Source organism: Coloeus monedula (genome assembly GCF_965178545.1).
Source record: "Coloeus monedula genome assembly, chromosome: 1".
In the NCBI taxonomy this organism is placed as follows: domain Eukaryota; kingdom Metazoa; phylum Chordata; class Aves; order Passeriformes; family Corvidae; genus Coloeus; species Coloeus monedula.
Genome location: NC_138781.1, coordinates 97,959,904 through 98,248,261, shown reverse-complemented (window position 1 = coordinate 98,248,261; position 288,358 = coordinate 97,959,904). Strand labels below are relative to the sequence as shown.

General features: G+C 41.7%; 2 protein-coding genes across 3 annotated transcripts; both read left to right on the top strand.

Moving 5' to 3' along the window:
• The first annotated feature begins 45,027 nt into the window (after window positions 1-45,027).
• CARMIL1 (capping protein regulator and myosin 1 linker 1) lies at window positions 45,028-238,437 on the top strand. 2 transcript variants are annotated; one of them, XM_082280168.1, is made up of 38 exons: window positions 45,028-45,411; window positions 49,296-49,393; window positions 126,247-126,297; window positions 130,568-130,627; window positions 132,857-132,978; window positions 134,992-135,089; window positions 135,430-135,500; window positions 135,637-135,710; window positions 140,739-140,814; window positions 143,357-143,445; window positions 148,410-148,504; window positions 152,490-152,576; window positions 156,871-156,974; window positions 158,906-158,983; window positions 159,102-159,178; window positions 160,104-160,208; window positions 165,038-165,107; window positions 169,375-169,456; window positions 170,766-170,865; window positions 170,953-171,007; window positions 176,299-176,471; window positions 178,767-178,835; window positions 183,189-183,282; window positions 185,428-185,526; window positions 187,244-187,372; window positions 187,637-187,768; window positions 191,922-192,097; window positions 194,110-194,197; window positions 196,878-197,027; window positions 214,287-214,353; window positions 214,670-214,866; window positions 218,772-218,878; window positions 221,048-221,480; window positions 227,102-227,180; window positions 229,969-230,196; window positions 232,723-232,857; window positions 234,454-234,600; window positions 237,418-238,437. In XM_082280168.1, exons 1-38 carry the CDS (start codon window positions 45,372-45,374, stop codon window positions 237,552-237,554), a joined length of 4,272 nt encoding a protein of 1,423 aa, XP_082136294.1. In that variant the 5' UTR covers window positions 45,028-45,371; the 3' UTR covers window positions 237,555-238,437. The 2 variants fall into 2 exon arrangements, with proteins under 2 accessions (XP_082136294.1, XP_082136295.1); XM_082280169.1 differs by lacking the exon at window positions 234,454-234,600.
• A 9,343-nt stretch (window positions 238,438-247,780) lies between these two features.
• SCGN (secretagogin, EF-hand calcium binding protein) lies at window positions 247,781-273,899 on the top strand (the record flags this gene model as incomplete). Its single annotated transcript, XM_082296267.1, has 11 exons — window positions 247,781-247,853; window positions 248,437-248,507; window positions 257,636-257,728; window positions 258,297-258,386; window positions 259,277-259,333; window positions 260,219-260,296; window positions 269,695-269,750; window positions 271,217-271,262; window positions 271,378-271,437; window positions 272,358-272,426; window positions 273,771-273,899. The coding sequence occupies 11 exons, from the start codon at window positions 247,781-247,783 to the stop codon at window positions 273,897-273,899; spliced, it is 822 nt and encodes a 273-aa protein (XP_082152393.1).
• Between the last annotated feature and the right edge of the window lie 14,459 nt (window positions 273,900-288,358).

The window sequence follows — 288,358 nt, the reverse complement described above, 5'->3', positions numbered from 1 at the left end:
ATGTCTCACTGAGAAAATCAAATGGAGTCATAAAATAACAGTGAGTTGTTTATTTGCATGACCGTCCCAGCAGGAGAGTGCTGGTTTGCATGTGATTTGAAATCCCAGGGAGGACGGGGTATAAACCAGGGAATGCTCATCCAAGATTGCAAAGTATGTTCCAGCAACCCTAGCAGCTCCCAGGGGAGAAAAACTCTCATAAATGATGTTTTACTTGCCTCACTAGTATCACATGGAGTTTTTGACACAGGGCTTTTCTGTGCATTATCAAAATTTTGGCTGATGTAAAAGGTTTCTTAAAGCTTTTTGAAAGCCATTTCTCCATGGCAATAAGAGGTAGGATTCAGAACAACTATTAGGACCCCACTGCTGCTGGCTTACTTTACGAGGGTGTGAAGCTCAGTTTCTGTAGGTGATGGGAATGGTTATTCATCACTAGCACGTGGTGTGGCAGAGCTACTGATGTCCAACTGTGTTTGAATACTTTCTTTAGCCTCTCATTCAGTGCCTGGTGGATCATGCAGTGCTCACCTTGCCATGGCTAAGTGTCATCAGCACTCTGGAGCAGCAAGCTCAGTAGCTCCCATGGTAGGTAAATTAGGCACTCTGGGTTTACCCTCTGCTTTTGTCTGCCACCTTAGCACCTCACAGTCCTGCCAGCTCCATGGGATGGTCAGAGTTGCCAAAGCTTTACTCCTGAAGCCAGTTTTCCATTGGTTTCTCAGTTAGTCTCTGCCCCCATCTACCTCAGCGTATCTATGCAAGTACGCTTTGTGCATAACGCATCGTTTTGGTGTGTGAAGTGTTTCATTGATCCAAGATATGCCATGGATATTTCCAAGGAGTCACACTAAAAGGTATGCTTTCCATCTTGCATGCCAGTCCCTGCATTTAACTCAGGCTGTGGAAACAAGACTGTGAGTGTGTGAGTGCAAATGAATCTCTGGATTACAGTGCCTGAGTCTCACCAGGATGAATGTGTCTTCCATTGCCATGCAATGTTCTGCTGTGAGAGCCTGGGTGTCCAAAAAAGAGGGCAGAACAGCAAGCAGCTAAGAAAAGGTGTTTTAAAAAAAAAAAAAAATCATCAAATATGTAATCATCCTGAAGTACAAAAAGTTCTTCCCCATGAAGGAAGAAGAGCCCCAGGATCAGCATAAAGATTCGGGCTGTTACATGATGTTCTCCATCTTTGAATTAATCCGTGTGCCAGGAGCAAAGGCAGCGCAGCTGTGCTGGAGCTGCTGCTGGTGTTACCAGGCCATGTGGCTGGCAGGCACCGAGGGGAGTCATCTTTAGAAGCACAGTTGAGGACTGAAGGCAAGTCTGTGTGACGGCATCTCAAACCATCAGCACCCTTGCTATGCACGGCAGGCATTTCAACAAGCGGTGAAAAGCAGCTGCTGGGGGAACTCCCACAGGACACCCCAGCTCTACAGAGAGCTTTCAGGAATCAGGAAAGAACATTTATTACCTATTTATGCTATTGCATCATTTAGGGATACTAGTCACATCTCAGAACTCCTTCTTTTTTATATCCCTGTCAGCTTGGCTCTCTTGACAGACCTTTGCAGCTTTTAGACAAGAAAATTCTAGGATTCTTTATTAAGAAGAATACCAGAATACCAGAATATTAAGAAGAAAACCAGATAAAGTTTTTTATGTGTAATGGGGGTATATTAAAGTTAGGGGAGCCAGATTCCAGCAGCTCAAAGCGGAGCTACAAAATCTGTGCCTCTCCTCAAACTGGATTTCAGGAGCAGCCCAGGTAACTTTTTTGCTCAGTCTTCATTAAATGAGAGAGCTCTGGACTCCACGGCCTGTGTTCGCAGATCCTGAGTGTAATTGTATGTAATTTCTGACTGTGATAAAGAATCTTTAACGGTAAAAGGCACTACAGAAACACAACAGAGATAAAATCAAAATAACTTGAAATTGGAACACTTGGAAACTTGGCAGAGAATCCGCTTAGGAAGTTTACATGGCAGGGAGGAGTGTGATCCCCCAAATGCTGGGGATTACATTTCCAAAATTACAGCAGGGATATGCAATAACAACTCCATAATATTTTGATTAGGAAGGAAGCAAATAACATACTGCAGGATGCTGCTGTCATAGCACACCCCTTGGCAACACCCTCTTTAAAGGAAAAAAAAAGGTGGGGAAAAAGGAAATCATCCCTCTGCTTAAAGATAAGGGTAGAAGTCAATGCTTGGAGAAGGCATTTGCAGGTATTCCTTCCCTTACCACCATTTTCCTCTTTGAACCCATCAAACAGAAATCCGTGTTTATAAAACCCAGTTGTAGCCAAGTAGAAAAACTCATCTTCAAGTCCCCTGCAGCCAGTGACGGTTTCTTTGGGATCTGGCTAGTCTAAGAGGCTTTCCTCCCCTTTCATGTGCACTCTCGATGATCTTCACTTCTGGTCAATCTCATTAACTCAGCACACACTTTTCATGGGCTCCAGGCTCTCACACAATGACATGCAGAGAGGAGAACTCAGTTATAATGATCACTTGTCATAGTTTTGGGGCTGAGGACATTTGAGACTGAGGCTGAAGATGCAGCTGTAGCAGGACCTGTTCTGGCTTTGTGGGCTGACTTTTTCTTGAAACCAGGGTGTTAAAATAGCACTATCAGTTCCTCTCTCATGAGTGCCCACCACATCACCTAAAATAGAAAAATGTCCCAAAGGCCATGTGTCTGCCCAGGGCACAGCAGGAAGCTGGCGTGCTATTCTTTCCAACACTGCAATATCAGCACTCTCTGCATCTGGGTTCTGTTTTCATCCTGCAGGGCCTTTCTTGATGCATGTCATGACATTTCTTAAACATAAAAAAAAACTTAATGTAGGCCCACAAAATATTTCCAAATACTAGACCGGGAAATAGAAGTCATAATTCTACTATAATTAAAAAATAATAAATGCAATTGAGAAATTTATTTCATAGCACACAATAAGTCCCCTACATCTTATCCCAGTTAATCCCTTAATGTGATAGTTACCTATTTCTTGTCTGTATGATGGGGGCTAGTGATTTCAACACCCTTTTTCTGTCTACCGTTTCCCATTACTTCACGGTTACAAGCCATGCTCTTCTCTTGAGATATCTGAAGGATTAGTATTGTTAGGATAAACTCTCCAGTAATACTTAACTCCCAGTACACTACTTGGTTTTAGCCTGCTGCTTGCTGCCCGAAGAAGAGCTTCTGTGCCCAAAAACATGTGTTTCACATTTTCAGTTGTATCTCTAGGCTGAAAAGAGAAGGTCCCCTTCAGTCTTGTCTCACTGCAACTATTAATTAGATAGTTTGAACTTACTAACCAGCACCACTGTTAGATCTGAGCAGTTTTAATGTGGGAGTGACAATATGTCCTTCTCTTCTGTCAGGAGTCTTATTTCAGACAGAGCAACTACCTCACAGTGAGAGAACAGGCTTGGAAGAGGCTGAAATTAAGAAGAGCTGGGTTATATTCCTGACCCCTCCATTATACAGTTTATACAATTAGACATAATGACAAAGTTAGTACTTGGTATCTGGCATCCGGTCCTCCCACAGATTTCAGCAACACTGGGGATTCATGGCTTTTCCGGGTTCTCCTCTCTAAGTATTCCTATTGCTAAATACTGAGCGTCAGCAGTTAGCAAGTAAAACCACTCACAGATAGCCGGCGGGAAGCCTTCCAATCCAAACCGAACATTTGGTCTTATTTTTGACACCTCAATACTGTCTTTTAGCCATAACTAATCTCCTTGTAGTAGGTCACTAGGATAAAACACAAATTACCAATTACACAGTGTTTATATCATCCTCCAAAGTAAAAGAGGCTCCAAAGTTAATTTTACCACTCCTGAATGCCTCATGACTATTGTTGCAATGCTAATGAAGTGGCAGAGGGAACAATGGGGAAGGAATCTTTTCAGAATCGCAGGAGTTGTTACAAACATAAGTTAAGGCACATAAAAAAAAGTAGTGAAGTGCAGTGGAAACCTATTACGAAGATCTCAAAAAGTGTGGTGAAATTGGAATTTCATCTGCTTGCTGGTGTTTTCCTCTGTGCTTGTGCATAATGGAAAGGCAAAAAAATCTAACACCAAACCCAAACAAAAAAGAACAAAGCCTGTTTACGTACAGTGCGACTGTGGTGGAACCTGCCCTCCTCAGTCCACCAGCAGCAGTGAGACTTGGACTAGCCAAAGCTCCTCAAGGGTTATAAGCATCAATATTTTCACCTGTAAGCACACCCCCGCGGAGTTTCACTACCGACTTGCAGAGAGGCTGCCGAATATCTCAGTGCCTCTGAGACATGAGATCATTTTCAGTGCAGCAGCCTGGTGTCCCCAGGCAGTAGGAGGAGGCTCCTTCACAGAAGAAAGCCATTTATGTGGGCCTTATGGTGGTCCTGTCCACCCTGCCATTGACACCAGCACTCATCTACTCCCAAAAGAGCCCATTGATGGAGCTCAATCAGGAAAACCTGAGCTACAGAACAACTTCCCCAAGCAGCTGAGTCTTCTGGGTGGGTTGTTGGACTTCTAAGACACGCACCAGCATGTGCGTATGGCACATGCACAAAGCAGCTGTGCTACTTCATTATTCAACATTTACGATTGTCAGGAATGCTGGTCCCACCTAAATCTTCTTGTAGCTCTGGGCTTTAATTAGCAATGTGTCCAAAATACTTTGAGTGCTTCTGGACGATAGCTGTAGGTGCTTACAGACAATGCTGGATGGTGCCAGAAGCCTTGTCCTGCAAAGGGAAATGTAGCCAGGTGTTGATGAGTATCACGGGTACTTAGGCTCGCTCAAACAAGCTAACAAATTCATTTCTATTGACATCTCTATTTATAGCTTCTCTGTGTATTTAACAAAGGAACATCGATGGTGAAATAACTGACAGAAAAAGACAGAACTTGCATTAAACTATTGTGGCTAATGAGCATGAAATCGGGAACTGAAGGTAATGAGACCCAAGTCAGCTTCCTCCAGTTCATGCCAAACCTTGACTACAGTAATAAGGAGGTACAAACTGAACAAATGTGGAGGAACACTAGCATGACTAACTCCAGTTGCATATCCTAGTGCATTTACTTTCCACCTTCATGTAAAACTCTTTCCTGTGTAGGACCAGGCCAGTGCTAACAGGAAATCAGCAGCCCTTTCCTGGTACCCAGTGTTGTTCACTGCTCTGCTTTGCTTCCCTCATGCTTCTTACCCTTTTCTGCCTTCTGAAAATGGGTGTTTCTAGGACATGAGCAGTCCCTGGGCAGTGGGTAGCTGCCTGGCTGCCTGCACATGTACAGTGCCAGCACAGAGCATCCACACTGCAGCTACCAGCAGTCGCCATGCTTCTGCTCTGTTGGGGAGCTGCTCTCTTATAAAAACCACAACTCTCAGAAAAACATCTCACACAAGATGACAAATGCCTTGCTTATAGGCTGACACATTATCTGAACTCAAATATATTCATATAGCCTATCTTGCACTTTAATTCGATGAACTGCAGCATCCCAGCGTGGCTTTTTTGGCTTCGATTGATAATTGTGCTAATTTTCCCATCTAAATTAAGCTGTGTAATGCTTAGGGACAAAAACAGTCACATTATGATGTGTATTAGAGTAATGTTGTACAAACATTATGAGCAAACCCCACTGTGATGATCATCAGTGGCCTTTCTTATAGCAAGCAAATAGAAGACATTGGAAACATGGCAGGATTTTTTTCTTTGCAGAGTCAGGAAAGGGAGCTGGAATTGGTTCACCCAGGCACAGAAGCTCGGAGGCTCATTTTTGTAAGGCTGCTGATGGCTTGTCCTCTTTTCTTCTCCAAATGTGTTTCTCTAGACCCTATGTAGTGGCTTGGGAAGAGCCTCAGAGAGACAAACTTGTCCCTCGGAATTAGTGGGTGGGAGGTCACATCGTCTGTGAGGAGGTGGGCATGAGATTCGAGCCCAGCAGGGGGTAAGCCTGTAATGAAAGCGGTCTCTGTAGGAGCCAAGTTTTGGTGATCCCTCTTGAGATCGACGGCTGAAAGAAGAGTCTATGTAAGTTTTGAGAAGGATTGTTACCTTTTGATTTCTTGTTTCATGTAGCTGCACAGGACATACAACTATCAGAGTGCAGAAACCTTGGCAATAACTGCCAATGACTGCAGACAGAACTAACAGGGTTTATCTTCATCTGAGAGAAGAGCTGGAACTCCTGTCAGTGGGCTTGAAACACAGGCTCCCTCCAAGGGGTCGACTGTGATTGTTACTAAGGAGGTCACAGCAAGTTTAACCTTCGGCAGACAGAGCAGGATGTTTTAGTCCTTTGTCCCTTTATGGCCTCATGTAAACCAAGGAGGGGGGAATTACACCACTCTCCCTCAGCTTCACACGGTGGTTTGTTTGTTTTGGGTTCTTTCACATTCAAGGACACAAATGCCTGACAAATTGTACCTAATTCTACATAATCTGCGGGTAGCTGAGCACCAGATATATCACACTGAAAGTCACAGCCCCCAGAGTACCTTATCCTCTTCCCCCTCAAAGGGGGAAACATGCCTTTGGGAGACTTTAGGATTTTGTGCTGCATCTTTGATGAACCAATCGCAAGTCCGCCAGTGGGGAAAAAAAGCAGTCATGGTCTCTGGTGGGACTCACAGGGACTGGAAGGAAAAGGTGGCATGTTTATCTCACAGGGCAGGGAGCAGGGACCACTCAATCCCCTGATTGATTGCTGTAGCAAAAATGTGCCACCAAAGAGCCGTGACCACCAGACTTGCTCCATATTGTGTTAGTAATTCAAGTGGATTTAGCGGCACATACAGGTTTATCATGCATGCAATTGATTTGCATTTATTGAGCCTTATCCTGCTTCCAATTGGATACTTGCAATACCAACCTGCATATTTCTCTTCAGACATACTGTTTCTATGTGACTGAACAATTCTCATGAAGTAACTGAGACAAAAAAAATGGCCTCATTTTTGGCACTTTCTATGGAGAGCTTGATTAGAGAGGTCTGGCATAAACAACTCAGCATCTCTGCTCCAGCCACACTGTAATGTCTCCACAAAAATGAAATCATAAGTTGGCCACACATTTTTGCCTTGAAGGAATAAATGCCCCCCAAATCCCATCTGCCACCACAGCAAGAGGGTTTCGAGCTTCTGCTTTTCAGTGACAGCAAGAGCAAAACCTGCAAAAGAAATGAAAAATCAGAGTAGAGTGCAATTTCAGAAGGGGGGTTCTCCAGGGCTGTGCAGAAGACCAACTCCCCCAGGCCCCCCCTCCCATGGGTGTGCCCACCAGAGCACCCTGCCAGCCCTCGGTGCACACACAGCACAGCCACATTGCTCACGTTACTGCCACACACACATCGAGCCCATGCTGGAAAAAACCTAGGCTTAGAAGAGCCTTGAAATCTGGTTTTGCCACTGTTCATTTCTTCTAAAGGAAATTATATTTAATGAAAATACCTGAGACACAAAGCACCTTGTTTTCATTTTAATTAGCAGTTATGGTTGCTAATTAAGGCAATACCAAAATAATTGTGTCATAGTTCAGAGGTAATGCCCATATTTCTCTGTGCCAGATACTTCAGCCATAGTCCCAGAACAGATAATGCTCTACTAATAATTTTTGCAGGGCTTAATTTAACATGTGTATGAGAGAGAAGAACTGTGTAGCTTTTGTTGTATGGTGAAGGACATATGTCATATAAAGATGGAGGGAGAGGTCGTAACTGTCCCTTGTCCTAGAGTTGAAACACACTGAGCCAAATAATCATCTTCAAGTGATCTCACGTTCCTCACTTCCCATAGTTTTTAAAATCTTCTTTGTATGTTGAAAAATATATACACTATCTTATTTTTATATTATATGTATTACACATAATCTATAATTCTGTTGGTATGAATTTTCTGTGCCTAGTGCCTTCACACAGACACATCTCTGACCATTTACCCAGGGAAGCACTCACTGAACAAGACTTATTTCCTGCAACCAACTAAACAGTCTTTTTTTTAAGAAGTCAAGAAAGGCGTGTCCTCCACAAAAGCTAATTCATGCAGCATGGCTCTGAATATATAGTCTAGCAACACACAAGTGTTGGAAGTAGCCCAAAAGATCCTTGAAAACACTTCTAATTGATTAATTCAGCAGGGTAGCACCATGGAAATTATTGATTTTAGTCTACCAGACCTCATTCTGACCTTTTTACAGCCTCTGTTGATGGGTACTTGAACAGAAAAAATTTAAGTACAAATGGCAATATAACAATAGCACCCAGATTCCCATAATTTTAATATATCAAATTGACTGCAACAGGTTTAAGATGCCACAAGGACCAAAGCTTTTTTAAAACATGTATCTTTAAAATAGTGAGAACTTTAATGTCAGTAGTAATGACTGATCTCAAATGACTGATCTGACTCACAAATAATATGTGACTGTGTTCTTCTTAGCTAAGGATGAGTTGTAACAAACCTGGTGATAATGACTATTAGAAAGAGTAGAAAAAAACACTGCAGTGCATTTCTTTGAGGTCATCAAAAAATTGAGGTCATCAAGTTAGTTTCCTGTATAATCAGGATTTATTGCAGGGTTTGCAAACCAAACCAAGGCCAGGTACCTTACCAATGCTTACTTAAACTGAAGCTGCCCTTATTTTGCCAATCAATGTAAAAAGTGTAAATAATGTGGGCTGATATTTCTGCCACTCATCTGGAGTTTGGGGACAGGTGATAGCTGCACAGAAGACATACAATTATGAAATACCAAAATAAGAGGGTCTATTTCTAAGCATTTGATCCTTCAGACTTGACTCAGGCAAACTCCCACTCCATCTCCAGCCCACCTTCAGAAACCATGCAGACCTGCTGCAAAGGGAAGTATTATTCCTGCCCTTCCTTTGGCTGGATAATGTTTGAACATAGTTTGTGGTTTTAGAAATAACCATGGTTTTTAGAAATACCCATTTCATTGTGCTTCCAGAGTACTCATGTAAAATATTGATGTGCTGATGACAGAGGAGGCAGGCAGTGGTTGTAAAGGAGACCCTTTCTCCATGGGAGAAGGATCACTCCTATCTCCTGCCCTGAAGTAAACCTCTTCTTGATGAACTTGTGGCTTTTTGGAAGCTCCTTGGCTTCCCTGGGCCCCTGTCCTGAGCCAGGGCTGTGTGGGTGACATGGATTTCACACACAGATGTCTGCACAGACAGCTGAGCGGTCGAGGGCTCAGCAGGGCAAGCAGGACACATCCCAGAGCCCGGTTTGAGAGAAAAAGCAATCTCTGTCCTTCCTGACAACCCAATTTGATGTAAAATACACATCATATGCTTGGTGGGGCCTGCCTAGATTAGCAAGGGAAAGCATGGCAACTCATGCTCATCAAAGGTATTTAGGTACCTTCTGCTGATATTTGCAAAGGGATCTGGGGTTTTTGAGGTTCTTGAGGGTCTAAACCTGTTAATGTGATTTCTCTTCACAGCTTCCAGTGGTGGCTGGCTTTGAGCAGCTCAGCTGCATTGTCAGACCGGACCTGTGCCATCAGGACCTGCAACCATGGAAAACGTCACTAAACAAGTTACAAGTGTTTTTTCAGATGTCGTGGCTGGGGCTTAGTCAGGCTGGCAGGGATTCAGTTTTATATGCATTTGTTTGTTTCAAAATCTACCAACTTGTTTCCTGCAATCTCAGCTCTGATTTATATATGTATTCAAAATCTCTCGCCATGTGATTGTAATGCAAACTGTGAAAATTGTTCACAGAGTGTAACCAAGCAACATCTGCCCAAGCTATGAGCTGCTGAGGAAGTGTCAGTACTGACATTCCCTGTCCTCTCTTCCCCGCCCCACAGAAATGCATAGTCAAGAAGGGGAGAGTATAACTCTGTAAGCACCTAAAAACGTTTCCAAGCAAATGACCTAAGCAGAAAGCATTTCAGTTTGGAGTGAGGCATGGCACCTCCTACAGAAGTCCATCCTTCCCTGCCACTGGCTGGCCCATCAGCTAGGAGGGAAGTACAGCATGTCAAGCTTACTTACAGTCACCAGACTGTGAACCAAGCATCTTCTGTGGAAATTCCTCCCTGCACATTTGCTGCCTTTCTCTGTGGCTGTTGGTCACTGTGCAGGGGGGTCCACTACCTGGCAAAATGCTGTGATGTTTTCTCCTTATCCTTTATCCCCTGACAGCTTACAGCTTTCCAGCCACATGTCAGAGAGAGCCCAGGCTGGCTGGGCTGGGCTGATTAGCTCTGCATCCCACCTGCATATTGCACAGAAATGGGATTTTTCTGTGATCCTCCTTTAGGTCCCTCCTGTTGGGGGCCATGGCAGTACACTTCTCAATATCCAGGAGGTAACCATCTTCTTGGTGCTGCAATAATTTAAACTTTTTTCCCAGTACAAGTGCATAGGAAGCACCATGAAATTGTGTGCCTGAGTCAAACTCCCAAGTCAGTCCCTGTTAGCAGTCACACCAGCTCATGAGATTGTATAAAGGGCAATGGGAAATGGCTTAGTCAAGCTTACTACCACAAGCACAGTGTTAATGGGCAATAAATATTTCACTCAAGAGCTGTGGGCTTACCTCGTGTGTGTAAAAAGGACTAATAGAATGACAGTTTTCATTACAGAGATATCATCAGCTAACACTCAGCATCAAGAAGATGGCAGTGGGATTGAAACTAGGTCCCTTCCAACCCAAACCATTCTGTGACTGAACCACAGGGTGGTTGGACACTGGAGCAGGCTCCTAAGGGAAGTGGTCACAGCACCAGCCTGACAGAGTTAAAGAAGTATTTGGACAATGCTGTCAGGCACATGGTGTGACTCTTAGGGCTGTCCTATCAGGGCCAGGAGTTGGACTTGATACTTATGGGTCCCTTCCAACTCAGAATATTCTACGATTCTATAACAAAATGTGGTAGTTTCTCAATTCTAGCTGAAAAACTTGATGCAATGCTACAGTGTTTCTAAAGAGCATCTAAGTATATTAAAATGCCCCCATATGCATGTGTAGGTAAATATTAATTAGTTAAGTTTTAAATTACACTGGATTTATCCAGCGCTCTTGTACAAGAAAAGCAAAGGAAATATAAGCCATTATAGGCAAACTGAATTGCTCTGTCTACATTCTTCTTAGAAGTTTATTTTTTTCTGCTTCAAGGTGATTTGACATTTTTGGGTTAGATTTTAGGAACTCAGTGCAAAAGCCTGGCTTTGTACTGCCGCTCCAAACGAGAAATGATTCAATTATGCATCAGCCCATCCCTTTCCCAAAACTAAACCCTCTCAGATACTGAACTCCCTTCAATACAGGTTTTAAATAGAAAGGGTAAGTAGGGTAAAGCTGGTTGTGGGAGTTACTTTATCTTCCATATTTTCCATAAGATGATTCCTCTGACCTGGCCAGACTCTGAGGTCCCTGTCTGTGTTTTCTGCTGCTGGGAGAGGCCAATCTTCTTGCACTCTGTGGATGATCAGTGGGAAAGGGAGACACTTCTGCCCTGTGTAGCTCTCCTCCCTAACTGTGGGTCTATCTGCTACTCTGTTGAGGTTTGGTGAATGCAACAGAAGCTGTTTTAATATAAGGATTCAAATTTTATCTCACTTTTTGTATTAAACGAAAGGGCCGAGTTTCACTGAAGCATGGTTGTGTGAAAGCATTACATTACTGTTCATCTTATGCAAAAGTACATAATAGATACTCCTACTAAGCAGTTTTGCAAATTTGGTGACAAGATTATTGCTGTTATTTCACTGCAGACTTTTTCCTTGATAATTGGAATATGTTCACCTTTTTTAAAGTTTTCTCCTGGTGTTCTAAAATCGGTGTGTTAAAAACAAAACTGGATATTTGAGCTTCATTTCTGTATTGTTTTAGAATATGCTAGTTCGCATACAGAGAATTTACCCCAGCAATTTGATTTCAGCATCAGAGCAAGCAGTGTAACATTTTTGGAAGTGGAGAGCTTTGCTTGTCCACAAACATGAAAGCCCGTTTTGTTTGGGTATGTTGGAGAACAACAGATATGAAAATTAGAAGTGAAAAGCTCACTTCAAAAAATTTGACAACTCTAATTAAAGTGAAAAGTATTTTTCGATTTTAATAGCATGATAGTAGTACCTCACTGGAGGTCTGTATTCCTCCCAGAATTTGTGTGATGCATATTGATATTCCTTACAGCTGTCCATCACTTAGAAAGGAACTGCTTTCCATTATTTAACACAATGCTTTACAAATACTTCTGTAACTCAGATTCTCCTCAAGAGGAGCACCCAGTTCTTGCAGAGGTACAAGAGTTCAGCTGTGGGTGACTGCAGCCCACAGTGGTTTTTGAAGGTGACTTGCAAAGAGGACTTCAGGATCCAGTGTCCTTCTTGGAAAGCTGCCACCCGCACTCGGAAGTGTTGAGAAATGTAACTTCTACCTATGGCACAGGATCATAATCCCCAAGGTGTTAAAAACCATTTCATCATAAATGCCATGCCACAGCATCTACACCAGTGACATATTTATCCTGCTTGGGTTTAAGTTTTCGTGTGTTAAGGGCTAAATTTGTTCTTTTTCATATTTTAAAATATAAGTTACATGCTTTTATCTGGACTTCTCAATCCAGCTGCTCAGTGTAGTGACCACTCCATGCCTGGTGACTGTACTAATGCTTTTAAGGCTCTTAGGTGTTCTGTGCATTTCTTCTGCCCTGATGTCCTCCACTCTGCACAGGCATAGACTGTTCCTTCTCATCATTTGCTGTTTGGTTTCCAGCTTAGTTTTCCAATACATCGCTCCTTACTCTGATCAAAAGGATTAACAGAGATAAAAGGCTTAACAAAAGTACCCATTACTTTTGGCGCAGGGTCACTGGTGCCTGTGCTGTGGACACTAACCTCTCTGTTTAAATGACCAGCTTTGGAACAGATCATTATTATTTTCAGTGACTGCTAAATCCTTACCTGTTTCATAAAAAAGTGTTGAAACCCTCTTTAGAAGATCACTGCAAGAGGGATTTATCTTGACTAATTTTATCCATGTAAAAGTTTTGGGACTGGATTAGACCCATACAATTCTCAGGGAGGAGAAGAGCAGGCAGTGAAATGGCCGTGTAAAATATCCAGATTGCTCCATTCCCTTTGTCTTCAGAGCAGGAGCTGAGGGTGTTATGCTCAGACCTGGAGGTTGTGCTGTGCCCTCTTCTTGGAAGAAGATGCTGTCGGGCAGTTCCCATCTCCCCCATGTAGTGCAAGGCTCACACTCCACCTCTAAGTACAGTCTAGGAGGGATTTAAATGACATTGGCCCTAGGCCCACTCAGGGATTTAATTCCTTTGGATTTATGTATGGATTTTATTTTATTTTACCAAAGCTATTTAGGGCAAGGCATGCTCTGGAAATGTAGAGCTTGTGGGTTTTTAAGAATGTTCAGCAGAACGGTGAAGTCCTCACTTTATGAATGTAACAGTGTTAATGCAAGGAAAAGGGAAACATTTGGCTCTTGGGCAGGTTATTTCCTTGCAGTGTCCCTAGTGTTTGGTAAGCGTAGTTTTATACCCAGGTGAAATCCATCCTAAGTCCCACAAGTGCTGGGAGAAGGCTGGTGACTGAACACCTTCCTTTCATTCAGCAGTTGCCTCCTAAGGTCAAGGCATCCCTGACAAGGCTTCCCAGGACACTTGTAAGCTCGTGTTGTATGAGAGTGAAGAGCAGTAGTGCTGTCCCAATAAGAGCTATTGCATCAGCACAATACCTTTTAACTGATGCTGAGTATGAGACCTCTACCATTCTGCATGAGAGTTACCAGATTTGCTGATAATTCAGCTGAGAAGTGCTAAGGTTTGGTTCCACCCAGAAGGATGACATGAAGGAGGCTTTATATGTAAAGAGTGTAATAATAAGGCAGAGTATAAGGAAGGACCTCTTCAAAAGGAAGAGGTAAAACACAACAAACAAAATAACTACTGCTACTGGTTTAAGTTACCGAAGGTTTTGTCTGTTTTCCTCAGGTAATTGCAGTCATCACCTATTTCCTTGGAATTCTTACTATTGTTACCTGTGAATTATTGCATGTCATATAAAGTTATCTACTACATTTTCGTCACCAGCTGCCCTGACAGGGGACTGCTGCAGACTCACCACTAAGCACTCAGGTTCCCCAGCTGTAATGAATAATGACAAAAAAGTTCCAACTTTTCTGAAATGCACCAAAAAATGAATGGTTGAGGGGCCATACTAAGAAAAACATAACAAACCATGCAAATGTTCTTGAGGTTGTTTTGAAAGTCTTATTGATGTGAAATTCACAGTACTTTAATCATTATTCAAAAGGTACCTTGAATCCCATTATGATTTTCCAGTCACTGAAGGATTGAGTACAAGCATTGCATGGGCACAGAATTAACAAAAGCTCTGTGGGAAGAGGTTTTTCACAGACATGGGTGAATATTACTCATACTTGCATATTCTTCTTTCCACACGTCAAAGGTCTGAGGAGACAAAGAACTGTGCCTTGGATGGTTTTGAAATCCATCAATCTCCACTCTGGTCCTGAAAGGACCCCTCTGAGGAAAGGTTTTTTGCCCACACAAGTATTACAGCACTTCAAGGGGCACATGCCTTCAGGTACATAACATTATGTTTCCAAAGAACATTTCCCTGAGGTAAGAAGAAAAGTACAGCTCTTGTATCCAGCATTGCATGAAGTCTACTCCTTTGCAGGAAAACAATCTCCTTCTCTCTTTCCAAAACAAAAGCATAATTTAAAATTACATTATTACCAAGAACGAGTAGGATAAACAGCACACTTTTTTTTTTTTTTTTTGCCATTTAAGTGTAGTTTAAATCCAGACTTATCTATTAGCTTATAAATTATTTTCATTTATGAATATAAACAATATTCTTGCCTGCTTTCCCGAATACCAGTGACTCGTATGTTGGGGTTTTTTTCTATAAACCAATTGCACATACAACAAAATAAGGTTGTATTGTGAGGCTATGCTGTTCATGTACAAATTATGCTTTGACATGTTTCTTTTACACATGACATTTTTGCTCCTGGTTTCCTTCTTTTCCCAGATTTTTTGAGCAATTGGGTTTTTTTCAGTTGGAAACAAACTGAAATACAAAGCAGACCTTTTGCTTTCAAAATTACACAGCCAGTTTGGATCAGAAATAATAAGGACTCTTCACAACATTAATTTAGTGGGCTTTGCTGGTGAGGAGAAAATGTGCCTAACGATGAATACTTAATGAGATTTGATTAAAGCTTGCCATCTATTCCTTGCCCTAAACGTTACAGGTTGTGAAAGTACATTAGCACCAGAGGATTCAGCCTTTTAGGCCCACCCTTGCACAGTAAACACTATGGCTGGATCCCAGATACCTGGCAGCACTCCAGGATGAGTTTATGCTGATGACAGTCAGTGCTTGCAAGGGCTGGACCCAGACATGGACCTGGTCCCAGAACCAGACCCAGACCCATCACAGTGCCGTGGGTGGCCAGTGCTCATGGGGTGACCCCTGGTGTCTTGCCCCACAGCCCCAGCAGGGGTTATGGCTCTAAACAAGTCACAAAATATTTCTGCTGTGGCTTCCCAAAAAGCTCTTGCCTTTTACGAAATGCTTTCAGCAATATGTGAAGAGGTACAGATGGGCCCAACCCTGCAGAATTGCAGAGACCTCTCACGACCAGAGACATTGCAACCTCTGAGTATTGGGCTGGCATGGCAAGCCAGCAAAGGCCATCCAAAACAGCCCTTGGCCACACAGCCAGCAGAATTTCCCTGTTTGCTGTCTGTGTCAGGCACATACAATCCTTTCTCTCAGTGTGAACACTTAACGTTTTCTGTGCAAACCCCATCTGCTAAGGTTCAGGAAAACCCAGAGAAACCTCCTCCCCACAGATCCCCAGGGCTTTAACATGCACTGGTGGCCAGAAGCCAAGTACATTTTGGGGAGTAGCAGCAAACAGCTGCTTTTCAGACTCTGCACAACACAGTTTTAAGACTTGCTCCACACACTTATTACTAGCATGATCCAAGCTCAGCTTCCAGCCTTGGCATGAGCAGGACCTATTAGCCTGTTTTCCTAAGGAAACATTATGCACAGTGATCATTAGCACTTTTTAACCCACTGGCCAGCTTCAATCAAACCTAGCAGCCAGGCAGCAGTCTTGGAGACCCCAAGTTCCTACGAGGTTCATGAACCATATGTGTGGCTGGGACAGTGGAAATGAAAGGAAAAGCAGGCCAACCTGTATGAGACCTCAGAGAGCCCAGTGAGACTGAGATGCTGTGGATGACCACTCCAGGAAAGCTTCGCAATGTTTTTCCATCTGGATGGACACAGGAGTGTCCAGAGGAAAAGCAGATTTCAGTATTTCCAGTGTCATTTTTCTGCAGCAGTATCATGAACTTACACTCTCTGTCCAATGTCTCTCTGTTGGAACCAGCCCTTGCTGCGAGGTGAAAATGGAGGATTCATTTTGTGAATGTCAGAAGCCTCTCAAAGGGCTTCTCTGGTGCCAGCTGCAGTGGCTTCCCCTTGGTCAGAGGGACAGCCACATCCAGCCAGGCAGTGAGGAAAATGAGGAAACTATTGCTCTCTCTTTGAAAACGTGCCTTTGTTCAAAGCAGTGTTTTTGCCATTGAGCACACGTGCCTGCAGGGAGCTTCCTTCAGGGATTCGGCTGTAAAATGAGGCCACAAGGGCAGGCACAGAAGGACTGCAGAGTCCCCCGGCTGTTTCTTTGAATGGCTGCCTTAACAAGGAGGTACAATGACAGCCTGTGCTCATAGACTTCGAAAACCAGCCAGCAGTAGCTTCCTCACTAGATTTTTTTTTAATTCTAAACTGCACATTTTTAAAGAGAAGATTAGCATGTCTCCTGTAACAGCAGCAGTTTTGCTGCAGTGCCTCAGCAGAAGGCAGCTAAAGAGGACAAACTGAATCTGTACACAAGGAATTTGCAATGAGCAGTCCTTCCTCAGGACTGGCCTCAGCACCGATCACAGAAAGCTGTGCTTCTTCACTGATGCAGGCTAAAGCAACCTAATTAAAGATGCCAGAAGTTATTCCTAGTAACAAAGCCAACAAACACTCGTCTGAGTGATTAGCATTTTCCAGACTCATTAACAAATAAAAATAAAAAATCTTTATCCCTTTCTTTTGGTTCAGTGCTGCAACGTTTCCCTAAGGCAGAGGCCAGCTAAAAAGAGGGGCTCTGAGAGATGTGCAAAGATAGCACCATTGTCAACCAAAGAAACCTCCTTCAATTATTCAGAGCATCTGCTGTTCTCGAATTTCTCATTCTTAGAGCTCCAGCTACGTGATGCACTTGGCAGTAGTCCTTATTAACTCATTGGACAGCACAAGTAGGAACATATGTATTCACAAGATAATTAATGCTCAAAGCGAATATTGTGGCAGGAAGTTTCCATACACATTTGCAAACTATCTGCCAATTACATATTTTTGAAGAGTAGGGAACTTCATATGGAAAAGGTGAATGTAATCCTAAGCAGACAGGAAACAAGACTGTTTCTATTTTCCTACTTCATTAACAGCCAGAAAATTGACCAAAATACTCACAAAGGTACAAGCATTCAAAACCAGTGAACAGGGCGTACAGTCAACTGACAACTAGGAAAATCAGTCTCTCTGACACCTACCAGTAATATTTTGCATCTGAAAGGCACACTGGAGTTGAATTCACGGCAAAACAGTATTCAAGAAGGTAGCTGTGAGAGCTTCCTGTCTATACTGCCAAGCTATGAGTTAGAAAATTCAATCAGACCTTGTTATCTCCATGGCTAAACTAGGATACTGAAATAACATGAACTTGATGCAGAGTTGACAGAAAGCATGCTCATTTTATCATATTAATCCTTTTGCAGTGTATTCCTAATGGCATTCTCATTCCAAGATCCCTTTTACAATATATCACCTTGATGGGAGAGATTATGCTTCATTTGGCTGGCCAGCCCAGCCCATCCTCCCAAGCCATTGCATCGCATCTCCTCAGGAGTGATTAAACATTACAGCTGACTGAACCAAAGAAATCCCCTCTGTTTCTTCAGTTGTCACAGATACATTACCCTTTCCGGGTCTCTGCAGAACTGCTGGCAGCATTTCTTTCCAAGGTGCCAGCTGAAAGGGAGCCCAAATAAATCAGCTTAGAAGTGGCTGGAATCTCCATATATATGGTCTGTCAGGGAAGGCAAGCAAACTACCTCCAGTAAAACCATGGTGAAATGGCGAGTAATATACCCCAGCAACTTGCAGTAAGGCTATATACACATTTATATACATATATGTGTTTGTATATATAGACACACACATAGATACATCAGTGATGCGCATGGTTTCTAACCAAAGAAGTGGCAGGTTCAGAGTGCTGTCTGCATTGTGATACTTCACAAACCACCTATCTGGTTATGTTCCTTTCAATCAAACTTTTTTTGATTCCTGCAGCTGGTCAAAAAAGAGGAGTGCGGATTATTGTGCATTTTTCCTTATTCCCCTTTCACCCCACTGAATTCCCCTTTCACCCCACTGATGCGCTCTCAAGGCATCACCACAAACCATCCCGGCTTAAAACTCTCTTAGAAAAGTGAAAAAGTGCTCATCCCTGTTAGGAAGAGGCCCTTTCAAACCATCCCGTCCCGAAGACGGTTCCCAGCCGCAGGGCTCGGCTCAGCCGGGGCTGCCGCACCTCGGGGCTGATGGGGACACGGAGCCATGGCCCTCAGCAGCCAAGCTCAGAGCCCCGGACCTGGGCAGGGCAGGTGGGCTCAGCCCGCCGCAGGGTCTCTCTCCATGGTGGTGGGATGGGTGCCAGGCACCGAGGGCACAGCCAAGGGGGAGGGAAGGGGGGAAGGTGCGCGGGGAGACGAGACGCGACACTTACTGCAGAACTGCCTCCGCCTGACCCTGCAGCGCCACAGCCGCGTCCGCACCCAGTGCAGGCACGGCGACAGGTCCATGGCTCGAGGGGCCGCCCGTCCCCGGGGCCACCTGGCACGGCCCGCTCGCCGCCGGGCAAACCTGCGGCAGCCCCCGGCCAACCTCCGGGCCGCCGGCAGGATGCGGCGGGCGGCCACCGAGGCCCTGCCGTCCCTTTGTCGCCATGCCATGTTTTATGCATGAAGGTAATTTCATCCCGATTCTCCGCGCCTGGTGTCTACGTGAGCTCCTGCGACGTGGAGGAGCCACGGCATCCGTCCCTGGGGAGAGCGAGCTCAGGGGGAGGCGAGGAGCGAGCATCCCTCCTGGGGCGGGGGAAGGTGCACATGGCAGGAACGGGGCCTTTCCCAGCCCCTACGGAATGGGCTGAAGTTTACACGTGTAAGTCTGCAGGTGCTTGGGACCTTGGAATGAGGGGAGATCTGAAGATATTTGGGAGCCCAGCAGAAACCCATGTGCACTCTGGTCACAAAATCATGGCCTGCATTTGAAACCTCAGTCCTGCTGCTGCCTTGTGAGGAAACAGAAGCATTTGAGAGCAGTACAGCTTTAGCATGTCCATGTCAGTGCTGCACTGGTAGGGGTGGTCAGCATTTCTCACATTCTAATTTCACTTTTGTTATATACAGTAATTCTCAGAGTGCCCCTCACAACCCCATCACTGCTGCCCGAGGCAGTTCTTATAACATATCTAAAAGGCCCCTTCTTCAATGAGTTCACACAACCACATTATTTCACAGAATAATCTGAGTTGGAAGGGATCCACAAGGATCATCAAGTCCAACTCCAGGCCCTACATAGGGCTTTTCAAGTCCAGCTTCCAGCCCTGCACAGAGCCATCCCCAAGAGTCACACCATGTGCCTGAGAGTATTGCCTAAGCACTTCTTGAACTCTGTCAGGCTGGTGCTGTGACCACTGCCCTGGGGAGTCTGTTCCAGTGCCCAACCACCTTCTGGGTGAAAAACCTTTTCCTGATATCCAACCTAAACCTCCCCTGACACAACTTCAGGTCATTCCCTCAGGTCCTGTCACTGGTCACCACAGAGAAGAGATCAGTGCCTGCCCCTCCTCTTCCCCTCATGAGGAAGCTGTACACAACAATGAGGTCTGTCCTCAGTCTCCTCTTCCCTAGGCTGAACTAAGTGACCTCAGCCACTCCTCATCCAGCTTCCCCTCAAGGCCCTTCACCATCTCCATTGCCCTCATTTGGATGCTCTCTAATAGTTTAATGTCTTTTTTATATTGCAGCACCCAAAACTGCCCCCCAGCCCTTAAGGTGAGGCTGCCCCAGTGCAGAGCAGAGCAGGACAATCCCCTCCCTTGCCAGGCTGCTGATGCTGTGCCTGATGCCCCCCAGGACAGGCTTGGCCCTCCTGGCTGCCAGGGCACTGCTGACTCATGTTCAACTTGCCATCAGCCGGGACCCCCAGGTCCCTTTTGCAGCACTGCTTTCCAGCATCTCATTCTCCAGTCTGTACATACATTTGGCAATTTAGGCCCTGCTTTCATACCTTTAAGCTTTGCCTCCACAAATATATTTGTGGAGTTTAATTTAAGTGTTCTCTATGTCACAAGAAAGAGGTTACCCCCCCCTGCCCCGTACTGCACACCTGTTACCAGGCAAGAGCAAATCTAAGACATGGGGTACATGGGGTACATGTCTTAGACACACAGGCTGTGTTGCAAATGTATAGGCTGTATCCTACCCAGCAGGATTCCTGAAGTTTTTCCCTTGCCATATGAAGCTGAGACCACTGAAGGCTGGACTTGAGGACAGCAAGCCCTGCCACATGCACCAGTGTAACTGGAGAGTGGTTGATGGCCAGGTTTCAGGTTTCCTTGCCATTTGAATCTCACAGTAGGGTCATCCAAAGGGCCATCGTTGATTTTTTGCTCCTGACATAGGCAGGTAAATCTTGTGCTCTCATTGTAATGATAGGTAAAACCCGGCAGATGCATTTGAGCTTCATTTTAAAGCTCTTTTGATTAATCCAGATCTGGAATAAATGTAGCATTTTGAATCCCCATTGGGAATATGAAAAAACTCCGTGTTATTTGCCCCTGAAGGTTGCATTAAAGCCCAGGCGTAGCTCATCCACAGTGGGAATTCACACTGGATTCTGCATGACAACTCCAAGCAGCCTAGAGATTTAAAAGCAAACCCACAAAACACTGTCAAATCAAGATATGAAATTCCACAGACACTCATTACATTTTACCAAGCAACAGTCATGGCAGATTATTCATTTGGAGCTGATCAGAAATGAAAGTAATGGATGGTGCAGAAACACTTTGAAAAATACGAGGAATCCACATTGAGTCTTGTGTCACTGTGGATTTGGAGACTGGTCAGAGTGAATTGGTCACATACTGTGGTGGGCAACACTGCTGGCATGACAGGGAGCAGGTTATGTTCCCCATTGATTTGCTTCTGGTATTTCAGTGGGCACCATCACCTATTTTTCTTTCTATCTAGAAGGACTGATCCTGTGATGCTTAGGTCTGCTGAAACCATGGCTCTACCAGGGTGAAAGGGATTCCTGGCTCACCATGTCCAGCCTCAGCTGCTTTGACAATCCCAGCATATTTCCGGTCTTTAATAAGTTATATCTCAGAATTAGGCTTCCTGTCCTCTTGTATTTGAGGAAGAAGGAAATAGGAGTGGAGGGGACTTTAGGTGGTGAAAAATCACTTCTTGATTAGAATTCAGCACAGCTGTGATCTCAGTGTCATCAGTTACTTGTACTGATGCTGATGCACATAATTTACAGCAATAAATGAGACATAACAGCAGGTATGTGTGGGCTGGAAACAGAAATTGGATCTGAAATGAGAAAGGTATGACGGCTTTGGTGTATTTTATGCTTTAATAATGCTTATAATTGTCTTTTTAGAACCATGCAGACAAATAGAATAATATAAGAGATGGGCTAGGTAGGATTCAATTTTGCTTGTTTACGGAAAATACATTACAATGACAAGTATATTTGTGCTGATGATAGCTTGTTTTCTTCAGTATTTTATGTTTGTCCTCCTCCCTTTTTTTCTTTTTTAAACACAAACACACCTAAGCTTAGAACTAGCTATTTGTAGACGTATTTTTACCTTAGAGTTGGCAGAAGTCATAATTTTTACACTTGGTTGGTTCCAATTCAGTATTATTTTTCTCATAACATTCTGTGTGATTTGCGTGCATCCCTCTGGCACCGGCGTGCAAAGGAGACATTCAGAAAAGCTTGATTATGCACATCGTTTTTGACACCACCCCCCCTTCAATTTTACTCCTGTAAATGAATGATGACATGTCAGAGTCACAAGGCAGGGCACTCAGTACACGTGTCTTTCTGCATTTTCCTTTAAAACCTTGGTGGAGAGGAAAAGACATGCAGTTGCACAGAAGGAATAGGAGCTGCTGAGCCGGTTCGCACCCGGACATGGTGCTGCTGGAACTCCAACCTACACAAGAAACCTTGACAACAGCTAATGAAGGCATCAGCCAACAAAGGCAACATCTTTCAGTCATCACAGAGTTCCTAAGGTTAAATATAGCTGCTCAATCTGATGCTCACCGTTGACCTCCCAGTGCAATGTGATTGTCTAGCAGCTGCTGCTATTCCTCTGGAAAGACAGAGACCTCCTGCAGATCATGATGACCACAAACCGGTGACTCAAGCCCTGACATGTGGCTCTACTATTTTCTCCCTTAACATGCTGCTGGTAAACACAGTTCATAAAACCTTTTCCTCAGCAGAAGGGATCTGTTGTGGGGCTATGTTCCCCCAACACTCTGAAGGGCTTTAAAGTGCTCTGACTGCAATATAAGCAAGAACTTTTCAAGTTAGCAAGCCACAACCCTGCTGAATGTCAGAGCATTGTACTTTGGCATGCTAAATTTCTATTTTGTTGTACACTGGTATTTAATCTTGTTTAATATTTAAAAGCAGTCGATGTAGTGATGTTAGGGGATGTCAAGAGTACACAGTGCAGTCTGGGATGGAATAACGAGCATTTCAGAGAAAGTTCCACTTAAGCCCCTCACTCCGTGTGCTTCAGTTCAGTGATTCAGTTAGTTAAATCACTGGCTAACAGGGTTTATAAATACTGCAGGGCGGGGGGGAAGGCAGGATTGCTGGCTGAGGATACAACCCTGGCCGCTCAGATCCTACACTGCAGTGCAGTGCAGTGCTCTTCTTGTGCCACCTACTGACCAGTTCCTCCTGGCTTTCAATGAGGAAACGGAATGTTTTCCAGTTTATTTTTTAATGCAAGTATTTGATGCTGGATTTCGCCCAAGCAGTTAAGAGCTAGTGAATACATACAGTCTTCATGCCTAGATAGCAATGCTCTAATTTAGAGCTGAACCATCCTATCCTGCACTATCTGGCTCAGAGCAAGGAGAATGGGATGGGATGGGATGGGATGGGATGGGATGGGATGGGATGGGATGGGATGGGATGGTCTGTGTTATCCAGCATGTCTGGTCCAACAGTGCTTTCTCTCTTGAATTATGTAATACCCCGCTGAAATCATTATGATTGCCCAAATGTTCAAAATCAGAAGCTACCCGGAAAGTTTGCTCTCTGTCCATAGGTGCTTTCTGGGACACGGCTGAGGTGTGGCAAGGGGTTGACCTCTCATTCCCATATCAGGGAGTGGTACTGAAATGCAGCCTTCAGGTCCTCACTCATCCTCTGTGTTAATAGAGAAACACCTTTCTTTTGGCTCTCCAAACCCCTGAAATTTGGAACTACCCTGCAGAATTAAGATAATACTTCCAAATTTTATTTAAAGTCAAGGCAATGGCTAAATGAATGTGTGTCCCCCCCCCCGAACATTTCTGAAATGCTTAGAACTGGAAAACACATACTCTGTTCCTGTGTATATTCAGCTGTAAAGCTGTCCATTTCATTTATCTTGGGTAGATAGTACCCAACACTGGGCCCAACACTGTGAGTTGCTCATCTAGTGGTGAAACAGGGGCTTAAACAATTGTAGTAGGCTCAGTATTAGTATTGCTCTGCAAATGTTTGTGATAGCCACTGTCTTCCTCAACCTTCTGCAGGCTTCAGCTTAAAAAGAGAGATTCCAGCCCTCATCAAGAGCTGACTGAAACCTGTAAAGAGTAACACATTGATAGGACAAGGCTGGGATTGGGAATCTTATATGACTGTGGCATCAGTAAGTAATTTCTCCACAACAGTACCATCAGAGGACTGTGCAGGCTGCAGTAGGTGCCCCGTCAGAGCAGGTGGTTGTTGTTCTAGAGTTTCTCACAAGGAAAAGTGTGGTCAGAAGGACACTCTTTTCTACATATGATTCTGAATGACCACTTTGCTCTGGGGCCAAAGCAGCTTTGACCAGGCCAAGGCGTGATGCTGGAGAAATTGCTTCCAGCTGCACTTTTTACCTCCCACTTGTGCTCTCCTCCAGCTGCACATTTCAATGGGGCCACGACCTCAATGTGTATTTTTAAAAATATGTGAAAAATAAGCTTTCAGTTTTCTTTGTTGCTAAATGGGCTGCCTCTTGCAACTCTTTATTAAGTGGGAAGATATGACAGGCTTATTCACCCTATGCTAAAAGCATGATGTAAATTTCATATACTCTTTAAAAGGGATGACAAAGAGACCATGGATAAATTTTGTATTTGGGGACACAGTATTTTCTTTCTAATTATTTAAAGTTCAGTATGTGATCTTAATTAATGCTTTCTTCTTGCATTTTACTTGTTGGCCTGCCGGCAATTCCTGCTAAAATTAATTAGATTAATCATTCCAGAAATCTCAACTGGATGATCATATATATACTAAATATTTTTAGAAACAATTTCAAAGATTGGCAAGCATTTGGATTTTTTTTGCCAATAAACTTGGCACACCACTGTACATTGAGAAGTCTTTTTAGGTAGCTGTGGGAGATTTCTTGCTCTGCGCTCAACTATTCTACAGGACCTGCCAGAAAGCATTAAACATTTAGGATTTAGAGATCATCTAATGCTTCCCATGTGTGTACATAGATTTGAGTCAGAAACACTGCAGGAAGCTCACCTCTGAAAAAAATAAAGCTTTTAAACTAGGTTGCTGGCCCAGAATAACAGCAGGAGACATGACAGTCATACCTCTTGAAATATTTATCTTAGCTTTTTCTCATCAAACATTGAAAATACAGCTGCACCACTTATGGGTCAATAAATATATATTGTAGTTAAGGCAAAATTCTGTTGTTTCCCTAATCTTTTCCTAAACTTCCTTTTTTTCCACTTGCAGACAGTTACCCAGGGCAGTGGAACCAGTTCATTAAGCCAGGCTTTCAGGCTATCCAGCCTTTCACAGGTGTGAGAGCTAAACCAGCTGCTAAACCCTTTCAGATGGATAAACTCAGGGTCTGTAGGACTGTGTTTCTGCAAAGGAGGATGCCTAAAATAGGAGCTGCTGTGAGAGTGGAGTTCACGTGGATGTTTCCAGTATGACTTTTCTGTAGTCTTCCTCCTGGAAAGGTTCACCCAAGCAGAACACCAGAAAGCACACAGCAAATTTGTGTCTGTTAGGAACCTTTGGAACACTTTATTAGAATGCTTTTATTAGATAAGTAGGTCTCACTCTAAAGGCCTCTCAACCAAGAATAAGTATGATTTTAAGTGATATCCATTCCCAAATTTATTGAGCTTCTTTCAGTCTTTTCCTTTGAAGCCTGCTCCCTTACTTACTCTTTTAAAATGTCATTTCTGATAGCCTTGTTAATCAACTCGTCTGTTAATTTCATCTCAAATTTCCTGGGTTTAGCTGTACTCTCTATTCTTGTAAATTTTTTTCTCTTCTTACTCTTTTAAAATATGTGCTGATTGCTAAAACGTCGCTGTTTTCTCCAGCCCTATGTTTCTATCATTCTGCATTTTTGTCTTTAAAGTTACCTTTTGGCAATTATGACTCCAGTACCAAACACAGCACTCCAGGAACTTCACAGGTCAGAAATTTATGTCTTTGTTTTGCAGGGTTATGCTTTTGCAAGCACCATGGTATATAGTCCCATATCAGAGACTATGAGGGAAGCTCACACCCTGTTTCCATTTCAGTCTTCACAACTGACTTTCTATAAGTAAATTTATTTCCTTGGATTCAGATTTCGTATTTATGTAATAGTGGTTATTACTATGCTATTATTTAAAGAATTTTAAATAATATTCCACAGAATAAGGAGTGCTTAATTATCTCCTATAATTATAACATACTTGGTCACCTTAAACCAGAGAAAGAGGTAGCGCTTAGAAAGATTTTTAAAAATGAGTTATTGTTTACCTCCCGCTACCCCTTCAGATAAATTGTGTCTTTTAATAATCCTGTCAGAAGGTGCTGCTCACCTCTTAGAATGGACATAAACAAAGAATCACCATCTCTTGCACCTAATATTATATGGAGTCCTAGTGCAGACATTTGCCTGCATGATTTCTGACTTTATAAATCTGATGGAGACCCTAATGGCATGACTCAAAGCCAAAGAAGAGTCTAAACCTGTATTCTAACCTATTGTATTCTCAAACTGAGGTTGCACAAGAGACCAGGTGGGATAAAAATGGGTTCAAATTTCTCTATAGTTTGACAGAAACTTTTCCTTCCACTGGCTCGTGACTCAGATGCTTTTACTAACTGACTCCCTTAGAAAAGTATGCCTGATTAAACATTTCTGGGCATTGTTTCTGCCCCACCTTGCTCCTCTCTGAAACAAATGACTGTATAAAAATAATCTTTTAGGCTTATTGCAGAGATCAAAGACTTGAACTCGGTGTACTGCTGTGAAGGCCCATCAGTGGTCATCCAGAAAATAAAAACAAATCACTGAGTCCAGAAAATCATGTTTTAAAAGTAGTTTGCCTCAATCCCATAGGCACATTCTTTTCCTTCTGAAATTCTGAAACTTCCAGGCTGCAAAACCTGAAACTTGAAAATTATGTTCCAAATATTTGTAATAAAATTGCAAAAAGAGGCATCCTGTGTCTCCAGCAGAGTGATAGCACTTGCATCATGATGTAAATAAACTATGAGTTAGGCCTGAGCTTCTCTTCAAAATGAAGACCCTGATCACAGCTTTATTGAAAGCTTTCTGGTCTGAAACTCGGTTTGATGTGTCACACAGCTTGCTCAGAGAATGATAGAAAAATTGAGATTGGAAGGGGCTTCTGGAGGGCATTTGGTCTAACTCCATGTTCAGATTGGGGTCAAACAGCATTTCTCAGGGCCCTCTCCTACTGTGCTTTGAAAGGTTTCCAAGGATTCAGCTAAGAAAGCAGTGCCAAGTACCTAAAGTCTTCTACCTGCATTAAATAAAGACAGGCCCTTTCAGTCCTGAAAACTAAAAATTTCTGGGTTTTGTCCTAGGGTCATTTTTTGAATCGCTAAGGCTCCTCTCCCTTCAGGTTTGGCCATAATCAAAATTGTACACCCAATTCAATCCCCACATCCGTACAATTTCCCTGGGCTGGCCATCAAGAGGTGTTTCATCCTTTGTCCTCCTTTAGGAAAGCAACCACACAGAATCAATCCATCTGGCACTCTCTGGGCAGACATACATTTGTGTGTGCGATCCACACAACTTTACACTGACCTGGGACTCAGTGTATGTGAAAACATTCACACAGTGTTGGAAACACCCAGTTCAGGTGGAAACACCGTTGCAGCTGAATAGCTAAGTGCTGGCATCAGCCTTTGTCAGGGGCTCCAAAATGTTCACTGGCTCTGGAGCACAGGTGGCACAGTCATGAGAACTGACTTGGTTGATGTGATAAGTGAGTGGAGAAGGAGCTGTCATCGCTTAACATAGAAGAAAACAAAGAGAATGACATAGAAGGTGATGCACATGAGGCCTACAAAGAGAGACATTACTGCTACCAACCTGAAACATGGTTTGTGTATCTTGGAACAATATGTGATATCCAGAAGGGCTCCTGCGCAAGCAAAATATTCATGCAAAGCAAATTCTTCCAAACTGGGAAGTTCAGAACAAGCATTGCCCTGTGCTTAAGAAAGAGCTTTGGAGGAGTCTTTCAGCTCTTAAATTCATAAAGGTTCATTGAAAAGTGATGTTAAAGCCCAAAAAGCAACAGAGCTGGAAAATCTGGGTTACTCTGGCTTCATTTGTTGCATGGGTTTAAGAGTCTGACATTGTCACTGTGGACAAATGGCCATTTACATCATTATAATGGTCACCCATGAAAAAGTCAGTGGTTTTTTTCCCTGGGCATCTTCAAGAGATGACTCTTGTACTTTGGGAGAAGTTGTGCACTCTGCACAGGCAAAACAGCTTGAATCAGGTAACACTTTCATTTCCAGCCTCTGGAGCAGCCCAGTGAACTTTTCAAGAGCAGGAAGATGATTTGCATTGTCCTCCTCACTCTCTTTTTCCCCTTGGGCAAAGCTTTCAGCCAATACCTGAAGAAGTTAGACATACCCTCTCTGGCATCTCTGCTCAAAATTCACCTTTTCCATGCTGAAGTACAAATCATTCTCATCTGACATCACCTAAACTCAGTGGATGAGCAGAGATGTCTGGTTTTTCCCTCTTTCACTCTTGTCTTATCTTCCCAGTGCACATCATCAGCTTTAGCCCAGTATGCCTACCTGATTCTTCTTGTCCACTGTGTAGACACAGAGGACATGAGGCGATGTCTAACTACCTTTGAATATTTTGTTAGTACTAAGCCCAGCACACTGAGTTCCTAGGAGTTGGTGTGATTTAAACAATAAAAATAAAACCACACATAGGAAGAAATGCCAGGTTGGAGTGAGGGGTGTTTCAAGCCCATTACACTTCCATTTCCTTGAGCTAGTTTTGAGTCCCGTTTTTTGCTAGTATGACAATTAAGAAAACAGAATTTTAAAGAGAATCTCAAAGGTTATTTGTCAAGTTTTATGCAGAAACAATATCCTGAAGGCAAAACTCATCCTGTCCCCAGATTATGATGGCATGCTCACACATTTCTTCTACTTCCTAGGCCAAGGTCTGTCCTGGAGAGGTCTGACAAGGGGCTGGGGAACCAGGGCTAGTAGTCTCAGAAAAGTCCACTGGGAGACCATCCTACTCTGGCTTGCCCAGTTCTTGCAAATGGTTTTATGGAGAAAAATTGTTCCTCAAATTCCGGCAAAGAACTAGGAGTGAAGTCTCCCAGTGAGATGATCCTTGAGCTACCTTCTCCTTGAAGGATAGTTTGGCTGGAGTAAAAAAAAACTGTCTGGCTGCTAGGTCAGCAAATCCTCCAAAGCTATTTTCTCTCCCTGGGAGACAGGAAGTGCAATTGCTCTTAACAATATAAATACATAAATGAAAAACACAAACCCATGTTTATGCTGATATTTGGGTCCTCAAAGAAAGGATGGTTAAAGAAAACTTTGCCCTAGAGGGAATGGACAGATGATCCAAAATGGAATAGGATTATTTTTATTTTAGCGCTTTACGGCCACAAGGTGTCATTCGTTGCTCACAAGAAAAACTAGTGGCTGGTATATTGTTCTCAAGCAGTTCTGAGACAAAGTTTATGGCTCCTCCAGGAGCAAGAGCAGATAGGGAAAAAGAGAATGAAAAGCCAGTAAATGCAAAGGACAAGCATAAAACTCAGCGGCAAAATCTTCTCCTTTCACCTTGTAAGGAGGTCACACACATGCTTTGTAGTATTAGGTACATAGCTCTCCTGCATAGCTAATGGATTAAATCAAAACTCTATTCCGTTGTTGTTTTCCTGCAGTATTTCAGTTTTGATGAGATATATTAAAAAGTTGCACTCTCCTCAACATGTTTCTATTTAATGAAGATGTGAAAGAGATCAGCAAAAAACAAGAAAGCTTTAGAGACACATCCAGAAACACTTAACACTTCAGAATAACAAGTGACAGAAGAAAAAGACAGTGACAAAAAAGGAAAAGTCAGGCTTTCAAAAAGCTCAGCATTTACATGTCTGTTAAATAGCTAGATTTTTTAACAGTGCTTCAGTAATGAAACACCTTCTTGCCAACTGATGCTTTATAAACAGCAGTTCTGTCCTCAGAAATCCTAGCAGAGCACTAACAGTCCAGCTGAAACATAGCAAAGACATTTTTCCCTTTTACCATAGCTAATGGACATTGAATTCCCTCTGGGTTCCCTGGGTGAACTCTGTGTGCTCCGAGTGGCAGTTCGGCATTCAAGTACCGACACTGAGTGCTAGCAGGAGAGAATAGCACTGATTTGCCAGAGAGGGAAAATACAAATGACATGGCACGTGTAACTTAGTGGCATTCTAAACTGTTTCTTTCAGTGTTGCTATACGGTTTCATTTCCCCTGTGAGCAAGATTGTGTCTGAACATGCATGAATTTATGTTCCATGGTGTCATATTAGGGAGGAGGGAGGCATTTTGGTCTTCCTTTAGGGATTTCTTATACATTTGGAAAAAGCTGTAAAGGGGTGAAAAATTCTTTCTGTCCAGTCCGCAGCAAAATAGTGTCTTAGTGCATTCACACTCTGAAAATTGATTAAAGTTGGTGTGTTCTCACTTGAGTAGGTATCTCCAGGCCCTAGGTAGTGCTTTGCATGCCTCCTTAGCACCCCTCTGCAGCACTGGCCGCCATCAGCTCTGCTGGCTTCACTGCACTGGGTTTCCCCATGTGACGGCATTAGAGCCACCAGATAGACCAAGCTGTCACTTGGAGCGGCAGCTGATGGCCACACGGTCACACAGGCGCCGCCGGAGCCTGGAGCTTATCAGCACGATCCTTGATTACTAGCGTCATTCCAGCTTAAGGTGGAAGAAAGCCAGCTCAGCTGCTGGAGACTTGACTGAGTTGGCAGCTCAAGGAAACACTTTCTCTTTCAAATCAAGCCTATTTCATGGGGAAATCATCGTTACACAGAAAACATTGCAAGCTCTGTGAAAGGTCTCTAGGGAGAAGCTGCACTTCACAAGGGAATTAGCATAAACTAGGTGGGTCTTCCAAGGGAATGAGAAGCAAATGATAATTTAATGCCCTTGGGAAAAAAGGAAAGGAGGATCGCAAGTCTGGTGAAGCAGGAAGTTGCTTCAGGAGAGATTACTTTTTGTAAGTACTACAGGGAACTGGAAAAACTTCACTGGGCAGCTTCCATCCCCTGGCGTGAGCATCTCCTGCTGTCTCAGCTTTGGCACGTTATGCACTCAATGTGCTGGCATGTGTTGCATTAAATACATTGGCAGATATTGCATCTCCCCAGACTAACTGGTGTACGCTGTGTGCTCGTGTCCAGGCCAGTCCCTTGTGCTGCAAGGACATCTGGCACATTTTCCCTAACACAAAAGCAAAAGTTTTATGGCTGAACATTCCTGTTTTGGAAATAACAGCATCGCGGGGGCTTAATTCCTTTGCTGGGAAAGGAAATGAGTCGATCGGGTGTGTGCAGCTGGGAAGAGTGAGGAGGAGTGGAGTCTTTGTGTTTGTGGAGGTTTTTTCCCTCTTTTTGTTGAATCACAGCTAAATACATAAATCCAACAATACAGGGCAGCATGGAACAAAAACTGAAGATCACTCTTAGGTGCAGGTAGAATATAAATAAGGTCTGCCAAAGGTCTAACTGTATGAGTGTTCACCCTGAGATAATGACAACATGCATTTTGTTGTTTATATAAAGAACATTAATTTCAGATGCTGTCTGATGTAAAACTGGAAATAGATACACAGTTACTCCCTGGGTAACAGTAATAAACTAAAGGTTCACAGAGCTCCTAGTTTCCTGGGAAATGTGCCTTCAACACTGCCCTTGGAAAAGAGCAGTCAGCCTGATTTGTGTCAGACTGTTCAAGCTCAGCAAGGAGTGGAAGTGCCTATACCCCTTGTCAGGAACCCCTCAAAACTCCCTGAAGATGCATGAAGCAATTGTGGCTGGCAGAAGGAGTAGAAGAAAGCTGGATCTCCCCAACAGTTTCAAAATATTGATGGGATTTTTTCTCTCGTCCACCTCTGCCCCAGTGAACGGGTTTCTCTTCCTCGAACCCTGTCCTTTGTGTGTCCTGCTATCACTGCTGCAGATCTCAGAGTCCTGATGATTTCTCTGCCAAGGCTCTGACAGTGCTGAGGTGAATGCTGAATTAGCTCTTCAACTTCTATTTTCACCCAAACCCACAGTTTTCCACCTCTGCTTCCTCCCAGCCCTATCTGCAAATATTGCAGTATGCATATTTTACTACATGCTCACTGTATGGGATATTTTTAACCAGGTTGTTTCCATCTCTCATTCTCCTTATTTTGGTTTTGACTTATTCCAAGTTTTACCCTTCATATTTAAATGTGCTGCAATTAAAAGAGAGGTAGGAAAACCCGGGACCATATGTCTGCTTGCAGCACAAGGAGCGTCACTGTCAGCTTCATGTGTCCTTGAACTGAGCTGGTCAGCTGGGCTCTGCTCCAGTGCCTGGGGATGTTGGCAGGGTCAGCACAGCCCCTCAGTCTCTACAGACCACTCTGTCTGCTGCCAGGCTTATTTAAGGTCCTATTGGTAATCTGTCTGTACACCCATCAGAAACACAACCGTGCTCACCAAACAGTTTAATGCAAGTTGTCTGACAAAGATTTTCAGCTTCTGTTACACTGAATGCAAATGAGTGTGTGTAACAGTGACCAAGGTTTCCTGTTATGAAGCTACCTGGGAATGAGGGAACTCAGTTGTCTACCCAGGTAAGTTCATCTGTATAGAAGACTGAATAAAGCCATGCCATGTATAAGAAATAGATGATATCTTGTCTGGTAATCTATAAACCCAAATCCTTTTAACTTTCAAAAAGCCTATGGCAACATTTAGTTAAAAACTATTTTAAAGGTAGAAAAAGAATGCCAGGACCCTCTGTGTGAATGCCAAAATGAAGAGACTTTTCTTAAGAGTAGGCCAAAAAAAAATAAAAAAAGAAAAGCAAGCAATTAATCAACCAGGCTGGTGGTAGAATACAGTCCTCTCTAGGAAAGACTTTTAGCTGCCTGTGTCACTTGATATCTCACAGAAAACCCTCTCTTCCCTCTGTGCCAACCGAGACAACAGCCTAGCTGCTTGAAATCAGAGAGCAATGGAATTTTCCAAAGCACAAAATTTAATGGGTTGTTACAAAACAAAAATAATTTTTGACCTCTTGCTGAAGAATGGGGAGCTAATGCTTTCTATCAGCAGAGAGCTGTTAACATGTTGAAAAGATGACGCTGATTCCTTGATGGCGGCACAAATGAATTAGAATGAGGGAAGGAAAATTGTCATCCTGTGCTGAGCACCTCATAATTTTGCTGTCAGTTGAAGAGCTGAGATTACTGCCAGCAGCAGATAATACACAGTGAAAGGAACCAAAAGCATCAAGTTGCAGGGAAGAAAAAAAAAAGATGAGCGTGTGTGCAGTGAGGCAGGGAAGGAAGAAAGGGTAATAAAAACCTGTTCTGAACACTACATTAACCACTTAGGGGCAGACTGAAGGCTGCTAAATGGATCCTTTCTGTTGAAATGAAGATGAAAAAAATTAAAGAACTCATCCCTGACACTGCTTTATTTTACTGCACATAATCATAATAATCTGATATATTTTTGCTTTGAGAAATGGTGTTACAGAAAATGACAGCCAAAGTTGGTGACTGGGGAAAATGCTTCCAAAAATCTCTAATGAAATTGATGATTCCACTGGGGAGGTAACCATTAATTGTTTTCAGAGATCATTTGAGCACTTGAACTTGATGAGAACCGGTGCTCCTACGCTAAAAGCAAACTTCAGGCTGATTGTGAAAGAAGTTGTTCTTGTTGTACTAGTTTGTTATGTAAATCATCTAGAGGGGAAACAGAAATAATACCATTTGACCTACACTGCTGACAGAAAAGCATAGTTTACAAACTGTGAATGTTACAGCCAGTTATACAGTTTTCTATTTGCCATCTTTATGTCCTGCCTTAAATAAAATGTGGTCTTGTTTCTGCTCCCCTGACTGGAAGGCATTTGTAATTGAGGTCAAAATGTGAGTTGGAGATTAGAAACTGCAAACAGTTATTCATAAACTTGTGCTTTGCACATCACTGATTACATTCTGAAGAACTATGTGGGTAATTCTTTCCTAATACCAAATGCATTTAGTTACTGTGTGGTCTTTACAATGGTGATTTGAGATTAGAGAAATGGCAGAGTGGTCTAAAGCATTCACACCAAGTTAAAAGATAATCTGTGGTTTTTCTGGAGCATCTTCTCTTTATGAGTGTGATCTCAATATATACTGACTTGTTTTTAATGTGGGTCTTCTCAGCTGGATTTCAGTGCAGCCCTGCAGAGAGTTGTAACAGCCTGGTGTTGTGTGTTAGCCCTGGTGGGCAGCTCAGCCCCACAGAAATTCTTGCTCACTCCTGCCATGGGCTGGGGGAGAGAATAGGAGGGCAAAGTGAGAAAATGTATGGGTTGAGATAAACACAGTTTAATAAGTAAAAAGGGAAGGAAACTAACAAAGAGACAAACCCAAAACGCCACAAACACACACACACACAGAAAGCAACAACAAAAAAAAACCACCCAAGAAAGACAACTGATGCAAGAAATAGCAATTGCTGTCCTTGAGCCAACTAGTGCCTGGCCAGTCCCCAAACAACAGCAGCCCTGGCAAACTCCTCCCAGCTTTTATTGCTGATCATTATATTGTATGGTATGGGATGTCCCTTTTGTCACAGAGGTCAGCTCTGCCCCGTGTCTGTCCTCTCTAAACCTCCTGCCCACCCCCAGCCCCATGTCTGTCCCCTCCAAACCTCCTGCCCACCCCCAGCCCACTCACTGGTGCATCAACGGGAGAAGGAAAAGCAGCTTTGATGCTGTGTAAGCACTGCTCAGCAGTAGCTAACACATACCTGTGTTATTATCAACACAATTTTCATCAAAACCCCACAACACAGCACCATATAGGCTGTGCTAAGAAAATTAACTCTGCCCCAGCCAAAACCAGTACACCCAGAAAGGAAATGTGGTCATAGGGTGAGCAGAAATGTTTCAGGTTGTTTTTGCTGATGGCATTCCATGGAACTTCAAGGCAGGCTTTCCTTCCGCAACCCCTTCATATTTGTGGCTTATCTCGGGAATTTTACAAGTGTTTTTCCTTCTACTGTTCTCAAAGTGTTCCTTTGGTGCTGCTGGCTTCAGTTCACTGCCTCTGCAGCAAAATGTCCAGTGATTTCACTGTATTGGAAAAGTTCTCTGAGTGCCCTTCACCATGCAAGGGAGAAGAGACTGAGCATGCTTAGGCTTAGTGTATACTCCAGAAATAAACCATGCCAGGAACCCCTCTCAGCCCTGGAAAACAAACATTGCATTAAAAACTGCTCCTGGATTTGAGCTTGCCAAGTGCCAGCTAGCAAACAACTCTCCATCACTGCGTAGTGACTAAGGTGCTCCACAGACCCTTGAAGGCTAAGGGAGCTCCTTAGCACAGACACAAGCCCCTACATGCTCATCATTCTTATCACCCAGCAACACAGAATCATAGAATGGTTTGGGTTGCGAGGCATTAAAGATCATCTAGTTCAACCCCCTGCAATGGCAGAGATGCCATCCACTAGACCAGGTTGCTCAGAGCCCCATCCAATCTGGCCTTGGACACTTCCAGGGATGGGGCATCCACAACCTCTGTGGGCAACCTGTTTCAGTGCCTCACCACCCTCATAGTAAAGAATTTCTTCCTAATATTTGATCTAAACATACCCTCTGTCTGTTTGAAACTATTGCCCCTTATCCTATTACATGCCCACTACATGCCTTTATAAAAGGTCCCTCCCTCTCCAGCTTTCCTGTAAGCTCTCTTTAGGTACTGAAAGGCCACAACAGGGTCTCCCTGGAGCCTTCTCCTCTCCAGGCTGAACAGCCCCAACTCTCTCAGCCTGTCTTCATAGGAGAGACACCCTAGCACTCTAATCATCTTCATGGTCCTCCTCTGGACTCACTCCAACAGGTCCACACCCTTTCTGTGTTGGGGATCCCAGAGCTGGTCTCAATACTCATCACTGGACCATTCAATTTATTAACAGAAAAACAGCCTTTCTTTTCACACATGTGGTGTGGCCAGTAGCATTTTTTTAAAGCTACTGATGTAAATTTTACCTCTTTTTCTTTTTGCTGATAGGCAGAACACCTAACTGGGATGTGAAGTGATACCCTCAGTTGTTGGTAGACTTCCTTGCAGTACCCTGAGGCCCACAATGAATGGCAAAAACTGTTTCCTGCCCATTTAGCAAACCAAAACCTCTCACAACATTTGTATCAGTGGTGGCATTTGTCCCCATATACCAGTCCTTTTAGGAATTAAAAATAGGGCTTGGAATTAATAGCCAAAAGATACCATTTTTCACTAAAACTGAAATGGCCATATGTGGAAGCAAACCTACTCAGAGGAACATATGCGTGTACACTGATGAAAGGAGGTTGTGTGTGTTGGTGATAATCCTATTGCACAGGATTTTTTTTTCAGGTCTGAAGAGTGATGATTTGAATGTGAAAAATAACACTTTAAAAATAATTTTCTCCAAGTTATTGCTGAAGTATATCCATCCAGAAAACCTGATGTGACCTCAACTTTACTGTGTTAGTCAACTTTTATGTTAATATCCTGTTATGGCCAGACCCAAAAATGGCAATCTCATTTTGCCAGTAAATTCCTATTACATTGCAATACCACATCTGATGCTGTTTTATATTAGGAACATGCAGCTAGGACATTCTTGCAGCTTGCTCACATTGCTTTCCCTCCTTGCTGATTCCTCTATATTTTATTTGTAAAACTTTCATAAGCTGTCCAGAGATGACTGTTGTTCCTTACTTTATTTTACAAAACATCTAGGGCAACTCTGAGGACTCTGGAAATGGCAAGGAGATCTCTAGGAAGATCTCATCCTCACATGGAGTTCTCATGAAGCTAGAGATAACTGTGGATTTTGCAAGGTGGGTGCAAAGTTGAGTGCAAAGAAAAAAAAATTAGTCCCCGCAAATAGTACTGTACCAAGCTGAGCAATACTCTGGTCTGTGAAAAAGACCAACACAATTTTAGTTTCAAGCACCATTCTTCATGAGTTCTGTAAATGCCTTACCAACATAAGTGTGCGGAGATTCTCAGACTGTACTGTGCAAGCTCCTCCACGGGAAGAAGCTTGTGCAAAGGGAATAGAAGTACCATACCAAATATTAGTGCTACAGCACACATCAGAGTTCAGGTCTTGTGCGTGAAAGGAGACTCCTGCATGTTCTAGCCACATCCCAAACTTTTCATAAAAAACACCAAAATTCAGAAGGTTGATAGCTCAGTGTAGCCAGAAAGCTTGTTTTGCACTTAAAATTCACATGTAATTGCTGCCAGTGTTCTCTTTAGTCACTATATATATATTCAACTTCTTCTGGCCCCAAAGCAGTATAATCCAAGATAACTTTTCCTCCACACTTCTCACTTTTTTCTGTTGTCTCTCAGGCTATCGTAGTGTGAGCTGGAGGGTTATGTGTCTCACCATTTAGTCTTAGCATGCTCTCTTAAAGGCTCTTCTTGACACACCATATGGTCAGTGACCTCTGCAGAATGTGCTACTTCTGAGAAAGCTTTTTGAGATTTAAAGAACATATTTCTTGTAGCAGAGGTTGCTAGGCGGAATGGAAGGTATTGGTATTGATGGAAAGGCTGTTAGTAGTTTCTGCAGGGGAAGAAGTAAGAACAGTAAAGGCTGAGAGAGATGCTCAAACTACTAAAAAGGAGAGAGAATCATGCTCAGTTTGAAATTTAGGTCAGAACTACTTCAGATTTATTTTTATACAGGTTCATTTCATCTGCTTCACTGCGACGAAGAAAATCTGTCTTCTCCTTCAGTAACCTCAACCAGTACAAATAATGTCTGTGGAGTTTCCCCACCTCCATTACAGGGACTAGTTAATACCACAGGGCTGGAAACTGATCGGGGAATGTTGATCCATTAAGTTGGAGTCAATGGTAAGAAAAGGAGGCTTGCTGACACATCTGACATGATCAAAGTCTCCAGTAGATGAGAGATGAGATTTCACATACCCTAACAATGGTGGAGCTTGCCTTAGTGACAGGTGACCTGAGTAGCTGCAATGCTCACATACCTGTTTTAAATGCTTTAAAATGTTGTGTTTCCATTCAGTATCTTGCTAAGTGTTTTTCACATGTTGTTAGTAATGCCTTGTACAGAACATAGACAAACAGGATGACAGTATAAACTGTGCTTAGGAATCATCTGCTTTTGCCCCTAGTTCAGCATCTTAAGTTATACAAATTCTAAGTGTCTAAGTGTGATGGGATATGCAGAGGATTATGCTTTCATGAGGGAGAGCTAAGTAGCAGAAGCAAATGAGCTCTTAAGCAACAGTGATCCTGATTTTACACAAATATGCCTGCTAAAAATGTTTGAAGCAAGAGGAATAGATGATAAAATAATCATAGAATCCTAGAATCATTTAGGTTGGAAAAGATCTCTAAGATCATCAAGTCCAACTTTTAACCCAGCATTGCCCAGTCCACCACTAAATCATGTCCCCAAGTGCCACAAATACATATATTTTAGATACCTCCAGGGACAGTGACTCCACCACTTCCCTGGGCAGTCTGTTCCAATGCTTGGCAACCCTCTCAGTAAAGGAATTTTACCTAATATTCAATCTAAACCTCCCCTCTGCCCAAGACAGGCTTCAGCTATCACATCACCGACCAGTTCCTTCTCTGCTTAAAAACAACCTGTCCAGTGGGTGTGTTCCCTAGTTCCCTTGCCAGCTGTGTCTTCCACATACCCCAGGACCCTCCTAGACTATTTTCTCTTTGCTGTATTTCCAGCAGACATCTGGTAAGTTGAAGTCTGCCACGAGTAGAAGGGCCAGTGATTGTGAGACTTCTCCCAGCTGCTTACAGAGTATTTAATCTGCTTTTTCATCCTGGTTGTATGGTCTATAACAGACTCCCACCAGGATATCTGCCTTGTTGATCTTCCCCCTGATTCTCACCCATAAACACTTAACCATATCATCACCAAGTTCAGACAATCAAAACACTCACTAACAAACAGGGCTACCCCACCACCTCTCCTTCCTTGCCTATTCCCTCTGAAGAGTTTGTAGCCATCTCTTGCAGCACTCCAGTTGTTCAAGTCATCCCACCATGTTTCTGTGGTGGAAACTTGTCATAGTTTCCCTGCTGCACTGTGGCTTCCACTTCCTCCAGTTTATTGCCTGTGCTGCATGCATTGGTGTAGATGTACCTCGGGATATTGGTCCTGCCACCTTTATGGAGGGAGAAGCTCTATTTCCTACCTGACCATTCTCAGGCAATTTTGTGATTTCTAGCACATCAATCCTCACACCCTTGCATGGATCTCCATCCTCTATCTCCACTGAGACAGCAGACAAGGACCACGCTAGTGCTTTGTCCCTTGAACATTGGTGTGCTGCTCCCAGGCTTACCTTTGGTGAGACTGGCTTTATCCCTTCCCCCCTCCAAACACAGTGGAGTAACCAGAACTATTCTGAATAGATTTTTTTCATTTTAATATTTTCATGAGGCATCAATTGCCCTTTGTAATTCTCTTCTTAACACTACCATCAAAATATGCCTTATCAAAACATACATCTTTGCTGCTGCATTTATATTCACCCTATTTAAAATCAAGACAAAATGCATTTTTTTGAGTGCAAGGTGCTGAAATAATCATAGGAGCATAGGGAGTAAAGGGTTTGAAAAGACTCAGTCACAGATGACAACGGGAGACTACTTACAAAGTGTGTCATTTCCTTTACCAAACTAGGTCTGATGTAGGACATGCATTTCTCCCTATCAATTTTGTCTCAACTGGTGAAATGCAAAGAAGGCATCCAATCACCCAGCAATGTAAGACATGTTTATCATTGTGCAATTGGCCAGCTATTTGTTTTCTGCTCATTCATGTTCATTCAAGGTTCACGTTAAAGGATCCCCAAGTCCTGGAATATCTACAGGTTTCCAAACATATGTGATCGATGTGAGAGACCTAAATACCACATTTAATGTTATCACCACACATAGACAATGAACAGAATGATATATATTGGGTAAAAATTATAACAAACAAACAGCTGGAGAGATCCCAAAATTGGAAGTGCTATAAATTATTTTTAGGTTGAGTGGAAATGAGGCTGGCATGGATGGGTAGATTTCATGAACAACTGGGCTCAGAAATAATTGGAAGCATGTGTCTAAATTGTGCTTCATATAGAGTGGCAGATTAGCTGCCTTTTGGTCTTAAAAATGCCCATAATAATTGCAGTGATTAAAATGAAACACTCCCTTAAATGACACTGCTCTTGGAAACCCCTGGCTGGCTGGTACTGTGGTACATGAGACAGTATGGCCCTGTTCTGTCTGCCTTCAACCAGGGCAAGAAACAGAATCTATGGGATTGCACAGGCATTCTAACCTTTGAATTTGTTAGAAATGCAACTGGCAAACCTGGGTCATTTATATCTACAACTGTTTTTTTATGAGACATTCTGTCTTTTACGGGATGTTCCAAGCTTTTACTCCAGGCTGCAAGGCAGCTTTGCAGATCAGATTGGATCACCTGGTTTCTCCCACCATGATGCAGCAGGATGACTCCAGGGTGTAACTTGAATGTCAGTCTGACACCTGCTGTTGGCACCCGAAATCTTTCCACTAGCTTCAGCAGAATCATTGAATTGATCATTTCCTGATGTTGATGACCTCATTCTACTGCTCTCAGAAAAAACCTGAGATTCTTCAGTGCTAAAGCCATTATACAAGGGCCAGAGAAGTTGGCAGGGAGGACATGCAACACTTGAGACTATAAATACCCTGCCTTATGACAGTGTACATGGCTTGGCAACAACTCATATTGACACCTGCCTTATCTGCAGGAGATGACAGGATTTAGGCTGAGAAGGAGGACAAGGGCAGCAGACAGGCTGGGGAAAAAGGAATATGTTATACTGTATGTCAGTACAGGTTGTGAGGTGCCATGATAATATAGAGCTGCAAGAGGTGGAGTCAAAAATCAGTCAAAAGTTACTTCATGCAATTAATGGTTAACCTGATGCATAAAGGCTGCAGTTTTGAGGACATTTCCCCTTTCTGTGTCAATGTCTTGCTGATCAATGTCTTCTGAAGCTCCTAGTTTCTCCCTGTGCTGTTACTGTCAGTTAAATAGAAGCTCTGGATCATCAGCTGCAACATCCCCTGCAGCCATCTAACCCACACACGATCCAGCCCACTACCCTCATCAGCATTTCTGTCATGCCAGGAACTACAACAATCTGAGCAGCCTTCAGAAAGAAAGTATCTTCAACAAAACCCCACAGATCCCATTCCTTTGGCAGGCAGATCAATTATCCTTTGAAAGACTTTAAAAATTACTCCAAAGATCTTCTGCTCTGGCAGAAGACAAGGTAGCCTCTTTCCATTCTCCGTGTACCTGCTGCGCCTGTGATATGCAATGTTGCACTGCTACTGCACTGCTACAACTACCTTGAAGGAGATGGTGCTGAGGTGGGAGCCAGTCTCTTCTACCATGCCTACAGTGAGAGGACTAAAGGAAATGGTCTTAAGCTGAGACAGGGGAGATTCAGATTAGTTACTGGAAAAAAATATTTCATTGTTAAGGTGGTCAGACTTCAGAATAGGCTGGCCAGGGACATGGTGGAGTCACCGTCCCTGGAGGTGTTTACGAAGCGTCTGGATCTGGTGCTGGGTGGTTTAGTGGTTTACAGGTTTCAGTGGTACTGCTGGGCTGACAGGTGGCCTTGATGATCCTAAAGGTCTCTTCCTACCTTGATGATATGATTCTACTGGAGTGTGATCCTAACTAGGGCACCAACATTGTGGTCATTTGCATCAGTGCCACTAAAGTGAGGTTATGAGGCCCTGCAAACATAGTCAGGACTGCTTGGGAGCAGCCAGGGCATGAAGTGCACCTGAGAGTTAGGGGAATGCCACTGAGACCAGACAGGAAACCCGTCTGCATCTGCTTCTGTTGTCACAGTTTAAATTTGACACATCTGTTCTCCTCAGCTGTGCTGATGTGCCTCTACTGGTGGGCAAGGAAGGATAAAACACAATTAAAATTCAGTTACTGAAATGACAAAAATCCCCTTTCTGCTCCCTTTCACTAGTTCAGGTTACAAGACAGTAAAACCATTTCTCACACTGGCACACCATGGAAAGTGGTAAACAGCCACAAGTGGATATGGATGACTTGCTGTAGGGGGCTGAGCTTCTTCAAGCATCCTTGCCACTGGGAAAGATGCCAGTGACAACTGCATCTCTGCTGAACTGACTGGGGGAGAGTAAGGGTCAACAGGAAAGGATGAAAATCACACCTTCTTACAAAGCCAGCAAACTCTCCATGGTGAGACTTTGCCTGTAAACTGTGGAGAAGAGTCTCTGGAGACTCTGGGCGTTGATTGTTTGGGACCTCTGGGATGGTGGTCCAGTCCTCTCTGCACTGGGAGGTGGACCCTTGGGATCAGAAACGCCCTTGATTTCACAGGCCAGACTGACACTGAGATAGTGCCAGCACCTAGGCATTACTGTAGCTGGAGAGCAGGAGCAGCAACCTGCCTGGGCAATCATGTTCTACCTCCTGTCTAGGGAACAAGGAATGGGAAACTAGTATTTTGCTGATTGAACCTAGTCGTGGAAGCACTAACCCACCTGAGTTTAGTTTGTACCTTCCCTACCTTGAACCAGGTCCAATCTCCTAAGCACCAAAGCAGGAATTATATAGCAGCCTTGGCACTGCTACTTCATTAGCCTGTAGTGCTGCTAATTAAAAAACACAAACCAAACCAAAAAAAAGCCCTGCCATCATTCATTCTTCTTTTCTTTTTTACTTTACACAACCTGGGCTCACCGTATTTGTCAGGTCATGGTAGGAAACTGGGGTGGAGCAGGTGCTAGCAGTATTCCAGCAGAATGCTACAGGCAGGCAGGCATGGAAGCAGCTCATCATTTTTGCAGCTGATGCATGCTGAAACTCCTGTGGATGTCTGGCAGCAGCCAAAGAGGCAAGGTCCGTGCTTCAAATACTGTGTCAGAAGCAAGCCAGTGGTGTAGTAGCATGAGAAACTGTCATGCTTAAGAGATCATAGATCCAAAAGATATATTTTTTGTACAGCAGGCAAATAGTGATGGAATAAAAGTTATCTTTCCAGAAGTCTTAGCTGAAGACAGAGAATTAGGCTCAATACCAAGGTATGAAATTACATGGCCTTTCCTATGCAGACTTGATTGTCTAACTTTTCCCTCCTGGGTATTAGAAAAGGTATGAAATTCTCTCTCTTTTTTTTTTGTTTCCTGCCAAAGCGAACAATCCAGGCCCATGTTCATTGGTGGAAGTAAGCCCATGTGTACCAAGTGAGCAAGAAATGCAGTTTTCTGCTGAGCCACGAGGAAAAATTGGCAGAAAGGAAAGGAAGAGGTCAGCAGGTATTCTGCATCCCTCATAAAAAGATGCAGTAAGGAAAAGAGAGGAGAAAGCAATATAGTGCATTTTATTGAGAGATTCATATCCAGATAGGATTGATTGACACTGCTGTATATTAAAAGCACACAGCTTACCTTATTCTTTTACTAATATATTCACTTCTTGTTTATTTTCTTTAGAGGATGTGTTTATTCTTTACATGTAAACAGCAAACTGTAAAGAGTGCTAATCGTATCCATCTCAGTAGCAATGTTATCTGTGTTGGCAGAATTATCTCTGACATAATTTAGAGAGCTGGTTGGTGCCAAGAGAAAACATGATACATTTATTTGATAAGTGACACCAATTTCAAAGTGGTCATGTTTCTTCTGAAGACCACAGTATGCAGTAGTCTGTGACACACAGGGGTGCAGCAGTGTGGTACTGTACTAGCAAAATAACTTACTGGATTCACATTGTTGCTCTCACTTAATGCATTTCAGACTTCTTAATTAGACATAAATAACTTTGATCTCCCAGATCCACCAGTAGAGTGCTTGGAACATGAGGTTTATGCAGTAATCCACCCTTTTAGGATGGAGGGTGACCAATCCTGCTGCAGTGAAAATGATCCTTTCACTGAAACCAGGCATCACTACCAGAGGCAAACCGAAGAATTTCCAGGGCTGCCGAGCCTCTTCCTTTGCTCTCATCCAATAAGCATCGTTCTGTGCTTGTACTTATGAGTGTAATTAGGCAGCTCGCGTGCTGTGTTTCTATAATGTGGCTGTTACCACATGACAAAAATCCTCAATGGCAAAGTGCAACAAGCAAAATGCTGCAACTTGTGGATTTTAATTTGGTCCTGAGAAAGGAGGCATGTTTGGCTCAGCAACAGCGAGGCTCCCTGCACAAGGAGTTTGCTAAGCCGTCTCTAGCCATGGCGTTATCTCACAACAGGTGCCGAGGCAGCCGCCGTCCCCATGGAGATAAGGTGACGGAGCGAGGGAGAGGCAGATGAGTTCTGGATAAAAGGCTAGCCTCTTCCAGGTCTCGAAGTGATCCAGCTTTTCTGGGAAGGAACTGGGCAATTCCTTTCCCCGGCGGCGAGGACTGACCTGACGATGACAACCACCCCCTTCGTACCATACACCCATTTTAACGAACCCGGAGGAGAATTCCCGCGGGGTAAAGCCTGAGGGTGCAGCGGCGGAAGGCACGGTCTGTCGGGAAGGGCCGGTGCTGCTGCCGCCTGAGGTGGTACCTCGGTGGCGGGGGCCGGGCCAGGCCGGTGTAGCCGCGTTGCCCGCGGCTGCCGGCAGATGGCCCCCGCCGCAGCGCCGATCGGCGGGAGCGGGCGAAGGAGGGGCCGGCGTCACCGCGCTAAATCTCTGAGCCCGCTGCCCTCCTCCTCCTCCCTCGCCGCGATGGCTTCCTAAGGGCGATGCTCCCGGCCGCGGCCGCCACCAGCTCCCGCTCTGTAGCCGGGTGCTCGGTGGGCGCGGGCGGCTCCCGGCGGCTCCCGCGCTGTTCGGGGGCAGGGCCGGGGCGCGGAGCCAGCCCTCCCGGGGCGGGGGCAGCCGCCGCCTCCCGCCGGTGCCGGGCGGGGGAGCCGGGCGGCGCGCAGGCGGGAAGAGGGGAGCCGGTGCGGGGACCGCCGTGAGCCCGGAGCGCCGCGCCTGACGGCCGCCTGCGGGCCATCCATCCCTCCCTGGAAATGCCGCTCCTGGCCGCGCCGGCAGCCGGGGGCGGCATGTAGCGCGGGAGGAGCGGGCTCCGCGGGGGCGGGAGAAGCCCCTTCCCTCCGCCCGCGCTCGCAGCCGCACGCACACCCCGCGCTCCGCAGCGAGGCTCACGGCCGGCCCTCCTCCTCCTCCTCCTCCCCCGCCCGCTGGGTGCATGCCCGCCTCGCCCGGCGCAGGGACGGCGCGCCGCTGAAGCAGCCCCGCCGCCGGGCACCGTCGGGCGCCGGGCAGCGCCGCCGCCATGGCCGAGGAGAGCTCCGACGTCCCCAAAGAGTTGATCGGTAAGGGACGGGGCATGGCGGCGGGGATGGGGGATGCGGGGTCCCAGGGGGAAGGTGCTGCGGGGGCAAGTTTGGAGGCCGCCGTGCGCGGCCGCGGGATGCAGCGCTGCCGGAGGCGGGGGTGGGGGGAAGCCGGGGGTGGGTCTGTGGAGCCGGGCAAGCGCCGCGGGGGCTGGCCGGGGGAGCCCGGGGGGCTCCGCGCGGGGCTGGAGGGACTCGGAGGAGCCGGCGGGGGGCAGCGAGGCCGCGCTGCTGTGTGCGGGGAATGGGCGGGCGGGGGCTGCGAGGCTGCGGCGGGCAGCGGGGAGGCGGCCGCGGGCAGGGACTGAGCCCTCGGGAGCCGCGGCGGAGCACAATGTGTGTCCTCTCTCCGGAGGGGTCTGTCCGACGGTGCCGGCAGGCTGCGAGCGCGGGCAGACGCGCGGTGAAGCTGCCCCAGCCCCCCGCGCCTCCCGCACCGCCGCCCGCCCGGGGCACGTCCTCGGAGCGCCTCAGCCTGGCGGCACGGGCTGCGGCTCCGCTCGGTGCTTTTTTATTTATCCCCCCGGGTTTTGCGCAGTTTAAGACTTCGTTTTCCTCTGTACGTAGGAGGGAGTGAGGGTATTTGTAATTAAAGTTTTATGGCCCCATGCACACGAGCCCCCGTCCTGCATGGTATACGCTCAGGAAGTCACAGGTGATGGTGAGGACTCTGAAAATGCTGTCACCGCTTTTGGGGAGCTTCCGATAAATGGATCGTTAACGTGGCGTGTGTGTAAGCAATGTCATTTGGGGATAACAGGTCTGATGCTTCAGGCCCTCAGCTACCTTGCTCAGGCCGAATTTCCTTTGGTTTTGCCTGTTGAAGAGCTATGTCAATATCTTACCAGCATTAGAATAATTTAGTGTTGTCGTAATGACAGATGGAAAGAGAAATTTGTCAGGCGACAAGGTACATGTTGTGTTGAATACAATCCTTCAGACCTTACCTAGGTAATTTACATTGTTGCGTTTCCTTCAGTTTCATCAGTCAGCAACTGGTTTTAGCATTTATAAAATATTGGTAAAATCTGGGTGGACATTTGCAGCTGATGCAGATTTTTTTTTTTTCTGTAGTGTCAAAATAGCTCTGTTTTGCAGTCCTTTGGGTCTCCAAACCATGTGGTTTACAGAGAGACTGTAGTCTATAGCTTACTGCTAAGAAGTGATGAGCTGGGAAGTGTTCTAGGAGTAGCTATGGTCAAAACCATTGAGTTTTTATGTTTTAAAATGGCCAGGCATGTTTGAGGTGCTAATACACAGTATTTCTTACTCACCGTGGGTCTGCACTCTGCTGTCATAGGTGAGGTGTGGTGGCATAATACAGGGAAGAATAAGGTGGACATCTTCACACATTCCCTCCCCTGGTGGCTTTGAACAATCTTAAGAACTGCCCCCCTCCCCCCCCCACCTTGATGCCCTGCACCCACTCAGCTTGATTTGTCAAGGGCTATCCTGGGGTGTGGGGATTTGTTCAGGTAGATTGGTTTAATTTCTAGCACTATTTTGGTGTCTGCATGTTAAAATTTAACCTTTAAATAGGCTTTTTGTAATAACGATGTTTTGAGAGCAGGATGAAAGGATGTGCTCTAATGCAGAGTGATTGGAGTGTGGAGATTAAACTGGGGGTAGGAGTGTTTGAGCTGCAGGTTTTGTTCTGTTACTCACTTCCCGTGTGACCTTTGTCAGGTCTTGTAGGTCATAGTCTTCAAAGAAACCCTCTCTTACTGTTGGCTTACCTGGATCCACTCCTCCGAGGTGTGGATGTCTGAAGCCTCCAGCACTAGAAATGGATGAACACTTTAAAATGTGGACCTTAATGTTATGTTTCCATCTCTGTCTGAAAATTTACTTTGTGAGTCCACTTGCCACCCAGTGTGGAGGGAAGTGTCTCCAGTCACATGGGGAGCATCTATGAAATCTGTATCTTAGCTCTGTGAAGTAGCGTTTTTAGCCCTTTCAGGCAGATAGAGCTTTGTGAGGAGCTGACATCCTGATGATGCTTTGTGCAATCTGGGGTCCCGGGCCCCTTCTCTCCCTATGGCTTGTTGGAGTAAGAGTGCTGGAGCTGAGGGCATGCAGTCGTTCCCACTTCTGCTGTGTGGAACCTGAGGGACAGCAAAGGGAAGAGGATCTCTCCATGCAGGTGCCTCAGGAGGAAGTCCCTTGCTAGATGTAGGCACTTGGAGCTGTTTGTGGGAGAGGAGAAACCGAAAGGCAGAGGCTGCAAGTGGAGGTAAAGTAGCAAAGACAGCAGCAATGCCTTCTGCAAGGAGACAGGATTTGATGAAAAAGACTCTGTGGTCAGCTTGCTTCTGGGTTCCCAGGCAGGGACAGAAAGACCGGAACTGGGCATTGCCCATGGGAGAGGAAGCCTTGGGAGAAGAGTTCACATCGGGCTGGACTTTTCCCCGGGCTCCGCTCACCTGGCTGCTCCGTGATCTTGCAGCCTGGCTCCTGACCAAGCGGTTGCTGCGGGAGCCGGCCGCGCTGGCTGCCTGCCACGGGGCTGCCGCGGCTCGGGACAGGCTTCGCGCTGCGCAAGCCGCTGCTACCGAGGAGCTTTTGTTTCCTGATAGGAAAATTAAAATTCCTGGGGAAAACATGCCGATTCCGCAGAAAGAGCTCTTTCTGGTGAAGAGTGTCTACGGCCAGCCATGTTTCTGACTTGCACACCCTTCCGCCCTTCAGGCAGAACGCTGTGGCCTGGCTTAAACATCCCGGTTTAATAAATGGTGTGTTGTTTGTGCTAACGTCTTCTGACTACTGGATGAAAATTGTGCAGAAAAACGCTATACAGAGCACTATAATTAAAAGCCTTAGGAATAGCCTATTATCTTTAATTTTTGCCTTTAAACGTAAGCGTGCCCTAGGGCAAAGTGTATGTGTCCGGAGAGGGTGGAGACTTGCCTTTTACGGATGCCAGTTGTAAGGCTGGAAATAGGTTAATGTGTTTAAAAGATTTCTTTTTCATTCCCTTTCATTGGGGGCTGGGGAGTGAAACTTAGGGAAGGTGCCAAATTGGCTCTTCTAGATGAACTCCTCTGTTTATCTCTCAATTACATCAGTGTCAGTAGTTGTATAAGCTTTCTAGACACAGTTCCCTGTGTGTATATTCCCTTCAGGCCAGGGTGCAAATGCTCAGGGGAAAAGCTGGTTCGTGTCATGCTTGGCAAAGACTGTGTATACATGTGTATGCATGTACATATTAAAACATTATGGCAACTAATGTAACTTTGGTGTTGGCACCATGAGGTGGCTACATTGTCGCTGGGATTGTGACAACAGTGTTGTGTCCATAGCATCCTCTGCATAGCTGCCAGGTGTTACTGCCTGGAAGTCTGCTTGGTTTGCTTCGTTACTTAAATGCACAGAGTGCAAAATGTGTGAACAGTTGCTCTTCCATTACCTGACCCATTTAGCCTCCCTGATATTAACAAAAGGCTAAAACGTGTGCAATTCAAGGAGCTGATTTGCTTTAGCAAGCTTTTCAGGTACAAATAATAGCAGTGAGAAATTAGTTGCATTTTCCCAGAGTAGAGCTAAGCAGTGCTGTGGCACGTCTTGGGAATGCTTTTGAGATGTAAGTTATACTGGAAAAAAATATCAAATTGTGTTTAGAATCCTGGCATATGACATCAGTAATCCTATCATAGTAGACACAAATTATTGTGTAGATGGCATACTAGAAAGTTGTACTTGTGTTAGGTTGTGTTTAGTACTGGCTCATGTGCACAAGACTTCCATGAGTGCAAGCAGTTGAACAACATAGCTCTGAGTCTTTCTGAAAACTCGACAGTGGCATCTGTTTCCTTCTCATGTTGACACTGAAGGTATTTAATTAAGATATTTTTCTTTTGTTTCAGAAAGTGTCAGGGATGTTATTGGGAGGAAAATCAAAATTTCCGTCAAGAAGAAAGTAAAGCTGGAAACCAAGGGAGATAAAGTGGATAACAGAATATTGGTAAGTACAGTAGAATGGCTCTGATTACATATGTGAAGGAAAAGCCAGTATCTTTTCAGAAGGCATAAATTCTCCTCTGGAAGTATTCTTTAAACTTTGTGTGTGCCATAAGATACCCATGTAATTAATTTTCTTACTTTTTCTTACTTTCTTGATAGCCTGCATAGGAAGTTGGTGTGCAGCTGTGCATGTGTACACACACTCGTTTATCACTGAGTTATTTTGGAGAGTTTAGGGTATTGTGTTGTGGACTGATGATAAAGCAAGCTATTACCAGAACCTGTTCTAAAATATTTTGCTGCCTTTGCTGGTTAGGTTTCCTGTTTACGTCCATAAGAATTTTAAGTGGCCAAGAAATGCAAAATGAAGTGTGTAGAATTAATTTTGAGAATCTGAAGCTGTTATGTGGTGAAGAGCAACAGTAAAACTGTTGGGCTTTTTGAACTCAAGTGACTATTTGTATTTTTTAGTATTCTCTGTTAAGTCATATATCTGCATTTTAAGAGAAATGCTTAATGTGTGGGATTCTAAATTGTCATTCTTACAACTGTAGTGGAGGAAAGCATCATATTAATCTCACTTAAGAATGCTTTCCTGTTTTCTCAAGAATAGTTTTCCTGGCCTCTCTTGATAGGAAGAAAACTGTGGTAATGAGCTGCTACGTTTGCACGCTATCTTGAATATGCAAAAAGACATGGAACTGTACTTCCTTGCTCTTTTGATCTCTCTCTATTAGGAGAACTCCTAGACTAACAAACACAAATAAGTACAATGCTGCCATAATATTTTGCAAGACATTGAGATTTGGTGTCTTGTGTTTGTGCTGTAGCACAATTTGAAAGTTTTGTTGCCAAAGCTGTTGTTACAGATATCAGGTACATTCCCCATGCAGATGTGCTATTTTGTCTTTCAAAACCACAACTTCTTAATCACTTCTGAATTATCTTCTTAAAGTATGTGTTGCTATCCCTGGGCAGTAACATTGTAGATAATGGCTCACTTTTCTGCGAGAGCTGCTACTTAAGGAATTTGAAATATTTTTTGCTTAATATCTGCCCGTGTTATATCTAGTTCCTTGATTTACAGCTTCTGTACTGGAAATAGATTGAATATGTGAATGTTGATTGATTGTCTCTATTTATTTGAAAGCCATGTTTATAGGGAAGGCTGACAGGTTGCACTGAAGTGGTTACACTTGATTGACTTTTTGACTTACACAGAATCATAACTATTATCAATAGTGAAATATGTTGTGGAAATACTGAAATCCTGTTCTGAACTGATGGGACCAAGAGAATATCAAGCTTTGAATCATCAGTGAGGTTTCTGAGGGATGTACGACTTGGCAGTAAAATGCCTATACATGATGATTTGGGTGTTTTTTCTCTCTTTAATCTCCTAAGGTCTCAGGTGGGGGACTTTCACTTTCCATGACTGAAGAGGTACTGAAAGGGAGAGAACCTTTCAGAGGTTCATGAGTTAGTGAGCACTTCTTGTGTGCATTCATGTTGTCTTCAGTGCACGAAGTGTTTCAGGGGAATGATTTGCTGGATGTTGTCTGGTAGAACCATTTGTTCGATGATGCAGAAATGCAGGGGATTTATATTGGTGGGAGAAAAAACATTTTTATTCTTAGAGAAATTGATTATTGATTCCTGGAGTTGGATTTTGTGTTTGCCTTAGAAGAAAACTGCCTCATGTGAAGCTTTTTTACAGTGTTTTACAATGTTTCTCTGACTGCATGTGTAAATCTTTATGTGTGGTTGTTTGGTTTAGGGGTTTTTTTGAGTTTTTTGTCATTTTGGGGTGTAGTGGGGTTTTTTTTTTGGTTTTTTTTTTTTTTTTTTTTGCAGAGGTGCTGAATGTTGTCCGCTGTAGCAAAGGCCGATAGAGACTATGGTTCACTTTGCAGATGCAAAATTCTCTGAAATGCAGAATGCTCTGGAAGAAATTACACCAGAAACACCTTGAGTTCGGTACCTCAGATTAATGGAGACTTTCTGGCCTTAGTGTGTTGCCACAGTCTCACTTCCTACCTGCAAAGTGTAGAGGACATACACCCTTCTCTCATCAGTAGAGTGATGCTGAAAATAAATAACTTCTGCTTCAGAAGTACGTGAGTGCTTAATACTAAATGCTACAAGAAATCTGCCAGCAAAACTAAGAACTTTTGTACTCTGAGCTGGAACTTAAGAGTATTCAGTAAATAATGCATGCGACCGCGTTCTGACTGGAGCAGGTAAAACCGAGTTGCCGTGCCTTGGGTGAGCCTGTCAAACAGAATGCTGAATGAAATGTTGGCAGCAAAAGCAGCTCAGTAATTAAAGATTCTATCCTTAAGTGAATGCACCAGAGGGCTCAAATGTGATTGCATGGGCAACCTTCATGCCAGCGCTCCTCAACTCCTGAGAGCTTAGTTTTGAAACGTTAATCCTCTGAGTGCTGTCTCTGGAGTGCACGTGTGGCAATGGATTGTTTTGAGATTTTGGGTTGAATTTTATTAGTAGTTGGGTGTTTACATTAGGTGCGATGCTTTGGGTCCAGCACTTAATAGGGAGAAAATACCAGTTGCTCTCATCTAGCTAACCCTAGAGCTGTTGTGAAACGTGCTCATGGCTTTAGAGGAGGTTGATCACAGAGGCTGGCACTGAGCCCTGACACCCAAATCTGTGCTTTAACTAAATGATCTCTCATCCTTCCTTCCTAGGGAAATCCAGCAAAATCAGTACCAGTTTGAGAAAGGGAGATTATTTTAAAATGACTGCACTTGGCAGGTAACTATAAAAACACTTGACCTCTGGCCCCATTGTTCACAGTGTATTCAAGGTACAGAGTACTAGAATATGGATGTAGCCATCTACTTAAATCACTCTGCTATAGGAAATTCCTCTGATAATTAAGATGGAAATTAGAATCTGAGACTAAAGAAAAACAATGCAAAACCCCTGGTGTTGCTTGCAGTAGGGTCCCAGTATTAAACTGGTGAAGTTGGCGGATAAAGACCACGCTTGCCTTAAGCTGCTTTAGGACCCCAGCTTTGGGTGCCAGCGTTTGGAAATTATGTCTAGGAATTTTGATATCAACCAGATTTTTTCAGTCTGCACAAGGAGTTTGCTGTCTCAATCTCAATCTGCAGTTATTTAGTTTTTCAGTTAGTCATAATGATGCAAAACAGTAAACATCATGAGCCCCGGGTCTGCTGGCACCAAATCTCAGGTCTGCAGGCAGCACACCGGTATCCAACCCTGAAAAGGCAATAACCAGCTTGAACAGGCAGAAAATCAGTCCTCAGGTGATTAGGCCTAAACCCCAGTCCTGTCTGGGTACTCTGGCACTGGAGAAAGTGGGGAAACATGCAGGTGTGGAGGAGACCTTGAAAGGTGACGAGCTGCCCTACAGGGCAAGGGGAACAAACATCGTGGGACTCCGCAGTGGGGCACAGTCCCACTGTGGGCCAGTCCCACTCGGCAGCTGGGGGTAGCTGAGCTCTGGTGGTCACCAGCACTGCAGTGACCCAAGGCCAGGCCAGGCAGTTGGGTCTGTGGGGTGGCCTCAGCTGCGAAAGGGACCAAGCACAGCTGTAGCTGTGGTGTTGCTCAGGACAGCGTTGAGTGCCAGAGCTCTGAAGCAAGGTTGGGGAGTCCTGGTCAAGACTTGTTCCTACTTTTGGGGTCACATACATGCACTGTGTTGGGTGCAGGCAGCCCAGCTCCGGCAGAGCCCTTGAAGAGGCTGCCCCAGCTGGCTCCAGGTGGCCCTCAGCCAGAGGCAGAGTACTCCTGCAGGAGGGGACCCAGCTGTGTTTGGCTTCAGTGTGATTCTCACAACAGTAGTCTTACTGGGTTATCACTCTTTTCTAATCAGTGGAGGATAGCTTTGGATTTGTGTGATTGTTTTGTTTAAACCTGGTTTCTTATGAGAACAAGGTTTAAGGCATCATGCTGAGTGCCTGCGGTGTTTTTCCTCACACTGACAGCTTCTGACCTTCTCTCCAGTTTCAGTTTAAGCTGATGGGTATGGAGACGTCCCAGTTGTGATGATAACAGAGTTGGCTGGGTGTGGGGGGAGACAGCCAGAAAAAGAAGAGAAACTTTACACCTACTCCCTCCTCTAAGGCCTCCACCTTTTGCCACCATAAGGGATCAGGCAGAATGCACGGTCTGTGTACTTCGGTTTGGCGGTTTTTTGTTGTTGTGTTGGTTTTTTTTGTTTGTTTTCTTGCTTGGTTTTTGTTTTGTTAAATCCAGAGGCCTCAGTGTTTATCAGATTATCACCTACAGACAAACGCTGGTAGGGACTGGGCTTCGTAGCTTTGGTGTTTGTGGTGCTGCTTTTCCCCCTCAAAATACCCAAGATATTTGTACATAATTTTGCTGATTATTTCCTGCTGCCTTTTCTTCCTCTCAGATTTATTGCAATTAGCAGCAAGCATTGAGAAGTTAAAATGTTTTCAGCAGTGGTTTCAGGACAGCCCAGAATTCAGGATTCATCTTACTTTTTTTTCTTTACTATTAGGAAAAGAGAATATTCCTGCTCTATTTGCCTTTGAGATTAGTTTTCTTTTCCAAACTAATATTATTTTAGACATAAAATATAAGAAAATATTGCAAGTGACCATGCTCTTTATATGTTTGGTTGCATTTCTTTGCTTTATTGCTGTGTTTGTTGTGATTTTTTTGTTTTGTTTTTTTCCTGACCTTCAGGCTACAGAATAGTGTGATGTGATGTAGTGACCAAAAGCACTTTATTAGGAAATCCCATTGAGGACTCTCTGTTACACTTCTGCCCTCAGTCATTTACATTCTCTTTGTTAAAATATCACAGTGCTACTTCTGAAATTGAGACAGTTGCTTTGGCAGGTGGCTCTCCTTAAAATGTACTGTATGCACAACATAGATTCACTGGGAGCAATTCATGTCCTTGTCACTTTCTCTGGGACATATGTTTCCATGGGCTTTTAAAACAAAAAATTGAATTGGCTCCTGTCAAAGAAGTTTATATTTGTTCTGCGCACATGGTCTGAGATTTCATGTTCTGCTTCTAAAGAGTCTCTTATAAAGACTGGAGTTTTATTTAAAAAAAAAATCTATCTGTGTTTACTTTTAAAGGAGCAATTATGGCCATTTTGTGTGCTCTCCATGTGGTTTCTGAATACTGCTTGAACAATGTGGTTGACTACTGAAGCAACAGAGCCTGTATGAGCTCCTGTGCCTGTTCAGCTACCAGGGTGGCAGTCTCTGGCTGGAGGCAGTAGTATTTTGCACTGCCAAAACTATTTTGGGATTAAAAGCTCTGGTGCTTGTTTTCCATTGCTCATCTTTTGTCTTGATCCATCCACAATATTCTGTTTGAATAGAGATGAATTTCACATCGTGCCTTAAAAAATATGCACTTCTTTTAAACCACTAAGAGCACAGGGTTGTCTAAGGTTGGCTTTACATAAAATGTGTGCAATCTCACACGTTATATCATGACAGCTGGTGTGTGATAATGATGTTAAATAGGGACATTCTTTAAAAATAATGGTGTTTCCTCTTCCCTGCCCAGAACATTGACTGTTATGACATATATCTTAAGTGTGTCTTTATGAAGATGAAAGGAGGTAGGTGTTGATGCATCCCTCATGTCAGGAAATCTAAATGAAGTGAGGTAGAGTAATCAAAAAATACTTAGATGTGAAAACGTATTTTAATATATTTACAAGGTGCCTTTTAGAAAGCAACTGAACTGTGGCCTGTAAGATTGCTACAAAAAAACTGAAATAAAAAGAGTACTGCAGGAAATAGAATTTATTAATTCAGTCATGCAGTTGCATTTGTTTCCACAATAGGAAACATTTTAAAAAAGTACTCATGTGCAAGTTTCACTGAAATTTATGTTTATGTTATACACTGATCCATGAGGTTACTTTTAACTGGTGGGAAGATTTACAAACCTAGCATTCTGGCGTACTGTGTCCAGCTCTGGGACCCCCAACATAAGAAGGACATGGACCACTTACCTGTTGCGATGAGTCTCCCCAGGGATTCTGCCCCTCCACTCCATACTTGTGAGAACCCACCTGGGGTGCTGTGTCCAGCTCTGGAGCCCCCAGTGTAAGGACATGGACCTGCTGGAGTGAGCCCAGGTGAGGCCATGAAGATGACCAGAGGGCTGGAGCACCTCTCCTATGAAGACAGGCTGAGAGAGTTGGGGTTGTTGAGCCTGGAGAAGAGAAGCCTCCAGGGAGACCCTATTGCAGGCTTCCAGTACTTAAAGTGGGCTTATAAGAAAAATGAGGTAAAATTTTTTAACAGCACCTGTTGTGACAGGAAAAGGGGGAATGATTTTAAACTAAAAGAGGGTCAATTTAGACTAGATGTAAGGAAGAAACTTTTTACTATGAGGGTGGTGAGGCACTGGAACAGGTTGCCCTGAGAAGTTGTGAATGCCCCATCCCTAGAAGTGTTCAAGGCCAGGTTGGATGGGGTTTTGAGCAACCTGGTCTAGTGTAAGGTGTCTCTGCTTATTGCAGGTGTTGGATCTAGATGATCTTTAAGGTCTCTTCCAACCCAAACCATTCTATGGTTCAATGATTCAATGGTTCAATGAATTGCTGTGATAGTGCATGCAAGTGTAGAAATTCAAGATGATTTCTTGCACCTGTAGTGTGTTTTTTCCATGTTTTGGGAGGACAGAAATGCGGCTTGCTTGCTCTCCCTTTCTTTAGTTTTGGGCAGCTGGTACAGGCAGGGAAAGGTAAGAAAAAGGGACTCCTCTTTCAGCGCCCTGAAAGTGTCTGCTGTTGTCCTGGCTCGTGTAGTTTGCATTTTCACACTCACCTGCAGGTACATACATCCTTATCTGTGTTCTGGAAGGAGGAAATGTGAACACGATCTCACTCTTGGCAGGTTCTGGTTTTCTGTACACAGAAAACCAGCTCTAACAGTTACCAGGGTAAAAAAAGTGGTGGGAGGGAGTGTGGTGGCTGGTGAACATACATTACAAGGGAGAGAGAGTTTTCAGTGAGACAAGTCCCCAGTACCACAAGTACCTCCAGGTTAGGGTGGCCAGAAAGGCTTCTCCCAGGATGCCATGTTCTGTTATGTTAATCTATCCCAGTTTGGATTCCCCAGTTGGCTGTTGGCCTCTACCCCTTGTCACCCCCCAGAGCTTCCCCATTGGTCCTGTTCCCTAGTCCCGCTTTTTCCCTGCCTCCGGATAAAACTGTGAGTTTCCGGATCATGCTTGTATTTGCCTCTGCACCCTTTGACAGTGTAGCAGCCATAAATGCTCCTGGCAGAACACACACAAGTGCCCTTCTCGGCTCTTTGCTTCCGACTGTAACACTGAACCCACCCGTGTTTCTGTGGGGGCACGCGGAACCCCACGGAGCTGGGCTGGGACAGTATTAAGGGAGGAATCTGCTGTGGCTCTGAATTGATCATGGAATCTTTCCTCCTGTCAATTTCTTGTAACCCAATTAGAAAGCATTTCCTTTTTAAACTGCCACACTCTTTCCACTTCTCTTGCTGAATATATAATGTACCCAAAGTGGTTTGCTAATGTGCTTTTGCTTTCAGGGGGCCTGACTCCTTGCCACCATTACTTATGGAATAGAGCCTTCCTAAGCAAGGATTTTCATTGAGATCCGTGCATAAAAGAGGCAGAAGACTGATTATTTAATATAATTTCCCTAAAGCTGGAAATAGAAAATGAGCATTAGGGTCAACTTCTTGTCTCAGTCACTCTTTGCCACTGATGGCTTTTTTTCCCCAAGAATGAGAAGACTTGGAGGAGAACAGAATTTGTTATTTGGGAGACATATATAAATGCAAGAGCGGTGTCCATATTTGTGTGGGGTTTCTTTTTTTCTTTTTTTCCTCTTACAGCTTGTTTTATCTGCCTGACTTACTTTAAGAAAAGACTTCTCATGCAGGGAATGTGGTCTACTTTTTAAGTAGTGTGGAGGAGGACAGAGTAAACTCAAAAAAGGCTGCAAGGGCTGCTAAGTGAAGAGTTAGTGCAGTGTAGCGTGAAAAATGCTTCTTGTTGCTCAGAGTCCCTCTCTGCAACCACTGTTGTGGTGAAAAATTGGTGAATGTCATTGATTCGTTTGATTGTTAGAATACTTACTTTAGCTCACCTACAGTTCTGCTTCTTTTTTTTTTTTCTCATGGTGATGGTAATTTAACTCTGTGTAAAGTAATTAAAGGCCCAGGATGCAAAATTATCCTTTAAATTTAGCTGCTGCTAATGGTGCCCTGTACAGCTACCTGAGTCCCCAGGCTGATTTCTGCCCTTGGTCCTGTCTCATCTCTCCCTGTTTCTCCAACATCTACTCTGTGTCAACTCACGAGTGATATCTTTGTCTTAGTGATAGCTTCCCTAATTTGATTATTTCAGATAACAAACTGTTAGGATGCAAAATGTAATTATAAGAGCCAGATTCTTATAACCCTACACTCCTGAAACAGACCTAACGAAATTAATTGGCCTGCTGGATGAGGGAAGAGAGACTCTGGCTCAGGGAGTCAAGGTTGCAGAATAAGATCCAAACAGCTGTGGCATGTGAAATTTAAGGCTAGCAAAACAAAACTGGTTGCTACAAAGCTCAGAAAAGGAGTCACGTTGCTGGTGTGGATACAAATTAAAAGGGTTTGTGAGGCTACTGAAAAGGTGCTCACAGGGTGGAAACTGTTGGCAAGTGAGGAGCAGCTCTTATTTGAACAGGTTATGTTTCTGGATCTTCTTTGCAAAGTGATTTTTATAAAAAAAATAAATACAAGAATTTTTGTCTGGGCTCATGGGTGTGGATGTTGTGCAGCTTATCCCCTTGGCTGACAAGTGGCATTTGTATCCCTGCATACAGTAGAAGGCTTGTGTGACAGCAGGATGGGCCTCAAGGTGTGCACGTGGAGATGGAAAATTAGAAGAGGAGATGCTGGGTCTATATTCCCTTTAAGATTTTCATCTTGCATTGTGTTTTCAATTGGTGCTTGTTTCTATGCCTTTTAGATTGGTCGATAACTAATTTTTTCCCCTTTCCACAGCTGAAGCAGTGGTTAGCAGCGTGCTGCCCGTGAGGCAGACAGCAATCTGTTTGGGATGTCTGGAAGCACACTCTTAGCCAGGGCTTTAGAAGCTGAGGTCATTTGGAGCAAGCAATTTCCACTTTGTGCCTCAAAGATGCTTGCCAGAGGCATGTCTTTATGGAGTAGGCACTTAAAAGTACACATCACTTTCTTTGAACACGTCTTCAGTCCTCTGAACAGCAACCCTTCCCTTGTAGCTAAGACTGTCAAACTGCTGCTTTTGTAGAGCTCCATGAAATTTTGAGGATTTGAGCCAAGTTATAGGTACCTCGTTCTTGGGGCCAGGGAGCAAAACAAGAGGGCGAGATAGGTGCTGCAGAGCAGTATCTACTCAGATTTGGTTAAAGGAAGTGAATGGCTGTTGACCCCAGTCTGAATTGGGAGACAGGGCACTGCTGTGTTTTTTCAGGGTCAGCCTTTGAATGAAAAGGCTTCTCCCTCTCTGCCTTGAAGGCCATTGGCAAGACTGAAACTATTCACACAGAACTATTGATAAAGGGGAAGCCTTTCAGAGGCTCATGTCTTAACAAACACTAGTGGCTGATGCTTAAGCATGATACCTTTTATAGCCATGTATGTGAGCCTCTATTCCAATGCAGAACTGAGGAGCTATAGGCAGGGAGCAGTGAAGGTAGGTCAAAACAGATGTTTGGATTTTTAGTGCAGCTGGCTTTAGATGGAAATCTCTTCTTTTGGTATTTATAATGTAGCAAGTAAATACTTGAAAAAATATTAGCTTTGTTTGGTATTGGTGCTTTGATGAGTAATAATTTCTGCCACTTGGTAAGTTTATGCATATCCCAAAAGTAAATTATTTATTATTATTATCACAGCATGAAAAATGAATTTTAAATAAAACAAGAAGTTATCTTGACTGTGCTAGTCTTTACATCTGCACTTGGCAAGTGGCGGAAAAGCACAGGCTTTGGCTTTTCTCTTTTCTCATATTAAGAAGGTGCTGAAATCCCTGCATTTTTGGTAAAGCATATTGGTGTATTCTGTGTACAGCTGTTGCATACACTATGGGTATCTTTATGCTCCCTTTCTTACCTTGTATCTTCCTTTTTACTGTCCTTCCAAGTCTTCTGCTTGAAAAAGTCTCTGGAAGCTTTCCTGCGTGCAGATTGCTGTCAGGATAGGGGTTTACTTTTTAGTCTACCTCTTCTCACTCTAGTATGCCCATTTTTCTAGCAGTCCATATTCCCCCACTTCTGTTTCCTTTCCTTACAGACATAATATAAATATCCCCAAATTCCTCAGTATCCCTGCAAGTACAGGGGTGACGGACCGAACATGATGCTGCTATGCTAAAAAATGTTGTAGGCTGCCATAAACTTACTCTGTGTACATTTTTATCTTGTCTTGCTAGCCAAGTTCTCTGCTTCCTTGTTCTACAGTTCAATCAAAATCTATGCTAGGTCTATGTTATTTGTGTCATGGTGGCAGTTTGGTTCATGCTGGACATTATGGTACTATTTGTGTAATTTGGCTTTAGGTTCTTTCCACCTTTCCCAAAGCAGCTCCCTTTGGTTAAAAAAAAAAAAAAAAAACAACACAACAAAAAAACCAAAAGCAAAAGAAAACAAGCAAAAACTCACCAACAAACCCCAATGCAACAAAGTGCTGTGCAAATTATGCTTGTCCCAAGGGAGGCAAGGTAGTACGATGGACACAACTTGCTTGCATTGCTCTCTCCACATCTCTAGGTACAGGAGTGATTGGGCTGAGAAAAGGGAGAAAGTTAAAAGAAAACAAGAAAGGAACTGTAGTATAACATGGCAATTTAAATGTAATTAGCTGATGTGGATAGTGCCAGAGCAGTGTAAAAGACTGTAAAATAGCTTTAAAAGGATTTAATCTGTGAATACAATGCTTTGTTACCCAAGTTTTATAGTTTTATCTTTACTTTGGGAAGACACCCTCTATGAGATTTGGCTCTGCTGATGGAATTTAACTGTATTTTATGTAATCTGTACTATTTCCTTCACATGTGATTTCAAAGCCAGTTTTCTACCATTTACTTGCTTAGCTACACCATGTTGGCAAACTGCAGGAGAAGCTGAATGCTGATTCCTTTGGGATTCTGTGTAGGCATGTCAGCTGAAGTTTGGAAAAGCTGCTTATCTGGAGAAGAATGTTGTGTTCAGTCTTTAGCCAAATGCCAAGAAAAACCTTCAGGAGTCACCTAATACAGCAAGAAGGACTTTATTCCCCCCCCCCCCCAGTCTAAACTGTTGCTTGGTTGTTTTTTTTTGCCTACCCTAAGTACGGCTAAAAAGCTAAGATGGGCAGGGCTCGACTCCTACAAGTTGCATATTCAAATTAGAAAAATCTTAGATGGTTGCAGGTTTAATGGTGACACTGAAAATAGATTGCCTTTTTGCCCTCTCATTGTTAAACTATAACCTTTTCCAGCTGACAAAGATTTCTGAAACTGAGTAAATCCTTATTGGAAGCCTTGGAAATATATTTCTCAGTGTTAAATATTTTGAAAACATTTAGCCAAAAATAGAAAACCTGAAAATACTAGTTTCATGTGATTTTTCTAGTGTAATGCTATCCTTTTAAAGTATTTCCTGTAACATTATTAGATGGATCTGCTGTTGTTTATATGTGCATGAAATTGTGTGAAATTAAAATTCCACAGGTTTTTATATGGTATTAGTTTATCACAATGTAGCCTTAATGCAATTTTAGTAGGTCTTTGTTCAGCCTGAGGGCTTATGTCCGTCCCAAGTACATTATTCTTCTATTTTATTTTTTCCATCTTTTCTCTTATTTTTCTATTTTTATCTTCCATTGTTTATTTTAGAATATTCCTTATGTTGTGTTTCTGTTTGGAGTGTCTGTTTCCTCTCACCATAAAGATAATTGCAGACAATTCTTTGATATCAAGACTGGCATTAAGGACATATGCATATTTGAAGGAAACATTGGCAAGTCAGCTTCTGGGCCTCCCCTTTCACCTCTTAAACTGCCCCAGTCTCCCACTGCTCTCTGGGCTGTGATTCAGCTGATGTCCATGGTGCCTCTTCATTCAGCGTGGAGCAGCATTAACCTTGTGTGGAAGGGGTCAGTGAATTGTGCTTGACACGGAGCACTAGGAACCAACTTTCCTCTGCCTTCCCAGGTGCTGCCTGCCTGGGAGCCAGAGCTGCCTGGTGCTTGTGCTCTCTGCCTCACAGCAAAGGCAGGGTGGTGCCTGGGAGGAGGAATGCCATCATGTGTGTGTTTTGAGATGTGCTGCAAAGAAAGCTTTGCTGTGCAGTAACCTCTGTGTCTGAAATCCACAATGTGGCTGCTCCTTGTGTAACTTCGTGCAGGGAAGCTGGAAGGGAGCTGGAAGAGGCTGGACTGTACTGGGGGAGGAGGTGTCTCTCCTTGCACAATTCCTTCTGTAATGCTAGACCTCTCACTTGCCAAATGCAGGAATCTGCATGGCCTTGCTCGGCTCCAGAGCATGATGGGAGGAAGGGATTCACTGGTTTCACTGCTTTCAGAGCACTGAAGACTTGAGAGTAAAGGAGTCTAACAGAGAGACTACTTGCTCTCACCAGCCTTTTTACCATACAGGTTCTATGAGGGGCCAGCCTCAGAAATGTTTTCCCATGTCATCTTCACTTGCTTTTTTTTTTTCTTTATTGGTAGTGCTTCTGAAAAACCTCAGCTTGTGCTAAAGGGAATGTATAGTATGACAAAACTACCAAAAAGAAGAGGAATAACTTTCTCCACCTTCCTGCGTCACTGTTTTTGAAGTGGTAATAGCAGCTTTTCCTGGAACATAAAGAGGAAGAGCTGGCAGGGACATGAGACTCTGTCAGAAGCCTGGCAGGAATTAAACAAGCTGCCTTAGTTGTTCTTGTGCTTTTGTGTTCTCTTCAAGTGTACTTTCCCTGGACCCAGCAAAAATACTGCACCAATCTCACTGGGCATTAGTTACTGGTAAAGTAATTTGAGAACATTTGGGCAAAGAAAGATGTTATTTTCATACCTTTATTTGTTTACTTATGCCATTGTAGTTACCTTTGAAAGAAAAGTTGTTGTGGTTTCACAACTTTTAAATAGGTTTTACTTCTGTAGGAATACCCTTGTGGGAAATACAGCAAATGGGCAGAGGATTGCACAAGTGTTTTAAAATACATGAGAGACTTGCTACAGTGCAGACATTGCTCCTCTCTCCCCCAAAACTGTTTCAAGCTGTACATTAGCCTTTGGGTTCTCTGGCTTAACACCTGATATAATAAAGTAGGCTGAAAAAAATCCTTAAGCATATAGGGTCCACTTGCATTTTTGCAAAGCTGAGTTGTTTGGTACAGTGTAGTTCTTGCCGCTTAGTATCTTGAAGGACACTGAGTAAGTTGGGTAATTGACTTTTACATTCATGGATATTGGATGACCCTCCCCTGGGGAGCAGAGGAGTTTTCATAATTGACCTTTGGATAATCTGATGGCATTGTCTAAGACAGAAAACAAAAAATACGTGGTCAGGTGGAATTCGTCTTGCCACATCATTTAAACTTCAGTGGTGAAAATCCATTAAACACCAATCTGTTATATTTTTGGCTTTCTGCATAATCCATCTGTTCACTTATGTTGAACTGTATCTACTTAAGATGCGACCAAAATCTGATTTTGGTTTCTTTGCTGTAATCTCTTGTTTAAGAGCACTCTTGGGTGGCTTTTGGACCCCACACACTTGCAAGGTGAAGAGTGGATTGGATTGCCCTGTCCAGTGTTTCTTGCACAGCCTGAGGATTAGCGGATCTGTTGGTGTGTGATGGAGCCAGGCCAGTTGGACAAGGCATTAGGTTAATGCTTGGGGCATTTTGGATGCATTGACATGAGGAAATTTAGTATCTGGGTTACAGTAGCCTCTGGCTGTAATATTTAGCGGATGCTACTGTAAGAAAAATATTCCTTTTCTAATTTTTTTTTTTCATTCCCCTGCAATGGAAAATCTATCCTGAGCTGATTTTAGCATTACATGGAGGTTAAGATTCATAGTGGTTTGCAGTTATCACTATGCCACTGAGTGATAAGGTTGCTTTCAAGCATCTGTAATGGAAATATTGATGTTTTTCCATTCCTGTAGGTAGAGTTCATGCGTAAAGTAAGTGTTGAGCTTTTATGTGTGCATAGTAACCACTCCTCCGAGGAATGTATACCAATGCCTATAATGTTGCACAAGTTGTATTAGATTGGTCTGTGATGTAAAGAGCCACTTTGTTATATATTGCCTAATATATCACACACAGATTATATAAATTTCAAAGATTGTAATGTTATACTCTTATTTTAAGGTTAGTAGAGTAATTGAAACAAGAGGCAATAAAATCAAATCTTGCGAGCCCAGCATGCTGCCTCTTGCACGAAGATGGTGTTTGGTTGCTAAGTGTGTTTTTCCCCAGACAGGGAGTGCATCTGCAGATTCTGCAAGGCCCATTTGTTTCAGCCTGAGCACAGTCCTCTGTTGACACTTGCTGTGAAATACCATAGCCTGGTACACTCTCTGTGCTGCTGAGTTCTTGTAGCTTTATCTTCTTTGTTTATTCATTATTAAACGCTTGCTTTCTGCTTGACAAGTGCTATAAAATCCCTTTCACTGTGGCTGAACCCAAGAACCTCTGCTGAGAGTCTAGAAGGGTTATCAGGTTTTTTTTTAATGCAAATATATGCATTCTTACTTTCTGCTGAAGTGCTCTTCAGACCAGGCTCCTTAACAGGCTGGTAGATATTCCCTGTCCTGTTCTTTAAGCCATGTAGTCTTGAAAAAATAAATGCTAGATTTTTCTAGATTCCTACTGGAAACAGAAACAAGAGTATCTCGTGTGCTGGAAAAGTGTTTCTAGAGGTCTGATAGTATATTGGATCTACATGAAAATTAATGTTCATACTGTGTAGCTTGTGTGTTGTTACAGTCTTCTGTATTGATGTAGCTGGTATGCAGACCCCATTAAGAACACAGAGCATAGAACAGAAAGGTGTGCTTTTCTAACATGGGCCACAGGAGTTCTAGATTCCGAAGTTTTGTTTTTAAATTAACTGAGTGTAGATGTGCAGCGTTGAAGTTTTTTGGCTTAAGTTTTATGATTATTTGAGAACAACAGACAAATCAGGGCTTTGGGTTTCCTTCGTAAGCTGTATCTTGTGTCAGCACTGTTTTATTTTTCAGTTCTTATTAAGCATTTTATGACTTGTTTTTTTTATACTGTATTTTATTTATCCTTTCTTAGATGAGCATTCTGGTATTTGAGAGCTATAGACATACATGATACTAATCCAGGACACCAGGTTTTCCTCCAAAGGGAGAACAACAGAGTTAACCTCTTGATCTTGGTTTGATAAGAAGGTATCTTTCCAAATAAAGGCCTTTTGGTCCTGATTCTTCTCAGAAAATCAGCCAAGGCAGATTTTTAGCTCAGTTTTCACCTGTGTGTATTTATTTGTTTGCTTTGAAAATAATCAGTTTGGGACTGTGAGATTCCTTTTCTGTGTGACTCTTGGGTCAAGAGCGGTAGCCTCAGGATTTCTCGTGCAGTTGGATGTAACACCAGCAGTGACCTGGGACAGCAGCTTTGCTATCTGAGATAACTAGCAGTGGAAGAGCTGACTCTTCCCCTAGAAAAGAACAAAGAAGCAGATGGGAGACTGCCTGAAGAATATTTGAAAGCAAGGCCAGGGACAGTGAGATCAAGGCCAGAGGAATTACTCAGACTGCTGAGTGAGCCTTCTTCTTGCTCTCTGTACTTGACAGACCACAGCTGTGAACCTTGTCCTCCTCTGTGCAGCAGAAGACCTGTAAGGAAAGGCACAAGATTTTTTTCTCAGTGCACAGGTCAATTAGTGTTTATCTCACTGGGGGAAGAGAAGCTGAGAATAAAGCGATGGAGCTTAAGTGGCTTTGGGGAACTCAGTCTACATGCTGAGTGTTTTTTATGATCATTGTTAGTAAAGAAGTCCAAGAAATTGAACCTTCCCACGCCTCAGACTTGTGGGTTTTAATCTAGTCTCAGCTGTGATCATTGTAGCAGTTCCTCAGCTTCACTCTTACCTGGCCAAGGGGCAGCTGTACATGTGCTCCAAGCTTTACAGCTGCTGAAATAGCTGTCGGGTAGCCATGAGCACGGCAGGTGGTGTGCAAGGCTCCTCAAAATGCTGGCTACCAGAAACCAGTTCCTTCTGACTCATAGGCTCTTGGTCTTCCACTCAGTGCTGAAACGGCAGGACACTTCCTTCTAGGTTGTAGCATCTCCTCAGAGGAGATATGCCGGATTCCAGGATAAGCATGCCACTGATGGTCCTGACCCTCGATAGACCTGGAGTCAGAACTGGTTTGGTTTAGCTCCAGATTTATCACTACCCTTTTCTGCTAAGGAATGCTGGTTCAGTGCCAAAGGTGTGATTATCAGATGAAAGCAATTCTTTTTAGTAACACTGGATCTGCTGAAACACTTAAGTTTCCAAGGCATAGGGTCAAACTTTCCTTTGTTTTAGAGCCATGAAGAGCATGGAAGTTTTGGGAGCACTAATTGGAACCAAGTGTGTCAACTGCAGTGAATGAGTAATTGGATAAATTTGTATCCTTACCTCCTCCGTTTGGTCATGTGTTTATAAAAATGCCATGGTGTTTGTTTTTAGGTGGACATAACACCATTCCTTGAAAATCTCAGGCAGATGTGCAGAGCTCTTACAGCACTTGCTATTCAGAGACTTGAGTCTGCCTTACTGGGTATTTGTTTGAACATTTTTTCCACACCCAAACTTGCAGATGCTGGAAACATTGCTGTTGTGAATATTAATGTTAGTCTTCTGTGAATAATCATGGGGCAAAGCCCCACTATCACTTCTGTGGGTACTTTTTCAATGAACTTTGTTTCTCAAACATTTTTGGAAGGAGTGAGTGCTTGTGTGAGAACACTAACCTACAGCTGCTGGTGCTTGCTGAGAACAGTGTGTGGTCATTGGCTTAGCCTTGCCCTCTAAAAACAGTGCTTTACTGAGATATCCACTGCTTTTGCTCTTTCTGCCTTTTTTGAGAATGTTTATAAACAAATATAAACTTGAAAATAATCCCCCCCCCATTTTTTTTTCTTTTTGGCACTTCTGGTATCTGACAGGATAACATTATATCAGAGTACACAAGGATGGCATTAACTCTGAATCGCAGTGCATTTTAGCTGTTGTGTTTGTTGGTGAAGAGTTAGAAAGTTGGGATCTGGCAGCTTCTAGTGACAGAAAGCCAGAAGGAAAATCTGTTTACCTCAGGTCATATTGACAGTTGTGTCTGCTGTCACACTCGTTTCTTTAGATTTACTGGTAATAAAAATCCGAACAGCAGCTCGAAGCAGTATATTGATAACTGAGTGAATGTTAATTATGATTATTTAATGGCATTAAATACTGAGGTGCAGATGTATAAAAACCTCCAGGCAGCAGCATTCAATAGTCAAGTGGAGCTGTCACCTATTACAGCCATCACATAAATCATCTTTCACCTATTCATGCTGAGCGTCTACCTGAGGTCTTCCCCCCACGCCCCCAACCAAGACAAATCAAATCAATGTTGTTTATTTTTCCCCACCAAATTAAAAAGGTGATTATTTGCATGGAGTGAGGGGAATGGTTTAATGACAGGAGAATAAGGTCTTGAATCCTGGACCCATAAATGTCAGCTTTCAGCAGCTGTCTGTTTTCATAAGAAGGCAGGCCCTTCTGGAAAGGCTCGCCTTTGCAGCTGGGAAAACACACATCATGCAAAAATGCTGTTTGAATTGGGCTTAACAAACCAAATATCTTTAAAAAAATTAGTTTTCTTCCAACATCTTCTCTGTTTTCTGATTATCTAAGTTATTTTGGTGTAGTTTTGGTGCTTTCTAGTTTGTGCTTTCCCAGTGAATTCCATGTGACAAACTCTCCTAGACAAGTGTTTTCTCTGCAGGGCAATTTAGTGTCCTTGAACACTAATAAGCTGTGGTATTCTGGGAACTTTGGGGCAGACACAGCCACTGACTCAAACAAATAAATAATGATCTGTAGTTAAAAATTTCTCTCTTACACTATATGGGCTACCCTTCTGCTTTCAAAATGCTTATTTCTTATGAGATATATATATTTTGCTTGCACATTATAGCAAACTAAGTGTGTTGCAATATATTATCAAAGGGAAAACCTACCAGAAGGGAATTGTCTCAGTCTCTGACTCTAGATAATATCACCTGTAACTCAGATGTAAAGCTCTTTTCTGAAGGAAGCCCTATGCAGGCAAATTTATTGTAAGTAGGGAAAAAACATATTGTGAGGCAGAACAAGTATGTAACAGATTTAATAAATACACAGTATGCAAGGGCATGAGAAAATATTTACAATATTAGAGATTGCTAACTTTACAAATGACCTTGAAAAAGCGCAAGTGCAGCCATTCTTGTCAACGTGAAACGATGCTGCTTAGGAAAATATGGGTCTGGTAGGGGCTGGTTTGGATCCTTGCAACTAAAAATCTTGAAGGTTTTGACTGGTGATATCAGTATGTGATTTGATGGAGTTGTGCACAGATTTGAGGCAGACTTCAGGAAGGTGTGCTAGGATTTGGGAACCATCCCTGAGTATTTAGCTAGTTTTGATTGATAAGGCTGAAAAATAGATATCTTTGCTAAGAAACTAGCTTGAAAGCAATGCTTCAGCTTTTAAAGAAGAGCTGTTGTCTTTAGTAGTTAAATAGTGGATATGACCAATACAAATTGCTGGAGAAACTGAAGGCTTTCAAACTTTTTTGGCCCAGTTTGATTTTGGGATTGATTCCTGTAACACAAGAGGCCTAGGATGGAGACCTATCTGTGTAGTTCAGTAGAAAGAAAAGACAGTATTTACATGGCCAGGATGGCTTATGCTGTGGAGTGAGAATGTTGAATGACCATGTCAAATGACAACAATGAAAGACCATGCCGACTGGTCTTCAAGTGATTAATTTCTTTGCACTTCTCAGTTGTCTGTGTGTGTACACTGAATAAACTATCTGACCTTGATTCTTCTTGATCTTGTAAGAAAAGGTTGTCTAGTTAGGACTTGCCAGATGTAATACAGGATCAAAGTTTGACTCACTCTGGAAACTCTTCCCTTATACAGAGGCATATGTGGTATAATCCTTTCTCTAGAAGTTAACTAGTTTCCATTTAGAAGGTCAGTAGTGTTTAAAATGTATTTGGAAAGTTTTCTAGTAACTTTGAGAAGTCATATACTGTCAGAATTTTACTGCTAAGTGAGTTAAACCAAATTCCCTGGGCTCTGTGATAGTTTTATTTTTTCAGTGAAGGAAACGTTTCACTCGGTTTGTTTTCCTTTGTAGAGAAGTCTACTGATCCCCTGAAAACTTGATACCACAATTGTTACGTTTCCTTCTCTGAAGAACTATTCCCTTTCTGCTTTTCACTTTCTGAGTGCTCTGTCCCTTCAAGCAAGGCATTACACTCAGGTTTATGTTCCCTTTGTTGAAGCATCTTTCCTTTGATAAAGCAGTCTGTGGAAATATGGAGAGTTGTATGATTGCTAAGGAGCAACCTAATATTTTTGACATGCTTGGCTTTTGCAGCTTTTCTCTTACCCATGTTTAAAAAAAATAACCACCACAGCTGATTTCTTTGTAATGCCCTACCCTTAACAGAGGGAGCAGCAACAACCTATGGATGTTTTGAAGGAATAAACCCATAGCAATAACTTTGAACCTTCCCTCTATCCTGTAATTGCCTTTATTATGCTAGCCAGAGGCGAGACACCGAGCTCTTTGTGGTGGGTTTTCATGTTTCACTGGAGAAGAGGAGGGGGAAAGGCTTTCCAGGTAGAGATCAACTGCCCATTACCGTGGTCTGCTGTGTTTTCCTGAGAGAGCTGCTGCCATGAGCGGAGTGACAGCCAGTGAGTAAGCGGAGCAGACTCGGGCCGCTGCAGGGCAGTTATACCTGTTAGTGCCGACAGAAGCCAGGTATCAAATCAAAGTGTGGTGCAATAGCTTGTGAGCTATAGCTAGCGGGCTTCACGGTGCTGAGAAGGAAAAAGCAGATGGAAACGCTCAAATGCATTTCCTCCCTCCCCTTCCCTGTCTCTTGGATCTTTTATTTCAGTCAGTAATGGAAATCTGTGCTCTGAGGTTTGAATGAAGGGCTTACACTGCACTAGTGTTAAGTACTTAATGAGCCTCATTTCTCAAAGATCTTGCAGTCTGCCTCAGTTAACCCAGCTGCTTTTTTTAGGAGTACTTGTTTTGGCAGAGGCTTTTCTGTGTATATGAAGAATGCACAAATAAACCGTTGTGCAATTTGCAATTAAAAATGAGGTTATAGGGAATGGAAGGTTTTTTAACTAGGAGATCAGAGGATGCAGAGCCAAGGAAAACAATTGCCCAGCGTCCCTCTGTAGACCCCTGTCTCAACAAGATCTGTGTGTCTGCCTTGCCTGCTGAAGAGAATAGAAATGTGAGTCCATGCTGGGGAAGTCCTGCTGTGTTTGTGAGGATCAGGCCCCAGCAAACAGAGAAGTAACCTGAAGGGGCCAGGAACTCATTTGGGTTTGTTTTTCTTTTTTTCTTCTCCCTCTCCAAAGAATAATTGCAGTATGGCAAAATTCTGTAGAACATGTGCAGTGGTAGTGGTTAGGATTATTGTGGTTAAAATGTCGACACTAGCAACTCGAGAAGTGTGTACTTCCAAAGAGTGTTTGAAAGGATACAGATACATTAATCTAGCTGTGGATACAGATACGTTAATCCACAGCTGTGGAGTTGTTTCAATTCATAGACATCAGTGGTTAGCCATAAGAGTAGCTGTGCTGAGGTTTATCTTTATGCTGAACTCAGATATCTGCACTGCTTACATTAGATTTAAGCAGGAGTAGTTTGGTCTGATGTAAATTTTATTTGGGAAGGAAAGGGAAGGAGGGCTGTTGCCTGGGTAATTGCATCAGCAGTCAATCACATCAGCAGTTGCAGTGACAGCTTGGTATTGGCTAAAATTCCAAATATAAGTGTGGTTTTAAAGATGGACCTGTGTTTTTCTTCTTCCTTTTGTATAGAGGTCTTGAACAGCTGTCTCCTGGATGTGATGCTTTAAAAATCATTTACCTTTCAGAAGTATCTGGTATATCGAAGCAGGCATAGCTGAAGAGGTTAAAAATGTTAGCTGGGGTTACACAAACAATTGCCTGAATTGCTGGAGTTCAAATATCTGACATATTTGTCACAGCTGGTGTTTGCCTGTGTGCCTGCTCTTAAACTGTGACGAGTCCTGGGTAACCCACCTGCTGTTGTGTGGTGGTCAGCTTGTCACGTGTGCTGCCAAGCTGCTGGGACGTGGTACCAACCGAGCAGCAAGCTCTGGACCCAGGTTCTTCATATGGTGTTTTAACCTTACATCTCCATCTTAAATAAGAGACCACAGCTCAGTTCATCCCTAGTCTCCTGGGCAAGACAGAATCTGCTGCACATTTAGCTGGCTAAAAGCGAAGGGTTTGTTATTTTAGCTAGTTAAGTAATTGAAGAACAACTCTGGAACAGGTGGGGTGAACCCCCCTCTGTGACTAGAGAATGACCAAAGGGGGGGTCACCTAGGCTTCAGCTTAGGTTAAATGCCTAAGTCTTTTAGATAGCTCACGTTACACAGAATTATTTTTCACCCTGCTTCTTTGCACTTGGCTTTCATGTTTGTGGAATGGAAGAGTGCTTGGTGCTGCCTCGGGTAATAACCATCTTTTTTCCTGAATGGTGTAGCCTGCTGGCATGCAGGGCATTCTTAACTGTGATGGGTTTCCACATGTGTGTGATACTTGGTCATGCTGTTGATCTCTCCATCTGTGCTGCTGTGGCGTGCTGTAATTGTAGCTTCTGGTTGTCTTCTGAAGCCTATAATGGTTTACAGGGTTGCCTGCTGTGGGCTGTGGCAGTGCATTTAGCAGATGTTTTGTGGCATCTGCTAGACACCTTTTCTATCTCCTTGTGATCTTTGAAGTGTCCAGCGCTGCTGTTCCTCTCTCAGGAAAAGAAGCTGTTGAGAGAAATGTTCAGAGATGTAGAGCAACCCCGAATGACTGTGGATTTGGTCAAGAGCAGGTTACTCAAGTTACAGGTCTCTTGAGTTGCAAGGCTCTTCTTGACCATCCTGAATGGAGACCTTTGATACTGTCCTGCCACAGTGAATTTGGGAAATGCAACAACTGCTTTAGCAGTCCCCTTCCTGTGGCCAGCATGGGTGCCTCTTCTGTGGTCCAGGCGTGGCTGGAATCCCACCGAGTGCTGGAGGAAGGAGGTGTGCTTTTCCCTTTGAGATTAATGCCTCTCATCAGCTGTGTCCCACTGCCTTTGCTCTAACCATGATACTAGAAATTTTCCCTTTGTTTGTGAGAACAGTTCTTCCAAAGAGCCAAAGATCAAAATTACTTTAGATCAAACCAAGTCATTTAAAAGACCTGAGGCAAATGCTCTTAAACCAAAGATGTACAGAATAAAGTGTTGTCTAATCCATCACCAAAACCCAACTGAACTAGATAGCAAGAGGGGAACGTCTCACAGGAGCAGTGAAGACAGTGCAGGAAATAACATAAGATTGTCTTCCTCTCCTCACACAGGGATTTCTTGTTACAGTGCTGGTAACAGGCCTCTCAAAATGCAGCCTCTGAACTGGTGACTTGCACTGCTCTGATTTAAAATTATCTTGGCAGTTTTGAAAGTCCAGCTGTGAGTCTACTTTATTATATTAGCCATGGGATCCTATTTTTTATTCACAGAATGTTTGCTTAAACACAATATCCTGGGAAGGGTAATAATCCACGGTAAATATGATATAGCCACTGAATGCCTTATTTCATGGAGCTCCTAGTCTTTCTCCCTTCCACGAAGAACTCTTAATTATTTTTCTAATCTCTTGATGCAGTTGTTCTCTGTAAACATGAGGATATTCTTCTGTCTTCTCTCCCTTCTTTCCTGCTGTTGTTTACTGCACTGTGATGTCTGGTCTTAAATGTTGGAAGTTTTTTTGGGGTGGGGCAATGTCTGTATTCAAGCAGGACAGTCGGCTCTCACTTCTAAAATGGTTTGTAGGTGCTGCTTGAGTGGAGATAATAAGGAAATGTGAACTGCTTGTGGTGATATGTTTGGCTTGTGACATAAAAAAGAGACAAGTTTAATGACTAGCTATTGAAATGGCCAAAACTACTCTCAGAAAACCTCAAAATGTCTGGAATCCAAAGCATTTTTTTTCTTGTATGAACTTTTCTGGTTGATGTCATCAACACCAAAAAGTGTTCCTTGAGCTTTGCTACTGCCTAAGGTGGCTGGTAGGCATGACACTAACAACCACAATGTCACGGTCTTCTGGTGAACAGGGCAGCCGTGTTTGTTTCAGATGATCGGTGTGTCTGGGTGACTGATTGTCTCTGCTGAGCCAAGTGGGCCAGGCTGTTAGGAATGCACATGTTGCCAAGGTCATTTGGGCTGATGGGGTGGTGGGGAAGAAATGGAGGCAGTGTGTTGGTCCAGGGGTCTGCTTGCAGAGTGCAAGAGGCATCTCAGCAAGCAAGAAAGATGCTTCTTTCTGTGGCTGAACTACCAGGGTGCTGCATACAGAGGCCATTTATGTAGCTATTGATTGTCTCAAATAGGTGTCTGCTCCTATGGAAGTACTAATAAGTAGCTTTGCAAAAGTTTTCTTGTATATATGTCCCATTCGCAGGAAAAAAATTAACACTGTATTAATAGGCTGCTAAGACTTTTTGTTTGCTTTTCCTTTACACCCAAGTGGCAGATGTCATTTTCTTTCTCAGCAATTTTATTTATGTCTCAATATGACATCCCAACAAATGATGTCCCAGTACCTCACCCCACTTTCGAGAGGATTGGGTTGGAATCACCAGATCTTGAGAACCCCTCAAATCCTTCAGAAACCCCTGAGCCCTCTAAACCCTTGCAGAAAAAAGCATGCAGTGATTTGCTTGCAGGATTCTTGGCTACTTTTTTGTGGTCTCTGCCCTAACAGGACTGCAGTCCAATGGAGAAGCTGTTGCTTGTTTGCCTTCCCTTGTTTTGGAGAGCGACGTTCCGAGAGTAGATTTGTAATAGCCTGTACATTCCTTCTCTTGATGCCTCCCAGGGTGATTTGATCTTTAGATGACATTTTAACCGTGAGAAAAGAGCATTTGTTGTCTTTCTCAGTATTGCTTGTCTGTTTTTCATCATTTTGAAGAGGTGCAAGCTGCAAGTTGTGCTTGATGCAGTTTAGTAGAAATGGTAGCCAGTTCCAAACTGAAATAATGGCAAACTTTTTTTTCATCCTCCAAGTGTAACCATACCTGAGATAATTAACTCCATAGGAATGGTTCCTGAGGTATGTCCCTTCAGTGTGACTGCAGGTGTACCTGCCTCTTTTTGGTTATGGCAGGACAAGAGACCGTGGCTTTTATTTTAACTGCTTTGATTCTGTGGATGATGTGGAAGATAGAAATGAAAACAGGAAACTTGCTCCTCCTGTCCTTGACTTCTGCTGTGTGGCTCCTGTCTTCTGGCCCTGCTCTGCAGAGATGCTCTCCAAAGGGACATGCTGGAACTGCAGAGCACCAGGATGCTGCCAGCTCCCTGGGGGAAGAGCTGCCAGGTGAGTTGCAGCACAAAAGCAGAACTGAAGGGAGCTAAGCAAAGCCTGCATTGTGCTGTTGCACATCAGGACTGCAGATTAATCTGGGGGCAAGAGGCCAACCTGGTAGGTGTGGGGGAAACAAGTGTTGTTCATCATAGCAAACTGGGACAACATTGGGGGGCTGCTAAAAATTCCACCAGAAACACAGAGTGTCCAGTGGCTCCGTTACAGCTAGGCCTAACGTGGCCTGATCAACTCTCTTTATTGGCATGGGAGTGGAAGTGAGAACAAGGATTGAGGCTGTCACACAATACTAATAATACTCAATTATTATCAATAATTTCAATACTGAAAAAAAACTCAAACCAACCAAATACAAGAGCATGTATGCAGTGGGGGCAGGCATCATATCTGTTCTAGTGTCCGATGCTGTGTAGTTCCACTAACATTACTGGCCACATCCTGTTTTCTGTGATGGAAAATTTCATCTTTTAAAGCTGTATACAAAGGTGCTGGTTTTAAACCCGAGTTAGAAATACAGTACATCTTTCCCATTTTGTTTTAAATGTGGAGTATCTAAAAGGAAGAAAACTGTCAGGAAAGAGTGCATCTGTGTCCTCAAAAAGATGCATTTAGGACTGAATGATGGACAAATGGTTTAATGTCCTATATTCCATTAATTTATCAATATTCACCCCACAGGATAAGGTGTTTTCTTGTTTGTCACTTCACCTCTCTGAGTTGGCTAAGCCCTGCTTTTTCTAATTTATTACTATTTTTGAGAGATAAACACATTAAATTTACTGTGTACCCTAGTGGAGCAAGCGGAGAGGATCACTTTTTCTGTTAAAGTGTTTCCTGTAGAAAACAAAGGGCTACTAATTAAGCAGCGATATTAACTAGGTGTGGCAACATGTGTGGAGAGAACTTTGATAGCAATTCCACATGTTTCTTGCTGCTTTAATTTTTTTTGAATGTAAGGGTTTCTGTTAAAGGGCATTCTGCAGCTAACCCGTCTAGACCTTTTGAAAATCCAGCTTGTTTCATGGCTGCATTTATAAACATTCCTTCAAAGAACACCTGTGAAAACCTGCTTGATAACTGGTAACTGCTGGAAAATTAGAGAAGAAATTCCATTAATTTGTGTTCTTTGTGAGGATCAACAAAATGAAAGATTCTGTAGGGAAACAGAATTTTCTGAATTATTTTTACTGTGGAGCATTGTATGGAAGTAGCATGAAAGGTTGTTTGTAGTGGTGATTTTGTTGCAAACACAGTGGAATCAAATCTTGCAAACCAACGCTTCTTATTGCCAGTTATTTGTTTATTGTTTCTTTGACTTCTGAGATATTTTAGAAAACTTGTCCGTATTTCTGAAAACGTTCATATGACTGGGATAATTAAAAACCAGGTAAGAAAATGAATGTGTTTGTGATAGAAGACTAGAGCAGGAGATGGGTAAGTGAAGCTGCTCAGTTTTGGTCAGCAAGGCGCCTTCTGTTATCAGTGTGTAGATACAAGGGGCTTCTCCAGGCAGTGATTGAGAGAATCCAGATTAAGCTCTTCCTTTGAATCTCTTTGTGGGGACTGCTGTATCTTTCTGTTGATTGTTATTTAGCTCTGAATTCAAGTAATTAGTTACTTGTCTACACCTAAGCAATATGAATATCCTCTGCTGCCATGCTCCTAAGGAATATGATTTAGAAGGGGTGAGGTTGGTTGGGAGGGAATAAAAAAAGGGAGCACTACAAAAGTTCAGAATTTCAGTATACACTAAGTGAGAAGGGGGAAAAAAAAGGTCTTACAGTGCTGAGTGCAGGGACTTTAAACTTCTCTTGAAAAGTTTTGCCTTGACAGTTCATTAGTTTTATTGCTCCAGTTTTGGCACGAATGCAGACACGGCAGTATAATGTCTGCATGGCCAATGAAGACTCTATTTATAATTGTTAGAATAAAAGCCTATCAGTGTGATTTAAATGTGTTGTATTGGTAAGTAAGCAGTTCTCCATCTCTGAAACTGCTCAGTGGATCTGTGTTAACCTGCCCATCAAGTCCTCCTAGAAATCGTCTTTTGCATATCATTCCATGTTGCTTCCAGAAGGTATCATTCTAAATTTGTGCTACAGTATATGTCCCCTATAGAAAATGTTGTGAGGGGATATATGTGCTTGATTTTGGCACTGGCTGCGCTGTCAGTTGACAATGGTGACTTGTCAGTGTATTGCTGGATGACCACATCAGGCAGGAATGCCACCGCAGGGGTGGGGGAAGGATGTTCACTAACCAGCAGTTGCAGAAGTATGGGGATTTCAGAACTGAAGAGAACAGGACCAGGCCAATGTCCCCTTTTCAGGTTTACTGTATCAAGAACTGAAGTAGTAGCTTCCAAATATTGTAGAGCATATGACATTTCTTCCCAGTATAATAAATATTGGGTTTTTTCCCCCTCCTTTTTACTACTTCTTCTTTTTTTATTTCTTAGTGATAAAAAAATGTAAATTGCATTGACTGGCTCAGTGGATATATAATGAAAAAAATTAATAGCTAGATAGGTCCTTGTTTAGTATTCATAGTATGGTGTTTTCTAGGAAATAAGATGAAGCTGTTGAAGCATCCAAAGAGGCACTTTTCTTTTTTCCTTGGGACTTGTGATTGCATTTAATTATGTATTTTTATCCTTACAGCTAAGCATGTCATGCATCTTCAGCCTCAAACTGTATCACATGAAAAATTAGTTACTATTTCATGGCTGATGAAATCAGCAGAAGCAGATTCTCCCTGGCTGTAGAAAACTGGTGATGCTCTCTGCTTTGTGTAGGCAAGGAAGCTGACTTAATGATGAGCCATCAAGAAGTATCATGATAAAATGGTGTGTATCCCGAAATCTGAAGTTTGCAGCTGGACTGTGTGACTCATGGAGTGTGCTGCAGGCTTCCTCTCCTTTGCCCAGCCTTTGACCAAGCATCATACTGAGTTGTCTCAGTGGACTCGGTGGGGAAACATGCAGCTGAAATGTTTGTTTTTCTTTAGGTGTGGTAGCTGTTGTTTACATCTGATAAAGGCTCTCTGGAACTGGGTTTGCAGTTTGTTGAAACATGACGTTTCTAGGTATTTTTCTTTCCAGATTTAGTTATAGGTTGGTCTTGAAACAGTGCATGCTTCTAGAGTAGAAAACTTAATAAAGATGCAGAAAACATAATAAAAGGGAACAACAATAAAATGCTTTTAGAAGATGGAGGAGGTTCTCTGTGAGGTCTGGGAGATAGCTGTGGGTTATTTCCTTTTAGGCACGGTTGAAATTAGGAAGGATGATTGCAGTTACCCAAAAGATTTGTGTGTTGACAGACACTCAGAAACCGTCTCATTGGGTTCCAGAGAGGGACAGGAGGGTACTAGGAAGGCAACCAGGTGTGCCTTGTATAGGAACAGGCAAAACAAAGTGTTCCGGGAGAATGCATTGTGTGGTCTATGCCCATAGCTGTTTTATCTACACAGAGGGAAAAGCAGCACAGTGCTTGTTTAAATATTTTTTTACCATTGAAATGTACATTTGTCTGACTTGGATAAAGGTGGAATGATGCTCTCTGAAAGGAATACGATGCAGTTGCAACTGTTTCCTAAGGCTTTGCCTTTTCTAATTTATATGAGTATCTGTGTAACCAGCCACCTTCCTGGCAGAACTTGAGTTCTGTATCGCTTTCTTTTAATAGCATTTTTCTCAGGGTACTGCAGTGAAGTGATAAAGATTTTAAGTCTTTGTTTACCACAGGTTTGCAGAAAAATTGTCATTGTACAAAAGCAATTTTGTATCCTCGTGATCATACGGCCAAGGTATACTATTGAGGAATTGCATTGGTTTTCACTGGATTTGAAGGCCGACACTGATGCTGAATACCAGAGGCTTGCACATGACAGCCATCCCACGAAATGGGGGTGTTTCGTGTGACATTTCTCTTACAAGATTGCATTTTGTAGAGTTACTGCCTTGTGTTTATGGGGGGTGTGTGCGGTGGTTTTGCACTACATTGGCTCGGTTGGATGAAGATGTTTGTTCAAAGGTCAGTGTGGGCTGTGTTAATACTGTGACTCTGGATCCCAGAGACCAGCTGGCATTGGGTACTGCATGGTTACATGTAAGAGTAGGATGAAATAATCCCCCAAATCCTATCTGCTCCTGGTTTGTCCCACCTCTCCTGGCAGCGGGATGCAGAAACAGTGCCCACGTCACAGCAGCGGGTGGATGACAAGGAAGTGACGTGGGCTAGTGATTAACACCAGGCAGCAAGAACAGGACGTTCAGATCACTAAGGAGCCTGAACTTTCCTACTTTTTTTTTTTTTTTAATCTGCTATTGTTTAAAACTGACCTGTTGCTTTCTTAGCTAGTGTCATTTTCCTAGAGGAATGTGAATTCTCTGATTGTAACTTCAAAACAATGAAACAAGTAATTTCGCAACAATGAGGAATCAAAACACGTTTGTTAAAATGAGGAATTTTTCCCCAATGAGGGGGCAAAACGTGTCAGTAAGGTGAATAATAATAATGTACTCACTGTCAGGTAACTGAGCTGAAAGCAAGTCTCTGTTTATGCTTTACCTTCATACTGCTGGCTTGGCTGGTGATTTTCTACCTTTCACTTGTTAAGCCAAGTGAATATACTCTTTGTTTGGCAGTTAACTCCCTCTTTTCCATCACTTTGGAGCATGGATGTTGGTAGTCCTCTTAGAAAAAGCCTATTTCAAGGAAGGATTTCTCCATTCTTAGTTAGCTTTGTAGTAAAAATTACTATTTATTTATTTGCAGCTCCTGTTTAAGAATAGGTACTGGGGATTTTTAAGGAAAAAAAAAGTGTATTTATACAGCTTTTCACTTTGTATCTTTGCAGATGCCTCACTGTTAAATGTTTCTGTTGGAATGCATGTAAAACTTAGCAAATGCAAATAAACTTGTATTTGCTTTATAATGATTTGTGGCTGCACATTTAAAATGTGGCTCACACTGAGCAGTTCATTCGTACTTCATTTTGTCAGTAATAGGACATTTTTTATATAACATTAAAACAGCAGGACTGAAAGTAATAGCTTTGCTCTGGTTCCAAGATGCTTCAGTCATTGGACAATAAATTTGTAAAATGAAAGTAATGTCTTTATGAATTTTGTAGTTTCAGCTCTAATTTGTAATAAAATAGCATTATCCAAAGTAGTGTGACCTACCCCTTTTTACCTTTTCATGATAGGTGATTTCTCTGCTCCATTTTGCAGAGGAATCCCACCCACACAGTGAGTGATATGGCTGCTGCTACTTTCTTATCAAATCAGTCAGTGCAGTGTATTGTTGGGAGGTAAACAAAGACACAAAGGTTGAATGACTTGCTCAGGAATTTGCTGGCAGCGGAGAATTCAGGCATCAGGGCCTGGCTGACAGTAGAAGATGGGACTGGAAAACATCAGTTGTGCCTTGGGACTGCATAAATCATTGTGAGATGAGGAAATGTGAGTGTCTGTGCCAGAGGTGAGACTTGTGGCACAGGCATAAGTGACTTGTGTGCAGTTACAAAGGAGGATGTCTGAGGCAGTTCCATATTTTGAACTGATGTCATAGTCCCTGGTATTTGGAGCTCCTTATTTGATTTCATAAAATAGTCAGGGTTTTACCCAATTTTTCTTTTTAAAGATATTTTCCCTCTGTTTTCAGCTGTCAGGATACTATTTACTGCAAGTATTGCAGGCACAGAAACCAGTACCATAACTGCTTGAGAGTGCTGGCTGTTGCTGCAGGCAGAGAGGAGTCCTGTTAGTTACTGGAGGAAATAGCAGCCAGGGTCTGAGACGGGCTGACTGAGGACTCTCCTATTTCCATGGATCTGATGAGTGGCAAGCCTCTGTCTAAGGTGTCAACAGCCAGCCTTTCCTCTGGGAGCTCTGCTAGCTGCGTGTTAATGAGATGTCCGTATTCAGAAGGTGGCTCAGTCTGTCTCTGCTGCCAGGGTTTGGGTTGCTGCTCCCCGACTGCTCCTAGTGCCTGGGCTGGGCTGCAGCCACCTTCCTGCAGGTCCCCTGCCTCCTCCTAGCCATGTGCTCTGCAGCACTCCAGGCTCAGCCAAAACTCACCTTTAACCTTGCATGAACTTTTTAGGGAAAGGCTTCCCAAGGAGGACAGCACTTTCTCATTATTAACATCATGGCATTTATTCAGCTGAGAGGCTGGATTGGGATAACAATTACAATTCTGCTTAGAGTATTTCAGTAGAAATGCTATGGACTCCAAAGCAATAGGAAGAGCTGATTGCTTATGGGCAATAACTATCTATGGCATGAATTATTTGCAGGGGGCTTTAATTGTCAGAGCTCTTTGAAAGAATGGGAGGTTAGTTGTGTCCTAAGGCAGGGCTGGCTTGTTCAGCCCTGCAGGGAGAGAGGTAAAGATGAATGCAGAAAACATGACTTGCTTGAGCAAAATAGTGTGGGTTCTCACTCCTAACACAAGGGGTATCTGCTCTCCCTCTGGGGCTCTTCATGGCCATCCAGGCTTCACAGGTTGGTTGGTAGTTATTGCTGGAGCAGCAGTGCTCACTTCCCATCCTTGGCTCTGGTGATAAGCTGCTGTGAAAAGTGCTGTGTTTCCAGAGAACACTGTGTGTCCATGGAAAAGCACACTTTTTCATGTTTGGGTCCCAAATGTATGCACATGTGACAGACTGGACTAATAAATAATACATTGAGCTGGGAATGGTGTGTATGTGTTTGCGTATGTTCTATATGTAAAATAAGCCTGCAAATCAGTGTCTTCTAGGATTTGGTCCACTAAGTAGTTAATCAGTTTGTAAAGCACTTGGTAAAGGTACAAAGCCTTGTGGTTTTGCAGAACACAAAATCAAGGTGCTTAGCATCCTGTCCATGTGCTATGTGACTGATTGTGGTGGAGAGCTTAGAAAATTGGTCATAAGTCTGTGAGATAGTTTGAAAGGCTACAGCATTGGAGGATTTTAAATCTGCACAGAAGAGAAATGACTCTTACAAACTTGCTTTAAATGGTTCCAAGATATTTGGGGAAAAGACAGTGATTTTTTTTTTCACCCCCTTCCCCACCTCCATTCAACAAGTGATAGGTATAGAGCAATGTTGTAGACTGATGTTTTCAAGTTGTTTTTTAGATGCTGGTACACTGTACTTTAGTGTCTGGAAAGCATAACTAAACAGTTACATCATCTTTTCTGACATGACTGGTACCGTACTTGTAACCACAACATCCCATTAACTGTTTATCTAACCTAGAGTTATTTCCCCCAGAGGAAAGCATTACATGCATAAATACTTTCCTTAAGACACAGAGGCATTTATTAAAAGAAAAAAGCCATGAATGCATAGCCAAAAGTTGAAAGTGTATGCAAGTTACTTCAAGGTTAAGGCAGCCAAATCCTCTCCAGGAATAGGGCTTATGTGAGAATTCTACAAAGCACCTCCTGCTCAAAGTGCTTCAGCTCTCAGAGGGTGCTGCTGCTGCTCTCAGGAGGGTCTAGAATTCTGTTACCTCTTCCCTCCTTTTTGAGAACATAACATCTTGTGGATTTAGGCAAGCACACTCTTTGGATGCCTGTTCAGTAAAGAGTTTGAAGGTTTGATCCAGAGGACAGAAGGCTCAGTATACCATAGGAGCAGGAGCAGCAGCAAGGGATCCAGGGCTTTAGAGGATTATGTGACTGGTAGTATTGCTCACCAAAATTTTAATCTCCTGTTTTGAAGCTGGAATAAAGCAATGGAACAAAAAGCTTACTCTAATGACAAAGTTATAATTTGTTTTGTTGGGTTTTTTTGTTCTTTTTTTTTTTTTTTTTTTTTTGCATTGGCAGGGTGCAAAATTATATGCAGCACTACAGTTAGGGTGTTTCTGAGCAAAAGGAAACATACAGCAAGGTTAAACAAAGCTTGCTATTGAAATGAGGCAGTAGTTATGTTACAACTTTATAGAAGAATTTGTGCTGTGGTGAGTTACAACGTAAATGGTTTTTATTCCTTGATTAATCTTTAACTTATATGACAAAACAGAACATTCTTCTTAGAATAACAAAGTTGCTTCTGCAGCAGTAATGCCTCTGTCAAGGCAAAAGGCAGTGAAATATTGCTACAGAAGACAAGGATGTGAGAGGGAGCAATCCAAAAGCAAGGAAGAATAGTTGTAAGTCATAAAAGCTGCGCATACTTAACACAAGCTAAAACATAGGTTGGGGAAGTCCTCCCAGTTCCATTCATACACTAGCAGGCCTCTTGCTTCCTCTTTATTCACTGAGTCTAAAGATTGGCTGGAAGAAATGAGCACAGCCTAGGAATCCAGCTCCAGGAGCCTGGGCTATGAAGGACGAAAGAGAGAAAAATTGAGGCCTGTGCTCCAGCGGACATGGAGAAATTGGCTCAGGAGTTTCTACCAAGTTTACTGTTTGAGCTCTATCTTCTGTGTAGGGTGGCACCGGTGGCCTGCCTGTGAAAGCCCCTCAAGCACAGAAGTGTGCTGGGACTGCCTGAGGAGCAGGGGCAGGCAGCAGCTCTTGCTGCCCCTCGGGATCAGAGCAGACTGGGCAGCACGGACTGTGCCTTGCAGGCAGCCCCTGCAGGCCTGCTGGATTTGCTGCTGCTTTGTGCTTTGCCCTTTCCCTGCTGCCTGGGAGTTGGAAATTTCCTTTGAGCTGGTCTTAATGTGTTCTCGGCTCTGTTTAGCTCAGCTCTTGTGCCTCATCCCAACAAACACCCTTTCTCAGTTCAGTGGGGAAAGCCTGGCCTCTGAGGTGGCCATCAGGCATTTTACCAGCTTCAGCAAAGTCTTTGAATACCTCTCTGAACAAACCCAAGATAAGCACGCCATAATGAGCTGAAATTCACTTAAGTAACTCCTCCACTAATGTTTTCTGAAAGTGTAAAATAAACCTTGTAAAGATGTGCAGTGTAATAAACCCCAAACCCTTATTGCTCATTATTTCTCCAGCAAATTCTCTGGTGCTTCTAATATTTGCTGGTCCAAGCTGAGGGCTGTGAATAGCAGAGAAATGAGCTTTGGGTGGTTTGCTGTGAATGTTCCTCATCATGAGGTTTTCTACTTAAAAAACTGCCATTCATCATCTACTTTTTCTTGTCTTTAACAGTTTATTCACAAATCTCACATCAAGTTGTTAGTTTTGAGAACCAGCCTCTCCTAGTTGATACATAATAAATCCAGTGACACTCAGCATTCCTTAAAAAGCCAAAATTAAATTCAGTAAAGTATTTCTGAGCTATATGAGAGAGACATCAATATAACTCATAATTTAAAAAATACATAATCTTGTACTTTGAGTTATGTGCTCTACTGTCTTTTTCATAGTTATTGCTACATTATTAGCCATTACTTTAAGTCTTTTAAATATCACATGAATATTTTTTTGATAATAGAAACCTTTTCTTAAAGTTTCAATGAATTTATGCCATACAGAAGACACAATGAGATTAGTGACTTTCAAGTGTTGGTGTAGCATAAAAATTTAAAGTTTTACTGGAGTAAAGAGTTTCTATAAACCACAATTAAAGAATTTCTTAGAATTCAAATTAGGATTCACATTAATCTGACAAAATTCAAATAGGCAGTCAGCAGTAAAAAATAGGAGAGAAGAATGTGATCAAATGATTTGTAAGATAAATAAAGATGATATTGTGCAGAAAAATTTACAACGCTAGAGGTTTATGTCCAGAAAGGAGACAGAGGAGTCCAGTAACTTTATTCAAATAAAGGGAGAGGCCATGGGGCATTCCCCTGGGATCTCTCAAATTACTGGGGATAAAAAGTCCCCCTTTTATCCTAAGTTCTCAGCTGCATCACCCTCTTCCTTTCCCCATTGCCTGAGGTACTTGGAAGACACAGGTTTCCTGAATCATCTGCTCCATGTCCCCCCTCTAATATGCACCCCCCTTTTATTGTATAAAAGAAAGAAAAAAAACTATTCATAATTCTGTTAAGTCTCTGTTATTTTTCTTTAAGTTCAGGAATTTAACACAGCCTTGGCTGAGCAGCAGTCCGTGTCAATTAGTAACATTTTCTAGAACTGATAGTTTCTTCAGTTACTTCCCTATCTACAAGTTTCTGGCCTTATCTACAAGCAGATTTTCATGGTCTGTTTGTAAGGACACGTTCATCTTATTCCTTTCAATATTATTCCAGTTTTCATCAACTAATCATTGACTTTAAAAATTGTTCTATAAATATAATGTATTAGGGTGTCAACAAGTAATGCTGAATTAAATACTGGTGGCTTTTTTGGTTGAAGGTTTGTGGTTGGGGGTGTTTGGTTTGGGTTTTTTGAGTTTTTTTGTTCTTTCTGATAATATGTGCCATTTGCTGAGAAAATAAATGACTTTGTTGCTTAAGTTTCCAGAGCTTTTCTAAGGCTTTTCTTGACAGACAAGTTTTCTTGGAAGTGTGAGGCTCATGCAGTGGTTGATGTCCATCTGTGTTAGATAATTCCTATTCCTTGCCTCTGAAATAGCATTCATTCCAAATCTGTGGTTACCCTGACGTACTTTTTCCCTTTTGTAATTAACTATGCCGGTGGTTTTTCTCCTGTCATTTGGGATGAAGATATAAACCTTTGTATTAATTTCTATTCCATTTATAACGGAAGTTCCTCATAAAAATTATTGGGCCATTTTGATTCACTGTGAGGAAAGGATATTTTGTAAATGGATAAGTCACTTTTCTTGTACATCAAAGAACAAGGCTCCTCTTAAACCCAGTGAGCTGATTACACTATCATCCAGCCTTCCTTGGCTAACAGTCTCTATCACAGTTTGCAGGATGGGGGCAGTGAGCAAGCCCCTGTACTTGGTGAGGCCACACCATAAATGCTGTGGTGAGGGGCCCAAAACTGGACACAAGAAGGACATTGAGGTGCTGGACCATGTCCAGAGAAGGGCAGTGGAGCTGGGGAAGGAGCACAAGTCTGATGAGGAGCAGCTGAGGGAGCTGGGGGTGTTTATCCTGGAGAAGACAAGGCTTAGCAGGGACCTCATCACTCTCTAGAACTTTCTGAAAGGAGGTTGTGGCAAGATGGGAGTCAGTCTCTTCTCCCAAGTAACAAGTGATAGGACAAGAGAAAATGACCTCAAGTTGTGTCAGGGGACCTTTGAATTGAATATTGGGAAAAAATTTTTCACTGAAAAACTGGTTGGGTATTGGAACAGGCTGCCTGGGGCAGTGTCAGAGTCACCATCCCTGGAGCTATTTAAGAGAGGTGTGGATATGACACTTGGGTGGTTTAGAGGTGGACTGGGCAGTGCTGGGCTAACAGTTGGACTGGATGATCTTAAAGGTCTTTTCCAATGTAAATGATTCTATGATTATAATACTTAGTAATTAAATAATGTTAATTTAAGTTAAATTAATTACCATCTGTAATTAAAAAAAACCCAAAAGGAATCCACAACAATTGTGGATGTTTCCCCTTACTCTTTCTTCTTTTGAAGTGTAGTCTTTATAATGTAGTTCCCCTGAACACGTTCAATCTGCAGTAAAGGTTTCTATCCAAAGTTCTTAGACCCACACATCTTGTAGGTGTCAATCTGCAGCAGATCCCAGGCTTGTGCTTCCCTCCCAGCAGCCTCACCTTCCACCTAAAGCTGATGTGTCAGCAGGGAAATGCCTGATTTTTGAATTAATTAGATATTCTGCTGCTGTGCTCATGGACTTAGTTGAAGTAATGAATTAATAGTTTTGTGATTTCTGTGGAGGAAGAAGGTTATATGTTGGCTGTACAAGAAATGAAATTTTTAATTTCTTGTAAATTTAGGTTACTGAATGTGTGGCAATAAAAGCACTGTTACTGGTAGGTATTGTATAATTATGATTATTTTCTGAATTAATTTGTTCCTCACATCACTTTTCCCTTTTTGTAACAGTATTTATTTTAGAGAGAAGTTTTTGGTGGCTGTTTTAGTGAAGATCTGATTTACATGTTTTAATTCAGTTCAAAAAACTGAATTCAGTTCAAAAAACTTCAATACTGAGAAAAAGTTGGGTTTTTTTCTATCCTGCTTCCTGTTACTGTTTTTTTTTTCATACTCTTTACCGTAGCACCCAGCATCTGCTATTTGGAAGCTGCAAGAACAGAGTGAAACAAGTAGAGCTGAGGACCCTTTCAGCCAGGCAGGCTTTGGGGTGGCAGGGAGAGATGAAAGAGTGGCAGGGGAAGGATCAACTGTTGGGACAGCAGGCTTCTAATTTCTGTGGCTCCTAGGTGTTGTAGTGGGCATGGGCATTCTTCTACTCTGGACCGGTGTGTTCATGTTGTTTTGAAGGGAGAAACAGGTGCAGATGTAGGATAACAAATACCAAAATCCTGCTGCACGTGCCTCTACAGAATATATAGTACAAAGCTAAGTGAAGTAGGGAGCTGCTGTGAAGAGCTCCCACGTACAATTGTTACAGATGATTTTGGAAAGTGTATGTTTCTTACATGTTCCTGTATAGCCTAAAGCCTTGAGGTGGCTACCTAAAGGCTTTGACTAGACAAAATAAGAGAATAAAAGGAGGTATTTATTTGAAGGGCCTTCAAAGGTACACCCTGGACAGTCAAAAGGCTACACCCATGATGGACTCTGGATCACGGGTTCTTCACACTTTTATAAGTTTGGTTCATTTGCATATCAGCGTTAATTCTCAAATTATAACTTCAGTTAATGATGTAATTACCCCAAGTTTTCCCCCCACTTCTCTAGGCTTTAGTTTACATATTTTGGGTCCTGGTATCCTTGAAGACCAAACTTAGAGAGGCTTGTTATGTCTAACCAGCTTGAGAGAACAGTAGCTAACAGGCCACGCAAGACTTCAGTTGCTCACTAAGCAGTACAGGATTTAAAAAATATAAAAGTTAAAACCTAAGGCATCAGCCATTGTAGACTCTTAAAATAAGTTTTTCTTTTATGTGCCATTTTGTTTGAATCTTTAATTTGCACAACCATGCAGCCAGAGTGCTAAAAGAAGAATATCAAGTAGAATTTCAGTCAAGTTGATTTTATTGTAAATGTCTCCCATACTTCTAGTTCCTAGCAAATTGCCCACTGTAGTAATAGGAGCAAATGACTTGTATTTGAATCCCTCTGAGTAAAATCAGCCCTTTTAAGTACATCTAAATGACAGCTGCATTTGCTGAGGATGGCCGTACCTCTGGAAAGGCTTCGTGTTGAATCCCAAAGAAGAAATGGTGATTGAGCTTTATTTGTTCAAGTTTGGATAGTGTATCTTCTTTCCTGCCACTCCTCTGAGCTGGGGTGAACTGCCTAACTTCGTGTGGACATATTTTGTGGAGAGGCCATAGTCTTCTGGATTAGACCTTTATTAGAGAGGTATTACAGGGAGGAGTTAAACCAGGAGGAAGCCCTTGGGAATGCAGTGGAAAAGAGGATAATCAAGAAGGATACTTCTTTTTAAAGCAGGTGGTGAGTAGCAAGAACTACATAATCTCCCTGGCTGTACAGGAGTGGGTGGAAATCACCTTGCTTGCCTACCCATATTACAGTTTTGTACACTCAGTGGCAAGCTGTTAGAGCTCATGAAGTAACCATGCTAGTAGGCTAAAAATATTTAGGAAATATGTTACTAAGTACATTGGGAGTTTATTGAAATAGTAGTTTATTTAAATATAATTTTTAAATGAAATCAGTAATTCTTAAACTTGTTTTTCTACTCTTTAAGTGCCTTTTTGAGGCAAGATTCCTTCTTTTTCAGGCTCGGCATTCAAAGCCTAAGTCTAACATTGCATTTCTGCCAAGTGTTGCAGGCTTTTCTTGGGAATGGTGGCACTGGATCAAAGTGTGTTTTCACTGACTGATGGTACACTTTCCCACATGGCCTAGGTTAACTTTTAATTTCTGGGGTTTTTTGAGCAAGCGGTAGTGTTGAGAAATGATTTATGGGAGCTTGAAAACTAGGTGAACTGTCTGAATAGAAAATTGGACAGGACTTGTGAGACATTTCTTTGGCTTTCAGGCCTGCTGCCTGCTATTGCTGCCAATGGTAAAATGGCCTTTAGTTGACCTCTTCCATTTCTTTGAAGGTTGTTTTTGACTGTGTTCTATGCTGATACAAGAGGAAGTTCTTGAACAAGTTTACATTGTGCTACATGTCCCTCCTTGTTTCTTCCCCTTAAGTCTCTGACTAAAAGTATGTGACCACATGGGGTACAAATAGCTTGCAGACTTTGTAAATTCCCTAGCAAGTTCAATGTATCCTAATGTTTCTTAAACAGATGCAGGTATCTCTTTTAGGTCTAAACATAGCCTGGGTGTCTAGTGAAGTACATAACTTTTATGTTAGTTGTTTATATAATACAGTATAAAATTTTTATAAGTTATCTGGGTGCTATTTCAGCAAAGTAGGTTAGCACATGCTGAAATCCAGCTATTCATGCAGTACCTATACTTCAGTGTAGGGTTATATGTTCAAGGGGCTTCTCAGGCAAGAGTTAAAGAATTTACAGGGGTTTTGTTCTTGACTTTTTCTTTAATTAAAAAAAAATCTTTATGGCTAGAGACTTAGTTGTGCTGTATGAATTGTTTCAGGTTTATTCTTGATGTCTTTGCAAGTAATGTTTGCTTGGGGTAATTTTTTTCTTCCTATGCAGTTATTATCTGAACACTATCAGTCTTAAGTCTTAGTTAATAATTGATAGTCTGTCATTGAGCAAACTTTTTCCAGGGCAAGGAAGAAGGCTGGAGAGAAACCATTTGTTCTCTGAAGTGATAGAAACGTTTGGACTTGTCTGTTTAGTTACTTTTGCACAGACAATAAAGGTGTGTCAGGTGATCTGGCAGTGGGGTTCCTCCATGGATTGCTTGATGCTAGGAAGCATCAAATGTTGCCTAAATTTTGCTTAAGTGTGTTCCCCTCTATTCTAGGGTATTGATGGTGGTAAAAAACAGTATATAAATAAGAGGGGTTTTTTTCTGACTGTTTCAGAGGATTTTGGTGGTTTTCAAAGCTGTGAATTGGCACAAAACTGCTTTGTCTCAGCAAAACTGTTCCTGAGACATAACATATACCCAGAAAAAGGTGGGTATCCCAGGGTTTCCCCAGGTGACTTCTAAAGAGACAAACTCAAGAGGACTTTGCCTGTTAGCTTTATACTCTGGCAGGGGTCAGACAGCTCGAGGTGCCTTTTGACAAGCCTAGAAAAGAAACTCTCTGGAAACAGAGAACTGTCCCAGCCTGGGGTATACTGATGGATATTTTGTAGTTTCTTTTGAACATTCCTGTCTGGAGTAGTTTCACAGGGCCACTGAAGCTGTTGACAAACTTAGAGCATCTGTGATGTCTGTCCTTATCCTGTTTGCTGGATGTCTGAGCAATAGGTCTGAGGGAGCTGTGTTGCACCCTAAATGCCTGTGTGTCACACAGCTGCTTCACTAGCAGCTGCACTAGTTTTTGTTTGCTGCATGTGTGTAGCCATTGGCTTTGCACTGTTTTTTTCCTGACATGTTAGTATCTCATTGTGGAAACAAGCTGTATGAGGAAGGGAAGTTGTCAGAAACCTTGGTGAGGGCTACTGTGTTACGGAGGTGTGTGCAGCAGGAGTAACAGCCTGCCAGGGAAGTGCTGCAGGGTGGGAAAGGTAACTGTGGCTCTTAATGGCTTTATCCTGACCATGACACCTGCTATGAGGCATTGGATCTTGCATCCTTCAGTAAAGCAGCTCCTGATGAGGTACACATCCATATTCACCCATTTCTTAGCTGGCCAAGGATGAAGACTGTTAAGTGCTGTTTTATTGCCCTCTTCATTTTCCAAGCCAGTTGCCTTTGCTCTCAGGAGCTGGTCAGGATCTCTTGCACAGATGTATCTCCTGAGTATGTCTTTTTTGGTAGCCAAGCCTTTAGAAGCGATATGTGAATCCTAACAAGAAGAGCTACAGGCCTGCCTGTTAGCAAATAGGCAAGGTACTCCAGTTTGTTAGCCAGGGAATTCTTTTCTGTACTTTTTAGCAAATTGAAGACCTCCAGGATTTATTAAACAATTCTTAATAATTATTGTTTGCAATTGTATTTTGAGTATTTCAGATTGACTTATCATCTCTCTATGTGAAAGTACTCTCTCAACATTGTAAGGAGAATCTGGTCTTACAAACTTCTCGTTTGCAATTTCTCATTGAAACAGTGTAATAAAATATGAAGTAAATTACTTTTCTAGGAGATTACAAAACAGTATCTGAAAGATCTGTATCAAGAACTTCTTGAGAATAAAATGTTGTCTGTGGGAGAAGTTTCTTTTAAAGACCTTAGGAAAATCCCCCCTTTTTAAAAAGAATTTTAAATGGTAAATGTTTGGAGGAGGCCACATTGTCACACCCCAAACATATCTCAAAATGATCTAATAACAGGTGAAGAGCTTTTTGTTCTATCTCTGTCTTACCAATGCTGAACTTTATAGGAGTATGGAGAAAAGTCATCAGAGGATAAAATGATTAATACCTGTAATGGGTAATAATGAGTTATCATTTTCATTTTGTTCCATCAAACAAGGCACTAATTGCATTCTCTAAATGTTGTGATTCTCTTATTCTCATGGTAGATTTTTGTTTCTTGTTACCAATTATGTACTTGATTACAGTAGAGCAAGAACAACTACAGTAATTCCAATCATATCTTACTACTTTTAAACCTGGTACTACCATGCAACAGAATCCCTGCATTTTTTCAGTCTGCTTCATGAAGACTTAATTCACCCAGTGAAGTATGACAATGTGAAATATACAGTTCCCAAATAAAATTATATCCCCATAATGTCTTCTATTAATTCTGTGCTTTTTGCTGATTCACTATTACAGAATTCAATAGGAAATAAATTATTTCAAAGAGATACCTTGCAAACTCTCAGTGAATGGAGAAGTGGACTCACTATAGGTTATGTAAAATAAATGACATCTGTAGTGTGTGCGTTTAAAAAGATGTAGATTCAAGACATTGTGATAATGTGAGATGGAAAAACATAATATACAAAAACAAAAAGTGAAAAAGGAATATTTTTGGTATTAAGAAACATCAGTAGATAATACTCTTAGCTTTACTTGTAGTTCCCACTGCAGAAAAACTTGGGTGACCTGTCCTCAGAAAATTAGTGACTGCCTTGTCCCAAACAGAACAAATTTTTGTCTACTATTTTGTCTTTGCAGTAAATAAGCAATATTCTTAAAATTAAGTCATTGCTTTAGTGGGTAAAAGGGAAGATTAAGAGAGATATACAGTTAGAAAATACAATAAAGATGGAAATTTTGAAAAGTGTGGGTTGACAGTTTTGAACTTTATTGCATCCTTTGATTGGGAGTTACTTAAATGTTTGAAGTTAGCAATAGTGTGTTCAGGATGAGCAGGCTGGTTTTAAAGGGATTATCTTATGTGACAAGTACCAATATTGAAGATTGATTCTATGCTGAATTTATACATTTGTTGACCTACTAATTCTGAGAACTCTTAAAACAAACACTAAGGAATCAATTGGGTTTTCATTTATAGTCACAAAGACTTTGTGAAGTGGATTTCTCAGAGAGTAGCTGCACAGTATGCATTTAAAAAAGACTGACACTGGCAGTGGGCTAAGGAATGAGGTATTTTTAATGCTAGCAAGAGAATCAATTGTTAAAAAACCCAAACCCAAACTGCACAGCACTACTAAATTGTTCAAATGTAAGTCTGGCCACCCCCAGCCAAGTTTTAAATTCCTTAACTTAAAAAATTATTTATGATGAGCATGCTAGTGGTCAACAAACTCAACAGCCCTTCTCTAGTGAGTGATAAATGGTAAATGCTGTAGGGTTTTCTTTGAAAAGGAGCTGAATTAGCCAAAAAAAACCCTTCCTCCCTCTTCTTCAAGATAGGACTGCACAGATCCTGCCCTCTTAGTTTTTCAAACTGGGCAATTTTAATTTCAGCATGCATGCTGATGTTCAGCTGGTTACAAATGTCTAATTATTGTGATTATATGCATGCAGACTTCATCACTTTTTTTTTTTTTTTCCCCAAATGGAGCTGGCAGTGCAAGATGAGCTTGGCATTTTATCTACTGTATAATTTGCTTGTTTTTATGCTTAGTGTAACAGCTTGCTGAATGAATTGCCGTAGTGAGATGTAGATAAACAGCAAGGGGAGAGTGGGCACCCAGGCTGGCAGGTTCCAAGTGGCCATTGCACATATCTGAAAGACCTGTCAAACAGGCAAGGGAAGGCCAAAAAAGTGAGAGCAAATTCATGCTGTTCATTGTTCACCTGTCGACACCTGAGTCTTTGGTTTTTTTCCCTCATGGAAGTGATTTCTCTGTAGATGAATGATGTCTGTTGATGAAGATGGCCCTGTGTGGCCAGGTGTGTGCTCAGCTGGCATTTCCTTGTGGGTAGTGGCTCCTCATCTGGCAGTGGCTTCTTGGGATGCATAGGGGTGTGTGGGCAGGATGTCCATTACCTGAGGTCATCTGCCCCATCGTTTTAGGAATGGAAGCAACCAAGGATGGTGGCATTATTCTGAGAGCAGACCTGGCTGCTACCCTGCCACCTGGGCCACTGCAGGCTTGTTTACTGAGATGTGCTTAAAACCAGCTCTCTGAAAATCTAAGATGACTTCAGTCAAATAGAAGTATGCAAGTAAAGTCCTGTCTGCCCCACTGGGACAGAGTGGGAGGCAGAAGCACGTCAAGGGTCATCTGCTGTCAGGACATGGTGGTGGCTCCTTGCCCATCCTGTTGCTGTACTTGATGAGGGGATTGCCTGTGTGCCTGGCCCGGCCCTCGCTGCTGCTCTCTGCAGTTGCACCGCAGGCCCCTCACCTTTACAGCCTGACCTGTGTGTCACAGAGTGTATGCTTGGCTTCAGTTCTGTATTGTTGGTAGCTGCACGTGGTTTACAGTTTACATGGAGAAATTTCTTGGAGGCCACTGCCGCATTCATTTTAACAACTTCCATCTGCCACAGATACCAGATGCCAAAGGCTAATGGTTTTGGTTTCTAGCCCCACAGAGAGCTTGTGAACAGTCCATATTCATAGGTGGGGCTGTGCAACTTGAGTCAGACTGATGCCTTTTCCTGGTCTTAAAATCAAGAATCAAAACATGGTTAGAAGGGAAAAAGGGATTTCACCTTGGTATTTGTTTTAAGGATCCTTAGGTGCACCTCGGCCAGGTTGAATGCACCCCAATGCACACTGCAGTGCACACACACAATAGATCAGGTATATCATTATAGGTCTTACTAATTAGCATATCTATCAAAGATTCCCCAATGAGAGGCTTGAGTGAGCCCCCCGCCCCGAGGAACCTTCCCCTGGATGGCTCTATCTTAGTTTACAAAATGTGTTCTGGAGGGAACCTTGGTGTCTGGGGCACACTGATCCCTAACTACAAAGCTTCTAAGATGTTTAGTCTCCAAGCTTGACAAATAAGTCTAAGAATGTAGGCTAAAACCCACTAAGAATACAAAAGTTATAAAAAGGTGTATAAAAGAGGTATAAAAGAAACGGCAAAAATCATCATGGCATCAAGACCAGGCATTAATCCTAACCAGTGTCCCAAAGAGGGGTGAAGGCTCTTGACAGCCATACTTGCTGTAGCTGTGCTTGCTCTCATGTCAGGGAGCCTCCTTGCTGCTTCTCCGCTGTTGGACCCCTCATCCACCTTCCCCCTGCTTTGCATACACCAAGGCTGAGGGGTGATGCAATGAGACAACCCAAGACTTGGCCAAGTAGTTTCCAGCATGAATCACAGGCGGTAAGAATTCTGTGTGGATCAACTTACTCTTTGGGAAGCTGACTTGGCATGACCTGGAAGCTGACCTGGCATGGGGTCTGTGGCAGCCCAGGAGGCAACTTCCATGACCTGCACTAAATGCTTTTGTGTGCTACTTGGGTGGCTCAGCATTGCTTGAGTGTTTCTGTACAGGGCCATGCTCTAGAACAGCCTGCCAAGGGCTGTTGCAGTCAAGTGACAGGACAGCACGTTACAAAAACAATGCATTTCACCTGCTTTTTTGGGCATGTCCCTCCACAGAGTACAGGAAACTGTGCTAGGAGCCTTCTTTGTCCCACCAAAGAGAAGATTTCAAACCTGTGCAGCAGGACCTCCTGAATTCTGTTTTTCCACTTGACTTTTTTCTGGGTTAGGAGATGAAAAGTTTGTGATGCTTGTGGTTGTTCTCAAAACAGTGGTTTGGTTTTATTTGTGTTCCAGTTTTATAGCTTTTAGAGTGAACTTTGGTAGTATATCCAAGATTTTCTTGCAAGACTGAAGTCTGTGTTCAGGTGGTTTTGGAGAATAAAATGGGCTCTTATATAACTCTGATACTAACATCAGGATGTGGGATTTATGAAAACCACTAGATATTATGAGACTTAGCAGTAAAACGGTAAAAGGTAGGTTAACATCCCTTCACAATTTTGCCTGAAGTGAGCTCATGGAAATTCTCAGTTACCTCTAAAAGGTCACTAGCTTGCAGTAGGAGTCCTTCTTGTGGTAATACTGCGGTTTATTTATATTTTGTGTTTTTGAAATTTCTAGCATTGCAACAGGAAATTAATGTTTTCTTATCTGAAATTTAAAAGAAAAAAATCCCTAACAAACCATATTTTCTTTTGGGAAATATTCACAGAATGAGAATTCTGAAATACCATTGGCGTGTGTGTGTGTTGAAATGTCGAATTTCAGTAATGGTGTTAAATTTTTAAAAAATAATTAATCGTTTAAGGTACTAAATAGAACTAAGACATGTCTACTCTTGTGAATACAAAGATAGAGGGCAAAGCAATTGACATAGAAGCGTCGATGTCATTTTAGTTTAAAATGCCTACATGTCTCCACATGTTTCTATGAAATGCTGAGCTCATGACAAAGCGTTTTGTTGGTGTTTGTTTGTGGGTTTCCCCCAGTTTTATCTTTCTGTTTTTCACTAAAGTATTCATGTGAAGTATTTTTAACAGTCAGTCTCTTTCTCTCTTCTGCCCCCTCCCCTTTTCTGATTTTCTCATCTGCCATATGCTACGTGTCTTCTTGCAAGAGCACTGGAGATAGATGATATCTAAATATACTTTTTCTCAGTTTTGGCAGAGTATGGCTCTGTTCCTAATTAGGACTTAAATGCTCTTCAGGATAAACATGTTAAGGAATATGATGCCATTTGTGAAATGGCTCCTTTATGAATATGGGAGGTGCTTTGAGCCTTCATCAGAATCAGCATTTCTCCAAACTGTCTCAGTATTTCAGCTGAATAACATATCAGCCAAAACCATGGGATATTAAGTAATATGGTTGTAAAACAAATGTTTCTGCTTTTTAATCAGATTCCATATGCACAGTATAGTCATGCTTTTCTTTGAGTTGTATATCACCTGAATAAGGACTTCAAGACAAATATACGTTTGGAGTGCCTTTAAAAAATATGAAGGTGAATTAAGGTAAAGAAATTTCAAAGAAATTTCTAAACACGTCCAAACTGCTTGTTAAATTTTCTTTCATACCAATAAAAGCAGTTCCTCCTATTGTGAGTGATCTCTAGCATGTGTTAATGCTGACACATTGAAGGAGCCTTGTCTGTGGGAAATGCCTGGTTTATGGAGGCTGCCCCATGGGTTTGTGCTGTGTTGTCCTTTGATCTCGAGTAGGACCTGCTGTTGGTTCCTCAAAGCAGGTGAACAAGAGCCATAAACTGAAGCAGCTGTTGGAATCACTGGGTGGAATCGGAAAAGCACATGTACACTGCCTGAGCATTTCCTGGGTAGGTAACAGCAGGACATTTGACTAAGCTGTGTTCTGTCCTGGTTTGAAAAAACCTCAAGTTTTCAGTGTGAGCTGTTCTTCTGTTATTTATAATGGGGTCTAGAAATCCAAAAGTAGTTGTCCACAGTGTTAAATGCAATGGCTAGGGATTCTTGGGCAAGCCTAAACTGTAGAGTACAGAAAGGAGGAGGTGATAGCAGTGAGCAGTAGCTTCACAGTAGTGTAGCTGGGCGGCTTTATCAGCTAGTTAATGTTTTTCTGTATGCTGCAGTTCATGCCATCTAAACACAGCTACACATGGCCCAAGGCACTGTCCCTTCCCAAAGCTGTAGAATAGACAGAGTAAGGAAGGGTTATCAGGATGCTCTGAGGGATAGGGACTTGTGTGGATTTACTGGCAATGTCCTGAACAAATTGAGGTTTCCTATGTCTCCATCAGGCTCTGATCTGTTAGACAATACAGCCCTTTTGCAGCTTGTTCCCTAATCATTCAGTAGATTAGGAACATGGGAGTAAATAAAGGAATGCCAAAAACTATAAGGCTCTTGACAGAATGGTGTATGTGTACAGTAAATTCAGGGAATGGCAAGGAAGTTTCCTTTGTCCTCTTGGTTTTTGGGGTGTGCTGCAAGTCATAGACTATGGAAAGGACAGATTCCTCTGTGAGATCTCAGATGCAGCCAAGAATGGTTTAAACTCTAGATTACAATTGTTGCAGCAGGCTGTAAGGAAGTGCAGTATGTATCTTTATGGCTAAATTTTTAGTGTTTCTATGTATGCCTAAGCTTTTATATCTGGCAGTTGTGTGCTGTTTGAAACTCCAGGGTAATCTTTCTTTAGCAGAACTAATAAGAGATGGACTGATAAGAAATAGAAATCTGCTTGCACTTACTATGTGAGCTGGATTTTCCACTTCTTTACCATCTTGCCGTTTGACTATTTTTAGGGGATGTGAATATTATGAATGTGTAGGTATTCATTTCATTATATTACACTTTTCTGGCAGCAGTTTGTTTCTGCAGCAGGGAAATGTAGAAGTGTAGTGGGTTTTTGTTTTATATACTGGTCATGGATAAATAAATAAAAACTATTCACTTTAAAGTGCATGTTATTTCAATGTAGATTTCTGGGCTTAGTGTTTATATAAAGTAAACAATAACTTCCAGTTTGGGAATGTTATTGTTCCTGTTACTGCAGTTTACTGGAATAAGTAAGATCAGTTTTACTGACTCATTTTAAGGATATTTCAGTTCTTTTTTTTATAAATTGAACAACCCTTCTGGGGTTTTGTTGTTGTTGATTATATTCTACTACTGCTCATACGATACTTGGCAGCTATTTCTGTCCGCCTTACGTACCATGCTGTTCTGGATCCGTGCTTGTGGGTGGGTGGTTTTTGTTAGCCGTTTTTTCTAGACTCACGTTAAATCTTTTTCCTATCATTACATCTACCATTCTCCAGCTTCCTAATGAGATGCATTAGTGGGAATGTTTTTGAATAACTGAATTGGGATATAGAATTTTGCTTTATATTTGTATCTGACATGAATTCTGTAGCTCCAGGAGGTAGTCTGTGAGAACTGAATGCAGTGCTGGACCTACGTGCATAGAGCTGGGTCTAGATACACCAACATACCTTCGGAGTCCCAGGTGTCTAGTAGGACTGCACAAGAATTTAATAAAAATTCCACCAGACTTCCACCAAAGACACACAAATAGTAATAGGAAAGGCTAGTCTGTGGGGAGTAAGAAATTTGGGTATTGAAGTAGAATTTAGATGTGTAGGTTATGTCTTACATGAAAATCCAGACCTTACAGTGCCATTGTTAAAATTCACTTTTTCTAATTCTTATTAGACTTCTCTTTTCCTCAGTGAGGTCATTGTTGCATTTCAGCTGTGTTAATGCTACATCCCCTTTATCCTCTGCCATTTTGAGGGGAAGGTGTGCTGGATGTTGCTGCCCTGAACCCAGTCCCAGAACTTGTTGCTGCAAAGATTCTTGATGCCTTCAAGACTTGATCAGAGCAAGGAAGCATAACATAATTTAAAACAAACAAACAAAGCAACTCCCCTTCCCCTCCCCAAAAAAACAGCTCTTCTGGTATTGTCTCACTGTAGGCATATTTCACAGAAAAGTTAGTGCAGTCTTAAAGTCTTCTGACAAGTTTTACTATGTGACCACCTGTTTGAATAAGGTCTCGTGGAAGAGGAAAGAGGCATCTGCATCAAAATCTATTAAAATATTGATCAATGAAAAAAACTCTTGCAAGAGATGACTGGTTCACTGAGTCCAGTTCGTGCTGTTACAGGCATATCACATCCTAATATAGTGCTCATATGTTAACCAAACTCTGTCTGTAAGGTTCTTGCCTCTACTGTACTCATCCAATGTCTTTCTTTCCTGGTGGTAAGGAGCGTTCCAATTTCTGACACGTGTTGTCGGTAGTTTAAGCGTACTTGGTTCTAATCTCAGTTAAAATAATTGAAAATTTAAGTAGTTCTTGTCTTTTTCAAGATTTACTGAATCAGTAAGAGGAACATTCTGAGTCCCCTCAGAATGCCAGTGCACTGAGCCCTTTCTGGTGCCCTGTCACACAAGGAGTTGTCTCTCTCTCAACCATCTACTGGTGAGGCCTTTAGACCTAATGCTGATGATTTTTGTATCGGTGTCTTAGGTGAAATATCAACTCGTCTAATAGTCTGGCCTCTATATAACCCTCATTTTGTCTCTCATAACAAGTTTCCTACCCACATTAAAATGGTTTGTTTCCACCTCCAGGATCCTCAGCAACACCTGGTGCATGTTTTAGGGTACTCACCTGTGTTAAAGCTAATGTTTCTTTCACCTGAAGCTAATATTTGCCTCATCTAGGAAACAGCTACAACATTGAGAAATAGTCATGTTGGTCTGATGTGATTTCTCTCATTGGTGTTGGCAAACTGATGTTGTGTCTTATTCTGCTTTCCTTTAGACTTTCTTTAATGATGACTGCCTTTACAATGCGTTCCAATGCCCTGTGTTTCTACTGAGGTGATTTTTGTGAGCAGTAGTTGCCTGGATGACTTGGCTGTGCTTGCCACTTCCTCTGCCTTGTATTTTTTTCAAATCCAGTTACTGTGTTTCTTGAATATTTTCAGATCATATACCCTATACTTAATAGTTTTATTAAAGCCCTTGCACCTAGTCCTGCAATTTCATTTGTCAGTTCTTTAAGAATCCACAGATGACGATTATTGACGTTTTTCTAGTTTCGAGTGGATTAAGCTCTTCGAGTTTTGCTGCTGTTTTCATGTTCTTTGCCTTACAGGCATCTTGAATTTCCCAGGCTGTAAAATAAGAAAGTTAATTCCATGTTGAGATTATTGAAAGTTGGCTGTAGGGCATCTTGATGTTGGATGCTCTGCACAAGTGTTGTGGGATGCCTAAGTGAAATGTTCATTTCAGTGTTTAAAAGTAAGCATAGCAATGCCATGGAAAACATAAAACTGTGTCTTCATTTCCTTTTTCATCCTAATGGAACATTTGTCCTGCTCCTCCTCTACATGGCTCTGTGTACTCATTCACACTAAGCAGGAGCGGCAATAATTCCTCTTCCCAGTGTTCACTCCGTCATTCAGTGATGTACCATCCAACAGGCAGCACTGCCAGGCACCTTGTCCTTTTGCCCAGAAGGGAAGTTATGCTTCTGCTGCTGCTGTGCTGAACTCTTTCAATAAAAAAACCAAAACAGGCAGCAATTTATCTGCTATGTCTCAGGATTTTGCAAGGACAAAAGAGGCAAAGCCACATGTCTGGGTAATGAAATGTGGTATTTCTCAACAGATGATAAACCCCAAAAGCTGTTCTCTGAATGTGTATAGTAAGGCTAGGAATGGGTTAGATGTGAATGATGGAGAGAGCCAGACTGACTCACTCGGACAAATTTAAATTGCTTGTATAGTTTCTAGTTCACCGTGTGTTAAAGTCCATTCAGGTTCATAAACAACATTTTCCCAGCTAGTGAGGTGAGTGAAATCAGTTTGTTTCTGGTTTCCCTGGGGAATTACAGAGTGGATAAGAACAGATAAGATAAAAAGATCAAGCCACCACAAAAAAGTGTATTTGAGGAAGAGTTGTGACTTTGCGTGGTGACAAGTTCTCTTAAAATAAAAACATTTTAAAAAACTGAAGCTCAGCAGATGGCTACATAATCTGTTGTTGAGACTGCAAAGATGGAGGCTGAGGAGACTTTTGGAAGAACCTGACACACCCTGGCAGAGGAGTGGTACAGTGTTTCTCCTTTCCTCAGGTCCTTCTTTGCCTTCTATCTGCCCTTCCCAAACCCTAGGGATCAGATACAAACCCTCTTAAGTTCAGGCTGCTGTTAACAAAGGGAAGCTGGAGGGCTGTAAGCAAGTACAGTGTTTGGAGTTCGTGAAGTGTCAACTCCGTAGAAATTGTGGTTTTCTGTTCCTTTTTTCTCCTGAATTCCTCTGGGGGCTAGGACTAAATCTTAAAAACTTTCCGAAAAAAAATTTTAAAATCTTAAACTTTTAAAGATTTAAATTTATTTCAAGATTTTAGAATGTAGAGTTTTAGAATCAGAAGAAGTGAGGAGGCAAAGGTTGTCCTGAACAGGAGAACTTATGAAGTGGGGGACGATGCTGTTGCTTAAACAACTGCCTGCTTGGATTGCTGTTGGAGAGGCTTGTTGGACTCTAATGTTTTTTGTCATTGCCAAGCCAACTTCTTTTAGCCTTTCACAAGCAGAAAAGGAAAGCCTCGCTCACATTTTGAGGAGTATTTGAAACCTACTGTTGCCTCAAGCTTTAGCTTCCTGTGCTGTGCGGTAGAGTGTCTGATAATGAAAGATGAAAGCTTTCTATTTTTGTCTTGTGAATGTAGCTCATGTTTCATGGGCCAGATTGGTTGGTTTTTGTGTGTTCCTTTTTGGTGCTGCCTTTATCGTGGGAAAGGGGGAAGGAGGGAATAGCAACTTCACTGAGGTGCTAAATTTAGAGACGTTAGAAGGGAGGATGTGTATCTGGGGTCTTTCCAGCTTTTCAGACTCAAGGCACCTGAAGAAGCTGAATTGTGACCAAGCATGTTGAGTTAAAAGGACAGTTCCTGGGCACCAGAAACCCTCTTGTCCTTTACCCCAGTGAGTATTGCAAGTGGCAAATCTGTGCACCTTGTGAAAGCGGAGACAATTTTTCTCTCTTTGTCGTTTGAAGTGTGCACTGCCGACATAGCTGTCAGTGGCGTGGTCTGATCTAGTCAAGCTTAAAATATGCATTTTAAAAAATTATGATTGATTCTGGGTGTTTTACTTCTGTGGGCCTGGTACCCTAAAGAACTTGATGCAAAAATTTTTTGTTTACATAGAAATATTCTCAGAGATGAGGGTTTGTGGGTTTCTTTGCTAGCTGTGCATAGTACAGAGATGATGTTAAATAGGGCTAGTGCAAAAAGAGGACATAGAGGAGAGGCCATGATCTTCTGGGCCTTGCATGTCACACATTTTCTGCCTTAAATTTATTTTGGAAACTTCCTTATCTGAACTGTAGTTATCCAAGTGTTTTTAGCGTGTAAGTATAAAAGCAAAATTTGATTTGTACTTCCTTTCTTCAAGATTTATAGCCTAGCTGTAGAATTAATTTTTTTTTTCATTATAGTTGTTTAGATTGGATTGTTCTCCTACCTCACTTTGCTCTCAGATGTTGGTATTTCCACTTTCTTTTTTAGGATGATGGAGACCTTAATTAAAAACATTTCTGCACATGAGTTACAGAATGAAATGCCATATCTGTTCACAGTATGTTCCTGCTGTAGGAATTTTTCTGTGGAGACAGAAGCTTGCATCCCTGTGTGTGCAGTGTGAACTGCCTCAGAGAAGAAGCACTGTGCTTCAGCACCCCTGCCATAGTCCAGCTTGCAATTCCAGCTACAAGCCCCAGCCAGCAAGTTCTATTGCTCATCCTTCTCTCTGTCTTTCTCCCTCAGCTGCTCACTTCCCAACCTGCCAGCGTAACTCCTCTGCAAGTGTGATCTGTGGGAGGGAATAACTACTTCAGCTGTTCTGGCAGAACTCAGGTTAAGTGAATGCTACTGGATTTTGCCTCCTGCTGAGCACTGGCACACCTGGACAGCATTCCACACCAAAGTTGGCTAAGATCCCCTGCAAAATAGTGCTTGTTTCGCTCCAAAATAGTTAGGGTTGTTAACATTGATAGTCGGTGCTGCTTTTTGTGATGGTGTGCCCAAGCTATGTCTTCAGAGTGCGAATGGCTAAGATGTTCAGCACCACGCTGCCCTGTTCATTATGAACTGGCTAACAGCCGTAGCATATTGACAGTAGGTCTGACTTTTTGTGATGGCTTTATCCATACTAGTGTCTTGTGGAGCCAGGTGTCAAGTTCTCTTTGTTAAAAAAAATCACGATGGTGCTGCTGACAGCAGGCAGCAGCTTCCAGGTAAATCTGCTGGGTTGCAGGCGAGTGTGAGGAGAGATCAGTTTCCGAATGCTTTCCTACAGCATCAGCAGCTCCTTGTCAGGTGCTGTGTGCGTACTACAGCAAGAAGCACTCAGCTGCCTGGGCAGCCCTTCCTGCTGAGAGAGGTGGTGTTCTGTGGAAAAAGACATGGCTCACATGAAAGCCTCTGGGAAGGTTTTGTTTGCCTTCTTGAGTGTACCTTATTTTCTGGAAAGCAAGAGCTGAGCTAGGGCATGTGCAGCCATCAGAGGTTTCATTGCTTTGAGTAAGTGAAAAGATTCATAGTGGTGCTTTTTTTATGACAAACTCCAAGACTAGGAAGATGAGAATAGAGCACAAATAGTGAAAGGTGAGGCTTTGTACAAGAGCTAACTTCATGTTTGTTCTGCAATATGAGCTCAGTGCTTGTTTTCCCCTGGTTATGAAAGTATGAATCTTCTTAGATTTTGCTGTTTCATACTTACAAGACAGCACAAAGGGCGTCTTAAAGTGTATCTTTTTGATCCTGTTTGCTATAATTTAAAGCACTGTATTCATATTTGTATGTCCAGAAGACGTAAAAGTACATTTTAATCCCAGTCAAAATGCCAAAAAGCAGTACATTTTGGATATCTGCATTTGGAGTATACTTGAAGTGAGTTGCCTTGTTCTCCATGTGCTCTGAGACAGAACAGGTTGTTAGATGGAACCTTTGTACAGTGACTCCTCACCTCTCCCAGCAGTTTAGGAAGCTCATGTAGCCTGGCCGGATACATGCTTGAACTTGCATCTTGGTAAACAGAGCTAATTAAGTGCAGTCATTGATGGGAGCCAGAGAGGGAGAATCGAGTGTGGTTTGTGTGGAGGATACAATTAAGGAGGCCCTGTGCTCTGCTATGGGGGGACAGCATTTGAGACTAAATGTGTGTGCACAAGCGCACATGTGTGTATGTTCTCAAGTAATTGTCTCTGGGAAAGGAATTGCAGAAAGCTGACCAGATTTCTGGCTTAACAGTTACTGAATCTGGTTAAGCTATTGCAGGTGGATCATTCACAAAAATAAGGGTTTGTTTTCACAGTGTCAGTTACGTCTGCCCTGCTTGTTTAGCATGAGATAGGGAGTTGTTTCTAAGAGCATTGCAGGCTGGTTTTGTTCAGCTTCGTACCTGCAGCTGTTGCTTTTCCAGATGCGCAAGTTTTTTCAACACTGATGGGACTAAATGTTTTTCTTCTTAAATTAAATGTGTTCACAATTTAAAAAAAAAATTTCCCAATAAGTCAGGTTCGTGGTGGCTACAGGTTTGCTTGGAGGAAGGCCAGTGGGGTTCACTCAGTGACTGAAAATAAGAATTGGAAAGCGTGTGTATATAAATCTAGAAATGGGAGATGCTGCTACTTGGCTACACACAGCTAAAACTGCTTTGTGAGTAGAGTCTGAGCACATAAAACAGCTGGTAACAGGTCTCTATCTGAAAGATATTTTTGTCATAATCCACAACCACTTTCCATGAGTTACAGAGCAAACGTCAATTAGTGTTTGCATTTGCTTTGGTTGGTGGCTCTTTTTTCAATGTTACTTGGGTTAATTTGTGCTCTTCCCTTTTTCCATCTTCCAGCATGTGTGTGGTGCACCTATTTCTCTGCAGTCCTTCTGTTGGCTTTCTTGTTGTCCTGCTTGCTGCTTAGTGCCATAGTGAAGGGAGCTCAGCTCCTCCACCTGTACGCTGTGTTGGTAACTGAAGCCACTCCTCTGGAGCATGGCAAGGAAGGGAAATACTGGTATCAGTAATGGTATCTATAAACTTAGAAGTCAGCAAGGTCTCATGCTGCACCAATGTGACATTTCCATTGTAAAAAGGGGTTTCTCAGAGTGGGCAAGAGCCCTTTTGGACTCAGAAGAAGAAAGGTCTGTGTAAAATCACAGGCTAGTTCTTATCAATCAACACCTGTTTGTTAATGGTTCTGTCTTTATGGTAAGTTAGTTTTGTGGAGAGAGAAATGACTGTAGGAATCCACACAGAATTTTAAGTGGAAACACCCACAATCATTAATGACTTTAATGAGTTTTCAGTGTAATATGTTTATTAAAAAAAGCATGACTTTTTTTTTTTGCTAAGAGGCAATAAGAATGGACAGCAGTACCTCTAATATTGGATGGAGTCTAATCAAGAGCAGAAAACATGTCAAGTAGAAAATAACTGCTTTGTTATTTTACTTTTTGGTTTGTTTGTTTGGGGTTTTTTTTTAGTGATACCCCTGATCACGTTTGGTATTGCAAATCTCAATTGCTGTTTGAAAGTTTCCCCATAGAACTGAGAGAGAAATCATGACAGTTCAACAAAAATGAATGTATGAAAGTGTTGAAATTTGTATTTGATGTAAGAACATCGGAAGCACATCCAGAAAGGAGAGATGGTGCTGCCTGTAGTACTTGTCTTTGTAGAAAGGAGATTTTATTGCCACCCTGTTAAGAGATGAGTTTTTCTGAATGCTCTCAAGGTTTTGAAGTAAGTGTTGTGTTTTGTAATGCACAGTGGCAAAAAGTAGAGATGAACTATTCTGATGATAACATTTGATAGTTTGTACAGGCATATTAGTTAATATCTTTGCTTAGCAAATTTAATTGTTGCTGATGAAAATTGGGAAGTTAATACTTACATGACCCACGGCAAACAACTTCAAAACAAGCCTATTCCTGAAGTTTTCAGTTTTAGTAGATACCTCAAGTCAGACAAAACTTCAAATGCATGACTCGTAGCTCCCAGCTAGAAGTGTTTTGTTGTTCCTAAGGATGCAAAGCAATTTCTTTTATGTTTTGGGCAGTGAGTCATGGCTGAAAAGCAGTAGTTCTTCTAAGCAGTAGTCAGTAGTGCTTCTAAGCAGTAGTCAGTAGTGCTTCTAAAGGTAAATTGGGTAACACTGATTTTTGTGGACAACAAATGGAGCTCATGCACCCTTAGCTATCTGTGGGGATGGACTCTGGTTTGATGTTGTGGATTTACTCATGAAAGATGACTAAGTGGTTCATAAGGTTTATTTTGCTGGTGTGTTTGACCTCCTCTGGAGTCACTGCTGACACAGAACTGTGAGTTTCTAGTTTGATACCGGTTACAGACAGACAAGACTGTTGATGGTTTTGATCTCACTGTAGGTAAGTCATGGAATTGTGCAATGAGCTGATAAGGCCTGGCCTGGTTCAGCATGCTCTTCTGTTCCTCACACACCTACCAGGACTTGCAAAATGTGCAGGCCACTGTTGCTTCCACCTCACTGCTCCCCCAGGTCTCCAATGCTGTGTTCTACTCTCATGTGGGGTCTCTCTCGTGTCCAGCCTCTCCATCAGTTCAGCATCTGTGCCTTCAAGTTGTGTCCATGTGGTTTCTGACTTCTCGCTGCATTTAAGGTAAAATAAAAGCACCTTGCCATCGCTGCAAGCTCACGAAATTACAGGTGTTTTGCAAAACCCCTGTTAGGAAGGAAGGGGGTTTCAGCACTTCCTTCCTACAGTAGCTGTGGATCTGGAAGAGAAATCTACTCCTCACCTGCTCTTCCAGGTGAAACACTTGTGCCTGCACATAGTTGGCAGCAGCAGCCATCGATTCAAGCTGCCTGCCTGCAGGTCTGAAGTTGTTTCTTCCTGTGTGGGAGGGAATTTTATGCTCTGGGATAAGTATTCTGGCTGCACACATGTGACTGCCTCTCCGTGGCACCCTCAAGACTAGAGGTAAGTGGGGCATTTCAGCTTCCTGAGCTGCTACGTGTGGGGTTTCTCAGGTTGTGGTACCATTGAGATGCAAAGGTGAGGGGATTTGCACAGCTGATTCCAAGTCAGGGGCGGAAGAGTGTAGCAGATGGTTGGCATGTTTTTGAAACTGCCCTCTCAGGGGCACCTCTTCTTTGCTCAGGCAGCAGGCACCAGACAAGGAAAAGCACGGAAGTGCAAGTATTTCACACTTCATGGGGCACCTGGGCAAACAACTAACTTCCCTGGTGTCTCCTTTCTCAGAAGCATGGATTTTGTATTGTGAAGGGTGTGGACTGCAGCTGGCTTCCCCAGTGACTCTGCTTGTCTGCCGATAGTGTTGTAGATGGAAGATAAATTGCTCATCATTGCAGTCTGACAGCTGCCTAGAGAGCAGAGTAGAATTAATTCCTGAACTTCTTCCTTAACTATTTCGTTTACTTGTGTGGATGCTCACTACTGAATGTCTAACTCCTTTACAGGAATGAATAGTGATAGAATTATCTGCCGTGTTTGTTTCACGTATGCTTAGCACCCTAGATAACACAGAAAGTATGTGGTTTATCTCTCTCAGGAAAAAATCCAGGTAGTTAAAATAAGCTGGAAATGCAGTCTTGCTCTACTTGGTAGAGGCTGTGGCCTTGGGCTGTGGCTTATCTTATTAACCAACCGTGAAAACTGTGTAGTTTTCCATCTTTACTCTTCATCAGGTGTATTGCCATTCATATTATTTCTCTACAGTTGTTCAGGGCAACAGCGGCTAGGGTATTTGTGTATTTCTGGTGTATTTACACAAGGCTGCTCTCTGATGATTGCAGACTCTGGAGTTGGGTCTTTAAGTGCATTTGTTGATGGGCAACTGCTCTGTAATTAAGTAAGAAAATGCCCTATTCATTCAGCGGGGGGTTTGCTTACCTTGTATTGTGCCATTCAGTTACCTATTGAGGTGTTACCCTGTGAATGTGCTGTGGTAACAACAGGCTGTTGGAAAAGCTGGTAGCAAAACAATAGCCTGAAATAAAATACTTTCTGGAGGCCTCTCAAGGGTGGTTAATAGACAATTCCTGAGCTTTTAGCTGTTAAAAGTCTGCTCAGAGCTCCAGCCAAGTTACAAAACATGTTTTGTCTGGCAGTTGTGTGGATCAGTGAGCCAGAGGGTTATGAACAGTCAAAAAAAAAAATCCTTTCTCACAGAGTCTGGGCTCTTGTTTTGGAAAAGCTGTCGAGAGTGTGTGAAGTAGGTAGAGTTCCTCTCAGGTCTCCATCACAGGAGTTTGAGAGTCACTTAGGTAAGCGGGGTTTGGCATATGCATTTGTTGTTTCAAACCTGTACTCCTCTGTTTTGTTTTTCTACTGATAAGATTGGTTATTGGTTGGAGAAGGCTGCTTAACTACTCATTTAGCATGGCCATAACCTTTCGGGAGGGAGAAGACTCGGGGTATGGAATCCTGGGAGAGGGCCAGGGAGCTGCAGGCACCCCAGGCTGGGACCAGGTCTGAGCAGGAGCAGGCAAGGACCCACCGATAAGCTTGGGATCTCAGAGAGGTGCCCTGGCAAGGGCTGGAGTGCAACCCAAACGTGCAGGCTCCAAACAATGACTCTGTGTCCACCTTTGCTATTTTTATTGAAATTGTGGTGCTCTGTGAATGTATAAAAAGGAGACCCTGGCAAATGTTGTCATTTGAAATGTCTAATTTTAGGTTGTAATTTATTAGAGCATTTTTATGAAGATGAGACTGAATTATTTTTTCAGGTGTTTTTTGTTTATTTAGTACCTTGAAAGAGAAGATTCTTTTATAAAATGAAATGTCATTGCTGTGTACAGTTCTGGGACAGATGCTGTATGTTGTCATGTTGTTCTCATTGGAAAGCAAACATGAATATGGTTACAGCGTTGTTAAATGCTGTGACTAACCTAACATACTCTATTACATACTGTTCAAGATTTTGTGCAGCCAAGCACGTTATCTTTCACTGAAAATCATTTACTACAATTTTATTTTAGTAATCTGCACGGGGTTGCTAAGTGTACATGATAAATGGATTGCTTCTCACAGTAACGTGAAGAAAATTGTAAGAAATTCTTGACAAAGTCTTTTGCTCCTTTAGTACCAACGAAGTCCTGTGAAAAGAAATCTGTGTATCCTTTTTGTGTATTTTCTCCCTCCACTGTATACCTGTGTGCATGTATGGGGAGGGGGACAGATGGAAACAACACCCAATCTGAAAAACATGTTTATTTTGGTTTCCTCTATTTAACTGCTGGTGACTTTAAAAGTAAGAGAACTATCAGGTCTTATGTGTTCATGTTTTTCCCTTTCTATTTAACCAGCTGAATAGCTGATCTATACTTTTCTTTGTACTAGATAGAGGCTTTTTCTTCTTTTACTCCAAGTAGACACAATGTCTTCTTCCATGGTGCTGTGAAGTTGACCACAAAGGTGACCTCTGCTTTTTAATTTGCAAGCAAAACAGACTTTGTGTGAGCATATTCAAGCATACATTTGTTTTCTGATTATGGTTTATTTTTTAAAAAAAGCAGCATGAACCTTTTAGAAAACTCTCTTAAGTACAAATGTTCTTGTCTTGGCTGATGCAATAGCTAAATGGAAGCGGAGAGAGCTGTTTGGAAACCACCTGTGTATCTGTGGATAGCAGGAGTGCCAGAATTACAGACCACTTGACCAAAATGACATACTTTGTGTATGTTAGGGCATATGAATGAAGTATGCTACCAAGTTAATTTGCCCAGACTGGAAGCTGATTTTACAGTGAACTCATTTCTTTGCTTCAACGTTCTTAGATTTGCTTTTTAATTCTGTGAATTAGCATCAATACACGTGGGAGGACATTTTCTTTGGATCCTGCATTAAATTATTCTGATGAAGCCCTGACAGTGAGAGGAGTTGAATGTCTGTCTCCTCATCTATCCTCTTAATGGGCTTTGCACTGTGTATTTTTGCTCCTATTTGAAGCAGTGATATTAGTTTTCCAATTACTGTTCGAGCTCTTTGACGGTGCCGATGAGCAGTTATGCAACATGTCTGAGTTGCTTCCTTTTTCCCCAGGGTGAGGAAGGACTGACAGAACAAGTATTGGCTTCTTTGTGCAAGTTAACTCTTAAACTGAAATTCGGAGCTCATGCTGTGGATACTTTGAACAGGTCCCTGATTATAAAATAATAAAGGTGAGAGGTTATAGCTATTAAAGAAAGCTAGCACAGTGTCAGGAGAGCTGGATTTTGTTCTGGTCCTTCTGAAAAGTTGAGTACAAGTTCATGTAGGATTTTTGTTTTTCATCCATTGTAGGAAGCAGTGACTTTTTATTTATTTAAGGATAATCACCCCAAATGGCGCCGATTGTTCTAGTATAGGGGTTAAACAAATACATAAACCCTTGTGTGGGCTTGTTACCTTGCTACTTAAGTGCCCCAGTGATCTGCCCTACTGGCCTCCAGCGTTTGTTTTTCCTTCAGGGGCATCCGCCATGCCTGTGCTGCCCTTTCAACTGGGAGCAGCTTTGCCAGATTTATCAGCAGATGCATCTCCTAATGAGTTGTCTGTGTCTGGTAGGATGCTGGGGGTGAACTGCCAGGTGGTAGTTACCTGAGCAAGGGGCTGCCAGGGCTGGGTCTGTATACCTGGATCACAGGATGACTCAGTCATCCAGCTGTGGTGCATCACTAGGTGCTTAATTACATTGCCCTTTCTCTTCCTCTCTTTCCTGCAATAATGATACCCATCTTATGGCTGGTCCTTTCTAAAGAGAAGATAGGTTAGGTTTTCTTTTCTCTTCCTCTCCTCTCCACTCTTCTCTCTTTGGGAGTTTGTACTGTTGAGGAAAAGCAAAAGAGTGGTAACTAAAATCATGGAACTTGTCCATCTCTTGAGGAAGGCCCTCCTTCCAATACAAGATGGCTAGCAAGCTCTGGCTGAGCCAGCTGTGCCCATTCCAGGAAGTTTCCATTTCTGTTTGCCACCTGCCCTTTTGGCACGTGTTATGGCTCTCCTGTTGGGTTGGTGGCATAGAGATGGCAATAGACACCTACATCAGGTGCTGGAGAACAGATTCGGTGTGTGTGCACATGATGGGAGCCCCTAAGCCTGGCTGAGCCACCTGAGCAGCTGTGTGGCTTTGCAAGTGCCCTGCAGCGTGATGGAATTGGGGGAGAGTGGGCTCAGCCTCTCTGGGTTAGCCGAGTTACACGGGATTAGATGTGGTGCACAGCTGCATCCTGAGACTGCTTTTTGGCACGTGCATGGAAGCTTTTCACTTCTAATTGATTTCCCTCACTTTCTTGCCTGCTTTGTGCCGGTGTGACCTAGAATGTGGAGTGCCAAGTCGGATGCAGTGCTCCTTGCTTTGCAAGTAGTTTTATGTATTATTCCAGGGTATTAATTTAGTTCCCTTTTTTTTTTAATTAGGAGATTTTTCATCTTGGATTCAATGATTTAGATTTCCTGCTGCTTATCAATGGTTTAGTGGATGTAGTTGGATCTTGGAAGAGTGATGTTTTTATGCATAAAAGAGGAAGAAAGAGGAGGTAGATTCTGCTTCTAATGCTGGATCATCCTCAAATATTTCTGTGTGAATATGTGGTTAGAAAAAAAGGCACCGTGTATTTTTGTGGCTGTTATAAAGCTCGATGTCTCCCTCTTTAGTGTCCCAAATTGTGTATAGCTATTACCAACTCCCCCACCCTGCTGCCATCTGCTTTAATTAATAACTAGGGTAAGACAGAGATGATTGTTGAACTCTAGACTTCCTTTTGTGTGCATGTTATATAGATTTGTTGACTGTATTTTGATAACAAAATTGATTTCTGAAGCTGTACCAGAAAGGTACCAGTTTTATGGGTTGTGGAGATAGCATTGATTATAATTTTTAGTTAGTTTGGGTCTTTTAAATACATTAGCTTTTAAGCCTTATCCTTTCCTTCATACTTTTCAGATGGCCTCATTTGTTTGTAGGTTCAAAATGTTTCTCTCTTCTCCAGGAATCAGCAAATTAAACAGAAATCAGTACGGGGTTTTTTTTTGCTTCTCTAAAACTGTTGGTTACCTTTGTATTTGTAGTCTCTCTGTGTTAGTTTGTTAGAATGAACCAGAAAATACTTGAATCACTGCCCCATTATAAAGGCAGTACTAGCTGTACGTACACAAGAGTAAATGTACTGCAAGGGATGGTATTTCAAACTAACAATCTGGAATAGAACACAGCACCATCCATTTAAAGTGTGGTTCTGCAGCTCTCTATGCATTTGCTAATGAAAAGGGGTGGGTTTATAACATCAACAGAGTGAATTTAGAGAATCAAAACACGTTCCATTGTAAAAGTGACCTGGAAAGAAATATTTTCATGCAGTTTTATGTTGCCACTGTTTTTCATTCATTCCACATACACACATCCCCGACTGAGATGGTTTTTTGTCTTGTTTGTTGGTTTCAGAAGCTTCCTGGCTTTCACTAAGGATTATTTAGTGTCCCAGATCTGCCAATTATGAGCTTCTCAAGCTATGGGCACAGGAGCAGAGGGACAAACCTCCAGGCAGAAACAGGGTGCAAATAGCACTGAAGCAGCTGCAGACAAAAGGGCAGGCTGTGCATTTGAAAACGTAAGAATTGAGTGCGCTGGAATTGCAACATAGGCATATGAAGGCGACAAATTTAGCCCAGGGTAAACTCGCCTTTGGGAGAGAGCTCAGTCCCTAGTTAATGTCAGGTGTTCACAGCTTTTAAATCAGGAGGGCTTGACTTGGCACAGATTAACCCTTTTGTGAACCTCTGTCCTTGATCTTGGCAACCCCCATGCATTTGAGTTTCTCTGGTTATCTGACTGCACTTGGGGTGGGGAGAAACCAAAACTTGATAGAATATTGAATGGTGCATTTCTCCTGGATTTCCAAGCCTGTGGTGATCCAGGTCAAACCATGGATGCTGGATATCTGAGGATCACAGCCACTCTTTTAAGTTTACGTGAACTCAGTAGCCAGAATCCAACATGTCTTGCACGAGCTGTGTGTCAGGAAGTGTAGCATGTCTCAAGCATGTTGAGTGATCATGAGCAGAGCTGCTACCAGGAGAGCAGCCCAGGCTTTCCAGATGCACTCACCTTGCTGAGTCCAAGTGTAATCTCTCTCGTTTCTATGTAGAACAAATCTTACAGAAACACAGTTGAAGAGGTTGCTCAGCCTCAGCGTAATTTTTCCTCTTACAAGTTCTTCCCCAGAATGCTGGCATGTTGCCGACAAGTAGCAACTTCAGACACTATAAATAAAAATCACTGTCCTTAACAATGAAGATTTTTGTGCAGTGTTGAAGTCTTTGGACTGATTATTCAGCCTGCTGGAAGCAAAAGCGTGGTAAAGACTAGAAATTGAGTAAAGAGGAAGAATTACTGTGTTAGTTCTCAAAATTGGATTACCTTTACATTTGTCACTTCTGTTGTGTTTTTACTTTGTATTCGTCCCTCTTTCTGGTTTGATTTCAGGGAAGCATCCATTTTGTATTCCCCTCCCTAGGAATGATACCTGATTATGAGAGCTGAGGCTTGTCCCTGTATGGTTATGTCTTACATCACATCTGCATTTAGTGACCTCCCATTTTTGCAGCTGTTGCTGCGCTGGCTCTGTGCAGTGCTCCTTGAAGCCTGTAGTCTATAGGATTTGACCTCCTTGGAAGGAGCATTATTGAGTACCAGGGTTTCCAGGCAGCTGTGATCCCTTCATCATTTGTTTGTAGTGACATGATTGTTACGACCAGGGTCAGATCACATATTGTGAGCCCTGAGGAGCCAGAGAAGCTTGTGTTTTTTCTAGCTAATTTACCAGGCTTCAGAAACTTCATAGAATTGATTGATTTGTACCACGAGTGAGTCAATGATGTACTTTGAAAGCTGTTATGTATTTTCATGTGGCTGCAGGAAAGTGAAACAGCCCCCTCTCCCCCACCCACTTTTGCATATTTGAAAGCAAAATTCTTCAGACTTTTTATTAGCAACCACAACAGATGCTTAGCTTCTGAAACTGCTCTGAGGCATCAGATTGAGAGGAGCTGAGGTTACAGGCTCCATGCTGATGATACTGTTGGATTAAGCACTGTGGTCTTTATCATGCAAAGAGTGGGCATAGATATATTATTTTAAAACCCTGGTATTTGGCATCTCTTCTTGAAAGGGTTATATCTACTTGCTTCTGTCATCTGCATTTATAGATTAGGGCCTTAACTACATGTCTGTGTATGTTAACAGCTTCTAGGGTGGGAGTGGCCTCATTGAAAATGTGCTTTATGATCATGATGAAGTAATTGTTTGAGGCAAAAAGCCAGATTTTGTTTCTTCTTTTAAACATGTTGGGTAGTGAGCTGTCTTGCTTTTTTAGCTTGAGCAAAGCAGTGTCTCCTGGAGCTTCTTTACTCAGCCTGGAGTAGATATTAAGTAAGTGTCACATTGTTTCCACCTCCCTTGACCACTACTTTAGGAGATACCTGTACTGGAAGACAGAAGATCTTTTAAGTTCCCATCTAATTTATGAACAAGGGGGAGGTAGTGGCCTTTTCAGAACTGCTGTGAGCTCTGTAATTCAACTGAATTTGAAAAGTCCTTCCATCACAGACATGTTGATGTGGATGCTTTCTTTTGCTTGTCTTCATTTCTTGGTGCACTTGTGTGAGAAATGCTAGGATTTAAGAAAGGGAAAGAGAAGACATCTGTATCTAGTCTGCAAGAAAATAAAAAATTATAATGTAGACAAATTGAGTGGTCACAGGACCCTGACACAGAAGAAATGGAAGATAAAGCTGGGGGGTTTAGTGTTGCAGTTGTGGTGGGAGGTTTTGAGTTTTCATTGCTGTGCTTTACTCATCATTAATGGTGTTATCTGAATAATTAGGTTAATTATCCAATAATACAAGTGTTTGTGTGTGGGCAGAGTTCAAATCTTTGATATATCTGATAGCCTGTTGGGTAAAATTTTGTGCAAACCTGCTAACAAGACAGTGACCATTTATTTATGGTGTGTTTGGGAACTTAGCCATGTAATTCAAAAACATCACAGTGATTTCTTTAAAACTTCTAATTTTAGTTGTACGAAACCCCTGTGTTGATACAAGTATCAAAGCTCAACAAAAGGAAAAGAAGACATTTAGAACTTCAAGCAAGGAAAGACCTTGAGAAGAGATGATAAACAAGAAGTGGGTAGAAAAACAGTGATGACACATTAATCAGCTATTTAGGCAGGACGATTGAATGACATTTTTCTTTCTGACTTCTGTGAGAATACCAGCAAACCTGACTGAATCCACGTGAGTTTATTGAAGTGGTTGATGTGTAACTCCAGTGACAGTTAACCAAGTAGCACTTGGCGAGGTCTCCAGCAAAGGCTGGGCCACGCTGTGGCTCTCCGGTGCGCTGGTGCCGGCACAGTCCCGGTATAGGGCAGCTCTCCGACATGGAAGTGGCAGCACAGTCCTGGTGCAGGGCAGTGTGGTCCCTCACCCTCTTCCCCAGAGCCAGGCAAAAACCACATGCTTACACTTTCTGCTGCCGGTGTCTTCCTGCCAAAACCACACCTCCAGCAATGATGATGTGCATGATATGGAATTAAACAGTGCTAGAAACTCCATACCCCTTTTCTCTGTATGCAGGACACTGACTAATACTTCACTTAGGAGGTCTTGCACTACCTGAACTAAGTATTAAAATCCCATCTGAAGTTAGTGGGTGACAAGAAAAGGCAGCAGTAACAACTGGAAATGAAATTACTAATGTTTGGTTTTGGTTTTACAGTTAAACCAAACCCCATTCACCAGCATAAAGAATCAAAGGAACCACAACTTTTTACAAAAAGAAGGGGAAAAAAAATGGCAATAGCTTCTTTGAGGTGGTTCAAGGTGGTTGTAGCATGAGTTTTGTCTCACAGTGGCTTTGAAGCCCTGATGATAATGTGTTGGGGTTAAGGTTTCTTTGTAGTAGACTACTAAAGGTTTTTGAGGCTTTGTTTTACTTAGGTACTGCCTAGGTAAGAAGATTTTTTTAAAAAGCCACAAATGTGTACGTAAACACTCTGCGTCAAGAGTCATAAAGGTAGAGCAGTGACAAGATACAGCTTGAAAAAATTTGTGTGTGATATGTTGAATTTCAGCTGAAAGCTTCCCAGTGCATCTCTGGGGGTAGGTGAGCAAGTTGGTTTTCAGCCATGCTATTGAGTAGGTAGAGATAATGTTCTCAGGGGTCCCATGCTTAGAAGGCATTCTGTCTTCTTAGAGCTCTATCTGTGTTAATTTTTCTCTGTTTTGATCATCAGCTGGGCTGTGTTGATGGCAAGAGCAGAATGGTGCTTGGGAAGATGGAAGCCTAGAAAAGGCATGCCATAAACTGCATTTGTGCTGCAGTCAGGTTACATACTGACTTGTCTTATTCAAGGGAGCTTTAAATTTCCTTAAAACCGGGGTGACTTGCAGTAGTGCAGAGTTGGGTCTAGCCTGAAGGACCTGCCTGTGGGATGGGGAGGTTATCAGGCAGTTGGCTCAACTAGAGCACCGTGTTCCTGTGCCCCTGATGCTGCTGGTAGCTGGGCCATATTGCTGCTAAGCTGACCTTGGTTTGTTACAGTCACACATTCAGCTGCAGAAGAGGCTGCCTTTGGTTGTGCCAGACCCTTCTGGGGGTTCAGTGCTGGTGGCACCTGTGGCTTAGGCTGTGGGGGGAGTGGTCTCACCACAGTGCAAACTGTTGCGGAACCAGGTGGTTCACCTTCCCTTCTTGTTTGTGGCCCTACACCATTTTTTTCACTGTTAGAAATTACTTTAAAAACAAAACATTGATGTCTCAATTACAGTTTTTGAATCTGTGTTCTGTCTACCCAGGACAATTTTTAGGGTGTGTAACAAGAGTGGTCACTTGAGATTGGAGCATGGCCTGCAGAAAGCAGGGTCTGTCAGCTCCTGAGGTTGGGGATTGTGCCACCAGGTCCCAGAAGCCGCCCAGCCTGGCCAGTGCTGCTGCTCTTCATGCTGCTTTGTGAGCTCCCTGGGCTTGTGTAGCCTAGCAAAGAGCTCTGGAGAGCAGATTGGCTTGGTCAACACGAGAGCTTAAGCTGTTCCAGAGCAGATTCAGGAAAGGCTTGTCTGAGAGGAAGAAATAGCTTGGCTGCCTGGAGGATGAGGAGAGAGTTGCCTATAAACCTACCATATAGAAAGAGCAAAGGCCGTTCTCAGGTTTACTTTCCTCTCTGGCAGACTGTGCTGTACGTCCATAGAGAAAATTAAGATAGTCCACAAATTGAAGAGCTTGTAAATTATTACTCTAGATAAATTATAAAGCCCAGGAAGATCTAGTTCACTTTACACTTCTGTAGATTGCTCTGACAAGCAGAGTGAGTTGTAAGTTCACAACTTAGGAGTAGTAAAGTAGTGAAGTAACCTTTTAAAAGCTCTCTTCCTCTCCCTAAGACTCTTGTGTTCTGAAATGAGCAATAGTTACATAGCATCAAGCTCATGGATCGGTGCTTATAAAACCAAAATTCACACACAAAACTCTTCTGAGAAAGAGTTTGACTTAGAAGACTTTTGCATCAGAATCTTGTGAAGGCTTTCTGGGGAAGCAAGCTGATTTTTTTCCAAATTTTCAGAGGCATAGGTGGGTTAAAAACCACTGAAATCTTTTGTATATCAAGGAGTAACTTGATACTGAGTGTTGGGTACCAAATTGCAGCAGTTGTTATACTGCTCCTAAGTTTGAAGAGCAGAATAATTTACTGGGTTTTGCATTCAGCAAGTTGTAATTTTATTTTTTTGAGCATGGTTTCTGACTTTTTTTTGTTTGTTTGTTTTCCATTTGGCTGTTAGAAATTGATGTGGTTCTCAGATAAATGGGGATGTTTTGTTATTACATGCATTCTTCCAGGTTAATATACTGTATAAGAAGCTGCACAAGTATCACATAGGCAATATTAGTGTGAGACACTCAAGAATCTTCACAAAACCAGAAATTATGAAAATGGCTTTTTTATTGAATAGGAGCATATTCATCTTTAATAATTAACAGCATTAGATGGTTGACATCATAAGACTTTAAAAAATCAGCGCAAAGAGTAATAGCCCTCCATCAATAGTGGTTTTTGCCCAGCGCATGCAGCTTGTACTTCTTAGGTAGACAAGACAGTGTGCATTTTTGGAGTAAGGGAGACTGCTAAGTATTTTTTTGCAGCATGTTGGAGGCAAAATTGCTTTTCTGGAATGTGGCAATTCCTGAATTTCCATCTAAGGGGAAGCCAGATACAATCAGCTGTGTCACTTCCTAAAGCTGGCCTGGTTGCTGGATTTTCTGCCTGTTAGATACAGAGTGGGAGCAGGGGAGGGACTTCATCTCGTGCAGAATTTCCTAAGAAAGAAAGGTATCCAGCATCATGCACCTGCATGACAAGGAAGTGGGAATACTGTTCACACCTCAATTATTTAGTTGCCCTGGCTGTAAGAGTAAAGTGCATGACAGAGAAGCTATTGTGAGTTTTCCCCAGAAGATGGTAGCTACTCATCAGCTGAGTCAGTGGGTGGTCGGCCCTGGGTAAGCCATGAGGGGATGCCCCAGCCATCTTCAGCTCCCACCACTTAAATAATAAAGTATGGGAGCTATGGGAAAGTTCCATACTGGAAGAGGCCTCACTTTCCCTGCCTGTTTCATGCGGGGATAGCAGTGGGCAAAGGGAGGTCCCTTTCAGCCCTGCTTTCTTGTACAGGGGAGTAGCTTGCTTCCTTTTTGCCATTTCTGGAAAGTGTTTTAAACTCTGAAAGAAAAGATTTCTTTAGCAGAGTTGAAATGTGTTACATTGGAAATAAAATAGCTGTAAAAGAGATAATCTTATAAAATGTAAAACAGTGTAACAAAATATCTGAGTCTGGGAGCTGTGAGTACAGTAGTGTCTTTTAAGGATTTTAAATGGCTAGGTAGCTGGTTTCAACACTCAAGCACCATCCCTCTCTTGAAAGACTGATGGTCTTAAGATATCAAAGCATATAAAGACTAAGTCTTGCAGTGTAGCTCAGGTGATTAGGGATGAAGTGACTGTCACAGTTGTGTTAGTTCCAGCGGGGACTTCTATTTTACAGATGATAGAGATGGAAAAGGGCTACTGTGGGGAAGCAAGAGGAAGAAAAGGAAATCAAGAGTGTACCTGAGGACAGCAGTGAGGCTCCTGCAGTAGTGTAGAGGAGCGGATCTTGCATCCCCTCAGGACCTAATGGGGAAGAGGCTTTTGTCTTGTACTCACAGCAATGGTTTCTTTGGGAAAGAACTGCCTTGGCTTGTGGGTTTTTATGAGCAATCCCATCACCAAGGATCACTGCAAAATGTTTAATCTGGCATTTCTAAGTGATGAAATTAAAGAAGATAAGAATAAAAGCACTGTAATAGCAAAATCTATTTCCAGCTGCTTCTGCATAGAAACAGTGTCATATGCAGCACACCAAAATGCTTCCAGTTTTAACTGCTGTGTGTAAACACAGAAAGAAGCTCTGTAGGAAGAGGGAAGGTGTGTGGAGGTTCCTTTTTATTAACACCAGGGACAGGTAATGGGAGGGTTTTTTCTAAAGGTGCCTGTACAGTCTTTTTATGATGGAGGGTAGTAGTACAAGAGTGTAAAAAATTGTTGCTCTGAAAATGCTGCAGCCCAGGGTGTTTTGAATTACAAATCAACAAAATGTTTTCAACCCGCTTTTTAACCAAGTATTGGGGGTCTGGAACATTGTAAAGGGCAAGTACCTAGGGAAAGTATCCTGCTGAGGCACATTGTAACCTGAATTGCAACACTGAATCTGTGTAATGGCTGTATACAGATAAGAGCAAAAGTAAGGGGGAAAAGTAAAATAAAGGTGTATTAACACTAATGTGCTAGTGACCTATTTTTGTGTTATGTAGGTACAGAGAAAGAAATCCCCCTTGGGGTGTTGCTGCTCACTGATGAGTTACAAGTGAAGGTATGTGGTTGAGCCTGCTCCCCTCCTCTGCCTCGGCTGGGATCAGCCCTGGATGTGTCCAGTGCCATGGAGAGGACTTTGAATTGTTGAAATGCAGCTGCTGATTGATTCCTATTTTTATGGCTCAGAGCAGGCTTAAATAACACAGTAGGTGGGTCTTCTGGTATTTAGTGTTTTACAGCATTATGTATTTTTGTTGTTGGGAATTGTGTGGTGGTGAGCAGGATGACAAGGAAGCTTTGCAGTCTGCAGGGGATTGCGTCAGCTTTAGTGCTCTGTGCTGGACATCTCTCACAACACCATGAAACTCTTCCATGGTTACTAGAACAAGGGAGCCCTGTACGCACAGGCAGTAGGTGGCTGCCCCTCCACAAGCAGCTCTGTGGCTAATAGCACAAGATACAAAGCTTCTGAATGTAAAGTCTGTAAATCAGGCCAGTCCCAGTCTGCACCACTGGTGACCACATCCCAAGCTACTTCAGTGACAGGGCTTGGCAGCTGGGGTGTCCATGGCTCCTGTTGCTGCCATAGGTGATGTCTGGCCAAATGTGAGCACGTCTCAGTTTCTTCTGAAATCCCACCTTTACTAAAATAGCTGGGTTGTTTGCTCATTGTAGGGTTATAGCAAGTGTTCATGTTTCTTTGTGCTTCACAGGTGTTAAAGAAGCACAATTTGATTCATGTGTATTTTATAAACAGTTCACAGGGCTAGGACACTGCCTGTAGGTGGAAGTGGTAGTGTTGCTAGAGCTGTTGGAACAAATTTAGCTATGTCTGGAAATTTTGTCTTAATTTGCTGATAAGCCTCCAAGCTACGTTGTTTCTTCTCAAATATCAGAATTAGGACCCTTTTACTCCAAGCTTCTCTTTCAAGCTTTACCACTTCATTTTGCCTTTATGTTTTAGGCAAATCTTTGTGTGTCTATGCCTTAATTGTTATTAATTCTAAAATAAGGATACTTTATTCTTACCTGTCTTCTAGGCAGGATTTGTTCATTGCTGCCTCTGAAGTAGAAATTGCTCTGCAGATTTGAACAGCTTTCCAGGCACTAAATAAGCATTTCTGTTAATGGGTCCTCTGACTTGGTGCGAGAGGGAAATGTGTGTGAAGCACTCCGTTGTGCCATCTTGTGGTGTCCCCTGCCTTGTTCCCTACAGTAATGTGAAAGGTGCTTTTCTTCTCTAAACACAGCAGATTTATTGGCATCTCTTCTGATATCTGAGCACACGTTAAAAAAAAAAAAATCAACTAAAAACTGTTCCCTATACCAGCCTCTGCCATCCATAAAATACAGAAATTGGGAGCCATAACAGAGCAGGCTTGAATATTCAAGGTAGTGTGGTAGCAATAAGGACCAGTGAAATGCTGTGATCTGCACAGCATTCCTGTGGCAGGCAGGCTCACTCTCTGTCCATGGCGCCAGTAAGGGGGCCTTGTCAAGGAGGCAGTGGTTGACTTGAGGAATGGTAATAGAGAAGCATGCAGCAGAGCAGCCCTTCATGGGGGTGGCTGAGGTGCTGCAGAGCTTACCCCTGTCTTGGGCAGGAGAGAACTGTACTGATGCAAGCAGCAGCTCCCCTTACTGTGTTTTGGTCTTTGACTGGCCACAAAGGCACCAGCGACTTAGGTGAGCCTGGGAATGTGTTCAACTTGGCTAAGGGTCAGCTCAGGGAGGGAGAAACTCAGTTTTTTGTGTGTGAACTGAAATGCACTAACCCCTTCCTAACAGATCTTCTCCAGCTGCAAAAGGCTGCTTTAGTATTGGTGTATAAATAAGTGGACATTAGGAATAGGAGTGAATGAGGTCTGTCAATGGTTTTATCATAGATGACGCTTCAAAAGTAGTTGAGACTGAATGATCAGAGTCAAATTCAACGGAGAGGGCTGGGTGGGTGAAGGTGGTGGTGCTGCAAGCCCTCAGATTGGGGCTGAGCTGGGATCTTTTGCCGGTGTCAGTGCTCTGTGGAGAAACCCACCATATGCCAAGTGATGCCACCATTTCAGATGATGCAGCATACATGTTCCTGTTATGCCTGAGCTAATCAGCCCTCCAAAAAGCCCTCCAGGATGTCAGCTAGCCTCTTTGTGTTAGGGAGGCTCAGTCCTTTTAGAAGGAGCTGCCTCACTCAAATCCAGCTCTAATATCTCTAACATGGTTCTGAAGGGGGGCTTTTATCTAATCGAACTCAGCTGCTTCAGGATGAAGCATTTACAACATCAGGCATGCAACCCGGGAAATGAACGGTCAATCCTATAGGGACTGAGGGAGGCTGGATGCTCTAACATGTATTGATTCATCCGTGTTTTAACAAAACAAAAACTGTATTAGTGCTGCTGCTTTACCTCACGTTATTGTGTGTACATTAGATACTGAGTCAGCAGTAGCAATGGAAAGCTAATGAGAGAAATCATAAAGCAACTAATAAAGGTGGAAACTTAAAAATGATGATGTTTTGGATAATAATAGTAATGAGTAATGATAAAAATGGGGATGGCATAACTAAGGTATATACAGGAAAGTGACTGTCTTCTGGATTCAAGGCATTCTCAAGATGATGGCTATCACAAGAATGTGATAAGAAATAAGAAAACTTGTTTTAAATGCTTCTTTCCTCAAGTAAATGATAATGGAAGAGACTGAGTGAATTTTGAGGCTGACAAAATGGCAGATGCTGGTGGCAAAAGTAACTGTGGCAGAAGGAAAGGTATGGAGAGTAGAGTGCATTTTAAGAAGTCAGATTGCAACAGTTGATCGAAAAAAGTACAAAGCTGGTTGGTTTTGGTTTTCTTTTTAGTATCTATGTCAATCAGTTTCCAGCAAGAGAAAAATATTTGGTTAATCATCTTTTTTTTGAGATTTCAGCAGAAGGAAGTTTCAAAACATCTGTGGTAGTGAGTGGTGGGAGCATCATGCAACTTCCCAGGGCCCATGAAGTGCTGAGGTGGTTTCATTGTGTTTCATATCTAGTCATGAAGACAAGTATGCTCACTGTGTTTTCCAGAACTCTTTATTCCCAGGCATTTTAAAAAGGGTAGTAGTGTTTTTCAGAAGATTTTCATTTCCTTATGAATTTGAAACTGCTTCAAGTATAGGTAAGGTAGCTTCAGTTGCTGTGGTTTGTCTGGCAAAATAGATGCAATTAGCACAGAGCTGTGTTTCTCTACTGATCTTCCCAAGAGTGACTGCCAGGTCAGGTGGCTGGGTTAACCCACTGCAGCCCTGTGATTTAACCTACAGTACTAAAATGGGTAATAAGGCTAGGATTTGACAGTAAATGACAAAATGCATCTGTATGTTTGTTATATTGATATGCTCACAGAGAATCTATGTTACTTACTGAAACGTATTATGTGTTCTGGTAAATAGAAGATGACCTTGTAGGCTGTGAATCTCTGGAAAAATAATAGCCAGGGTATGTTTTTGGTGAATGTTTCTGAATTTTAACTTGTTTCATGTACATTCTGAGCAGTGTAGGGAGTGTTACAGAATTTGGGATTATAAAAACATTAAGAAATCATCAACTCGGGTATGTGTGTGTGAGTAGGAGTCATTTAAAATTTAAATCATAATCCTATTTTATGCTTTAAAAAAGGCAGAGTAGGAAGACAGACCAAAGCTGCTGTTAACTAAATATAATTCTCTTTTATTGTCCTTTCCATGGAGCGACAGGCAGGTTGTGTACCCTGTATAAAATTTGCCTGGATGTCCTTGCTTCCTTCACATCAGTCACTTGCAAACCTTTTGGTTTTACAGGTGTGTTAAAGCATGAATCAAATCCTCAGCCTCTTTCTTTACCCTGCATGTGTTTACCTTTTGATAGGATCTTTTAACTTGATTAATGATTGAGTACTACTGGTGACCAAACAGAATGGTTATGGAGGAGTGGGGTTGTGATGCATTAAGCTAAACAAGTGAGATCATTTTGTTATCAGATGATAAGGTAGATTAGCCGTGCTCAGTCAACATTCCTGATGGGCTGTGAGCCAGGGAGCTCTTTGTTCCAGGTTATCCCTGTGTCTGCTGCTCTGAGTCTCTGGACTTCTAAGTGACTTTGACCATGACTCTTCTGTGCTCAAGGTTCCCCAGGTGCAAAATGAATATAACAGTGGCAGAACCTTCTTGGTAAGATTCCTGACGATTGCTTGAGAGTAAGGGTGGCTGCTTCTGCTTTTAGTTTCTTTGTATGAAGAAATTAAAAACCCCAGGAAATGTAGAATCTGCCTATTCATGAAAAACAGCACTCCTGGATGCTTCTGAAAGCCCTAGACAATTGTGCAATCACATGCATACTCGTTATTCTTGTCAGAGGAATGCGCAGAGACCTGGGTCTTCCTGCACAAAAATTACTTGTTTCTTAAAAGTGGGCTTGAACTGTCAGTGTTATGCCAGTGCCTCTGCCCTTGGCAGCAGCATCACGTTTCTCAAGGGAAGGACTAGAGTGGTGTGTTTTTTTGAGCAGACTGCAATACGTGTTCTATTGCTCTTGCAAGTACTAACAACCATGCAGAATCCTATTGTCAGAGACATGGATGAGCCGGTATCTTTAAGAGCCATTATTTGTTTATGCACTGCAGCCTTATTGAGGAGAAGGAAGTCATTGAAAACAAACCATTCATGTTTCACAGCTCATCCAGCAAGTCTTGGGTTGAACTGGGGTACGGGCTACCCTGTTGCTAAACGTGAGCAAAAATGGTGACGTTAAAACTCAGATGTTGCTGTAAAATTTCAGAACTATTAGAGAAGAAAATCAGAAAGCAGTAAACTAAAGCTGATCCTTTCAAGGGTCACGATGTGAACTCAGATTTTAACAGCTGAAGTTGTGATAAATGCCAAGCCTCATCTTAGTCAATTCTGCCATTGTAAAAAAAAAAAAAAAAAAAAAAAAAAAAAGTAGTCCTGCTGTAGTCAAGATGGGACATTAATTTTGCAGTAATAATTGACCTTGTCTTCAACTGATTTTTTTGTAAAAATCAAACTCTTACTTGTTTGTGAGAGTCTCAACTACAAAAACTGTAGAAATTTGTGTTACTGGATTAGAAGCTTCAGGCTTTTTTTTTTTTTTTTTTTTTTTTTTTTTTTGGTACCATCTTTTTGCTTAAGAGTAGCTCTTTACCTGCTGAGTGGGGAGTATCATTTTACAGCAAGGCTCTCCTTTGTATGTAAATGCACCTTAGGGTAAGTGGGGTTTTCAGCTTTGTTGGTTTTAGAAAGATCACTTTGGGACCATTGGTACATCTGCCACTAGAATGTACACTGCCCTGTGCTCTGTTGGAACATTCTTTTCTGACATGATTTTGTCAGGGCCTTCTGGTTACCTGGTTTACATTTAACTTTGTTGTTTGGACTCCTCATGTGTACTGTAGTCATGTTAAAACGACCCTTTCTAGGCTCATAAAGTAGCTTGAACCCATATTTGCAAGCAAATATTTTATAGCAAGACTGTGACGTGATTTTCCTGTAATGAGCTGTTGCACTGTGGTGGCATACACAGAGCACTGATGTCTCTAATGCTGTTGGCCACTATCTAGAAGGCAAGTATGGCAAGCATTTCTTCAAAAGGTTTTCTTTCCCCTGACTGTCTCACTTGTGCATCTGAGGTGTAGTGACCAGAAGCTGCTCTGCCTGACACTGGAGAGATTTTTTTGGTGGTGCCAGTGCAGAGAGGATGCCTGATCACCTACCCCTCTTCAGATGTGGGCAGCTTGTGGATGGGTTCACCAGCAAGAGTGGCACTCTTACTGATAGCAGAGCTGTTTTGTGAGCACAGGGATGTGATCTTCCCCAGAGGCTCCCGGGAGAGTGGTGTGTACCTACTGTGTGTGGCTGCCCTGAGGAGACGAGTGAGGGAGGGAAAAGGTCAGGGTTTTATTACTGTGAGAGAAAGCTGCTGTTAGGCTGGAGAAACTGTGGTTGAGCAGTGGAAAAACCCCTTGGGTAGGTCCTTCCCCTTTCTCTTCGTGCTGGATTGTGGAAGAGATACTTGGGATAGGTGTAGCTGGGAGGAGAGCACAAGAGGCTGTCTCTCCCTTACGTGTGAGCAAGGAGATGAAGCAGGCTTGTGTAACAGGGCCAGCCTGTCATAAGGGGACTTCAGTGAAGGGTTGAGCCTTACAGGAGGCACGGGTTATTCTGCAGCAGTTTGGCTCTACACCAGTGGTAACCAGAGAACTGGGTCTAATCACATCAACCCTGAAACAATCTGCTAATATTCAGCACTGCTACAGCACTTGTGCTCTTAGGATTTAGCAAGATGTTATTCAGCTGAAGCTGAAATCCAATCCCTGAAGTGTTTGAACAGTGTCCAGAGCTGGATGCTGGGTTGCCTTCTCAGCCTGCTTCTTCCTCTCCAAGTGAGGAACATGTTTTGTGTCAACCCGATCACTTGATCCTGGATACTTACTGAGCAGGGCTGAGTTCAGGAGGTCCTACCTGTGTGAAAAGCTCTGGCAGGTGTTTGAACTGTGTCTTTCTTTTTTTTTTTTTTTTTTCCAATCTGGAAAATGATGTAGCCAACAGCAGATAATTCTATAGGTAAATCAACAAACAGTACTGTAGTTTTGCCAAGATGAGTCATTCCTTTTGCAAAGCATAAAATCTGTGAGTGGGATGTGCTACTGGAGACTGGAGTGATATGATATAGAATCATTAAATTTTGATTGGCAGTAGCTTCCAAAATATTAGTTTTGTTGTGCTTTCTCCCCAGAGCCACTGGTCTCTCTAGTCTAACTGCATTTTTCCATTGCCTTTGCTGGAGAAGAAATGCAGGTGCTATCAATGAGAAATCTTTTCATTCTTACCCTAGAATGCCCCCAAATGTGTCCAAAACTCCCCCGTTTGCCCACAGTCTCATATATTGCTAATAATATCATGATAATCTCATACATTTTTTCTTACATTTAAGTACATCCTATATTCCTGGTAGGACTTCTCATCCTCGCTTCTTTTTAAAATGTGACTAAGATTTCTGTTATATTTTCTGGAGAGATTAATTAAATACATTTCTTCAGTTCAGTGGTGTGCTAAGTAGCTTATAGCTGATCAGATTGCAGCAGTCTCTTCACTGTGTTCTACTGGATCGGATCCCAGTTTTGCTTTCTTCAGTATATGACAGCAGAGGGAATCCACACTCACTCTGCTAGAGGCTTTTTTCCTCTGGTTTCAGGATTTTCCTGGAAAAGAATCTTTTATAATATTAAATGTTTTTTACAAATTCTGTTCTTCTTTATTTTTTCAATAGGTGTTGGCATCATGTCGGGCATTTCTTTTAACATCTCGGATTCCCACCAAGGTAAAAACCACTGTGTTTCTATAAGTTCTCTGGGGTAACAAATGAAAGTTACAGAAACTAAGTAGCAAAAAATTAGTATATTCTGGTTATACTTGTACATCTGTTAAAAAAAAAATAGATAATTGAGGAATGGTGTGTTGCATGGTGTTGACTTAGAATGGAGCTTCTACTAGTATATGCCTTAAATGCATTTGTGAGTACATACATACATACATATATATATATATATATATGTATTTATACACACACACCTTTTCAGAAGCATTTTAACTTCTAAAAATGCAGGCTGCTGAAGAGTTACACTGTAAACTCCAACTTGAAGAACTGTGAGATGAGCCTAATGAATTTTACAGAAGGACAGTTTATGTGCAAAGAAGCTGATGGCATTATTCCCTCTAGTGTTTGCAGTGTCAAATAGGATTATATTTGATTTGGAGGCAGAAACTGTGTTGAGTTTTATTAAATTCTGCTGTTTTCTAATGATTTTTGCTGTTCATTTTGAAAAGCATTTTGGCAACTTGTCTTGCCAATGCCAGTGAATTATTTTTTCTGTGCCTGTGACAATTTGTAATGACTTGTAGAAGAGAAAGATGATTTCCACATGAATAAAAATGACTGATGTGAAAGAAGATCTCTCGTCCAGGTTGGAATCGGTGAATGGGAATCTGGCACATATCGTATTTTGTTGTATTTTACACATGTGTGTCTAAGTGTGTGCATATATATATATGTATGTATATATATGTATATATATATGTGTGTTTGTGTATATATATGTATATATATATATATACATACTTTATAGAAAATACAGAATCAATAAATGGAACTACTGATACCAAATTTCCAATTATAGCCACTGGTAAGTGTGACCATCCTTACCTATAATTGGAAGATGCTGACTGACAGGTAGGATGAAATGCAGCTTGAATTTCTGCTGATATTTACTTTCCTCAGTTGATCACCCTGTCCCTGCAGCACAGATGTCTGTGGTGGTTGTCTGTTGGTGTTTGGATCACTGCAGTTTTCAGCCAGGGCTTTTTAAGACAGGGTTTGGTGGCTGCTTGCTTGGAAACATAGATCCAGTTGATGAACAGCTCAGACATCAGTGCAATGGCAATATGATAGACAGGTGGTGATAGTGATCTTGTTAAACATTAGCAAGGCCGTTGTAAGTCATCAAAAAGCTCTTGAAGGTTTGGAGTACTAAGTGATAACTTAGGCTGGGGTTTGGAGTACTAAGTGATAACTCTGTTTAGTTGACTGTTTCAGACAATTCCCATAACTCATTAAATAAATTTTTATAGTTGAAAAACTTGGTTTTGTTTTCATTAAAATCTAAAATATGTATTCTTTACTAGTAGAAGTAAATAGAAGGAAGATGATGAGAAGCTATGCTTATGATTTATGTAAAAATTAAACTTTTTATGTCTCAACAATTATTAGGATGGTTGAAAATGCCTTTCTAGAAGGGTTAGTGAAACTTTGTAAGTTTTGTAATGTCTGTAATATTTTCAATAGCTGCTCAGAAGCTTTCTGAGCCTGAGAACTTCCATGTAATTGGCAGACAGTAACTCCTAGAAAGACAGCTGAGAACATCCAGCTTTATTTCTCTGGGGACCTCTAATAAAATTGAGTATGCCTAGAGATGGCCAGTTGTGAGTAACTGTTACTGCTACATTCAGTTCCAAGCTTCACTTTTCCTTAAACAATGCTGTTGAGCTATATCTACTAAACAAGGATCAAAGTTAAAAAGAATTAATGTTGGTTAACTACAATACCAACTCACACTACTATCCTTAGAGCAAAGATATCACAATGGCCACCTCGTAACTTCACACTCTGATCCAATCAGTTCATTCCTACTATTCGAGATGGACTGATTGGGAAGGAAGGACAGTACTTCAAGCCTGCTAATTCTTGCTACATATCTGTATAAAATGTGATTGCAACACTTGTAAATGTTGTATGTGTCATCAAGCCCACAAATAAGTGTATAAAATATTGGTACGAATGTAATTCAGATTTGTGAATGTATTTCAACTTCCATTAAGTTTTGGTTGAAAAAATTGAAAACTAGGAAATTAGCTGTCTGGGTAACTGAAAGGTTCCTAAATGAGAGGCATGCATAGCTTTTTAAGAGGATTTTAGAAACGTATAATTTTGGGTAATAAATGAGATTATGCCTTTTAAAACCTTGTAAAAATTATTTCTTAGTTTGAGGTAGATGATGTTTAGAATGTGTTACATTTTTCCTGCAAAGCAAGGACTGTAAGTTCATACTTTTATCTAGAAAAATGAACCAAAGATGAGCTGTAGAGATAGTGCCATGTTTCCTGATATTTGTTAATTCTAAGCAAGAGGATTTGCAGACTAAATTCTTGGGTCTGGATCTGTGTGAACTTTTTGGGTATTTTTGATTGTGTATTCATAGATATATGTTTGCACATACTTTAGCAAAGAAAGAACCTTCAATTAGATAGGTAAATAATTTTCAAAATATGAAGGATTTCAATCACAGAAACTCCCCCCTTAAAATTTCATTGTGATTTAGGTAAACAAATATTTAATTAGTACGGGGGAAAGAAGAGCTTTTGCCTTCTGTATGTGTAGTCTTGCTTAATCCAGTAGCCAACAATAGCTGCTATAGATTTTTTTGGTGGGTTTATTTTTTTCCTTTTTTTTTTCTTTCTGCCCAAAGTCAACTGCACGGGGCCATGTCATCACAAAAGATTGCCAGCCCTAGCTTAGAAGTGAAGCACTGAAGAGAAGTTAATGCTTTACACTTGTGAAAATGCAAGGTGTTGGTACGAGCTCTGCGAAGATTCTTGCCCTTGTCTCTCCTGCCTCAGTTCGCTGTGCTCACTCGCTTCATAACCAGATGTGTAGGCACCCTGGAAACTGCCTGTTTGCTGTGGCAGCTGCCCCTGCAGCAGAATGTGTGAAATGAAGCACATGAAGCCTCAAAATCTTCAGAATAAAGTTCGTTCACCAAGAGAGGTTTTTGGCGGAAGGTGAATTTTGCTCAGAAATTGGAGGGGCAGCTTCTGATGCTGCCAAATCATCAGGGCAGCTGAAGGGATAAGGATTTAGAAATAGGCAGCAATGAACAAAGAGAAAGTAATAACAAAAGTTTTCTGGAAAGCTTTTTGATAGTTGGAAGCTGGTACTGCTCTTCCTGACTTCCTGAGGTGCTGTTGCAGCCTTTACAGGGACGGAGTCTCGATAGCTGTGTCTGGGTTCTGAGCACCCCAATAGTCATTCAGGGCTGACTTTTTTCACAAATACAGGAGTAGAATGATATGGTGCTTGCCAGTTAGCCTGGGAGCACCCTGACTGTGAACCTAGGATAAGATAAAGGACAGGAAACTTCGTGCAATTCAGACAGACTGCTCAGTTACAATGGTTTCAGTGAGAACTAAAAGGAAATGACCAAGCTCATGTCTTGCCCTGTAGTTATGACTCAGTCCAAGAGGTTTGTTTCTTTCTGTATATCTCGACTGTCAAGATGTTAGTCTACATAATTGTGAATTCAGATCTTAGCACACTCCCTGTAACCCTAGATTTGTCCTTGGAGAAGAATTCCCCACTGCCTTCTGAGCTTCCATTTGGATTCTGTATGTTCTTCCCTGCCTAGTCTGACTGTCATCCAAACAAACCACTCAGACAAAGCTTATGTATCACTTCCTCTCATACTTTTAGACAAGCCAAAGCACTCCTTGGGTGTTTATGTTCATATCTGTATCTATCTATAGATGGTATTTTTATTCATATCTATATATATAGACAGAGAGACATATATGTATAAAATTGTGTGCACATGTCCCTTTAGGTTCTGTGCAGTAAAATTTTTCACGTCTATGATCAATGTAACTAATGAAAGAATAATGTGGAGCTGTAAGGATTGTAATAAATGATTAATCAGTCACAAGAGTACACATCAGTAGGGTATTTATTAATGATGCTTTTTATAGTAAAATTTTTTCATAAAATTGATTATAAGCTTATGTGCTTATAGCTTGCAGTAAAATGTCCAGTGTGGTATTCCTATAACCTCTAGTAACCATTTAAACCTGTAACAAGCAAATGTAAGTATTCTTTTAATGAAAAATGCACCCAGATATTAACAAGTACTTAGTGTCAATTACAGAAACTGATGTCAAATATCAGTAGCCTGCTCAAGGTTTTCTTAACCTCATTGAGAAGTGTAAGTGCTCTTTAAAATAAGATGATGTTTGCACTAATGTGGTGTTTTCTTTTCTAACTACAGTTAGAACTAACTTTCAGCTACTTGGAAATCCAAGGAGTAACTTCCAATAAACCTGGCCAGGTGAGTGTATTCTAGATAAAAGATACTTGTTTACTCATGGGTAAATCTGTTCTGGTCAAGGAGGTAATGCTCTAACATGCAGGTGTCCCCTTCCACTGAGCACACTGTGCATTTGTATTCTCACATTCATGCTGGTCTAAAGTCTTAACAATAACAACAAGAATTTAGAGAGTCAGTTTTAGGAATCTGTTATTCAGGTGGAATAATGATAAGAAACAGATTGGTTTTTTTCCTAATTCAGTATGATACAAGTTTCCATTTGTATCATAAGTGGATCTTTTTCTCAGAGCTGGTAAATGGTGACTGGTATGCAATCATCACCACACAAGCTGCAGTGGCTTCTGTGGCTTCTTCCTTTATGGGGAAGCCAAAAGCTACTGCTTACATTGCAGGCAGAAATGCTTTGCTTTCAACTATTCTTCATGCCTTTACTGTGTGCAACACAAAATATATTTGACAGTAAGTTATGTGCCCAAAAAAGTAAATGTCAAAGAGAAGGTGCTGAAAAGAAGATGCCTTTAGAGCGTTTTTAATTCATAAAATGAGCATGTTGACAAGATTTGACAGTTCAATTGTATCAAAGTCTTCATGTGTTTCATGTGTGTTTGGCTTTTAAAGAGCTTTTTAAGGGTAGGAGTGCCTGAGATACTTTGAACTCTGAAAAGCTCTCATTGTATTAACATGTCATCTTCTTAACCAGTCTTTTGAAGCTTTCCTTAAAGGAGGGGAAAAAAAGGTCCAGGTGTTTTAATGGGGAGGCATTTACTAAATTCTAAGTTTTTGTGGTTTTTTTTATTTAAGGTACTAAAATGCCAGGTAACTATTGCTAATTACTCCTGGAGGCATAGACAGTCACTGTTGTAGCAGAGTTTACAAGAGATTTTTCAGTAGCCTCAATGAGCATACACCTTTCCTAAAGTATTTTTTTAAGGTTTTTCATGTTTACACTCATTTGTGTTTTAATTGTGTGAGGCTTATACCTGAAGACAGGCAGAATCTTGGATTATTGCTTGTGGAGCAAATGATATTGTTGCAGTTTTCCTGCTAACAGCATAATTATAGCTGTGATATCAGAAGGGTGTAGTTTTGTGCTGGGTATCTTGCAGAAAGCTATGAAGGGCTTCCCATGGTAAGATAAGTGAACAAATAGAGTAATATAAGGAAACGTTGTGCAAATATTGGTGATGATGAAAAACAGTGGTAAGTTGCCCACTCATTCGTCATCAGGGAGTGGTGGCAACAGGCTCAGGAGTTGAAAAGGTGTGAATTGTCTCAGTGTGCTTTAGGGGTAATACAGCCTCTTCTAGGATTATCCTGGTGATGACCCTAGGCATGAATTGGGAACCAAGAGAGCCCTGGGAACCAGCTTCAATAAGAAGCAATCCTCTGTATCATACTGCACAGAGTACCCTCTCCTGCTGTCTGTCTACACTTAGTTATTCCTATTGTTACCTTCTCACTGTCCGTGCACAGCTTCTCATCTGAAAGAGATTATGACTTGGGCTGTGCTAACTATCCACCCTGGAGTAAACAGAAACATTACACTGCTTCCTGTGATGCAGCCGAAAGCAGCAGCAGAGCTGATGTGTCACTCTTACCATAATCTGATTTGATTCTGAACACTCAATCTATACCTAAGGGAGGTGGGTTGCAAAAGGCTTTGTTTATCCCCCTCACTCAAGCACGTATCCCCCAGACAGCAGGGCAGTTTTGCTGGCTGAGTTACTGCTTCATCTGCACTGAGACAACACAGTACCACAGCATTTTCTTAAACAGCACAAAACAAAGCACTAGAGCTTTTCCAGAGGATTGCAGCCACTAAAAACTTTTACTTTTTGCTGGAGGAAACAGGCACCCTGCTCATTCAATAGTTTCCCGTCAGTCTGAGCCTGCCTCTCCTGGTGTTCTGGGACGTGTTTCAAAAGAGGACAATGCTGTGAAAAGTTCTTGGTTTTCGAAGTGTCAGCTGAGGTCAAGATCCTTTGAAAATTGTATTCCCGTGGGAAGCAGGGCACTGTTAGAAAAAGCAAAGTTTGAGTATGGGGGTCTTGTACATTCAAGAACAACTTTCAGAAACTTTACCTGGAGCAGTGCTGTGTCATGTCTTAAAGAATAACAGATTCCTACAAGCACGGGAAGCATTCAACTGGCATTCAAAATGCCTTCCTTTTTAAAGGGATAAAACATATATGATACCCAGTTCTCAGCCTCTTGCACTTTTATTTCTAGTTGGTTATGGAAACTGAGAAATGCAGCATCTCCATGAAGATGGCATCCTCAGAGGATGTGAACGAGGTGCTGGCACACATCGGGACCTGCCTCAGGAAGATATTCCCTGGACTCTCACCAGTGTAAGTCTGCTTTAGGGCACCTCTAGTAGGAACAGATTGTGTGGAAGTGGTGACCAGCCACCACTTCTTGTCTGCTGGTTTCCCCTCCCTGATCTCAGAAATGCACTGAGGATATGAGAATCACCTTGAGGCAAGCACTAAGCTCTTGTCCAGGTGTATGGCAGAACCAGGAGAGTGTAGAGCATAGGTAGACTTTTATGTTGATCTTGTAGGGTCATAAAAACCTTGGTTTGAAGGTGGGTGCACGTATTTGAAGTCTTACATTTTCATTTTACCTTGTTGCCTCTCCAGTTTCAGGTATAGCTTAGGTTCTGTCATTTTTTGTTGTAACTTACTCCTTTTTTTGTTGTTGGGTTTTTTTTTTTCCCACCAGAAGTAAAATCTGAGTTGGGAGAGGAGGGAAAAGTTCCATTTACTTTCATTGTTTGTGAAACAATGTACATGATTGTGAGCCTTGTTCTTCAAAACTGAGCCCTGGGCAGTCTTGTCATATATTTCCTATGGTTTAACTGACTCCTTGAACTACCTGTTTCCTTTTCTGGCTTTTCTTTTCAGTGCATTATTTGTGCCTTTGGTTTTCTCTTTTACCGTGCCTCTGGATTCTATAATCTTGCAGCAGTTCTCAGTAGTTCTTCTTCATTTTCTTTTCTATCTTCTCTGTCATTGCCTCATCTTCATTGCTCTCCACCAAGTCATGCAGCTCTACTGTATTCTCCTCAGCTCCTGGTTTTCAGCATTATTAGAAAAAATGGGCTGTGGAAAAGCATTTTCCCAGACATGTTGATTTTCTATAAGTGAACTTTAGTAACAGACACTCGATGTGAATGGTTAGGCTAAACTTACATGGTTTATTTTGAGTGCATGTCTTTATTATTCACCTTTCCTGTAGGCGGAGTAGGAAATCCAGTTCATAAACTCTGGATGGCAGTTTCTTTTTCTTGTCTTCGTTTTTTTTTCCACTTCTGATTTTCCTCTCTGGAAGTGTTATTAACTGCCTTAGTGGAGATTGAGCTCTCCCTTCAAAGAGCATGAATACAACTGAGCAGGGTTTGTGAGCAGGGTTGCTATAAAACCTCAGTAATGGTGTGAGAAATGCATACAAAAAGAGTAAAGGGGCCTGCAAGACTGGGTGTGTTTCTCTGGTTGTTTCTGAAGGCCTTGAGCTCTGAAGGTGTTTTCTGTGGGCTTTCTTGAGAAGATTGCTGGAGCATTTTGGGTAGATGCATGGAGTGCTTGCTTCCAGGAAAGAAATCAAATTTCTTGCTCTCCTCTCAGATGACAGTTGTCTAAAATGAAGGCATTGGAGTTGTGCAGATGATATAGGACCAGAACAGGCAAGAAGGGGGGAAGGAGTTTCTTTAGTTATTATAGCTTATTGATTCTCTTCTGCTCCACCTCCCAAACTCCCAGCCCCTCCCTCCCCCCCCCAGTGGAATTCTGTAGTTTATGAGGCAGTCTTGCTATTCATAAAACCAGATCATTTTATTTCTTAAAAGGCAGAAAGGCATCGTGTTTCTTGTCTGTCTAGGGAAGGAAAATGCTACCAAATTACAAAGATTGGAGCTGGATATCAAGAGTGCAGCCTAGAGGCCACATGCAGCTGCTCAGCTCTTTGCACCATGGTGCTATTTCTGCATAAAAACAGTGTATATACAGCAGTGGTTTCATGGTAACTATTAATACCATGTCTCTTCCCTATTTTGGGCATCCTGGTGTCAGATGAGAGGCACAAGTCTCCTTAACTTGAGTGATCTTGTAATACAAAAGGGTTTAGTTGCTCCAGTAGTCACAGGGTTAATCAAAAGAAAAAGAGAGAGAAAGAAAGAATAAATGCTACTCCTGCTGGGCTGCATAATGATGTGTATGCCTTTTAGGTAGGAAAGTGAGTTGTATTAAAAATGGTAATTCTTCCTGTACACTCATTTAAAAATGCTCTTAAAATAAAAAAAGGTTTATATGTTTAAAAATACTTTCAAAGCCATGAATGATGTTTTTCCCCTCTTTTCCATCTAGGAGGATTATGAAAAAAGTAACTATGGAGCCTTCAGAAAGACTGGCTAATCTCCAGGCCCTGTGGGACAGTCAGACAGTGGCAGAACTTGGACCTTGTGGTGAGAATGAATTTAAATGCCCAAATATAAAAGGACTGGAATTGCAGTGTCAGGAAGTTTAATTCTATTTCTGGCAGAAGCTTGTAAAGGTGTAATTAGTTTTAAGGTGTAATTAGTATGAAGCAGACTTCTGATTGGTAGGTGAAGGCACTATATTAAGCTTTCTTGCAACTTACCAGGCAAAGATAGGATAGTCTCAGTTTCTTTCATAAGCAAAATGGACAGTCTTCTGAGAGAAAAAGAGAGTGAGTTCTGGAAAACTGGATCTTTAAGATGTCCTTTTAGATGTATGTTTGCTTGTTTGACTGTTATGTTAAATAGCTTGTTGGGTTTTTTGTAGGAGGCTTTTCGCAGATGTATGCCTGTGTTTGTGACTGGCTTGGATTTCCCTACAGAGAAGAAGTACAGTGGGTAAGTGCATGTCTTGTTCTGAAGCTCTTTTCAGCTACCTGTACTAATGATGAAAGAACATGCAAATCCATAGTGCTTGACAAAAACATCCCACTACAGTTCTGTAAAGGTGTATTTGGTTATGTATTTTTAACAGGATGTTGATACAATTTATCTGACACAAGATACCAGAGAGCTGAATTTGCAAGACTTCAGCCACCTCGACCACAGGTAAACCATGTGCAGTAATCATGCTAATATTGATGAAGTGGGATGGCCCCACAGCTGTTTCTGGAATGTGTAGACCTGTGAAATGACCTGTAGCATTTTTAGTTTTCCGCATGAAGCTGCTGTTTTTCCACAAAAGCCCCATGGAAACCACATTTCATTCAGGAGCCTGAGAAGATAAATATATTTTCTTATTGGAAGCAACCCAAAAAGTTAGCAGATATATACTTTTCCTGTGATGGTGGATATAACAGCTCAAATTCAGCAGATAAAACATGCAGCTACATCTGGTGGGCAAAACAAAAAAGGAAATTATGAAGTCTTTCCTCCTGCAGAATCTTTTTCTCATGGTGTACCCAGTAAAGGAAATTAATTTTTGTCAGCAAGTCAGTGAAGGTTTAAGTTGTTCAACTGCTAGTTGTCTTCTCACCTATAATAGATGCTATCAAAAATAAGCACTTCCAGAAAGGAACTAATTGAGGGTAATTTTGCTGTGAAATGCTGAAACTTAGCTAAGTGTTGCATTTAGTCTACTGAATTTAGCTGGCTGAGAAAATTGGATTCTGAGAAAGTTGAGTCTGGAGGTATTACAAATAGGAGAAAATGGGAGAGAAGCTTAACTAAAATTCATCATTATATAAAGGAAATTGCAAATTTAAGAAAGTGTAAATAAGATAGAGAAACCCTTGGTTTTTTTGGGAGAGCCCAGTGCAAGAATTAAGAATCTGTCAGAGGTACAATGTTAGAACATCATAAGAGGAAGGCTGAAGCTGGAGGTAGGTAAATAAGAGTATTTTGGGTAGCATTCTTTGCAGCTTTAAGCTATCTGGGATGTGAACTCACAGAATACCCCATTCAAATACTTCAGTTTCTGTGACACGTTTTCACAGTCTGCAGTCAATCCCTTGGCAAAGTTACGTAGCAGTATCTGTGCTGACTAATTCAGAGGTAACTCAAGACTGCAACTGGTGCATGACAGATGTAGCCAAAGACTCTTTCCTTGCTGAAAGAAGAAAAGGGGAGGAATGCTATTAAGCACAAGCAAATTTGTGGCAAGAACTTAACGATGGTTTAAACATCTGTTGCAACATGAAGAGATGAGAAGGCTGTGGGGTATTCTTGAGAAAGTGACCTACAGATACCCAGCCTCAAGAAATCAAATGTTTGAACAGTTTATTAGGAAAGAGTAGATAGAAGTGTTTCAAGTATTTAGAATATCTCAGCTGGTGCAAATGAGTTTGGCTTCCAGGAAATGAAATAATGGGTTTGTTATTTTAGAAAAGCTTTTCATTAAAATATGCCTAACAAAATTGATGTTGCTGAAGAAATATATTTGTGTGGGTAAGAAAAGTCTTTATTAAGTGTTTCATGATTGCCTGAGTCCAAAGATTCAAATCTGTTTCGGAGCCATTTACATGCTGTGGAATCCATCTTGTGATGAGAGCTTCTATGTGTTGAGGACTGAACTGAGAAACATTTTGGATTGAAATTTCAAGAAAATTAAAATATTAAGCAAGCCAAATCCTTGTTATTCACTAAAAATACAAATTAGGAATTGAAATCCCAGTCAATTCAAGAATGTATGTAAGTGTTTTCCAGTATATTTAAGACAATGGGACTGCTATAAATTCACAATATGCCATTGTACTTTGGATTTTGAGAAACTGTTGTTTGTATCATCCACCTAATTTTTGGGATTGCTGAACCTATATCGTTTAGGTTGTGTACTAGCTCTGAAGTAAGATAGGACAGGTACATCAGTTCTCTAAATACAGGGGCTATGCATTGCAAAAATAAACAATTTGTGTTTTTTCAAAGTAAAAAATTTCTGTTAAAGGTCAACATAAGATGGCATGAATTATAGATGAATTCAAGTTCCCAGAGCATCACAGCATGGCTTGTTGCATGGGAACATGACTTCAGAGGTTTTATCAGAAGTTATGTTGTGTTGTGAACCATATAATTGTTTAACAACAAAAAAAAAGACTCAAAAGTGAAAAGAAGTGAAAAGGGCTTATTTGATATGGTAGCATGATTTTCATCTCTGTAGCATGTGTTTTAGCTTATTTGGATATTCAAAAAAAATTCAAGAAAAGTGTGATTGTTTAGAATTTTTTCTTTGTGCTGTTGAGATTTCTTGCCATCTTAAATACACTGAGGGACAGAGATGTTGAAAAAATGTGAAGGCATTAGATAAGCTTGAATGCTGTTGAGACTTGGAGAGATTGTCTGCATTCCAGAAGAACAGAATCTGTTTTCATTTTAAGATGGCACAGATTTATCCTTTATAAATATTGCCTTATTCTGGATGGTAATTTTAATTCATATAAGCATCTCAATGTAACTCAATGAGGGAAAGTTATGAGAACGCCCTGCTTTTGGAACTGGTTCTTAGCTTTCTTTCATTCCACATTGCAAAAGAGTTCAGGTTATTGTTAGTACCACATCTAGATGGTAATTGAATAAAGTGAACAAAGCAATATGAAATTTTGAAAAGAAAAACTCGATAAAAAGAATATTGAGGTTAAACAAGCTTAAAGCAAGAGAAGGAGTAGAGGTAAATTCCTGAAGGGGACTCTCATTGGTCAGAAGTACCTTCAAAAATTGGAACAAAAATGAAAAAATTAAAAAAGGCTTTCCTTAAAATCAGATGGTGGAATCTGATAAAGCAAAGTTTCTAGACAGCAAGTAAAGCTGCTGCAGAACAGGCAGGGTTCCATTGTCTGCAGGCATGTTGGGAGTAGGGGGAAAGGGGGGTGTGAAGGGGGATTAGCAGCTGGTGTTCATGAAGGTCCCAGGCAGGATCTGTGCTTCTCTGGGGTTTCAACAAACAGGCCGTGGATACTGCAGAAGGCTAAACTATTGAAGAAACATTGTTGCAGCTGGACCAGGAACATTTTGAAACAGATCAGCACAGCTGATTTGCAAGTTCTCATCTTTAAATATTTCTTGAAAACGTCATAGCTCCTCCACTGAGACTGAGCGCCCCTTGCCCTTCAGGCATTTCCCTCCCAAGCCAGAGAAGGAAGCGGGGGAAAGGCACAGCATCAGGCAAGTTCTGTCTGCATCCACTCTCCTGCCCAGAAGTTCCTGAGCTCTTGCCAGCCCTCCAGGCTGGCTTACCAGCTCCCTGGTGGTGTGAACACTCGCAGTTGGTGATGCCCGATCATTGTCCCTCTGTTCCTTTGAAGGAGCTGGGCTGCTGCTGGCGGCTGAAGTACAACTGCTCATGGTGCCTTGTGCCTCTTTTGGGGGTGGTGCTCCACAGCATGAGCAGCTCTGCTCCTCCAGTGTCAGCCTGTCCAGTGTTTGCCCAGCTGTGCTGCCTTGTTACTGCTGCATGAATAAGCCAAAATTTCACCTGAAAAATTGCTCTTATATTCATTCCACTTCCAAGGCAAAGGTACTGGCAACAGAGGTGTCAAAGCTGCTAATTCGTTACTACCTTACTGATCTCGCTAGGGAACCACAGAGGAGGAGCAAACCTCTCTCTGTGTGGACATTTCATGCTCCATAGAATGATTCCTGCCTGCCCAGCCTAAGGGGGAAGTACCTCTGGGTTGTTACTTTTTCTCACCTAACATTTCATCAGTTGGTTATTGCTTTACATGGAGATGAAGTGTGTGTGTGTAGGAACAAAAACGACGTGGTGGACAGAAATAAATCTATACACTCCACGAAGCTGCTAAGTCTCTGCTGTGCCTGTGGAAATGAATTCACCACACAACGTGATGTGTGCTGTGAACAAGATGGAAAGATGGCTTAAATCCTTGAAGGGCACCCCACACTGGCTCCTCTGCAGGAGTGTGAAAATGCTCCATTTGCATGAGCTTCTCAGTTGGTGGGCTACAGTCTTTTGCTGCAAAATGCTGCACCTTCGATCTGTTACCTTAGTGATGCTTGTACTTCCAAATCTAGCAACTGCAGTTCCCAATATAGCCTACAGAATGCTTGTCCACATGATGTCGCCTTGTCTCCTGGCTTCCCTGTGTGTTTAACAACCACCCTGAAGTGCCTGCATGTTTGCAGAGGAAAACTGGAGGAGAGGAAGAATTAAAAGAAGATGGGAGAAGGGTGCTGCATGTCAGCTGCAGACCTCTGCCTACCTGCATATGTCCTGGATGAAGAGCTGCGAGGCAGAGGGGGGACTGGCTTATAAAAGCCAATACTTCTAAATTTCTCCCTAGAAAAACTGAGGCTTGAATGGCACTGTTTTACTGTCTTGATAAGTTAGTGTACATTACAGCTCTTTATTTCATTATAAGGACAAGGGCTTTCTAGGTAGCTGTTAAGCCTCTGTGTAGGTGTGTATCGGTGTTTAATATGCAGCAGCAAAATGATCCAAGTGCTGCACTGCTAGGTGGTGTGATGGTGCTTGATGAATGATTCTGCTGGGGGGCAGCGTCTGGGCGTGACATTTATCAACATCTGCTATTGGAGAAACTTAACAGAGGGAGAGCAGATCACGTTAAGAGGCTTGGAATGAAGAAAACTGGAATAATTCAGAATTTCATTCGTGAAATCCCTTTTACAATTAAGGAGGGTTTGTGCTGAATGTCGCATTATCCTTTTGCAGGTCTCCTGTTTCCTGGGGGAATTTAACTATAGAGATGAGACAAGGAGGTGTTCTCTAGAAGCATTCAGTCATGGAATTCTATTAAATCATCAGACTGCCAAAAAGCTTTTTAGCGTCATGCTAAATTATAATTAGAGGTGATTAAGAAGCTTAAACATGTCACAGGCTGAAGAAAAAGCTATGCTAAAAGTAGGAATGGCAGCCCAGACAAATTTCTGATATTAAAATTCATGCTAGAATGGATGCAAGTTGGCCAGTCAAAAATTTTTATTAAAATAAGAGGAAGACATGCAGCTGCTGCTTGTGTTTTTTGAGAATGGAGAGCTTTCTATAATGGGCATGGTAGGCAATTAGCTTTGCAAAACTATGGGGAATGAGATATGGAAGAACACTTAGGAGATTGTTTCAAATGACAGTTATATGAAATGTGTGTAAAAGTGTTTTTCTTTTTCTAGAGACTTAATACCTATAGTTGCTGCTCTGGAGTATAATCAGTGGTTTACAAAGCTGTCCTCCAAGGATCTGAAATTAGTAAGTAATAAATTGAAACAATCTATCTGCTTCTACCAGGCTGTGCTGTGTTTTAAAGTGAAATATTTTAGGCAAGTACAACTGGGCAATCTCTTGACAACTTTTTTTTCCTTTAATCTTATCAGGAAAATACAAACGGTTGGATAGTCAATTTGCACCATAAAAACACTGCTGAGAGTCAGGTCTTGTTAAAATTTCAACTAATATAGTTTGAAAACTTTGTTGTGTGATAATAGTAGCCAATAAAACTACTTCATTAGGCATTGGTAACTCCCTCAAACAATGGTAGGTGACTAATAGGAAACTAAAGCAGCCAGAAATCATCGTTGCTTTATGGAGGTGAAAAAAAATGCCAAGATTCTGGAAGTTTTTTCTTGCATATAAAGCAGTTTTTTCTGTGTAATTTTCATTGCAACTTGATGATTTTCTCACCCAGTTTTCTGAAGCCCTGATGTGTGGCACTGGTATTTTTCCGTATCAGTTTTCCTTCCTAAAAGCAAAAAGAGGGCATATCTAAAGAAGCTGGACTATGGAAGAAAGGGCCAAGAAAAGCAGTGGTTCAGTGGCATTTTAAATATATCAAAATACACTATTTCTTCTAAACTTTAAAGTTTATAGTCACAGGTAGAGTAAGTGGTTTGCTTGAGAAAGTGCTTTCATGCTTGCCTTCAGAAGCTTTGGCCTTTAAAAATTAAGTTTCGTCTTGTTTAAATTGATGCAATTTTATTGATCTGTAAAGCTCTCATTACATTCCTAAGCTATCATTTTCCATGAAAATTCAATTGGAACTTATGTGATTCTTGGCAAAAGAGTAGGCAAAAAAACTTCTTTCCTGCTGGGACGTCGCTCTCAAAGTTATGCATGGAATGAAACTGGTGGTATTTTTAGTGCTGTTGTAGTTTGCTGTTAAAATCAACATTGTTAAAAGGTACAATGCAATTAATCAGTTTCTGCTTCAATGAAATGAGATAGTTTGCTTAGTTAGAAGACTGGCTGGTGTAGTTTGCTTAGAACAAGACCTGGCCCTATTATCTGTCTGAGATATATTTATGTGAAAGTTTTGGGTCTTTTTCTTAGCAACTTTTCTGTGGAAAACAAATAAACTTTGTCAGTCTGGAAAATGCATTATTTAGTTAAAAAAACCCAACCCCTTACCTTCCACACACTCCATTTTAAGTCAAAAATGAGGAAAATGTAGATTGTTGGACAGTAAATCCATGCCATAAGAACACTGCCGAGGGTCAGTAGGAGGTCAGACATATCCAGAGGCCATCGAGTGCATTGTGTTTCACGAGTCCCACTCTGACATTGTGTTTGATAGACAGTACCCATAGTGGTTTTATAGTACAGGCATGAAACTTTCCACTTGCAGTCACAGTACTGTAGAAAGATTGTGATAATATTCTGAATTATTAAAGTATGGATGGTAGAGAAAGAATTGGGAAGATGGCTGAGTTGACAGTCTTCACCAAAATTTGTCAGCCCTTGCTGTGTAAAGGATTAATAAGATTTTACGAGTGTAGTAGAGCACATTTATTTTGTTTAGGGTTTTTTTTGGACATTCAGTTAGTTTAAAAGTAAAAAAACCTAAACCCTGAAAAATACACAAACTAGAAAATGTCAGACGGTCATTAGAGACAAAGATGTCCCAGATATGAATGTCACATTGTTGTTTTTAAAGTCAGGTAACAGAATAGTTTCAGCACTTCGTGATCATGACTTTGGATATCACATGAACACTGGCTAGTGCCAGCTGTGGGGGAAAAAAGACAAGTCAAATCCAGAAGCAAAATAGAAGTTTATAATAAAAGGTGATGAGGTACAGAGTTCATTGCACAGCTTTTGAATGATTAAGGTTTTATCTCTCTATTTGAATGAGCAGAGCAAACAAACTCTTTTGTTGTCATGTTTTGTTCATGGCACTTGCAAATATCCATGCAAATTCTAGAATTCAACAGCAGTAGGATCATGAGATGGGATTTGCTTCAGCATAGGCTGGAAGAATTCATACCCAAATATACTGGCCCTTAAACACTAGTCCTTGGGAGTCTTTGGAGGATGTGTAGCTAGGGTACTTTTGCTCCTGAGGTTTTTTGGGATTTTTTTTTTTGTTTTCCTTCTAACATCTTTCTTTGTGTTTAATTGTCATTCCTGGTCAGGCTTTATTCTCCTTTGCACTAGTTATCACTTTTTCCTGAAGGATTAGCATGCATAGGAATAAGATTTCTTTAAAAATTAAGTGAGAGTTTTTTCTGAACCACATGATTTAGGTTGTTTTTACCGTCATTATAAAAATTCTGCCCCGTTTGGTTAGGTGGCCTAGTTCATTAATTACTTGCCTTTAGTCTGCCTCCTGCTTCTCTGAGTCTTTTCCAGAAGTCTTCTGTTGACTCTCCTGGGTGTTTCTGGTATTTTTACTTCCTATTTATGTATAACAAGAAGATGGTCGTGGCCTGGATCCCGTTATGATGTACAGCTTAACTCAATAACTGTCTGTTCCATGTTTGTGTTCTTTAACACTGTTCTGTCTTTTCTGTGGCAGTCCACTGATCTCTGTGAGCAGATACTGCGAGTGGTGAGTAGGTCCAATCGATTGGAAGAACTGGTATTAGAGAATGCCGGGCTTAGAACGTAAGTAATTCCTTTGAAATGTCGCTTTAGATGCTGCTTAGTCCCACTGAAAGGGATGTGTGATGTATGTTGGCCAGAATAAGCATTAAAAAAGATGTGCTCAATGTCTGTCTAGTTCTGAGGAGCCTGTAGTCACAAGCTTTTTATCAGGTTTTCCAGAATGTCCTTATGTCCAAGAAATCCCTTTAAAGTGTTTTTCAAGATTCTGGCTGGAGAGTTGGGTTAAGTGGAGCAAAATGATTGAAAAAGAGCGTAAACTTTAAACCAGCTCCCACTGTTCCTCTCCAAATATGGCTCCAACAGAAGTATTATCAACATCTTTTTATCATTTAAAAAACAGTAGTTTAGTTTTTGTTAAAAAAAGCATATTATTCCATCTTGCTTAACACATTGTTGTTTCATTTCCAAATGAGCTGGTGTTATCTTAATGTGGATTGCTGTCTGCTCAAATATAACAGGACTTCTACATTAACCACTTTTTTGAAGAAAGTAGATAAATAAGTTTAATGGCTTGCCATAGACTTAAAAGGAAGATACACAGAAATAAGCTATACATTTAAATCCTTGCATATGTTTTAAATGCAGTAAGTTGTAGTTACTAGGTAACACAGGAAATAGAAGCAAAGTTGAAGTTACTTCCAACTGAACTAGTTTGTACTTGTAGTGCTTGTTTTAGTGTTAGGGTGGTGTCCAAGACAATGCAGACAAGATAAACTCTAGAGCTAATGAATTTTTTGTTTAATTAAAGAAGCAGTGGAAAGGTGGAAGAAGCAGAACACTAAGCAAAATTACAAATAAAGGGGAACAAGCACAGGGGAAATATTTGGTACGCCTTACATTGTCTCCTCTTCCATTGTTTGAGTCTTTTTCTCCTTTTTAAAGTGGTCTTTGCATTGAAATGGCTTTTAAAGAAAATTGCCTCCGTGACATGAGAAATTTTGAGCTTGAGTTTGGAATAGCACACAAACTTTCTCTTTCACTAGTGCACTGCTTTAAATAGCTATCATGCAAACACAAGCCCCTGGTTTTAGTCTCATTTTTCTTGCAATATGTGCCACAAAATCTAGTTATAATCATTAATATTAAAGGATATCTTGATTACCTTTGCACAGTGCCTACCTCAACTTAATCACAGTTGGATTAACTGCTTTCAGTTTTAACAGGACTTGACAGATAATCAACCTGTGACTTTAGTTTTCATGTCTCCATCTACGTGCAGAGTGTTTGGCATTGTGCCTTGGTGTGTATCTGTTCTGATCAACACTGTCTGTTTTTGCCAAGGATGCATTTGTCAGCTTTGCCATTTTTCATATCTGTTTGCTAGGAGATCCTGTTGTTGCTGGGTGTCTTCCTTCTCATGGCTTACAGACCAGTCATTTTTAATGAGCTGTGATAGAATGCCAAAGCAGGGTTAAGAAAGAGCTACCAAGAGTAAAGCTGTAAGAAATAACCCGAGCAGCTGCAAGAGCATATTTCTTCCTGCAGCAGAGTCAGTTTAAGATGATTCTATTCTTTTCTATCTCCAACCACTCATTTCTGTGATTTGGTTTGGGCCACAGCCTCATAAACACTTGTCATCTTCCCAAATGATGAAACAGCAAACTATTGTGCAGTAGCAGTAATAAGGACCCAGAACTAGGGAAGTGTGAACTTCCTGTTGGGAAAAACAGGATGTCAAGTGAAAGCCTCTGTCTGATAAGATTTGTGCCAGTTTAGATGCTCTTGGAAATTTTATCCCCATTGCTGTTGCTTTAAGTACACATAAAGGATGCAGTTTAGATTACACTGGAAGGCTTCGATGCATACAGCAATCGCTAATGTTTTGATAAGTGTTTTAGTTAACATAGGTGATGTCCAGATTTCAGGGAGAGGAGAGTAATTCAGTCTGACCCAAAAAATGACCTTGAAAAGAGGGTTAACCCCTGAGGTACTGTAGAGGAATGGGACAATATGTGATAACCAAATATTAATTTCTGAACGGGCCTGTTGGTTAGGCTGGGCTTTGGTGTCTGTCAGGCTTTGCAGCTTGGCCTGACAGGCACAGGCTGTATATGGTGGGAGCTGCCCTCGGCCTGAAGTGTTGGGAGATGCTAAACTGCAAGGACTCTGATTTTAGGAAAAGGTTCTTCCTCAGAGGGTGGTTGGGCACTGAAACAGGCTCCCCAGGGCACTAGTCGTGGCCCTAACCCTGCCAGAGCTCAAGGAGCATTTGGACAGCAATTTCAGGCACATGGTGGGGTTGTTGGGGTGTCCTGTGCAGTGCCAGGAGTTGGACTTGATCCTTGGGAGTCCCTTCCAACTCCGTGATTGCCATGGAACTGCAAGACAGATTTTCCAGTCTGCAAAGGCCTGTTTGCAGGAGCTGGTGCAAGTGATTATTTGTTGCACTTATGTGCTCTCTGAAAGCTGGCAGACGGAATGTCCCTGCCTCCTTTCACCCCATCCTGTGCAGCCCTGTTCCAAAGGGAGTGGCCAGCTGCAACATGGGGAACAAGAGAAGTGCCTGTTGCTGGTATCTAGAGGGCCTTTGGCAGTGATGTTGAGTCTTATCTTCCCCTTTTTGACACAGTCTTAATGTCCTTAGACCTAACAGTGTTGCTTCCTCCCACACATCCTCTTTTTTTCGGTTACAGAGATGTTGTCTAGACAGATCTCAAGGAATTGTTTTGTCTGAGATTTCCAGATTTGTGGTATTCTTACCCTTGATGAAATACCCTTAGTCTGTCATATGTATACTGAAATTGAATCTTTTTGGGCTTTACCTCCAAGGCTGAATATGCTCATTTCAGCCAAGCATGGCTGTGTACTGCATAAAGAACAAGTTTTATGCTTTATAGAAAGTTACAGGCTTACACTGCATGCTCTGTTCGTAAGTGTGCAGCCAAAGGATGTAATGAATTTTATGACTTGAAGCAAGTAGTGAACAAAGGAGGGAAAGAGATGTTCCCCCATTAGCATTGCCAAGGTGCCTCTATTTATGGCAGAGACTGCACAGGGAGTGTGTGTTGTTTGTTGTATTATCTTTTCCAAAATGAGCCTTGGAGCCCTTTGAGCCTAATGTAGATAATCCACTGCTTTCTGGTGGCAGTTGATTTGATGTGCCTTTGCTAAGTAGCTCATACACACTCTAGTTCTCCTGAAAGTTTAGTAATCCTGCCTATATTGCTGGTGAAAGCTGGAGCAGAGTTTGTAAACAAGCCTGGAGGTATAGGCGAAGTACTGTAGTGACAAGAATCTGTTAGGGATAAAGGAAGAGGAGGAAACTCCTCAAGAAGAAAGGGTTTGTTGCTTTTTAACTCAAAACCTCATTTTTCTTGGCTGGACATAAGGAGCTTGATTCAGTTGCTTAAGGGCAGGCATCTAGCACCATTTGAAATGCTGGAGGATTTCCAGAGTGTTGGCAAATGTAACTGAGGACCTACAGGAGATCCGTAGTCTTCTGCAGCAGCAGCTGGTAGCAAAGCAGGAGACCCTGGGGCCTGTCAGGTGGCAAAGTTTCAAGTCCAGAAGTTCTTTCTGTTGAGTGTTTGTATTCACATGCTGCTTGTATTTTAGGAAGAGAATATGTTTCTCCTAAAGGCAGCCCTTCATCCTGCATCTGCAGAGCTGGAACCAGTTCTAGCCCCAGAAGGCTGTTAAAGGACATAGGGTTTCAAAGGGAAACTAAACTTCTCTGGGGCATCTCCGTACTCCAGTAAACTTTGCAACTGCAGATAACCAAAAGCTATTGAAGCTATTGCTGTTCAGTGTCCTCTCTTTTCCAAATACTAGAAGAGGATGTGATTCTCCTCTGTGGTTCTCAGCACAGAGTTTGATAGCAGACAGAATCTGTTCCAAGGAAAGAGGGCAGTGTTAATTAGCATTTTGGTAGCTCCTCACCACTGGCCTACAGGAGGAGAGATAATGTACTTTAAGGCAGAGAGAGAAAGAAGGAAGTTCAAGACATGTTTTTGCTTTCTATCTTGGTGTCTAACTTAGGCGAAACAAGAACACTGAAGTTATAGCCTCACTTTACCAAAAGCCCACAGTAGGTCTAGTCCCTTATTACATGATAACTTTCCAGTTGGTGTGAGAACAGGTTTGAGGATTTGTCTTAGAGCTGATAAGACACCAGCCTTCTGACTTAATGCAAGGGATGTGTCTCCAGCAGAGCCTGGCAGTGTGGTGTGCAGGAAAACCCAAGCTCGCTTTGAACTTAATGCCATGGGTGCTGGCAGCCCAGCTGCAGCAGAGCACTTGCAGAAAGGACAGGGTTCCCTTGCCTCTCAAGTGGCCTTGGAACAGAGGTCATGCTGCTACATCTACCTACCCCAGTTGGTGAAGGTTACTTCAAAGTTATCTCTGCTACCTGGCCTGGCTGTTGTCAGCATTACAAAACTGATACTCGGCCATCTCTCTTGGATCCATTGCTGGGACTGTGATCAGCCAGCTAAGTGCTTTGATGCTTCTCACTGTAAAAAGAAGCAAAAGACCAGTTCATCAGCATGCTGCTGTTCTTTGAGAGAGCTATTCCTGCTGTTTTATAAGGTTAGAAATACTTCTGGATATGCTGCAAAGCCCATGTGTTTGAGTGACTATTGGCAGAGAGCTGCTGCAAGTGAGCAGGAGGGCTTGTGAGTGAAGAAGGTGGTGGTATGCAAGTTGGTGTGTTTCTCCCACTCCTGTGGCATGCAAGTTTTCAGTTATTCTGTGTAACTCCTATTTTATACCTTCAGATCTCTGTCAAAAGAATTTTGGGCTTTGACTGAATGCTCTTCAGTCTCTTAGGTCACAGAATGAATAAATAATGAAGAAAGATAGGCAATTAGCCAGATAAGCATTGTTTAGAGCCATGAGGAATCAGTTGGTGCTCTGCAGTAGCATAGGCCACTTGTGGCTAGTAATCCCTTGATGCTTTTAGGCCTTTGCATGTGCTGTTGACAGAGGAGATAACAGGATTCCTTCTCCCTCTCTTTTTTTTGCAGAGATTTTGCACAGAAACTAGCCAGTGCCCTAGCCCATAATCCCAGCTCAGGACTCCATACGATCAACCTTGCTAGCAATCCGCTTGAAGATAGAGGTACTGTAACACTTACATTTTTCTCTTTCTATAAATGTATTAGGAGGATTATTGCTGCTCTGTTCAGCTTTGCCTGAATAATAGGTTATTGTTTCGTGCATAATGCTACTGTAAATTTCTGTTGTTCACAAATGACTGAGAATTGCCATTCTTTTTGACTTATGCATATCCATTGGTGTGGCGAGAAATACTTAAATGTCTTAAACCAACCCTGGATTTTAAAGGAAGATAGAACACAGTGATTGTTTAGGACTAGAGAGTAAAGAAAAAAAGTGGCGTGCATTTTTAAAGGCAGTGTAGTCGGTTGAAGTATGAAGCACAAGGCAACTTTGTTTCTCGGATTATATTTTTCTTATGGTTCTGTGTTTTTTATTTCAGCTGTAATGCCATATTGATTTTCAGTATGAAAATTATTCCTTTTTCTCAGCTCTGTGCTAACCTGTCCTGTTGTGAGGTCTTGGTGATGTTCAATAAGACTGGCATAACTGGCATTCTTCTGGAGCAAAGTGCTGATAACTCCACAAGCTGGAAAATCAAGCTGAACAGCTCAGCTGTTCTCAGACTAGGCACCGCTAGGCATGATTTCAGTACATATCAAGTCATTCCTCTCCCTTGTCTACTCTTTTTTTCACCCAAGAGGCATTTATTTTTAAAATAAGGTTACATTCTTTCAGTCTGGAGTTGACCCTTCAGCACTGCCCATATGAGATTTCCATTTGCTTCACTTAATGCATTCCAGTCACACAGTGTTCTGGGATCAGACTATCTTGTGCTCCTGTTGGGCCAGAAGAAAAATAAGAATTTTACACTGTGTACCTTTTCTTGTTTTATTTGGTTTGTTTGGGGGAAATTTTCTATTCTCTTTGCTGTCATGATTCAAAATAGAAAAGCTGTTAATTCTGATTGACTCAGAACGTTGTTAACACAGAATTTTGTAGGTGTCTCTTCTTTCTTGCTGGTTCAGTGAAGAGAAAAGTAGCTGCAAAGGTTTTTTTTTTTCCCCTTGCTACTTCTGTATCACTTTTCTTTTGACTAGAACCAAGTATGATAATGTTTTTGTTTTTAATCTGTTCTGAGTAGTTTATTTGAAATTGTTCACATGAATTGCTTTAACTCTTTTGATTACCTCTTGCCTGCTGATTATTGCTTGTCCTTCATATCACATGAAAGCCAATGCTTTGCTGAAGAATGTTATTATTACAATGTGCCATAGGCCTACCGCATTTTACAGAAATTTCTGTTGTAAGCTGGAAAAAAGGCTGCTACACTGTTGATTCTGCTTCTGAAGAAGTGTATTTAGATTGTGTTATTTGAAAAGGTTTTTTTCAAAGGAACTCATATTTATCTTGGAAGCAAAACAGTTGACCAAACATTGGGTACTCTACAGTGCAGGGGATCTTTTTTTTGTTTTTTAAACATATCCATGGAGGTGCTTTCTTTGCAACAAACCTATAGATTCAAACCATTCTGCAGTATCCACATATAAAATAAAAATGAAATGCAGAAACTACAGCTTGAAGAAGTTAGTAGGGTTTTTTCATTATCTCAGCCTCTCCTGTCAAATATGCAATTAAGATTTGACCTTTTCATTAGAGAATTAGGTTATAGAGTACTTAAAGAGAAATTAACTATAATTGAAATGTGCAGATATTGCAACTTTTCAGTTCAAGAAAATTTTAAGTGTCCTGTGATCTGGTATTCCTGGGGTGCAAGGTAGGTTTGGTAAACTGGAGAGGGAGGAAGGATTTCACAAGTAAAAGTGGAGATTCATATAGACATACGGATTTGTAAAAATACCTTTTGAAAAATCACCTGCAGGAACTGGAACTAGATTATTTTGCAGTTATAAGGGAAATCCCAGAGTTGTGTTTTCTGGAGAAGAACAAATTGTACCTTGTTTGTACACTAAGCTATTATATATTGTTGAGTACCAGTAAGTGAAAGCATTATATTATTACATATTAATGCAACTGTCTGTATTCCAACAGCATGGGAAGTGGGTTTAGTTTAGCTAAAGCATAGGACCTCTCTTCAGTTCAAATACAGTGCAGTGTTTATATGCATTGATTTTTTTACTGAGACCAGGCTCTTAATTTGAGATTGGCTGTCCTTTATGGTACTGTCAAAATTTGTGAGACTAACACCTGGAAAGTTTATTATCAGTCTTGTCTTTGAAAACCTAACCATGCTGAAGTGATGCAAGTTTTGCTTTTGGCTCTAATAGGATCAGAATTTAATCTCATATTTTGTTAAAAATAATGCAAAACAAACATACTGAAGCCTAGTAGTACTCAAATTCCAAACTGTATGCCTGGATGCCACTAACTCCACTTCTGGCATTAGAACTCTCATCTCTGTGATGCTGTTAGAAAAAATGAGTGACTTAAAGGGTGTTCAAGGGCCTGAGTAACCAGAAGCACTTTTCCTTTTCTGCCCCTGATTCCTGTGTCTTATAGCTATAACTTAACCCCAGTGCTAGTAAGATGTTAAAATTGTTCAGCTTGGCAGGAACGATAACTGGTCTGCAGATTGTTAGCTAAATACAAAGGTGGAGAGGTAAAACTCTATGCTGCATGTCTTAGTCAAAATGCTTAACAGCAAAAATTATATTTGTGGTGTCCTTAGTGATACTGATTGTACTTACAGAGCTATGAAGGAAAATCCTATTAGTATGATTTGATTCATTCTCTCTGAAAATTGGTGAAGATATCTGGTTATCATTGTGCTTAACAGTAAACAATTCCAAGGCCTCATGGGTCCAATATTTTAGCAATATAAATAAAAAACTGTGTATTGTTTTGATCTGCGTAGATGTTGCATGCAACGTGCTTTTACAGAGAGCATTAAAAAAATCCCCTACCACAGTATCTGCAAGGTAGCTGGCTCTTTCATTATCAGTGATAAGTAAAACAGAATAAAAACAGACAAACATAGGTATGTGACCTATAATTTCACAGACTGTTTCATGTCTGTGTATGTGGAAAAGGATATCAGCTTTCTAATTTACTGTGTTTTCAATCAAGCAAAAGGTTTTACCCTCTTTCTCTGTGCCCTTTTCTCTCCAAGTGAGTTGCTCTAGAGGACTATTTCACACCTCAGGTTAAGCCTGGAGTTTCTATGTTGATTTATTTCTCTAATAAATATTTCATTATTTAGTTCCACTGTTGTTTAGGACGTGCCCTCTTAATCAAATTTCAATCTTTTGCTTAAAATGGAGTGTTAAATTTTTGGAGTGGGGAACTTCGACACACCAAGTAAAGGCTTTAATGAAAAGTGCCTTTTTATGGTTTTCTTCTATTGTTGAATTTGTGCTGAGGTAGTCCAGTCTGTGTCAGCATCTTAATAGGATTTACTTTTAGGATTGCCAGCAGTTGTGGCATTTCCAAGCCTGTGTCTTTGCTGGTAGCCTGCAGGCTACTGTAAGGGAATTAAGTGGCCATTATGACTTGGTAGAGGTTTCAGGCTCTTAGGGTTTGCCTCAGAAAAAGAGGGTGATATTGGCTAATGTGGGTGCCTTTCTTCCCTTCATAGCTGTTCCTTTTAAAAGAAAATAAAAATAGTTTGAAGCTTTGTGTGAAGCACCATTGTTAGGTTTTAGTTTGTGGCTAGATTTTTTAATTTAGTTTTTTTTCCTGAAACATAAAGCTTCCAGATTTCCCAAGTGCTGACTGTTTGATGTGTTGTAATAGCTTCACATTGACTCCTCAAAAGTATATAGGTATTATATAGTTCTTAATTATGAAGGATTACTGATGGTTAACAACAAGATTCCCTATTTGTTCAGTGGTTATCAAGGCAGGGATCTTGATTACATCAGTAATTTCAAAGGTTTAGGATCATAAAATGACAGAGCCTACCTGCAGAGTGTGTGCAGTTCCTCCTCTAGTGTCACTGGTGCAGTTCGCCCCTGGTGAGATTTGCTGGGAAAACCTGAGGTCACACAATTAGCCTGAAAACATCCATTTTGTCTTTGCTCCCCCAACAGGTGTGTCATCTTTGAGCATCCAGTTCGCCAAACTTCCAAAGGGACTGAAGCATTTAAATTTATCTAAAACCTCCTTGTCACCTAAAGGTATGTTTTATAAATATGCCCCTTTTCCTCTTCTAAAGCTTTCAGACTTACATACCAAGAATACTTTTTGTTACCAGATTATAAACGAATTAGTTTTGTAAATTATTTACATGTATTTTCTCAACAGTGCAACTGCTTTTTTGCAGTCCTGGGTTGCTGAACCATGGACTCGGTTCTGGGTACCCTTCATCACTTTGATAAACTCTAACTTGCTTCTGTAAGGGTTAAGTTTGAACCTGTATTATAAAGGAAGACTGAAATTAGGATTGACATAAAAGATATGATTCATATGTCCTTCAAAAAAAATGTCGAAGCAAAAACGTGTAGGGAAATTTCCAAATGTTTTGCACACAGTTATTTTATGAAACCAAGCATTGTGACAATGGCTGGTGAGGGACTTGCTCTGACTAAAGACTTCTTTGCTTTATAATTTACAAATTTCTGATTTGATCTTGTAATTGAAATGTTTGTATATTTTAAAAGCGATAACAGCAGTGAAACACAAGTCAGAATCTTTCAGGATTTTTTGCATTTCTGTTTTACAAATAATAGAAGCAGTGACCTCTTAAACAGACTGCACAAATCAAGGGTCTCCTGTATAGATGAGTGTTAAAAATAGAAAAACCACACTGACATTATTGCTGCTTTTTTGTAGATGTTGATGACCTGGAAAAGATGAGTGAGTTAATAGTATGAAGGACATTAGCTGATAACAGATAGAAACCATGCCCTTTTATCCTCTTAATTATTGCTCTGTGAAGTGCAGATTCTGTGTTCTCCTTAGATTCAAGGATTGACCTGGGGAAATATGGGTGGAATAAAGGACTCTTTGTTGTTTTGTTGTGAGTCCCTATGGCTCTTATTGTGCTTAAGTAAACAGTAAATCCTAAGGTGAATTTATTAAATCATGATTTTCACTAAAAATACTTTATTAAACTCTGGGGTTGTTGTTTTCTACTGCTAACTCAATTTTTGGTGACAATCAGTTGATTAAGAGTCTTGACTAATGTAACATGTACTGTTGAAATGAGATACTTGTGAATTTAACAGAAGTTTATGCAGTGCTGGTATGTTCATTCATTCTGTACTTTTCTTCATGTGACCTGAATTATTTCAGCAAGTGATTGTGAAGTTTGAGTCAAGAGAACACTGTAGCTACATTTCCATCTTCATAAAGAATAAATGCCAGCTTGATGAAGTTCACCCACACAATTCTTGTCAGTGAAAGTGAATTCTGAGGTTATTAAAAGAATTTGAAGGTTTTTAACATACTTTTAAAAAATGATCTTTATGCAAAAGCTGAAATATTTTCCAGTATGTCTAATACTGAGGACCTTCAGAGTAATATGTTACCATGATTGTTGTCCCATGGCAGCTCCTCAGTATTCCCTAAGAATAGTGTATGCCATGTGTTAAAATGGGAATTCTTATACCCTTGGGACCTGAAGCAACTCAGGTTGCTGCAAAGCTGTCAGTTTTTCCTCTAACTTAAGAAGACAGTAATGATTTGGTTTTAACTTGGGAGGCAATTTTTGAACTTGTAATACTTTCTGTGGGGAAAGTCTAAAAGAGTCCTTGGATGTTGGATTCAGTAGACTCTAAAGTGAGTGGTTTTTTTCCTCCAGGCTTTTTCTTTTCCTTTTTTTTTTTAATAATTTTTTTTAATTTAAGCTTTTCAGAAATTCAGAACAATCCCTTGCAGGTTTTGACCTTATTTTAAAAGTGCTTTCTATTTGAGATAAGTTTCTAAGATTGATGAGTGAAGTTCAGGTGGCAACTTCCCAGCTGATCTTTCTTCAAATATTGTATCTCAAAGTTCCTGAGAGCTGTTAACAGTCTGAGCCTCCTGAGAGTGGTAAAAGAGCATAAAAGATTGTCTGCAAATGAAAGTGAGATTACTGTTAGAATATAGCATGAAGTAGGGTGAAGTTCAAACATAAATTTATTGATTTGAAGATTCTGGTTAAATGGAAAATTCTAGTATACTTATTCAAAGATAAAGCTTGCTTTTCTGAGCCCAGGCCAGAGGCTAATTAAAAAAATCCCTCATTCACATTGTTTGCCGTCACTGATGTGGCTGATTTTCAGCAGTTGGCCCTTTTTAAGCGTGAAACAAACAGAAACATTATGAATTGTTTGATAGATCTTCTCCCTCAAACTCAGACACTGCTTCTGCATTCCCAGAATTGGTTCTTGGTTGTACACGCTGAATTGCTGATAGTTTAACCTGGCTGGAACCCCAGCTGCCAACTAAGTACCATTGAGCAACCAGGACAAAAGTGCATTTGTTCCTCCTCCTTCTTGTTGCTTGTAAATGTTGTTGAGAAGGGTCACTAAAGTGAATCCAGAGCTATAAGGTTAAGCGTTTAAATAGAGCTTTTAGCTCTTCCGAAGTTTCAGAAAGTATTAGTTTGCAGTTTACCTTTAGCAATAGGGTGTAGATTCAACGACACAATCTCAAGCTAAAGGAAAAATGACACTGAGCGTAAAAGATTTGAGACTTGACAAAGGTGTTGCTGTGCTTTGATACTTCCCAGTTTCAAAAGCCTGCTGAAACCAGGAGCCATATGTCTTGGGGTGACTTTATGATGTGTATCCTATATCGCTGCTCTATGCCCAGAAATTAACTTTGTGGCTTTCTATGCCTTTAAACCGAGCCTGAGAGGGGGGAGGAAAACTTGAGCAAAACTTTTTCAAAGCAGTTTGCAGCTTGTTCAAGGTCACACAGAGATAGTGACTTTTTTCCAGCTGCAGCAGGGGAGCGAGGAAGCACCCAGCTTGTGGTTTTCCAGTCAGCTTTCAGCCAGCTTTTCAGCTTCTTTTTATCTGGAGAGAGACTGAGAGTTGAACCTTTTTTTCCTTCCCTGGAATTTCGGATTTTCTCCCTTTTCTGCTGGACTGCTTCAATATCAGAGCATATCAGGAGGACTTTCCACCAGGCACAGAGGGCTTGGCCCTGGGCCAAGCCCCAGCTCTGAGGAGACCAAAGGGTGGACTCTTAACACTTTCCCAGGTTTCTCTCCACAGTGAGAGATTTCATTATTTAGCATTATTATCTTTTTCCTGTGTGTTTGTTAAATAAATAGTTTTTATCTCTTCACTTTCCTTCAAGGAAAATTTATTTTTTCCCAAACCTGGTGGGGGAGGGGTGGTTTGTGACCTGCCTTCTCTCAGAGGATGTATTTCTAAATTTGGCCAAACCGGCACACCATACTACTACCATGGGAGACTTCCTTATTATTTGAAGGCTCAGAAAATTAAAACACTGATGTAGATATTTTTGTCTCCAGTAGCTTTCTAACTGTTTCTTCTACATCCTCACTGGCAAATCAGTTTTATAATAGTTTTTAAGTGAATACTGGACATGTTTCATCAATTGAATGCCTGTCCAATTTCACTGACCAGCTTTGAGAAATTGTTGAATGTTGTGTAGTAGATCACTTGCCTTCTTTATAGGTTTTGCCAGGGACTTAAAAAGAAACTGCTGCATCAACTAAAGGACACAGTGATGCTTGTGCATATAAGGAACACATGCATATAGTGCTTGAAAGGCAGCAATAACTATCTACAATAAACTGAGAAGCTGATGATAAGCTGCAGAGCACTCAGATGAAAGTTAGATTTGAAAGAATCAGAAATAGCCATGTCCTAATTTGTATTTTGAAAAGCTGAAAAATTTCAGTGGAAGAAGGCCCTGACTGGTTTGTTCCCGATGTGAGCTTTTTAGTTTTAATGCGAAAAATATGTTTGTTCTGATAAGCAACTGAGAACCTTTATGCATCTCTTGGTACTTTAATTAACTATTTTTATTAGATTACAGGCAAATACATTAATTGAAATATTTTTAATTTCTGGGTCTCATCAGTTGCTTTTGAAGTTTCAGCAATTATAATTGTTAATGTACTTGGTCTTCTACATATGCTTTCATCTACTTGCACGGATACTTTTATCTAAACATTATTGTTTGTTAGAAGACACTGGCTTAACACTATGGAGTAAACTGCATTTTTGAAGTCCCTTTGAAAATGGATCTAGATACATGCTGGATCTGGGAAGTATAACACGCTGTGGCTCCATCAGGGAAGTTGGTTCAGGCAGAACTGGGCATGCTGTGTCAGAGAAGGGTCTCATATCTGCCTGGTGATCCGTATCCCTCTGCTGCAGTACAGTGATGGCAATAGGAAGTCATTAAACATTTATGTGTCTCTGTGTTCACTGAAATTGTGCCCTTGCAGGCCCTGGGCCAGTTTTGTGCAGGGTTGGCTCAGCTGAGTTGTGATCTCTTGCTTGGCAGGGGTGAACAGCCTTTCCCAGTCACTGAGTGCCAACTCGCTGATCGCAAACACGCTCGTCTATCTTGACCTCTCAGGGAACGCGCTCCGCGGAGATGATCTCTCAGTAAGCACTTTCCTTTCACTGGGGGCATAATGAATGGGTGTTTTAATTAATGGTTGAGAGAAAGGCAAAAACCTTTTTTGTTCAGATCCTGTTTGGCCTTTATTTCTGTACAGTTTTAGTAGGGAGAGAAAATAACAATTTTATCTCTACTCTTCAGAATATAGTCAGAGAACTTCCCCACACAACTAAAAAAATCCACATAACTTTAGTTCATGCCTTTAGTCTTTGGCTTCTACCGATAAATGAGAAGAGTGCAAGGGTACCACTTTTTCTCAATGGAAAAAAACACTTTTTCATTCTCTTGAGTTCTGTTTGAAAGTGGTGAAAACACCATTAAAAAACCCTCATCATCTTTGTAGTGATAAGAGTATTACAAATTTTTCATTGGAAGGTTGGAAGCAAATTATTTCTTTTGACTTGGAAAGAATTAATTTCTGTTTTTCAGTGTTTTTGTTTGTATAAATAAATCTGTGCACCTCCTTGACACATGCTGTTGAAACTCCTGATTCTTTGAAGAATGTAGTTATTTTTTAGTCTCCTTTGTTCAGTTGATCAATTGCCATGGAGGTGCAGCTCTATTTTCTCTGTAACAGAATCCACTTACTACTCAATTTTTATATATTCACTTTTTGACTGTTACATCTGTATTTCTCTCTCCCATCAAAAGTTGTATGCATGTAACTGTCAGGTTTTGAATTCTAAGTATTGAACATGTAGAAGATGCAAAATTACAGTCAACCAATTTCATCATTTAAAGTGCAATCAGATCTGAGTTCATGACGGTTTCACATATCTTACTTGCAGATTCATCAGCATATTCAAAGAACTAGCCTTTTCAGATATGAGGTGAAAGGGTCAGTGGGACAACAGGGTTTTAAAGGTAGCAAATAAATAATTAAATGTAAGTAAAGACACAGTGAATTACTCTGAGAGAATAACATAGCAAGTTATGTAAAAAAAAAAAAAGGAAAATAAAATGTACAACTTTTGTAGGCAGTGCTTAAAGAAACCTAAGGTCTACCTACAATATTTTAAGAGATAAATGCAGAAAGTGGGGCTTTTCTTAGCTTTTCAGAGAGATGGTTCAAAGATAAAGATTATTAATAGTGAGGTCTCTTAATCCGTGGATTGCTAACAGGAGCAAGGAAATCCTGATATTTAGCCATTAAAATAAACCCTAGGAAATTTTTTAAGTGGGGACCTCTCTTGTATTGTAGGTATAGGGGCTAAATGACCTAATTTTTAGGAAGATGGATTATTTTAGAAATGTTAAACATGCACTGTTTGGCTGGATTTCATGTGGAGTCGAGCTTTCCACTTTTCTGTAAATTAGGTCACACTTTTATCTTTCTGTGTTGTTCTCTGAGACTAAAAAGAGCCCAAAATGAAACAGTGTATAGCAAGAAGTTTTACATACACTAACATTTACATGGCATATTCTATACAGTACTGAAGCCATCAATGTTAAAATCTTGTTATCCGTTCTATATTCTCCCTTAAACCTGTAATGGGCAGCTGATATTAAGAACTAACCATGGATTTCAGGTGCAAATTAGTTGCTTCCCTCATGCTTAAAGGGTCTGGCTTTAACTTACAAACCAATTACCCTTTCTGAAATGTAACAGCAATCTGAGTGACATTGCAAAGCATTTCCAGCTAAATTAATTATCATTTGCTGCAAAAGTTAAATGCAATAACTCAAGGCCTGTGCTTTAAGAGAAATGTTGGGTAAGTGTAGTCTGAGCACCATTATCCCACTATTCTTTAAAAAAAATGGTAGCCTGGAAAAGTAAAACAGGTTGTATTGATTAGGCAAAGTTTCAGATGATTTTATAGTAAAAGCCAAAAATGCAATGACAGGTAGTGATCCGGTAACTGCTGTCATAATGTAAAAATTAACCTCTGTAATTCTTTCTGTCCAATAATTACAGAGCCTGTACAATTTTTTGGCCCAGCCAAATGCCCTTGTTCACCTGGATTTATCCAACACGGAGTGTGCGCTAGATATGGTAAAGACCTTTTTGTGGATATTTCAATACCAAGGAAACATTCCCCACCTTCTATTCCTATGTCCTTTTTTGGGTTAATATAAAGTAAAATGAATTGCCCTTATTTTAATTGAACCAGGTGTGTGGAGCCCTCCTTCGTGGATGTCTTCAGCATCTAGCTGTCCTTAGCCTCTCTAGGACTCTGTTTTCTCACAGGTACAATTTAAATGTCATTACTCTCAACTCCTGCAATATTTTGGTTTGTAATTTCTTGCTCTAATGTAGCACCCTTCTTTTTAAGAATAAATCTAAGACTTTTTTATAAAGCCTTGGAAGTCTTAGTGCTCTATGAAATAGGTACTATTTATTTTAAGCAAAATATTTTCTTTCCTTTTCTGCTCTTTGGTAGAGGTCTGTAAAGTAAGCTACCTTGTCTAATATGTGTTTTTGTCATACTGATGCCGCAGAAAGTCTATATATATCTTTTGTCTCTAAAAGGCATAGCATCAGGCTTTGAAGTCTGACTGACTTGACTCCTCTTTAAATATGATTTTTAAAGTTTGTATTTTTCATGATTTGATGATGGTTACAAATGGGTTTTTTTTCCTGTTTTATCTTCTGGGAGGAACTCCCTTTGAAAATCTTTGAGATTGAACATTTACTTTTTAGAGTATTTTCATTGTAGGAAATACTAGCTTTCATTTTTTTTCAAATTGGAGACTTGGGTCCTTATCAGAGATGATACCTAATTGATGCTAAGGTACTCTAGCATTGAATAATTATTTCTAGTGGTATAAAAGCAGTTTCAGGGTTTTGTTCATGTCTTCTTTGATCTTCTGCTTGGGAGATGTAAGTATGTTCACTATTAACCAGACCTAAATGATCATTCTTTGTAGTTCACCAAACAGAAGGTAGATAGTAATGGCTTCTGTGCAGCAGTGCAGTGCTGAGGATTGTTTGTTGAACCAACATTTTGATGACATTATAATTCTGAGCTAATTGAGAGCCACTGATTACAGAACTGCCACAGGTAGAGCAATTAAACATCTAAAAGATCACTACATTTCTGATGGCTTGCGTTCACTATTTATTGGAATGAGGAGTGTCTAAATGCTACTTCTTAATGATTTTTTACTTACAGAAAAGGAAAAGAAGTCCCTCCCTCCTTCAAACAGTTTTTCAGCAGCTCACTTGCTTTGATGCAGATTAACCTTTCAGGAACTAAACTCCCTCCTGAGCCTCTAAAGTAAGAATTTAATTTCATTTTCTCCTGTGCCTAAAACCTAGTTTGCATTGTTGTTATATGAGTGCCTCATATTAAAAGGAAGGGGAAAGAATTTTGCTTTCTTCTTTTTTTCCCCCATTGTACATTATTGATATTAAAAGAGTGAGTTTTCTGATGGTCACACATTCATAAAATGTTCTTTCCATCTCACAGTTGAGACTATTAATCATATTTTTTTCCTCTGGGAATGTCACAATTGTATAGCTTCTGTTAGCATTTTTTCGGGATATATTTCTTTCTTTGTGGCTTACAAACAAAACTGTTCCACAGTGGAATGGGATTACAGGCTTGTGTGAGCACCATTCCTTTGGGACTGCGTTATTGCAGTGGCTGTAATGAAATGGAACCTGTTGCAGTGTTTGGGAGGAGAAACCTATTGCACAGAGCTGTGTTCTTCTTTTTGGGGGAAGAGACAACAGCAGCCATTTCTAGGAATGCTAAGTGGAGTGAGTCTTTTTGTTGTATGTCACCCATCCTGTGACTAACAGGTTCTGCAGACTGAGGGAAATTTTGAAGCACTGTCACCCTTCTTGTGGTGTGTGTGAATTTGAACTGTGTTGGTATTTTCAGACATGAAATTTAAAAGTGTGTTTTAAAGTCAAGATAGCCTAGATAGATAGGTCTAATCTAGATAGGTCATTTTGTGATTCTGGCAGAATACTTGTGTTTATTGTGGCTTAACTAAAGAAAGGGCTCTTTCCAAAGTGTCATCTTCCTAGCTAATATGCATTAACACATACATAACCTTATCCATAGTAGACACCTAGACACGTTCACTATTTCAGAATCCTCATATGGATATAGATGTGTGTGTGCATGGATGTATCCTTGTGTGGCTGGGAGCCTGCCTCCTGAAGAAGAACAGGGAAGTGAAATGGGAAGTATCTAATGAACAGGAGATGTGGGATATAAAGAGTAGTTAGTGAGTATGGGATGGAAAGCTTTTGATACACTCCGGAGGAAGCTAAGGGAGGGAAGAGTGACAAGTGCAAAAGCAGAAAGAGTAGTGTATGTTGTTTTGGAGTATTTTTTATCAATGCAGTTCAGTATTGAAGAGAACAGTGCAATACCACAGAATCACAGAATGGGTCAGGTTGGGAGGGGCCACAGTGGGCCATTTGGTCCAACCTCCCTGCTCAAGTAGGGTCAGCCTGCCACACATTGCACAGGATTGCATCCACATAGTTCTTGAATATTTCCAGTGGGGGAGACTCCACACCCTCTCTGTTCCAGTGCTCGGTCACCAGCACAGAAAAGAAGATACTCCTCATGTTCTGGTGGAACTTCCTGAGCATCAGTTTCTTCCTATTGCCTCTTTGTCTTGTTGCTTGGCACCACCAAGAGCCTGATGGTTAAGTCAGATGCACTGGATTGAAATCCATGTTCAACTGCAGGAGCCATTTTAGGTCTGATCTTTCACTTTGTTCTGTGTGATGCTCTTGGTTGTTGTCTTGCTTGCTCAGACTTTGCCAGTATTAGGAAGGTGTGGTACAGATGTGTTTTCAAACAGAAGGCGATTTTTGAGAAACACAGTTGATTCTGATTAATTCAGAGCTGTTGATTCTATGGTGGAGGGCAGCAGGGAAGAAAAACAAGGATGGATGTGACTACTACAAAAGACAGTATTGGTGTGACAGGAAAAAGAGAATGCTGTGAGACACTGAATATATCCCCAGAGATTAGGAAAGGTGAGAAGCACCAAACATTAAGGTTCATTATGGTACTCTTCTTGTCATGTTGAGTATCTCCTATGGTATGAGGAATTTTGGCAGGTGAGTGCTCTACAATTGCCTGTGCTCTTAGAAGATGTTATTGTATTAATTTATCCCCAAAACTTGGGACCCCTTGACTGCCAGCTAGACAGCAAATGGTATCTTCCTAGTCCTTTTCAGCCAAAATCTGCATTAACAAAAGACTGCTTCTAGTAATGTTTAAGATACTCTGGCTCCTTTTGACTGAATTGGGTTAGAGGGAGTTACTCACCAGACTGGTGTTGGTGGAAGTAAAGAGGCAGTGATGGGGAGTGTAGGATGAGCTGAGAGCAGAAAGTTCTTTCACTAGCACAGAAAGCTCCAGGGTCAGCTGAATGTGAATGGTCTCAGAGTGTCCATGCCACTGGTACTTTGGCCTGGGCTGCTTTTGTTCTGTTGACAGCGTTCACCTCTGCCTAGGAGGTAGGTCAGATGCTGTTAGTACTTTTGGGTAATTTCTGTGACATGCTTTTTCTCTGACCTAAATTTTTCCTTCAGTTTGAGCTGAGTGTGTCTCACAACACTACAGAGGGCTTTGATCTGCAGGACACCTTGCTTTACCTCTCAAACCCTATATTATGACTTGACTAATTCACTTCAAAAATGTCCTGCAGAAGTTAATCTGGTGTTAAAAGGACTGAGGATGTGCACTGTGGGACAGTTGCTTAGCCTTTTGATCTTAACTGCAAGAAATTACAAAATTTCTCCAGAACCATCAAGATCACAGGGTTTGTTAAAAACAAGAAGATAGAAACACTTTTTTTCAGGCAGACTTATTTGTCATTGCCAAGACTGCAAGAGCACCATGAGAGATGACTCCAGGAAGGAAAAGTAAAAAAACTGTGGTGTATCTTAGTAGTACTTTTCTGACATCTTTCATCAGCATATGTCAAAAAGCTTTTGATAATGTGGGACTTGGAGCTGTCTTGTGGCAAAGGAGAGAAGTTCCTGGTTTGTGTCCATGAACCAGAGGTCACCAAGCTGGATGTGTGATTCAAAATCAAGCCTGCCTAGAGAAAAGAAAAGATAACGTGGAGATACCTGACACCCTGAATTCCAAATCCCCCTGATTAATTGTTATTTGATTTCTTTATCAGCTTCCTTTAGCTCAACAGTCGTGATATGTTTAATTGCGTGTGCTAACTCGGTGAGTTTAGAGATACTGGTTAATCAGTGCAGTGTGTGAAGGACATGAACTTGCCTGTACAGTGTAAGTCAAGCCTTTCAGGGAGTAGGTTTGCTGATAAAACTGTCCTATGCAGATGCCACGTAGTGGGTGGGGGAAGGGTATACCTTGTACATAGGTTAATGTTAATGTTCCATTACAGCTCACTCTTTTTTTTCACCCTGTTTTTTTACTGAGTGAGGCAGTTTGTACTCTTGTCCTTGTTGAAGTGTAAGTTGGCATTTTTGTTGAATTTTACAGACATTGCCAAAAATTGCATTTTGATCTGTCAGTGCTATAACAAGACTAGTTGCTGATATGCTTCTCATGCAAATGCTAATTACAAGGCCAGTTCTTGCTTTCTGAATCATGCACAGTTGACAAGACCTCTCCATGTGTTGCCATGTGTGTGATTTAAACCTAGTAGCCAAGTGTAAGTATAATATGTCTGGCTTCAGTCCCTTGGAATGCTGGTGATTTTTTTCATGACAAAGAATTGAGAAATAAGGGGATTTTCTTAGATGAATTTATAAGGAAGAAGTTAGGGAAAAAAACTAACCTTTTTTTTTTCTTCCTGCAAAAAGTGTACAACTAGAGTGGCACTGTGTCTCTTTTTTTAATCTGCATTTTTTTATGCTTGCATTGTATTTTTTTATTTCCTCGAAATGTTTAGGAAGCTCTTTGCAAAGTTACCAGCAGCCAGACTGACTGAATAAAAACATGTCTGGGTAAGAAAGATAGACAAGATCATCTAAAAATTTGTGAGAACTGTTGCAGAACTTTCACTTTTTTTTTTCCCCCCAAGTCTGTATATTAATAGCTTAAGTAAATAGGGACAAGACATTTGCCTTTGTTAATAGGGAAGGTCTGATTATACCTGCAGGACAGAAGATACAAATAGATTTAAATTAAAAACTTTCCCAGGGCACACATGTTTCAAATGTAGCTTTGACACACTACTTGCATAGCAAGTGTGTAGACAAATGGCTCATCAGAAGGGATTGTTTTTTATCTCCATGCCTCAGTCCCTTGGTTAGCTGCTTTTGGCTGAAATGAAGTTGGAGAAGGAAGTCCTTCTGTTTCTCTGTTGAATTATTAATTCAAAGCTGAGTCTATTCTGGAGATACTAGAAGGTATACACAGATTTTGTTTGTTCCTTCTCTATTATACATGCTGTTGTGCTTTCTGATTTTACAGTATTAACACAAGTGTGATACTAACACTAACTTTTAGATGTGGAAACAAAGTTCTATAAGACATTTTAGTGGATTTATAAAAACCATGATTAGTCGTTACTGCATGTGTCTGCCATTCTGCCTAAAGACAAAGGATACCATTGTATAGGAATACCATTTTGAAATCCGTAAATACGTATTGGGTTGTGGAAGTGGGGAATTGCGTGATACTGGAACATGCTCCAGCCTTTGAGTGTTACAGGCACTGTGCCTGGCTGAAATGGCTGGCTGCATGGCATCTTGCATATTTTAAAAACCTGATTTTTTCCTGGATTTTTGGAAAATCAGAGCGTTTGTATGGTTGTATGACAGAACACCCCATTTATAATCATTTGATGCTCTTTGAAAGCAAATGTTGAAGAAAATTCATCTCTGATGCATGTTATTAAATGGTGATGGTGCATTAGCTTCAGAATTTCTTCATTAGCCTCGCATCCCTGCAGTTTTTGAAGCTCCTGGAGTGTTCTGAGTGTGGCAGGCTTGTGCTGCCATTGTCATTTAAGAAATAACTGCTTAGCTGGTGTCATTTTGAAATGATTCTTTGCATTATAGGTGTATTAACCTGTGATCACTTAGATGATGATGTAAAGTTGCCCTTTTTTTTTTTTTTTAAACTGTTCTAAAATTGATCTTTTTCAGAGCGCTTTTATTAGGCCTGGCTTGCAATCACAATCTGAAGGAGGTGTCTTTAGACCTCAGTAGCTGTGAGGTAAGGAATATTTACCAGGATGTGTTCAAAATATGCAACGACGTGGCTTTAGTGTTCCTGTCAAATCCACTGGGCAAGATACTCTTGCTCTGTAGTCAAAAGTTGTGGGAAAGGTAGAACTCGGAGGAGCAGTTATGGTAAAAGTTAGGATGTGTGTTACAGCATCCTAAATAATGAGCACAGAGGTTCAAAGCACCTGATTGGCAAAGCCCTCCTTGCAGTGCAGCTGTGCTACACACTGAGCCAGCCTGTTGGATGCTTGGCAGCTTCTGCTCTCCAGTGCTGCGAGTAGCAGCAGGATTTTCGAAGGTGCCCAAATTTGAATGGCTCAAAGGAAGCTGCAGGCCCTGAAGGGCATGTCTGTGGTTCAATTGTCTTCCATCAGAACCCATGACATGCTTCCTCTTCTGCAGATTTGCTTTTTAACCTTAGGAAGAATTCCGCTTTCCTAATCAATTAATCAATTCAGGCCAATACGGAACTTTGGTAAGAGTTATTAACATAAGAAGCACTGTGAAAGTGACCTCAAGAATAACATTCATGGCAATTTATTTGCCTTATCTTGCCTCCTCTTGCTTCTCTGTGCTTTGCTGTGCACTCTGTTTCTCAGGACTGCCCATACTCTTGCAGGGTGATTCCTGTGTGGTTATAGCATATGGGAAAAGATCAAACACAACCCTGGGGAGCCACTTGAGGCAAAGTAGAGAACTGTGTGGTGTATTCTTGCCAAAACCAACATGGACCAGTTTAGGCTCAGGCCTTCTCTGACTTCCCTGTTTTTTAAGCTGCAAAGAAAGCTTCTCATTTGTTAGATATTTCCAAGGCCATCTGAGTATTAAGTGTTCTAAAAGTGCCTACAAATACAGTGGTTTCCCTTCAGGCAGAAAAGAAAACCTGCAATATTGATAACCATGTTGAAGTGCAGTAATCCTTGCCTTAGGTTCCTGGTCACTTGCTTCTGAAATGTGCACAGATTTCCTTATGAAGAAAAAACCAAATCATTGTGAATGCATTTCATAGTTTGTTTTGGTATTTTAGACTTTTTGGAAAATATTATTACTTTAAAGAGCACTACATGTGAATTCAAAATAGAAAAGCTTTCAAGTCAAGTACACATGCCTCTGACTTTTGAGTAGAGGGATCAGATGGATGATAATTTATCTTTCAGAGGAAGGAAGGAAAAGGGGGGAGTAATTAACGTAATAAAAATGAAGTCCTATGATCATAGCCTTAAATGAATAAATCAATAAAACACAAATATAAGTAATGAGAGTATAAATTAGCATGTAGGTCAACAGGTGCTGACAGGAGAGAAAACATTATCCTTTCATGAAATAACACCCAAGATGGGATGTGACAGGGCCCTTCAAGGGGTGATTAGGTTTTTTGGACACCAAAGCACATGTGGTTGTGGCTTACTCTTGTGACGGAAAGGAAAGAATCCTGCCCAACTCAGCATTGCATTCCTGTAGCCGGTCCCTCCAAACTGACAGCACTTCCTTAGATCCTTCCCTTAACATTTTTTTTCACATCACTGAGCTTTATCCATTCTCATGTGCTTTGGAAAGAAGTTATGCTTCCACCAGCAGGGAAGTTGATGTGCCAGCAGCTGGGAGAGCACCTCAGGATCCTGCTCCACCTCTCCCTGACCCTCTGGGATCTGGGCAGGGTAATCTGTACCCAGAAAGAGAGTGGTGGGAAGCTTGGAGCCAGTGACCACTACTCCCAGTTCCTGCAAGCACACACTACTAGGGGGCTAGAAAGCTGATGCTTCAGCTTTGCCCTCTTCTTTCCTACATCAGGCAAGCTGTACTCAAGTATGGAAGGATAAATCTATGTTCCTTCCCTCTCCCACCATTTTTCATTTGCTCCCATAATTTTCTGGTATATTGCCTCCAAGCTTAATCATCTTCTATTGCTTGTTTGGTTGGTTTTTTGATTATTTTTACTATGAAAATTACATTTTTATTTCTACCTGCTCAGCACTGATATATTTCACTCTTTTCCCTTCTGCTTCCCTTAGCTTGGTCACTGTGTAAGTACCCTCCATGCTTTACCTTAATTGTTAAATCAGTAAGCAGCTTTGTTTGCCCTTCCCATATTGGTACCTCATAGCTTTGAACACACTTGGCATTTTTAATTGTCGAAGGGTTATTCCTCATTTTCTGAAAAAGGGCTTTTCTTTGTAGTCTCAGAAGTATGTCATATAGGAGGTGTTGCAGAGGGTCTTTTTGTCAGTATCACAGTCCACATTGATAAGCAGCACTTCAATTAAACTCTGCTTTTATACACATATATGTGTGTGTATATATATATATGCATAATATTTTAACACAGTTGCAGCAAATTGTGATCCTAAAAGTGAAGCTTTTGTCATCACTCTCAGATTAAATAGATATCACCATTTGTGCTCATGAAGTGTCTATATATTTAAAATTTTGAATGTAGAGTTGTCTGGTACAAGATTGAAAGCTACTCCTGAAAAATTGTCTACTTCAGGCCTCAAAGTATATATAGCATAAGCACTTGGATTCTATTGTGAGTATAATTTTGGTGGATAGAACTTTACCCTACCAACAGCCAATCCAATTCCACATATGATCTGCCACTTCCATAGATCCTGTCATAGTAGATGTGACACTCTGTGTAAAATGGTTGTCTTGTGCTGGGCCACACTGAGAGAGCAGCATAAAGCAAAACTGAAGGATTTTGGCTTTCACACAGCAAATGCTATAAATGCTCTTACAAAAATAAAGTTGAGTTAAATCTGCAGCACTTCTGGCCCGAGTACAGCCTGTAATATGACTACTTATTGAGAGGATGAGGTGAAGGATAGTCAGGCACTAATTTATGGAAAGGGGGGAAAGATGCCTTACGTTCTGTACTTCTTACAGTCCAGATGTGATTTATGATTTAGATGTTATCTTTGGCCACCATTCTCCAAATACTCAGGTCAAGTTATTCAGTTGTTTGTTAATCATCACATACCTCAAACTTTCAAAAAAGTGCCAAATCAAGTATTTTTTGACAAATGCTTCTAGAAAGCATTTCTGGTTCTTTAATTATAGCATTGATAAAGGTTGATGGTCCACAGAAATATCAGCAGGTTGATTTGGGATATTTACCCAAGTAAGTCAACGAAGTAAAATACTACACAGTTTTTATGCACAGGAGGTGAGAAAGCTTTGAAAGGGTTTGAAAAAGCTTGCCATTCTTTTTGAAGCAAATAATGGGCAAATGGAAAATGGAAAATTAAAATTTCCATAGAATTTTTTCCCTCTTTAGCTAAAGTCTTGTCCTGGGGCATGTTTATAAAGTGAAATGCACCTTATATAAATGTGCATAGCTGCAAGAAATAAGAAAATGCTTTGCTCCTTTGGAAAAAAGAAAAAGTTGCATTAATTCAGTAGCATTAGCAAATAAGTGTGTAAGTTTTTGTAACTTTAATTCTTAATGTTGATGTTTTCCCCTAGACCATTTCATTGTTTTTTCATTAAATCCTAACACTTCTTTTATAGTTATGTAATATTTCAGATTAATAATATCATAATTGATACTTTGCAGCCGGGCATTTTTGTTATTGTTGCAATTTTTTTCTTTTACTGCTGTTTCTTAAATTAAGAATAACTATACTACTGCTTTCTCTTGTTTATGGTCTTTTATGGCCGTTTTACAATTGGATTATTTGAATTTTTCTTTTCAGAGACAGGGAAGCCTAATTAAATTAATTTTTTTTTTTTATCCCCCCCACTTATCTTTGAAATGGGCACCTTAGCATTGTGCTGAGAGCTGGAAGAAGATGCTCACTGTAAGGCCTGGCTGCAGTGGAGTTCAAGGGTGACAGTGTTGCAAGCTGATAGACTGGTCTAAGTTTATTTTTTTTTTTTAATCACCGGACACTAGAAATGTCCTGGGCTGTTCATGTAGAGAATGCACACCCAAATCCTGCAGGCACTGCCCAGCACAAGTGCTAAAGGACTTGCTGTGTTTAACCCTTTAAGTATTTTCCTGATTTAACAGCTGAGGGGTACTTTCAAGAGAAAGGAAAGAGAGTCCCTTTTCTCATTTATGTGCAAATACCAGGGGTAAGGATGAGAACAGTAGGAATGTGTGCATAGGCTGTCTTTTTGATGTCTATAACTTCTTCTGTTGCTGTTGTTTTTGCTGCTGCTAGTGCCTTCTGTATTCACAAACCTCCTACCACTGTCTTCTGTGTGATCTTGAAACCATAACTAGTTTGCAAAAATGGATGATATTTTGTCTCTAGTTAAGATCTGGAGGTGCACAAGTCTTGGAAGGATGCATAGCAGAAATACACAATATCACCAGCCTAGATATTTCAGACAATGGTAAGTACACGGATCAGGAATGGAGGGTTGTGCAAGTCAAGAAATGCTTTTTTTTCAGCTCAAGGATGGTTGCTCTTGCTTTATGATTATTGGCCATGTTGGTTATGGAAATGTCTCAGACCAAGACCTCTTACTAAGAAACGTTGAAAGACTTAACTGTACCCTCAAAAGTTTGTTGTTTCAAATCAGTGTAACACAGCAGGATAAAATAATGGCACCAAGCTCATATTAGATCCAGAGGAAATGGGGCTTAAGTATGAGTGGATGAGAAGCTGAATGAGAATTGGAAGTGTAGTCAAAGAACAAAGTGAAAGGTCTTGTACAGAATGAAGCTGAGGGGGAAAATTTGGAGCAAAGAGCGAACAGCTTCAGGTCAGAAAAGGCCTGCTTGAGTCTTTGGAAAAGTCTTTGACTATTTCTGCTTTGGAGTCTCTGTGCTTCCTAGCACAGATATTCCTGGGAATATGAGCTGGCTTCTCATCTTGCAGATTCAAAGTGTAGGTGTATGAACTGGAAGAGCACCTGCTGTGTTTGCCCCTCTATCAGCCAAATGCAGGAGTATTTCAGAAACAGATTCCCAGTACAGTGGAATGCCCGAGAAAGGTGGGATGGATTGATAAGTGGAAAGCTTTGAGAGCTATTGACCCAACCCAGTTATGCAAAAAGATTTCTTTTTATAAATAAGGATAGATATTTGAAATCTAAATTATCCTGTGACTCTGAATTCTAAATCATTGTAATCTAGCTAGTGGATTCCTCAAATACATCACTAGCTTGGGAATACTAAAGCAAGGTTTGGTTTGCGTTTTTTTACTCAGGCATAGAATAAAATTTGGCTTGTTTTTCAGGTAATTTTATTAATTGTCTGTTATGTTAGCCTTTTTTACAGGCTTTTGAAGGCTTTGAAATGTTGTTGGTACACAGCTCTACTAAGACTAAATACTGATTAGCATTGTTTCAGAATTCTCAGAGGAACTTCAAACTCTGCCTGACAGTGCGATGAACTACGCTTGGGTGATTGGACTGTGGATAAGGGACTGATTTCTGTGTTTCTGAGAGGTGCCTTTTATAGCTGATTAGCACGGAGATTTAAAGGGTTTATTTTAGAGAAAGTATTCATTCTCATAGAATAGCAGAGGCACTAATGAGAAAAAGATTGAAAGGTAGAAGAATGGAAACTTTTCTGCATATTTTGGAAATTAGTGCACTGATACAATTATTTGAATGAATATAGTGTTAATAATTGGACCTAGTCTCGGTCTTTTGTGAAAATGTGTTTTAATTCCTAATCTAATCTGATTCTTTACAGGCCTAGAATCTGACCTCTCAACCCTTGTAGTCTGGCTTAGTAAAAACCGATCGATAAGACACTTGGCATTAGGCAAAAACTTTAACAACATGAAATCCAAGTAAGGATTTTCTTTCTTTTAAATAACAAGAGAATGGATTAGGAGAAGCTGCTGATTTCATCATCTTCCTGACTTTTCTTCCCTCAGAAATCTCACTCCAGTACTTGATAATTTAGTTCAGATGATTCAAGACGAGGATTCAGTGAGTATCTTTCTGCCTACTATCATCATGTGTATTTGTACCTTCGCAGTCTATTTCTGATCATTTTTTCACTGTGTTAATTAACTGCATAAGATTTGATCCCAATCCTGCACAGACACATCCAACATTTTGGATTTGTTTTTTTTTTCAAATTGTAATTTGGATTAATTTGTAGCATATAGGTGAACATTTTCTGAGGATGGTCTTAGGATCTGTGGTTGTTGAAAAATATTCATTACAAATGGTTGGATGTGTATAACCTAGTTACTTTAGGTCTAAATTATACAGCCCTGTAGCCATAAATTTTCAGAACTTTTGTGTCCTGATAAGAGATTACAACGTTAGTGTTCTCAATAACAATGGTTTTTTTGTAATTTCTAGAATGCACTATTTCCTGATAGCTGTTCTTGGGCATTAACTTTTCTTTTCTTGACAAAATGCAAGGTCACTGCAGTGATCTCTCAGAACTCCTTCCTTCTTCAAAAGATACAAATAAACCATTCACTGTGCTGTTTTTTACTTCTCTTAGTATGTTAGTCATGGGAGCAATTTCATAAAACCTTTTCAGGGTGCTTCGCTGGGATGCTTGCCCACTTTCTTGAATTTTACACTCTTTTGTGAGTCTGAAAGACTTTTGTGGTTGGATTTGTGTTCTTGCCTGTTCTTGGCATCCTAGTTTTGGTTAGAAGGGGATCTTAAGATGCTCTGTTACTCTCATGCTTGTCCATCTTTATTTATCTACTCTTAGTCCTTTCTTACTCCTTAATTTCCTGTGCAAGTACCAAGCAAGCTTTCCTCATTCTCCAGAGACAGCCGACTGTAGACTCAAGTTGTCTGATCACCTGCTATTTCCTGTTGTCTTTAGTGTCTCACCTCCAAGTTCATCCTCTCCATATTAACTGCTTGGCTATTTTCTCCTCCCATCTGTGTCTGTGTCCTGGCAGTTTTAACCAGGATTTCCGATGCCTCTTTCCTTGCAAGGTCATTAGACTCATATTCCATGTTCGCCTTTTCTTAGTTCTTAATTGTATTTGAAGTGACTTATTAAACTAGTCCTCTATGCTCTGTCTGTCCTCTAAAACGGGATTAGTGGTACTGGTGTTTCTTGATCCTGTGCCTTCCTCCACATTTTATTCTTTAAAACATGGGATGTCGGTGTGATGTGGTGAAGTTCTGCATACAGATACCAAAGCTGATTCTAATTGAGGTAATGCCTGTAATGAAAGCACCTTAATAAAAGTCCTTGTTTGCACAAGTTCCATATAGGGCTGTGCCAAGCAATGTGTTGGTAAATTCTGTATTACTTTTTGTACCAAACTAGCCTTTTTGTTTTGTGTGACTGCCTCCTTCTACTCTATCTCTAAAGGGAATGCTGCAGGACTGCCTCCCCCTTCTCTCCTTTTCCTTTTGATACTGTACTGAGGGGTATCATTGAATCGCACAGCACCCGCTTCTTCTCTGTGGACATTTGTCTCTGTCCTGCCCTGTTTCTCGTGCTCATCCTTTCACAGCTGTCCTAAAGAACTGAATCACAAGCAAATGTAATTTATTATGTTTTCTATTTCCTTTATTCCTTTGTTCTATTTCAGGTGAATATTTCTTCCCATCAGACCACATCCTAAAACACCTCTTCAATGCACTCTGTGTCCTTTCAGTACCCAAATGATCTTCTCAAACATGCTGTTGTATTTTTTCCCCTATTTTATGACTATCCTTATCATACTAGCTGTTCTTAAGGACAAAATTTTCAACTTTCACCTTATTATCTCTATTTAAAGTGTTACAACCTTCTGTTTATCTTTCCTGGCTTCTGTTTTTGAAGACTCCAGGTCACAGGAAAAAGTAGCTGCTAAATTTTGTGTGTATCATTCTTGCAGCTTTCCCTCCTTTGCATCATTGGCTTCCACTTCTTGCATTCCTTTTCTTTTCAGCCTGTGGGTGACATCAGTTGTTGTTCCACTTTATGCCTTTTACACAATTCAGCTCTTAGATGGACACCTGTAATTCTTAGCCACCATGTTTTCCTGACCTAACCTACACAACATATTCTCATCCTGTTTTCAAACAGTGTTACAATGAAATAATTCACCAAAAATTTATTTTATTTAGGTACTTAAAGTAACTGTCTGTCCTTCTTGTCACACATTAACATTTGGGATACAGCATGTGATCCTTTTGGGGTTACCCTGCCTCCTCTTTCTCCATGTTCTTTTCTCTTGTGATTCCTCTTCAGTGAAGGAATCTTGTTTCTTTCTATCTCATCAAATGCTAAAACCAGCGTGAGCCATCTCCTAGCAGCTAAAGAGTTGAGGATAGACATTGTAGCACTGTGGGAAGAATGTGTTGCAGAAAGCTGCCTAGGGTTGTTCATACTGTACCTTGAGGCTTAGAAAATTATTTTAAGTTTCTAGCTATTTCAGTTTGGTTTTGAATCTTAAATGGGGTGGTCCTCCTTCTACCAATAGTATGCATTTGCTGCTACAGGACACTAAAAGTTAAGATGCAGTTGGAGAGACCAGGGTGTGATGTTGCCCAGAGCACGCTGCGCAGTTTAGGGACCACGCATTGTCTGCATGGGAAGCTGAAGCAAGAGGCTTTAATCTAAAGCATCCATTTCTAAATGCTTCTTCATGTATTTATGCACACTTTAAATAGCTCTGTTGCTGTGTTAATGTGAGTCATGAGTAAAATGACTTAAACAATCAGTGGCTTGGTTCTGTGACTGTTAAAACCGAGTGATGCGCAAAAGTAATTCTGCACAATTTAAAAGCAGTAGTAGTAATCTACATAGCAGAATTTCCCAGGTGTTTTATATAAACAAGAATGTAATATTTAGATGCATTTTTTGGGTTGTTTTCATGTATTTTCTATTCAAGTAGGTGCTATACTGTGCAGACTTTTATAATGTATTCTTACTGTGCCATTTCTTTTCTTGTTGCAAAAAATGATGTTACGCTGCTGGTACACATTATCATTACTCAGAGTGGTAATCACTCCTGCACAGGTGCAGTGAATTTCTAAAATGATGAATATCTTTAGTTGTTAGTTCAGTGTTTGGTGCAGAATTGGCTTTTTGAGGATTTTTACAGCATTTTTGTTCTTAGGAAAAACAAATTTAGCTTGATTTAATTCTTGCTTTTTTTCCAGCAGAAGTATGACAGAATCAATGAATAAAATCATAGAATTTCTAATTCTGTATTTGTACTTTGAGAATTCCTCTTCTTTAAAAAGGATGTGTTAAGGCATCTTCTGTGTATTGGCGAAGTACCTGTTTTCTGTAGCAGGGACACTGAAAGTGCTCCTTCGACTTCTGTTTTCTCAATACCTAGCTAAAGCTATTAAGTTGTTGAAAGAATTAAGTGTTGGTACAATATTGCCCATATTTGTGGAGGATTTGGTTTTGGTGTTTCTTTTTGTTTGTTTGTTGTTGTTTGATTGGGAGTTTTGATGTAATGATCAGATAATTTAATGAATATTTAGATGGTGCATAGCTGTCAATCATTACAGAACACAGTATAGAAGTATTTTCAGTCATATACTGTTTTGTTAGGGTGTTGGAATGCAAGAAGTTTCCTGGGAGGATATTTGAGATTTAGAAAAATTATGTGGGAGGGGTCACCTGCAGCTCAGTTACTCCAATGCCCATTTCTTAAGTGACACATGAGAAACAAGCAATGTCACATTCACAATTTTATTGCTGATTTCTCTGAGTGCTGAGTGGTGCTGCTTTACCATGAATCTGTCAGCAAAAGGGCTTCTATGACTTCTGTCAAGAGCTCTGAAGTGCCATTCTAAATGTGATGTTAACATTCTTTATGTTAATATTTCTTTTAAATTCTTAGTAATTCTTTACACTGTTCTCTTCACATTGTGCAACAAAATGGGAAAACACAGATTAAGGGCATTAACATAGTAATTTAATAACTTCCATTTAAAATAAAACCAGCATGTGGCTTGTGTTGTTGTTAGACTTTTTAATTATAAGCCTGCTGTGCTTGCAAATTTTTATGCTTTTCCTCATTTGTAAGTGCATTTCTTATTGTTGCAAGCTTTTTGGTTATCACTGTAATCCAGTGGTGTCCAGAGGGTAGGATCCCATTGTATGGCAGGTATGATGCAAGCACCTTGGACCCTCAAAGGTGTGCACGGTTTGGTTGGCTTATTTTCATTAATCTAAACTTCAGGATCTAACATGAGTGCTGTGGCTCATTATTATGAGATATTGATTTTCCTATGCTGTCAATTTGGAGATTTTAGGCTCCAAAGGTTCATCCTCCAATATGTGCCTGAGTGGGTGTATAATGATGATACACTCCTCTGCATGGACTCGCACTTGAGCAAGGGAAGTGTTTTGTGGAGTCCTCATTCATTATCGAAGACAAATGACAATTTTAGGAGCTGTAGCATCTCTGCAAGGGATGGGGATAGATGGACTAGTTCTCGAGCTTCTGCTGTTGAGTGTTGGGGACATTGAGAATGGAGGAAATATGGGCATTTTTAGAAAAGGTTTTTTAAGGCTTGGAGTGTGACTTGCTGGAGCCAAACAAGGTAGTTTCAGCTTAATATGCTGCATAAAAGAATAAAGTTACTGAAAAATATTGTAGTTATAAATGTCAAAACACCATTGTGAATAATATCTATTGACTTACTCATTGTAATAGATACTCAATACTGCTTTCAATTTCAGACCTGCTACAGTTTTCTCTTTCCTCCAAAAGTCCATGCCCTTTGTTGAAGGAACAGATACACAAAATCACTCCTGAAGTTGAAGTAACAATAATAAAACACTTTAAGGAAACTGTTTATGTTTTAACAAAGCCTTGGACTGTAATTTGCCCTTAGGCAAATCTCTCAGTTTGAGAGAGAGAAAGGGAGTGGTAGATACTTTTATTTCTCACTGAAAATGGGGGATGCTGGGTAAGCAAAACCCACTGGACACTTGAAGTTGTCTAGTGAAGCTTGTTGTTGTTATCTGGCCTCTTCTGAGGTTCCCACTGTATTCTGTACTTAGTAAGACTCAGGATGTTGGAGACACTGCCACTTGAAAATAATTTTTTCACAGGGTGTTGCAACTTAATCTGCGTGTGTGTGTATGTGTTTGACACCTGTGCTGTTAGTTGTTACTCCTAATTTACCATGTGTTGTAGGATCTGCAGCAAACACAGAAAGAACTCTCTGATGTTTACCGCTGTCCCCAACAGCCTGGGAAACTTGTAACTTCTTTTAGTTGATGTTTGAGGAATGAGTGCATTATCAGTTTCTGTTATCAGTGCCTTTTCTATGATCCACAGCCTCTACAGTCATTGTCCCTCGCAGATTCCAAGCTGAAGACTGAGGTCACCATCATTATTAATGCCTTGGGCAGCAATACTTCTCTCACAAAAGTGGATATTAGTGGAAATGCCATGGGAGATATGGGAGCAAAGATGCTGGCAAAAGCCCTACAGATAAACACCAAACTCAGGTAAGGGAAACGTACTTGCAGTTAACAGTAGAATGGTTTAACAATACTGAAGTTGTTGACTTATTCTCAAGCTGTTTCTCTTCAGAACCTTTCTAGGTACAGCCACTTCAGAGTGTCTTTATTTGGAAGGATTCTCATCCTTTTTTTCTTAAAAGAGAAGAAAATAACAACAGAAAAACAAGAGAAGCAAGTTGTCCCTTCAAAAACATTTCCTTAACTGAAACTGGGGAAAATTTTCTAATCTTGAACAGAAAGGCCCCCTGTTGGAACCAAAAGACTTTTACATTTTCTAAAAAGACAGAAAAAAATTACATTGTTACAGAGCTCTGATTAAATTCAATGTCCTTCTCGAAGCTGGGCCAGCTTTAAAGCTGTATGATGTTGCTCAGGGACTTGTCCAGGCAGGTTTTGAAGACCTGAAAGTACCAAGATTCCACAGTATCCTCGGAGACTCAATTCTAGTGCTTAGCTACTCTCTTCTGTTCTGCTCTCTCTTTCTTACTGGAGGCCATCCCAGCAGAGAAAATTCTGATACTTGGGTAGGAGACTGAAGTAAATTATTCTTTGTCTTCTGGAGTGTCAGTTTGTTGAACTAAGAGCATGTGGAATTCAGAATGAATAGCAGCATGGACCATCCATCCTTCCTTTCTTCCCCTCCTACTGTGTTGATGGACCTTGGCGTATCTTCTCTGCAACTTCATCTGCCCAACAACTTCACTGCTTTTTAGCATGTCTGGCACTGATGGCTTGAGAGTATCACATTTTTTCTATCCAGCATGTGTTTCACAAACAGTAAAACCTTCAATCAGCATAAATCTGGATGGGGACCTCTAAATATGTCACCCTCATCAAGAAAGATAATCCTCCCTCCTCCTCGTCAGACTGTGCAGGTGAACCTTCCTCAGTGTACTGTCAGTGTAAAGAAACCACTTCTTGCTTGGTCTCCAAGTATTTGTTCCCTGAAGGATTAGACATTCCCCCAAACAGTCTTGGCTATTTTGTTCAGAAGCAGGGATTGTTTGGCCTTTGTGTTGCTATGCCCAAACTGAATATTAAAAATGTCAAGAAAACACTGGAGGGATGTCTTAGGTTTAGTGAATGTATTAACCTGAAATGACCACAATATCTGAAGAAATAAAGCCTTGATACATTTCAGGATGGCAGACTGAAGTGTTTCACAGTATGCTGAATGTCACAGTTGATATAATGTCACCACAGTCTGTGGTGTGATTGCAAACTGAATAATGCAATGGTAACTGGCTCTGCCAAAAATGTTATAAAATGACACCCAGGTAGAAATATAAACACACTTTCCAATGGCAAAAATATTCAAGACTTGACCCTAAGCATACCTGATGTTTGCAGAATGAGTGTAGAATCTCTCTTCCTCTCTTTCTTACTTCATCTTGCCATCTAAAAAATGAAGGGATAATTTTGCAACAACAGAAGGATGTCAATACTTGTGAAAGCATGCCACGTATCTTTTTTTTTCTCTTTTAAACACCAGAAATCTTTGTTTGGTTTTGTGCCTTTTTTTTTTTTTTTTTTAAGAGCAGCTACAACTGGTGCTTTAGCAGAAGCAAGATTTATCTGCTTGCCTGTCTCTTCTGACTACTAATGAGATCTTTGAACATGTGTTTGCAAATTGCCAGGCAGTCTGCTTGAGTGGTCTGAATTGGGGAAGGAGGGGGAAGGCTTGATCACTCTTACCATTATTGTGTATTCAAAAGAGCTACAATTTATGCACCTAACCTAATGGCTTATATTGGCGGCTACTTTCATTGCATGTGGAATCATAGGAGCAGTGTGATGAGCCTAGAGCAGGGTTGGATGTGTAATACTCTGCAAATTTTGACCTCTGATCAGCATGAATGTTTTAAATAGACTACGTGGAACAGAGATTGATCAGTTACTAAAATTTTCTGGTTTTTCAGTATGGGCTTGCAAGGCAAACATTTGAACTTTGGTTTTGATGCTATACCTCAAAAAAGCAGGAATTTGTGTCCAAATCTTTCTATTAATTGTGTTTTAGAAAAGTAAGGTATTTATGTTGATGATGGAAAATACAGTAAAGTCCCCTTTAAAGTAAGGGAAACTGGATTTTGTATCTTTGTCCATAATTGCTGTCATTTCAAGGATTTAGCGTATAACTGAAGACAAGTTTTTAAAGCGCTGCCTTCTGCAATTTTGAATATTCAGCAGTGTGTTATTTCAATATGCAAAGTTTCAATATAGATTTATTTGGTGGTTCTTGTTTAACTTACATTTTTCTTTCGTCTTCCCACCATCTCTCAGAACTGTCATATGGGACAAGAATAACATCACTGCGCAGGGCTTCCAGGACATAGCTGTGGCACTGGAAAAGTAAGTCTCACGCAAATGAATGTCTGATGAAGAGGCCAAAGATCCTGAAGGAGCAGCTGCAGTTCTCACTGCAGTCTATATGATCTTGAAGATGCTGAGTACTCTCAATTTTAAGCATCAGGATGTTTAATCTAAAGGAAAATTCATGACTTCACATCCTTCAAAAGGATGGGAAGAGGCTCTGTGGCTCTTTCATCCATACTCTGCTATCAGCATTAAGGTCCTTGAGTTCTGCTCTTAGTGTTAAAATTCTGAATTTGGTAATATTTTCCCTTCTCTTCATTCTCTTGTGTTGATAGCATGGAGAATTCTAGTGAATTCTGCATTCACTAATTCTATTCTAGTGAATGAAGCTGTACATAATAACAGAAAATTACTGAAGTGGGCCTTTATGGTCTGACTTTTTTTCTTTCCCCAGGCAAGTTGAAACTAATAGTGATGATCTCAGGAACTGCAGTTTTTCTTTGTAGTTGCTGTGGTCTGGGTCATTTTGCTTCCATGAATTTACTCACAGATGCAGCCATTACCAGTGATAGATGTTAAATTGCTTTCATCTCTCTCCATCTCCATCACATTTCTTTATATGTTATTATTACTGTTCTTAAGAGAGAAGAATTAGAGATTTAAATTAAGCAGGAGTTGAAGTTGTTTCACATCATTAAAACCCTCGGATAGGAGCAAAGTCTCTCTTTAGAAGGCAAATGTAACCTACAATTGCTAGTTTCTAGAGGAGATATCTTGTAAGGGAGCATTTTAACCCTTGAAGGGGTCATGAGGCTAGAGCTTATAAGTTTACTTGTTGTATGGAACTCTTGTAGTTCATATACTTGGTTTTGAAATGAATTCAGTTGCACTGATGCAGGAAATCAGGTAAATGATGTATAATTAAGCAAATCATCTTGCAGTGATGCCATTGATAGTAGTGAATAATAATTTGCAAAGCTTATTTGTCAATTTGCAGACATTTCTCTATTAGAGAGCAATAGCATGGGGAAGTCTGGTAGAAAAAGAATTACACTTGTTTTCTGGTTAGCATCAGCTTTATTTCTCTGTTCCAAAGTGTTCGGATGAGTAAATAGAGAAGAGGGGGGAAATCCTGAGGCAAAGGCAAATAATCTAAACAAAAACACCCTGAAATGCTGCAGATAATTATGTGACACTGTGCTTTTTTGGGATGACCTCTCATTTATTCAGCTTGGAAGCTGAGGTCATTTTACATTGCCTTAAACATTTTTAAATTGTCAAAAACATTGATAACATCACAAACTAAACCACAAGCAACAAAGGTTTAAACATGAAGAGAGGGACTGTCAGTACTGGCTGAAAACAATTAGGCTGTAAACAATCCATCTTGAAGACATTTTGAGAACATTCTTCACCATATGTTTCCTAAAAATACCTGAAAGCATCAATATTCTGTGGGAAAGAACCATTGCTCCAAATAGAATGAAATATACTGAAGATGCTTGAGGATATGTATTCTATGTGTTATTTCAATCTTAAGAAAAGTAGCCATCTACCAAATCACAAAGCAAAGAAGAAAGATAGACTTTAGTAGTATGGGCAGGAGGCTGAGGGGATTAGTGAGGGATTGTAACAGACTTTAAAACAGGCTGAAGTAATCAGAAGATTTTTTCTTTCCCCTTCTCCCAGCTTTTCTTCATCTGTTTACAGTTGTGTGAAAATGTTATTCCTGCAAGGGAGTTCCAGGAGCACGGCTCTTGGCAGATTTTGCCCCAGGGGTGTCCCAGACAGGTGATACGAGGTGCTGAAAAGATTTTCTGCAGAGTCCCTTACAGGTGTCAGTACAGGAGAACATTTGAGAACAGTGGGCATCCTATTCAGCCATTAAGCAGGGTCTTGTATCTCTGTAATTTTAATATGAAGATAAGTATGTGATTTGCAGCCTAGAGCCCCCTCTGTCACAGGACTGCACAGCATTGTCTCATGTTCATTTCTGAAAGATATTTTTTTCTATATGGACTGAAGAAAAAGCTGAAGTCCTAATATCTGATGAGAAATGCTGGGGTTTGTTAGAGGGCTGTGAATTCTTCCCTTAGCAGTGACGTGAAATTCACACACCCTGACCTGGAAAACAGATGATCTTATTCCTGTTTTAAAAAAAACTAGTCAGTAAACTCTCCACTACAGCAGAGAGCATAGGTAGTGTGTGGATCAGAAGTTACTACACGGGAAATAATGTGATGGAAGGCAGAACTGTGGTCACACATGCTGCATGTAGAAGGAGAGGTTTTTGGGACATCCTTTGGGACATCCTTTCCAGTCTTTGAGCACTTCTCTGAAACTTAACATCCTTTAAATATAGGTAGTTTGTTGAGAATATTGAGGTGTTAGGAAATTACTGGATTATTGAGTTTGTAGCAAAATGTACTCCTTTACAAGAGACAAGTGGAGTGTTAATGAAAAGAAAAATGGGGGAGTATTTTAGACTTCAAGGAAAAAGAGAAAACAAAGTGTAAAGATAAAGTTGAAAAGCGAGTTTTAAATTCTTGATCTTTTCCCCCTAAGGGCTGGTTAATTCTTAGATGAAAATAATACTGTTTGAAAGCAAACCAAGTACAGATGATCTCCTTCCTTCCTTAGGGTAGTGGTCTAAAATTTTGCCTCTGTGATTACGTGTCCATGAAATCTCCTTACTTTCCGTTTGCCCTCCTCCCGCTCTATGTGTCCATGTGTGTGGGGGAGGGCACACTAAGCCTTTGACTAAATTGAATTTAGCATGTAACTGCTAGCATGAGAGCTGTTAATTACAGATTTCAGTGAATGGTGTGTATTAAATGTCAAACAGCTGCAGAGATCCTTAGAAATCTACCTTCTTTTTTTGTTTTAACTCAATAAATAGCCCACCTGTCAGGCAGTTGGCAAGCTCTGTAATTACCTGTCTTTGAGCTCAGTATCTCTGACATTTAAAAATTCTCCCCATGGTGGTGGACAGCCATTTATGCACTGGTTAGTATTACATGAGGACACATAACAGGGTCTGTATATGTTTGCAATGTTCTTTTGAAGGATGAGACGACTAAAAAGAAGAGTTAATTTTCTGACTGTGATGCAGTAGACAGTTGAACACTGTGGAAGGACAAGGACCTTGACTGCCTGCCACTGGCAGCTATGCATCACCATGTTTGCATTAAGGAAGGAATATAAAAGTCTTCCATTATCATTTGAAGTAAAATGTTGGGTAGTGTCGATGAGGAATCAGTGTGTTTGCAGTTCAGGAGGCCACTGCCCTTCAGAGAATGGTGTTGCATGTGACCAAGCATGGTGGGGGAAGAAGTGAAAGAATCTTGGAGTTTCACACTGTTTAAGGTGTCTGCTGTTGGAGTTAATACATTTAGTGAGGAGTGGTCTACTGTCATCAATGGTGGTGACTCAATTGAAATTGCCAACTTTGAAGTGCTCAAAAATAGAGGGTTCCAAATGTGTTTATGTAGCTCTGGATGGAATAGGAACAGATGGTTAGTGGGATGTTTGCAGAGGGAGAAGAAAGAGATGTTTGCAGGAAATAAAGGATTAATTGAAAATAGAAAGAATACTTTCCTTTCCAGGTTTTAAGAACTTCCTGCTCTTTTTTTTTTCCCCCATTTATTCAAGTGTGAAATTGTGTGGACATACCACTGTAGAGAGGAAGCATTTTAAGTATAACTGTGTCATGATAGTTTATGTTCTCAGAGTTCAAATGTAATTTTGACTCAAGATCAAATTCCTGTCTTTAATCTCTTATTACAGCAGATGGACAAAGCTGCAGAAATATTTTTTCAAGCAAATAAGTAAAACAGGGAACAATTGTTTGCATAAAGCGATGTGGAGATGCTATGCTTGTTTTGTCAGCTTTTTATTAAAAATTCAGCAAGTGTCTTCAAATTGTTGTAAACACAAGAAGTTATTAAATAGTAAATTTCTAAAACTCAGTCTCTTAGTTGCTATCTGTCTATTACTGAATATTTCCATTTAGTCTTAGATCTGATACAGTTGCCAGCAGGCACTGATGCTCCCTGTTCTGTTTAGATACAGGAAAAAAATCTAACCTTGTGCACAGAGGTACAGAGGGTAGCTAAGCCTTTAATCAGCAGCCACTGGGCGCTGATCATGTAACTGCTTTTCAAAATCTGCCCCTCTGTCTAGTGCCAAAGAAGAATTAACATCAAAAAAGAGCATGCATGCTTCCAACTATTCCACTTAAAAATGTGAAAAATACATTTAGTACCTTCCACAGACAAGCTAGATGCACTTTATTTCTCCCTTCTAGGTTATTCTTCATAAAGAGATACAGTGATTATAAAGAGATACAGTAATTAGATTAACTTTCACTGTCAATGTTTTTTTCTTTAGGAATTATACATTGAGATTCATGCCTATACCAATGAATGATGCTTCCCAAGCACTCAAAACAAACCCTGAGAAAACAGAAGAGGCGCTGCAAAAGGTATTGCATATGCCACCAGTTAACAGAAATAAAACCAGCAAAAATAAGTACTTTTAAGGGACTGAGACTTCAAGCTTGGCTGAATAAGTATTCTCTGCTGGATTCAAGGATTGTTTGCTTTGCATAGACATACACGTGGTGATCAAGTGCTGCAAGAGCTTTTTGTTCCAAACAATGCTGGGAGTGAAGGCTGATGGAATGCAATGGTGTAGCGTCAAAGTGTCATAACTAAAAAAGTGCAAGCTAGACCTGGTACTGCTGTGTGCCTGACTATGAAAGGGAGAGTTAGAAAATGCATGTCTGTTACATATGTGCTTGTGGGTATTACCAAATGTTTAGAATTAGTGGTGCGTGTTTTTTATATCGGCATAAAAAGTGCAGTCAGCTCCATACAAAACAAAGGATGCTCTTTAATTTGAGGAAGGATGAAAACATTTACTGCCTGTGTTTTATATTGTACATATAAAATTTGCACACTGTGTTGTCCTAAGTAAGCAACTGCACCAGCATGTTCTTTTGGATGAGAAGGTGTTGACAGTATCTGTAGCTGCTCTACTTGCATGAGTTATAAAACTCCCAGCTGAGTTTTAATATGGTAAATCTTGTGAGCTCCAAACGAGCCTCCTGCTCAATCAGGAAGCATACATTTCACATCTCTTTAATGAGTAGTTTTCCTTCAGCCAAAGTAAGGCCATAAAAACCTTATAAATAGTTCTTACAGATAACTGTGATTAAAAAGCAAATGTCTATGATCCTTATTTTCAGTAATTTGAGTATCACAGGGGGAAGTGCTGGTAGTTAGTACTTTTTTCTTTGATGCAATGATCTAAATTCTGCTTGTCAAAATCTAATTCATGGGGGATGGACATATTTCTTACATCTCATTTAATATAGTTGGCTAGGTTCATATCTAGACTCATAGGTGCATTTCTGAAAAAAATACTGTGAAGCTTCTGGCCATGGGGATTTAAATTGTGTGTGTTAATTAGGTGCTATGTACAAAGAGTGTTTCCTTTTATTCATATCAAAGTTGCTAAAACTGTTAGACTCTGAGTTTGTTTTAACATGTGTGGTTCAGGCTTTCTTTGCACAACACAAGGGAGTTCCCTCCCAGAAAAGGTACCGGTGTCAGGAGTGGTGCTGTGAACACAGCTGATTCCCAGCAGGTAGGGATGGGAGCCTGCCTGCATGGACTGAGCTGTCGTGCTTGGTGCTGGGACAGCTGCCCTGGCTGACTGATGGACACAGCAGCCACTGTCCCGACCTCCACTGTCTCTGCAGCACACTTTGCTTGGGGAGGGCAAACTGGATAAAGCCAGGGCTTTACTCTGGGGTATGGTCAGATATTGGAGTTCTTGCTGCTGCCGTGTTAGATGTGACCATCCCCACTGATCTCTGCCTCACAACGTGTTGGCCACTCCACCCATCCTTTTCTCCCCTGTCTCTTTCAGACCAGATCCATCACTTTTGATGAACCATAAGCAGTTTGCTAATAGTTTTTTTGGCTTCACTAAGTTTGATAGAGCAGGTTTAGGGGGTTACTCTTTGTGCCATGAAGCTGGAGGATGGTAGGTGCTTACTTCTGGTGGCAATTGTGGTGGGCTGTAAGTAGGAATCAGTTGTCTTTGAAGAGGACTTCTGTACTCCCTAGCCTTAACTAAGGTGTGAACTAAGGCTGCATTATCACTTAGACACTTACAGATAGATTATCTTCTCTTCAGACATACTGCTATTCAAATCTGTGTCTTTGCAGCAGGCCAAAGACATCTAAAAGAAATTAATGAGCCATCATGATCTCTACAACACCTAACAGTTAAGATTCCCTTCAAATATTTCTCAAACCACGATCTAATCCTTTGTCAGCATAATTTGCTGTATTGTTCTAAATAGAAGATTCTTTCAGAAAACACTGGCAAAAGCACAATATTTAACCATGTTTCACTAGTTCGTGAGTGAATTAATATTTGCCAATGTGGTTATTAAGCACTGAGACACACAAAATAAAGTTTGCAGATGATAACCAAATAATTAGGCAGTTTTTCTTGTCAGTCCCCAATTCTGAGACGGCAGCAAAATTGAAAGCAAATTACAACGTGAAGAGTCAAATCAGTTTCCTAATCTGGCTTTTTTTCTGGGTTTTTGTAGATAGAAAACTACTTGCTTCGTAACCATGAGACCAGGAAATACCTACAGGAGCAGGCATATCGGCTGCAGCAAGGCATTGTCACTAGCACCACTCAGCAGGTGAGAATTTATTACTTACTGGACTTCTCAGTGCCTACAGTCTGCCTGGGGAGGACGTTCTGTCTCATTCTGAGTACTTTAAAGGTGTGCCTCGTGGGTTATAGTGTTTCCCAAGAAATAATTATTATCATCAATGACAATATATTTGGAAGGAAAGCATTTGCAAGATGGAGGTCTTCTATACAGCAGTACAGTGTGGAGAAAGACTCAGGCTATTACCAAGTAAACTACTGTTGAGACCAGGAACAGTTTGGTTTGCTTGTGCTTTCCCTGTGTTATTAAAATTTAATGGGACAGTGTTTCATTACTGGAACCTGAAATTGTAGTCTAACCTCTCTCTTGCGAGAGAAAATGGTATATGGAGGTATACTGGCACTGAAAACTGCAAGAGCAGTTGTTTCATTCTAGTAATTTGTCTGTTCCAATGCCACTTCCCCCCCCCCCAAGTTAATAATCTCTGTATGAAATAAGTTTAGTCTTTTTTATAGCTTGTTGGTTTTAGTTGTGCTTTTCTCCATCACCACATACACATCAAGTTCCAGGAAATGTAATTTATTGTTATTTTGAAATAAAATTACTAATTTCTATATTAAATTGTGTACAATAAGGATAACTTTTAAAAACAGTTTTAAAAGAGAGCTGGAAAAGACTCTCTAGTATTATAGAATTGCATTATTATTCCCAGAGTGTAGGTTTTTTTCTGTCCAGATGTCCCAATGAGAATTTCTACTGTCTAATAATTAATTAGCTTTCTGTACTTGTTAAAAAAAACACCCACCCAAAACCCTTTGAAGAGAAGGAGTCATGTGGATCCAGAAAGGGGCATGCTGTGAAATTATTTCAGTTCTCATTGCTAATGATATCAGATGCGGGAGCTGCAGCCTTTATATGATGATGCGTGCACTCAGATGTTGCTTCAAAATGTCAGATAGCTGGTTCTAATGTATGCTAAGTGGGCTGATAAAGACTTTTAACTCTATGTCTCCCTGCCTTATATATCTTAATCAAAGCTGACTGTGTGACAGGCATTCTTAGTGGTTTGTCTTGTAAGATACAGATATACCACCTGCCCTGCATTTGCAGCGTGTTGAATGAATTGTCTTGCGGGTACAGATTAAGTTCAATTTATCCCACTGTGAAATGTCTGATGGAAACTTCTGCTTTGATAGTTTTAATTCCCTTGCAACTAGGAATATTTACATTTTGAAAGAATACTGCAGAAGCCTGCACAGTTGCATTTTGCTCAGACTGGAGAAATCGCTGTTAGTGTTTGTTGAATGGATAGTGAGAGAGCTTTCTTTTACTGTCTGAACTTCTTAACAATTCAGAGACCTTTAGACCTTAGTCTTAAGTATATCAACAACATTTTCAGCATTAAATTTAATCCAAAAACCAGAGTAACACTAGTAACACTTAAATAGGATAGCTTGTTGATTATTTGCAGTTACCCTGGAGGTAACAGTGGGGGAAATATTCCACAGCATTTATTTTTCCTGATGGTAAAGTTTTATTTATTTTTGCAATGTTTGGGGGTGTCTTTATGAGATGTAGTTCTTTCCTTCAATAGTAGTGACATACTTCCAAGGTCTTATCATGCTTTTCCAGATTGTTGTGTTGTCACTGCAAATCTCATGCTGCTGTTGATTTTCTACCTGGACTGGATTAAGGTTGTGTTTGTTCTGATGTTTTATCTTATGTATTTCTTTTGTTCAAGTAGATGATTGACAGAATATGTGTAAAAGTGCAAGATCATCTCAACTCTCTAAGAAACTGTGGTGTGGATGCTGTACAGGAGGATGTCAAATGTGCAGAACGGCTGATGCGGGATGCTAAGAACTCCAAAACAGTAAGCCTTTCCCAGCACACTGGTAATGCTGAGAGCAGTTCTGTGTGTGCTTGCAGCTTTTGTCTTTTTGGGGAGTGAAAATAATAATGTGTCACAAAAGAGTATTTTTTTCAGATGACCAGCTACAGGTAGTATTTAAAGTGATAAGATAATTCTGATTTATGAAGATTTTGATTTTGCCAAAGACATTTTCTGTTGTTTGTCCTGGTTTGAAGACAGGTGGTGATGAGCTTATATTCTGAAGACACTCTTCCTGTCTTACAGCTGTTACCAAATCTGTATCACCTTGGTGGAGCTGCTTGGGCAGGAGCAAATGGTTCACTCTCCAATCCAATTCAGGAGACGCTTGAATCCATGGCTGGAGAAGTCACAAGGGTAGTGGATGAGCAACTTAAGGTCTGTGGATAGATGTGTTACCATCTCTCACATGCAGAAATAACTAAATCTGAGGTTTTCTGTTGCTAAATGCAAACGTGCCACACTTCATTTTTCTTCTCAGTAGATTTGTATGTAAGCTAGCTATCTTTCCATTATTAGTTTCTTACTACTTTGGGCCTTATTATTTGGATTTTTTTCCCAGTTGGAATACAAGAAAAAGTTGCTTTAGTGTTTTCAGTGGGCAGAAGGAGCATACACTGTTTATTATCATCTTTTTTCATCTGCTAGAAGGGGAAGACTAATCAATTGCTCCTTCAACCTTTTATAAAGGCATTTCTCAAGCACCCTAAGAAGCCTCATGCCCTGGAGAAAAGTGCTCAGTAGTTGAGGAGTCCCAGTGGAGTGAAAGCTGCATTTTTATAGAATTCATTGCAGACTTTTTTTCTCAGTGGTCACTTTTGAACCTGATGCAGGATTTCCACTTTACTGTTTGATTTGGGTAACTTGTATGTATTGAGAGTGCCCAAAGAACTGATACAGGCAACTTCATAGGAAATCTTCTTGCAAGTTGCCTGTTAAACCTCAGTTCTTGAAATAGATGTCAGTGATCTGTAAATGTTCTCACCTGTTGCTCAGCCAGCTTCTGCTCAGAAAACTTGAACCTTCAGTTGTATTTGCTCTTCCTGTATAACAAGCAAAGGAGAGTCATCCATACAACACGTGCAAAGGTGTCAGTCTGGGAAGAAGACAAGGTGGAGACATTTTAACAACAGTTGGGATCTGTATGGAAGCTGATGAATTTAAAAATATGGCTCTGGGGTGGCTCAGATCAACTTCCTTTTATGACTAAGCTGCCTTGCCTGTGCTCTGTTGTATTTAAACACTTTACAACCTTCATCTTCAGATTCTTTGATCTTTCAATTGAAACATGAAAATGCTTCAGTCAGTGGGAATATAATGAAGAACAATAATAATGCCATATTACTAATTACTTCTTTGAAATTAAAAAGTTAATGAGGAGGAAAATGGTGCTCTATTTTTAGTATGTTTCTCCCTTTCCCCATTATATGAAATAAGGCAACTATTTCTGCAAACATGAAAGTGATTTATCCATATGATTCTTCCCAGTGGAACTTCTGGGTATTATTGGGACAGGAATAGTCAGGTCAGCCCTTCGTGCTGGGCTCATGCACTTAAATGAGTTCATCTTGGAGAGTCTTATAGAAGGGGGGAAAAAAGCCTCATCAACATTTGGAATGTTCCTGAGTTAATGTGTCTTCCATTTATACTTTTATGCATTTACAACAAAAAACACTTCAACCACTCTGACTTTTACATTTACTTTTGATTTTTGTGGCATTCAAGTTTAAGTGCCTTACAAGAAACTATAAAGTCAAAATGCTCTTTGTATAGTCCAAGACTCATTTTTATTAATTTTCTCTTAAGGTGGAAATGTTTTCCTTTAAGTGCTATGCATGGAGGAGGAAGTGTTGAACGTGGATTAGAATTATTTTTTTCCCCAGTTGTTTAGGTCAGTTCAAAACATGATAAGCAATTTATTATTTCTAAAGATAGATAAGGGAGCTCACATAAGGACAGTTCTTTTTGTAATTGTTGGGGAAAAAACATCCTGTGTGCTGTAAGTGGAGTTTCATTTTTAGTTTCTATAGCAACCAGAGTGTGATTCTAAAAAGTTTGGAAATTGGTTAAAGCAAATGAACTTTGTTCAGGTGAATAAGAGATTTTTGATTTTGGGGTTTTGTTTAACTGACAGAAAGAAAGAGGGGTGAAGAAAGGAGTTAGAGTCAGGAAAAACAGTATCTTGGAGTGAGTTGAGTTGACCAGAGGAGAAACTATAGCAAGGCCCTTCCTATTTACTTATCCTGCTGCTGTCAACGTGGACACACAGAACCTGGAGATGCTTTATTCAGTCAGTAAAACACCACGGGAAAATAAGCAAGATAAGTGGAGCTTACACAAACACGATTTTGAGGAGTGCTCAAAATATTCTTCCTAAATTTTGTCCTAGTGCAAAGGGTTTGTTGGCTCCATCACCTGTTCCATTTTTTAGTCTGATCATACTTCAGTCCTTTTCATCACTGTATCTTTCTCCTGAATGTTAAGATTCTTTAACTCTGGGTAGTGCTTTGTTCTCTTCTTTCACCTGGTGACTGATACTTGCAGCCCTGTGACTGAAATCTGTGCCCTTTCACAGTCAATATTGGTAGTTGTGGCTTTCCATCGGTGAAAGGTTTGGGGATGGAATTAGGAGGTGAGGAAAGGTTTCTTAGATACCTTCTGTAGATAATAGTCATGTGAAATCAACAGTTAAAATCCATCATTAAAGAAATAATGTTCAGTAGCGCAATTAAAGATAAGATCCAAACTCTATTTGATTTCAAAATTGCACGTTCTCTCAGTTTTTTGACTAAAAATTTATTTTGGAAATGTCAGGAGAAGTCTGGTTTTTCCTGCTACTTCCCAGTGATGCCTTAACAGCATTTTTTCACATGATCCATTTTGAAAGACCATGCTTAGACTGCAATTCAACATAGCAAAGTCTATCACTTGTATGATTGGGATTCATCAGTAACTCTTGAGGGGCTAAGGAATTTTTTCATGGTAAATACACAACTGCGCCAGTGAATAAATACTATGGGGGAAAATGGATGTGTCAGGAACTCTCGTTAGTAGTTTACCTGGCTCAGTTTTCTCTAACATTTAAGTTCTTCATGCCCCGTGGGGATATGGCTGCAGAGGCTTGAAAGTCTCTTCATTAGTCATGCTGCCCTCAGTCATGAGGATTGAAGGAGGAAGTGTGGGAGGAGTTCTTAGAGTGCATCTTGAGAACCCAGAAACAAGATATATTATTAGCCGTAATGGCAGCTGTCCCTTATAACTGTAAATCAAATGTTGTGAAGATTGGACCTTCTTGTGTGCTGTGACTGCTTCATGTTGCTTTGTTGGTTTTTTTTCAAACTGTAAGAGCTACAGACTGAAACATGCTGCTTTGAATCATTGAGTTTTATGCAGCAATGGTGTTTTTTCTTGTTCATTGTCTGCATAAGAAAATTACTAGTTATGGTAGGGCTGTGCAAAGAGAAAAAAGCTCTGGTACAATGGAGTTGAATCTGAGGTCACTTACCTGTGGTGTAGGATTGAGAAGAAAAAGGAAATCAGTAGAGTTTTCAAGAGGTGCGGTTCTTATGTTGTACAATTTCCAAATGCCTGGATAAGATCTAGGCTTATCTAGTACACCATTCCAATGAAACTTTGGTTTTTGGGGTTTTTTTTTATTTGTAAGTACCTTTTTCTCTTTGGTTATCAACACTCTGGGCTCCCTGTTCTTTTTTTTTCCCACCCTCCTTTGGATTTTTCCTGTGTGGGTGACCATGCACTGGAGCAGGCTGCCCGAAGAGGGTGTGGGGTCTCCCTCACTGGGGATACTTGAAAGCCATCTGAACGCAATCCTGTCCCATGTGCTCTAGGGAAGCCTGCTGGAGCAGGGAGGTTGGACTAGATGACCTTCAGTGGTTCCTCCCAACCTTTCACCCATTCTGTGATTCTGTGTGGATAAAAATTGTTGGCTACACCTAAAGTTCACTGTAGATTTACATGTATATAAACGAGAGCCATATATTAAAGGTTTGCATGCCAACTGCAGATCACACTTGTAGCTACTTCTTAATATTCAGCTGGTATATTCCAGCCATGTGTACAGCATGCTGAGTTCTCAGGAGTCTCCCTTCCTCATTTACTGATGCTTCTTACAAATTGGCAGGTCTGGAGCACTGATGAAAATTGGTGATTCAGGGCACAGTTTAGAGGGAAGGCAGCTGCAGCAGAGCATCCACTGCAGTGGTGGGTGCACAAGGGAAGCTAATTTGTTCTGACAGTTCAACACACAGAGATGTAAATGTTTCATATATGAAAAGGCAGACAAGTACAGTTGCCGGTCATTTTCAGAGCAAGTGTGTTGATTCTCAAAGCTCTATTTTGTAAAATGTCTTATATTGCAGCTGGATACAAAATGGATTGGAAAGTAGGAAGAAGAATTGTAAAAACTGCAAGTCTAAAAGCGTTGTAGTGCTGTTCACCAGAATAATGCTGTCACCTCCCAGCTAAAGTAAATCCCAATATCTAATGATATTTTTTGCTTGCTGTGCTGCAGACGCTCCTTGAGTCTATGGTGGATGCAGCAGAAAACCTTTGCCCAAATGTAATGAAGAAGGCTCGCATCCGTGAAGACCTCATTGAGGCCAGCACTGAGAAGATTTCCATCCCACGCACTTTTGTGAAAAATGTCCTCTTGGAGCAATCTGGAATTGATATTCTCAATAAAATTAGGTACTTTAGGAGACTAATCTAAAAAAACTGGAATTTGGATTTTGGGTTGCATGTATGTGTGTTTGTATAGTAGAAGAATCTTGGGATTCTTGTGTGCCTCACAAGAAACTATATTACAGCATTCAAAGAGCAGGAAATTGTCCTGCAGGTCTGGGGAACTTAGTTCAGGTGATTCATGTATTTGGAATCTCTAGGGATGTTAACGTAGATCATTAATGCATATGCTCTCTTATTTAGTGAAAGATTTGGTTTATGGTACACAAATAACATTTTCATGACTGATGCTTTTTTAAAAAAAACCTTATGTTCTCACATAACAGTGAATTAATATAATAGAAGAAAATTGCACTATTTGCTTTCACTGGTAGCAGTGCTTTGTCTGTTGTTACATTAGGTCTTGTCCTGTAGCTGTAGCAATCACTTTAAAATTTTGTGTGGGAGTTGTGCACAGCAGACAGACATACTTGAAAAATGGAAACTTGGATATTCAAACCACAAACCTGGAGCAGAAACCATTACCCTAAATAACTCTTAGTTTGTCCTTTAAAAGAAGAGGCTTTTACCTGACCTTTTACTGTTTTGGTTTTTTTTTTTTTTTTTTTTTTCATATTGAATGTATACCGGAGAATATATTTACACAGTATAATGTGGTTGACCTGTACTTAAACCTTCTCAGTTCCCTTCTGCCTGATGCTTGAAAAGCATGACATTTTGCATTGTGTTGCTAATCTTTGAGGAAGAAGAAAACAGTAAGACTTCAGAAGTAGTTTTGCGGAGTGCAGCAAAATAGGCAGGAAAAGGTGTTAAAGACTTCAGCTAAGCCTTCGGAGTGTTTAAAATTATTCAGGAAGTAAGGTTTCTTCACTTCAGTCCTATCAAATAAATCTTGGCCCCAAGACAACAATACTGGCTCTTATACTTGTAGAAGCTGGAACTGTCAGTGGGGTGAGGGTGCCACACTGTGACCCTTCCTGCCTTATATTATTTGAAATTAATGTCGGTAGCTGAGGGAGATTCCTTCACTCTCATTCTCTTCCCACTGTGGCTTGGCCACCATTCTACCTCCCCATGAATTGCATCGCCTTTCCAAGGAGTTCCTTACCTTTTTCTCCAGGCTCTCTGCAGCAGTAGTGCTAGCCCCACACAGAAATAGCTTTGTTAATCCAGTGCAGCTTAGTCCACACATAAAAACCATAAACCAAAATCATATCACTTGCTGGCAAGTGTCAGTTGAAAGAGTTGGCCTTGAAGGCATTGAGGCAGCAGAGGTGGAGCTTTGGGCTGCAGCTCAGACAGTCGTGCCTGTTCGCTCCAAATCAGCTGCCCTCCACAGCCAGAGCATTTGGTGCTGTCACCAAAGATGGGACCCCAAGGGAGCCATTCAAGGTACACATTTCCTTGAGAGGGAGTTACCAGGGAAACCTAAGCTCAGTGTGCAGGTGTGGTGGTGTTCCACATATGTCTGTGCAGTGGAACTGGCTGACATGAAGTTCTTGAGGCAGAAAGTGGTTACCTAGAGCAAAAGAGGAAGCAAAGTTGTGATGGCATAGACTGGAGAACCAGCACTGTACACTTACCTTACCAGCAGACCAGCACAAAAAGGAATTGTTGAAACGAATGGATTGTATTTGTTCAGTGGAGTAGTGTTAAATAGGCAGCACTGTCCTAATCCCATTCGTCTGAGATTAGTGTTTGTCTGACTTCAGTGGTGGAGTGTTCCTCTCCGAGTTTCACTTCTTATTTTTATTCAGCTCTCTTACCCAGATGTTTTCATTTCATGTCATGGAAAACTGTTAGAAGCAGGTTAAATATGGTACAGAGGCTCCTGTGTTTATTGTGTGATTCATGAGTTTATTTCTGAAACCTGCAGTCATGTATCCTGACACCCTCTAATGTTTTACTTCAAATAAAATGACAGCACTGTGGATAATCGTCACACCGTTGAATGTGTAATAAAGACGAAAATCTCCTGCATGAATTAAGAAGTTCTCTCATTTTTAATCCTCACACAGTGAAGTAAAGCTGACAGTGGCTTCTTTCCTGTCTGACCGAGTTGTAGATGAAATCCTGGATGCACTTTCCCATTGCCATCACAAACTGGTGAGTTTTCTCCTGGTTGATATCTAATATGCCAGATCTCAACAGTGCCATTTATATTCATAACTTGTTCAGTTTCTCCTTTGACAGCTCTATTTTGAAATTGGTCTTATTTTCGTTGACATCCTGACATCTTTTGAAATTATTTCAGCGCTCTTGCCTCTTTGCTGTAAGAAAGATGCACCCTTGGAAGAGACTGTGTTATATATTTGTCCTATTGTTTTTTGAGCTGTTGTGAGATCTAGAAAAATGCCATCAGGATGCAGCATTGAGTCATTAGTTAAGAACAATGCTAGTATTTATCAAGGTGAGAGTATAGGGCTTGGATGCTCATGAAATGAGAGGTAAGATTTCATTCTTTAGAATTGTTTAGGCACTGCTGAGACCTTGTTTCCTCAATGAGTACATTCTGAGGTTACCTCAGAAGTGTAGGTATCAAATTTGAAGAGAAAGGAGTAGGATTGTAGGAAAGGAAGCACTGCTACTTGAAGGTCCTGAGCTGTTAGGAGGAACAGATATTTATTATAGAGGTACTTGCTTCATCAAGAGTAGAAGAAATAAACTGTGTATCCACAGAAAAACTTTTTTGCTTCTAATGCAATGGGGCTTTGTAAGGACAATCCACTCTTTTTTTAAAGAACTTAGTGGGTGGTTGTTGTGATTAAAGTTGCTCTTCATTTCTAATTGAAATTTCTCTGGCTTCAACTTGCAGTCATTATTTTTTTCAGATGCTTTTCTCCCCTAGATAAGGGAACCATATCTATTTCTCTTTATTTCCTCTCTGTGAAGGTCCTCACACACACAAAACAAATCACTCTTTCTAACCCCCCTCCCCTTTTTTTTTTAATAGAAGACTGAGTTATTTGAGCATGCATCTTTGTAATACAGAGTGGCATTGTGCAAAGGTACAACCTCTGGTCTCTGGAGCTCTGCAGCAGCAACAGCCTGCTGTGGGAGAGACCACATGAATGAGCTCCAGTTTGTCCTGGAGGAGGCTCAGCTGGAATAAGCAGTGACTGGGCTGTTTCTGTCCAGTGGTATTGCACAACCTGGACATACCCTGATTCCTGCACAGTATGTCATTTTCTCCAGCCTTTGAGTCACTTCACTGAAAATCCTCTGCAATTTTTCCAGCTGTTTAAGAAGTCACTTTTAAAATTATGGTTTCCAGAACTGGACAGACTATTTGTGTTTTAACCAGCACTGTACACAGGACTGAAATTTTTTTTCTCCTGATATTCCTTATTCCTTGTATTTACATAGCCAAGAATATAAGAAATCCTTTTGTCAGAGTTTCAGTGGTAGCTCATTTGTAGGAAGAGGTTTGCTAGACCTCCGATCCACTAAAGGCTTCTGGACACTTGTTGCTCTTCAGGATTGTGCAATTGAATAATTGCCAGTGCTCTTGGTTTCTAAGGAATAACTGTACATTTTGTTTTGGGCTGATACGCTTTGTGATCCATTCTGGCCTACATTACTAATATGTGCCTTTCACCATTTAACTCTGCCATGTTTCTGTTAGCTGCAGGTTCTTTCAGATAGTACAGCACTGATGAAAACCTTGAGGAGTACTGATCTCAAGAACGCTGCTAGAGGAACTCCTGTCTAATTTGACACTGTTAATCTTCAGCTGACAGCTGCAATCTGAGAGCTGGCAGCTAGTCCTTAGTACAGCAAAGATTAAATGCACTGATACAGTTCTCAGCCAGCTCCTTAAATTGGAGTGTCATGTTCTACTAATTCAACACCCACAAATGTCTGTGTTTGTTGCATTGGCATAGTAGTGTTTGAGGCAACTTTGAAAAATAAACCTTGTTTGACAAGACCTCAGTTTGCCTAATGTGATGATGATTAGCGTTAATTATTATTGCAGCTATTTTAGTGTGCTTGAAGATAAATCCATAGCAGCTCTCCAGTTGCTTTTCCTGAGTAGACAGCAGACTAAATGAGCTATAATTGACTCAGGTCAACTTTACCTTTTTTGATGGTCAACAAAACTGCAATCCACTGGTTATCCTGGCTTGTGCTGATGTTAAGTAGTGGACTACAGCTCTCCCTAGCTGCCCCTTTGAAGATTCTGTGACTAACCGATTTGGGACAGCTGATCTTCAAATATTTGCTTTTAGCAGATGTTTATTTAATATTCTCTTCAGTTATCAAAAGAACTAGAAAATATTTCATCATTTTCATGACATCATGAGCCCACTCTGTTCCAAATACAATCCAGGATGGTTTGTATAATGTTCTATGTGGTCCTAGAAACAGTTTTTGCTATGCAGGTCTAAAAATAGACTTCAACAACAAATAACTGTTGTTACAGCTTTTCCGTATCTATTTCTTCAGTGAAACAGAACTGAGGTATTTAAAACTGTGCTGTTTTTGTGAATAGCAGATCATAACATTTTGGCCATTGAATAATTATGAAAATTATATTGGCTGATACTGTACCTGTCTTTGTGTTCATAAATTTGAAAAAAATACTTCAAGAAAAAGCTTCCTTTCCACACTTTTATTTTCTTTATAAAACAAACCCAATGTGAAGACTAACCAACATAACTGAGCTTTCCCTTTGTACTTGGTCTTCCAGGATCTGTGATCACTGAAATTCTGTAAACTTCTGGTTGGGTTCTCTTTGTCTTCTTAAGTTTGACTGGTGCATTCGTGTTGTTATCCTTGTCTCCAGGCTGACCATTTGACCAGACGTGGCAAACCACTTCCGCAGCAAGAATCACTGGAGATTGAGTTAGCTGAAGAAAAACCCGCTAAACGCTCTATGATCACAGTTGAGGAGCTGACAGAGATAGAACGTTTGGAGGATCTGGACACTTGTATGGTAAGACACATTCCACAGCCCATGGGGTTGAGTACACAGGTGACTGGAGGAAAGATGCTTTCCAGAATATCACTTAGCAAATTCATGGTATCAGGAAACTCAGGTTAGGAATTAGCTTCTAGAAGAAATAAATATTATCTTGGAAGATTTTGTCTGAATTGCATCTTGCTGTTCAGTAGAGGAAAAGCTTTTCCCTTCACTTCTTTCCTCATACCTGTTCAAGGACCTCTCCCTTGCATACACTGCTGCAATCAAGCTAACACAGTAAACACCTCTTCCACTGGGCACAGTTTCACAGAGGTTCAGTTGAGGTGATAAATTGGACCGTGCTTTCCTTTGACAACATGCTGCTTTCTGCCTTTGTCTTCCTTCTACTTGACATGGATTCCTTTCACCCGTGACAAAAAATGTTTCTGACTGGAAGTTATGTTATTGACCATGATCTGAAGTTGTTTTATATGTGACTTTTATTATAAAGATGGCTCTGTGCTATATCATCATCCTTACAAGATGTGAACCCAGACTGCAAATAAATGGGTTGTTAACTGTTCTCAATCTCAAATTCCCCTCCTCCCAGTTCAGTCTCTTGGGGAACTTTACTGTGGACAGGAACTTCAGGAAGTTCTCTACTACAAATTGATCAGTCTAATAGGTGGTCACTCCTGCAGGGGATGAGCTTTCTCCTCTACCTTCCTACCTGATTCCTTGGCTATGCACTTTCACCAGAAGCTAGAACGGCAGAAAAACGGATTGCAGCTTTTTGTAGAAGGTTTGTTGATTCAGCTCCCTGAGTAAACGTACTGCAGAGTCAGACAGCACAGGAGGAGCAGCAGGGCTGCTCCTTTCTGCACCAAATATCTGTTGGTCTCATTTATCTATAAAACAAAAGCACACCTTTGTGGAAATATCAGCTTAAACTGGGTTCTCTCTCCCTTCCAAATCTCCTGTTTCACTGAGAGTTGATTTGATACAATATTTGTCTGAGCATCACAAATCCCTGTGAGGCTTGTGGTGTTCATCTAGTTCATCACTGGTACTGTCACGTTCCAAAAGCTTTCTGTGGCCAACATTCAGTAATCATTTTGAGCCCTGGCTCCTATGGGAGAGACATCCCAGTAAAATATGTGGCATCTGAACACTGTACCTGTAAGTTAGTTTTTGCATGCTGGCTTCATATATGGAAAACTAAGCTAAGGGCTCATTTTGACACCTCACCCTCTGCCTTTAAATTTATTCTTGCAGCCTGTTAAGGATAGTAATACTGGAAATGTAAAAAATAGCTCCTGTCTTTATCTCATATCACCATGGTTATATGAAAACATATCACTCTGCTGTTATCTTTCACTTTGGCCATATTAAAATAATGGAAATGTGATGATGCTTACACTCTCTAAAAATGCATTAGATGCTAACTGTACTTATCTCCAAAAGTGTTTATATCTGTCTTCATTCTCTTCACCCTCATTATGCACAGACATTCAAATACCTTTGTGACCCAGATTCTCCTCAATATCTAATTTCTGAAGAGAATGAGCATCAAATAAACATGAGACAGTAATCTTAGTCAGTGCTAAATGATCCATTTATTAAAAACTGTAATCCATATTTGGGAACTGTTTTTTGCATCCTGACTGCAAATGACGTTGGTTGCTGCTGTAAAAATATGGAGATAAATAGATGAATTCATAGAATAGTTTGCATTGGAAGGGACATTAAAGATCCTGTTGGTTCTATGGGCAGGAACATCTTCCATTAGACTGGGTTGCTCAGAGCACAGTCCAATCAGGCTTTGGACACTTCCAGGGATGGGGCATCCACAACTTCTCTGGGCAGCCTGTTCCAGTACTTCATCACACTCACAGCAAAGAATTTCCTCCTAATATTCTTATCAAAATCCACCATCTTTCAGTAGAAGCCATTTCTCCTTTCTTCTATCACTACATGCCCTTGTAAAAAGTCCTGCCTTTTTGTAGGCCCCCTTTAGGTACTGTTGTAAGGTCTCCCTGGAGCCTCCTCTTCTCCAGGCTGAACAACCCCAGCTCTCTCAGCCTGTCTTCATAGGAGAGGTGCTCCAGCCCTCTGGTCATCTTCATGGCCTTCATGGACTCACTCCAGCAGGTCCATATGCTTATATTGGGGGCCCCAGAGCTGGACACAGCACTCCAGGTGGGTTCTCAAAAGACAGGAGCAGAGGGGCAGAATCCCCATCCCCACCCTGCTGGCCACGCTACTTTTGATACAGTTGGCTTTCTGGGCTGTGACTGCACTTTGTCAGGTCTTGTTGATCTTCTCATCCACAAACACCCTCAAATCCTCCCCAGGGCTGGTCTCAATCCAGTCTCTGCCCAGCTTGTGTTTGTGCTTAGGATTGCCCCAACCCATATGCAGGATTTAGCAGTTGGCCTTGTTGAACTTTAACACTGACACAGTGACATAGCCCCAAAAGGCTGAGCAATTACGGGATTATTACTGAGCTAGTGTTCTCACTGAGCTTCCTGCAACTAAAAGCACCTTTAGAATGTGGGGAGTTAGTAACTTCAAAGACAGCACTTTCCAAATTCTACAGATTTCAGATATTCTCTTGATAAACGTCACCTGATTTGTGGCAGCTTTTAAGTGTCACACAGCTACTTATGTGGAAATGAGGAACCTCTGAAAGGGGCATCAGTGAACGCTTTGTGAGCTGGTCAGTGCAGATATGTTGCTGAGAGATTTAACTAGAAAGAGAAGCATATGGTTTTATGAACTGTAATTAGGAGCCTTATTTCTTTTGAATTTTTTTAATCTTAAATGAGAAATAGCTGTTTAGATATTACTTCCAAAGTGGCATTGGTCCAGGACACTGCCTTGTTTGGTCATTGGAAATCCCTAAGCATTATGAAGTGTGATGACAAAGCAGATCTTAGCCTTTTGATTAGACGATGCACCTGGCTGTGTGTTCTGCAAACCTCAGACCTGAAACCTTGAATTGCAGCTTGGTATTAAGCTTGTTTGGGAGCCTAATCTATAGCCAAAAGAATTTGGAATGTAGGATGAGGCTGAATGTGTTGCTGGGATGCCAGAGAATACTCACTTATTCTAAGCCCAGCCTTGCTCCAGCTGGCTGTCAAGATGTTTTGGGAAGAAAAGATTTTGGTCGTGAAGGAGAGGCACTGAGCTTCGACCACCATTTGGGGGAAGCTATTTCCCATTTGCAAAACAGGATTTGTTTTGCAAACCCCCATTATCTTCATCAATTCTTTGTTCTTGTTTTCTTCAGCAAGCCTATTTATGATCAGTATTCTGGCTGGGTTAAACAATACAGCAGCATGTTGTTATTTACCAGCTTCCCTTGAAGCTGTATTTGAACAATGTGGGGGAAAACTGGATTTGGATTCACATTTGACTATGATTGCAGGTAGATCGTGTGTCACTGAAGCTATATGAATGACTGTGGGGGAGGTGGATGTGTTGGTAATAAAATGTTTATGAGCTATTTGTTTTTATACATGAATTGAAAGCCAAATACAGAAAAGTTTGGAACACTTGTACTGGCAGCATAGGTTTCTGAAGCCTCTATTGCTGGTGATAGAGTGAACAAACAGGCACTGTTTCAGAGCCTGCCCACCTATTCTGAAGCAGGGTGCAGAGTGGCTGTGGCTGGAGGATTTCCCTAACAGTAGAAATTTATATATGAATAAACAACACAGACAAGGCAGAATGAAATATCACAAATAGGCTCACAAAATGCATCACTGAAAAATAGACTCTTAAATGTTATTTCTAGTATTTTCTGTTGCATGAATTAGGATTTCCTAAATACCAAACTGTGCAGTTAACACTGACTAGCTTCAGATTAGGGTAAGTTTCTCATCCAGCCTTTAACAGTGGCCTGAGAGCCCATAATGTGAAAGACTTGTCATACCAGAGTTTGCCAGTCTGTTAAATGAGTTGTGAAGAACATAGGGAGCAATTGAGTGGTCCAGCGTAGGATGTGATTGCTGGAACATTACGCATCCATGAGTTTCTGATCTCCCTGAGCTGCACTGCAGTAAATTGATGCTTCCCTAATCTACAGCTGTCTTAGTTGTCTACATTTAATTAGAGCTGCATTGATGGTAATAAGTCATTAGATAAAAGTTGCGTGCAAGTAAGATGGAAAGAAAAATCTCTATGCAGAAAATGACTTGCTCTTCTCCGATGAAAGGAAAAACCATGGCCTGCTTTTCAGAGCTTAGACTCAATCATGAATTAACTTCATAAAATAGTATGGTTTGTCTAAATTTTTCTCTGCATATATGATGAGTGTGACACATTCAAGTCATGCATGCATTTTAAAACTAACTTTAAATAATGCACCCTTTTTTACTGAGTCTGAATATCATGTGTCTTGGTATGTGTAATAGTGCAGGGAGATACTAACTGATTTTAATTTGCATAATGCTTCTAGTTGTACTTTATTCTTTCATGTGCATTAATGCTTTGCAGAAGTAAGAGAGACTAAATAATGCTCAATTCCCCACTAAAAGACAGTGGAGCATCTTTGTTAGTTTGTGTTTAACAGTTATTTTCTAAAGTTTTTTTTTTTTTTAGCTATTTGAATGTTATTTTGGCTTCTAGAATACTAAATAGAGCTCAATAGAGTTGAGCCACTATTTAAAGATGTTTTGAGAGAAATAGTTTCTCTTTTACTAAAAATCCATGTACCCATCATTTTTAAAATATCTGTTTCAGCAATATAACTTTATTACTATAGGTAGTAATGAGCATACAGCCAGGATAAGTATTGTTTTTAGAGCAAAGCAGAGGTTATTTCTATTATGAAGAGGTATGGCAGGAAGCTGTTCGAAACATGTAAAGGAATTGTAGGTTGTAATGCAGAAGTTTGCCTATAACTCTTCTTTAAAGCATTTCAGTGTAAGATTGAAACACTTGGATGGTAAATTGTGTTTGAAAAAATGCTAGTGGCTGATAGGAAAGTGATGAATATTGAATCTTAGCCATTTCTCATTTATTTCTAATTTTAATCACAGAAATTGTTCTGTGACTTTAATGGAGGAAGGTTTTAAAAAAACAAACCTCATGAGCAATATATTAAAGTTCTTTATTGAACAATAGATTTCACCTGTAGAGTAGAGATGAAAATTTGCAGAAATAGCAGAACACTTGTAGATTGGTGGTGTATGTTTTTCCTGGCTAGCCATTGTTAGAGATTTAGCAGATGAATCCTGTATTCAGGTGAAGACTTATGACCTTGTGTGTTCTGAAGGACAAGGAGTGTATGGACCTCAGTGTTTTCAGGGAAAAGTAAGAAATGGCACTCACCAAAAATAAAATTATTAAAAAACCCAAACTAACTAAAAAACCACCTCAAACTCATAAAGCACCACCTGAGTGCTTTTCTCCCCTGACCCACCCCCAACCCCTGCCCTCCCTCCTATCAACAGCAAGCTTGAATCAAAACAACAGAAACCTCTTCAGTCGCTTTTACTGGCAGAAGGAGGAGATCACGGTACGGACTCAGGAACATGTGCAGTAATGCTGTAGGAAGAAAAACCAAAGCAGAGATTCTCTGGTATGCCCTGATTTACTACCACATGTGATTCTTGCTGCTCTCTATTTACCTGCAACAGAATTGTCTCAGGCCTAGAGAGTCAGCTTTTTGGATGAAAGACTGAACACCTACTGCAATAAAACCCCATTTCCTGTCGGACTCCATATGTTCTCCTGCACTATAAATAAAGCTCCAGCTCTCTGACTGACTTAATCCAGCAAAAATCTTTTTTGTGCTGGAATGAGCATTTCCACTTTCCCCCATACACAGTTCGCACTTTCCTGCCCACACCGTCATGCCTGTGCTGGTGTTCACAGAGCCTCACAACAAACTGGGTGTGGGAATTGATTCAACTGGCAATTAAGCTTTTAACAGAGGATTTCTTTCCCAGGTTAGTTTACAGACCAACTAGTCCCTTGGCTGAGTCCACAAAACAAATCCTGAGTAGCAGAAACAAGGAGACAGGGATGAGGGCAAAGGCAGCAGCCTGGATGAATGCTGGATTAAATTGATTGTGACACTTGAGTTTCTCTCTTGTATGCATTAGCAGAAACGGGCCTTTGATGTGCAGTAAATACAGCACTCTGTGGGAAGCTAGAAACTGGCATTATGGTATGTGAGAGTGTTCTTGGCTTCTGAAAAGGCTCACAGGCATGCGAGCAAATCTGCTTCAGTGGGAGTCCAGTCATATTTCTGACTCATCCCAAACTAGGACAGTTTATGGAAATATCGCCAGGAGGAGCAAAGCACAGTGCCAGGGTCCTCCTTAAGCCTTTCCCTACACATGCAGTGCTGTGGCTGAGAAAGTGCCATACAAAGGGAGCCAGTGTGATCATTTTGCAGAATATCTTGTTTATCTGCAATTTAGGCGTTATCTTCATTAGCATTATGACTACATTAATTTTAATAGTGAATATTTATTACCTATCTTTTCCTGGGTTCCTCTATATATAGTTTTGCAGCATCCTCACTGCCCTTATCCATATTTATTCAATTATTATTGTTACATGTATAGACTACAGAGTACAGGCTTATGAGGGGATACATGTTCCCAGCTGAAACACTCTAAGAGAAACCGGGCTTTCAATGTCTTTTCTTGGTCTCTAAATGGAAGGAGGTGATGGATACTTCATACATAGTTTGTTTTTCTTAAACCAGCTGAGATTTCTTAGAGTTCAAAGCTGTTTCTCATAATCTAGGGTACATTATTGGCACAATATGAAGTAAATGAAGAATCTGATAAACTGCATAACAGCACTGCATGCTTGTTTAAGAAAAAAAAAGTTACTATAAAATTGGGGATTGCTTTCTGCTTAGGTTATAGGAAGAATTGTGGAATGCATCTGCTGGGTATTCTGTTTGGGTGGTGTCACCTGTGCCAGGCACTTGTCTTCCCGTAATATTGGTGCCTTAGCAGACCCAGATTTGTGTTGGGGGTGGAGAGGAGGGTGTGTAGTTGTTGTGATTTAATCTGGCAGGCAGCTGAGCACCACTCTCACTCCCCCGCAGTGGGATGTGTGATAGAATGAGAAAAAAGTAAAACTCATGGTTTGAGAAAAAAAAAAAACATTTAATAGAGCAGAAAAGAAAGGGGGATATAGTAATAATGATGAAAGAATATACAAAACAAGTGATGCATGATGCATTTGTTCAGCACCTGCTGACTGATGCCCAGCCAGTCCCCAAGGAGCAGCCACCACCCCCTGGCCAACCACTCCTGTCACAGGCTGTCACAGCCTGGTGATGGACGCCTAACCACCACTTGGTGGAGAGGTGACTGTCCCTACCTGCATTTGCTTGCCCATTCAGCCAGCAGGTGAGTCACCCAAGGGATCACCCAAGAGCTCATTTACCTGCTTCAGGTTATGAGGGCAAAGCCCTTTTGCACAGGTTGGGTCAGGGGACACTCATGTGATCCCTTTTGCCAGCAGAGCCAGGGACTCAGTTGATGTTCAGCACAAACAGATACAGGATCATCTTCCCACATCCTCTGCTTATAAGAACTTTCTTGTTATTTCCCATGGTAGATCAGCAGGAGCTCCTTTGGAGTAGTTCTTGCCAAAATCTCTGCTCTGGAGCCTTTCGCAGAGGCAAAACAGCAAGCAGCGTGAGAATAACCTCTGATAGTGCTATTTCTGTAGCACACATCTCTCTGCAGCCATGATGTGTCTCAATTCAGTTAGTATCTGGCAAGTTGACCTTCTCAAATGGTTGAGGAGTTTTCTGTATACTTTGTATGGTCCTTTCTGCTGCTTTTTGATTCTTCTGGCATCTCAGATGAACAACTTGGCATGAGGTACTTTATCTGTGTTGTCTGGGGAAATCATGTTTACTCTGAAATCTGGAGAGCCTACTTAAAATAGCACATGCATGAGTCTGTCTCACTAAGAGTGCTTCATGGTTCTCACTTTACCCAGAAGAGCATGAGGCGTGCCATTTTTTGCTCTGCAAAACTGATACTTCATATTGCAGGGATAAAGAACAGTTCCTCACAGGAAGAGGAGAGAGAAAGTCTGTGTTAGGGCAGGCAGTTACACAGTACCATTAGACTTGGCTGTATTTCATCAAGGAAAAGTAGGTTAGGATGAGCTGGGTTGCCAGAATAGGAACTTCAAAATAAATAAATAAATAAAATCAAGCATACATGCTGCCAAAAGGCTAAAAGACAGCTTCCAAGTTATCAAGTCTCATCACTGCTGTCGTTGACAACTGTATCACACAGCCTTATTCACAAATCTATCTCAAAACATCTTTCTGTTAGACTAGAGGAGAACTTAGAGGTAAACATATTTTCTTTGGATGTTATTTAGGTCAGCTAAAGCCTCATTACAAAATGGTGGATGTACCTCTGCAGTGAGATCATATCTCACGTTAGATCAAGTTACTGTGAATTTTTGAGGTCAGTAGTGGCAGGATTGGAATACTAATCCAAAACCAAAAGCACTTAAACAGGTGAAAGGATCTTCAAGTATGCAGGCATTAAAGAAAACTAAAAGAAAAGAACAAGAGAGAAAAACAAAGCAATGGAAAAGTCAGGCTAGTTTCAATCAAAGCTGATCAGAACCTCATTTTGTCTTGTACGGTTTAGCTATGAGTCATTTCCAATGCCATGGCATTTAGATACTCCTGGGAAGTTTGTGTACATACAGTCAGCACTTAATACCATGCTTGTGGGTGAGCAGTCCTGCTTTGCAGCATAGGCATCTTCCAATCCTTTCAAGTGTTTCTGTCCCTCCTAGGCTCATGTGCTGCCCCATGATTGTCTGACCAAGCAGCATTATTTAAATCATGTGTCACACTTTAGTTTCATCACTGCATAGATCAGCTTTTGATTTTTGCCATCCTCTCTTGGGTAAATAATGATTGACATTTTCTGTCAGTTTGTTTTAGAGAAGAATCTCAAATACTCTACCCAAGTATTTCTGTTTCTCATACAGGATCTTAGAATATTTGCTCATTGCCTGTCACGATATTTCCTGTTTTCAGTAGGGAGATACCTTGATATAGTATAGACAGGACTTATAATTCAGACATTTGAGAGGGTTTTTTTAATGCTTTAGTTCATGAAGTATATTTCAAAGTGTCCGAGGGGTATAAAGATTTCTTGTGCATGCTGGAGAGATGTCTGAAGCAATATTTTCTATGAGAAAATAACAACAGCTCAAGTGTGCCTGGGTTTTCAAGAGTAAAACTTCCCATCAAAATTCTGAGCATAGAGTCCATTTGCTCTTCCAGGGTAAACTGTATCTGACTTCAGTGTGGTAAGTCTCCCTGTAGCATTTCCCCTATCAAATGGGACCACAAGCAATGCATTATCTGCCCACAAAGGGTCTGACATCGATGACAAGGTGACTGGTTGTTTTTGTCTGGAGGACTGCTTATCCTTTTGGTCGCTGTTCACTTCGGGTTGTTGGAAGGAAGGAGAGATGCAGAAGTTGTGTTGGTTCTCCGTCCTGGGAAGCTGTAGGGCAGGCAGGTACAACAGTTCTTATTCATAAAAGTATCAAATGGTTTGGGTTGGAAGAGATGTTTAAAGATCACCTCATTCCAAGTTCCTGCCGTGGGCAGGGACACCCTTTGCTAGATCAAGTTGCCCTAAGCCCCATTTGTCCTGGCTTGACCACCCATTCAGGAGTGTATTGCCTCTGAGTTGCTTTAGTGATGTTCTTGCTCAGGGCACCCGATATGTGTGATAGCTGTTAAAGAATTGCCTAAGGACATCTTGAACAGCTGTCCACCCCTCTGTGTTTGCTGAGTTTAAAGGCCTTTTATTCTTGCTGGATGGAAGATTAGGTCATGAACAAAGTAATTTTTGAGTCAGCATTTGCCAGCCGAAGGTAATAAACAGCAACAGGCAAGCAGGTTGTGGTGACTTAAAGATAGTTTGTGCTAGCTGACCTGCAGCAGCTGTCTATTCTGCACTTAGTTTTTAACTAAAATAACTATAAAAGCAAAAGTAATGTAGTTGGAACCATCCTCTTGGATCGTCTTGAAGCCCAGGTGCTGTAGAAGATGTTAACCTCTTCATGAGCAAATAGAAAACAGAACTGATGCTATGGAGAATTGCTTTTTCTTTTGAGGTGGTAGTTGCAGGCATGAATTCCTTGCAGGATACTAATTCAGAACATGGAATTAAACATTGGGTTTAATAGTTTTAGGAAGCCCTCAGTTTAATTCACGTGTCTGTTTTTTCACTCTTCATAATGAAAGCTTCGACTGTTTATGTGCAGGAATGTTTATATGCAGGAATTTTACATTACTTGAAAGATGCAAGTGCAGAATTATTAATTAAAAGAGAATACTGAAGTGCTTGATGAAATATCAGAGTACACGAGCCACATCTCAGCAAGCAGTAAAGCAAAGATTTCTTGGCTAGTAAAATATAACAAGCTCAAGGGCAAATCTACTGAGCTTATCTTACTGCAGTGCTACTCCTTTTCTTTCAGAAAATGTTTCTGTACAAAGTAATTCTAAAGGTCAGGGTGGTTTAGATGAGACTAATTGAATTAATTCTGAACCACAGCTCCTTCTCTAGAAATTCAGCTCTTGAGGGAGGGAAGGAAATAAACAAACATGCTCCTGAAACTCACATATGGATTATTTGTATGCCATATTTATTTACACTATTTACTCTATCTCTCTCTATCATATTTCCATATAGAGTACAGAACTCTGAAATATAAAGGTAAGGCCTAGATCTCTGTTGATGTAAAAATGCATAGTCCCTACATTCAGGGCTGTGAGGGGCTTTGCTCTCCTGTCTACTGGAAAATACTCCATTAGCTGTCATGGATTTTAGCATTGCATTTAATTTTCCAAGGACAATGGCACTCGAGGGGGAGATTCTAAGGACAGTGGCTCAGGTTACTGTCACTGCTAGTGGGAAGTGCATCACTGGTTTTCTGAAGCCACGAGGAGGGTTTCACCCTGGAAATCACATCATAAAATCTTCTGTAGATGAAGTAAGCAGTAGCAGCTGTCTAGTTTCTAAGGTTTTCTACACAGGTGGTGAGGTACCTGCATGTCCAAAGATTTCATGTGCAAAATCCAGAACCGATCAATTTGCTGCTCTGCTTTATAAAGTATACCTGAAGATTTATTTTTTTTTAATGTGTGACACCGTGTCAAAGGTAGTTAGGAGACTAGAAGAAGCGTGGGAAACGCTGATTGACTGAACTGGTGTCATGGCAGCTTTACAGGTTGGGATTTCTTACAGCAAAAGAAAACAGGAGGACTCGTGATAAAATGCCTTGTTTTCTTATGCCTCTCTTAAAAAGGCATACCCCACAGAATACCTGCAGCTGAAATGGTATAGCACTGGATAAATATGTTCTGTAAAATTCCTTTGAAATATTTTTTCTGACATCTGAAACCTCACTGGCACATTGTTATAATTCCATTATAATTAATGCAATTTCTGATTTTGTTTGGGTTTAATTTTCTTGGGATTTTTGGTTGTGTGCTGGGGTTTCATCTTCAGCAATGGCCCAGGTACACTGGGAGGCAGACCACTTTATTTTGCAATTATGCTGAGAGGAAACAAAGGGAAGGGTTGAGAGGCCTCATGGTCTGTAGCACTTCAGGGGTCTGAAGACTGGCAGTAGGTTCCGTGCAGAGCAGCCAGATTCCTTGGTGGCTTCAGGCAAGTCCCTTGGTCTTTGCTTTGCTTAATGGTGCTTCCTTGTCTAACCTGTTGCCTGCTGTTCGCCTCTTTCTCCCTCCTTACTCCCCACCCACAAGCTGTTTAGCACCTTTTAACTTTTAAGTGCCTCAGTAGTCGGGAGATCACTGAAGTGTGGAAGGTAGGAGTTTCCACAAGCCCTTGTTGGATTAGGACCATAGACTGTAAACTCCCTCAAATCTTGGCATTGCTTCCATTTATGTGTGTTACTTCACACTTTGGTCCTAATCACATTTCCAGCTGCATATATAATATAAATAACTTACCTGCCTATGCATTAAATACACAGAAGATGCTGGAATACTGCCACGAATGCTGCCTGAAAGAGAATCAGTGTTGCAGATTTTTTGTTCAAGTGTGCAGGAGCACTTTTTTAAGATTGTTTCAGTTTTCAAGATGTTTGTCAATGGATTCTGCAGTCTCTCCAGCAATTTCAGAGCAGCTGTAGTGAATGGTAGTGTAGAAGATGAGCAAGAGAAGAGAGAGCATAGATTCTGACAGAGAAATTGATTAAGAGTGTATGTGTGCATGGCTAGCACACAAAAATGAGAGTAAAGATGGGGTTTGCCTGAATCACTGCTAGCCAAGAACTCTTGCATAAAGCCAAAGTTTCTGAAGGTAAAAGAAAATAAAGACCAAAAAACCCAAAACCTTGAGGCAGAACCCCAACAAACAAACAACTAACCAGGAGGACAGTAGGAAAATAAAGGAGAGGAGCTGTGTGCAAGAACATGCAGCACTTTCTTGACAGCATGTTTAATCCAGACCATGACTACTTCTGCCACACTCTGCTAACACCTGCAGTGTTGTTATAGCAGCAGTCCCCATTCAACTTGAAAACAAAACCACTCTGCTAATAATTGTTTTTTCTAACCCTAAATTCTGGAGGAGCATGATTGGTCATGAGCCATAGAAGAGATGGGATATGGCATTGCTTCATTTCCTATGACAGCTGTGCTGCTTCCTTTTTTTTCCTTATAATTTTTGAAGGGAAGAGAAAAGGTTGTGCTTTAGTCATGAAACAGCATCTTTCTCCTGTGCCAAAAGTGCTTGAAAGTCTGTGCCTCTAAACCTCCTCATGGAAAGGAGAAATACTGTTGCTTTCGTGTAGGTTTATTTATTAAACCTCAGGAGAACAGACTTGCATCCTTTTTCATTCCCTCAAGAGAAGCTTTGTTTTGTTTTCCTTGCTTGCTTGCACACCACAACAAACTGGCAATTTTTAATTCAGAATCTTCCTTCAGACTAGGAAATAATAGAATTACATTTTTTTTCTTGCTACTGGTGCCAGCAAAATGGAAAAACACAGTACATTGGGACAGCAGGTGGCAGATTGGCACCATTGGCGAGTGCCGTATATTGGAAACAAATGTCAGGAGACTTTAATTTGTCCCAGTATAGATCAAATGAGAGAATGCATACCTCTCTGGTTATCCTCTGGAAATACAAAATGTATAGCACTTCCAAAAGGGATTTTTACCTCATTTTTGCATGTCAGCTTTCCTGCTAAGACTTCCAAGCATTTTGGCTTTAGTTTTCTTTATTTTGGTGATTCCTGGTTTTGCCTCCTTTCCTGAGAACTGCTATTGCTTTGTCTTCCCCATTCATATTCTTTTTTCTTTCTTTTTTGCTGCATGGAGACTCTCTGCTGTACAAGTGTAAGTATTTTTTCAGCTCTGCTGTTTCTGGCCTACTTGTTTATGTTTTTGTGCTTCATTTGCCTCTGTACTGCCTTGAGAGTCTCCTGGGAGACTGTAGTGCCATCCATCTGCACCTACAAATGAAATAGGCAATGGTTCAGGAATGAGATTGGATTTACAAAAAGGTTCAGCTAATGTAGCACCTGATTTAAAGGATCCCTTGGTTTTAAGACCAAACCAAAGCAGAGTGCTGATGTTGGGGATATAAGCACAAATATTGTTGCTCAGAAGTAAAATCTGTTGATTTGGTTTTATATTCATGCATCATACATCTTAATGAAAGAATAGTCCTTAGCATGTTCTCAAAGCTGAAAATCCATATGTTGAAGGGAGACTGGTTGGGGAAATGATTTTCAAGAGGGAGCAGCAAGGTGTTCATTAGTTTGTTTGAAATCTTTTGAAAGGGAAGTAACAGGAGGCTCACGGAGCATCTCTGTATCTAATAGGATTGAATATAAATTACTTTGGAGTAGGAGGAGAAAAACATGGAAATAAGTATATCCCTCAGCACTGAGAGTAATTTCAATTACCTCTATAAACAAGGAGAGTACCTGAGATCGTGTTTCTGAAAGTACATTTTTTTCTAGCATTCAAAACAGAATTATTTCAGTTGTTGTTTTTAATTCCCAAGGTACTAGTGTTCTTCCACAGCTGGTGATACCATTTCAGAAAATTCCAGAGAGCTCAGATAGTTTTCTGAGGAAGGCAGTCAGAAGAGAGGAATCTGTAAAAGTGATCATGGGAAGAGGTCCTGGGAGCGTAAAGTTGGCAAGGACACGTGACGGTGTCTAAGTTAGCCCTTATTTGGAAGTGTGGTAGAGATTTGCTGGCTCACATCTACTGCAGAGGGGGCACTCATGGAGCCATCTCCTGAGATCTCAGTGGCATGCAGATGCATGCAGACTTCCAAGAGGTCCTCTCCAATTCCAGAGATGCAGTTTATTTCTGTCTGTTCTACCAAGAAGCCTACAATGTGCTCATGGAAAAGTAGGCAAAACAAGGAAGAATTCAGGAGGTGTTATACTAGAATGGTAAGTCCGTGGAAGATGTGAATGAGGCGAGGTTGATACTAACAGCTATTCCTCTGTAAAGGCCACAAGGGAAGCATAGGGCTGGAGAGCCACTTTGTGCTTGTGGGACCAGAGATGGTGGCAAGGTGGAAGATGTGTTTCTGCCAAAGCTGAGCTGCTTCCATGAAGCATAGGAAATGGAGCTCAGGCTGGGGCGTTCAGATATCTCCTCTAGCAATGACATGTGCGCTGCTGCTGTAGCAGACTGTGTGGTGGCTGAGATGTTAAGCAGAGATTAAGCCTAATATTTTGTAAAACAGCACACTGGCCTACTTAAATTAATGCTTTGACCCATTTTGCTCTGTGTGTGATCTAGAAAGTTCACTTGGCAAGAAGCCTTTCATCTGTGCACTTCCTAAACAGGCTAGAAAACAGAAGGTTTTCAAATAAAAGTGTTTGTAGAGCTGCTATTCATGCTGTTAAAGCAAATGGGAAGCATCTCTATCCTTCTGCCTTTATCCCCAGCAACCAAGCTGCTGATGGATCATGCCAAGCTGACAGTAAGTTGTAGCAGAGACTGGCTTATGGTCGTCAGCGCAAGCTCTGCAGGGTCATCTGGAGGCATTTTCTTGTCTGGGAAGGAAAATGAAATCATTCTGTTCCTGGCTGTTGGAGATGTATTTGGAACATTCCAATCCTTGCACAGGAACCTCAGAACTTGCCCTGTGCTTTTTTTGCATTGGTGCCCTGGGCTGATACAGCTCCCAGCTTGTTCATCTACTCCGAACACTGGCCATGGCTGTGCAGCTGCTGAGTGACCAGAGGTCTCCCATCAGCCGTGTTTTCTGTCCTCCTTTCAGATCTTCTTTAGCATGAGTTGCTGTATATACTAGATGTAACTTCCAGTCACACCACCAAAAGAAATTGGGAAATGGACCAAAATGCATGTGAATGTACCTTAACAAGAGGAAAGGGCTATGTCTGGAAATAAAACCAGGACTACTGATAGTGACATCTAATTGTTGTTCCCCAAATGCTGAGCTGCTTCAACTCTTTCTTACATGAGGTGCAAATGCTTTGGTTGTTTCAGGTTTGGGTGATGGATGGACAGCTGTTGAGCTGTGCAGTTCAGAGGCTGCCCAGCTGCCTACCTCTTGTACAGTCCGCTGCAGTTTCGGCTGAAAAAATTCAGCACCTCTCCAGCCACTCACCACCAAATCTATTGCATTTAGTTTATTGGTAACTCTGAAAGTAATGTCTGACCTTTTGATGCAGCAACACTTTGCCTGCTCATTAGCGTCAGAGTAAATCTGCTCAGGTGGCAAACTATTTTTCTGGCTGGTCGTGAAACTGTTGTGTCATTTACTGATGGTTGTCAAATGTGGAAGTGGAAACCTGCAACAGCTGAAGGTATCTTTTTCTCCCAACAATGTACCTGGCAATAAAACCAGAGCTCTGTTGCCCAGGCAGTGCTATCACTGCCCACTCTGTGGTCTTCCAGTCCTTTTTGGGTCCTGAGAACATGGGTAATAGCTGTCCTGTTACAAAAATCTGTCATAACCCTGAGAATGTGAGTAGTGGCATAATGATCCTCGTGACTACTTCGGGAATATGAATTCAGAGCATGTGGGTCTGTGCACTGAACTTTGCATACATAAAAACTAGCAGATGTTTGCCTTAAACAGTTCATGATTTGTCTGAAATGTTAATGCCAACTGTGTCTTTTCTGGCTGGTATAAAATTGATACTACTAAACTTGATTAACAATTCTGTTAATGAGTTGCAAGCCATAACAGCTTCCTGACTGATACTCCAGAAGCCACTAGATATGCAGTCATTAGGCTTCAAGAATAGCATCTTTATAGAAGCTGAGCCATTTAAAATTAACTCTTGAGAAAACCTGCAGGTCAGCTTTTACACAAAAAGTCTGACAATGCTGAGCTATGTTAAGAGGTTTGGAATTGGTGATGCATCCATTTCCTGTAGCAAAATTGTCTTACTCACCATGTGAACTTTCAGAAGGCTTCAGGCAAGAAAAGAAAGACAACTATTTTCCAAAAAGAACAAACCTGAGTCTTAAGTCTGGGTATTTGTGGTCTTAAAGCAACATGCTCCTTTTTTTTTTGCATTTTGAAGATAAGAAGGCTAATAGTTCATAATTCAGTAGCTGTGTTGAATGTATGCTGAACTTTCCAGCTATTCTCAGTGTGTCTAAAGTCCAGGGAAGTCATATGTTTGCTATAGATACTGCCAACGCTGACATGGTGTTTTTGTTTTCTGAAGAAGGACTGTATTCTCCAAGGCTCATTTTCCTAGGGAAGGTTGGTGAGCTGTGTGGTGGTGTCCAGAAGCACAAATCCCCAGTAACGTGCCACTAACAAATGAACTGAGGAAGTATATTTTGTATCAAAAATAAATGCCAGAACAAGGGGTAGGCTATTCCTGGTATTGTCATTAACTGTGCAGGGTTGCACAAAGTAATTAAGTCTTAAACGAGTCCCTTGTGATCTCAAATGCAGAGATGAGATTTTAATAGCTACTTTCTTTTACAATTGAGGATCAAAGAGTTAATGTTTGGACAATTTCAATAATCATCCTGTGTACAGCCTGCAGTTTTAGTGGGAAAAATAAATTACCTCCCTGCTTCTGTTAAAAGTTAGTTGAACAATCAATTTAGAAATAGTTCTGAGTGTATAAGAGAGGGAGGAAAAAACCCATTCCTTTCTGGTGTTAAATCAAATCAGATTTTGAAATGGTTCATAGGCTTGAAAAACTGATTTGTTCTAATTTCTTTTGTCCCCTAAAGTAATTTTTTGTTCTGTTTTGTGTTGATAGATGACTCCTAAATCAAAAAGGAAAAGCATCCACAGTAGAATGCTTCGGCCAGTGTCCAGAGCTTTTGGTAAGTGAGGATTTCTTAAATACATTTTGTTTCTTTGCTTGCCTGAGGTGGTTCTAGGTGGTTCTTGATTGAAAAGCACAGGTGATTCTCCCTCCCTCTGTATTGAATTTTTGGTCCACACTGGCTGCTTTGTTTTGGGACTTTGCTAATGTGTTTGATAGTAAATAGTTGCTCACAGTGCTATCTGCTCACAGACATGTTGTGGCTAAGTTCTCTGAATGTGCTTATAATTATTTACCACCAAAAAGAGGAATGGCATTGTCTTTTGTTTTAAATTGCATGTTAAATCTAATTAGAAAGTTTTGATTTCTCTTAGAAATGGAATTTGATCTAGATAAAGCACTGGAAGAAGTACCTATCCATATAGAAGACCCACCATTTCCTTCCAGCAGGCCAGACAAACGAACTTCTGGATTTATTTCAGAGCTGCCATCAGAAGAAGGGAGGAAACTGGAACACTTTACAAAATTAAGGCCCAAAAGGAATAAAAAGCAGCAGCCCAGTCAAGCAGCAGTGAGTCTACATTAAAATACTGCTGGCAATGTTGTGTGTTGATTGCTTTTTGCTGTGAGTCAGGTCTTGCAATGTAATGAGGGCAATGGTTGAAGGTGTAAAAGCCATAAGCAACTACTTAATTTTTCTCCTGGTATTCATGTCTTTCAGTGTGCCATCCCTATTACAAGCTTTTTGTCTTGTTTGACACAGCCTAAATCCATGATATGTTTTATCCTTTTTATTTTGTGGGTTTTTTTTCATGGAAGCAATTTCTGGAGGTACTCGGAGCTTTCACAGGAAATGCAGAAAATATCATGAGACTTTTCAATTATGTTGCAAGGATTTGTTAAGTCTTAATCCTTTTTTCTGCCTGCATTAAGATGTGGTAACTTGGCATGAATTCTTATTTCTATCAGCAATCAGAGGAGCTACTCTCTGACACCCAGATTCCCACAGCTCCTAAACTGAAGATGGTGTTTGGGCCAGCAAATCTGCATAGTCACAGATCTGCTTTTCATGCTGGAGCCTGCCTTAGAAAGGCAAAACAGAAGAGCACTGTCTGTTCACGAAAGGCATTGGTGTGAACTCAATATACGTGCGTGGAGTTCCCACAGTTCCATTTCCTTGGCACACCGCATCAGTAGAGATTTATTTCTGTGATGGTGTGTCCTCGGGGTATGTAAGGACAGATCTGGAGGAGTTGCAGAGTTATCTCACAGCAACAGAGCACAGCTGATATGATAAGTAGCCCTATCAAGGGGCAGACATTGCTTCTCTTGAGTTAGGTGGCCTCGTAATAAATGCCTGTGGCCTCTTCTGCTTCCTGAGGATTTTCAGTTGTGAGGATCCTTGAAAATTTCCCTAATACTGGGAAAGATCATATCAGGCAGTGGAATGCTTTTTGTACCACTTGGAAAGGGAGAAACATTGAAGCAAAGGGAATATTCAAGCCAACTTTCCGTTCCCTTGTGCTTTACAGGGAATGTTAGAGGTAGCAGAAGAATGGATTTGTCTCCATGTACTGAAAACACATCTGTGTTTACTTCTCCCAGTTCCATTGCTGCAGAACACACATGTTTTCCCAGTTGCTTCCAAACTCAGCACATCCTGTGCCATCAGCACAGGGAGGTGGAAGGAGTGGGGGTGTGGGAGGGGCAAGTGCTTCACTACCAGGCATGGACCTAGGACATACAATATCTTCTTCAACAGCAACAAAAAGGTTACTCCTACTGGAGGAGAAGTCCTACCTTCCATGATAGTGCAGTATTATGGGAATGTGCTCATCCATATTGAATTTATTAGGAAATTGGGAGTTTATTTAGTTGCAGAAATTCAAAGGAGCTTTTTTTACTTAAACTCATTTGTCCCTGTCTTGTTTTTATGAACCATTTAGTTCCTTACTAGTTCTGACCTCAAAATGAGTGCAAACAAATTTTTGAAAGACTTAAGATGTTTGTTTTGATGCTTCTGAAAATGAAACAGCCAGATTTTGAAGGTCAGAGTCATGAGTGGACCATGACATTGCTTGCAGAGTTTGCTGCTGATTTTGCCACTTCAAGAATACAGAAAGCAGTACTTAGGAAAAGCACTTGAAATGTGAGAGGCAAAATCTTGACCTTTTCTGCTGCTTAAAGCAGGTCTTTTGGATTGTTTGCTGCTCCCATTATTTGTATTAAGTAATTCGAGGGGTCTCAGATGATCAGAGTTGTACTTCTCTGGTTTTGCTGGAAAACAGATTAGTTCTTTATAAGCTGAAAAATGTAAGAAAAGAAAGGAGAAGATGGAGGAAAAAAAAGAAACAAACTTTTAACTTGGGTTGAGTGGGCAGGCAGAAGAAAGATTTATAGTTTTGTCAGAATTTCTACTGAAATGAGTATTCAGAGAGGGGGAAAAGGAGAGGGAAAAAAAAGAAAAACTCAAAACCACCCACTCCCAAGCAGCTTTAACTTTGAAGCAAAACAATAAAACAGTTGTTTATCATTTAGATTTTTGTGAGATCTTAACCTCATGAGTTCTCATCTTATGTGTGAAGATTTAGTATAGCAAAAGAGATTAATCTCTAATGCATGAAAGAGATAGTGATTCATCTTATTTATTTCTGCTTCAAAGACAGTTTTTTCCTTAACAAAGAAACATGCTTGCTTTTAAACTTAAGCTAAAAAAGAGATTAAAAAGAACAAATGAAACCGTAACACTTTTTTTTTTTCTTTTTTTTTTTTCTTTTTTTCTTTTTTTAGAGTCAGGAGGGTAAAAATAAACCAGAGCTCGGCCTTACAGTTAATGCTGGTAATAAAAGGTGTTACAATAAACAGCTATAAGAACATCCTGTGCCTTGAGGACCTTATTAGACCCTCAACATTTCTGTACATCTTTAGTTAATTTTTAGGAACCTGCTGCTGTTTCAGATGCTGTTTTCTTTTTTTTGAGGTAGATCTTCTCATTTTCTGTAGATCTTTGGATTCCAGAATTATTTCCCCTTCAGGAGATGCTCTTACTTTTGATACTTACATGTTTATCCCTACTATCTGGAGGACTCCACTATCAATATGAAGTGGTTTCTCATTTCTGTTAAAGTGCGACACTCGCTTTTATTTTGTGTTTCAGTTGAGTGATAAGGGGTTTGTGACTGAGACCAACCAGATGAAGGCATGTGCACTCCTGCCTAGTGTCAGATATTCCAGCTAAACACGTTCTCTACAGAACTTACCAAAGGTGGTGTAGTATGAAATCTGATAAATCATTGTGCTAATTTAGAATAGAACTGTTATTTATAGAAAATCTGTTGCCAGTTTGACTGGCAACAAAGCAGTCATTACCAGGTGGGCTTCTTCCACATCAGTATTAGATTGCTACAGCAGGTATCAATAAAATATTAACTATTATCTTTGATAACAAAAATAAATACTTGATTTCTAACAGGGTTCAGCCAGGAAAGTAAAAAGTTTCATGATTGTGTCAAAGCATTAGTTGATATGAAGTTCATTGTCTTGACTTAATGAGACTGGGTTTGACATTAACAGCAGCCTTTAAGAGTATTGAAGCATAGAAAAGAGTTTGTATTCCACATCAAAAGAGAAGTTGGGATTACTCTTGAGTTATGGTGGCAACTAGGAGATTCCTTGATTGGAATTGTTTCAAATTACAAACCCTGCTATATTGTGTCCTGGTCCCTAGTACTACCAAGAGTACAACTGGGTTGGGTCTTGGGGAGTCCTCTGTAGTCATCTAAAAGGTTTCCATATGGCATTTAAATGGGAGGGAGTCTCTTTACTGGTAATAGAGCTTTTCCACATCAAAGCCACGTACAGGAGCTAGACCACATGAGAAATCCTCCCAGGAGACTGCTTGTTTCATCTTCAGGAGGCTGTTTGCTGTTTTCAGACATTGAGCAAAAGTCTGGGTTTGGTTCCTAAAGTGGAACACCTGATTCTGTATTTAGAGTCTCTGCTTTTGGAAGTGCTAGACTGAATGAATTATAAAAGGCCCTATTAGCCTGCCAGAGCTCTGTTTCTAAATCTCTTAAGTCCAAAATTCAGAACATAGGTTTTTCTCCAAGTAGTGAGACAACTGCCTTTTGAAAATACTTTCTCTTCAGGTCATCTGCTGATCAGGATTTATTTTTTCTGCTTCTTTTGCTTGTCTAACTGGCCTAGTGCTCTATTTTTTTCAAGCCAAAGATATTTGATTCCTGGCCTCATGCATTGCAGCATCCATTTTGTCACTGGTGTTTTGGGTTACTTTGCTTTTGATATAATGAATCAGCTGGCCTGGCTAGAGGGGGAGTTCCAGTGGTGATTCTGTTGTCTGCACGGAGTTGTGGTTGGCACACATAATTTTTATAATGTCTTAACTCTTAATTATTATCACTGGAGCAAACATGCTTAGATTATTATATACCAGAGAGAGTTTTTTTCTTCTGTCAGGTGTCTGCTGGAGTACCACCAGAAGGAGATCAGAATGGCCTCATGGGGAGAGTGGATGAAGGTGTGGATGAATTTTTCACTAAGAAAGTGACAAAAATGGATTCAAAGTAAGTTTAAAAAGGTTTTTAGGAGTTATTTAAAAAAAAAAATCCATCTTGATAGCTGGGCAAGCAGCAGTTTCAAGCTGTGTTTGAATCCTTTTCCCAGCATCTAGAGTTGCTGTTGTCAAAGTCAGAAAATACCTTAATAGTCAAGACATTGTGAATTAGATTACCTACCCTTAAAAGTGGCTACTTGGAAATAAATTGCTTTGCTATACCATGTTGGGGGGGTATTCATAACTAGTGTGTATTTTTATAATTCTGTTGACTTCATTTTACCCTTTAGCAAAGCTCGTTAGAGCTGAAGCAGAGCTTTGTATTGGTTGAGAGTCTCCCCAGTGCTCCTTGTACACATGGGTGTTCCTCTCTGCTGAGGAGTGCTGTCGGGTACAGTGTTTTCATAGATGACAGTAGATTTATGCGGGTTTTGAAATATGTTAAAGACATGGTTGACCAATCTGTAGTATTCCAGGTTTAAGCAAAACATTAACCTGCCAGATATGTCTCCTTCAGCTTTATGTAAGGGTTATAGAGCTTATACAGTTGCTTTGTAGCTGGCTGTATACTTACAGAGCCATGCATGTAGATGTTCTTGAATTCCTGCATGCTTGTGCACGTGCACACACAGAGTATTTCCATAACTAAATGAGAAAGGAAGGGTGATTTCCAGGCAACTTGGAATGACCCTTTCTGTGCTGTATGTGACATCCATTGAAGAAAACAGTGTTAGCTGCTAGATAGCTGTGTCAGGAAAAGCAAATGTTTTAAAGTCACTATGAGTTTTAGATATCTGTAGTGACATGTGAAGCCATGTATGATATACTATGTGGAGGCATGAAATTATGGTAGCCTTGAAAAATGTCCTAGCCAGGCTAAATTCAGGGTGCTCACAGGCTCACATTCTCCTGTGCTTCCCTTGGTTGCCTGCTAGCTGCTCATTTCAGATGTCCCTGTGAATTTGCACCATCCTTGTTTGCCCATGCTGGCCATACTCTTTGCTGAGGATTTTTATTTGGGACACCCAGTCCCAAATAAAGATCCAGTTTGGGTGCTTTTATGCAGAACGTGTATGTGCTCACCTTTGCCCTTAAGTGTGAGTACTCTGCTCAGAAGATGCCTCTAGAAAATCGTAGTGGCAGGTGGGTTGTTTAGGGATTGGTTTTGCTTGTTCATTCTTTTGGGTTTGTTTTTTTTTGTTTGTTTTGTTTTTGGGGTTTTTTGGGTTTTTTTGAGGGTGAGTATCTGCACCATAAAAGTGACCTCTGTATTCCTTACTGAGAGAAAGTGGCTGTGCCAGCTAGTTCCTATTTCAAGCAAGGCCCTTAAGGAACAAGATCTCCCAAAAGCTGTGTTAAACATGTGTCTAGATCAGTTCTTCTCCTTTTACTAATGGGCAGGTACAAACCACAGGTAATGCACTCTGGAAATGGAGCAGAGTGAAATTGTATGTTGTGGTGCGTTGACCCTGTGCCCACCATAGCTGCTCTATCACTCCCCTCCTGCTGGACAGAGGAGAGAAAATATAATGAAAGGCTTGTGAGTTGAGATAAGGGCAGGGAGAGATGTCTTCCAGTTACTGTCATGGGCAAAACTCAACTTGGGGAAAAAAAAAACTTAATATATTACAGATCAAATCAGAGTATGATAATGAGAAATAAACCAAATCTTAAAAATACTTCTCCCCACCACTCCCTCTTTTCAGGGCTCAACTTCACCCCCAATTTTCTCTACCTTCTCCTCCCCAGTGGCACAGAGGGACAGGGAATGGTGGCTGTGATCAGTTCATCACACATTCTCTGCTGCTCCTTCCTGCTCAGCAGGAGGATTCCTCACACAGAAGCCACTCCTGTAGACCCCCTGCTACCACAACCTGGCCATGCAAACCCAATATATATGTGCATAGTCAGCTTGGTTAGAGCTGTCTGATGTTAGAAACAGGTGGATGCCCAGTGCAAAAATAAACAACTGCACAAAGCAGCACAGAAGTCCTCAAGATGGTATGACCAATGCTAATTGTCCAGTTTTTAATATAGAGACACCAGGTAATGATTGGGCCTAGGTAAACATAGGGGTCATATAAAAAGACTGTCTTTGTCTGCAAGAAGTCGTTTGGTACTATTTTAAAGAGGGAGGAGGGGAGTGGAGAAGAGTTTGAAATGTTGGTGTCTTTTTTAGGAGACCATCAACTAAAAGTTCAGACAGCGGTGAGCCCAGTGAAGCAGGTGATGAGAAGAAGAAAAGGGACTCGAGGAAGAGTGGCTTCCTTAACTTAATCAAATCGAGAGGCTCCAAATCAGAACGTCCCCAGACTGTGTCGGTGGCAGAGGAGCCCTCCTCGCCCAAGGTTGCTGCAAAAAGTCCAGCTTTAGACGCAAGCAAGAAGGAGGCAAAGTCTGCAGAGCAGAACGGTGGTGCGGAGAGGTCCGAGGAATTAAAGACACCAGACTCACTGGAAGAGGTGCAGACAGATGATGTGGCAAAAGCTGAGAGGGGTGACAGCAAGGGCAGCCCCCAGGGAGGCCGGAGGTATGGTGTGCAAGTGATGGGCAGTGGACTTCTCGCAGAAATGAAAGCCAAGCAGGAGAAGAGAGCAGCCTCTGCTCAGAAGGTGAAGGCAATGTGATTTCTTTTGAGTTGTTAAAAAAAATGAGCAAAACTATGTGTGTTCAGGAGAGGTGGGTTGGGACTGCAAGGATTGGTGGCTGGGGCTTGACACATCAGTCCTGCTTTCCAACAGGAATCGTGGTGTTCCTGTGACAGGATTGCTCTGTGCTGTGGTGGTTGAACACAAATGGCCTGGCCAAGGCACAGGCTGCACATGTGGAGCAGGAGTTACACCCTTAAGCCTTGGGGAGGGGATGATGCCTGCCCTTGCACTTGGTGTCAGACCATCACAAGCACAGAAGAGACCATCTAATTATTTGCACATATCACAGAATAATTTGGGGCTGACTGATAAACCCAGCCCAGTATCTCCACTCTGTATGATGCATGTGGTTCGTTCACGGTGCATGCTGGAATTGCTCCAGAAAAGGTAAAACTAGGACAGGCTTCTTACTGTGTGGCCCCTTGCACACCAGTACCTCAGGTATGTGGCAAGGTTAACTACAGTGGTAGCTGTCAGTACCCTTTTCTTTCAGAAAGTGATGTAGACAGATGGAGAGGTCTATTGTATATTAAATTATATATTCCATACAGAGAAGCAAATCTGGCTACCATTCACTGTTTACGATATTTGGCATATACTTTTCTTGTTGCACTTTTTGATTTTTTTGTCCTTTTGTACCACACCTAATTATTTTTATGCTTTTGATTTATATATTCCAAATACTAACAATGAAAGAAAATAACCTGTTAAAAAAAAATTATTTCCAATTGTCTGTCCAGATTCCCTTTTTCTCTTCTGTGAAGTACTGATCCTGGGCAGGAACTCTGCTTCACTCTGCAAATGTACGGAGTGGAATATCCTTTTGTTCCTCCAAAGCATTGTGTGCCGGCCTATTTTGCTTGATGCCCATTTGCCATCGGTCTTCCCCTTTATTATCCTCTGTTTCCTGCCAGCTGCAATTGGCATATTTCACAACTACCAAAGAATCAGCCTTTTTTCACTGCTCTCTTCCTCTTCCATGTGCAGGGCACTCTGAGGTTCTCCATTCCCCACCACTGTCCCCTGTAATTTAAAAGGTGTACCTTACAACAAAACTTTGTTTTGTTTTCCTTCCTTTAACATGTACAAAGTTGTCTTGCTGTGACCAAGCAAGGCAGCCTAAGTCCATTTTTCCCTTTCTTCACAGTCTTACAGTGCTTGCCATGATGTGTAAGCCATTCCTGCAGACACCAGACTCTTCTCATAAGCAGATTCAAATGAATGCAGCCGTCTGTGGATCATTAAAGGGATCCTCAGTGCAAAAACCATTTTTCTAAAGAAATGACCAATTCCCACCTTTCTCATTGGTATTAGATAATGCCCATGAATAGTCTCATTGACCTTTAAAGCAGCAAGTTTTCAAATAAAATGCCATATGATTTTAAATAAGAGTATTACGCCCTGCCTGTAATTATAAAATACCAAGCTATTCCAGATTATGTGAATTTTTACAAGTGCATGATTGTGTATGCTTCGTGCTCTTTGGGTTTTTAACACTTGTTACCTACAGTGAGTCAAATCTGGAACGACATGACTAAGGTAGACTATTAGCATGTGTAATGTTTTTTCGAGTGGGGAGAGTAAAAGTCCTCTTCAACTGGTGGCCTTTCATCACAGTAATTGAAAACTTTAATTTCATTCAGCAAACGGAAAAGTTGTTGCCTATTGCCAGGTTTTAGGGGGTTTTTATCACACTTAGCTTATTTACTGGCTGGAAAGGTGAGTCCTCTTATTTCAGGTTTAAATTACTAGAAAATAATATTATTGATCTTATTTTTAGTACAAATTTATATTTGTGGAATGCAAAACTGTGTCTTTATATATTAAAGAGTGACAAGAAAACTGAACTGAAATAGGAATCCCTACACAGCAGAGTACTGAATTGTCTATTCTTAATGTTGCTCCGTGGACACAAAATTGAACTGCTCTTCAAAAGCATTTTTCACATGCTTCATCCATCACAATATGAAATAATTTAGGTTTTTTCATGATACTCATGAGTGTGGAAATCATACAGGATCCTGACACTTGAGCTGCAGAAGACAGCATCCCACTGCTACATTGTTTAGGATCATTATGATACCAAGTTCTGTAACATCTTCAAATGTATCAGAATTTCAGTATGATAGAAGATTTTATTTTCCTTTAAGGTACAGATGGCAGCTTATATTCTGAGCTATTTTACATGAAAACAAAGCCAGAAGGAATTTACTGTTTCATTCATACCCTACCACAGTCATGTTGCAGATAGAAGTCATGAGCAGGTGCAGAGTAGATGGAAAGATGGTAAATGCGCTTTTGTTTTCTTTTACTTAGAATACAACGTGGGAATTGGCACTAATAGTAGAGTCAAGTACTTGCAGATCAGTGTTGCCTCAGGGCGCACATAAAACGATCTTTTAGCTCCATCTAGTGTTACACACTGGATTCTTAAATACCTGGAGCAAGGCCTATGAGGGAACAGTCATCCATAACCTGTTCATTCCTTCTCAATGACACCCAACCCTGCAGTGTTTCCCAACCTTGCATGAATTCCTATTAAAAATACAGCCCGGGTGTTATTTATCTACATGATGAATTTACCTGCATTGATCCGACTTTTCAGGGTAAATTTTTGCAGCCATTGTTTAGTGTTGTCTGGGGGCCATAAGCTGTTTGTAATGTGTGTACAGTAGGTAGCCAAACATGCACACATCCTAATTGCATTTTTAAGTACTGCACTAATAGGTGCCAGCACTGGCTTTTGTACATGTCTCGGTACATGGTCACATTTCCCCAGTAGTCCCATAACTACACAGGGAGGAGGGAATTACAGTGAAATTAGTTTTGTACCGTACAGGTCTCCTAAGTAATTTACTGTAGCTAAGTGTTATGCATCTATCTTCAGTATTTACATGAGAAAATTAGTTTCTCAGTGAAAGTTCATGAGAATTTACATTCCATGAAAAGATTGTTGCAAAAAAGGCGTTTTTTTCCGAGGTACAGAAGAAAAGTCCAGTAAAAGGAGAGTGGTATTCCCTTTAAAATATATATAGCCAAGACAGTCATATAGAGAAACATGTGACTTTAGGAGGTGAAAAGGTGAGAATTTAGCCAAAATATCAGTGGCAGTCAAGAAATGGGAATAAAAACTGAGTTTCTGCCCAATGGTTTCTGCTATCTTTGAAGGTGACTTTGTTTTGTCCATATGGACACCATAGCTAAATATTCTGGCCCTACAAGTCACAGCATTTCTAGAGAGCATCTGTCCAGAGCACTTCATTGTATCAGGATAGTTTTACAGTACAGGAAGTTTAATGATTATTCTAATAGCACCCTCCTTAATGCAGTGTGCCATTTTAGGTGTTCACCTGTTCCTAGAGGAGAGATTGGGAGACCGCATCACCCTGTGCTCTGGTTTGGTCAAATGTAGAAATATATGCTCTGAGAGAAGGCACAACCACCCCTCCCCCACCAGGTTCGGGGAAAATAAGTTTTCCTCGAAAGAAAGTGAAAGAGATAAGAACTATTTATTTAACAAACACATGGGAAAAGGAAAATAATGCTGAATAATAAAATCTTTCACTGTAGAGGAGAAACCTGGGAAAGTGTTAAGAATCCTCCCTTTGGTCTCCTCAGAGCTGGAGCTTGGCCCAAGGCCAGGCCTTCTGTGCCCAGTGGAAAGTCCTCCTGATGTGCTCTGATATTGAAGCAGTCCAGCAGAAAAGGGAGAAAATCCAGAATTCCAGGGAAAGAAAAAAAGATTCAACTCTCAGTCTCTCTCCAGAGAAAAGAAGCTGAAAAACTGGCCAAAAGCTGACTGGGGGTAAAAAAAAAAAAAAGTCACTATCTCTATGTGACCTTGAACAAGCTGCAAACTGCTTTGAAAAAGTTTTGCTCAGTTTTTCCTTCCCCCTCTCAGGCTCAGTTTAAAGGCATAGAAAGGCACAAGAATTAATTTCTGGGCATAGGGCAGCAATATGGGATACACATCATAAAGTCACCCCAAGACACCCTGACAGGTCTTACACAGGAATAGCAAACACTCAGCATCTCTATTCTCTTTGTTGTATTGAAGAGAGGCTTTGTTTTAGGAGCTGAGAAATTACATAAGCAAAGTGGAGGTATCAGGAAATCTGTAAGGCCAACAACGTCTTCTGCATCGCTCCCTAAAATCATCTTGTCTTGAAATGCCTGTATCATATTATCACCACAGCGAAAGGCACATGGCCAGCATGGGTGTTTAGAGATCATTTCTTTATGCTTGTATTTGAAATACTATTTTCCCTCTAAATGCATCAGTTTTTCTGTAATAGATATGTACTCCTGCTACTTGTAACCATTTTCTCCCTTCCTACGTTTCCTGTTGTCCCATTTTTAACTACATGCTATACTTAGCAGTCTTTCAGATCATAACCCCCAAAGGGCAGTGATCATGTTTGTACACTGTGTGGCACGTGGTGGAGATTCCTGAATGCTATGGGACAGTCAGAGTTGGTGTTGCAGCAGTAGTAACAGTGACCTGAACATGTCAACATGAGTTTCATGTGGGTATATAACCAAATGCAGTGGTCATCAGAATAAATCATTTGCTTTAAGTCATCTGCCATACTAACTGCCTTGAAATAGCAAATGAAGATCAAGGTTGCAGCTGCTTGCCTGCAGAAGTCTATCCTTACTTTCTTAGTTTCAAAAAAATCTCACTTCTATCCCTAGTCTTATCTTTATAAGGCTTTCTCTCTTAGTATATCCTGCACCTACTTCTATGTGCTTTTTTTGAATCCTCTCATTTGTCCTTCTGCCTAAGCTTTGCTAGCAGGTAAGGCAGTAAAAGGAGGCTGGTTTTTTTACAAGTGCTGCATATCTAAGCTTCTCCTGGTGAATACACAGGTTTCAAGCTCACTTATCGATGACATGACAAAAGTCTCTGCTGTTGGTTTTTTTTTTTTTTGAGGCCAAGATGTTAGGAAACCTGTTTTTGACAATAGAAGACTTAAGCAAAATATCAGCATATAAACCAGAAGTCCCCTTTCTTTTGAGGTGCTGAACACCTAGCGGTGCTTGTGATAAGTAGCTTTGAATACTTTTCAGTAAGTAAGGTCTGTTGGTTTCTAGAGGAATCCTGTAGGTATGTGAGCACTCCTACTTCTGTAGTTGCAGTTTTATCTAAAATAAGAAGTTGTTGTTCTGTGTAGAAGAGCATAAGATCCCTTCAGCAGTCATACTCAAAATCTGGATCTTCAGAAAAAGGTTTTTATTTCAAACAAGAAGTTTTTAGATGCAGAGCTATCTTTGGAGAAAAGGCTGCTTCCAGCTAGCACCTACAGTTTCAACTCCTGTACATTAGGAGACCCATCACATAGGAGGCAGTGTGTCATTGCAGCTCTAGTAGGCATGTGGCAGTGGTAGTTACAAATCAGGGTAGTTTTCTTCCCACTTAACTCTCCAAGATCTGAAACAAAGAGAGAGAATGCTCCATTTCTTGCTATCACTGATTTCTCTGCCTCATGGCTCCCAGATTAGGGGGTTTTTCTTTACAGAACCCCTGAGTTGTATTCATTGCAGACATATTACTAATATGAGAACTTTTCTCACTCTTCCAGAAACTTGGGAATGACACAACTCCCAGAGAGTCTTTTGACACAACAGTGAGCTCAGAACGACTGGATGGAAGTGGTACAGGTACAGTATAAGTTTCCTGGTATAAACTTTCTGGAAAATGCAAAATGCCTGATGTCTACAATCTCACTTCCCTCTTCAGATTGAATGTCTACAATTGATTAAGCAAAATAGGAGCTTACACTATGTGAAAAGCACTAGAAACAAGTTCAGTTTTTGTGCTATGGATGGCATTGTTCATGAAGTCAGCTCTAGGGCCGAGTTTATGGCTCACTTTTTACTCTTGTTGCACAGAAGAGAAAGTACTTGGTGCAGGTGCCTGGGGTGCCTTTGAAAGGAGGCTGGCTTTTAATGGGATCAGCAAAGCCAGCAGAAGTGTCTGTGCACAAAAAAGACTAAGTGCTCAATATATCTGAGGATGGAAATATGACCAGTTTTCAAGGTTTAAGTCTGCTCACACTAACTTGGGTAGTCCTGACTTTAGCTGACTGTAGTGCTGTCAGTCTGTCAGCAGTCCTGACTCACAGTCAATGGCAGCTGGCTCTTCCCAGAATTTGCCCAGTTTGATTGAAGCCAGGGCTGTCTGCAAAGCTGTGGAGGCCCCTGGACACTGCTCATGTGCACAAAGCAACTCTCCATTGTATACAAAGTGGTGTTCAGCCTTGTAGTCCTTACAGCACCATTTCCCTCTGCACCTCATCTTTCCGTGTCCTTGTCAAACCGCAGTCCTGGGCCCTGACATGGCAGTGCCACACTGCAGCCACCTGAGTACAAGCTGACAGACTGGTTTCCCTGTATACTTTTGGGACTGGCCAGTGATGGTTTCAGAAGGGATTCAGCTCTGGTGATTTGTGTTTACTACGTGAAAGGAGTGGTCTGAGCTAGGAAATCCAGGTCTGATTTCTCAGCAGTGGTGGTATCCTGCAAGCCTGGCACACAGGATTTCTAAAACATACAGAAGCAAGGCTAGAAAAACAGGCTGAAATCAAAATCCAAATGTGGCCATCTTGACTGAGCACTTCAAATATCAGTTTTGAAGTTTTATGTCTTTCTAAAGCTTTTTTAAAAAGCGTATTCAAAGTATGCCATAATCTATAAATCAGTGCTTTTAAAGCCTGTTTGTCTTTCGAGGAGGACCTTATGGACTGTATGTGTCCCCTGATGACAGCATACTGAAGTCTGAGGAGTGAGGATAGTCTGCACTTTGGGCATTGGAGTAGCTGGGGGTGTCTGACCTCAACTTTTCTCTGGTCTCTGTCTCTGTATATGACACATTTCACCCCCACCTCACTGCACTGTGCTTGCCCCTTCCTTTTGGCCTCCAGCTGTGCGTTGTTTCCTTACCACTCTTGCTTAAGAGCTCCCCAAGGCTCCTTTTCATTGTTGCAACTACAGTTTGTCTTTGGCTGGGGCTAATTTATTTTAAATTACTGTGCTCTAATAATGTTAGAAAGCCTGAGGTCAGGAAGACAAGAAAGAAAGTTAATGGAAAATTGCTGAATATTGTTACAGGAGAACTATAGATAGTGGTGCAGAAGGAGAATAAGTTTTGGGGGTTTTATTCCTTGCTTTGTGTGTGGATGTTGCCTGCTTTTTTTGTGTGCACACACGCACAGGTGCAGGAGGTGTCCCGCTGTTTCACTTGCAGCAAGAAAGTATTTTGTGCACGCAGACACAAACTCTCCGTGTCACGCACTCACACTCATCTCTGTGTGCCACACAGCTGTCTGGTTTGCCAGAGTTTAACTCCAGCTGGGCTGGAAAACACCTACATAGGCTGGAAAAACATACTGGAGATTGGCTTGCAACAAGCTATATAAACACTCCCCTCCCTCCCACTGCCTTTAGAATGTCTGTGCTCAGCACTTCCGTGTTCAGTCGGATTTCTGAATGGGAATAACAGGTAGGTAGGTCAAGTCAGCATCTGTGAGCACACACTCGGTTTTGCCAAGTACCAGGGCTACCAGTCTGCATTTCAATTAGTCTGAAATTCTGTTCTGAGATTAAAGATGATTAACTGCTGAAAGTCCCAGGCTAACTTACAAGTTCCAAGATGGTCATTGACACTGCCAGATATAAGCCTTCAGCCTCCTGAAAGCTGCAGAGTAGGAAAGTAGGGCAGGCTTTTTGCTTGTTAACAACCTGGAGTCCAGCAGGCTTTCTACCAGCTTGCACAGCTAGACTTACTGCTTGGAAGTCACTGTAAATTTATCTCTAAATACCTTGGTCTTTGTTTGGGATAAAAAACACATTGGTAAAATTACTAATGTGTGGAAACTGTAATCCATATACAGTGTTATTCGATAAATCAAAATACTCTGTAATGAATACTTTGATCTGGGCTAAGTTTCAAAATCTCTTCTAGAGCTTGCTAAAAGCAACAAATAAAAAGATCTAGCCTGCTGGTCACACACTTGGGATTTATTTTCTGGGCCAGGATTTCTCTGTTGATCTTGGAAACCCAACCTTTTGTCTGTAGGGACACAAAACAGTCAAGAGCTGCCTTTTCCACTGATCCATCACTGTTTTCTCAGCAGGTAGGCTGTGCCATCTGCTCTTAGAAATATGATGGAGTAATAAGGTCCAGCTAGCCATCATCCCAAATACATTAAAAAGGGGGACATGCAATTGCTCTCTTGGGTAATTGAATCACAAAGCTTAGCATGTGTCAAAATTAGCAGTTTTAGATGCTTTGCTTGCAGTGATTTTGAATAAGACATTAGGGACCTTTTTACACAGTCACATAGCAGTGCATGTGTTAGCTTGTGGTGGTATTTTCCACACCAGTATACCTGTGCATGGAGCCTTCTGTGTTGCAGCTGACTTTATTTTATGTGTCTTTTTATTTCAGTGCCTAAACAACAGCAGACCCTTCCAGAGAGTCGGTTTTCATCAAATAAAGGCGACTCAGCATCATCAGAAAAAAACTCAAAAGCTGAACCAAAGGCAGAAGCTGGTGCAAAGGCAAGAAGTTCTTCCAATACACCGACTAGTCCAAAACCCCCGCTGCAGTCAGCAAAGCCCAGCCTGGCAGGACGACCCACAGTGCCACAGAAACCACGCTCTGCTTCTCGTACTGGTGAGAAGCTCTTCTGGGCAGTTGTTACCCCCACCTCTGGGTGCTTCTGGGTGTTGTTTGTGTGGGCTGTGGAGGAGACTCCCACGGCCACATCTGGAACAGAAGTTAAATGGAAAGGGACAGGTTCTTCGGTGCCTTGCTCTTGACTTACATCTTTCTTTTCCACCCCTTTTTGCCCTAATTTGAATATAGAATGGTTTAATCTGTGATCCTCAATAGTAAAGTGTGAGAAGCAGTAGTGGCAGTGGCAGAGCTGTTTTAAGTTAGCCTGCTTTCACAGAAGAGGTGAGCACTTCAGCATCAAAGCTCAGTTTTAGTAGCACTGACAAAAATGAATGTATTTTCTCTAAACACCTGGCTCTTAAGTCCTTGGTGTTTTGTGGCAGGCTGCTCTTAGCCCCTCAAGTGAGTGCTGTTATTCTTAATAACTTGCACAAACCAACTGTCTCTTACTTTTTCCTTGTTTAGCCTTTGTTTCTTTCCTTATTGCTTTTGACTGAAAAGAATTGTAGCTGTGCTTTTATAATTCTGTGGGACTGCCTCCTACCCAAATATCATCTTAAAGCTTCTAGTAGTGGGAAATGCTTCAGCAGCTCTCCCATGCATTTGTCTTTCTTCTGTTTAATAGGCCAGTGTCACAACCCCCCTCTTCCCAAAGTACAGCTTGCAGCCCTCTTGACTTTCCCATAATCACTGTTGACCTTAGAATGATGGAATTTCTGGTAAGGATGAGGAGTCAAAGGGATGTTACAGCCTTCTGCCTGCCCTTGATGTGAAACCTGAGCTTACTTAGTCTCTGCACTCCTGTGGGCAGAATGTTGTTCACATACAAAATCACCTTAAGTTTTTAGGTGGATTTACATTTATTTTGTTGACCATTTTAGAAATGGTCATCAAAGTGAGAGATGTCGGGTAAGATGCTCATGAAGATAAATGCAACAGGAAAGCATGGGTTATTTAGTGGTGCTTAATCTGTAAAACAGGCAGTGTTATGTCAAAGTCTGAGGTATCAGAACGACCTGAGCCGTCTGTTTCTGCCAGCTCCTATTTCCTGCCCAGAGAGCATACTGTGGGTTTAACACAAGGGAGTAATTAATACTTACCCATAATAAGCCAGCTTTGTGGCCAATAATAAAAGCAACACAGCTCTGTTGCAGTCTAACTTCTGTCCTAGTACTTGTAGTAACCCACTGCCTAAGGATGCCCAGGCAACGTGATGAAAAAGCCAAGCAGTCATCCTTTCTGTGCTCTTGCCATTGCTGTTGTTTCCAGCAGTGTGGCCACACAAATGGTAGCAAATTTTTGCTAAGTAATCTGGGTGCAAAGGAACACAGCTCAGATGTCCCCAAATTGTTAGAGACTGAAAGTCTATATCTAGCTGTGTTTGCTGGTCACTGTGCTCCTCCTTGTGTTGATATTGAGCTTCCCCAAGCAAGTGGCCTCACAGGCGTATCAAATGCATGGAGAAGGTCCAAGAATTGTTGTATCTGTTCATACCAAATTGCATTTGGGAAGGTCATTGCTTTCCTGTGCTGAAAGTGAAATGATTGATTCTTCATGGTGGCTCCTCAGCAGAGATAAATTTATATTAATTTCTAGTATGCAACTGAATTAACTCTTTGTGCAATACAGGTGGTACTCTGAGTTCCATTTTTTCTTCTGACAATGCTTAATGTATCTTCCTGGTTCCTCTGTTGTGTACATATGCCACTGTTAACTCCTTGAGAAGCAAACTTAGCAGCAGTTTAAGTAACCTACTTCCCTACTATCCAAAGGAGGGCTGTCTAGTGTAAGACTGAAAAGGTCTTCCTGTAAGGACTGTAAAGATAACAGTCAACTTGCCTTACATTATCCATATCCAGCCTTTTAGAGAAACAAGATATCAAGATAACAAGATGGTTTTAAACTATGGATTTGAATTTCAGTTCCAGATTTCCTTACAATACAGAAGAGAGAAGTATTTTTTTTCTTTTTAGCAAGTCTTTATGGATGCCCTTGTGTTTTGCTCTGGGAAGTTATTTGTGGAAGTACAGAGTTCTGTAAGGCTTATGTAATTTGTTTCCCTGGTTCACTCTTAGGCCTTATAATTGTGAAACAGGGCATCTAAATTGATCAGTTCATTATGTTTCAGGACAATAAAAATATAACTAGAACAAATATTTCCAAAAAACCATCCAAATTTTTTTTCAGCTGTTCTTTACAAATTGCATACCTATGTCTTGCAGGTAAATCCCTTGGTCCCATCAGCTTTCTATTTGCACTACAATAACAGGACACATGAAAAATGCTGCAATTGAGATATTCTCTTTGACTGCTATAAGTCTTTCCCCTGGACTGAGGTCCATGTAACTTGTTCTCTTGTCGTAATGTAAATTCCTGAATCCTTCTTTTTCTGACTCAGGTTCTGGCTATTTCTTGTTTGTGTATTGTGTTGAGGTTTGGCCCATCATAAACAGCACTGTTTCTGTGAGCTTCAGTGCAGATATAATTTCTCCTTCTCACCCTTTTGTTTGTGGTACTCCACAGAGGATGCTCCAGAGTCTCCCTCCGGCCCCAGTTCCCCAAAAGTTGCCCTGCTTCCTCCAGTGCTGAAGAAAGTTCCTTCTGATAAAGAAAAGGATGGTCAGAGCAGCCCCTCAGTCAGATCATTTTCTCAAGAAGGTAGGAGTGTTTGTATTACTGGTGTCTTCTAGTGAAATTTTATGCGTCATTGTCCCCTGATTTGTTTTCACTTGGAAGGGAAGAGCGTTAGTCATTTAAAGGTGAAAAGCACGAGGAAAATGTATCTGGTCACCTATTCAGCATCTCCTCCCCCCATCTTCCTTTGATCAAACCAAGTGAACAATTAATCCCTGGGTATTAGTACTGTAACTGAACAATTAAGGGACAATTAAGGTATATATTTATGGTTCGTTTGGTCTGAACTAAGATGCTGGTTGATATTGGTCACACAATAATGTGAAATGCAGCTCTGTGGTTTCAGCACATTTTCAGGCAAGCAGCCATGACTTGGTTCCTTGCAGCCAGCCCACTGCTCTGTTTTCCTTTCTGTGGGGTCTCTGCATGTGGCTGAGTTCGCCTCCCCCTCCTCAGGCAATGAGTCTCTGTGTGCCAGGGCAAGGCTTGGTGCCTTTTATCTTTTATGCACAACAGTAGGCTGCTCTCTTCTCTTTGTTGATTTTCATGTGTGTACTGTATTTCTACCTTTGCTGATGCATTTTCATGCCCTGAGTTGGCTCTTAGAAGAGCTAAAGCATCCTCTGATAGCACAGGATATGTGGAGAAGTAGTTACAGAAATGTTGCTCAGCATGGTGTTAACTGGCACAAGTGATGATGTTTGAAGTCTGGGGGTGATGTCTTCCTTCCTGGGTCTCTCCTCAAGAAAGACATGTAAGGTGGTTCCCATCACTTAAACTGTGAAACAAAGCAGTGTCTTTCACATTCTGACAGGAGATTTTCACAGAGTAGAATGGGGGACAAACGAGTCAAGGCAGCTACGTAAGGCTGGGTTGTGAAGACTGAGAAGTTGTGCTGCCTACAAAGCCTACTGCCATCATTCAGAATGATCCATGTTGCCAAAAGCAACAGGAGTCAGGCACTGTGCTTTCTTACTCCTTGCTCCCTTTAAACCTCCAGTCAAATTAGCCAAACACAGGATTTTCTGTTTGGTTCTACATGGCACTCTACATATTTTACTGACAATAGTTTAACTTGCCAGGTTCTTAACGAGCTGCTGTGCTTTGCATAAAATTATTTGGGAAAGAGTAAATTCTGTTTATTTTATTTTTTTTCCTTTTCATGTTTTCTTTTTTATTCATTACTGTCCTACTTCCTCACTCAGCCATTCTTCTGTCCTTGCTTTCTACCTCACTTCAGGCTAGCATGTTCAATTCATTTCTGCAACTGGTGAATCACTGCAAATCTGTCTGAGTTAGTAACAAAATCATATCTCCTGTGAAATAAAGCTACATGTTAGATGATATTTGATTATAAAGTTGTTTTATGTTGATGACTTTAACTGTACTTCATGGGACAATCTGCAAATACACCTCTGCACTGTGCAGCTGTGAGATCAGGCTGCAGTTACCAACACCCCAAGATATCTGTGCTACATTTAAGCAAGCAACTGGCATACTGATTACTGGCCTCTGAATAATTGATTAAATGGGTTGGATAAGTGAAACTTTTCATACTACCTTATGTACATGGGCCTACAGAACAGCTTAGGAGTATAAATTAATCCTTTTCCTTGCTAGAGCAAACAGGAGATTGTCAAAAAAGAGAGGCAGCACTTGACTGTGCCAAACCATCTGGCAGCGTGAAAACCACTCCGGGGCAGTATTCTACCAGTGCAGAAGAGGAAGCTAATGTGCTTGGGCAGAGGATGGCACAGCCAACTTCTGGTTAGAAGTTTTCATTTTTCATCAAGATGGTACTTGATAACTGGCACCAACAATTGTTAATAAATGGTAATAGCAAAGAAGCCACAGAAGAGTGTGAGTTTGTCATCTGTTATTATGAGAAAGGTAAAAATTTCATGGGGTTCTAATCATCTTTCTGTCCCCATGGGATTTACACGGCATGAAAAAATTTCCAGATAAGACATGTGTGTGCATTTTTCCTTTGTGGCAACTCCAGTGACCAGTCCCATCTAGCACAAGCAGTCCATCTGCAGATGAGCACTCACTATAACCTGTGACTGCTCAGTGCAGCAACACTGGCACGCTGCAGGTAGTCTGGCTGCTGCTTGCTGTGCTTGCACACCTATCCTTTCTAAGATCATGCACTTCAGTGTTTCAAAATACATTTCAGCTTGAATATTGTTAGTGCCAGTTTCAGTGCATCACTCACAAAACCATTTGAGAACTGGGTAAATTGGGTTATGTATTGTTACTTTGATTTTCAGTTGCAAAAGCAAACAAAATCACCACCTAAAGAACCCAAGCCCAGCATGGTGCTGCATTGAGGAGCAGCTTTGACTTACAGTGAGCTCATTCAGTAGGCTGTAAAAATGTTTGGTTCCTTTATGTGCTTTTAAAATATAAATCTCCTGTTCTCAAATGGTATATGTTTACATGTTTCTCTTTACCTCTTAACTGGTTGGTTTAAATAGTTGTTCAAAATTACTTTTTTCTAAAGTATTTTAATTGTATGTTTGAACATCTTATGCAACTCCATTTACCCACAGTTTTTCTATTTATAAGACATCACATAACCCTTCCTCAGCCCAAAATTTATAAACTGATTTCCTTTTCGTATTGTAGAATCAAACTTAGTCCATCCAAACTGGGAATCTCCCCTCCCTATCATAATGAAATTATTATATTTTAGTTCATTCTGAGATACCTCTCTGATAAAGTATGTTTTGAAAGGTCACCTGTGTACGGTTTCATTGAGGCAAGGGTAAGCTCTTCTGGCAGAAGCCTGCTTGCACTATGTGGACTTAAATGCCTGATACATCTTTCAGTCATTTATGGGGCAAACTACTTGCCTATATTTATCAGGCCGTAAACTAAAATGGCTGCTGCAGGATGTGTTTTGGGTTTTGTTTGAAGAGTCAATGAAGGCCAGACAAAGACCAGGTACTGGTGTCAAGGATGACTCAAAAAATTTCCAGGCACCTATTTCTTTGAAAAGCAGTGGTGTTTTAGAAGGTAGAAATGCCTGAATATTTTTTACAGGATTTCAGCATCAGAATCCTGTCCAATTCTATGAAATGGCTTTAAAAACCTTTCTCAAAATCCCTTCCTGTTTCCCAGCTTGCAGAGCCAGGATAAGAATGCAGTGAGTGTGTAGCTGCTGGCTCTCATTTCCTCATATATTTTGGCTAGCACAAATGAGAAAACAGGTATTTTGGACTCAGGAGAACTATTTGGCTGCCTTGGGATCCCTCTCTGCACTTCCCACATTCCTGGCAGTCTCTAACACAGCCTGCCACAATTAGGAATGGCCACAGAGATGGTCAGTGGCAGGCTGCTGCTTGGCTGGAGCTGCGTGCTGGTGACAGGGCAGGCTGTCCCTTGCAGTGGTGAGGCTACAGGTGAGTGGTACATGGGGAGGGAGAGGTGGTGCTGCATGGCCACAGCACTTCCTGGCGTCTTGTCTAGAGAGGGATTCACAGAAGTGGTCAGGCACAAGGATCAGTGTGAACCAAAGCCGACCATCCTTACCCAAAATGGTGGAGCAAAGGTCTTGTAAAGGCAACATTTAATTTTGTGGGGGTAGAATGAGGTTGACTTGCAACAAGGTCACATTTAAGGGCCGCTGTGTTTAAAGTTTCATTTTAAGTGCACGTATGAGATTTCTAGTGCTGTCAGTCCTTGGGTAAGGTCACCCTGGTTGATGTGTATAACCATCTTGTTACCATAGCAGTTGTGGGCCACTGATTAGATCAGGAATCTCAACAAGGTTTACAACCTTCTTTTCCAATTTATTTTGAAGCTAATAGGTTTGGAGAAAGGCCTGGCTTTATGGAGATGTCTGAGTGCTGGGTGAACAAAGTGTTTGCATTTAGATTGTGGGAAGTGGGTATGTCCTCCTGCTTTCCCCATTCCTGACCATAGCAAGGTGCAGAGCCCGTGGTCTCATCTGGAAGAAAAGATGGTTGAGCTCAAAGCCATGGGTGTCCCTCCTGTTAGGGGATAGAGAGGACATTGGGACCTGGCAGTGTAGGGTCAGGGAGAAGCAGTTTGTGTAACTTGGATGCTGAGGTGAGTGTCTGTTATGATCAAAGCTGCTGAGTCAAAAGGGAGAACATAGATGTGTCCTGCTAGGGAGACAGGCCTGCCTGAGATGTGCATCACTGGTCTGAGGGGTGCCCAGCAGGCACATCCACCTGAGCAGCCAGGAGTGCACTGCCTGAGATCCATCCCAGCTGGAAAGAAGCATGCTGTTTTGGTTTGGAAGTGGTGTGATGAGAAGAAAATCTCCAGGCCATTTCTAACTGTAATGTTTATCCATGCCACAATGAAGTACTAAGTGTCATGTTTCAAGTTTGCCTGCTTGCCAGCCAACAGTGGAATAAAGCTTGCTCACTCTCTCTTCTCACCTTTTTCTGGCTTGAAGAATTAATGGACCTATGCTACTCCTACTAGTGCAAATTAATTCAGTGAGGTCAGGAGTAGGTCCCATGCGCATTAATGACTTTTTTATTGTTATTTTTTTGTCTTCTTCCTCTCTCTTCTGCAGTCATTAGTAAGACCTATTTCTGTTTTATGCAGCTGCAAAAAGAAGCCCTGGGCAGCAGTCTCATGAGTTCCAGGAACTGAAGCAGAGGTCCTTAAGTAAAGACGGCCATCAGGGAAGCAAGTCCAGTGACTCTGGCGAAGAAGCAGATAAAGATTTTATTTTTGTTTAGCAATCAGTACAAGTGCTTTGTAGCGCAAGAGCTTTTTATAACAATCGGGTTTCAGCAATCAACAGCCCTTTTAGTCAGCTGCTCTTTCACCACAGGTACATTTCCATGCAGAAAACCTGATCTTCCAATCATGATTTACAGTACACCTGGCATTGATTCGGTCCTTAATTTCTGGTCTGTGCAGTGCAGACATTCCTTTCCATGCCTTTGGCTAAAGCCAGCCATTCTTTTGTGTACTCTACTTGAACTTCTCTGAAGCAGCTACAAAGAGTGCCCTGCATTAGGGCATTTAGAAAGCAAAGCAAATTAACTGGACACTGTCTTACACTAATACACTGTACAGCAGGTAATGTGTTGTACTGCTGAATGTAAATGTGTCAGATCTGCACGTGACTTACATATAAATATATTCTTGCGGTATGCAATTGCACATTGTAATTATATTAAAAGAGCACACTAATAAAATAATTTGTATAGATTATATATATTAAATGCTTGGGTATGGTTTTTACATTCTCCCATAGGGAGCTTCTTTCTTCCTGTTCTCCCACTGTACATAAAGCTCCAATGCTTACATTTGTGTACTGTCAGAAAGCACAACAGAGAAGGATTTGGATTATGTATAACCATGGTATGCTTCCACATTCGTATATTAATGTATATAGTTGATTGGAATGAGGGCAATTGAAATTTTATTAATATTGGTGTTTTCTGGAGGCCTTCCTCGGTTCTGTCTGCATATTAGCTTCCTTTCAATGTGTAATTCTATGAGAAACATAGTTCGACATCTGTAAAAATATTTCAGCTTTGAGGGAGGGGATGCAAATTTCACAGCTACCCACTTACATTACAGGTTGAAGGGATTTTATTCATATGTATATTTGTAACAATAAAAAATGATTTTACAACTGAAATACTAGTCTTTGTTTTTACAGCCCTGTTTGTGGTCTGATGGTCTCTGCTGTTTGAATGCTGGCATTGGGTCAGGTAGGCAAAGTGTGCAGTTAAGACAAAACCTGCATAATTTTTCTGCTTCTAGTAAAGTGCCTGTTCCAACTGAACGGGACACATACACATCATAAAACTGCTGAAGGAAGATCTCTTTACTATTCTCCTCCCTTGGAATCTTCACCAAAGTAGCCTTCATGTCAGCCAGAAACACCTGCTATCTAAATTCTCAGTTTTGGTCCAGTAGGACAGATTAAAATTGGTTGGTAACTCTCTCCCAAGAGCAATTTTTCTGGCCCTTTTGTGGCTTCTTGACTGGACAGAAGTGCTCAGATACATGCCCATCTGATAACGTTCTGTCTGATCTCTGTGCACATGCCTGCTGTATCCACTTCTCCTGTTGCACTATAAAGGGCTGCTAAGTCGAAACAAAACATCTTAGAAGCACTTGGTAGAGGTTTACATCTCAAAAGTCAGCTACAAGGTGGTGGGAAAGAGGTCCTGAAGGCTGGGGGTTTCTTCTTGGGGTTTGCCCTGACTTGAAATAATGCATTTATTTAAAATCGTTGAGACAGTGTCTTCATATTCACATAGATACTCTTGATTTATTTGGCATCAGTAAGAACAAAAGACAAATTGCAAAGGAAAACTTGAAATACCTGTATTAGAAATGAAAGTTAATTTATTCATAAATAAACTGCAATTTTTATTCCTCTAGGACCTAGAAAAGGCAACTGTCTGAGAAGTGTAAGTATGCAAGAAGGGTTGCTCTAATTATTGGTTTTGTGAATTTAAGAAAATTAACAGCAAGGGTTGTGGTATTAATTAAGACAAAAATTTTATATAGTCTCTACCTTCCAGAGCAGTTAGTTGCTGAGAATTTTACCTGTGCTTGATGTCCTCCTCATCAGTCATCTGAGGTACTGTTCTGGTCCTGCTGTGAGGAACCACGGCAGCAGTGTGTGCCCATCACCCTGCTATCGGAAAACCAAAGACAGGGATGTCTCAAAAGCTGTAGACAAAGCATGCGTTTGTGCTGTTAATAAGAAGAAAAGCTTTAGTGCTGTAACATTTGTTTGCTGAGTATAAGGATTTCATTGCACATCAGTGTTTTTCCGTATTAGTTACAGAAAGCCATTCCAGTCTTTATTCCAGCCATCAGTGTGTTGTGGGCAGGCCGAGTGGTGGAGAAAACTTTAAGGGAGTGCTAGTGAGAGCTCTTGAAGATCTGGGGTTTGGCTTTGTGTGTGCGTGGCTTTGGGTGTGGGGAGGAGTGATGGTTTTCATTTCTTTACTCTCTTTCTGCCTGGCACACCCAGCACTATCAGCCCGAATGCAAAGAATTCACGTTGCATCCAGAGCACCCCTCTTGTACATCTTCTGCATTTAAGGAATAATGACTTTTATTTTCAGTATCTTGGGCCCATAGAGGCCATGGGTAGGTGCCAGTGTGTTTCAGGAAGGGAACAGCTGCTGTGCCCTGGTGCCAAGCCAAGTTGGGAGGTTGGGGGGATCCTTGCAGAGCAGGAGGGGCGCTGCCTTTCCATGAGCTGCAGGCCATCCAAGCAGGTGTGCAGCTGGCAGAACCCTCATTTCTCTTGTTCCCCCCTGCTACCTGAGCTGCTCTGTGGTTGGCCTCCTGTGATCCCTGCCTATCCTGGCCCATGTGCTTCTCTGGGAGGGTGAGGGACAGAGCCCAGAAGCCGTGTTCAGCTGCTTTGGTGGGCTGCCAGCAGCAAGGATCCCTGGAGTTCCCGGGAGACTGAACAGAGACCCGGTAGAGGTACTGCTGAAGGAAAGGGCTGCTACTTGTTCTCCCAGGGCATCCAGCATCTTTGAGTACCACCAACACTCTGTGTTCCTTCCTGTCACACCCTGGTGCTGCCTGAGCACCTCCAGCTGTGCTGGCAGAGTTTGGCATGGGAGAAGAGGTGGCCTGCCTCCCAGCCATGCTGCTGGCATTCCCCTTGCAGCTGAGGGCATCTCCACAGTGCTGTGCTGTGTGGTCTGGTCACACAGAAAGGGCTCAGAAGCTCCAGCTGGGGTTATGCCTGACACAATGGCTTTTGGTCCCTGGACCATGACTGGTGTCAGACAAGACAGCAGCTGCATGTTGCCTTCACCATATTTAGGGGTGACAGTGAAGGGGTGGCAGCATCTGAGGTGACAGCAAGGCCCTCTGCTTCCCCCCATGCACATAAGCACACGTACATACTGTATGAGCAAACAAGAGGGAAGGACCAGCAGCTCTGGTCAGCCAGGTAGAAATGCTGCCCTGGGAGGGGTCTGACCATGAGCATCTCAGTTCAGAGCTGCGTCTAACTGATCCACCTTTAGGAAAAGGGGGCAAAAAAGCTCTCCTGGAGGGAGCTGCTCTGCTCTTTTCTGCTCTTAAATCTGGTTTTCAGGTTTTGCCATCAAGGAATTTCACCCATGATATACACAATGGGAGCACCTCCCCCTCTGAGACGTGCTGAAGAAGGGCTGTGGCTGCCTGCCAGGCTCCAGTGTGAACTCAGCTCTGTACCACAGCTGCAGGACCTACTTCCCACTCCCTGCTAAAGGAGGTTAAAATCTGAATGATAGATTTTGAGCTTTTTAAAGTATTCCCTGATGTGCAGTAACAACAGTAAATAGCTGCTTCCTAAGATGGGAACTGCAATCATCCTAAATCTTCCCCCTCTGCCAGAGCCAACCATCCAGGCTGAGACAATTTGGGAATTAACGTGGCCCATTAGTCACAAATCTGCACAACCCAACACACTTAGCCGAGAGCTGCCACCAGCACGAGCTCTCACCACCACTGCTTATTAATTGATTAATGTGGAGATGATTTCTCTCTCCTATTGCAAACAAAAAAAGGTACTGAGAATAATTTTTGGGAAAATACCAGAAGGCTCTGCTCCTGTTTGAAAGGCATGAGAGGTGTGATGCTTTCCCCACACCCAGGGATGCTAGTACTGGGTGGGCTGTGCCTGAATCCCACCTCTGGATATTATTCTCTGCTTGTGCTGAAGCTTAGGGAAGGTTTCAGGTACAAACACTGTCCTTTGCTTCTCCGGGAGCCAGGAGCCAGAGGATCTTGTAACAAACAGTGCAAGTAAGTAACACACTATCATTTAATGCCCGACTCCTACTGATCAGGCCTGGAAAGCTGGTCTTTTCCCATCCTAAGAAAACGGAGAGGATGAAAATCACAACATAAACACATGGTGCCAATCTTCTCTTTCCTTGTGATGTAGGAGCTCTCAATCCTGGAAAGAAAGGATCATAGGAAGGTCTGCCAGGCACCTTCACAGCTTTCCTACCCATCTCTGTGCCTGTCCTCCTGCAGTTCCTCACGCCTCCTCTCAACAGGAGCATCCCACCAGCACCATAGCAAGTGCCTCTAGAGCCACCTGAGCCATCCTCCACTAGTGTCCAACATTTCCAAAGCCTCCTGACCACAGGCAGAGCAGGGCCCCACAGCAGCTGGGGTGTCTTCCCTTGAGGGCAGAGAGGGGTGCATTCGTTTTTAGTTGAGAGCAAGCAGCTTCACCAAACAGACAGTGCTCCCTGCTCCTCAGGCCATGATGGCACCTTGTTTCAGCAGGCACTGCTGGTGACTGGCAGCTTAAAATGTTGCTCTGATCATTGCACGTGGAAGTCTTCTTTTCCCATCCTGAAACTGAGATTTCTCCAGCTCTGGAGGGCAGTTTTCCAGAGCTGCACAGAGTTCATGTGTTCAGAGACCATTCAGATCTGAATGGGTGAAGAAATGCAGAAGTGAGGCCTCAGGGTCATCTGCAGAACAGGGAAACAAATCAAATAGTGTGAAAGCTGATGGCAAGTCCATAGAAAGCAGGATGGTGGGGGGTTGCATCCAGTGCCCCTTGGGATTGTGAGGTGCCCTGGAGGTTCCAGGTTCACACGTGATGAGGAGAGGAGAAATCCCAGCTGGTAGAGAAAGGCTGGTGCAGGGCAATGGCTGAGTTCCTGATAAAACCTTTCTTTTCCTCTGAATCTGGGACAGAGCTCTCAGTTCTCCATCAGTACGCAGCCAGGGTCAAGGTGGCCCTTGGGATGAGGCACTTGTTTGGGCAGGAACCTAGACCAGGATGCCAGCTCTCCCCCTCCCTGAACCCTCTCACCCATGGTTGCTTCTGCTGCATCAGGGAGATCCTGCAGTGGCAGGGACTGCAACTGTCCTGGGAGTGCAAATTCCCTTCATGCCAAGTATCACAGAGAAATCGCTGTGAGAGCAACGATGCTCATCAAGAAGCTGAACAGTGAGACCCTCTGTTTTTGAGCAGAGAGAAAACAATCTGTGAGTCTCTGCACAGAAAATGAAGGTGTCATTAAGAGGGATCTGTTATTACAGGACCTAATTTCTTATGCTGTATCCCACAGCAAACTGAAGAGGCTCCTGCAGATAGAGTCTCTTCCCAGCTAGAAAGCCACTCTACATCAGCTGTCCTAGGGTTTTATTAGATGCAGATTCCAAGTGCCCATGTTCAGGAAGCCTGCATGGAAAAGCAGATATGCTGCCATGGTCCCTCCCAGCCATGTGTTGAGGTCTTTGCTCTGATGCCTCTGTGCTGATGCTGCTTTGACAATTTGTGATGAGTTCTGCCAGCTGACCCCAAACCCAATCCTTCAGAGCCTGTTTTTTTCTGCTTTTCCAGTAAGTCGAACTGAGGAGAAAAAAGCTGTGTGGGAGAAAGAGTATTTAATTAGATTGGTACCAACAGGGAAGGCAGGAGAGGGGCTGCCAGCTTGGCAAATCCAATTTGGTTTCACTGAATGGAGGAGTCGAGTTAACTCTGTAATCTCTGTTTAGCATCATTCCTGGAATGCCTCCTTCCCTTCCTATTTGCTTAGGTGGGTAAGACCCAGCAGAGGGTAGAGGGGAGTGCTGTGGAGGCTGCACAGCCCAAGGTTTATTTGGACAACATTAAATTCTGGCCAAAGACTGAAATAATGAAAGTCATGAACTGTAACTGAGACTGCAGTCCCTGGGTAGCATTGAGCAGCATGCAGCTGGGGGAAATATCAGCTTTTCCTTTGGGAAATCTCAGATCTCTTCTGATGGCCTGAGTCCTGATCCCTCATTTCAGTGGAATCCTTGTGGGAGGGGGTTGGCTGCTTCCTTATAACACTCAAGGGATCCCACTGCTGGTCCAAAATGAAGAAGATGACAGAGGACTGAAGCCTCACAGCTTGGAGGGCTGGCTGGGAAGGCTGGAAAAACTTGGCCTTGGTGGGAATCTATGGATGGAAATATCTGTGGGATGGTAGTCTTTGTGTCACACCACATCCATCAGTACCCAACCTGAACTGTCACTGCACCTCTTTGCACCCTGAACTCACACACTCTGCACCACCCAAGCCAGAAAGACGGATCCAGGATCTAGCCCAGAACAGGAATGTGGGATTTGTCAGGCAGAGGGAGGGAGCGAGATGGAAGGAGGGGCAAGAGAAGGGCATCCTTTTTGGAAAGTGGGGGTCTGCTGCTAATAAGCAGCTTGTACCCATCTGAGGGTGGGTTGGAAATAAGAGTCTGTTTCTTTTCTGCAGCAGACAGCTTCGTCTCTGACTTGATTTCCAAGGAATGGTAGGGGGCTTCACTGGCTGTATTATTTCCACTTTGATTTCCTTTCAGTTTACCTTTCACTGCTTCTGCATCGTTTTCCTTTGCTGGGATGCTCAGACCTCATGCCGGGCAGAAGAGCATCATCTGCACCCTCGGCAGCCCCAGCTGTGCACAGCAGCACGGCCAGCACAGCCGCCTCCCACCGCCCTGGTGCACATCAGGGTCTGGGGAAAATGGGGCACATGAGGATCCAGGCTGGGGCTCTCTGCAGGACCCATGCAGGACCCAAACCACCTGTGAAACACCTGGATGAAGTGCTGATGGTGCCAGTGTTGTCTTCCTCAGTGTCTCCGGTCAGTGCAAAGCTGAGGGAAGCTGAAGCCGTTTGATGAGGAAAATTATTTCCATTTATCAGTGTCCTCATGTATTTGTAATTTTCTTCTGTAAAGGGGAGGAGCAAAGTCATACCACAAATTCAAATGTTGGGTTTGGTTTTTTGTTCTCTAGTCTGTCCATGGAAACCCAAATGTTTCATTTCACATCAGTACTTTGAGTCTGGCCCAAAGAATGAGGCATTTGTCAGCTGCCCCTTATTTCCATTTCCAGATCAGCAATCTGCACTTTTATCCATGCTTTCCCATGTACGATTGCCTGATTAAGCCTTTCTACAAAGCTAGCCCAGCCTGGGGTTTGGCCACATGCTCCTTATTTTGCTCTTTACTTGGCAAAAATTGCCATTTATTAATTGATTATCAATATCAGTTAAATAAAACAGCATTGCTGGTGTCCTCAGCTTCCTTGACCCACAGCAGGGCCAGGCAATGGTAGTGCAAATGCTTCCAGCCTCAAGGCACTTACTGAAGCACATTCATTTAAGAGCCAAGTGCATCTGTGGTCAGGGTGAACACACTTGCTTTTCTTTTTAAGCTTTTCAAAACACAGATTTGAGCTCTTTGACCTTGAGTGTTACTGCACAGTGCAAAGCTGAAGCCAAAGTCCTCAATCAAAAGTGTCTATTACTTTTTTAAAATACTGCCTACCTTTAATTCTTATTTATTCCTCTAAGGAAATAAGCCAAGGCAGAGTGGTTGCTGAGTTTGGTACATGAGCTGCACACAGAGCAGCTATCTTCAGTGCGTTGTTTTAATACTGATGCCAACAGAGCCACAGTTCAATATGCTCCTCAAATTTACAGTGTTCCACAGAAAGTCCAACTGGATGAATAAAAATTGTTCTGAGCTGGTTTTTGTTTAGTTTGGTTTTTTTCTCACTCAGGCTTTACTGAGTCACCTAAAGCAATTGGAGAAGCTGAACACGTTTTAGGCACTCAGCAGCGAGGATGGCCACATCCTCACTGCAGGCTGGGATTTACCTGGTTCCAGTCACTTTGAGCTAAATTTTGCAATTCCACCCCTAAGAACCCTAAATCCATCTTGTGCAATACTTGAGGCAGGGCAGACCAGCTAAGCTGTGCATTGATGAGGTGGCCTCTGTATCCATAGGGTATTCAGTGGAGGGTTTTGTGGGGGGAGCAAAGGCATAGCTGGTGCAAACAGGAATCTATTGTCTCTGCTCCTTTTTCCCCCTGTGCAGCTATGTTCTGCTGCTGTGTGAAATCAAAACCTCTCTCTGCCAGCACTGAAACCACATGGGATGACAAGGATGGACACATATCATCCACGTCCTCATGCACAGGTAACAATGAGCTCTTGTGAGAGCCCTTTAAGCTCCTTTTTTCTCTCCAACCTGGGCACCTGGTTTCACTGGAGTTGTGTGAGATGCTGAATAAATACTGGTAGTTTAAATAAGGTGTCACTTCTCGCCTGCTCTTTCTCCTGAGAGGGCATGGGGAGAACCAGCTATGAGAAGCTCTTCTTAGTGCCCTGAGCTTTGCATCCAATCCCATAAAATCTCACTGTCTCCATCGCTGCGAAATGGCCGGGTGCTTCCTGTTGCAAAATATTGCAAAACATGGATAGTGTTTCCTCTTAAGTTAGTTTTGTTAAAAATGTTTCTTAGTAAGAAACCAGGTGTCATGATCATACTACCAAGGGATCTCGTTGGTTCTCAGCCATGGTGGTGGTTTCCAGAGCTGGGTTACAAACCATGATAGAAACTGATGAACATCTCTTTTCTAAAAACCTGGATCAGGATGCTGCTGATCTGAGGCAGATGGGTTCTGGGTCCTGGGAAGACAGACAGGGCCAAAAAGTGATCTTCATGCCATGGAGCAGTGCCAGATGACCTCATCCCACACAGAAGATCAGGCAGTGCCCATGGGGCACAGGAGGCCACCACTGCTGGGGAGCCATGGTGGGAAATGCTGGGAAGAAGAGAGTGCAGGAGGAGTTCCATGGGGGAGCCCTCACCCCAAGGCAAGGCATTACTTTTGGTGGTGAGGCAAGGACAGATGATAGAGAAATCTGTGGAGTGACTCTGGTCTTGCCTGCAAGGGACTTGAGCAGGTGTCCCATAAAAATCTAGACTTTTCCATGTCATTACCTAATGAGTTCCTCTCCCATGCTGAGGTTCCACACCTGAGCAATGTCAGGGGGTGCTTTTGGCCTTGCTGTTGCATTAAGATCTTGACGATAATTTTTCTGAGGTCCAAATATGATCCCAGGCTCTATCCAGGGAATCCCTGAACTGAGGTGCTCCCATGCTGCTGTTTAAACACATCAGCTTTACAGCATCTCCTTTTTCTTTGCACACTGGAAAAGCTGGACAGTGCTGTGTGATCTCCCTGAAAGAATTCCTGAGTAAAACACAGCTCAGTTCTTCAGGGTATTTTCCCCCTCAGATCAAATAGGAACCTTCTCAGGGCAAACATTAAATAATTTTTTTAAGCCTTTTTAGCTGCTTCTGAGAGCCTCTCTAAAGCAAATAGTAAGTGAATAAAATTGAAATATGTACATATTGAATCAAACGCAACCTGGAAAAAACTGTCTGTAAGGGGTCTCAAAGGAGACAATAATGATTCTGGGAGCACACATGGAGACACACAGCCCAGCCCCAGGTGCCACTGCAGGTGAATACACAGGTGACGTTCAAATCAAATCTAATCCCAAGCGGTGCTCCCGTGAATATGATGTTCTATCAGCACGGAGACCTTGAACTCTACGGTTTCTCTGTTTGATTAATATTACAGGAGGAAGACGATGCAGGTTTCTGTCCATCTTCATCCTGCGGCTCTTCATTCTGGTGAGGGAAGCCCTCCCGAGGGCTGTGAGGAATGAGAAGGTGAGAGAACTCTGCCTGCTGCTGCTCTGCCTTCATAAACTGAGGAGGAGAGTCACAAGATTTAGAAAATTCCTTCCCCCCCCCCCCCCCCTTAAACTCCACCACTTCTCTGAAGCCTCACGTTTCCCTCCAGCACTTTTGCCTTCGTTCGGGGAGGTTTGAAACTTTAAAGGTCGTCTGCAAGGGACGCACGGCTCTTCCGAAGCGGGAAGGGCTGCGGGGTCGGGCCGCTCCAGCCCACCTCGACGGCTGAGCTCCGTCCTGCCACAACCGCGCTCCAAGCACTCCCGGGCGGGCTCCGGGAGGGCAGGAGGCCGGTCGGACGAGCCCCGGGAAGGGGGAGACTTCCCCCCGCGACCCCCGCGGGGCCGCCCCGGGGCGGGGCCGGCGCCCAGAAAGCCGGGGCCGGCGGCGGGGCCGGGCAGAGGCTGCGCCGCCGGGGGAGGGCGAGGCTGCCCGCAGCACCATGGAGAGCGGCGCCGAGGGGAGCCTGGATGCCGCCGCCTTCCTCGGGGCCTGGCGGCGCTTCGACGCCGACGGCAAGTGGGGACGGCATGGGGGGAGCCGGCTGAGGGTGCGTGGGTGCCGCTCCCGGTGGGTGCCGTGCAGGGGTCTGCCCTTGCAGTGGGGAGGCGGGTCCGCCGGGCTGGGTGCCCGTCCGGGACTGGCTGCGGGTGGGTGCACTATGGGTGCCTGGGATGCTGCCGGGTGTTTGCCGACATGTCCAAGCTTCACCCCCACAAAGTCCTGCAGGTGTTCTCGAGCCCCCCTCTTCCTCCTTACTGTGAATATCACAGCTGTAAATTCCCCTTTTCACCCAAAAGTTTTGCCTTTCCATCACTTCCCTGTTTCATCTGCTGTTCTCTCTTTTGGTCCCAGTTTGTGGATTTATTTTTGTTTCTGAAAAGTTTTCTGTAAGGAAAACTCTGAAGCTGCGCCCAGCCCTCACGGAGAACTGAACAGATGAAATTGAGTAGGACATGGGGCTCCCCTGAGTGGGCAGGCAGGGCCCCAGCTGAGATCCTGTCCGTGAAGCCTTGGGCTACCTGCATGCAGCCCATGACATGGTTCCTGGAACTTGGGCACTACCCCTGATCATTAATACATTCACTTTTTATTTAGACAATGGTTACATAGAAGGGAAGGAGCTTGACGATTTTTTTCATCATCTCCTGGAGAAACTGGGACCAGAAGTAAGTACTGTGCTGTGCTAGTTGTGCAAAAAAGTTATGCTGAAAGACGATTTGTGTTTGTTGTTCCCTGATTGCTGACTTTCTTAGCAATCCTGAGGCAAAGAGCTTTTCTTTTGGCAACAGGGTGGCATTTAAGCAAGTACAACAACAAATGCCATCACCTGAGCAGTTTGATCAGTTGTTTCCAACACAACAGCTGCTGTCAGGGTGAGATCGCAGTTGGCACCAGCTGAAGGGGCTGGTTGGCAGCGTGGAGAGAAAGTCATTTACTGTTGTTGAGTAGAAACAAGTGAAAAAGCACCGGCACACAGCCTGGCTGACTGAGCAGGAGGGCAATGTTCATGGTTTATTTATCCAAGCCTGTGCTCATTAGTTTTGTTAATATGATAGATTTGTTTCCCAGGTCAATTTTTAACAAATATGCTGTCATTAATTTTAAATGGTGCTTAGGAAGAAGGCTTATGTCTATTTTGCCACAAATGGCTAAAAGCCAAACGAGAGTCAATTCTGTTGCTTCTAAGATCCAGACCTGGCTCTCCAGCGTTTCTGGGTTTCTCCTCTGGTTTCCTTTCCTGGTTTTGGCAGCACTTCCCCTCTCTCACTCTCTGCATCTCAGTACAACCAGAAGTTGCATGACAATTTACAGGGGCTGGTTTCCTTGGCTCCAAGTCATACAGCGCTTACGATGTCACCATCAGTGAAGGAGAAATCCTCAGGCCAGCACTTAAAGAATATAATATACAAAGAATATATTAATATTTTCTCTACACAGCGTGTGCCCAGATAGGAAAAGAAGGAAACATCTTCCAAATGGAAGGAGAGGATGTGCCAAAAACCAGAGATTAAGCAATTCCTTTAAGCAAAAAGTAATTAACAAGGAGAGAAAAGGTTGCTGATAAAAGGCATAAATTCATGAGTATCAAGTGTAAAATCAGAACTGTACTTACAAGCCAATTACTATTCTTGGATCTTTAGGGCTACAATAAAAAAATTAGAAGCTGCGAGTAATTTTTTCAAGCATATTTTTATTTAATTTGCAAGTAAATTTGGATTGAAATATTGGCAGTTTCTGCAGAAATGTCTTTCAGAGCATGGATGGTTAGATGAACAGATAGGCATGTAAAAAGACTTCAAACAAATCAAAAAAGATTCAGCAATAGGAATCTTTAAGGACACAGAAAAGCTGATTTAAAGAGAAATTGGAAAGCTTATGATTATTTACCGAGGAACAAAAGATGAAATTGGGAGCTGCTAGTCTTGGGGTATTGAAACAGCTACACAAAGCATGCTCAAAAAACTCAGTGACAGCAAACATGAGATGTTGAAGGAGACACTTAAAATCAGGCTGCAGAGGTCAATGCTGCAGCAGGTAGCTGAAGCAAGGGACCTCCAAGTGGGGCTCTCTGGAGTGAGCTGATGGTGATAAAACCGAGGCTTCACCAGGGATCTCATGCTGCAGGCAGCTTCCTAAGCATGTGAGTCAGGAGAAACTCCAAGCCCCGCTCTAGCCCATAGCTGCCCTTATGTACCCCTCACGTGATGCTCTGGGACAGCATCACACCACCTGGATTGCAAACCCGGTGTGTTACAGCAGTTTTTGTGGTCTTGCTGATACCAGTGTGAACTCCATTACACTGTGTTAGTTATCAGGACACAGAACTTGCAAAATGAGGGTGTTTTAGTGATGAACTTACTGCTTTAAGAAATCAGTAATAGTTTTATTGCTTGTTAGAAGTCCCTGCTTGGATGACTCCAGTTTAATTCAGCACCCCGATCCAATTTGCATCTCCTTTGCTTCTGCTATCTAAGTTTTGCTGTTAAAAGAAATAGCTTAACACAGATCGAATGGAGAAAGAACCAACTCCCTCTCCTCCTTTTAAATAGAAGAAATAGGCTAATTCTGGAAGACAGTGCTCACTAACTTTCAGGGTGCTCAGACAGGCTGTCAAGTGCTTTTGGTTTTTTCCTTCTAGTCTTCTTGCCTATTTTTGGCAGTATTTCCACTCTGGTAGTATTAGGGATCATAATACGTCAGGCTGCAGGCAGAGCAGTCTGTCTTTGTGGCAGAAACCCAAGGGGAGCTTTGTCCTGAGAGAGGCTGAGAGCAGTCTGAGGGGAGGCTGAGAGCAGTCCTCTGCCAACTCCTCTGGGTATGGGGATCACTTGTAGCACCAGATTAAACAAAGGTCTCTACTACCTTTGTACGATGAGTTTGTCTAACAATCCTGAGCTGTTTTTATCTTTTTCACATGATTTATATTGTACAGGCTTGTGATTATAGCAGGAGGAGTAAAGGGTCCCCTCTGCATTGATTTTACCATCCTCCAGAAGGAAAGTGTCCTCTGTGATAGAAGCAATGAGCTGGGACTGAGCATCTCTCTGCTGTACCACTCATCCTGGCCTTTACTCCTTTGGGTTCTTAATGTCTCTGTTTCCTTGCACAGTAGAAGGGGGAGACAGCAATACACTGGCATAACTTACAGATGTGTCACAAGGATTAATTAGTGACTGTGTCTGAAGTGCTACACAAGTGATAAATAATGTTATCAGCACTGGAAGTTGTCTCTGCTTGAATAGAGAATGGCTTCATAATTATATTTTTTCAGCCTGCATTCCCTAAGCTGTTATTTTTCTTAATGACCACTGTGGTCCTTCAGCTCTGTTTTTCCTCCCAGCCACACTGCAACATCCCCAGCTGAGACTAAATGCCAGGGGATGGGAGCAGCTGGGAAAGCAATGCAAAAAGAAACTTGAAATAGCATCCAGTGATGGAGGCCGATTCATTGTCTTTTATTGAACCATCAACAAGTGTGGGGGGAAGGGAAGACTTTGTAACAAAGGTAGACCTGTAGTAAACCAACTAAATCCCAGATGCTACGTTCTGTCCCTTCTCCTCCAATGGGTGATTGCTGGAGGCATTTGGACAATGAACTTAGCAACACACTTTAACTTTTGTCCAGCCCCAAAGCTGTTGGACTAGATGGTTGTTGAAGGTGCCTTCCAACTGGAATATTCCATTCCATTCCATTGAAAATGCCTTCAGTTTCCAGGTGTGTGTAATTCATCCTTACACCAGCATTATGATTGCAAGGTGCTGGCATTATCCACCTGCTTCCGTTATCACTCCTATGACTTCTCTCTAACCATTTGAGCCTCCAGCTTCCTGGCTGCTACTGCATGGCTGCCATGAGCTGCCTGGGCTCTCTTCTGCTCTTTCATAAACCTCTTTCTTCTACATTATGGCACCTCTTTCCTTGCATTTTCTAAAAGTTTATTATATTGAGGTGAAATCTCAGTGGAAAGGACAGTTTCTTTCAGCATCAAAGAATTTTATTAGAACGGGAACTACAGCTCCTGCATTTCTCTTATATTCCTGTACATCTTTCTTTCTGCATCAAGATCATTAAGGATCTTCCTTGCTTTCTCTTTTCTGTGATTTTAAGGAAGCTCTATGTATATTCTCTTAAGGATTACATAAGATTTTTATAGATGAATGGCTATAAATTTTGGGGTTGGATTACTGAAAGTTTCCATAAAACCAATGATGTCTGGGCAGATATAGAAAGAAATGCACATTGCCATTTGGCTTTCTCAGGAAGGTATTTCACTTTGCTTAAATTATACTCAAATTAGATAGAAAACTTTCAGATAAAGCATGGTTGCCTTCATCTAACTGTAAGTGTGTAGGAGACCACAAAAATTGTTGAAGTATAAATTTGATCAGACAAGACAGGTATTAGCATTGTTATAATCCCTCCTGCCTGAAAACCACATGGATAGCTATGACTGGAAGGGACTGAAGTTAATCCTCTGGAGCTCACTCTGAGCAACTATTAAGGATTTGTCCTTGCTTTTTTACTTCCAAAGAACAGAAGCACCTTCCAGTTACTCTGGCACTTCCTCCTTGCCTTATACACTGTATTGTCTATCTAAATAATGGGCATAATTTAGCACGGTCAGGAATGCAACAGCTAGTCAAACAAAGTTTAATGGTCAAAACATCAGCCAGCCTCAAAACCATCCAAAGCAGACTTCCCGTGTGCTTTACCACCCCAAGAGATGTAAAGTCACTGGTGACCAGCAGGTCAACAGCAAGAAGAGTCCTAGAAGAAAGCAATCAACTTTCATCCACATCCAGAATATTTCAGAATTCTAACCCCCAGGAAATCCTGGCTATTTAAATATTAGGAAGGTATTCTTTACTGTCAGGGTGGAGAGGGACCCTGGAACAGGGTGCCCAAGGAAGCTGTGGGTGCCCCATCCCTGGAAGTCTTCAAAGCCATGTTTGATGGGGATTTGAGCAACCTGGTGTAGGGGAAGGTGTTGGAACTGAATGATCTGTAAGGTTCCTTTCTACCCAAACCATTCTCTCATTCTAATTATTGCCAAATAGAGTTATGTCTTTAGGTGTGGCTTTCATCCGCCTTGATTAGCCTGGCCAGTTCCTATCCCTGTTCCTCCACATTAAGGCATGGAAGTGCCTCGAGATATTTCTTAAAGGAAACTAAACATGCCCATGGTAAAAAATACACTATGTGTTTTCATCTCCCAAATGCACATCGAACAACTTTCAGCCTAGCAGAAAGGACGGAACAAAGAACCTGTCCAAAGCCTAATCACAAAACCATGATGGCACAAGGAAGGCTGCAGTAGTAGCCTTTGTTGGATGCTGGTGTCTACTATGTGAGAAAAGCTTTCCCACGTTTGTGCTGATGAGGGTTAAAAAAGGAACCAAAAACACAATGTGGGATGACAGGATAAGTGCTCATCTATTGTAGCATGCAGGAGTGCTGAGTTTGGTTAGTAAATCCTAACCAAAGTACAGGGCTGAATTCTCGAGTGATAGCACTGAAGTGAGCAAGATTGGCCCAAAGGAGAAATTGGCCCTGGAGCTGTAGGGTGATGTCCCACAATTATGCAGGCAATCCAAACTACAACTGCATGGGGGTAACAGAGTCATTAATGAGATTAGTTTTTACAATGAAGAAATGTTTGGCCCAAGAATGACAGGCTCTTGTTCTAAAGTCAAAATGTACATTACTGATGTCTCTCATGTGGTCCTTGCTGGCCTCATATCTGTACTGTGTGGCTTTTGACATGATAATTGCTGTTGATTTTGTTTTCCGACTGTTCTTCTTGGCAGACACAATTTATTTTCATAGATCTTGTAGGAACTCGATATCTGTGGGACCCTTGGCCTTTCTGTCATATTTGGCTGAAACACTAGAAGACATATGTACTCGAGCCAGCATTTTCAGAAAATTCTCTGAGTTTTTTTCAAGAAACAGTGTATAATAGTCACTTAAATGTAGTTTCACTTTTTTTTATACCCTAATCAATATAGTGGCTTGCTTTTAAAATAATGTCAAGAAGGAAAAACAAATCAATTTATTACAGAATTATCTTGACCAGCAGGAATTAAATGAGAGATCCAATTTCATTAAGTAGGAAAGGCTCCGCAGTGCTCCATAGATTCACTTTTTGCCCCCCAAACCAAGTGACTCATCGTTTGTTTTCATCAAGGCAAACTTCTGCCAAGCACATGAATCCCTTAAGGAGCAAATACTTAATTAGCCAGCGTGAGGCAAAGAGTGCAACAGTAAGAAAGGAATGGATTAACAAACAAAACAGATTACATCCAGGTTTCCAAACAATCATAACCAGCCATTACAAGGAAATTAAATGCTGTAGAAATTTTAAAAATATGTGATCGTGCCCTTTCTGTAATTACAAACACTATTAAAAAACAGATTACCTTTGTGATGCTAAGTACTTCTAAAGGGTTTTCACAAAAGGGAAGATGGAGACTGGACATGGAAAGGAGAAGGCAGAAAATTAATTTGTTATGGCAACTTGAAGCATAGAAGCTTTTCTCTGTAAAACTCTGTGGAAGAACATTCATACTAAGAAATTTACTTGTTAGCCCTGAAAAATATGTGAACAAAGTCATGGCGTTATTTTAAACTGTGTTCTTTTATGAGAATAAAAATGATATGGCCTTCTCCTCTTGGTAAGTAGTAAAGATTTCTGGCTGTACAGTGAGAACATGCAGCAGCCCTTGGAAACCACACAGCATCCACAAACTCAGGGAGGTGCATGCACCAGGGAAAGCAAGGAATTATGAGAAAGGCTTCTCTGTGCAGACAGTGACTGGAAAGGATGCAACAGCACTCACTTAAACCCTCACAAAAGGGAAAGCATTGCAAACCTTTGAAACTGGTTAAAGATCTGTTTCTTGAGACAGGCAACACAATCAAGACAGCATTCTCTGATAAAGAATGATGTGCTCAGCTGCAGACATTTACTTGCTGCAAAGCCATTTCCCCCTGTCCCATCTTATGAGTCAAGAGGCACATTTTTGTATGCTGCTATTTGTTACATCAGGTTTAACCCAAGAGACAGCTCAACCCCCCACAGCCACTCACTCACTCCCCGGTGAAATGGGAGAGGGAATCAGAAGAGTAAAATGAGAAAACTCATGGGTTGAGATAAAGACATTTTAATAGGTAAAGCAAAACCCACAGGCACAAGCCAAGGCAAAACAAAGAATTCATACACCACTTCCCATGGGCAGGCACGTGTTCAGCCATCTCCAGGAAAGCTGGGCTCCATCATGCTGACTTGGGAGGACAAACACCACACTCCAAGTATCTTCCTTTCCTCCTTCTTCCCCCAGCTCTGTATGCTGAGCACCATTCTACATCGTGTGGCGTATCTTTTGGGTCAGTTGGGGTCAGCTGTCCTGGCTGTGTCCCCTCCCAACTTTTTGTGTACCAGCATCCTTGCTGGTGGGGTGAAGTGAGTCTTCAGATCATGTTCTTGCTTGGATAAGGGGAACAGATCATATAGATTATGGGGTTTTTCCAGCCTTTTAAATGTCTGTGGAATAGAAGGGCAATTAGAGCAAGCTATTTGTTTGCACCACCAGTAGGTCAGTCTTGAAAACCAGGTCTCCCAACCTTAGTTTCTACTTGGAATATGTCTTATTGGATCTATTTACTTGTACAGTGTTCTGGGATGGTCTATGATTTTTTTTCAAAGCCCCCTTTGAAACCTTGTGGTCATAACATGAGGTGTATAATTTTTAGTGTAAAAAATTGTAATATACAAATAATTTTGTCTTGAACATGCATCTTCGGAAAGCCAGTTTTGTGCAGTATCTTTTCTTCTTTGTGAGTAAAGACTCGCTTTTGGTGGAGCTATTACCAACTTGTTTCATAAGTAGAATATTTATGAAGAGAGAAAGATTGTCCAAATTGAAAAATCCCTTGGACTAAAAGATTTTGGAGCTGTGTAAATATTGTAAGTATTCCAGGCATTTACTTGACGTATCCCATAGTTTAAATCAGTTTATAAAAAGAAGGAAGGTGTCCTATTTTTATGCAGATAACAGTGTCCCTGCCACAGAGAGCTCAATGAAGTGGTAGCTGATAGCTGACACCAAGTTGAGCAGTAAGCGTTTTAGCAAGTGACTAGTTTGAAATGCACAGCACACTTTTCAAATATCAGCTGTGATTATCATTTTGGAAATAACTCATCCTACTGGGCACAGAGAAGGATCATTTCAGAGTACTTTGCAAGCCTGTTGAAGTTGGCAACTGATAGGCTTGCCTAAATCCCGGGAGGTGTCTCAAAGAGTCAAGGTGCTGCCAGAAGGCAATTTAAACATCATGAGGGTGAGTTATAATGCCAAGGGGAAAGAAAACCAAGGTGTGTGGTCAGTGATGTGCTGTGCCCTCAACACCTGAGCCCACAGGACTTTCTGGACGCCACCATGGGAAAGCAAGATCCTGCAGCCATGCCCTGGGATCCGCTCAGCCCCTCCTCCTGGGGCTGGCCATCTTGGGTGCATCCCTGTGGAATCACTGCTGGGTGTTTCATCCCCAAACTAGGAGCTGCCAGCCCTTGGTGTTACACAGCAAGGATGCACTCCAAGGGCTGCACTGCGTGGAGCAGTGCACTGAGTAAATCTGGGAAAGTCACTCATGGTCTTGTGTCATAGTAATAAAGAAGGGAGTGTACAACCTAATGGAGCTTCAACAGCAGCTGGAAATGAGAAGCTGTGTTAGAAGACTCAGGAAGGAATAGCTGTAGTCCTAAATCCATGTGGTTGTAGAGAAGACAAAAACTTTGAAGGACTTTTATTCAGGGGTTGGGAAGAAGTTAATTTATTGTCTTGTAAAAATTTCTACAAAGGTATGCCACAAGCCAGTGTGGGTTATCCTTCTCCCTTCCTTCCTTCCTTCCCCTCCCAAAGAGGGCCCCCTCCCACACGATTGGGAAAGAAGCCAGGACCTGCTCAGTGTGGGTGCTGAGGGTAATGTAGGACTTAATTGCTTGGGAAAGATAAACTAGGTGAGCTTCCCAGCCCAGCTACAAAGCTCATATGACCAGAGGCCTTTTCAGAGGGTAAGGAAATTGTATTTTGTGTCGTCCAGTCAGAGTGGGTACCCTCATGGCTGCTGCTAAAGAAACCGTGCCTGATGAACCTAAGCATTGTATTTCACCTGTCACAGCGATGCCTGTCAAAACACGTAATGTGACAAGTCCAGAGAACTCCTCACTATGTATAAATCGATTACGGGGTTGAGCACATACAAAGGGAATGTCAATTGCTTGAAATTCTATGATATTAACCCAGGAACACTGACAGAGCTTGGTGCCAGGTCTTATATCAGCTGACAGGCAATAGTAAGCAACAATCTAGCTCCACTGACACCTTTCAAGGCTGATCTAATGAACTGCAGAGATGTCATTCAAGGATAAGGATATCTTCCTGAAAAGCACAAGTTGAAAACAAGCAGGATGGAAACTGCCGTAACACACACTTGAGCAAAACCAAACCCCAGTGATATAATGGGAACAGTTGGCTAAAGAAGCAGGTGTCACTGAAATATTTTGGGGTTTCCAAACACTGATCTTCCAACTGAAAGCTTAGTAGGTACAAAGACATGCATAGGACTTATTTCCAAAAATTCATCCACAATGGTGTGTCTAGGGGCATTACCCCCAGCTGTAAGGGAGGGTAATGATCCTGGTGATTATCCGTGCATGAGGAGAGATTTCCTCCAGGAGAGTCTTCTCATGCCCTCAGCAATTTTCATGACTTGTTGTTTTCCCCATGGTAGAGCACCATCACAGAAGAAGAAGTTCAGAGGATGAAGGAGCAATTCATGTCTGTCTACGATGTCACCACAGATGGACGCTTGCAAATCCAGGAGGTATCTCTGCCCAACCCCAGCCCAGGATTTCTTTTATAGAAGGACGGAAAACTAGAACAGACTTTTTATAGGGTCTGTATGAATAAGAAAAGGGGTAATCTGAAAGAGGGTAGATTAAGAGTAGGTTAGGGAAGAATTTTTTTTAATGAGGGTGGTGAAGGACTGGAAGGGGTTGCCTAGAGGGGTTGATGCCTCATCCCTAGAAACATCAAAGATCAGGTTGGGCAGGGCTTTGAATAACCTGATCTAGTTGAAGGTGTGCCTGCCCATTGCAGGGGGTTGGACTGGATGACTTTTAAAGGTCCTTTCCAACCCAAACCATTCTATGATTAAGACCTGTAGCAGACGTGGGAGATCTGGAAGATAGAGCCTGGGTGTGGAGGAGGTGACTCATGGAGTATTACATTAGCCAGATCCTTTGGTCTGGAATTTATTTCCAAGGGAGAAACAAGCCAAACTTACATTTCACATACTGGGTCAGTAGCCACCCAAGTTTTTTCTTTTCTTTACTTTCATGGTGTGTGTCTGGTTTTTGTTGTGGGGGTTTTTTAAAATGTTTTTTATCCAGCTTGCAAATATGATCTTGCCGGATGACGAGAACTTCCTACTGCTTTTCCGACGGGAAACTCCCTTGGACAACAGCGTGGAATTCATGCGGGTCTGTATCTGCACGTTGCCTCCTCCCCCTTGCACACCACCAGCTTCTTCAACACCAATCCCTCTGCCCTCTGGAGAACATAGCTTGGGAAATAGATGGGTATTGTGAAAGCAAAACACATTCCGACCTGTTCAAGTAGAGAAGGTTTTACATTATTTACACCAGCAAAACAGAGGTGTGGTACCTAGGGCTGGACCAAGGGTACCCAGAGAGCTCATTACATTTCATAAACGCTCTCAGCCACCTATCAGTCACGCCACCACAGACAAAACCTCCCCACTCATCAATTCACCCCTGCAGCTCCTCAGCTGCATTACAGCATAAACCAAGAGGGCAGACCAGGCACATTTTAAGTACCATTTTATCCTGAAACATTAGACTGTCGGGGCATGGAGAGGAAACCTCCATAAGTTGGGTCAACAAGACTATATAACTTTGCCCAGTCTTCCTCTGATCCCTGCCCCTAAGTGTCCCAACATGGAATTTCAATTTTTCCAAGACCGCATGCAGTTACTTTTATTTCACATACAAGCTGGGGGCTTCTGCAGATCAACGGCCAGTTGTGTATGGCCTTGACTCAGGGGAGTAAAAGAAGCTGCATGTACAAATTAGGTAAGAAATGCAAAGCAGTTTCTTAGTATTGTCTTCCTTTTATAGACAGTGTGTCTGCATTAAACATGTGATAGCAGCATGTAGCATGTACAGCATCCAAGTGTGAGTAAGAGCTATTGTGTGAAAAGTTTATTTTATTTCATCTACAATTAATTAAATGTTGGATAATGCAACAACTTGCTCATTATGGAAGTTCTGCTTTGAATCTTTACCATCTATCACTGAGCAGATGAGTAACTGCAATATTTATGTGCTCGCATCAATCTGTCCCCGTTCAGATCTGGCGCAGTTACGATGCTGACAGCAGTGGATTTATTTCATCTGGTGAACTCAAAGTAAGTTATTCTAACAAATCTCTCTGGGCTTGACCTACAGCTCACTGATGTCAATGGGAGCCCTTCCATCCTTCCTTTACCAATTTGCTGCCTTTTTGTGTGGTTGACAAACAGCATTTCTGGGTTGCTCATAGTGAGTTTAAGGACTCATGCCTTCTGGCATGGTCTCAGGGGCCCTGCAGGAAGGAGGATGGTTTGCTGTTGCCCTCCATGGACTGCTTCCCCCTGCCTTGTCCCATGGCCCCAATTGTCTTGGTGGCACTCAGTGAGACCCACAAGCACTGCCTCACCTTGGGTTTGCACGTGTCCCTCTCCTAGCTAAACAGAGCCAAACCCATTGTGTTTTATTGATGGGATTTCTTCACAAACTCTTCCTGAACCTGCAGATTTTCTGAACACTGATTTCTCATTAAAGCTCAGGCTATTGAGACAAGAGCCTGTTCAGAAACCATAACTCAAATACTTTGAGCCAGCAAGCACAGAAAGTCCATCCCTGGGCTTCACACCATGTCTCAGTGTGTAGCTTCAGCCTGTGTCCCAGCAAAAATGTAAGAGGATGCTTAAGGGTTTTGCTGAATGGCAAATATTTTGATTTAAGATCAACTAGCAAGTATTGCAGGACTTAAGTTATCTTTTGCTTATTTAATGAGTTTATTAGGACTCACTCCAGTATGCCGACTCTGGGGAACTTTGGTTATTTTCTAATTTATTCAAAAAAACATGTTTCAGATTAAAAAAATTTAACTTGGTCAAACTGAAGACACTAGTACTAACCAGGAATGTGAATCTAGATTTGTGTAACCCTGCTGAATTCGAATTGAATTTCCTGCTGTTATTTCTTGAATTTACTCTAGAGAGTAAAATTTCTCTCTTTTCTTACTACAGGATTTCCTGCGAGATCTCTTTTTGCAGCATAACAAGATCATTGCTGAAGTAAAGCTGGATGAATATACTGATACTATGGTAAGAAAAGATAGAATTAATGTTGCGTAGATCAGAGTACAGCCTAAAATCTCCTTTAGGGTCAATGTCTGTAGGGCCATAAGAGCCCTCTTAAAAGATATGTCAGAGATCCCTCAGGGGATTTAGCACACACTGCTGCTAGCAGTTCTTTGCACTGGACATCAGCTGTGAAGGCATATTTTTGCTTAGAGTTGAACTATTTCCTCTAAGAAAGAAGCTCAACTTTACACCAAAGCAAGCTGAGCTCTAAACCTCTTTAAATGCAGGTGAGGTGCATCCTTCTTCAGGATATGCTCAGCCTCAGCCAGATCTCCAGCTCATTCACTTCCTTCCTCCATCTCTCCCTCCTAGCAAATCCTTTTGCTCCCAAGACATGCAGGTATCTGGCTTTTCTGCTTGGCAAAGCCCAGAAAGCCTTACTGACTCCCTGCTGCTTCCCTGAAAGACTGGGAGGTTGAAGTTTCAGTTCTCTGCCTGGCTTATGACAATATAGCTTTTATACTGCAATCAACAACATAATATTTGGTGTGGGTTTAGCATCAGTCACCTGGATTTCAGAGCAACTTATTCTATCTAAACATCTGAAAACAAGAAAAAAAAAATCTCATTTCTGATGTCATTCTCAAGGGTATAATTTGGATTCCACTAGCACACATCTACCACCGCAATTTTCTAAACGGTTTTCAGGTGGGAGTGCCTTGTTTCTTGGCACAAAATCTGTGTTTGTACCTAAAAACTAGCTTGGTGTGCAAGCAAGCAAGGAGCTGCCCACATATTTTGCAATACCATGTTATGGATACATGATGTGTCTGTGCCTAGAAATGTGACCCTTTAGAGCAATGCGAGAAACTGTACTGTTTCAGAAGAATGTATATTTTGTTTTTCATATTTATAAGATGGTGAAGAGAGACGAATTCCAGCTGCAGAAATTATTTTCCAACTGGTAGAGCTTGAAAACAATAAAAGCCCAGAAGTAATGGCTATGACAAAAATCTTTCTGGTAGCATTTGCGGGTAGCAAATATCCTTCATTCTTCTCTGTTAAGGTTTCCATCCCTGGTGCTTAATCTCTGATCAGGTGCTGGGGAATAGGTGATCTGAAGCTTGTAGACAGTGGGTGGTTCATTTTCTCCAACTCCTTTCCTTTCCCCTTAATTTCCCAAGAAAGATCTGTGATTCCACTACCCCAATGCAGCTAGGTATCAATGCAGCCCAGGGCTGAGAGCCAGGAGGTCTGGTTTCTATTCCCATGATTTCTTGTAGAATGGCTTTGTATCTCCAGAGAGGCAGTTTAATCTCTATGTTAGAAGATAAGATTTGATCTGGGAAAAGGGATGCTTTGTATATCTAGGGAAATCTATGATCTGAAATGCAAATCTGGCTCCTGAGGACAATGGTTTTCCAAGCTGCAATGCCAAAAGAATCAGGGATGTTAATGGTTATTAGAAAATGAGGATATGGCAGATGATTATTTTTTCCTTGCAATTCTTTTCTCTAAGCTGAAGATCAAGGATGTTTATAAACACACCTGATCCCAAAAGCTCTAAGGCAGGGTGTGAAATTGCCACAGGCATAATCTTATCCTGTGATATCCTGGAATAAAATAGAGGATATGAATTCTGTATGTAACAGCAAATTATCCACATGGGCAGTATCCTATAGCATCAGATACACTGCACAAATGATTGCATATGAACTTATCTGAAGTAAGAAGGCAAAATTCCAAGGAGGGAAGAAAGATTCAGCGTTGCATTTGCAGGGCTGGATTGAAGAGGAAGAAGTCACTCAAGGAGCACAGGTTTGATGTCAAGGCCCAGGGCAATGGCAGTCCTATGCTTTCTCTCTCTCCTTCCCACATGGAGTGAGGAGCTGCTGGAGTGCAGAGTCCCACTGCCACTGGACTCTGCCACCATCACCACTGTTTAGGATAAAGGGATCAGTGGTCCATCCATTTTTTTCCTGACAACAGACTTTCTGTTTTATCTTTAGCAACCACCAGCAGCAATTCCTTTACTGCAGGTTGGACATACTTATATTTCTCTCCCCTATTGCTTTGCTCCCACCCTTTTATCTTTTTAGAGCACAAATCCTTGGGACGGGGACCTGTTTCTGCTGCAGAGAGCTACAGGGCCTCTCAGGGTGGCCCATCTATCCAGCTCAGGGCTTTCAAGGGCCAATAATTATTATTCAGTTGAAATAAGCTGTGTCCCAAGGAGCTGTAAACCCATCTGTCTCCACAGGAATATACAGATCTCTGCCCTTTTTGCTGTACATACACAGCTGGCTGCACACATCTTAAGCAGCTACTGATACCCTGAGTGGACCCTAGGGCCTTCTGGAGATAGAGATAAAGGGGAAAAGGCAGAAACTATCATTTTAAAGAAGCTAGCCCAGGCTTGAGGAAAAAAAATAAAAGGCAGCATTTTATGGTTTTGTGCTGGGTATTTGCAGTTTGTGAGCAGTGTGAGCAGATATCATATTAACCAATAAGGGCATGCTAAATTCTTGCCCCTTGTGCTGCTATGAATTATTTTATACTGCATTAAAAAAAAAAAAAAGAAAAAGAAAGGTTCAGAAGAAGGAGAAAGTATTTATTTTGGAAGAGACTGGTCAGCTCTGGAAAGGAACATCACTTTATCAGGTTGCTTAGCAGCTGCTTCTCAAGAGACTATTCTGTTTCCTTGTGACCTTGACATCCTTTCCTCAGAGAACACTGATAGAGATCAGGGATTTGATGAACAAGCGATGAACTCCTGTAAAGAAAACAGGTAGTGAACACATTGGCATTGCACAGGCTCCGTGAGTCTGCTATATCAAATCTTAAAAAGCACTAAAGCCACTGGGGAAAATCACAAAAGAACATTTGAGTTCTCAAGACTCTTCATGGGGGAATTGAAGTGACAATGATGTGATGAGGAAGCCCCTCTGTAGGCACTGTTTTTGGTTTTTTCTCCATGCCTACATAGTACATAGGTACATATTTGTCATTAATACATTAATAGTCATTAAGTGTGTATTAATAATTATTTACATGCTCCCACTTTCAGTTCTGAGTCTTTGAAAACAACTTGTAGATTTGTTGCTTTCCCATGGGAAGAGCCGTTCCCGATTAAGAGCTGTTGGCAAGGAGCAAGCTCTTGGAGGTTGAAGTGAAGCCTGGTATTGCTCTGAGCCTCCTGAGAAGAGGCCCCAGGGGTCCTGCAGTGTGTGCTTTGGGAGACAGAGTGATCATAGCTGAAAATGGATGGAGGGTTTAAATAGCATGGTGAGAATTTTCTGCCTTCCTGAATTAACACAAGTTGGAGAAATTAAGACTGGCCCCCTTGATGCTTCATGATGAGAACACTGTGGATGATGACAGCAGAACAACATTTTCCAATCCCTCCCCATCTCCCCTCAGCCCCTCAAGTGAAGCTTTTAGTAGGTTTCTGGGTCCTGGTGAAATTTCAGCTCAGAAATACCCATCTCACATATGCATTTGACAGCATTTTTTTATGAGTGACAGATTCCCTACCTGTGCATGCACACAGCTGTGTACTTAAATAGAATATTGTAAATGCCAGGATATGAACTAGATTTAAGATATGGTTTCTGATAATCCACAGCTTCCCAGATAGCAGCATATTACTTCTAGTTTGTAATCCCAATGTCTACAAGCAGCATGCAGGGCAAGCTCATTTCTGAGTCAAACTTCAGCAATTTAAGTTACATATTCTGCTGAAACAGTCACACATGCAACACTGACATTCACTTTTTGCATTGCCTTCTGTTGATAATGTCAGATGGAGCATAAAAATACTCCTTTGATCATCATTGTATTATTGCATTATTGTATTTCAGTAAAATGTAAAGGATAGTTCTTGCTCAGCCAGCATGCCATCTTTGCCCACAATGGGTTAATATTTTAGAGAGGCAATAATGTAAGTGCAGTGACTTTCTCCTCCTGGTAGTGGTCCATGCTGGCCTCCCTCCCCAGCAACTCTCTAAGGATGCTGAGAGGACCCACACAGCTGATGAACACAAATCTGCCTCCTGTGTCCCTTCTCAGTTTAATGTCAGTGGTGCTGTCACCTCCAGTTTTGCACCACACTTGCTGTGGCATAAGCCAAGGGAAGCAGAAAATCCCATTTAAACTCAAACTTCATTTCTGAAGATCAAAACCAACAGAACTCAGGAGCCTGCAGGATTTGTAAAACTCCAATAGATAATGCATAGGTCTCTTGGGAATCAAAACACTCTTAGAAATCCTGTGCTAAAGGACTTGCCTATGTGACACAGGCAATCTGGCTGGGCAGGTGTGCTAGTCTGAAAACAAACCAGTGGGAGTTCGCAAGTCAGAATTATAATTTAGTAGGAAAATTAATGCAATAGTACAAGAACACTGACAGAGTCAGGATACAACCTGTTAGTCAGGGTGGTGGTAGCAGACCAGATGAAGTGGTTCTGTTGAAGTGGTGATCCTGTAGAGGGGTCTGGTCTTCACCTGAGGGTCCAGTGGCAGCTCTTGTCTTCTAAGAATCCAGCAGGTAAGGGCTGCTTGTGCTGTTCCAAACACCGGATTATATCCAGTTGGGAATGCTTGGTTCCTCCCCCTGGGCAGAGCATCTCACAATGGGTTGATGTAATTTTATGAGTCACGTGGTGGGTTCTTGATGGCCCGTTAAACAGAGATAGCTCCACGGAGGGAGTTATCAGGGATGAGTCATAATAGGAGATAACAAACACTGTCCCACCTTCTTTAGCAGCTTGTGAAGATGATAATAGAATACATACTTTGGGTTACATCTTACACTGTAACCTGGGACAGCAGGGCACTGAGCTTCTGTCCTGAGGATAACTTGCTGGTCACAGGGCCCTCCAGCCACTCTGCAAATGCTTTTGTGACCCTGTCCTTCCCTAAAGAAAGAGGACGTCGGCAGTCCTGCAACTTGGGCTGATGCCTGTCTTTATACAGTCTCAGTAACCTCTGTACTCCCTGGCCAACTTTTGTTTCAGCTGTTGGGCATATGTGCCCACAATATATATATTAAAATACATTTGTGAGAGTAGGAGGTCAAGTAAAACTGATTCTCTCAGTGTCCCACTTTATTACACATGAAGAAAGAGAACCAGAGATGCAAAAGCAGGTTTTAGTGAGTCTGTTTATCACAGATCTATTTATTTTGGTTGTTTACTTCTTTCCTTATCTCTGTCATGGAAAATAATTCAGATTTATAGTTTTATATTGCTCTTCAGTGAGTGTGTGTTTGTCATATTGTGTTTCAGGGGCCTTTATAACACCAGACTGGGAAAGCAGAGATATTTCCTTTACTGAATTAAAAGCCGATAGCAGTTTTGATTTTGTACTTTAAAAAAACAGAGAGGTAACAACTTTCATTTGCAAACCAAGCTGTTACATATTCTCTGTCTGCCTCAGAGTGCCTCAGAGTACATTCAAACAAACAGAGGGTGTGCCCTTCGTGCACTGCCATTAAAATGTCAGTGAATTAATTTGTGCAAACACTTTAAAATATGGGGTAGCTTGACAGTAAAGGAAATGCGTCATTTTATAAAGCATACTGCTAGATGAAACAAAGCTTTTAGTAAAACTGAGTGCTATTTAAACATGCCAGACCTTGTCCTTAACCACATTGAGATGTTTCATATCAGCCTGGCAGCGTAAATATACCTTTCGAGACAGTAAACTGAAAATCCATCAAATATAACATATCAAGATGGTGTGTGAAGGCAAAAGCTTAAATTAGAAAAAACCTCATAACCATTTCAATTATCTCCTTCTCCCATGATGTGTGCTTTGTCACACGGCGTTGGTACCCTCTGTCATTCTTTGTGTACTCATGCGCACAATTAGCAGATCAGATCAAACACTCATATGCTTGAAACGTGAAAGTTTAATTAAAAAACATTTCCCCAGGCTGTTCCCCGAGTAATGCAGCCATGTAGTGGGTATGCATGCACTCCACTTGTCCAGATAACAGGATTAGGTCTATCTTATTAGCTGTGGTACCTGAACTAATTCAGTGAACACTAGCCCTTCTTCCCTATGTGTTTTCCATCTTTCATGTGTTAGTCATTGGCAAGAATTAGCTTGGCCTAGCTCTTCCAGCCAGACTTTTATTTTCCTTCTGTTGGCTGGTATGGACAATCAAAATATTGCATATGTTTGAAAATTGTATTCAGGGTAGCTCTGGCAGAAAAAGATCAAACAAATAGAAAGCACAAAGGTTATCTCTTGCAGAGCTGAGTGAAGGAGGTCAGGGAAGGGAGTTGGTTAGCTGTTAGTAGAAATGCTGAAAATTGAGTATCAAGCTCAAAGACAGGGTGCAAGAGAAGGATGTTTCCTTTCACTAAGCAATCCACTAAGAAGTTTATTATCTCTCTATTAAATGTGTTTTAATGGGGTCTGCACTGCTGCAGGAATATTGCAAAGGATTCAGAAATGGGTAGGGTTGAAAACCATATACTCACAAAATTGATAATGAAGCAGAAAGCCTTCCACATCTGAACCACCATCTCTAATCTAGTCTGTTTCATTAAGGATGCACAGAACCCTTCAGCCTTCTGGCTATTTGCAACGTCTGAAACCATGAAAAAATATGCTGCACCTACAAAGTAGAGCAGACGCAGGGCAGGCGGGACACGTGCAGTCCCAAGGCAAGGACAGCTGTGCTGGGATGCTTATGTATTTATTCTCTGGAAAAGGGCATGAGGCTGGAGATGTTTCACTGGAAAAGAAACTTGAGACTTTTCTCAGACAAGCCTATGTGAAATGAAAATTGTGCCCCAAGTCTGGCTCTTGGACAGGAAACCATCAGTCTGTCTTGGTCCTATTAGCTGCCACCATGGTGTTTATCAGTGTGCTTGTATAGAGATCAGGGCATGGTGATCATGGAGTTGAACTTCTCCCAAAAGCTCTGTGTTTGCCTTTCTGAGGCATCACAGAGGGAAAAACATCTGAATTTGAAGTCTAGGCTGAAGCACCAAATTTTAGTCTCAAAAGAGTAATTCTGAGATGCACCAGAAATGGGAGAAAATAAAACACACTTTCAGGAGCTCAGAAACATGTAGGAGAATCCAAGTGAAGTACAAAGACTGCTAAAGGCAGTAAGTTTTAGTGTGTTTTGGTAAGGACACTGTATCTTTGTATGGAGGAAAGACCACTACCTTCAGTCAGAGCTGCCCTGACCTAGCAGCAGAGTTCCTGAGAGCTGGGCCCTGTGTTACCTCCCAAAAGCTGTCCTTTCCCAGCAAATGCTGTCCTCTCTCACCACAGCAGCTGCACTGCTTTGTGGTGAGTTCCTACAGACCATGTGGGTAACTAACACTCCTTGGTGGCCGAAACCAAGGGATTTGGAGTGACATTTTCAAAAGCACTGAAGTTATTGTAGAGCCCAAGTACTCTGGTATTCCCACCACCCACATGCTGGTACTTTCTCTAGCCATCTAAATAGGGGTTGTCTCCATAAGCTTCCTTTGGGCAGCATATTTTAGAGCAGCGATGTAAGCTGCATGTTGCAAAGTCACCTGTGATGGAGAGTGTGCAAGAGTGAAGTAGTAGGGATACTTCTCTCTCTCCTCAAACAACAGACAAAACCAGGTTAGGTATTGATGTTTTATTTGTAGAGAGGTTTTTGAAATCTTATCTGGGATTATTTACTTCTAGAAAGAACATTAATCATTTTCTATGACCTGCAGAATAACTCATTTATCAGCCAAGAACTGAAGGCTCAGGTTTGTCTCTCTGATGGCAGTGGGAGGCTGTCACTGCAAAGACATTTCTCCCCTTGGTGGCACCAGCAAAGGCAACTTTTGCTCCCATCCCTTCCTCCAGCCTTGTCCCATTGCTGCTCCAGCAGAGACCAGAGGAAAGTGCCATATTGCTTTGGAAGAGCTAATAGGGCAGGAAGCAGCATGCAAGAAGTTAGATCAGCTGGAAAGGGACAACTTGGACTGGTGCAACCAGAGGAAAATCCTCAGGATGGCTTGGCAGCTTTATTCATTTCTCCAGCTCTGGGGCAAAGCAAAGTTCAGAAGTCTTTCCTCTGTCATTTAGTGGCTCTGCACAGAGCACATGTTTGGCAGAGGCCAGTTAAATGAGAAAATATCTTTCCTTGTGCCACTGAGCACCCACATAGCTCTCATGATGTCATTTTTCCAATTATCTCAATATGGGCCTTCAACCATTCATAGGACTTTTATACTGTCTTTCAGTGGGAGGAAAAGTGAGCCCATACCAAAATGCCTCTTCAAAAAATCCACCCAAACCTCAGTAGTGTAAAATACTCAGAATAATTAATGGTATACAGTCTGTTGCAGAATCTCAAGCTAAACATAGTACAATAAAGGGCTTGCTGCCCTTGAGCAAGGGGCAGAGAAGAGGCAGCACTGACAAAACAGGCAAAGTCTCCCTGAGAAATGGCAGCTCTCCAGATGCTACCTTTTCTCACACAAGTGTTAGGCTCTGCCCTGGCTCCACTGCTGGGAAGTGCTCAGGACATGCTGCTGGCTCCCACACCTTCAGGCTATGTCATAGGGGATACTCCTGTCCCTCTGAGCTTTGTCAGACAGGGACTGGTCCAGGCCTTCTCCAGCGGCTGTGCAATACACAAAAGATCCGTAGTGAACCGATTACTCTGCATAAGCACTACTTTCTAGAACTTTGAGCCACGAGTTATTCTGGTTTGCAACTCATTAAACATCCCCCCCACCCCTTTCCTTGTAACAGACCCTTTTTTGTGCCTTGAAGAGAAATATGGAACCAAATACAACAAATAAATTAATATTTTTTGGTGATGGTTCATTAAAATGATGCTATTCAGGAAAAGAAAATGGTAAGTTTTGAATTCACACAGATTAACCTCTTGATGTTGGCAGCCTGAACCTTCTTCCTAGACTTAGTGTGTTCTAACAGCAGGCCTTGAGCCAAGCAAGCCCCACAGCTTTATTGGTGTAAAATCCTGAGTGCTGATTAGAAGGTGACATTTTAACCTCAGCTGCTCAGTAGCCACAGCAAGAGTCAAAAGTAAGGATGGAGTCTAGCTGGAAGTGTTTGGAAGTTTCCCCCTTTTTTGGCATTTTTTTTCAAGGGCCAAAGCAATGTCAGTATTTAGTTTCTGAAGATGCTTGCTGCAGACCTGCTTTATCCCCATGTAAGGGTGGAAGGGAACAGTGCTGGCATTTGATTGCTTTGGGTTGTTGCTGCCAAAAAGCTGGTGGGTTTTGCTGTTTCCTTGTGCCACCCTTGCACTTGGTGCTAGCACAGGATGCCACGGTGCCCAGGGTGTGGGCAAGCACCCTGAGAAGGCAGAGGGGAGCACACAGGGCAGACCAAAATGTATATTGGCTTTTTTTGCATGTGTGTTCTCCTCCTGGCCCATCTGTTTTATCTCTGATTTATAGATGAAAATCTTTGACAAAAACAAAGATGGACGGCTGGACCTGAATGACCTGGCAAGGTAGGATTTAATAATGTTGGTGGGATGTTTCAGCTCACAGTGGTAGATCCAGGCAAGGTGATGTTCTCCCTCTAGGGACATGCAGTTGAATTCTACCTCCTGTCAAATTAAGTCTGCTCTGATCCCACCTCTCCAGCCCATGGTCCCCATTGCAATAATCTGAGAACCTAGAGCCAGTGATAGAAGCAATGCCAGGATCTGTCTCTACAACACCAATGTGCATGATCAGTGCTACTTCTGAGACAATTCCCAGGAGGTGTGAGCAACCAGTGGCTCTGTTTCTCCAAAAGAAGGCTGAAAATCCTTTCAACAGGGTCACAGACATGCATTTATTTTACCTCAGTATGTGCAGCAGGGGCTGCAAAGAATTTTTACTGCATTTTGATTAATAAAAGTACCACCACAAAAGAGCTTGGCAGTGGCAGTAAGAAAGAATTTAGAGAGCCAAGGTGAGATGCTTCTGAATGAAGCTGGGGACTCAGTCATGGGCCTCTGTTTTTTTTCTGTCCTTGTTACCTCAGAGGCTTTTAGAGGATTTTCATTGCCTACTGATAGAGTGTATGCCTGTCTCTGTAAAACTATGTGCATTGATTGGAGAGGACTTTAAACATGCAGCTACAGTCTTAAAACACCAGTTTAAAGGATGAGGGGAGAGAGGTGCTGGTTTGCCGCTATTAGTTTCTGCTTGGTATCACGACAAATGCCAGCACAAATAACTGCAGCACATACAGCAGTTCCCTTTGACCATGAAATATATGGCAGGAATCAGAGGCAGGATGGAGAATATCTAAAGGGGGGGTGCTGTTGGAATTTTCTCTTAAATACAGTTCCCTATTAGGAGCCAGGCCATCTGAGGCTCTCCTCCAATCTGAGCACATTTCTCACTCTCCAAATCCCTCCATGTTCAGACACAACTCAGCATGCTCTGTGTCATGAGCTCTAAAAACCTCAGCGTTAGCAGAGCAGTTGGAGAGAGAAAAGGGTTTATCAGTGCTTGGTAGGCTTTAGGAGATGAAAAGAGAGGAATTCTGCCAGTCTTGGTGCACAGGCCAGTATTACTTTGTCCTTTAGTTTTACAACCACCAAGTCTCCCTCCAAGAGAAAGCCATAAATCACTCTTTCTTTAATGCAGCACAGCAATCCAGTCATGAGGAATAATTGTCTGGTAGCTCTTGCTTTGGAAGCTGACACCCTTTGTTGTGCAGGACCACCAGAAATGTTCTAGCAGAAGCATTGGTGCTAATAGGCATGTCGGTGGTGATCCAAAGCGCACCCTCTGTGCCCCATCAGAAGGGGAGGAAGGAGTGTGTTCCCACAACAGCTCTCTGTAAATAACCCCACAGGCAATTTTCTCCTTTATAGGCCTTTAATCTAACATCCCTTTGCTTTACAAACAAGGAGAGCTCAGAATAGTTTGTGTGCAGGTGATAAAGTGAAAAGATCATAATTTAAATCTCTCCATTCAGGATTCTGGCGCTCCAGGAAAATTTCCTTCTACAATTTAAAATGGATGTAAGTAACACTAATTTTTGATACATTGAGCCTGTCTCTCTCAGCTAAGATGGCCTGGGCCCAAACTTGAAATTTGTGCATTAAATTTTCATTTGTTTGTCCTCTCTGTATGCAGGCTTGCAGCACAGAAGAAAGGAGGAGAGATTTTGAGAAGATCTTTGCACACTATGACGTTGTGAGTCCCGTGAGCCCGTTCATTCCCTCGTGGTTTGTAAATGACAGATTTAGCATGTGCTGCTGAGTCTTCTTCCTCCTGCTGGGTGCTGTTGGAGTCACTCAGGAGTGGCAGCTCTTCCCAAGCCCATGGCCCATGAGCCCAGATGCCAGACTGGGAGGGGTGAAGTAGGGACAGAGGGGAGCAATGCTCAGAGGTCTTGTGTCAAGGACCCATTTTGGCTTTCTGCATCACCCTGGCCAGTGCTGCTGCATTAGCAGTTTTCCTACAGGAGATGCAAGGGAGGCAGAGGAGGTGGTGGCATTAGGGCTCACAGTCTCTAGCAGTTCAGGACCTGCATCACCACCAAGTTGAAAAATAAACCCACTTCCAATACGGAACCCATGGTTATTTAGGGAGTCTGTCCCAGGACAGACATAGCTGTTTAACATCAACAATTCAGTGCCACTTCTGACAGTCACACAACTCCCTCATGGTGGTGGGAGACATTGCTCCCATTTGGTGGGAAGAGATGGTTTGGGAAAAACAAAGGGATCTTAGATATTAGGAAGAAATTCTTTACTGTGAAGTGGTGGCATTAGTGCTCACAGTCTCTAGCAGTTCAGGACCTGCATCTGTGAGGGTAGTGAAGCACTGGAACAGGTTTGCCCAGAGAAACTGTGGATTTTCCAGCCCCAGAAGTATTCAATGCCAGGCTGGATGGGGCTTTGAGCAATCTGGACTAGTGGAAGGTGTTCCTGGCCATGGTGGAATGGTTGGAACTGGATGATTTTTAATGTCCCTTCCCATTCAAACCATTTTATGATACTGTGAACTTTATCCTATAAAGCTTGGTGAGCAGGTGGTGGTACTGACCAGTAAATAAACATTGTAGTGTTTTTGACTCACTGTAGAGTTTTGATGTTTATTCCTTCTTTCAGAGTAAAACAGGAGCACTTGAAGGCCCAGAAGTGGATGGGTTTGTCAAAGACATGATGGAACTGGTCAAGGTATCTTCATGGCTCTGATTGTTAATACTCTGTATTTCTCAAAGATCAGTGCTTTTGGAATGCTACATACACAGAGAGATTAGTAAGAACATAGTGTCAGATTTCAGTTTGATCTTTAGCAGAAGGGAATGTCACCACCTCAGTGTATATACTGCAGAGCATTTCACCATATCACAGAAATTCTGCCTCACAAATTCATACAGCTTCCCTCTATTTTTAAAAGGTCCATTCTAGTTTGTACTTTGAATTAGGCAGATGTTACAGCATGACAAACTGTTGTCATGGATGAGTCATCACAATTTCTTTCTTCTCTTTTCCCTGTGGATGTGGTTCTCACCAGAATGACCTCATGGTTCGTTAGTACTCAGGGCTACACTTGAAAATAATACTTGAGGTCTATCTCTAATTGAGAATACTGTACCTGGTGTGTTGCTTCAGCTTCTGATGGACAGAAGAGTTCTGTCTTCATTGGATTATCTTGAGTTTCCAGATGAAGGCCAAGACAGAGCTTTTGACCAAAACACAATCTGGTCTTTGCTTCCTCTGAGCCTGAGCTGTTGCATTTCCACACAGCGTGATCTGGCACAGGGATATCTGCGCTGCCACGTCCATTCAGGAGTGAGCAGAGAGTGGCAGCTGTGTGCCGATGGCTGCATGTGGGTGTTCTGGCCATGTAGTGTGCAGGGAAGGGTGTGGGGACAGGTAGGAGGCTGGATTTGTGCTGTGTAAAGGAGGGAAGGTTGTTCTTTGCCTAAGGGCCTTCATCAGCATTGCCCTTGGACACCACAAGCTGTGCATGTGAATTTGATCCCCTCCTGAGGATGTGGGAAGCAGAGCAGGCGGTACAGTGTTAGGAGCATACAGAGACTGTGTAGCTTGTAAAATGTGTCTTCAACATGAACTTGATCCACAGAAGGTATTTTTACATTGCTGACTGGCCTGTAAAATAGGGGTATGCTGACAGAAATGTCACATTAGTCCTTGCGCAGCAGATTTGAGAGACGAAACCAGGTGAAGGCACAGGTCTGGTAGAGTAGGGATCTGCATTGCACAACTTTCTGGAGTTTTCTTTTATATGGATCGGATACTGATGGTCTTGACTGAGCACAAAAGTCAGGGTGTATTTCTATACAGTCAACTCACAGTGCCATGCCCCTTCTGCTTTTGCAGGGCACCCATTCCCCATCTTTTGTTTGCTTCCCCACCACATATGAGCTGATGTGGAACCTTTTGGTCACTCTTCCTTGGGTGGATTTCCCAGTTGCTGCAGGGTGGGCTTCTTTACAAGCTAGGGAAATCCAGAACCATTTTCTCTCTCAGCACTGTTTTTCTCTTTGCATGCAGCCCAGCATTAGCGGGGTGGACCTGGACAAGTTCCGCCAGATCCTGCTCAACCACTGCGATGTGAACAAGGATGGGAAAATTCAGAAATCTGAACTAGCTTTGTGTCTCGGGCTGAAAATTAACCCATAGCTGGGAAAATGCTTGTGGTTGTGTTTCCCTTGAAGGATTTGCCTGCTGCTCCTTGTAGAAGTGTGTCTGTGCTGCTGCAGTAGCGGTGGGGAGCTGAGGCACCGTGCTGCCAGGCTGGAGAGCGGGATTTGCACGGGGGCATCCTCGCTCCACCAACTCCTCTGTGGTGTTCATTTGCTGCTGCCACTTGTTTGTCCCCTTAGCAACATCTCCACCCACCAGCAGATGAGCTGCTCAGAAAAGAGGTTGCTGTTCTTCTGCCCTCATGCCCTCCAAAACATCCCCTCAGTGCTCTCAGAGTGCAGCTACTAGGTATTTCTGATGGTCACTTTATATGTGTGAAGTCATTACTTTGGTGAACATTGTGCTTTGTGCATTTAAAATATTGGATGGATGACAGTGTATTTGTGCAGAAATAAAATGGCAATTACAGAAATTCAGTGACATCAAAGTTTATGTGTTATGTACAGAAAGCCATCTGCCACAGACTGGCAGACTGTACATAGTAGCCTTTTATGTAAGATGCATCAAATGGCAAGAGGTTTTGTGATGCCTATCAGTTGTAGGGTTTAAATCTGCAATGAAACATGGTAGATCCTTCCCATGGGGAAACCACACACACCATGTGTGATTTGTGTGTCACCCTCACACATGTCACCTGCAGGATGAAGCCACAGAGTAACATTACTTCTGGAGGACACTTCTCTTCTGACCCAAACCGAAATAACCCACAAGGTTTCAATAAACTGGAAAACTGGAAGGACAGAAACCTGATGAGAGCAAAGCTCGTACAAATGCTTGGGATGTTTTAAAATCTGTTAGAGCTGGTAGATTCTTGTAACCCTCATTGAACTTAAAGCTTCCTATCACTGCTGGGCCATGAGTGTAATCCCAGAGCCCAATGGCAACAGCATCATTTGTGCCACATATTTCCCTATTCCAAAGGCTTTGACTGAATATTCAGAAAGTGTCATGCCTACACTATCATGCCCATATAATTCCTTTTTCATTTCCTAAGAGAAAATTGTGGAGGAAGGGTTGTTGGCAAAAAATCCTCATATTTCACAGTTTTTATCTCCTACATATGGCAGATCCACACTTGACACTACTAGAGTCTTTCTGGTTATACTTTCTGCACCAGGCAGCACAATGAAACACTCCCATTATACTCAGTTTTATAAAAAATAATCAGAAATTGCCTTCAGTCAACATGAATAGAGATGTAAATACAGATTACATAAAGCTCTTAAGAACATACTCAATTTATGCTCATTTTCTGTTTTCATTGATGATAATCTCACAGACCAAACAAGTGCTAAGTGCTTGTTTAACCCCAGCACGGACCTAGGGCTTTAAACTCTGAAACTGCTTTTTATCACTCTGGCAACAACACAAATCACAACCACAATAGCAGAGCTTTACAATGGTTCAGAAAAACCATAAACAAGGAATCAGACCTTAGCAGCAGCTCCTCAAGCCAGCAGGGATGCAGTTTTACTCATGGATGCTTGAGCTCCTCTAAGGAAAGAGTTGGGGGTGCAGGACCACCAGCAAAGAAATCCCACACACTGTTTTTTATCAGACATGCTTTATCATCATCTTTGAACAACTTGTAACAAATTTAGCAGGATACAACAACAGCTATTGTTTTATTGCACCTCAAATAGGATGCAGGATGTGACTGATCAGCATAAAGAATTACACCTTTAAGTATATTCTTCTGTTTCTCTCCCTTCAGTCTTTATATCATTCTAATTGTTATTATTATTTTCTTAAACTACATTTTTTATTCTTTTGGACATGGGAGCTATTCCTGTACCATCCCATTTGATATATATCCACATACAGATGTAGGATCTTTTTGCTATTTGTATTTCTCAGTAATGGCAGGTCTATTTTGTGTTTCCCCTCTGTTTAATCCTACTCATATCAGTAGAACTTCTTCTTATTTATTAAAGTATAAATTCAAGCATATCCTGTCCTGCCTTACCAAAAATACAGCAACTCTTAACCTAAAGAGAAAACTAATTTTAAAGACTTCATACAAGCACAGCTCTCTTTTCAAGAATTATACAACACCTCCTCTTTATTGAAACCCTATGCTTTTCACATCCTCTATAGCCAATAGTTTTTTATTCAACAGACACTGAGTAGTAATGAATTTGAGATGTCAGTGTCACAATGTATTTTGCTTCTTTTGTTCAAGTCTGGGATTTTTTTTTTAAATACTGATTTTGCGAGAGGCTTCACACAACTAGTTTTACTAGCTTTTAATAAGTGTGTGCATAGCCTCCAGTAAATGAGTTTAAAAGAGCATTTTACAAAACATTAACAAGAAGTAATTTGGAGTCATGGATTTAAAGGTTGTATATAGAACTCAGAGAGTGAGGTTTTATGATTTTTTTAGTTAGTTTAGTTTTCCATTCCCATGATGGTTTGTGTTTTTTTTTTTATTGTGTGGCCAGAAACCAGAGAGCAGGAAAACAGGCATATGTGCTGTCTTGTTTGCAAGGACTGTAAGGGAGAGCCATGTCCCAGTGGGACTGCAGCCTCAGTGAGCTGCAGATCCCTTCTAAGCAAAACAAAATGTCAGGTGCAATGGGATTTGAGCCCACATGACAAAGGTCAGCAAGGCAATTACTAGTGAGACATGGTTGTATAAACTTGTAGCCTCTGAAAGTCAACATTAAGGCAGGAAACAGGCATTTTGAGACTTCTTGCAGAGAAGATCTGTTCCTTGTAGAGCTTTCTTTGGGTTTTTTTTTTTTTAATTGTTACTTTCACTTCAATAATAAATCATCTACAAGGTCCTTCAGTCTCAGGCTCTAGTAATTTCAACCTTGTAGGTTCCTGTATATATAAAGCTGGGCAATGCATCTGATAAAGTATAGCTGTTTTCCATTTTGCAAATTTGAAGGGTACTTCTATGTACTCTTGTGTGCAAAACACAAGATAGTAATTCACATTTGAAGTGTTACACAAAACTACTTGTTTTGCATCAGATACATGAAAACAGCAACAATTTCTGTGGCTATTACTTTTTACAAGGCTGCATCTTGGTAACTAGTATTTGAAAGCAGAAAGTGAATAAAAATGTTTGCCAAGATAGTTTTCCCTTGGTATTTTCATGTTTTTCTTTAGGAAACTGGGGTTAAGGGATTCACAGTTTTCTATTTCTTCATAGTATGCAAATCCTCCGGAATAAACTTTTAACTGACTCATCGTATTTCATAGGTGTATTTCCAAAGCACATTTAGCAACCACAGGCACAGTTGTATGGTGCTCCCAAATGTGCCTTTTTATAGTCAGTTTTCTTCCTGTGCTTGTTTAACTGGCAAACGGCTGGATTTGGAAATCAATGTGTGAATTTCCTCAGAGCAAAGCTGTTCCTTTGCTTCCCTTTTCACTGTGAGTTGTATCATGCCCTGCACGCCTGTCATGCTCCCTGCTCATCTTGTCCCTTCTCATTTTTGGTACTTGACATAGTTTTTATCTGGATGACTTGCCAGGACACCTTCGTTCAGGAGAAGCTGACTCTGACAGCTTCAGTTGACTGTGCAGATCTGATACCCTTGTAAAATTAACATTTATAGGGCTTTTAAACTCAAATTCATCCATTGTTTAACTTCATTGGTTCTACTGGAAATGAAGGTATCTTCTCTTCCACCATTTTGAAACTCAACACATCCTTTGCTTGTCCCAAGCCATCATCATTGGGACCTGCCCCTGGAGGCCCCCATTTTCCTGAGTCAGCCTCACAACCCCAAATTGCTCATGTGCCAGTTGTGCCTTGGTCTGTGAAATTTTTTCCCCAAGATAATGAACCCACATATACATGCTCACCTCATTCCCCAGTCTGAACACACTCAAGCAATCTCACATCACTGACACACAAACTGGAAACAAATGAGATCTTTAGGAATTGTAGCATTTAAATTTCATCAGTGCTTTATTTTCAGATTTTCAAAAAAATATTTATCTCTCTTTGTTCTCACAATGTTGCTTTGTCCAAAAGAGGGGTTCAGAGCACAGGAAACAAGCACAGTATTTTGATTAATCTCATTTTCTGTTTGTCTGCGAAGAGAATAGTGTCAATATTAATGAAAACAATTGTGACTAATGCAGCCAACAAGACTATCAGAGAATCTTCTGCCATTTTATAATAGGAACCCATCACTAGAAACACCTTAATTACAGCTATTATCTCTTGAAATGTCTGGGTAACTCTTTCTATTAATCTGATTTGAAATAGAAAGTTTCCATTATGTAGTGAGATGTTAAACAGGGCTTTGCTGTGTAATTACATGAGGTAAAGTAACTATGAAAGCCATTTTTGTATGAAGGCTACACCGACTGCTAATGAAAAGCTCTCATTTTCTGGCACCTGTATTTTCAGTATTTCCATGGAGAACTGAGTCTCATTTTAAGTAACATTTTCACATGGGAAAAGGGGGAGTAAAGAATGCAGTTATGACCTCTATGAGAGAAAATAAGGGAACCATTTGTCTAATGCCAGTAGACATCTACATGGAGCTCCAGCTGGGTCCCAGAGTTAAAACCATTTCCCCACCCTCTCTTGCTTAGCTGGAAATCACTGATTTTCACAAACTTGTTCCATGGTAAAGCATCCTGCTTGCTGCCTGCCATATGCTTAGCCTTTACACCAGCTTCAGGCACTTTGTTCCTTCGAAGTTGCTGTAGTCCATAAAAAAACACCCTGTAGGTATGCTGGACACCTTGCACAGATGACAGCAGAACCTGAGGGGATGTCTCTGCCCAGAAGAAATGTTTGGCCCAATGGCACACGCAGTGTGGACAAATGTTCAGGCTGCATCTCTGACATCATCTGGCGTCTCTATAGATGAGCTCTTTCAGGGAAAAATTGAGTGGATTTTAGGGAGGCACCACAGCCCATGAGAGAGAATATTATTAGGCAACATGGCTGGAGAATGGGTGTCTGCTCCAGGCTCAGAGACCTGGTTTGGGGTCGCTGCTCTCCCCAGCATCGTGGCTGTGAATCTGAAATTATTTCAACCTTACCAGGGCAAGATTTCTATTGTGGATAATGAGAGCACATAATAAACCAGGTATTTAAAAGGAGTAATTTTGGTTTGGAAGTGTACTTTCAAGGGATATATTTGCAATAATAGCCATCATGTTCCCATTAAAGGAGAGCTGAAGTTCCCAGTGCCCACATGCAGTGTGAGGGACTGAATGGGTTGCACTTTACTGTGAGCCTGGTCACCCCTTTGAGGTCCATCTGCACCAGACCCTGGATTCAAAACCCAGGGAAGGATCTCCAAAGGAAATACAGGGAATTTAAGACCTAAATTTATTTTCAATCCAGCTGCAGCCTGCATCCTTGCACAGTAATGTTTGCTCCAACTCTTGCATGCTTCTGTTTTGTAATCAACCCTAGAATGTAAAGAGGGAGAAAAGGGTCACTGCTGATGTGGTGTGAAGAAGTCACCCTTCCTGCATTTCTCTGTGAGGTGGGAGATGGGCTTTAATAACAGAAGGCTGAGTCCTCATCCCCCAGCTGCTGCCAGCCTGCAGAGCCCCCTTGGCTCTGACGGAACAAAACCAGCTCAGGACAGCAGGAGAAACGGCTGTGGCTCCGTTTCCAGACATACTCTAAAGCTTTTAAAGCTGAAGGTTTCTAAATTAAATAGTGTCAGTGCTACGAAGTGGCGGCACAAAGGCTTGCTCAGGTTGACACCACAGTGAAATACCTCTTGCTCTGAGGGAGGCTGTTGTCTGCTTTACACAAATAAAGGGCTGTTACAGAGTGTCAAGGGGCTTCTAGCAGCTGGTAGAGCTACGGAGAACATGTTCTCAGTTTTTGATTCCCTGCCAAGTCTCATGTAAAATGTCACTCCCAATGCCTCATAGAGAGGAGGATAAAGATGCACTCAGCAGTCTTGTTTAGGCGGCTGTTTGAATAGATTGCTATCATCTGTCACTTTGGCTAATATGGCTCCTAACTCTGATGGTGTGACCAAATAGTTTTTATTTGTTACTGTTAATACTTAGGAAAGGGGTTCATTTCTCCTGCATATAAAACCTAGGAGCCAGGAGACTGCCGGGGTTTACTGTGCCAGGGTCGAATACGTGCCTGGACAAATTATGTTTTTAGATGAGGACCCAGGTGGCAACTGGGTGGCAGAGCCCAGAGAACGTAGAATCTCTGGTTTTCAGATGAGCCCTGATTCAGCTGAGAGACAGAGCAAGGGCAGCCAGTTGCTGCAGATTAGGGCAAGAGCAGTGCCTTTTCAGACATGCTAAGCAGATCATTGGGAAACCCACGAATGCACATGAAATTCAGGCCAACCCATTCTTCTTTCAGTTCTTCCTGCAAGCAGAGAGAATACACGCAGAAGGCTCAGCTGATACGTGGTGCTTGCCAAGGTGCCACAGCAACTTGATTTTTTTGCCTAAGACCTAATTAATGAGATCATCAAAGGCAACTGTTTCCACCTTCCTGATGAGTAAATGTGCACAGGAGCATGGACGTGAGTCTGGGTCACTAAGCTGAAAGTGGTCTGCTTGGGTTTAGGCTGTGCAGGAGGTTCTAAACAAATCAAGAGATACTTCCTATCTATACTTTATCATAAGGCATAAAATGCTAATATGGGTGGCATATTACAAAGACCATAAATGATTGATACAATAACAAGATGACAAGACTCATTCTAGAATTTCTTTAACCATCTCTGTCTAATACAGCTCTGTCTTTTCAGTAAGGATTTCTTTTCACATCTAAACAATGGAAGATTCTATGGGCTTAGCATTAACAACATTCAGAAAGGTGTGTTTTAAAGAACTTGAAATTGCCTGATGCTAAAAGCTGTAGGTGTTATTTTTAGGTTCCAATAAATTTTCGTGCATGTTCTGCCTTCTGACTTGATGACTATGAAATTTAGCCTATGTTTGCTCTGGCCACCATTTCTACTCTCTGGCTGATGGAATCCAAAAGTGCTACTGCCAACACTTGGCATTCAGTGCTTATGAATCAGGCCACACCAGATCAAGCAGATGGCTTTAAAACTGTAAAATCTCTAGTTTTTCCTTCTCTTATTGCCCCCCTGCACCTTTGCCTTGTTTTTCCTTTTTAAAGGAACCTGTGGGACTCTTTCTATCCTGTCCTCTGTTTCTGAAACATCCTGGCTGTCACATCCACAAGCTTTGCTCTTCCTTGATTCACTGCTCTGGAAGACAGAAATCCAGTCAGGTAGGTGGAAAGAAGGAAAGAAAGGTGAGGTATTCCAGTTCAAGGCAGAGGGATATGCTGTGCTGTCATCAAATATGCATCCTGCCCCTAAATTCACACTTTAGTCACCTCTGTCAAGAACTGCAGCCCTTCCCCTGTACTGAGGAGATGTCTTGGAGCTGCTGGGGTGTTAGTTAAAATCTCACCAGGCTCCTGTCAGAGCTTGAGCTCAATGAAGCAGGGAGCTGTACGGCTTTTCAGTCCACACAGAGAAGGGCATGAGGGATGGCATCAAGCACAGTCCTGACAGATGCCTGACACTTTCCCCTCAACTTCTTTCCACTGCCTTTGAGGTTGCTGGTGCTGAGAGTGTCCTCTTTTGCAACCTTAAATATATATATTGTTGGCCACATTTCTAGTTTTTAAGAGTCCTCCTGATCCTGCTGGGCATTTGGAAGCAGGAGTGGACGTTGCTTGGGCTCAGCCACAGGGAACCACATTGCTGAGGCTGCTCCTGGCCACATGAGACCCCCAAAAGCTATGTGTGAGGAGCTGCAGCACACAAGCTGAGGAAATTCCATGTACCTCTGGCATTTCAAAGCAATCCAGGGAAAATGCCCCAAGAGTGGGGAAGGCATTGCCTCTCAGCTGGAGGGAGTTTGGAAAGGAAGATGCAAAATGCCTCATCCCAAAGTACAGAGTCCCCAAGGGCTGCCTGGGAAGATGCTGTGGAGCAGGTAGCTGAGGAGCCAAAAGTCTCTGGCATCTGTCACACAGCTTTTCCCTAGTACACTCCCTTACATCCAGTACCTTACAGAGGAGCACCAGCACTACACAACTGATGGCCCAGCACCAAAACCTTTCAAAGGAAAGGGACAACTCACATCAGTAGGATGATATTTATCCTTTCTTGAACTTCAAGCTTTTCCCTGCAATTCTTTTTTTTTCCATTAAAAAAGCAGCAAAAAATACGTTCACAACAAATGTATTTGTTGATGCCAATTTTTGCCATTTCATCATAGAATAATTTAGGTTGGAAAAGACCTTTCAGATCATCAAATCCAACTAGCTTTTAATAATAAAAAAAATATTGTTACAATTCAGTTCCAATGCCATAGCAAACACACAGGAACATGTATCACTTTGGCACAGGACAGTATCAGTAATTCTCCCAAAGTGATAAATTTGGGAAGGAAGCAGAAACTGAGACAAAGTCTCATAACTTTGTGGTGAAGTTTTAGTGACAATAGGCAGCACTGAGGCAGAGCTGTTATATATAGCCTCTCTCCCTGGATCATCCCACTGTGTTGGAAGGACATCCCTTGGTCAGGGGAACTAGCAGGGCTGACAAGCCTTAAAGCCTTTGCAGAGGTTCAGAGCTCCTCTGCTCTTGGAACTTTTTGTCGCTTTACTTGTCCTGTGCCTGTGCCTGGCAGTGCCTCCGGGTGCTGCACAGCTGTTGCTTTTCCTGCCCCAGCTACACAATGTCTTTCTTGAGCTTTGCAAATAGGCTTTCCTTGTTTTTCTGATCTCTTCCTGCTCTGCTTAAGGAGTCTTAAATCACTGCGTGGCAACTGTGTCTTGGGGGGATTTGGGGTTCAGCCTGGGTTGCTGTGATAACAGCTCTTCATGCCAGCCACAGCAGGCTGGGAGCAGCATTACAGGAAATACAGGTTGTTTCAGGAAACAGCTTGGGAAAAGGATGTCTTGGTTTTTCTGGAGATACCGGGTCTGTCCAGGCTGTTTCACAAGGTAGGATGTGCTGTTAGGAGTCAGCTCCACGTGAAATGATGCAGAGGGTCCCTGCCAGTCACAGCAGCCACCAAGCAGGGGCTGTTCCCAGATGTCACATAAATATCTCAGGTTGGCTTGATGGCCAACGGTGCCATCAAGCTGGCTGATTGATCAACCAACATTCACCCTTTCAGGCAGCTACTTGGATGTTTCCCAGGTCAAACCTTGTCCTCATGTCAACACATGAAAGCCCATTAATGTTAACTAAGAAGAAATTCGGCCTCAAGTCTTTAAGGGGCACCACAAATGCAATAACCTGTACTATGAGCTCCCCTCCTGAGCAATTTAAAGCCATGCAGCAGCATAGGAGCTACACAGGGATCCCCACGGTGTGGAGAAGCACTGAGGAGAGATGAGCTCCCTTCCTGTTAACTTGGCAGGCGCTGCTTTTCTTCAGCAGCAATGAACGGTTTAACAGAAACACAGGTCCCCAAAACCACATCATGTGGGGGTAGAAATGGATGTGAAAAGGCTGATGCATTAGTCAGTGACAAAGATGTTTCTTACCATAGTGGAAGAATAAAAAAAAGAAATTGCTTGTGTGTGTTATCTTCTGCTGCATAGTAATGTATTAGTATGTTAAATTGTCTGTACATTGTCTCCTTCAGGAGATTGTCTGTTTTTCCTTTTTTTAAAGACCACCTCAGTAAGGATCAGTGTTCTAGCACACTGGTAATTTCTTTGGAGTTTCAGTAGGGAAGGAGACACACAGTAGATGCCTCCTCCAAACATCGGCAGGCTCCTCCATCTCTGATTTGAACCATCAGCACAGCTAACTTGATGCTCACAGAAAAATAATAGGAAACTCAGCTGATTTTAACACACATAGATAGGCTCCCCAACCACCCAGATATAAACGACTTCTCACAAATAATTGGTGGTGAATAACTGATGCAATTAAAACATCCACTTTTCCTATCCATGGGAGCAGATCATTCATTTCTGATTGCTTCAGCACTTTCGGGGGGATCTTTGATCAGCTCTATAAAGCACACTGTACATTTCCATTTTCTGCTTCAGATAAGTTTTATCACTGGGCCAAAGGCTTAAGGAATTAATTTAGCCCACGAGTCTGTCAGGCATAGATTTCAGTCTAGGGAGAAATGGAAATCTCTTAAATGCCAAAGCCTTCCCTCTAAGGGCCATTGAAGTCTGCCGTAGGTGCCCTGCTTTGAAATAGGAGTGCATATGAAATGCAGCACTTGGCTGCAGAGATAACAAAGCCCATCACTGGTACAAACGAATCAGATATTTGTTCTTGTTTAGTTTAACAGTCCTGTTAGAGACTTTTAGGCCACACCACTAAGTAAGATGGCATGTGTCCATGTGTTTCTGTGAGTCTTACTGCAGTAAAGGGAGTTCTTTGAAAGAGCAGGAAATTAGTGATTCATTAATTTAAATTGCTGCACATTCCATTTGAGAGTTGTTTTAAGGGTACTCACTGCATCCAGATCTCAGTTCTTCTAACACTCCTGTAAATTGCAATACTACATCCATATAAAATCATCACAGTGCAGAACATCAGCTTTGAAAAATCTAAACTGGTTTCAAAAAATAATCTTAGTCTCCCTTTTTTGAGTTCTTCTTTGAGTTTTGAGTGCAATTTTCCAGTGGAGATTATTTCACAGTCTTAAAATTCACTTACCACAAACCAATGTGAAAAGCAGACTTTGGACAGTCACAAGCACACAAGAAATGAAGGCACAGAGACCAGTGGTCAATGATCTTCGAAATTTCAGCCAGAACTTCCAGGAGTATTTTCACATCTTCATTTCTACAGAAAATTTTGCATGGGTCAATATTAAGACAAATTATAGCTCTGGGTAGGCTCTATCTTGTTTATGCCAGAGCTGTTCTCTTGTCAGCACAGAATCTCTAAGTCTTTTTTGCTGTACATTCAGCAATGCGACCATTGTGCATAGTTCATCCTCTCCCTGCTCCTTTCCAAAGGAAGCAACTATGTGTGTAGCATAGTGTGGTAGGATTTTGTAATTGATGTAAACAACTGCAAGGAAAAGCAGCCCCAGTTCACAAGTTAAATCAGTCCTGTGGATATCTGCAACAGATGTGAGCTAATTAAAATTAACATTAAATTATATTAATTATAAATTAACTACATTATATTTGAAAATCCACTTGAATTAAATTACTTCTGTTTCCTTCCCTTTATTTTTTCTATTACTAATATTGCCATTTAAAAGGCACTCTATTTTCTGAAGCCTTGTCATGAGGTTTGTTGTTTTGCTGGTGCTTCTCAAATCCCACAGTCCAGATCTGCAGCGCTCTGTGCTTGCATGGTTGAGCCCCCTTGCCCACAGACATGACTCCTCATGCAAACAAGCATCTGAAACTACAAATTAGAATATTAGATTCAATTGCCTCATGGCATTCAAGGAAATGGCCATTTCATGCACAAATTAGAGGGTTTGGCAAAGTGAACACACAGACCAACATGGAGGAAGATGGCCTGAAAATGCCACCTGCAGAACATATACCCACAGCACCCAGGCTGGTGTGCACAGACTCTGGGACATTTTGTTGCTGTATCTGCAGTGGGCTGCACAGGCATCCCTTTATGACCTGCAGTTATGCCTAAATGCAGTATATTTAACTTTAGTCAGACTTCCAGCCTGTAGGGCTCATAGACCTTTCCATAACTTTCCAAGGATTTTTTTCTGGGTTTTTCTTTGAATATAGAAAAGCAGAGTGCAGCTCTTTCCAAGGAGGATATGGCCCATAACATCTTCTAAGTATCAGCTTAAGCTTGTCCCAACCTTTATTTCACCAGCACCATGCACTTACTTGCTAATAGGAACATAGGAAGGTTTCTGTCCAGGGGTGATGTTTGTATGATTTTGACTACAGTGCCAGTTGACATTTGTACATCCAGCCCATGGCACCTGGCTGAACATCTCCCAGCCAGACCCGGAATTAGCACAAAGCTGGAATCTCACAGGGCCCAGCCTCTTCCAAGTCAGGCTTTTCCCTCATGTCAGTCTAACATGCCAGTCTCCCACCAGTAAGGGAATCCCTGTATTCCATCCTCAGCCTAATTTCCAAGGACACAGAGAGTCCCTTCTCATCCCCCTCCTTTATTTTTCTGTGCTTCTCTCCTGTAAGAATAGGCACTTTGTTTCCTATTTGTGAATGATGCTGAAGGATAACAAATCTGTGTTTATGGCAGTTATGCTTAGCATCCATAACAAGGATCTGTTTTATTCATAACCAGGGAAAAGGAAGCAGTGAAAGCCAGGAGATTTGTTCAGGTAATTACAGCAGGAGAAGAATTGGGTCTTGATCAGGAGGCTTTCATTGCTCCTGTCCCACCCTGCATGAACACTGGGAGCCAGTGTTAAACCAATAGAGAGCTCGAGAAGGATTATCAAGGCTTATTGTTTTAACCTGCTTATCCTGCTTCCCTCAAAGCTCTTGCCCAGAGCACTCCCAAACACCACTTGCCTCACAGGGAAGGGAGGTGCGTGGGCACTCGAAGGGGTTGTGGGTGATGGGGAATCAATGGGGCACAGCAGCAGCCTTAGTGCTGAATCCCCAGCCCCGAGGCTGCTCAGCAACTCTTGGGCACAACACAAGTTAAAAACCTTTTATCAGGTTGGCCAGAGATCACAGCTCAGTGGCATGAGCCTTAAGCTCTTTTCTGACTGGGGCTAGAGTGTTCATTCAATGCTCCAAATGCCATGTTAATACCTTCCAGTCACTCATAACTGATCAAACTCCGAGTAAATATTTTACAGAAGACCCTTAAGCATCACTGTAGATGAGCTCCTAATCAGTAGTCTGGGAACACATGTGGAAAAGTCCAGATGTGCTTTACTCCTACTGTGGTGTCAAAATAAATCATGCGCTCCAGAATTTTTCATGGTTTCTTACCTATCTTATTCAGTCTGTTTTACTAAAACAGATTAATATTTCTGCTCACATTGGTATGAGGACAGAGCCACAACCTGCAGGTTTGCCAGCCTTGCCTGGCTCAGGAACACTTTCCAGCAGGTACAGTTTGGGCTGAGAGCACCTTGCCTCTGACTTGAAGCCCTGTGCACCAAGGGGACATTTGTGCTGGTAACAGCTTTGGTGTGCAACAGTGCTTCACAGACAGGAATCCAAAATGCAGTTGTAACTAGAATCAGGTAATCCCAAATTTCTGGGGGCAACATGTATCAGTCACTCATTGCTACACGTAGTGGCCATGTATAAGCAAATATATTAACATAGATGCACAGATTAAATGCCAGAATTTCTGTACAGTAGCCAAGCATGTGCATATTTATTTTATTTGGAGGTTGCATGTACTCTTTCAATCAAGCAAAAAACAACAGGGATGTCTTATTAGGAAAACCATGATGGAGGCATGCATGGGATGCCAGAGACAGTAAAATTACCCTCTAAGCAATTAAAGTCTTCTGGAGGTTTGCTTTACACTGTAATTTAACATTTCTGGTGTAAGCAACTCAGTCAGACTGACATTAAATTTCGATGGTTTGGAACTGTGGAGCCACTGCAAAGCTGGGAATAGCTGGCTGCCACTGAGTCTGGTCCAGCCTGCTCCAGCAGCCAATTTCTGCTGTTGGCAGGGAAAGAAGGCTTTGACATAGCTTCTCCCCAGCTGCAGGACTAGCCAGCATGCATCCACCAGCCACGTGGCCTGGGAGCTCCACAGGGCTGCTAGGTAGAGTCCCTGAGTAAACATTAACAGCACCTTTGGACCAACCAGCTGTTAAAGTTATCCTACATAATGATTAGTGCACAGGTGGTAATTATTAGTAACAAGTAACTATTAAATTACACTTGAAAACCTTGTTGTGCCAGCTTCTGAATAAAGACACCTGAGGAAAGACATCCCTGCTCTGAGTTCTTAAAGCCTTGTTTGGTCACTGTTGCCAGGCTGTGGCCAGAAGAAAAAACCAAATCACAAAGTATGTTTTGAGCTTTATAATTCAGGGGAAATTCTGTACTAAGAACTTGCAAATACTGTGTGCCCCCCCCAGCTGCTGGTTATCATAACTCCCAGAGGTGAGCTGGTAGAGGAGAAGTTTGCAAAAAGCCTTGCAAAAATTTATTGAGACAGCATTCCATATTATGACATAGGGCCATAGAATCTTTTAGGTTGGAAAAGAGCTTTATGATCATTGAGTCCAACCATTAACCCAGCACTGCCAAATCCACCACTAAACCATATCCTCAAGCGCCACATCTGCATGTTTTTTAAACACCTCCAGGGATAGTGACTGCACCACTTGCCTGGGCAGCCAGTTCCAATGGCTGACCATCCCTCCAGTGAAGAAATTTTTCCTAATATCCCATCTAAACCTCCCCTAGTGCAACCTGAGAGCATTTTCTCTTGTCCTGGCACTTGTTACCTGGGGGAAAAGACCATCCCCCACCTGCTTCAACCTCCCATTGGGTAATTGCAGAAAGCAAAAAAGTACTGCTCCTGAGC

What these genes read in the sequence shown, in the direction of transcription:
- CARMIL1 (XM_082280168.1), top strand. Translation starts at nt 45,372, where the DNA reads ATGGCCGAGGAGAGCTCCGACGTCCCCAAAGAGTTGATCG. An exon ending in ATAGCTGTGGCACTGGAAAA is followed by an intron (nt 178,836 to 183,188) that starts GTAAGTCTCACG and finishes TTTTTTCTTTAG; the next exon opens with GAATTATACATTGAGATTCA. An exon ending in AGCAGCCCAGTCAAGCAGCA is followed by an intron (nt 214,867 to 218,771) that starts GTGAGTCTACAT and finishes TTCTTCTGTCAG; the next exon opens with GTGTCTGCTGGAGTACCACC.